General features: G+C 38.8%; 2 protein-coding genes and 1 pseudogene across 2 annotated transcripts; all 3 read right to left on the bottom strand.

Moving 5' to 3' along the window:
- Nucleotides 1–68,758: 68,758 nt before the first annotated feature.
- On the bottom strand, nucleotides 68,759–69,790 carry LOC139475397 (uncharacterized; annotated as a pseudogene).
- A 5,008-nt stretch (nucleotides 69,791–74,798) lies between these two features.
- On the bottom strand, nucleotides 74,799–178,542 carry LOC139474304 (uncharacterized). Its single transcript, XM_071257259.1, has 3 exons — nucleotides 177,989–178,542; nucleotides 114,104–116,153; nucleotides 74,799–75,602 (listed from the first exon to the last, which is right to left on the bottom strand). The coding sequence occupies exons 1-3, from the start codon at nucleotides 178,103–178,105 to the stop codon at nucleotides 75,019–75,021; spliced, it is 2,751 nt and encodes a 916-aa protein (XP_071113360.1). The 5' UTR covers nucleotides 178,106–178,542; the 3' UTR covers nucleotides 74,799–75,018.
- Nucleotides 178,543–252,797: 74,255 nt separating this feature from the next.
- LOC139475396 (uncharacterized) lies at nucleotides 252,798–253,298 on the bottom strand. The gene has a single exon (XM_071258616.1). It carries the CDS (start codon nucleotides 253,296–253,298, stop codon nucleotides 252,798–252,800), a length of 501 nt encoding a protein of 166 aa, XP_071114717.1.
- Between the last annotated feature and the right edge of the window lie 35,060 nt (nucleotides 253,299–288,358).

Genomic DNA, 288,358 nt, shown 5'->3' with positions numbered 1-288,358 from the left:
TTGAAAGTTCAGCACACAGACATTTCCCCACACACACATTGCCCTGCTCATGAATTTCCCTGTACGGACAGTTCTCCACACAGACATTCTTCTGCTCATAAATTTCCCTACATGGACAATTTCCCACACAGACGTTTCCCCAAAAGGACATTTACCCACATGGACATTTCCCTACATGGACAGTTCGCCACACAGACATTTACCCACATGGACATTTCCCCGCACAGACATTTCCTCCCCCAAAACACTATTTTCCCCCACGCACACATTTACCCCCACACACATTCACCCCCACACACATTTCCCTGCTCATAAATGTCCCTACACGGCCACTTCCAAAAACATATTTTTCCCAACTTCGACAGCTCCCCACACAGACATTTACCCACAAGGACATTTCCCTGTACGGACAGTTCCCCACACAGTTCCCCACACAGACATTTCCCCACACACTCATTTCCCTACATGGATGGTTTCCCACACAGACATTTACCCATGCAGACAAATCCCCAAACGGGCATTTCCAAACGCAGATAAATCCCCACACTGGCATTTACCCACACTGACATTTACCCACATGAACATTTCCCGACATGGACATTTAACCATAAGAACATTTCCTTACATGGACAGTTCCCCAGACACATTTCCCCACATGAACATTTCCCTGACGTGGACATTTCCTCACACAGACATTTCCCTACTTGGACAGTTCCACGCACAGAATTTCCCTACATGCATATTTCCCCAGACGGACATTACCGACATGGACATTTGCCCTCACGCACATTTCCACACACGGACATTTCCACACACAAATTTCCCTGTTCATAAATTTCCCTACATGGACAATTTCCCACACAGACGTTTCCCCAAAAGGACATTTCCCCTAACAGACATTTACCCACATGGACTTTTTCCGACATGGACACTTCCACACACATATATTTCCCAACTGGGACAGTTCGCAACACGGACATTTACCCACACTGACATTTCCCAATGCTGACATTTTCCCCGCTGGGACATTACCGACATGGACATTTGCCCTCACGCACATTTCCACATACGGACATTTCCACACATGGACATTTTCCCACAAGGACAGTTCTCCCTGCAGACATTTCCCAATGCAGACAAATCCCCACATGGACATTTCCACACATGGACATTTCCACATACGGACATTTCCCAATATGAACATTTCCCCACACATTTCCACACACAGACATTTCGCCACGCAGACATCTCCCCACACAGACATTATCCCACTCTGACAGTTCCCTACATTGACAGTTCAGCACAATTCACCTCACGGACATTTCCCCACTCGGACATTTCCCCACACAGACATTTCCCCACACAGACATTTCCCCACATAGACATTTCCACACACGGACATTTCCACACAAGGACATTTCCACACACGGACATTTCCCTACATGGACAGTTTCCCACGCAGACGTTTCCCCAAAAGCACATTTCCCCTAAAAGACATTGCCCCACACAGTCATTTTCCCACATGAACATTTCCCGACATGGACATTTCCCCACACAAACGGTTCCCCACATGAACATTTCCCCAAGCAGACATTTCCCCACACAGACAAATCCCCACACGGACATTTCCCAACACGGACATTTCCCCACGCAGATAGTTCCACACATGGACAGTTCCCCACACGGACATTTCCCCACTTCAACATTTCCTAACATGGACATTTCCCCACACAGACATTTCCAAAAGCGGACATTTCCCCACTCGGACATTTCCCCACACGGACATTTTCCCACACTGACATTATCCACATTGACATCTACCTACACAAACATTTCCCCACAGGGGCATTTCCCCACACGGACATTTCCGCATACGGACATTTCCCCACACGGACATTTCCCCAGAACGTACATTTCCCCACGCGGACAGTTTCACACGCAGACAGTTCCCCACACACACATTGCCCCACATTTTCCCACAAGGACAGTTCTCCACGCAGACATTTCCCAATGCAGTCAAATCCCCACATGGACATTTCCAGACATTGACATTTCCACACACGGACATTTCCACACATGGACATTTTCACACACAGACATTTACCCCCACGGACATTTCCCAACATGGACACTTCCCCACACGGACATTTCCCTATATGAACATTTCCCCACACATTTCCACACACAGACATTTCGCCACGCAGACATCTCCCCACACAGACATTATCCCACTCTGACAGTTCCCTACATTGACAGTTCAGCACAATTCACCTCACGGACATTTCCCCACTCGGACATTTCCCCACTCGGACATTTCCCCACACAGACATTTCCCCACATAGACATTTCCACACACGGAGATTTCCACACACGGACATTTCCCTACATGGACAGTTTCCCACGCAGACGTTTCCCCAAAAGGACATTTCCCCTAACAGACATTGCCCCACACAGTCATTTTCCCACATGAACATTTCCCAACATGGATATTTCCCCACACTAGAACATTTCCCCACACAAACGGTTCCCCACATGAACATTTCCCCAAGCAGACATTTCCCCACACAGACAAATCCCCACACGGACATTTCCCAACACGGACATTTCCCCATGCAGACATTTCTCCTTACGGACAGTTCCCCACACGGACAGTTCCCCAAACAGACATTTCCCCACATTGAACTTTCCCCACAAGGACAGTTCTCCACGCAGACATTTCCGCATGCAGACATTTCCCTATGCAGACATTTCCCCACACAGACATTTCGGCACGCAGACATTTCCCCACACAGACATTTCCCCACATAAACATTTCCCGACATGGACATTTCCCCACACAGACATTTCCTTAGATGGACATTTCCCCACACAGACATTTTCCCACACGGACATTTCCACACACGGACATTCCCCAAAACGGACATTTTCCCACACGAACATTTTCCCACACGGACATTTCCACACACGGAGAGTTCCACACATGGATAGTTCCCCACACGGACATTTCCCCACAAAGACATTTCCCCACACGGACATTTTCCCACACGGACATTTCCCCACTCAGACATTTCCCCACTCAGACATTTCCCCTACGCAGACAAATCCCAAATGCACATTTCCACAGATGGACATTTCCACACACGGACATTTCCAAACACAGACAGTTTCCCACATGGAACTTTCCCTACAAGGACAGTTCTCCAAGCAGATATTTCCCCACGCAGACAAATCCCAAAATTGACATTTCCCCACATGGACATTTCCACACACGGACATTTCCACTCACGGTCATTTACCTACACGGATATTTCCCCACATGGACGTTTCCTTACATGGACATTTCCCCACATGGATATTTCCCCACACGGACAATTCCTTACATGGACATTTCCACACACGGACATTTCCCTGCATGGACATTTCCCCGAACGGACATTATCCCTCACTGACATTTCCCCACAGGGACATTTCCCCACGTAGACATTTCCCAATGCAGAAATTTCCAATTGCAGACATTTCCCCAAGCAGACAAATCCCCACATGGACATTTACCCACACGGACATTTACCCACACGGACATTTCCCCACATGGACATTTCCCCACACAGACATTTTCCCACACGGACATTTTCCCACACGAACAGTTCCCCACAAGAACAGTTCTACTGCAGACATATTTGCACACTGACAAATCCCCACATGGACATTTCCCCACACAGACATTTACCCACACGGACATTTCCCAACATGAACATTTCCCCAAATGAACATTTCCCGACATAGACATTTCCCCACACGGACATTTCCCTACATGGACATTTCCCCTCATGGACATTTCCCCGCACGGATATTTCCCCACACAATTCCCAACACATACATTTCCCCACACAGACATTTCCCCATGCAGACATTTCCCCATGCAGACATTTCCCCACACAGACATCCCCACACGGACATTTCCCCACACTAATATTATCCCACACAGACAATTCCCTACATTGACAGTTCAGCACACAGACATTTCCCCACACACACATTTCCCTGCTCATGAATTTCCCTGTAAGGACAGTTCTCCACACAGACATTCTTCTGCTCATAAATTTCCCTACATGGACAGTTTCCCACACAGACGTTTCCGCAAAAGGACATTTCCCCTAACAGACATTTACCCACATGGACATTTCCCTACATGGACAGTTCGCCACACAGACATTTACCCACACTGACATTTCCCTGCACAGACATTTCCTCCCAAAAAACACTATTTTCCCCCACGCACACATTTACCCCCACACACATTCACCCCCACACACATTTCCCTGCTCATAAATGTCCCTACGCGGACACTTCCAAAAACATATTTTTCCCAACTTGGACAGTTCCCCACACAGACATTTACCCACAAGGACATTTCCCTGTACGGACAGTTCCCCACACAGTTCCCCACACAGACATTTCTCCACACACTCATTTCCCTACATGGATGGTTTCCCACACAGACATTTACCCATGCAGACAAATCCCCAAACGGGCATTTCCAAACGCAGATAAATCCCCACACTGACATTTACCCACACTGACATTTACCCACATGAACATTTGCCGACATGGACATTTAACCATAAGAACATTTCCTTACATGGACAGTTCCCCAGACACATTTCCCCAGACACATTTCCCCACATGAACATTTCCCTGACGTGGACATTTCCTCACACAGACATTTCCCTACTTGGACAGTTCCACGCACAGAATTTCCCTACATGCATATTTCCCCAGACGGACATTACCGACATGGACATTTGCCCTCACGCACATTTCCACACACGGACATTTCCACACACAAATTTCCCTGTTCATAAATTTCCCTACATGGACAATTTCCCACACAGACGTTTCCCCAAAAGGACATTTCCCTACTTGGACAGTTCCACGCACAGAATTTCCCTACATGCATATTTCCCCAGACGGAACTTCCCTCCATGGATATTTGCCCACACAGACATTTCCCTACATGGACATTTCCCCACTTGGACATTACTGACATGGACAATTTGCCCTCACGCACATTTCCACACACGGACATTTCCACACACAAATTTCCCTGCTCATAAATTTCCCTACATGGACAATTTCCCACACAGACATTTACCCACATGGACTTTTCCCGACATGGACACTTCCACACACATATATTTCCCAACTGGGACAGTTCGCAACACGGACATTTACCCACACTGACATTTCCCAATGCTGACATTTTCCCCGCTGGGACATTACCGACATGGACATTTGCCCTCACGCACATTTCCACATACGGACATTTCCACACATGGACATTTTCCCACAAGAACATATCCATACATGGACATTTATCCACAAGAACATATCCCTACACGAACGTTTCCCAACATGGACATTTCCCCACACTGACATCTACCCACACAAAAATTTCCCTACATGGACAATTTCACACACAGACGTTTCCCCTAAAAGACATTTACCCACATGGACTTTTCCCAACATGGACCCTTCCACACACATATATTTCCCAACTTGCAGAGTTCGCCACACGGACATTCTCTATTTCCCCACGCAGACATTTCACCACACGGACATTATCCCAAGCAGACGATTCCCTATATGGACAGTTCAGCACACACAGAGAATCTCACCCTCGTGTCTTTTGATATCAAATATATCAACACAGTTGATAAAAGTGGAAAAATTCCTCCGAGGCTTGCCGAGGATTTTTGCCACTTTTATCAACGAGTGTTGATATATTTGATATCAAAAGACACGAGGGTGAGATTTTATTTATCATCCAACATCATTCTTTCAACTTTTTCAATTTGTAGACAGTAATTAGCAGTGTCTTCAGTGTAAATAGTACTGCAAACAGCTTCAGTAGCAGAGCCATTAGTGATATCATTTGATTGTGACGTCATGGTAACTAGTGACGTCACAATAGTCTGCAAAGCATTGTGATGTCATTTCATTGCAGCGATATCTACAGTGTACATATCGCTTCATCTCATCCAAGCGATATCTCCTGTGGGAGCCAGTTTGGGATGATAAAGACATTTCCCCACAAGGACAGTTCCTCACATGGACATTCACCCACACGGACATTTTCCTACAAGGATAGTTCCACATACGCACATTTCCCTTCATGGCTAGTTCCCCACACATACAGTTCCCAACACATACTTTTTCCACACATACACATTTCCCCACACACATTTCCCCATATGAACATTTCCCGACACGGACATTTAACCACAAGAACATATCCCTACAAGGACAGTTCCTTGAACAGACATTTCCCTACATGGACAGTTCCCCACACGGACAGTTCCCCACGTGGACATTTACTCACACGGCCACTTCCCCATACGGACATTTCCCCACACATTTCTCGACACAGACATTTCCCCACACGGACATTTCCCTACATGGACAGTTCCACGCACAGACATTTCCCAACATGGACATTTCCCAGCACGGACATTATCCCACAAGGACAATTCCCCACAATCACACCGACGGACATTTCCCTACATGGCCTGTTCCACACACGGCCAGTTCCCCATACATACATTTCTCCACACACACATTTCCCTACATCAAGTCCACGCACAGACATTTCCCAACATGGACAGTTTCACGCACAGATATTTCCTCACACGGACATTTCCCCACACTTACATTATCCCACAAGGACAGTTCCCCACATGGACATTCACCCACACGGACATTTCCCTCCATGGCCAGTTCCACACACGGACATTTCCCTGCATGGCCAGTTCCCCACACATACTTTTTCCACACACATACATTTCCCCACACACATTTCCCCACATGAACACTTCCCTACATGGACATTTATCCACAAGAGCATATCCCTACATGGACATTTCCCTAAATGAACATTTCCCCACGCAGACATTTCCCAATGCAGACAAATCCACATGGACATTTCCACACACGGACATTTCTCGACAAAGACATTCCACCACACGGACAATTCCCCACACGGACGTTTCCATACACGGACATTCACCCACACAGACATTACCCCAAACAGACATTTCCCTACACGGACGTTTTTGTACACGGACAGTTCCCTACACGGACATTTCCCGACATGGACATTTCCCCACACGGACATTTCCCTACATGGACATTTCCCAACACGGACATTCCCTCACTCGGACATTTCCCCACACAGACATTTCCTCACACAGACAATTCCCCACACGGACATTTCCCAACATAGAGAATTCCCCCACACGGACATTTCCCTACATGGATATTTCCCCACGCAGACATTTTCCCAATGCAGACATATCCCTACGCAGACATTTCCCCACTCAGACATTTCCCAACATGGACATTTCCTCACACGGACATTTCCCCACAGACATTTCCCCAAAAGGACAGTTCCCCACATAGACATTCACCCACACGGACATTTTTCTCTATGGCCAGTTCCACACACGGACGTTTCTCCCTACATGGCCAGTTCCCGAACCCCTTCCTTTTTCAACACACATACATTTCCCCACACACATTTCCCCACATGAACATTTCCCGACATTGACATTTAACCACAAGAACATATCCCTACATGGACATTTATCCACAAGAACATATCCCTACACGAACGTTTCCCTTAATGAACATTTCCCCACGCCGACATTTCCCAATGCAGACAAATCCCCACATGGATATTTCCCTACACGGACATTTCCCTACATGGACATTTCCCAACACGGACATTCCACCATACGCACATTTCCCTAAATTGACATTTCCCATCAGGAACATTTCCCTAAAGATCGATCTTTCCAAAAAAATCCAAAATTGGAATGGCAACATTTCCAAACATATTTCCAGCACTGGAAATGTTTGGAATGACTTCGAATGGTTTGGAATGGTTTGCAATGGTTTGAGAACAAGTTAAAATATGTTTCATCAGTAATTTGAACAATAAAAAGACTATGAATTAGGGGTTTTAGGGGCTGCTTATATAGTAATTTTGAAATTTAAAGATTTGGAAAGAATGCCAAGAGTGGGTGGGGGACGAACTAAGTGAGCTGTGTGTCTTGGGTGGTTGTTAGAAAAGGTAGTCTTTGTTTTATTATTTTATTTGGGGTTTAAATGCGACTAATTAGTCCTGTTTTAATTAGGTATAAACCTAAGTGCGTGTTCTGTGGTTTCGGGTTGTTTGGAGTGGGGGCAGTTGCCTGTGGTGTGTCTTTTAAGTTTTTTAAGTTGGTTATTTAGGTTCGTGTGTCCTGTTTGGAGTTTTGTAATCAATCTGTCAATTGTTTTAGAGGGGTGTAGGATTTGAGGTTTGGCTAGTGGTTTTCTGAGCACTTTTTTGATATGGCTACTTGTTTATTTTTTGTTTGTTTACTTTTAATTTCTGATTTTGAGATGGGTAGGTTTAGGCTTATTTCTAGTATTTTAAGAGATAATTTAGCTGCTTTATCTCTGCTTTCCTACGTTGGCGGGGATCTACAAGAAGGTTATTTGCCTGCTTTTGTTAGGTCGTTGGAGATTTTAAGTATTTGGTTTATTAATTTAGGTCGTTTTTTGGTATTTTTGTTTTGGAAGGCTTGTAGTCCACTAAGGGAGTTAGTGAGAATTAGGATTTTATTGTTGTTTTTAGATTGTTGGTTATGCAGGGCTGAGGGCCATGCCCTTAAGTTCGGCCGTGAATATAGATTGGTTGTTAGGGAGTCGGTAAGATTGTGTGGTATGGACTCCGAAGCCTGCGTGGTTGAAGATCGGGTCTGAAGATCCGTCAGTGTATATGTGACACCCATTTGGCCAATTTAGGTGTATGTATGCTAGTGTGGTGGTTTTAGCTATGTTTGGGTCGGTTTGTTTATTTATTTGGTTAGCTAGTGTTGTATCTGTTTTGGGTATTTTGAATTTAGGGGTGAAGATATTTGATTTTTTACAGTTTTGTTTAAGATTTTGAGTTTGGTGTTCATTGAGGTAGTTTGTTATTCTTTGGGATATTGGGGTGAGTAAGGGGTGTTTGCGAGCTAGAGTTTGGTTTCTTGGGCTAATAGGTCTCAAGATTAAGTATTCGACTGGATGGCAGCTGCCATTTAATTACAAAAAATAGACAGTCGTCTAGACGGCTCACATGGAAGTGCACCAACATGTGCCTAAGATCATAAAATGGACAATCTAATTTATTGTTGTCTCACGCCAGAGCTGTGAATAATTCTGTTCATTGAACAATTGGAATTCAGGAAGTTATCAATAATTGTCAATAATACTTAACATAAGTTGTTTACAACATAATATTATGATGTCAGGACGTACTACAGTCAAAACCATATATTTTAAAATCAATTTAATGACAGACTATGATTTCCAAGTCCCGATTAGCAAATCAATGAGGTATCAGTTTCACCACATGTGCACAGACCGCCTATACTTATATATATATTTTTCATAACTATTCTCCAGTTAAAGTCCTATCCTCTTATCAACAAATCTGTGAGAGTGATCATCATTCACGAAACTCATACTCCTCAAAGAACACAGAACAAATGAAGAATCAGATGCATACATTCATCATGAAGTAGATTTACATACATTTGTGAAAAGCACTTAAACGGTGATAATGAATTTTACCATTGTCCATGTTATATTATAAATATTAACCATAATATGGATTTCCGAATATATAAACGACTCCAAACGTTGATATTTCAGACAAAAACAAAGTCAGCTGTCTTTTAACGTTCAGGGGAAAAGGGTTTGCTTTCACAATTGAACATTTGTTTTCACCAAAGGACAATCAAATCAAGCCCAAAACATGAAAAATACACATATATGGTTAGCGACCGCCTTTATACAGCGAGGGGGGAAATTCGTCTGCTCTAACTGCCTTAACAAAAACATTCCAGCCCTTAATTACCGAGGCAGCTGTGACGTAGTAGCACTACATTCGCCGCGTTTGCAGCATAATAAGATGTGTAATCTGTGGAGTGACTAAAGTAATATTAAGGCTGAAATCTTACTTGCATGGTTGTTTTAATAGAAAACTTACGGTTTAAAACTCAGTTGTTCTTATATAATGTTTATTGGTTTATAAATACAAGAGAAGAGTTTTTATACATATAAAACTGGTCGAAAATACAGCTGATCAATAGAAAAATAAAAATAGGAGTTGTGAATAGTGACAAATTTTAATTACATCACCGTGTCAATTATTATTGATTGATTCCGTCAAACAACTGTCAAACCATTTATTGTCACTACTTTCACACTTTGATTTGAATGATTTGGGTTATGATTAAATTGACAAAATAAGAAATCATCCCGTGTATATGTGTATTATATATTGTACCCCAATACGTAATAAAATTGTGTATAAATAAGGACACTAGGTTAATTACTGTAATTGATTATTTGATAAACATATTCACATTTAGTTGTGTGATATGTCACAGAGGTAAAGCTAATTCATAACAATAAATTGTCCCATTTATTTGGTTTCTATCTTTTATATGAAACAAATGCAATAGTACTCTCTTCTATTCTGGTTAAAAAAAACAAAAACATACAAAGCTAATATGCGGGTAATTTTGGTCAAAATTTCTAAAATTTAACATTACCTTGTCCGGCTGACACCAAGCCCTTGGACGATTGCAAGCTGGAACAAACCGCCATGCAAGTAGCCAATGCATTTTAAGTGCACATAAGGACCATATACAGGCTCCAGCAACTGTACCAGAATACAAACACTACACTTAGTTGAAGAGCCAAGGGTGACCACCGGACAACAGGATCGTCAGATCTGCTCGACAGACCATGCGACACCGTTGTGCGGACACCGTTCAACAACTATTGATGAGCAAACACTTTCCTCCAAACACGACGGCAATAGAAACCAGCATTGGTACCACCTGCAGTGGAGAAGATTATTTTTCTCCGACGAGTGCCGTTACCTGTATCTTAAACAACCGATGTGAGAGTCTGGCGACGCCGTTGATAATATTATTCAGATGCTTTTTTTTCAGACTCGAGGGTCGATATGGTAAAGGGAGAGGCAATGATGTCACAGCAGCTCGGTACATTGATCAAAGTCTTTGAGACTCGGCGTACAAGCATGACAACACACCACAACTGCGAGAACAACAAATAACATCGTGGTTGCGGCAACGTGCCAAAAGAGTATGGAGTAATGTTAAGCTATTTCTGACTATATTTACTCACCTCGACCTATCATTGATTGACTGACACATGTTGGTGCTATATTTGAATGGATCACGGTAAGATAGTGATAACCCAAGCATCAAGGTTTTTCTAGATAATTATGATCGTGGTTTGCATGGTCAAGTATAATATTTGTAATATAGTGCCTTCTTGGCAAGACCAAGACGATCAACAAAATCATGGCCACATGATTTCTGAAGATGATGTTTTGAGAGAAATCTCTGGTCTGAGTGATCCAAATTATGAAGAAACTTCTCAAGGATCAGATTCTGGCAGGTCTGAAATGTAACTTTTCTTCACTTATTTGTTACTTTATATATGTTATCATGCAAAACAGATCATCTCAATTTTCATATTCCACTATCCTCCCAATTTGGAAACCATTCCGAGTTAATCATTCTGTAGTGTCTTAAAAAGATCAAATGTACATAGGAGCACATTATTAAACATTTTGTATTTCCATTCAGAGCAATGAGGGTCGTATAAAAGTATATAAACAAGACTAGACAATATTGTCAAAACAGTGAGGGATGGCCATTCTTGGAGTGGGAAACACAGCAACGATCCCAATGCATATCCACAGGAAAGCATGGTCAAGAAACATATTCAAAGCATTCCCACCATCCACTACAATCGTAAATTGAATCCGAACAAAACGTACATGATTCTTGAATACACTATTTAGGGAAGTTACAAAAAATGTGTATTGTGTTAACAATAGCTGCCAGCCTGTGTCCAGTGATAAGTATCGACAGATTTTCGTTGAGGACTTGGCTTCAAAACTTCAAAAAGTGACACATGTAAAACCTGTGATGAAATGAATATCAACATGCCTTAAGCAAAACTTGAGCAAGATGACGCAAAGGTTGCAGCATTGAAGAAGGAAAAAGAGCTACATCACAGGAAAGCAGAAGCTGGTCAGGACAATATCAAACTTTTGACCTTCAACAAGCTTTGCCAACACCAAAACTGTCAACTGGACATGCCTTTTACAAATGCAAGGTATTTAGGCCAGTAATTAAAAGGTCCAGGTTCAACAAAATTGACGGAAAAGGTTTATTGCTGGATTCTGGTGCCTTGGCACCTATACATTGAAATAAAAAATAGTTTACCAAAATCGGACATGGGGAACCATCCGAAAATAGGTCAAATTCAAGATGGCCGCCAACAAAAGTAATAATAGTCATAAACGTGGAACCAATAACAAAAAACCCATTTATGATGAGTCTATCTATATTAGCTTGCCAGGATAAATGCAAAGGAATGTATAAATAACAATTTTGAAAGGAAAATTCACATAGAAATTTAAAATAATGCTTCAAAATGACGAAAAAGTACATAAATTTGTTAATATCAGTAATTCTTGCAGAACATGAACCGATTTATTATAATGTTGACGTTTTGCATATAAAGTCATGCAGTTTATTGTCTTCACATAAAAAATCAAGTTGGAAACAAATATAATTGAAAAAACCCAAAGTATTCCCTTCTTCAAAATGGCGGCCGAGCATACAATGTTTTAAAGATAGACCGCAAGAACATAAAGGTATGTATAAGCTGTTTTTCTTTTATAGCTAAAATGAAAACTTGTGTAATATATAGTTGATTGGCTCTAGAGAGGAATAACTGATGAAAATATGAACAAATATAAATATAAAATTTAAAACAGAGCCTTAAAATTAACATTAACATTTGTTTAAAGGAAAATCAAGGGAGATAATCCAAACTCCGGGAAGCAGTTATTTTTCTCAAATGGTATTAGCTTCTCAGAAACTTTATTAAAAGTTAATTCAGAAGATATAATCAAGACATTTAGCTCAAAAATCATTTGCTATAATCGGAAAAGCAACATTTGTATCTGGACACATGTCAACCATATTTCTATCAACTGTTACTATTCGCAGGTGACTATTCTCAACTGAAGGTGTCCTATGTAGATCACAGATGGCGACTTGTTTGCTATGTATGGAATCAGTTAACCTGGACAAACCCCGGGATTATGTGAAGTTGACAGCAAAATGCTGCTGTAAATTCGATGCACCAGACATCATATACAACTGTAGCCTGTTGGTACACAGACAGTGTCGAAGTATGCATAAAAATCCAAAGGCAATCAAAGTAGCTGAAACCTTTTGATCATATGTTTAAGCCTTAAATTTTAAAACTCGCTGTTTTCTATGTGGTACTTGTACAAACATCCATATAGAAGTGTACTTCAGCCGTGCGATGGCTCTTCCGTTACTCAACATATGTCTGCAACATACTGTGTCAACAGGCAAGATGATTGGACCAAGATGGTACAGTCAAGTATTTGTGCCCATATACAATCTACCAGCTGAAGAAGCTATCAATCACCATGCTTGTGATAAGAATTTTCGGAGAGGGACAAGTATACCTGCAGCTTATATTGAACATGGGGAGGCTCCACCAAAGAAACGGAGCATTTAAGATTGCCATTTATTACTTGGAAGAGAATGATGATGAAACGATTCCTTTGGACAATTTGCATCACATTATGAAGTCAATAAGTGCACTGAGTCATGATCAACTACACACTACATCTCAGCTGAAAAGGGAAGTCATGAATCACTATGGGAACAAGGTATTCATAACTTATCAGGCAACAACCTAACATTGCATCTCTTACGGCATATGAAAATGTTGCAAAGGTGGACAAATCCGACATGTACAGTTTGATTAAAGTTGGAGGAGGATACATTCATACACAGGTAGAGACCATGTCGAAACATGTTGATGTGTATCTCGACAATGAGCAGATGGCATTGATTGACACCAATCTTGATTACCTCCCACATGCATTACGCATCCTCCTTCAAGCTATCATCAAGAGCTGAGCTGCGTCATTGGGTCAGGCAATAATGCATTCGAAATGTCCCCATCATTTGGCACTCGTGAAGAGCAACCTCCCCGTGGTGAGTGCTGGGTAACGCTAATAGCTCTTCCCCCGTGTGGACTCGGGGTAGAATTTGTTCACAGCACCCCATTGCTGGTCGTAAAAGGCGACCAAATTGGGCAACCCGTTTGCCGTGGGTTGCGCCCCTGTGTCGGCGGAGGACGGGATTCTGGTGGTTGAGGGCATTGGAGCCAGGAACAAGTGTTCCTATTGCCCAACACACCACTTCGACCCTTACTTCGCCTAGACGGGTGGTAGAATTGGCCCGATTCTATCAATCGGCTGGTCACGTCATGCCCTAGCATGAAATACATGGCTATATTATTAAGAATACAATCGCATGCTAAACTTTGTTATCAAAATCATTGTTTTGTTCCTGTTTGCCTAGAGTCGTATGCCAGAAGGCGGTGGCTCATGGGCCAATCTGGAGATAGAGACCTCTGAATTCTGTGTTTCTTGGGGAAAGTGATATGGGCCGAACCAGCCTGACGCTTATTCTTTTTGATCTCATAGCTTTTCAAGTCTATATTTTCTGGAGTATAACACCTCTGTATCCCTGGTGTTGCAGGTTGGCTTCCACTGTGACATCGTCCTTGTTGACACTCGATGGCGGGTGGGGAGCAGGGGTGCCGAATCACTACATAACACCATGGCTCACCACAATCTATCTGGTTCTTTCAAAACAAATAAACGTCGTCATGTCGATTCTATAACGTCTGACGAAGAAGAAACATCAACTGAGATTGCAGATTCTTGGCTGAGATTCATTGTCATCGCATCTGCTGATGGCAATCCTTTAAAACTAAATCCTTTCGCTATCTCGAAAGGCATTCAGAGTGCCTGTGGAGAAGTTACCAATGTTACACGTCTTCGTTCTGGTTCCATCCTTGTGGAATGTGCACGGAGACAACAATCTGTCAATCTGCTGGGTCTACAGCAGTTTGTTAACACCCAGGTTGTTGTTTCGGTGCAGAGGACACTGAATTCAAGTAGAGGCATTGTCAGGGAAAGCGCACGCTGTCTTTCTGACATGGCAGAAGAAGAGATTGCTGCTGAATTGAAACATCAAGGGGTCACTGCTGTTAAGCGGTTCAGCAGAAAATCAGAAGATGGAAAATTTATCCCAACTAACACGTATCTTTTTACTTTTTGTCTTGCTAAAATACCAAATTCCATTAAAGCCGGTTACTTTAACATCGGAGTGGAGGTTTATGTTCCAAATCCTCTCCGGTGTTACGAGTGTCAACAGTTTGGACACGGGGCAAAAACTTGCACTCGCAAGGCCAGATGCTTCCGTTGCAGTGGAATTCACGAAGGTTCCGAGTGCACAGATGATGTCAAGTGTGCCAACTCCGACGGGGAGCATTGTGGCCTCATCCAAATCATGTCCAGTGTTCGTATCAGAATCACAGATCTTAAAACTGAAGCACACGCAAAATATTTCTTACTCTGCTGCCAAACAATTGGTACAACTTCCATCAAAATCACCCGCAAATATCACTTATTCAGCTGCAGTCTCTTCTCCGCCGCCAGTTCTCAAAGATACTACAGCCTCTACATCCTGCCAGACTTTGATCTCTTGGGTAAAAGAAGACTAGTTTACCATCGACGATGCACAGACATCTCAATCTATGAAATCTACTTCAGCTTCCCAGACAGACCATCTACCATCAGCACCTCAGATTCTGCAAACTCAGAAAACGGTAACTCCATCAGAACCCAGCCATGTGAAAATCACCAAAAACATTCAGGGCGAAGCCCATCTGACTAAAACAGAAAAAAAGAAGTTAAAAAAGATAAGGGCTCTCCAGCACTTGGAATTGCCTTCTCTTGCTGACACCACAGTAGAGGTTCATAATCCATTTGAGCCTCTAGCGATGGAGGTCAGTCCCTCACTCCCGGTTCGTGGGAGTGGACCTCCCTCTCACTCAAGAACTCCAGTTGAGCCTCCATGAATGGCTCCAATACTCTTATTCAGTGGAATTGCAGGGGACTAAAGAATAATTTTAATGATTTACAGTTATTGATACAGGATTTTAAACCATCAGCATTTTGTTTACAAGAAACGTATTTTAAAGATAACGATCAAATCAATTTGAGGCAATATGATGCATATAACTTCTTTTCTCCTCCAGGACCTAGGGCTACTGGAGGATCGTCAGTGTTGGTGAGGCAGGGTGTCATACATAGCCCTGTTCCACTTAATACTCCACTTCAAGCTGTTGCAGTCCGTTTAAGCCTCAACATTGTTTTCACATTGTGTTCGCTTTATGTACCTCCATCTTCTACTCTTCACCAAACTGATCTTCAGGCACTCTATGACCAGCTCCCCAAGCCCTGTATCATTATGGGCGATTTGAATGGGCATAATCCACTTTGGGGTAGTGCTGACACGAACAGTAAAGGTAAGATATTAGAAGATTTCATTTCGAACAACGATTTATGCATCTTTAATGATAACTCTAAAACTTATTTACATCCTGGAACAGGCACATATTCTTCTCTTGATTTATCACTTACCAACTCCGATCTGTTGAATGAATTCGAATGGTCAGTCCACGACGACCTTTGTGGAAGTGACCATTTCCCGACTATTCTTCAAACAATAATTCCAACTGACGTTCCTCCATCATCACGATGGAACTTCACAAAGGCTAACTGGCCTTTGTTCCAATTACTGTGTACGAGCAAATTACATCCTGGCCTTTTTGTTGATGTTCCTGATTCTATTACGGTGTTCACTGATGAACTGTACAAAATAGCTGATGATTGTATTCCAAAGTCCTCTGCAAATCCACACATCCGTAAACCATGGTTTAACAATGACTGCAGGCAAGCTAGGAAGGCACGGAAAAAGGCTGAGCGTTATTTCCGTCGCCATCCGATGGTCCATAATTTGAATCAATTTAAAATTTCAAATGCTAAAGCCAGGCGTACTTTTAAACATAATAAACGCCAATCTTGGCGTGATTATGTTTCAAAAATAAATTCACGGACGCCCATGTCTAAGGTATGGAATATGATACAGAAAATTAAAGGTAAGGGTTCCAAATCTAGCGTCCACCACCTTAAGAATGGGGATGACCTATTAACTAACAAATCGGATATTGCAAATAAACTTGGTGCAACGTTAGCAAAACATTCTTCCTCCTCAAACTATGTACCTAAATTCCAAATATACCAAAAACAGCAGGAAAAGAAAACTATTAATTTTAAATCAGATAATGGGGAAGATTATAATGAAGTATTTTCAATCCATGAGCTTCATACTGCTCTTGATCAGGCTCACGATACTGCTACAGGAGCTGATGGTATACACTATCAACTCCTGAAGCATTTACCAGAACCGTGTCTAGAAACCCTTCTGTTAATTTTTGATGATATCTGGACTTCAGGTGAGTTTCCTTCTTCCTGGCGTGATGCCATAGTTGTACCCATACCAAAACCTGGACGAGATCATACTGATCCATCAAATTATAGACCCATTTCACTGACCAGCTGTGTTTGCAAAACCATGGAACGTATGGTCAACAATAGATTAACATGGTACTTGGAATCTAATAATTTACTTACAAATATTCAGTGTGGTTTTAGAAAGAATCGAAGTACTGTTGACCATTTAGTTCGGTTAGAGTCATTTGTAAAAAATGCAATAATTAATAACCAGCATGCAGTGTCTATCTTTTTCGACTTGGAAAAGGCGTATGACACTACCTGGAAACACGGGATTTTAAAAGATTTACATGATTTTGGATTGAGAGGCCGTTTGCCTCAATTCATATCCAGATTTTTAACTGACAGACAATTTCAAGTCCGTGTGGGGGCTCAACCCTGTCTGATCATTATCATCAGGATCAGGGTGTCCCACAGGGCAGTATTTTGTCTGTTACACTATTTAGTATTAAGATAAATAGTCTCTCTAAGGTTTTAAATGACTCCATTGATGGATCTTTATTCGTGGATGATTTTAACATATCATGTCGTGGTAAAAACATGCATACTATCGAAAGACAATTACAATTATGTCTAAATAAGATAAATAAATGGTGTTTAGAAAATGGTTTTAAATTTTCAAAATCCAAAACAAATTGTATCCACTTTTGTAGGAAATACAAACCCCATAAAGACCCTGATTTAATTTTAGATAGCACTCCGATTAAAGTAGTAAAAGAGGCTAAGTTCTTGGGTCTTATGTTTGACCAACATTTAACGTTTTTACCTCACATAAAATATTTGAAAAATAAATGCCTGAAGGCCCTTGATCTCCTAAAAGTTGTTTCAAATTCCAAGTGGGGAGGGGATCAGAAAACCCTCCTTCAACTGTACAGAGCACTTATTCGCTCTAAACTTTATTATGGCTCCATCATCTATGGTAGAGCCTGCAAAAGTAATCTTAAACTTTTGGACTCTATCCACCATCAAGGTCTGAGACTCTGTCTTGGATCTTTCCGAACTTCTCCTATTGACAGTCTGTACGTTGAGGCTGATGAACCATCCCTCAAACAACGCCGAATTAAATTATCCTTACAATATGTCACTAAATTACGCTCTAATAACTCGAATCCTGCATATGACTGTGTTTTTAACCCACTTTATGAAAATCTCTATAATAAAAAATCATCGGTTCTCCCCCCACTTGGAATAAGACTTCAGTCTGATATTTCTGCCGCTAAAATTAATCTTGATGCTATAGCCCCCACGCAGCTTTTGTCTTCTCCACCTTGGCAGTTAGTAAAGCCAGAGGTGGATCTGTCATTAACTAAATTAAAGAAATCGGAAACAAATCCACTTATTTATCAACAAAAATATAATGAATTAAGAAACACATATAATACTTACAAATCTATATTTACTGATGGATCCAAGGATAGTGGCGCTGTTGCTAGCGCCACTGTCATTGGATCCAGGACTATCTCCTCCAGATTACCCGATACTAGTTCTATTTTCACAGCTGAGGCCAATGCCATTTTAACAGCTTTACAGTATATCAGTAAACAGTCAAAATATCAGAAGTTTATCCTATTTTCCGATTCTCTTTCTTGCTTGCAGGCTATCCATAACATCTCATGTCAACATCCACTTTTAATCAAAATTATTGAATTATTTAATGAACTTGCTACTGGCCAATACGACATCGTCTTTTGTTGGTTGCCCAGTCATGTGGGCATTAAAGGCAACTCAATGGCTGATGCTGTGACACCACTTCTTATCCCATACACTGATTTTAAACCTGTAATCAGATCTTATATTTGTGATCTGATGCAAAAGAAGTGGGACTCCCAAGTAGGTATCAATAAATTACATGAAATTAAACCAAATATTGGTTACACCTACTTGGGCTGTCAGTCCAGATTTGAAGAGGTCATTATGCGACGATGTCGTATTGGCCATAGCAGGTATACACACGAATATCTTTTAAAAGGTGAGGATCCTCCATTTTGTATCCCTTGTGATGAAAGAATCACCGTCAAGCATGTCCTGCTTGATTGTGTTGATTTTTCTATCACAAGGGATAAATATTTCAAATCGTCATCTATTAAGGATCTTTTTAGCAGTATCGATTCTCGTTTAATCATTGGTTTTTTAAAGAAATAGAGTTGTGTGCAAAATTTTGATTGTGTTTTGTGAAATATAAATGTTTTATGATTGGTAGATTAAATTAGCAACTGAGAATGTTAGTGGCTGTATCCTCGAGGGGGGTTAAAGTACTGTAAAATTATTGTCCTCCTGAGAGGGTACATAAGTTCCACTTCTTTCAAGGTAAATTTAGTACTACCGTGTTTTTAATCGTAGAATATGTGTCATTTTAAGACGTGAGGCTAACTCTGCCAATAATCGCCAACCACTGAAGGGATGATGTAAATCCCACTGGGGTCCATGCAGGTAGCAAAAGTACTGTAAGTCCCCATGGACCCTGGCGTGGTGATCTACCTTCAGTTGTTGGTGATCTATAGCCTGTTTTTATGTTGTGTTGTAAAATGTTAATCTCTTTTTACATGCTCTCTGACTAGTTTTATGTACATCTGTGATATTCTAGTTATTATACTGCCCTTCGTCGGCAGAATTGTATGCAGTTTAAAATATATTGTTCATGTCAACTTTTGTTTCGTCACGATATGGCTGAAATATTGCCGATGTGACGTTAAACTTAAACTCACTCACTCACTCCCCATCATTTCTGCCTCCTCGACAAGTTTGACAAAGTATCACACTATAACACATATATGGTCATCGTAATTTAGTGGATATGATAAGCCAACTCGGTTTCAGCTCCTCGTAAATTTAGAAAATTCTCGGTGACCACTCATGGTGTTCACCTAATCAGAGACATTGCAGATACATTCGTGCAATACCAGGCTGGTTATATAGATCATGCCAGCAAAAGGTTTGATGGGACTGGCTCAATCCATGCCATGGGCGAGATGGTGAGACGGAGGGTACCAAGAGTTAAGGTGGACTTGGATGATGTTAAAAAAATCAACAGTGTCAAACCATTCTCACAAAGAAATCCAAAGGCAGTGCTGGCGAACATTATCTATTCACCAATTGGTGACTTCTGTCTTGATGAAAAGAATAGCAAACTAGATCATTTGTGGAGTGCGCCACTTCTGTGTGTGTTGACCACTGTGTTCCGGTTGCATGCAGTTGCTCCATTCTGACATTCCATACCCCAGGAAGAGCTCTGAGATATTTTTATTGATTATCAACGTGACACCAAGTGACGAATCCTGTGTCGAATCAACGCTGGAGTATATTTCCAAATATGCCAGACTACATGGAATCACACCGGTTATTACAATCAACCAGCAACTTTGGTGAATTGCATACATGATCATCGAATCACGGGCAGCTGAGAGCCCCTTGCATCAAATAGCCCTGGTTTTAGGGGGGATTCCATACTTAGATGAGTTTTGTGGGTACAGTTGGGAATCTGATGGCTGGATCTGGGTTAAAGGAGATCATCACTCAAGTATATTCAGAGGGTAGTACAGATCAGATGTTGTCCGGCAAATCTGTGTCACAAGCTGTGCAGGCTCATTTCTTGAGGAACCACTTCTGCAATGCTCTTATCGATCGTGTTTGATGGTTATTGTGGTGTTTTTTTACCAAGGATGAGACCCATCAGAGAAGAACTGGAAGTGAGATTGGAGTGGATGTGGATTTCACACCAGACTTGATTCTGAAAATGAAGAAAAAGCCCTTTTGGCAAATGAAAGAAACAAACAGAAATTCATCACTCTGTTGGGGTAAAAAATCGAAAAAGGTGGGTTTTCAGATTAAACACACATCCAGAGATGCTGACAATGACATTTCAATGCCTGTGCATTGGCTCAAACACAGCCTGTGGTAGTGGTAGGGAATGACACCGACCTTCTCATCCTGTTGCAATATCACTTCAGACCCGATACCATGAAGCCATCTTTCTTCAGACGAGTACAAAGATCACTGACATCTTCATCCTACAGATGATCCTTGATCCTAATCTCAGCCATTCTTTGCTCTTTGTACATGCATTGTCAGGGACCGACACAACATTGAGGCCGTATGGCATAGAGATGGTCTCAGGAATATTCAAAGGTTTTCATGGTGACAGGTGGAAACCATGCAGAAATCGAGCAGGCTGGTAATCAGGCACTTGCAATCCTCTGCGGCTGTATGCCTGGCTTGGATTTGAATTCTGAACGTGTGACAAAATTCACTGAGAAGGTATGTATCAAGCTCAAATTACCTACCCCTTCGACACCTTCCACCGACATCAGATGCTGCCAGATTGCCCAGCCAACGAGTCTGACTCCAAGTGCAGACCTGGCTGGGCAACAATATGGATGCGACAGAATGGGGCTGGACGTTTCACAAGAGCAACAAGGGCACTATATTGAAACCAATCACAAGGCACCAAGCTGTCACTCCTAAATTTCTGTTGAAAATAATCAGATACAATTGCACTGGAAAGTGTGATGAAAACACATGCTCATGCAGAAAAAAATTGTCTACAATGTACCTCAGCATGTGGACAATGCAAAGGGATGACATTTTCAAATGGACCAAGTCATGACTTCTCTGACATTACTGAATAATCGTCTCTTCATGTCCAGAATATGAGTGTGAATATAAAGACTGTCTTGAACTTTAGACATTTAAATTGATAGTAAGTTTGACTTGTAAACTGTAGTATTGCAGGGTTATTCCCTCTTTTATTCCCCGTGTTAAGTATTTTGTAGTCCGATATGGAACAATTGCATTTTTTTCACATTTCGGGCAGCCGTAATTTATTTCTGTGTAAGATTTCACTTTAAAATTGTTAAATATATATTCCCCTGTCTTAATCTTATGAAGTTGATTATAAATAGAGTCATCATCCATGTTTAGATTTTGATTGATTCTTTTTTTTTTACTTTTTCGATTTTCGTTTGTATTGATGGCGGCCATCATGGATTTGACCTATTTTGGGTGTTTCCCCAAGTCAAATTTTGGTAAACTATTATTTTTTTTAAAGTAGACCTATCAAGGCAGTGAAATGTGTTAAAAAACCTTTTCCGTCAATTTTGTTGAACCTTCATGAAAAATAAACCTTTAATTACCGGACTATATATGGACATACAACTTGAACATCCAAGGCAGCAATACTGACAAGGGGTTCTGTTACGTCTGGGACGAATCTGTGGCCGTGGATCCGAAGGTATTCGGAGCAGTTTAAAGAAACACAATGAGGGCAACAATATCCACTTGATATTCTGGCCAGAACAAAAACTGGAACATTCAATTCGCCTATGAAGATTTGAAAAGGTAGAACATCACTTTCCTCTCAGATGGCCATAGCATGCTTCCAATCTGACAGGTATTTTGCTTGGACACTGGACTCAGTATGTTTTCACACCTGGACACTGGAGTGAGGACATAGCACAGAGAAGCTCACGGTATCTGAAATGACAAAGATGACTAAGTTATTCACTTTTAGGATGCCATTCAAGAATGCTGTCCGATTTTACGCATGAGGTCAGGTGAAAAATTGGCTTGATTGAAACTAGTTCTTCATTCAACACCGACATTTAGAATGTGGTCAGCGTCAACAAAAGTGGCAGGCGAAGGAACGACATAGCCAACGCACAGCTACCCTGCAAGTACAATGGTCCTAGGGCACTTGATAAGCTGAAAATAGATGCTGTTGTCACTTCTTGCCTACATCCGACCTCTGCATCATGGCTGTTACACCAGTCTCAAGATTCAGGGAAGGGCAGAGTCTGAAAGTGAACCAGACAGTGCATCTATTGAATAAGTTTCAACAAACCGGAGATGGTTTTGAATGACTTCCAATCATGTTATGCATTGTTAGCATTGTTTCCCGATACTATATTGATCGTTCAAGTTCCTTTTGGGGATGCTCTGTTAAGGTTACCTAACTTGTCAATCTCTTTGTGAAAAATTTCCAGGTCAGGATTTTGTGTTTATCCTGCACCTATTACTTTTATCTGTTTATTTTTAGGAACTTAGGACATTCATGCAAACTTAAAAGCCAATGTGAAACTGACATCATAAGTACATGTTGGCCCATGGACTTTTTTTACACTAAAGCCTTTGAGTCATCTAAAAAAAATAAAAAATAACTAGGAAGACAAACAAAACAAAAACGAATTCAATTTGTGTGGATGAAGAAAAAACACTGATTGATTAGTCTTAATGAGAATTAGAATTTGAAATTTTCAATTTTAATGGGCACAATAACTTTCGGAGAAACAAAACTGAAAACGTTGAAGGAAACAGTGAGTCCATACAATGCCCCTCTAATTTACCAAAAAAACGAATGATAATTTGCAGAAAGATAATTTCTTTAGGTTATCGTTTACCATTGTACGTTTAATGGCACAACATACTTCTTGTGTGGGAAGTTCTTCGGTGCGTGATAGACGTTTAAGATAAACGTGACAAGTTTCGTTGTATAGCTGCAGACGCTGTTCCTTTTTGCGGATACCTTCCTCGAATAAGGAAACTTGCCTAAAATTATGAACTTGGTAGATTGTAATTATGTTAGCCGACTGCTTTATTATTATACATTTTCAGATTGAAAATACCAAAAACATGAGCTGTTCAAGGATCGAAATTTGGACATGAATGCTCCAACAGTGGGGACCTTTCTTTTTATTTATCTCAAAACCTCATGTTGTCGTGCAGAGACAATTCGTTAAATGTTTTAAAGAAGTTTTAAATTATAAAACTAAACCGTGTGGTTTGTTTGTACAGAATCACCAGTAACAGTAACAGGGTCAAATGCTTGGGACTGGTGCACAAAGAGTTCAATTTGTTGTTTACACTTTGAAAGATATGACGATTATGCCCTTGCTCAAAGACAAACCTATATTCATGAAACTAATGTGAATGAAATTAGAGAAATGTATTCAGAAACAGTACAGGGAGGCTTTATAAAATTCTTCTTTTACATGAATTATGACAGGTACCACTTTGCAGGTGAACCTTTAGCCTGCTGAATTATTTTCACACTTCTTACCCCTGCCTGCTGGATTAATTTTAGCATAAGGCGCTCTAAAGAGGGTGGGTGATTTCAAACAGTCGGTGCCTCATTAAACAAGGGCCAATTGAAGAAATATTTTGCACATTTATTCCTGATAGAAAACTAAACAATTCTATATAAAAATATCCTGGTGATTTCAATCATACCAAGGTTAAGACCAAAGCGAACACAAAATTTGTTAATTTTCTTGAACTTACCTGAATTCCGTTATTGAAGGTGGTTTGCATTTCATGCTAGGAACCCTCTAATATCGTAACATTTGTGCAAACTGATTTCAATAATCATATCTCTGATATCATAATTTTAATTGAGTAAAAATTCGGGATTTATAATCGGCATATATATCAGCGCGATGGTAAGTTATGAACCATTTCAGTGAATTTATTATCTAAACGTTAGACAGAAAAATAACTTAATTTTTGAGGTCATCATGTCGGTTGCAGAAATACGGGTTAATCTGACGTGTCAATTTATAAAATTTGCAGGAAACAATTAATGACTGATAAATATTCACTAATCCTAATTTCAAGCGTTTTGGTTGAATATTAACAAAAATAAACACGTGTCATGATGCTAGCAGACCCCTAAAATCAAACATGGCGCGCTTCGCCCGACCTCCGCATAACTTATTGCTTTTCTAATATCAACAAAGTTTACATTGCCTTTATAAATATAATTTGGCGAAAGTTGACGATCTTTTCAATTGAAGAATGTTTTATTCGTCATATTCTGATCAATATGACGAGAGAAAAACGAAAATAAAGATCGTGAATTCTGACAGCACTATTTCAATAAGTGCAAAGGTCACTGGATGTGATGTCACAGACAGGGGTAGTCTGCTGATAATCTTTTGTAACGAAACAGTTACTCTAAATTTTGAAATAGTTCGCCTATCACATACAGGAAAAATATAGTCGATACACAATGTCAGTAATCACCACTAACATGAAATAAAAATGTGACTCTGACGATATAATTCGCATATTAGTTAATCCGTTTGACCTTGCATGCTCCCGTGACCCGGAAACGGTAGACGATAAATCAACATGCCACATGCAAGTTTCTCGGTATCTTTTATTTGAACTTCTGTTGATATTTAAGAATCACCTTTCAATGTTACGGTGAATATAAATGGGACATGATTCATATTTCTGCAATGTAAACGCTGATAAGTTTCACTACAACAAGTGTATCCCACGTAATACGTCTATGAATATCGTCGATCAGCAAGATAACCCTCTACTACAAGAGCGCGAAAATGGGCTTGACAAAACATGTTTCAAAATAACATCCCCGCGTTGCTGAATATGATAGGGTATAAATAAGCAATAAAATGCTACATACATATTTTCGGTGTTAGTTCCACATTACATTTGGGATAGTTTTCCTTTCAGGAATACATTCATAGATTCTAGCATGATTTTAGAACAGTTTCACGAAGGATTTCTAAATTTATTCCTAAAATATGAAGACCACCATGATTGCGTATTGATGATAGATTTGTAATTGTTTAATTATTTACAGCTGTTTACAGGTTTTAAAATTTTAAGTTATATATAGTAGTTATTTTTTTCCACAATGATTGTGTGTGTGGACAGTAAATATTGGTCTTTGCATCAGCACAGTGTAACTGATCAAACTTCAATTATTATCTTTAGTTTAAACATACTTTTTCAACAATTATTATCTTTCACTCTGAAAATTAACTATGTGAATAAGTAACTCTCTGATGTCATCATGTATTCCATGAATAATGAATAAATCAGATCCTTAACATATACATACTAAACTCATATGGACATTAATCATGTGCATTATGTGGTTTGTTTCCAAATAAAACAATTCTGAAATATGATTTAATAGGAATATGATACATTAATTACAGTAACAGTACTTGTAACAGTACATGACATTTTTGTTTGACATAAGCTGGTAAGTTAGCCACATGTTTCTTAGAAAATGCTATCTCAGTCTTCTGGTTGGAATGAAAAGAAACATGCCTGTGTACATGTTTACCCTTGCCAGGTGTATTTTTTCCAGTCAACCAATCCATTACTTTTGTTCACCTTATGTGGTCTATTTTATACATACAGGTACTGCTTCCAACCTGTTTTTCCTTTGTATGCAATCACAGTATCACAACTTCCTCAGCTGGTGTGTATAAAAGTTGCCCTGTCATCATGAAAAAAGAATTATAAAGGAAAGTCATATTTTCATTCAAAAACATAAGTTGAATACTCTTTGTCTATGTGCCAGAAATGTCAGTGTCATAAAAAAAAATTACAAAAGATTTTCATAAGGACTTTTCTTAGATAGACCTAAGTCAAACCATTTTACAAGTTAGGTAGAATTATAACTTTATAAGCCCTCATTTCTGAAGTGTCCATATTTTTTCACATTTTTATATATTTTTAGGACAAAACGAGATCCGTGTAGATCGGCCTGTTTTGTCATGTTAAACAAATTCTTGTCTTAAAATGAGAAAAAGAATCATTCAGACGAATTTTTTTTATCCCATTGATTCACGAAAACCAGTTGAAATGCACAGTGGTGACTTTTGTACCTAAAATTTCTAGTGATTTGGTACCCAAATGGGTATGTGATTTTGTAGATCTACCTAGAATTATTTCAAAGATATACATTAATTTTGGTGTCTTAAACTTAACATAATATAAGTTTACTATCAAAACAAGTCATTCTAACTTAGGTTTAACCAACTTAACTGGCCTCTCCTTCAGTGACAAGACGTCAATTTTCTCTCAAAACTAAACAATCAATTTCAAGGATCACAGTCATGATCATATTTGGAACTTGATGAAATATTTTATTATGTGTTCTGTTCATCTACATTGAAACATAAATATATCATACATCTATTGTCTTATTTTCTTAGGTACAAATTCACAAAGTATTTTGGGTACAATTTAATTTGTTTTGGGTACAAAATCACACATATATAAATAGGAGCCTAGAATCTATATATATTTACACTACCTCGTTGTGTACCAAAATGTTATCGGTTCAGAGGACTGGAGGTTCTCAGAAAGTTTTCAACAACATCTTTAATATTTAAATTGTTCTTTTTGTAATGTTAGACCAATAACAATATTATGTTATTATTATGGCATACGTTGGATCGCTCTCCGTTGCGCTCGTTTATGGAAAATATTTGAAAATTAAAATCATCGAGCGTGAAATCCATTATGGTTTCGGATTTAGACTTACACATTTTATGGCGACAATCATGAAGAAATATGAAACAAATAAGAGTGAAGACTGCTCTCCAGATCAATAAATAGTAAATAGTTGACGAAAAATAGTAAATTATGTATTTTCTTTTGAATTTGAATCTATTTCGGAATTTTTTTATGATAGCTTACTAACTTCTGCATATTTTGCTTCCATGTGTCACATTCGGTACGTGCTTCCGGTTTCAGAAATGATAGCTAAAATTGCAAGTATTTTTATTATTTCTCGTAAAATGCATTATTTTGCTATTTAATGGTTTACCTAGAATGTATATCAGTTCAGATTTTGCGTATCATCCAATATTTCTCATTTTTCGCAGTGTTTGTTGACTTTGTTCGACTCAACAAATCGCGAGTTAGGCCACGCCCAAACGTAGCACTGACGTTTGTCGGCTAGGCAATGTGTCGGAAAGTTTATCAAACGAAATCATTTGCATACTCTTTACAAAGATTTATACATGCGTGTCAATAATTCTAGAAAATTAAGTTAGATGTAACAAAATGATTGTAATAGTCTAACAGGATAACTATGCATGTGGAGTTGTTTGTTTACCGCCGTTGCCATGATCGTATAAGTTCCATCCAATCGATGATGTTACGATTCAGATTGTTTTTGTTTACAATTAATTACACTGAAAGTTGCTAATTTTTAGAAATAAAGGAACATGAGTGTTTTCCTTTCGTCAGCAAGCAAAAAATTATGATCGAATAGGAAAAATGATGAAATTATAAAGAAATTATCGGACTGCATACTGCTCAACGTGAAGTGCCGAAAGTCAACAATGGCCGTTCCTGGTAGATGTGTGCCAAGAAGTTTGGCCGAATATTTTTGAACTCGCGATATTTTCTTTTTCAGGTAAATAAATGACTGAACGTTTTGATATTTAGCAAGCTGAGCATTTATGCATGTCATACGTAATTAAAATGTTACGCAAAGCCTTCTTGGTAAATAGATATGGCGAGTTTTATTTTGGGGTGTTGTTATGCTATTCGCCTGTCGAATGGGTTCGACATCAGATGCACGGGGATGGACACCTCTGTCGAATGGGTTTGACGTTAGCGTGCAGAGCATGTTCGTACGAAGAAGCTATAGATGAGTCACTGTCATACACAGATTGGAATGTCAATTGATTATATTTCTGATTGCAAAGGAAATGTACTGAATCAGGAACACTTTACACAATGGAGAAACGAAGAGAGGAGATAATACTGGTATTGGTACCTCTTTTTTTTTAACTGATTCTGAATTTATCTGAAAATCAACCATACTGCAGGAACTGCTTTTCAGTCTGCTCCAATCAGACAATGATCAACTTGGAATTACATCCTATTTGTATTTCATTAAATCATAAATTATTTAAATATACTACACACAAAAATTATTGGAACGCCAAAATATTCTGTTAATGAACATTTAATGACGTGATCGTATCATTACAATTGTGCATTAGCAGATTATCAAGCTTCAAAACAAAAACATGTACAGGTAGCTGTCATTGAAAAAACACACACGAATAAGTCGAATAAGAAAGAGGGAGTAAAAAATGGAAATCACAATGTCAATAGCGAAAGTGTCCTCCACGTTGATTGATGCATTTGGTGCATCCTTCGCCTCATGGATCTTGCAAGGGTGCGAAAGGTATCCTTGCGGAATCGCCTGCCATTCCATTTGGAGCCACTAAACCTGAAGACCTGGTGCAACTCCATGATTTTCCCTGACATGTCGTCCCCCAACATCCCAAAGATGCTCAATTGGACCCAAACATGTGAATATGCTGGCCACTGCATCACAGTTACATTGTTCTATTGCAGGAAAATCACGTCACGATACCTCAACTCCATTCAAATTGCCTTGAACAAGATAGAGAGGTGTTCGGTGATGCAAACTGAAACCGCCCCATACCATAAAATGAGGACATACAGCTAGACGGTCTTTGCTTTGGGACATGTTTAAGGAAATGTGAAACATCACAGTGTCAGAAGCTTCTTTATAAAGAAATGTTACCACCAACTACTTTCACGTGCACTAGGTTGTTGTGTTTTGGCGTTTGAATCAGACTTCTCGCGGGAGTCCTTCTCCTTCGATTTTTTTCCTTTTTAGTATTTTATCAATTTGACAAATTCTTCAAAAAATGAAGCACTTTCAAAAATGCATTTAAAGTGCCCTCAGAGCACCAAAAAAGTTGCATTTACTGAATGACCAAGTCAGGTTAAGCTTCAAACATAGCTATGAAATTTAGGGGTGTTCCCATAATTATTCTGTGTAGAATATAATGGGAAAACTATCAAAATAACCCTCTATCGGCGTTCAAACTGCCAACAATGTCACATATCCTTATCAGGGCAGTTAGAGAGGATATATATATATATATATATGTATGTATGTACCTTTTATGTCATTATGACGTTAGCAGGAGGGTGCCCTGACAGCATGATACAAATGTATGCTGGACATTATAGAATTTCATTTAAAACATCCTATTTGTATTTGTATTTGATTAATTCATAAATTATGATAATCTAAACACATTATTGACTGATTCTGAATTCATCTGAAAATAAAGCATACTGTAGGAACTGCTTTCAGTCTGCTGCAATCAGACAATGATCCATGTTGAATGACACTTAAAACATCATATTTGTAATTCATCAATTCATCAATTATATTAATATAACATCGTATTTGTAATTCATCAATTCATAAATTATATTAATATAATTGGAAAAGTATCAGAACAATCCTCAATCGGCGATTAAACTGATAAACATCTCTTCAATCACATAAGATGAACTGCAAAAGTTATGGGATACAATTCGCATCTGACCTAACATTTTGCCAAATCAGCCATAAAAGATTTCACGTCGGTGTCTGTCACGAGATTCAACTGCGTCCATTGCCACATTTGCGAAAATACTTGGAACAGCTCCCTTGACCAAACGACTTTTAGTTCTGTTATCTGCATCAAAGGTTGAAGAATATCTAACGTCAATTATCTAACTACAATAGTCATTCAGATTTGTATAGTCAGCTGCTTCCCTCATTTAGTGTCTAAAATAAACCAACATACAGAATCACACTGATGTGACATCATTCATTAAGAGTCATCAATTTCTGAAGTGAACCTGTTCGTTGACTATTAATCATCCGGTGAGTCCCTTGTATGACTTGTCTGAGCTGTGGTGTACCTAAAACAATGTATAACATCTTTTAAAGCTTGTAATAAAATACAAAGTTTAAAAAGTAACGTTTTCTCGATCAGTGAGGTAAAGACAATTCATCAAGCAACTGATATTGAACCATGATAACCGATCTTAGAACATGTAAATAGGCCCATAGGAAACCGTAAATGTTACAGATAATACAAAATTGTATCTGATCTTCTAAAAACAATTCCTCTAGTACCACACGGCAATTGTTCTTAAATGTTTGCATTACATCAAAAAGGAAAGGTTAACAATGCAGGCAAAATTGCATGAAACAGGTTCTAATACATGAAAACAAAACTATTCAAAATTGTCAAAACTTTCAATCACACAAGTCATCTAAAATACTAAATAATGACTGAGCAAGTTAGTATAGTTTCACAAATCTTTTAGCAAATATTCTACCAATGTAGAAATGGGCTTTTCACACAGTGCCCATTTGGGGAATAGAACCTAGGGCTTTGGAGAACACTTTTCACCCATGATGCTTCCCTTTTAACCCAAATATAAAAGAATGATCATAGGATTTCATACAACAGATCTTTTAACCAAATATCAAGTCACTATATTGATACTGATAATGAATTACTGATTAGAAGCGCAAATGCATTTCAATGGAACAGCTGAATCAGGCTTAATTTGAATCGCTCCTTGCTTTAGTTATAATGGGAGCCACATTATCTCACTTATTATTGATATTCAATATCTACCATTATGCAAAAATAGACACTGATTAAGAAATTCAACTGAAAGGATCGCTTGAACCATCAACTACAATATGTTTATTATTACATTTAAGGGACCGGTCATGTTCTTGTACATTTTTTACACAACTCCGTTGGAAAGGAAAGCACTTTATTATCAATTTTTCATAAAACCTCTCTAGAGACTGTCATATTTTTGGGTAGCCCTCCCTGTTCTATCCTTTATTCGACTACAGGCAATATTCATAAGTAAAATTACAATCATTTTTTCATCATTTAACCTATCTTTTTTCAAAATTAATTTAATGAACATTAACAATAACAGGAACAACTCTCTGGCAAAGTGTAATCATAATTCAAGTATTTCTATTAGGTTTTAAGACTTTTCAAGTATAATTGTAAACATGTGTATATTTCCTATTCGAATGTTCATTTGATTCTTATAATGTTAAACAGTATTGGATCTATCGTCTGTTGAACCCATCTTTGACTTGCATGACATGACTGAATAATTCCCTAAAAGTTCTTTAAGCATTGTCAAACAGTGTGATCCATCTGCACAGTGGTTAAAGTCCTTGTCACACACATTAGTATGCTACAAGGGAGAATCCAATAAAGTACAGTTGAGAGACATCAGGTTGTATCCAGACAAACTGTCTGATAATCTCAAGGATGGCCTTTTTAGCATCTCAAGGAATGTGGCTAATCCTAAATATATATAATATAGAAGTGAAATCATCTCTTCTGCAGAACACATGATCAAAGCCTGACCCACCTTTGATGTTTTATCAATCTCGCTAAGCTAAGAACAGCTAAATAGCTAGATGAATTCAATGTCAATTCATAGTGGATTCGGACTTAACACGGCAATAAGTGTCAGGTGGTTATTATAACTTGCTTAAATTGAGTACCGACGGCTTAGTTAGTTTCCAACCACACTGACTGCTCTGCTACTTATCAAGTTAGTTTACATATTTCAGGGCCAGGTAAAAGTTTGTTCTACTTTTACCAAATTTTCTAAATAGCAAGATTAAGTGTACCTTTAATACGTGATCATTGTAATTATCACATATTTCTTACTTGAATATGTCACTTCAAGCTGCCAGACCTCAACTGCAATCTAAACATTTGGCCGATTTTAACATTTCTGCTGCATGATAATCAAGTTCGCTGGGTTATTTCTTTGCCACACTGCCTTATTCCATTACATGCCTTTGATAGATAATCATGCAAATTGAAATTGTTAATAGTTCAAATATCTAGGAACGATTAGTAACACGCAGACTGTTATTTACAATAATGACCAACCAAGACGCTTAAGATATTTTAATCATGATAACACTGTCATGTCCTTCTTTTGTTAATGCTTTATAACTCAATAATTCAATTGGAATGACTTAGACCATGGCGAGGATCTTTTTGCAATAAGTGACTTTGTAAAGTGGCTTTGTTGTCGAATAATTGTTTGACAGTTGTTAAATATGGGGTAAGTGTTATTTCTGAATGATTGGCATGAACAGTTGGAATCTTAAATTTTTCAATTGAATCAACATGTACAACATATTCAGCTTGGACATTTCTGCAATTTGAATGAAGAACGACAGAAGAGGAACAGAGAGTTGTAAATATTTTAAATTATTCTGTTTGGTTCATCATGTTCATGTAGCTATTCTGCAAATATTTCTTGAGTTTGCTTGTTCTTTATCACCGTGATGGCATGGATGGTCCAATTATCTAAGGCACCACAACTTGCTGTTCATAGTTGCATCCCTTGGTCCCTATGACAACTGATGGTCATAGGTTTTGAAACCAGGTTCGCCCCGATTATGTTTCTGTGCATAGTACATTTACTTGTTTGTCGTAGACCATCTAAGACCTGCATCATTTCGGGCTCTCTTCCCAACATCAAGCTAACATCATGTGATATAACTGGATTACTATTCAAAGTGGCGTTCAACCCAACTCACTCTTTTAAACACCACATCAAGCTATAAGTTCAGTTATATGACAAGGATTATAAAGAATTAAATGTCAGCCAGAAAATCCTGTAATTAATGTTATGAACTCGATCAAGACACAGCAGTAATGACTGTTATGGACAATATCCCACGTCATTTGGGTACGATTACGTGATCAATGAGCCCACTTACTACTACCTATTACTTTGGCTTTTTAAGAGATTGATTGACATGGAACAATATATATCTCAAATGTTTGGTATATAACAAGACTCATATATGATGGATTAAGTGAATTTGCTGCCGTCTATCTGTTTTATTCTAATCTTATAATCTTTAAACACAATTCTTGCAGAAACTGGTCCAGCTTGAGAGCCTGGAAGGATATCTCCAGATTTCAGAAGTAATTGAGGAGAGTCTTGTTATTTCAATGGAGGCTGACCGAGAAGTTGTATGCCAAGTGGCACTGGGAAACACTCACAAAGGCTGGCCTGGGTTATGTGAGAAGACCAACTAATGCAAAGCCGGAGTTCGACCCTTCAAGTGTGGTTCAGAAATTGTTGTCTTTGGCCATGTGGTAATCACTTGATGGGAATCATGAATGGGACTTATTGTCTATATATGTTGACCCAAACACAAAATAGAATATTAACAATTCTACCTAAGACAATGAAACAGGGATAGAGCCCATCTTGTCACCTTGTGTGTCCTGGTTCCTGTTCTTCCATTGCAAATACAGAAACAAAGGAGGTTTTAGGGGCAAGTAACTCTGAGCTTGGTCTGCTGGTGCTTTCAAGCAAACAGTTATCCTGCTCTGTTATGAGTATTGAAGAATAAGAGGAAATGGCATACTGCATCAGGAACCATCATGTGAACAAAGATCAATCGGTGATATAGGTATATAAATAAAAGAAATTGATTATTGATTTTTGTTTATATTTCATTAACCAGCTGTGCAAATGGGGATGTTCCAAGATTTTGTCCCAGTTTTAGCCACAGTTATCTTATGTGAAACCATCTATGCTTGGATATCTCAGGAATAACATGTGCTCTTGGAAAGTCTGATGAAACATTTATGTTCTGTTAAAGGTCAATGTAATAGCCAGAAAAAATTTGTTTTCACAAAACTCTTCCTTATAGTCCGGCAGAATGTTGACATGACCTTGCAATTTAGGTCCCACAGTTGTTTTTGTATGATTTCATTTGTTCATAAACTTCATAAACTCATGAATGCCACTTTGGCACCCTTGAGGGTTTTGACAAAAAAAGATTTTAAAAAATTGGCCCAATTTTCATATTCGGCATAATTTTTGTAGTCAGAAAGAAACACATAATGAACTTTTCAGAGTATATAGATGTTAAATACACTTGATATACAACATATATGTTTAAAAGTTTTGGTCAGACATGTGGTAGAAGTTCTTTTAAGTATTAAAACATATGGAATTATGATTTTCTAAACCTCTTTTATCCAGACGAAATGTAATCCATACCATTTTACTGTTGAATTGTGAAATATCAATGTATTACAGTAGATAAAAAACTAATTACTTTGATTTATATCTTGAAAATAGGATAAGTAAACTTTTTTTAGAGACCTTTCAGATGTTTACTAATAAATTGTATGGATAAAAGAGTGCTTTGACAATATCCATAAAAAGTATTTTAACTCATTGTTTCAATGAATATATAAATATAATGCATGAGTTGGAAATAACATAAACCCATGACTGAATTGTTTGATTTATGGATTGTATGTTATGTACAATATTATCAGATGAAGAACATGCATCATACAAATCCTTATCCAGGATAATCAGTCAGGTCCCATTCTTGAATCAATTTATGTCACAATATTCATGAGAGAGTCAAAGCCAAAGTCTGTTTGAGTCTATTGACACATCAGATCAGTCACATCAGTCACTTTCATCTAACACACTCTGTGCAGTTCTGGTGTGCTGGTTGTAACAATCATCACATCCTTCACATTCACAGAACATTGTACATGGAAGTCGAGCAACAGCACATCCACACTTTGCTGAGGCGCAGTTTTCACAGCTACATTTCAACAGTTTGAGAAGGAGCTGATGGCGTTCCTGGTGGCAGCAGCACTGGAAGCAAAGCCTGGTTGAGGGTGTCTTTCATCCAGCCATGCTTGAGAGGATCTAGAGTCGGAGGGTCTTCATCTAAAGCATGTTTCCAGATGCAGGTTTGCAAATGAGCCCTCAATGCATTCTGTTCAAATGCCTCCTGAGTAGGTGGCAATGACATGATCTTCATAGATGAGAGAGCATTTCTTCTTCCAACTTTTGATTTCCATACTTTGAAACGTAGCTCATGCATTGTAGATGCAGTGTGACCATAACATGATGACAGAAATAACATGGATTCTTCTGTTATTTCTTTAGAGGAAGCAGACAGGTCCCCAACATCATGAAGATTACAATTACCTTTCAACAATTTGACAGCAGTAGATTTTCCAACACCCCAGCACTGAGCCACTGTGTCCCAGCCTGTGAGAGCATGAGCTGCAAGAATTTTGGGAACAATAGCAGAGTGTTTCTCAACTGTGGCTTTGATGTCAATGCACTTCTTGTTGACAGATGATGTTGACTCCATGCATAGCTGACACGTTAATTGTTGGTAGAGGTAGAAATGCAGCAGCAGCACAAACACATCAGTGTCGTCACACACCACTGTGATAGATGCATTGGCAACTGACTCTGCAACAGATATCAGCTGCTGAATGATAATAAAATCAGCCTCTTCATGGTTTGTCTTGAGATCTTGTCGATGAATCAGTAAACCATTGTTGACCTCCACAGGTACTGAGGAACTTCCAGTTAATACTAGCTTGTGTGAGAAGACTTTCAACGATTCTCTCATCTCTTGCAGATAATCTACTACTAGATCTATCAGTTGAACTTTGTTTGAAGTAACTGTGTGTAGAATCTTCTGTGGTGGTAGGGGCATGGACAGAAATCTTGTGTTGTCGGTTGGCTTCTTTGTCCCGTGATGATCTTGTGACACCTTTGATGCTGTATTCAAAGTACCTGTCAAACACAAGGTACACATCAGCGTCTTTCTGTTTCCTCATTACATATGAAGCAACATTGTCAATGAAATCTTTTACTTTTCCATCTTTCGGCTAGTGAATCACCCATAGCATTGCAGAACCATTAATGATAATGCTTTTTTGGTGCGAGGGGAGGCTTTCTGACAATTCAGCCTGCAATTGATTCCTCAAAGTAGCTTTGTCTGTGGCTGTTCTCATGACACCTGCATCTGTAAACATAGTAGTAGGCACTGGTGCCAACTCAAACTTTAAGACCTCAGAAATGTTGATGTCTCTTCCTGAGGCCTGAAGTCCAATGATTCTGGAGTAGATCAGATTTGTGTCATAGAACGTGGCAGATCCAATCCTGAACATAATTCTTCAAGACAGCCATAGTCTTTATCTTCTTTGACAAGGGCCTATGAAATCCATCTGGCCATGACCTTTCAAATTTCTCCATTTCTTTCTGACCCACTGCCAATGCCTTATCAACATTCACAGTACTGTCTGCAAATCTGCCACTCACAACCTGCAAAAGTTTATCAGTAGGGAGTTGCGATACGTCTAGTGGATCACTTGACTCTTGCAGCTTCTGTCGAATGTTTTCCCGATCTTTTGCATCTGCTGCAATTCGGCCTTTCATTTCTTCTTTATGAACTTGATTTGTTGATTTGTCCTGGTTTCTCATGTCATAGATATCATTTTACAAAACACTGCAAATATGAAGACTCATGGCCCATGTCTTCAGAGTGTTTGGCTTTAAGGTGATGCCAATGATGCCATCTGGACACTTTCCATATTTCATGAAAGTAGTTTCAATCATCATGTCTGTCCATATTCCATTCCAAGTACCAGGTGTATGACGCGTGACGTGTTCCCCTTTGAGAAACTTCTCAAGTAGTTCTGGATTTAGATCTTCTGCTGTTCTAAGATAATAGAGGCCATAACGAGCATAGTTCTGATGTTCAGCAGCAAAGAAATATGGCATCATCAGTTTCACTGCAAGCAAATGGAGTGGCCAATCAGCCTCTTTTTCAGCTCGGACAAACTGTAGCATCAGCAAAACTGGTTTGATTAGCATATCAGACCACAGTCGCGATGTTCTGGCATGTCTTGCTCTGCCTTCAAAAATGTTCAATAAGTCTTCTGGCTTGGATACTTCTGTTATCACATTCCTTAACAGCTCCTCAACAAGAATTCTTAACGCTCGTAAGTTTTGAGGGTATCTTTTTCCTGACATCATGTTTGCTACACTTCCGAAAGTTTCATCAACAACCAACTTAAGGGTGTCTGTGGCAGTTTCACGGAAAACAAGAATACTGGCTATTCCATTTCCTCTTAGAATAATCAGTTCATCAGCAAAGCAGCTTGATATTTCTTCAATAAACTGTCTTTTTTAAAGCATGACCCCTCCACTCTTTAGGTACTGATTGTATACTTCTGTGGAATTTCTAATTTGTTTCCGATCAGCATTCATTGATCTGATCACATAATAGAGTGATTCATCTGAAATTGATTCGTTTCCATTCAGTTTTGAAGTAGCTAATTGTACAGATTTAGAGGCCATAAAATTTGTTCTACATTTGTCACGATATCTTGCATCTGCAGCATGAAGATCACTTATGGCACCATCTACTCTAAGTCGAACTTCATCTCCCCACTTATCCTGGCGTATATCGCATGTCCCAAGAATTATATTCTTGAATGATCTTTGGCCATCATCTGCAGTTCTGCAAAGAAGAGATCTCTTCCATCGTCCAGTCTTTTTCAATTTCACATCGGTTCCCACAGAATAAGCAATGTTTTAGAAAGTTAAAGTCAGTGCTTGAAACTGAACGACGCCTTCTCTTTTTGGATGGTTCTGGCAGGCATTTATCTGAACAAGATTTTGAAAGTCTTTTAAGGTGGGTCTTTGATGTGTAAGTAGAAACACAGTTTTTGTGGTAAAATAATTCATTAACATCAGAAGAAGATTTAATTTTTTCAATTAGTAAATGTAGGCCATCCTGTCTGGTCTTGCTAGCATCAATGATAGATATGATACATTTACTAGTTGAATTAGCTGTCAGATTCTGATTTGGGTTATTACAACAGCCAATCAGCTGGAATAAACATTCAACACAAGACTGAAATTGAAGAAAGAAAGGATTCATTATTTCTCTTAAAATATGCAAAAATATTAATGATATATTGAAAGGTAGTTGAATAGCAAAATATTAACTATAATGTTTCAAAAAGTTTAAAATTCAAATAAATATGAAATTGATTTATGAAATTGTAGCCACTGACAGACATACATCAATTATTTAACATATTTCCAGTGCACCTGTACCAATAATCAATATTGCATTTGATGAAAATTATGTAACATTTCATTTGAATCATTTAGGGCTCATATCACCAAATACGTCTTTTTTTGTCCTTTGTAGGTTGATATGAAACATAATAGTTCTCAGGAAAATAGTATCTACAAATCAAACCCTTTCAATATATTTTAGTAATCAATTTAGAGACAAAAATAAAATAAAATCTCTTCCTTACTTGCATAGTCAATAGAGACCCTATGGCAGTATGATAAGTGGTTTGGAAAGTAGTATATACAGTTTTCATCAAACTATCAATTCAAGTGAATGGAGACATTATTTCCATGAGATATTTTGCATATAGTTTGCAAACATGAATATATTGATGCATATATAAATAGTTGTTATATATTTCAACAACAAATAAAGTTTAATGCAGCTTTTGATAGCATTGGTATGCTTAGCCTAGCAGACGACACTTCACTAGTTTGCATTTTGATCTGAATTATTTTCCCCACTTATCTCTCATTCAATTACTCTGCATTACTGCAATGTCTATGTCATAAATCAGTTGGACAACAAAAATAACTTACCATTGTGCCATATTATTTGTGAAAATGAGGTAGAAAATGAGTAACTAATGTAAACAGTCTGTACAGGAAGTACTCCATTTTGTGCTACTTACCGAACAACTTATTTTGCCTCCATACGGTCCTCTGCTGGCGCTTGAGATTCCAAGGGTATATTTTAAAACACATTTTAATAAAAATCCTCAAGGGTGCCAAGTTGGCATCCAGTTGTTTCTTGATCTACATATCTTTAACTTATAAAATCAGCAATAAAACACTGTGGGACCTCAAATGCAAGGTTAGCATTGAAAATTGATTTTAGCTACTAGACTATTAGGGCAGGGGTCGAAGTTGGCAAAAGGTCATGCATGACCTACATATACTTAATTTTTCTCTAAAGTGCCATTTTCTGCAGAAGTCTAAATAACTCTTATATAATTAGTGGTATATCATTTTCATAATTTTGTCAAGCATTCAATTCCATTCCATATTTGGTTTATATGCTTTGATAGCCTCTTTGAAATGTATTTGAAATATTTGTCACTGATGGTGAAGGTCAAAAGTGATGACTCATGAAGGGTTGAAGTGTAAAATCAAGGCAAAAGTGAAGGTCATTCATAAAGTATTTTTTTCCATTATAACTAAAATTGCTTATTTCTGAAGTATTATGCATGCAGTATGATAAAATGTGTTACTTGAATACTCATGTATGAGCAGCTGTAACAAAAATTCACTTAATTTCAATGAGTAGCATAATGCTCCGGAAACGAACGCTACCATCACAGAGCCTGAAGTTCATCTGCCATGGAAAAGTAAAAAATAAAAATTCATAAACAGCAAACTTGAGTTATGCTCCGGAAACGAACCCTCTCTCATAGATGTTCATCGTGTTGCCATGGAAAAAAAAAAAAAATTCTCTAAAATTTCTTAATAGCAAAAGGCACCAGTTCATTATGTACTTGATAGACTTGGCACACATTTTGTTTCATTTTACTGTTATTCTAATTCTCAGTAGATCTTGTTTTTGATCAGATTTTGATACCCAGTTGTAGTGGTTTTATTGTCACAATTCAATGGAATTAGTGTTTTACCTACACACATGATTTGAAAATGAAGTAAAAAAACAAGATTTTTACCAATGTTTCCACTGAGAATTAGAATAACAGTAAAATGAAACAAAATGTGTACCAAATTCAGATAACCGAACATATTACCTGTAATCAAAGACATAATGTGGATAGTTAAATGACAATAAAAATGTTACAGCCAATTTTGTCAAATTATGCATTTTTCCTACAATTGATGTAATTTTGACCCCCCTGAAAATTCCGGCACACACTTGCAAGCTAAATACCCAATGAAAATTGAGTAGAGATACCTCCTTTATGCAATAGAAAAGGTTAAAGGTGTACAGGAAAATGTGGGAACGAAAATCTAAACTAAGCCTCTTTTCCACTGGTGGCGAACTAACTAAAGGTACGAGTTCAGCATGTACCTGACAAACCTGCAAAATTTCAAGAAAACATATTGAACAGGATCCGGCAACGAACCCTACCCTCATAGAACCTAAGTCAATTTTGTTGCCGTGGAAACATAAAAAAGAAAAATTTCTAAAATGTTTAAACAGCAAATGGCACCAGTTCATTATGTACTTGATAGACCTGCAAAGTATTATGAAAGTACATTGAATGGTTTATGAGTTATGCTCCGGAAACGAATCCTACACTCATAGAGCCTAAAGTTCATCTTGTTGACATGGAAAAGTATAAAAAATAAAAATTTCTAAAATTTCTTAACAGAAAAAGGCACCCGTTATGCTCCGGAAACTAACCCTACCCTCACAGAATGCATCTTTTTGCCATGGAAAAGTGAAAAAAAAAAAGTTTCTAAAATTTCTTAATAGCAAAAGGCACGAGTTCAGCATGTACTAGGTAAAACTGTAAAGTTTAAAAAAAAAATTTGAACGGTTTATGAGTTATGCACCAGAAACAAATCTTCCCCTCATAGAGCCTAAAATTCTTCTTGTTGCCATGGAAAAGTATAGAAAATAAAAATTTCTAACATTTCTAAGTACCAAAAGGCACGAGTTCAGCATGTACTTGACAAACCTGCAAAGTTTCATAAAAATATATTGAGCAGTGTATGTGTTATGCACCGGAAACGAATCCTACCCTCTTAGAGCCTAAAGTTCATCTTGTTGAAGTGGAAACATAAAAAAGAAAAGTTTCTAAAATTTCTAAACAGCAAATGGCACCAGTTCATTACGTACTTGATAGACCTGCAAAGTATTATGAAAGTACATTGGATGGTTTATGAGTTACGCTTTGGAAACGAATCCTACCCTCATAGAAGTCCATCTTGTTGCCATGGAAAAGTATAAAAAATAAAAATTTCTAAAATTTTTAAATAGCAAAAGGCACCAATTCAGCATGTACTTGATAGACCTGCAAAGTATTATGAAAGTACATTGGATGGTTTATGAATTATGATCCGGAAACTAACCCTACCCTCACAGAATGCATCTTTTTGCCATGGAAAAGTAAAAAAATAAAAGTTTCTAAAATTTCTTAAAAGCAAAAGGCACGAGTTCACCATGTACTAGGTAAACCTGTAAAGTTTTTGAAAAAAAATTGAACAGTTTATGAGTTATGCACCAGAAACGAATCCTACCCTCATAGAGCCTAAAATTCATCTTGTTGCCATTGAAAAGTATAAAAAATAAAAATTTCTAACATTTCTAAGTAGCAAAAGGCACGAGTTCAGCATGTACCTGACAAACCTGCAAAGTTTCATGAAAATATATTGAACGGTTTATGAGTTATGCACCGGAAACGAATCGTACCCTCATAGAGCCTAAAGTTCATCTTGTTGCCATGGAAAAGTAAAAAAATAAAAGTTTCTAAAAAATATCCGAATAGCAAAAGGCACGAGTTCAGCATGTACTTGACAAACCTGCAAAGTTTCATGAAAATATATTGAACGGTTTATGAGTTATGCACCGGAAACGAATCCTACCCTCATAGAGCCTAAAGTTCATCTTGTTGCCATGGAAAAGTAAAAAAATAAAAGTTTCTAAAAATTCTTAATAGCAAAAGGCACGAGTTCAGCATGTACTTGACAAACCTGCAAAGTTTCATGAAAATATATTGAACGGTTTATGAGTTATGCACCGGAAACGAATCCTACCCTCATAGAGCATAAAGTTCATCTTGTTGCAATGGAAAAGTAAAAAAATAATTTTTTTAAAATTTTCTAAATAGCAAAAGGCACGAGTTCAGCATGTACCTGAAAAACCTGCAAAGTTTCATGAAGAAATATTGAACGGTTTATGAGTTATGCACCGGAAACGAATCCTACCCTCATAGAGCATAAAGTTCATCTTGTTGCCATGGAAAAGTAAAAAAATAAAAATTTCTAACATTTCTAAATAGCAAAAGGCACGAGTTCAGCATGTACTTGACAAACCTGCAAAGTTTCATGAAAATATATTGAATGGTTTATGAGTTATAAACCGGAAACGAATCCTACCCTCATAGAGCATAAAGTTCATCTTGTTGCCATGGAAAAGCATAAAAAAATTTTTTTCTAACATTTCTAAGTAGCAAAACACACGAGTTCAGTATGTACTTGATAAACCTGCAAAGTTTCATGAAAATATATTGAACGGTTTATGAGTTATGCACCGGAAACGAATCCTCCCCTCATAGAGCCTAAAGTTCATCTTGTTGCCATGGAAAAGCATAAAAAATAAAAATTTCTAACATTTCGAAGTAGCAAAAGGCACGAGTTCAGCATGTACCTGACAAACCTGCAAAGTTTCATGAAAATATATTGAACAGTTTATGAGTTATGCTCCGAAACGAACCCTACCGTCATAGAACCTAAGTCAATCTTGTTGAAGTGGAAACATAAAAAAATTAAAGATTTCTAAAATTTCTAAAATTTATAAATAGCAAAAGGCACGAGTTCAGCTTGTACTTGACAAACCTGCAAATTTTCATGAAAATATATTGAACGGTTTATGAGTTATGCTCCGGAAACGAACCCTACCCTCATAGAAGTCCATCGTGTTGCCATGGAAAAGTAAAAAAATTAAAGATTTCTAAAATTTCTAAATAGCAAAAGGCACGAGTTCAGCATGTACCTGACAAACCTGTAAAGTTTCATGAAAATATATTGAACGGTTTATGAGTTATGCTCCGAAACGAACCCTACCGTCATAGAACCTAAGTCAATCTTGTTGAAGTGGAAACATAAAAAAATTAAAGATTTCTAAAATTTCTAAATAGCAAAAGGCACGAGTTCAGCTTGTACCTGACAAACCTGCAAAGTTTCATGAAAATATATTGAACGGTTTATGAGTTATGCTCCGGAAACGAACCCTACCCTCATAGAACCTAAGTCAATCTTGTTGAAGTGGAAACATAAAAAAGAAAAATTTCTAACATTTCTAAATAGCAAAAGGCACGAGTTCAGCTTGTACTTGATAGACCTGCAAAGTATTATGAAAGTACATTGGATGGTTTATGTGTTATGCTCCGGAAACTAACCCTACCCTCACAGAATGCATCTTGTTGCCGTGGAAACATACAAAAGAAAAATTTCTAACATTTCTAAATAGCAAAAGGCACCAGTTCATTATGTACTTGATAGAGCTGCAAAGTATTATGAAAGTACATTGGATGGTTTATGAGTTATGCTCCGGAAACGAATCCTACCCTCATAGAGCCTAAAGTTCATCTTGTTGACATGGAAAAGTATAAAAAATAAAAGTTTCTCAAATTTCTAAACAGCAAAAGGCACCAGTTTAGCTCCGGAATATAACCCTACCCTCACAGAATGCATCTTTTTGCCATGGAAAAGTAAAAAAATAAAAGTTTCTAAAATTTCTTAATAGCAAAAGGCACGAGTTCAGCATGTACCTGACAAACCTGCAAATTTTCATGAAAATATATTGAACGGTTTATGAGTTATGCTCCGGAAACGAACCCTACCCTCATAGAGGTCCATCGTGTTGCCATGGAAAAGTAAAAAAATTAAAGATTTCTAAAATTTCTAAATAGCAAATGGCACGAGTTCAGCTTGTACTTGACAAACTTGCAAATTTTCATGAAAAATTATTGAACGGTTTATGAGTTATGCTCCGGAAACGAACCCTTCCAACCTCATAGAAGTCCATCGTGTTGCCATGGAAAAGTAAAAAAAATAAAGATTTTTCTAAAATTTCTAAATAGCAAAAGGCACGAGTTCAGCTTGTACTTGACAAACTTGCAAATTTTCATGAAAAATTATTGAACGGTTTATGAGTTATGCTCCGGAAACGAACCCTACCCTCATAGAAGTGCATCGTGTTGCCATGTAAAAGTAAAAATAACAAAGATTTCTAAAATTTCTAAACAGCAAAAGGCACGAGTTCAGCATGTACTTGACAAACCTGCAAATTTTCATGAAAATATATTGAACGGTTTATGAGTTATGCTCCGGAAACGAACCCTACCCTCATAGAACCTAAGTCAATCTTGTTGAAGTGGAAACATAAAAAAATTAAAGATTTCTAAAATTTCTAAAATTTATAAATAGCAAAAGGCACGAGTTCAGCTTGTACTTGACAAACCTGCAAATTTTCATGAAAATATATTGAACGGTTTATGAGTTATGCTCCGGAAACGAACCCTACCCTCATAGAAGTCCATCGTGTTGCCATGGAAAAGTAAAAAAATTAAAGATTTCTAAAATTTCTAAATAGCAAAAGGCACGAGTTCAGCATGTACCTGACAAACCTGCAAAGTTTCATGAAAATATATTGAACAGTTTATGAGTTATGCTCCGAAACGAACCCTACCGTCATAGAACCTAAGTCAATCTTGTTGAAGTGGAAACATAAAAAAATTAAAGATTTCTAAAATTTCTAAAATTTATAAATAGCAAAAGGCACGAGTTCAGCTTGTACTTGACAAACCTGCAAATTTTCATGAAAATATATTGAACGGTTTATGAGTTATGCTCCGGAAACGAACCCTACCCTCATAGAAGTCCATCGTGTTGCCATGGAAAAGTAAAAAAATTAAAGATTTCTAAAATTTCTAAATAGCAAAAGGCACGAGTTCAGCATGTACCTGACAAACCTGTAAAGTTTCATGAAAATATATTGAACGGTTTATGAGTTATGCTCCGAAACGAACCCTACCGTCATAGAACCTAAGTCAATCTTGTTGAAGTGGAAACATAAAAAAATTAAAGATTTCTAAAATTTCTAAATAGCAAAAGGCACGAGTTCAGCTTGTACCTGACAAACCTGCAAAGTTTCATGAAAATATATTGAACGGTTTATGAGTTATGCTCCGGAAACGAACCCTACCCTCATAGAACCTAAGTCAATCTTGTTGAAGTGGAAACATAAAAAAGAAAAATTTCTAACATTTCTAAATAGCAAAAGGCACGAGTTCAGCTTGTACTTGATAGACCTGCAAAGTATTATGAAAGTACATTGGATGGTTTATGTGTTATGCTCCGGAAACTAACCCTACCCTCACAGAATGCATCTTGTTGCCGTGGAAACATACAAAAGAAAAATTTCTAACATTTCTAAATAGCAAAAGGCACCAGTTCATTATGTACTTGATAGAGCTGCAAAGTATTATGAAAGTACATTGGATGGTTTATGAGTTATGCTCCGGAAACGAATCCTACCCTCATAGAGCCTAAAGTTCATCTTGTTGACATGGAAAAGTATAAAAAATAAAAGTTTCTCAAATTTCTAAACAGCAAAAGGCACCAGTTTAGCTCCGGAATATAACCCTACCCTCACAGAATGCATCTTTTTGCCATGGAAAAGTAAAAAAATAAAAGTTTCTAAAATTTCTTAATAGCAAAAGGCACGAGTTCAGCATGTACCTGACAAACCTGCAAATTTTCATGAAAATATATTGAACGGTTTATGAGTTATGCTCCGGAAACGAACCCTACCCTCATAGAGGTCCATCGTGTTGCCATGGAAAAGTAAAAAAATTAAAGATTTCTAAAATTTCTAAATAGCAAATGGCACGAGTTCAGCTTGTACTTGACAAACTTGCAAATTTTCATGAAAAATTATTGAACGGTTTATGAGTTATGCTCCGGAAACGAACCCTTCCAACCTCATAGAAGTCCATCGTGTTGCCATGGAAAAGTAAAAAAAATAAAGATTTTTCTAAAATTTCTAAATAGCAAAAGGCACGAGTTCAGCTTGTACTTGACAAACTTGCAAATTTTCATGAAAAATTATTGAACGGTTTATGAGTTATGCTCCGGAAACGAACCCTACCCTCATAGAAGTGCATCGTGTTGCCATGTAAAAGTAAAAATAACAAAGATTTCTAAAATTTCTAAACAGCAAAAGGCACGAGTTCAGCATGTACTTGACAAACCTGCAAATTTTCATGAAAATATATTGAACGGTTTATGAGTTATGCTCCGGAAACGAACCCTACCCTCATAGAACCTAAGTCAATCTTGTTGAAGTGGAAACATAAAAAAATTAAAGATTTCTAAAATTTCTAAAATTTATAAATAGCAAAAGGCACGAGTTCAGCTTGTACTTGACAAACCTGCAAATTTTCATGAAAATATATTGAACGGTTTATGAGTTATGCTCCGGAAACGAACCCTACCCTCATAGAAGTCCATCGTGTTGCCATGGAAAAGTAAAAAAATTAAAGATTTCTAAAATTTCTAAATAGCAAAAGGCACGAGTTCAGCATGTACCTGACAAACCTGCAAAGTTTCATGAAAATATATTGAACAGTTTATGAGTTATGCTCCGAAACGAACCCTACCGTCATAGAACCTAAGTCAATCTTGTTGAAGTGGAAACATAAAAAAGAAAAAATTCTAACATTTCTAAATAGCAAAAGGCACCAGTTCATTATGTACTTGATAGACCTGCAAAGTATTATGAAAGTACATTGGATGGTTTATGTGTTATGCTCCGGAAACGAACCCTACCCTCACAGAATGCATCTTTTTGCCATGGAAAAGTAAAAAAATAAAAGTTTCTAAAAATTCTTAATAGCAAAAGGCACGAGTTCAGCATGTACCTGACAAACGTGCAAAGTTTCATGAAAATATATTGAACAGTTTATGAGTTATGCACCAGAAACGAATCCTCCCCTCATAGAGCATAAAGTTCATCTTGTTGCCATTGAAAAGTATAAAAAAGAAATATTTCTAACATTTCTAAGTAGCAAAAGGCACGAGTTTAATATGTACCGGACAAACCTGCAAAGTTTCATGAAAAAATATTGAACGGTTTATGAGTTATGCACCGGAAACGAATCCTAACCTCATGGAGCTTAAAGTTCATCTTGTTGCCATGGAAAAGTAAAAAAATAAAAGTTTCTAAAAAATATCCGAATGGCAAAAGGCACGGGTTCAGCATGTACCTGACAAACCTGCAAAGTTTCATGAAAATATGTTGAACGGTTTATGAGTTATGCACCGGAAACGAATCCTACCCTCATAGAGCCTAAAGTTCATCTTGTTGCCATGGAAAAGTAAAAAAATAAAAGTTTCTAAAAATTCTTAATAGCAAAATGCACGAGTTCAGCATGTACCTGACAAACCTGCAAAGTTTCATGAAAATATATTGAACGGTTTATGAGTTATGCACCGGAAACGAATCCTACCTTCATAGAGCCTAAAGTTCATCTTGTTGCCATGGAAAAGTAAAAAAATAAAAGTTTCTAAAAAATATCCGAATAGCAAAAGGCACCAGTTCATTATCTACTTGACAAACCTGCAAAGTTTCATGAAAATATATTGAATGGTTTATGAGTTATGCACCGGAAACGAATCCTACCCTCATAGAGCCTAAAGTTCATCTTGTTGCCATGGAAAAGTAAAAAAATAAAAGTTTCTAAACATTCTTAATAGCAAAAGGCACGAGTTCAGCATGTACTTGACAAACCTGCAAAGTTTCATGAAAATATATTGAACAGTTTATGAGTTAGGCACCGGAAACGAATCCTACCCTCATAGAGCATAAAGTTCATCTTGTTGCCATGGAAAAGTAAAAAAATAAAAATTTCTAACATTTCTAAGTAGCAAAAGGCACGAGTTCAGCATGTACTTGACAAACCTGCAAAGTTTCATGAAAATATATTGAATGGTTTATGAGTTATAAACCGGAAACGAATCCTCCCCTCATAGAGCCTAAAGTTCATCTTGTTGCCATGGAAAAGTAAAAAAATAAAAGTTTCTAAAAAATATCCGAATAGCAAAAGGCACGAGTTCAGCATGTACCTGACAAACCTGCAAAGTTTCATGAAAATATATTGAACGGTTTATGAGTTATGCTCCGAAACGAACCCTACCGTCATAGAACCTAAGTCAATCTTGTTGAAGTGGAAACATAAAAAAGTTAAAGATTTCTAAAATTTGTAAACAGAAAAAGGCACCCGTTATGCTCCAGAAACTAACCCTACACTCACAGAATGCATCTTTTTGCCATGGAAAAGTAAAAAAATAAAGGTTTCTAAAATTTCTTAACAGCAAAGAACCTATGTCCATCTTGTTGCCATGGAAAAGTATAAAAAATAAAAATGTCTAAGATTTTTAAATAGCAAAAGGCACCAGTTCAGCATGTACTTGATAGACCTGCAAAGTATTATGAAAGTACATTGAACGGTTTATGAGTTATGCTCCGGAAACTAACCCTACCCTCACAGAATGCATCTTTTTGCCATGGAAAAGTAACACAATTAAAGTTTCTAAAATTTCTTAAAAGCAAAAGCCACGAGTTCAGCATGTACTAGGTAGACCTGTAAAGTTTAAAAATAAAATTTGAACGGTTTATGAGTTATGCACCGGAAACGAATCCTCCCCTCATAGAGCCTAAAGTTCATCTTGTTGCCATGGAAAAGTAAAAAAATAAAAGTTTCTAAAAAATATCCGAATAGCAAAAGGCACGAGTTCAGCATGTACTTGATAAACCTGCAAAGTTTCATGAAAATATATTGAACGGTTTATGAGTTATGCACCGGAAACGAATCGTACCCTCATAGAGCCTAAAGTTCATCTTGTTGCCATGGAAAAGTAAAAAAATAAAAGTTTCTAAAAATTCTTAATAGCAAAATGCACGAGTTCAGCATGTACCTGACAAACCTGCAAAGTTTCATGAAAATATATTGAACGGTTTATGAGTTATGCACCGGAAACGAATCCTACCTTCATAGAGCCTAAAGTTCATCTTGTTGCCATGGAAAAGTAAAAAAATAAAAGTTTCTAAAAAATATCCGAATAGCAAAAGGCACCAGTTCATTATCTACTTGACAAACCTGCAAAGTTTCATGAAAATATATTGAATGGTTTATGAGTTATGCACCGGAAACGAATCCTACCCTCATAGAGCCTAAAGTTCATCTTGTTGCCATGGAAAAGTAAAAAAATAAAAGTTTCTAAACATTCTTAATAGCAAAAGGCACGAGTTCAGCATGTACTTGACAAACCTGCAAAGTTTCATGAAAATATATTGAACAGTTTATGAGTTAGGCACCGGAAACGAATCCTACCCTCATAGAGCATAAAGTTCATCTTGTTGCCATGGAAAAGTAAAAAAATAAAAATTTCTAACATTTCTAAGTAGCAAAAGGCACGAGTTCAGCATGTACTTGACAAACCTGCAAAGTTTCATGAAAATATATTGAATGGTTTATGAGTTATAAACCGGAAACGAATCCTCCCCTCATAGAGCCTAAAGTTCATCTTGTTGCCATGGAAAAGTAAAAAAATAAAAGTTTCTAAAAAATATCCGAATAGCAAAAGGCACGAGTTCAGCATGTACCTGACAAACCTGCAAAGTTTCATGAAAATATATTGAACGGTTTATGAGTTATGCTCCGAAACGAACCCTACCGTCATAGAACCTAAGTCAATCTTGTTGAAGTGGAAACATAAAAAAGTTAAAGATTTCTAAAATTTGTAAACAGAAAAAGGCACCCGTTATGCTCCAGAAACTAACCCTACACTCACAGAATGCATCTTTTTGCCATGGAAAAGTAAAAAAATAAAGGTTTCTAAAATTTCTTAACAGCAAAGAACCTATGTCCATCTTGTTGCCATGGAAAAGTATAAAAAATAAAAATGTCTAAGATTTTTAAATAGCAAAAGGCACCAGTTCAGCATGTACTTGATAGACCTGCAAAGTATTATGAAAGTACATTGAACGGTTTATGAGTTATGCTCCGGAAACTAACCCTACCCTCACAGAATGCATCTTTTTGCCATGGAAAAGTAACACAATTAAAGTTTCTAAAATTTCTTAAAAGCAAAAGCCACGAGTTCAGCATGTACTAGGTAGACCTGTAAAGTTTAAAAATAAAATTTGAACGGTTTATGAGTTATGCACCGGAAACGAATCCTCCCCTCATAGAGCCTAAAGTTCATCTTGTTGCCATGGAAAAGTAAAAAAATAAAAGTTTCTAAAAAATATCCGAATAGCAAAAGGCACGAGTTCAGCATGTACTTGATAAACCTGCAAAGTTTCATGAAAATATATTGAACGGTTTATGAGTTATGCACCGGAAACGAATCGTACCCTCATAGAGCCTAAAGTTCATCTTGTTGCCATGGAAAAGTAAAAAAAATATATTGAACGGTTTAAGAGTTATGCTCCGAAACGAACCCTACCGTCATAGAACCTAAGTCAATCTTGTTGAAGTGGAAACATAAAAAAATTAAAGATTTCTAAACTTTCTAAACAGCAAAAGGCATGAGTTCAGCATGTACTTGACAAACCTGCAAATTTTCATGAAAATATATTGAACGGTTTATGAGTTATGCTCCGGAAACGAACCCTACCCTCATAAAACCTAAGTCAATCTTGTTGCCGTGGAAACATAAAAAAGAAAAATTTCTAACATTTCTAAATAGCAAAAGGCACCAGTTCATTATGTACTTGATAGACCTGCAAAGTATTATGAAAGTACATTGGATGGTTTATATGTTATGCTCCGGAAACGAACCCTCCCTTCAAAGAACCTAAGTTCATCTTGTTGGCATGGAAACATAAAAAAATGAAATTTTCTAACATTTCTAAATAGCAAAAGGCACGAGTTCAGCATGTACCTGACAAACCTGCAAATTTACATGAAAATATATTGAACGGTTTATGAGTTATGCTCCGGAAACGAATCCTACCCTCATAGAAGTCCATCGTGTTGCCATGGAAAAGTAAAAAAATTAAAGATTTCTAACATTTCTAAACAGCAAAAGGCACGAGTTCAGCATGTACTTGACAAACCTGCAAAGTTTCATGAAAAATATTGAACGGTTTATGAGTTATGCACCGGAAACGAATCCTACACTCATAGAGCATAAAGTTCATCTTGTTGCCATGGAAAAGTAAAAAAATAAAAATTTCTAACATTTCTAAGTAGCAAAAGGCACCAGTTCATTATGTACTTGATAGACCTGCAAAGTATTATGAAAGTACATTGGATGGTTTATGTGTTATGCTCCGGAAACTAACCCTACCCTCACAGAATGCATCTTTTTGCCATGGAAAAGTAAAAAAATAAAAGTTTCTAAAATTTCTAAATAGCAAAAGGCACGAGTTCAGCATGTACCTGACAAACCTGTAAAGTTTCATGAAAAAATATTGAACGGTTTATGAGTTATGCTCCGGAAACTAACCCTACCCTCACAGAATGCATCTTTTTGCCATGGAAAAGTAAAAAAATAAAAGTTTCTAAAATTTCTAAATAGCAAAAGGCACGAGTTCAGCATGTACCTGACAAACCTGTAAAGTTTCATGAAAATATATTGAACGGTTTATGAGTTATGCTCCGAAACTAACCCTACCCTCATAGAACCTAAGTCAATCTTGTTGAAGTGGAAACATAAAAAAGAAAAGTTTCTGAAATTTCTAAACAGCAAATGGCACCAGTTCATTATGTACTTGATAGACCTGCAAAGTATTATGAAAGTACATTGGATGGTTTATGAGTTATGCTCCGGAAACGAACCCTACACTCACAGAATGCATCTTTTTGCCATGGAAAAGTAAAAAAATAAAAGTTTCTAAAATTTCTAAATAGCAAAAGGCACGAGTTCTGCATGTACCTGACAAACCTGTAAAGTTTCATGAAAAAATATTGAACGGTTTATGAGTTATGCTCCGGAAACTAACCAACCCTACCCTCACAGAATGCATCTTTTTGCCATGGAAAAGTAAAAAAATAAAAGTTTCTAAAAATTCTTAATAGCAAAAGGCACGAGTTCAGCATGCACCTGACAAACCTGCAAAGTTTCATGAAAAAATATTGAACGGTTTATGAGTTATGCACCGGAAACGAATCCTACCCTGATAGAGCCTAAAGTTCATCTTGTTGCCATGGAAAAGTAAAAAAATAAAAATTTCTAACATTTCTAAGTAGCAAAAGGCACGAGTTCATTATGTACTTGATAGACCTGCAAAGTATTATGAAAGTACATTGGATGGTTTATGTGTTATGCTCCGGAAACTAACCCTACCCTCATAGAATGCATCTTTTTGCCATGGAAAAGTAAAAAAATAAAAGTTTCTAAAATTTCTAAATAGCAAAAGGCACGAGTTCAGTATGTACCTGACAAACCTGTAAAGTTTCATGAAAATATATTGAACGGTTTATGAGTTATGCTCCGAAACTAACCCTACCCTCATAGAACCTAAGTCAATCTTGTTGAAGTGGAAACATAAAAAAGAAAAGTTTCTGAAATTTCTAAACAGCAAATGGCACCAGTTCATTATGTACTTGATAGACCTGCAAAGTATTATGAAAGTACATTGGATGGTTTATGAGTTATGCTCCGGAAACTAACCCTACACTCACAGAATGCATCTTTTAGCCATGGAAAAGTAAAAAAATAAAAGTTTCTAAAATTTCTTAATAGCAAAAGGCACGAGTTCAGCATGTACTTGATAAACCAGCAAAGTTTCATGAAAAAATATTTAACGGTTTATGGGTTATGCTCCTGTAACGAATCCTCCCCTCACAGAACATAAGTCCATCTTGTTGCCATGGAAAAGTAAAACAATAAAGATTTCTAAATTTTCTTAATAGCAAAAGGCACCAGTTCAGCAGGTACTGGACAAACCTGCAAATTTTCATGAAAAAATATTGAATGGTTTATGAGTTATGCTCCGGAAACGAACCCTCCCTTCAAAGAACCTAAGTCCATCTTTTTGACATGGAAACATAAAAAAATAAAAATGTCTAAATAGCAAAAGGCACCAGTTCATTATGTACTTGATAGACCTGCAAAGTATTATGAAAGTACATTGAACGGTTTATGAGTTATGCTCCGGAAACTAACCCTACACTCACAGAATGCATCTTTTTGCCATGGAAAAGTAAAAAAATGAAAGTTTCTAAAATTTCTTGATAGCAAAAGGCACGAGTTCAGCATGTACCTGACAAACCTGCAAAGTTTCATGAAAAAATATTGAACGGTTTATGAGTTATGCACCGGAAACGAACTCTACCCTCATAGAACCTAAGTCGTTCTTGTTGCCGTGGAAACATGAATAAGAAAAATTTCTTAAATTTCTAAATAGCAAAAGGCACCAGTTCAGCATGTACTTGACAAACCTGCAAAGTTTCATGAAAATATATTGAACAGTTTATGAGTTATGCTCCGGAAACGAACCCTACCCTCACTGAACCTAAGTCCATCTTGTTGCCATGGAAATGTAAAAAAAAATAAAAATATTCTTAAATTTCTAAATAGCAAAAGGCACGAGTTCAGCATGCACTTGACAAACCTGCAAAGTTTCATGAAAAAATATTGAACGGTTTATGAGTTATGCTCCGGAAACGAACCCTACCCTTATATAACCTAAGTCCATCTTGTTGCCATGGAAAAGTAAAAAATAAAAATTTCTAAAATTTCTAAATAGCAAAAGGCACCAGTTCAGCATGTACCTGACAAACCTGCAAATTTTCATGAAAATATATTGAAAGGTTTATGAGTTATCCTCCAGGAACGAACCCTCCCCTCATAGAACCTAGCAAAAGGCACCAGTTCAGCATGTACAATGTACATAATTTATGCTGACTTCGCAGCAATTATCAAACCTATAGAAAATAAATAATAGAAAACCCGCCCGTGATTTACAGAGGTCCCGATGCAGCGGAAAAGTTCCTAGATTACCTACAAAATGAAGATAGAATAATCGGAGAAAATTATCGCGTAAGAAACCCATGTGTATGACGAGGGATGATTGGAGGGCCTATAAGAAGTCAACGATTTGTCATGTTTGTAATAAACCCCTGAATGGGGATTCTGTAAGAGATCATTGCCACGTCACGGGTAATTATCAGGGAGCCGCGCATAACAAGTGTAACTTGAAACTAAAAATGAATTCTCAAACAATACTCATCCCCGTTGTGTTTCACAACCTTAGAGGATATGATTCTTATCTCATTATGCAAGCTATCTCAAAGGCCGATGGCGGCTTAACGTGCATTCCTAATAATATGGAAAAATATATCTCATTCTCGTTGACTAAAACTATACATTATACGGACAAGGATGGGAAAGCCTTAACAAAACAAAGTAAGGGGCTTAGATTCATAGACTCAGTTTCTGTTATCTTCCCTGGACAATTTAGCCCGGCATGGTACTATTCAAGTCCTGAACTATCGTGGGATGCATTGTTGAAGAAGACCGGTGTAGAGCTAAAACTACTCACCGATTACGATATGCAGTTGTTTGTTGAGAAAGGATTAAGAGGTGGTATATCGATGACAGCGAAACGGTATTCTAAGGCTAATAACAAATTTGTGGAAGGATATGATTCAAGTAAACCCGATACGCACATATCATATCTCGACGCTAACAATTTGTACGGATGGGCTATGAGCCAGCCTTTACCCACGGGTGGTTTTGGGTGGATCGTTGTGATATCAATCCCCACAGATTCCGATAAAGGGTACATACTGGAAGTCGACTTGGAATATGCAAAAGAGTTGCACAAAGACCATAACAGTTATCCGCTAGCTCCCAAAAGAGTAATGGTTAATAAATATTGGATGTCGGAATATGAACACTCCTTGATTGGCAATACTAGGTTAGCTAACGTAGAAAAACTCGTACCAAATTTGATGGATAAGACAAAATATATAGTTCACTACAGAAATCTCCAGTTATATCTATCGTTAGGCATGAAAATAAAGAGTTCTTAAGTTTGATCAAAACCCTTGGATGGAGCCCTATATAAGGCTGAACACAGATTTAAGAAATGTGGCTACCAGCGATTTCGCAAAGAACCTATATAAGCTCATGAATAACTCAGTATTTGGTAAAACTAAGGAGAATCTAAGGAAGTGTGTTGATGTTAAATTAGTCAGATCTAATGAGGAAGAAAGACTCAGGAAACTTACAGCCAGTCCGGCTTTTAACAGAAGCAAGATATTCGATACCGACTTAGCGGAGCTGCCTATACAGAAGAGTAATAAAAAATTCAACAGACCGGTGTACGTTGGTACGAGTATTCTTGACTTGTCAAAACACTTAATGTATGACTTTTATTACAACGAACTGAGGAAGCAATACGGTGATAGATGCGAGGTGTTATAGTTACAGATTCTTTGTTGATGGAAATACAAACCGAGGATGTGTATAAAGATATGGCAGAAAAAATACATATATACGAGCGATTACCCAAAAGACAATCCACTGCACAGCGTTGTAAATAAAAAGGTGTTAGGTAAGATGAAGGATGAATGTGCTGGGACCCCTATTGCGGAGTATGTTGGACTAAGACCTAAGATGTATTCTATAAAGAAGTCCGATAATGGAGAGAAAAGAAAAGCTAAGGGTGTTAAGAAGTATGTGGTAAAAAAGCATATCAATCACGAACAGTGTAAAGAAGCATTATTCAAAGGTAGAACATTCAAACACGAGGTGAACTCTTTAAGAAGTTACGATCATAGGATATATGGATTAAGAATGAACAAGACATCATTATCCACCTTAGATACAAAGAGATGGATTGATAATGATGGTGTAACTACCTATGCTTATGGTTATGGTGGTAATACCGTACCGTCGGGAACTATGAACAACTCTTCTCGTACAAATGCCCTACCCGGTCCATCTTGAAGATAATAAAGAATAGGCTCTCCTTCTTTCATAACCAATCGATTAATGTTATATGTCTTAAGGGACCAAATCGGATCTGTTGCGGGACGTTGGCCTTCCTCGAGTTCACCGGGCTGGTATAAATATCTTACGCTTACTCTATCCGGAAGTTTTTGTTCTTTGCCTCTCCTCAGTGCTGAAGATTAGGAAGTCACAGATTTCATTTTAATCGCATCGGATGGTTTCTTCCCGATTAATCTTGTTACTCCATTATTCAGCGCTGATACAACAGCTGATAATCGTGTAACCCATTTGGTTGATCTCAATCTTCCGATTTCATTTCAATCCCATACTGATATCCAAACAAACGTTCCGATAATGTCCGGTTAAATCTTTCAACGATAGCTTGACTACGATGGGCCTCTTTTTCACCATGCCTGATTTCGACACATCGTGCTTTGTTAACAGTTTAGTTACTGATCCCATAAACTCGCGACCTGGATCTACTTGAAATAACTTGGGCCATTTTAGTGGTCCGCGTGTATATATGCGGCTCAGTGCATAAGCTACTTCCGTTGAATCTTTCGAGGTTAATGGTTCAGCCTCCTTGTCGCGACCAGCCACATCCACTACGGTTAAAGCATGTTTATATGTTTTGCGTCTTACCTCATCATTCGGAAGAAGCAAGAGGTCAGCCTGATGAACTTCATTCATTGTAAAAATATCAAACTTCTTCCTCGGGATATAACGCGGTGCCGTAAGTATATTTGCCACATCGCTTGTTCCTATAGCTAATCCTTGGCCACATCTTTAGATACCTTAGCCGCAGTGGCTAATTTGTGTATTTAATACGATTCATGGCGATCGTTAGTGCGTATCATCATTTTTGTATAAACAATTCCCTCTGTAGTAGCAGTATAGGTATTTAAATCTGGCTTCAGTGGAAGTGGTCCAGAACCATCATTGTCTATATTACTCGGGGCAGAAAACGAGGAACATCGTCAGATAAACCAAGATATGTTTGGAAGGACACTGTTAATGAAAAGTTTAATAAATTCGATGTATTCAAAATCTCAGGAAATAAGGAACTTTTGAAGGAATATTTTGTAATTAAGAATAAATATAGAGAAATATGTAGACAAAAGAGGTTGGAGCATGATGAAGAGTGTATAAATGATTTGGTCAATAATAGCAAAAAAGGTAAATCCTTTTGGAGATGCGTCAACAATATTATTTCTTCACCTTCTGTGACAGGCAGCCCATGTATTAGCAATATGCAGTGGACTGAATATTTCCAGCATGTGTTTAATTTAACTGATAAACCTGTGAATGGGGACAATCTTGATGAGGCAGAATGAGACATATTGGCAAAACTAATAATCAAGGTTGAAATTAAAGTGTCAAATGTTCTTAAAGTGAAACACAACACTAGTCTCTGAGAAAATGGCATCACAAGTCAGTATCTCATGTGTCCGCCATGTGTATTGATGACTGCCGTGCAACATCGATTTATGGAATGGATGAGGCGGTTGATGAAGGCCATAGGCACTTGAGCCCACACTCTGAGGAACGCCTGACGCTGTTAAGATGCAGTTGTCGTCCTTGGTCGGACGTCATTCAGCCGTCTTTGAATCTCGTCCCTAAGGTGCTCAATGGGATTTAAATCGGGACTGAGGGCAGGCCACTTCATTGTTCTGATGCCATTTTGCTGGAGGAAGTCTCTTGTTGCTCTCACAGTGTTGGCACAGTGTGGGAAAAGGTATCATGCGGTTGCGGCGACGTGCCAAATGAGGTATGGCGTGTGTTCTCAAGACTTGATCAATGTACAGGAGCTGCTGTGACACCATTGCCTCTCCCTAGACCGATGTTCTGGAAGACCACAGGGCCGACCTTCTGTGCAAGACCAATTCCACCCAATACCATGATGTTCGGACCACCACACGAGTCTCTCAAACAACGTTTCCACAATTGCCAGACTCGCTCTCTCTCTGTGCCATCTACTGTTTAGATACAGAAACGGCTCTCATCTGAGAAAAGGACTCTTCTCCACTGCTGGAGGCGCCAATGCTGGTGCTGTGTTGCCCACTGAAGACGGTCCCGACGATGACGTGGTGTCAGAATGGGTCCTCGGTTGTGGCCTGTGGTGTCTGCTCGTCAATCGTCGATGCACGGTGTCCGCACTAATGTGTCGCTGGTGTGCCCCGTGGTCTGTCGGGCAGTTTCCACAGCAGTATCAAAGTGATCTTGAAGATGCTGTCGCACAATCTGACGATCCTGACGTCGGGTGGTGACCCTTGGTCTTCCACTACGTGGTTGGTCATGTGTAGTGTTGGTGGTCTAGTACCGTTGCTGGAGCCTGTATATGTTCTTTGCGAGGACTTGAAATGCATTGGCTACTTGCTGGGAGGTTTGTCCAGCTTGCAATCGTCCACGAGCTTGGTGTCGCTGATTTCTTGTCAATCTTGACATGTGGTAGCAATTCAATAACAAATGAGTGTTATCCGATCTGGGTGGATTGTGGACAAAAGTAACCCAGATATTTAAATGATATAAATAAATACTTTTCATGCAATGTTCCTTGGGGTGACTTTTTTCGCGGTTCATTATATTTTACATCAGAGTGTTTAGCACAAAAATATCTCTGTAAATGTCGGGGAAGATTTTATTGTTTGTTGATTTCTGAAAAGTGTTCGATTCGATTAACCGAAAGCTCCTGTGGTATTCAATAATGAAAAATGGAATACACAGTCGTTTATTGGTGGTTTTGATGGATCTGTACCCTAAGATTCAGTGTGCTGTCAGGACATCAAATATCTCTCTTTCAGATTATTTCGAATCACGGAGTGGCGTTCGACAGTGCTGCGTGTTGAGTCCGTTTCTATTCATGTTTATCCTTGAATTACAGTCTATGATAGAAAGTAGTGATTTGCGAGGGATTTTTATTGGAGAGGACTTTATAGACATATTACTTTTACCATATGCAGATGATGTGTGTATATTCGATGACAAAGTAATAGGTCTGCAAAGAAAAACTTATATTTTATCCAATCTTTGTAAAATGTAGGGAATTGAATTAACATGTCTAAAACCGAAATTTTGGTTTTCAGAAGAGTTGGTACTTTAAGGTATGATGAACGATGGTTTCTGAATGATAAGCGTATCAATGTTAGTACTTACTACAGTTATCTGGGTGTTCTGTTTTCAAACAGATTGTCTTGGACAAAATGCATTGATACCTCAGGATTAAAGCCAATAAGGCTTTGTTTGTCACTGAACAATTGCAGTTTCCTTTTGTAAATAAGCCAGTTATCATTTTATTTAAATTGTTTGATATTAAGATAGAGCCCAGTCTTCTTTATGGTGCGGAGATCTGGGGTTGCAAAGCTAGACAAATTGTCGGAACTTTTCATACTAATTTTTGTAAATTTGTTTTAGGAGTAATAAATATGTATCTAGCACAGCAATATTGGCTGAATGTGGAAGATGTGGTCTGCATGTGGATATCATATGAAGTGTGTGGCATACTAGTGTAAACTTATTTGAATGAATGAAAGATATCCCCGTCAGTGTTATTTGTTAATGAAGGAGCTGAAAGAATGTGGTAGAATTATTTGGGCAACTCATGTTAAATATTTACTAGAGATTTATGGATTTGGTTATGTGTGGCACGAACAGAATATTGGTGATGTTAATTGTTTCTTGCAGCTGTTTAGACAGCGTTTATTGAATTGTAACAGAGTATCCAGATGAAAATTTATGAATCTGGTATAATAAGGTATTATTAACACGTCAAGATATCATTGGATATGGAATATTATGTTACAGCTTTCAGAAATTGAGACCATAGACGTATGCTGTGCCTATAGAGATTTAGTGAATTGCATATACCAGTAATCTGGGCAGGAGAGAGGATATTGTTTATTCATCACGCTTTTGTTGGCTACGTAACAATGGTTGTATTGAGGATGAAGTCAATTTTGTGTTTGTCTGCCCGTTTTACGCATCATTAAGACAAAAGTATATTCCTGTAAGGATTTATAACAATCCATGTATTAATATACTCAACAACAAAAGTTCCTGTGACACCAATATTTTAGTGTATTTTTCAAACAAGTAAAGTTTGGTTTTCAATATTGTAGTACATGTATGGAATCAAGTCACAAAAACGCAGCTGCTACAGAAAAGCATGCATTCCATGCAAAAGTTGACTTTTAAGCAACCCCCATGCATCGTGCTGACAACAACCACTCAGAAAAACAACGAAATTACTCAATTATTCAACATTACGAAATGCCACGCCTGTTCGAAAATTTTGGTATGCTTGAAGCAGGATCGAGTCCGCGTGATGTTGCAAGACAATTTAACGTTAAGACCACAGAAACACAATTTGGTGTTTATGTGTAGGAGAAACCATGTCTCCGATGGATTACTAGAGATTGTAAACCCTCACATGAGGGACGTTCCCGAATGTGAGGGTTTATAATCTCTAGTAATCTCGAGGAGACTTGGTTTGTCCAACTTATAAACCCACTTATCGCATAGACAACGTTTTTAATGAAGTAACTGTAATAAAAACTCTAAAATGTATAACCTGTATCGGAGATGAAATATCGCGTGCAGTCGTGAAACCGGTGACCTCAGCACGTGGGTTTCGCAACGGTGCGAAATCTGCACGTGCGTCCCGCAATGGCACGAAATCTGCACGTGCGTCTCGTAGGCTGAGACTATTACACGTTTTGCTTTGACTGACGCTCATTCATTGTACAGCCTGTTGCTGGCGTACGGATCTTGAAAAGGACATTCTAAAAATCAGAGCTGCTTATCAACACCTCTGTGGCCTTGTGGTACAGTCACTGGGTTACAGATATGCGAGTTCGATCCTCGGGAATATAAAGAAAAAATTTGTCATTTGATTTTACATTTCATAACATGTTACAATCTGAACGGAAGAAATGATTATAAGCCCACCTGCGAGGAGTTACAATCGTTGTAATACCTCCTGCGAGGTGTTACCACAATTTCAAAAACTCCATATCGAGTTACACAAAGCCAGAAGGTTTATAAGGCAACGTTGGCAACAGACGAATGCAGTCAGATACCATCCTCGTAGTAGCAGGCAACGTGTAACCAATAATCGACAAGACAACAGCAACGGTGACTGCAAGGAGCATCCCTGGCCTTCAACGAATATCTTCACAAACCGTACGTCGTCGCCTCAGATGTGCAGGGATTGTCGCCAGACGTCCCATTTTGACAGGAAACCACCGTCAAGCACGACTAGTGGTGCAGCCAGCGTCTACGCTGGACGGCCATGCAGTGGGGACAGGTTCTATTCACTGACGAGTCTCGTTTTCACATAAGCCACAGCGAGGGACGGATTCGAGTGTACCGACATCGAGGTGGAACGTTACGTCAATCATTGTGGAAGATGATCGGTTCGGGGGCGGCAGCGTTATGGTATGGGGTAGGGTTACAGCAAGACAGAGGACCCGTTTGATAGTGGTAGAGGGAAATCTCAATGGACAGCGCTACCGCGACGAGATCATCGGCCCTGCTATTCTACCGTTTTTGCGTCTTCATGGCCCGGGCATTACCTTTCAACATGACAACACCCGGCCTCATATTGCTCGACTTGTTCTCTTCAACAAAACAGCGTGAAAGTCATCCCCTGGCCAGCTCGCTCCCCTGATCTCTCACCAATCGAGCACTTGCGGGATGAGATGGATCGGCGCCTTCGACGTCAACCACGTGTTCCACAGACACTCAAGGAACTTCGAAACATGCTCCATCAGATATAGACAGATATCCCACAGGACTTTGTGCGACGCCTGGTCCATTCCTTGAGACGAAGATGTGTTGCTTGCATCGCAACCAGAGGTGGACACACACACTATTGATTTGTAAATTGACATTTTGTCATGTTCGTGTTTTTTTTATGAAATCACACATTTTCTGAAGTCAGTATGGCAAATTAAACCATTTGAACACTTACAGGAGTCTTTTATCTGTTGCAAAACGAAATTGTTTCAGATTTGGTAAAAAACATAACTTTGCATTATATCTTATTCAATGTCACAGGAACTTTTGTTGTTCAGTATATAACTGAAAAGTACATGGGTCTATGGCCTCCCATACATGAATAAACATATAACCTTTACATCTGTGATGGACATTTCCTAAGAGATCACTTAAGCTCTGAAACAAGTGAAATGAAATCATTATTTACTGTAGTTAATGGAAATAATGCAACGACAATAGCTTGGCAAATCATCATTGTTTATTTTCACAAACCTTTCAGAATCAATAGAAAAAAATAACTTGTACTCCATTGTCATGCAGTCAGCAGATGCCAAATAAATCAATTGAAAGTAAATATGCAGGCAATGAATGTAAGAGACAAATCAAACAATTGACATAACTGTTAATAATGAAAAGAATACAACCTATTACATTGGTGCTAGAAATCATGTATTTCAGATGTCATGATACCTAAATCATGAGATTTTTCAACAGAGGTTCTCTTCACTTGCAACTATCCATAACCAGTTGAGATTCTTATAGTATCTCCCTTCCTAAACCTCTGTGCATGCAGAGACTGGACGTCTTCAATTCTTTCCAACATTAGCATCCCAAATACAAAATATCAGGGAGATGAGTGGGATTACTCCTGGTGTAGAAGGTAATATTTGAATTATTAACAACCATTGTTTCATCATTCTTATTTTTACAAAGCCTCTATTACATCAGTGACAGAATATATCCAAGGGATCAGTGGGTTCTGTCATCTGGTAATACCCTGGATAGTTAACAGTCAACTGAATTCAAATAGAAAATGAACCCCAACTCCATGATTCCTTGCAAAATGGGGTCTCTTTTCCCTAAATTCAGCATTTTGTGGTGGCTACTTGTTTTGACCCATGTTAGGTGCACATTATGCCAAATTCAACCCTAAAGGCCCGTTTTCGGAATAATGCCAAGGACATATGCAAATATGTGGTAAACTTCCATAGAATTACAGTTTTATCTGCATGCGTCCATTTCCAGAAAGTGGGCTACGTGACCTTCTGGACCATGACTTCCAGTTATGCCTTCACTTCCTGTGTCCTTCACATCATTCACGTAACTCATCAGCGTGATCATTTGATGTTAACCTATGACCTGTCCTATACTTTAGAGGACATCTAGTTGCCTAAACTTCATGCCAGTAACTGTCGGGATTGTAGTTCTGAGCTATTCTGTGACTGTTGCTTTGGTAATGTGTTTATCTGAAGCTGTATTACATGAAATGAAGAGACAGTTTCTCCACTGTGGTTGTGTTGCAGCTAAGTAGAATCGGAGAGCTTGAACATTAGCGAGATGCAAAACACTTGTAAAGGTCAGGAATTGTCTATCTCCAAGTCATCACCAAACAGTAGACTGGTGCTTATCCACAAAAGTTGTCTAGACATTTGAAACAAAGTGGCAGTATGAAAGACTCAACAGGACCCTTCAAGAGAGTGGACAGAACAATGGGGATTTCCTCCTGAAGGAAAGATCTCATGAGCCAATGGTTGAAGATAGAGTGATGTCTGATAGATAGCTTATTGTGTCTGATCATGGCAGATCCACCAAACCACACTCTTTGCTGGTGGATTTTGCCACTCAATCCACTCCACGACCTGGTCACAGATGCTTCCCAAGTTGGGTTGGGGTTTTCATATGGACAGTCAAACAATACAAGGACTGTGGCAACCTTATGAAGGAGACCTTGATGTAATTGCCAACCACATACACAGGCTCATGTTTGTTAGATATGACGGTTGTGGTTTTGTAGCCCTGGAAGGAATGGTCATATTCATCCGTTGCAGCCATGTCACCGTATCTCCTTTGTGACGTTGGGGCCTTGCTGTCTGGATTCTGCATACTGTGATATGGTGCATTGTCCCTGATAATAAGGCACTTGGCAGGCAAAGCAGCAACCAATTTATTTTTCACCCACTCCAGAAATACCTTGCCATTCATTTTGGTGTGGTAGTCCCTGTTGTCCATGGACTAGAATTGAAAGACGAGTTCACAGCCTGTGAGAAAACCCTGACTAGCACAGCCAGCATGGAGAATGATGAGTATTTCACCTTTTCACATTGGTAACTTTCTCAAATACTCCTTAGTCCTCACTGGATAGGCAGTGACATCTAGCTGTGTGAGAGGCATTTACTCATGTCTCATCTAGGAAAACAGGCTCACATCCTTCTTCACGTTTCTTGTTGATGGTTTGGAGATAATGATTTTGGAGATGAAGGATGTCAGAACGTTCACATAACACAGTCCAATTTCCACCACTAATGTTTTAGTATTTATACCCAAATGTATGCAAGAGTTGCCATAGCATATATTTTGTAACAGTTATATCATGTTTAGTTTCAAGGTATTTCTTCAAGAGTCTAAGTAACACAAAGTTATTTTCTGAACGCAGTTTAACAATTGCACGAACTGGTGAAGATCCAGGGTAGAATAGATCTCCAGCAACCAATGCTTGCCGTAAAAGGTGACTGTGCTTGTCATAAGAGGATCAGATGGTCAGGCTCACTGACATAATTTATGCATCTCATGGTATCCCAATTGTGTGGATCGATGTTCATGATGTCAGTCACTGGATTGACTGGTCTAGACTCAATTATTTACAGACCTCCGTCATATAGCTGGAATATTGCTGAGTGCAGCATTAAACAACAAACAAACAAACAAATAACAATTGCATGTCTGACTTGATGTTTCTGAAAACTGTTTAATTTCTCAACCCTACATGGTTTTGATATATTCCCCACCTGCTTGCTAGAGCCCCATTCACGGACAAGATTTTTCAGCTTGTTAGGAGACATAGCAAGAGCTTTAGAAGCTAATTTCAAGTATTTAGTAATGGCAAAAGATGGTTTTCCTCTTTCTGCTTCACATTAAAAAATCATACACCTTTCAAATCAACCGAAAAAGGTTTTCACGATCTTGTCATGGCTGTAGAGACAGATCTAGAGAAACAGGCGTCTTGCATTTTTGTACGAGATAGTTTCCAAGCAGCAAGATGAAGTATGAGTAGATTGTTGTGAAATATATCCAACTTGGGTTGATGTAGGAGATCTCATCGCACAGGAAGATGAATCTGTTCTTGTCCATGGCTATGAGGACTGAGGAGGGAGATAGTTGAGTTCCAGACAGAGTAGAAAATTGCCTTCATTTCTAGGTAGTCCATATAGTTAAGGCCAGGGTGATATGGTTTGGAACAACCGGATGGTTAGTTAATGAGTCAGAATCTATGGCTGCCCCAACCTCCAGGACAGGCTTCTGCTGTGTCAACGATGTTTTGGGACCGACGATTTGATATTCAGGTTCAGGGGTGGGGGACCTGGGATTTTATTGTCCCAAAAAATTACTGAATCAAATAATTATGCTTCAGACTGAAATTGTCTGCCACAAAAAAGACATTGTTGTCCACAGCAACTGTAAGAATTCCTTCTACTCTGGATCCAAGAGTGGGTTAGTAGAACTGTCCTCGTAACCGTGATATTTGGGTCACAGGTTACATGTGTTGATCTGAACCTGTAGGGTTCCAGCCCTGAGTCCCGATCTGAGAATGAGTTGTTGATAGTTGGCATATGCTCCATGTGCAGCATGGTGAGCACTGCAGCACAGTCTCCTGTCCTTAACCTGGCTGGGTCACCAGATGAACATACAGGAACCAAACTGACCATGATATCTGCAGTGGCGACTGTGGCCACAAGTCTCTTCCTGCTACTCTATGCCATGGTGTAATCCTCATACGTATGTGAGAGGTCCAATGGAAGATGTAAGAAATGGCTCATGCCCTGTCTTCCAATGATAAAACTGGCTCACATGTCCATCCTGTCCAACTCGGCCATGGGAATCCTAGACTACATGAGAAAATACACTCCACATTCTATCACAATGTTGGAGAGACTTTCACCCGTGGATGAGATTGTCAATAACTGTCCATGAAACTAATTCAATGGTGAAGTAACCTCTCATGGTCCAACAGAGACCATCCTGGCCGTATGTCATATCCTGTGTCCAGGCACTTTTCCAGCAAGGCCTGCATGCTCTCCTGCTGTTCTGCCACCAAAAGATTCAGGGGGACATGTGTCTGGGGAGGAGTGTCACCCTGAGATTGTCCTCCTGCGTCCTTGGAAGGTTCCTACTGACTGGACTGAGCATAATAATAATCGCCACTTTCTACCTTCCCTCCTTCAGGACCTTATAAAAAAAATCATCCCCTGGGAGAGAATCACACATAGGGTGTATGCTTTCTTTGTATATTGAACAGATCAGCACTTCCAAAACTAGAGGTAACGGGGCAGTCGGGTAGCCTAGTGGTTAAAGCATTCGCTCGTCACGCCAAAGACCCGGGTTCGATTCCCGACATGGGTACAATGGGTGAAGCCCATTTCCGGTGTCCCCCGCCGTGATATTGCTGGAATATTGCTAAAAGTGGCGTAAAACCATACTCACTCACTCACTCACTCCAAGAGGTAACATGTGGGTCACCTAAGGCCTTGAAATGCCCACACACCATACATTATAGTTGAGGAGACATGTATATTATAGTGGAGGAGACCCCCCATCTTGTGTCACACAGAATGTTTACCACATTACAAACTCAAACCCTAGGTAAACTAATCCTCTTCATCTTTCATGCAGATGAAGAGAACAATCATCTTGTAAACTATGTAAGCTGAAAAACCAAACTTTATTACAATGTGAAAACGACCATTCCCTTGCTATCTTTCAGGACAATGTTGTCTTCTAATAAACGATAAAATTGAAAACTTAAATAAATTAAAGTGCAAAAACTACCAACAACAAACAGGAAAGAAGTTTGTTTGTTTGTTTATTGTTTAACGTCGCACTCAGCAATATTCCAGCTATATGACGGCGGTCTGTAAATAATCGAGTCTGGACCAGACAATCCAGTGATTGACATCATGAACATTGATCCACACAATTGGGATCGATGACATGCAATCAACTAAGTCAGCGAGCCTGACCACCCTCTTTTACGCCAAGCATGGGTTGCTGACCCCACGAAAGAAGTGAAGACTTCTTGTCTGCACATGTGCAAGGTTGAGGGAGGGTAATACAATTATTATGGATAACTGACAAGAGGGCTTCTTTTGAAAATCTTTTTTTTTAAAAGAGTATATATATTTACTAAGGATTATCAATAAATAATACATGACAAAATATACCTCATTTTTGTCAAAGGTGTTCATCACAGCAAACACCTAAATGGTCCTTAGTTCACAACTGACTTTGGTAGGTTGTACTGAACCAAACTGTATAGTCAGGCGTCATATGTAATGGGTGCTGAATAATAAATGAATGTTTAAGAGTAAAATATCATTTATACTTATCCTGACTCATACTAATTTTGCTGGTCTCTATTTTTTTTCCAAAGGTTGTGGAAACTTCCAGAACTGTGTTCCTGGAGGAAAGAAAAACAGCTCACCCAAACACATCCCTGGCCTGCACATGCACACCTTAACCAGCTGACCAAGCCAGTGTACTTGTCACCCTCTCGTTAAACTAACCTAACAGCCAATAAACTGGGGAAGATGGGAGAGCTGGGTGGGTGCTTCAGTGTGAGAGTACACATATTTTACCTTATCCTGACTCGTAGTAATTGCTTGAATCCTACAGCAAGGTGCTGGGTTCCACCTGTGAGCATGGTGCATAACGAGATCTGATCAATTAAACTCTGGCAAACATGATAATCTTCTTTATATCCATGCAGGGTGCCTTGTGAAAAAGAGGAATAAATGTTATAGATTTAGTGGATTTAGCAAAGTTTGCTAAGGAAAATAATTTTACCCGCTAACTTTAAATGATTCTAGTGTAGAGTAGGTAATAAACTTCTAGTATCCACTGTCAGTTGTTGTGCAACTACAAATGGTCCAAATTGGTGAATTCCTGCAACATCATATCTGCTCTTATCCAGAAGGAGATGCATATGGTTGTTCAGGAGACTTCTGCTGAACTGTTTCTGGATAATGGAATGAACAGTCTTCTCAACCCTTGTCTTTTGGAGCTTGTCCTCTGCAGAAAAATAGATAATGCTTGAACTGGACATAGTGACAAATCTTCACCATCCTCTGATCCCAGGATGGATGAGAGCGAAGGGATGTGAAATTGTCTGTCTGGTTGATCGGTAGCTGATTCTTGGTGATGAAATCCCATCTCAGACCGAGATGGACTGATGCATGTTCACCCCTGTTGAATCTTGTATATGAGAAACTGATCGCATGTATATCTAACATTATGGCTGCCATGGCTAGTGTGAGCAGAAATAATGTCTTCTGGGTAAGATGTTCAAAATCAGCTTTTGTAGAGGTTCTTAGCCATCATTGGTGAGGTGGTTCAGTACCACATTCAGATCCCAGGCTGGGACTCTGAATTTCTTCTGTTGATCATCTAAGCCTGTATGATCTCAGTAAGGCAATCAATTCTGTGAGTTTGATTCTGTTTCCCACTGTTATAACGGAGCTGCTAGCTGCTAGGTAGGTGCCTAAAGTTAAACCCTTGAGGTTCCTAGTACACCTAAGGTGACATGGGAAATCTGCAACTTGTGGGGAAGTGGCTTTTAGCTGCTGCGAACCCCTTGTATCTCGCAAACTGGTCAAAATTCTTCCATTTATTGTCACTTTGACTTCTTGTAGACCTTGGAAGCACTAAGGACACTGCCTTGGCTGCTCTGGCTGAATATCTTCTTCTAGTGAGGTTGAATGTGATATGTTACATACCTGAAGTTCGTGGAGTTCCTGTCTTTGATGAACTTGCTTGATGTGAGGATGTAGTAGAAGATCTGGCCAGTTTCGGAGGATTAGGGTGGGTTTCCCTTCCAATGCAATGAGCTCTGGAAACCAGTTTCTTGCCGGCCAATAAGTCACAACCAAAGGCAGTAATAGGTGTGGATAATCATCTGTGATATCAGGGGCATCAGTGCTGGTGGCGGGAACGTGTAACTGTGTAGCCCCTCTGATGATATCGCCAGTGTGTCGATGACCCAGGCTTTCTGGGTCCGGTTCTGGTGGACAAATGCTGTTATCTGCCCGTTGAATCTGGTTAGGAACAGATCCCCTGATGGGGACCATCCTTCTCTTGTCACTAGCTGGAATGCTTCTGAATGTAACATCCATGCTGTTGCTGATGGCTTGGATGGTCTGGGTAAGGTGCCTGCTGGTATGTTTTACACTCCTGGGATGTGTCTTGCCTTTAACCTTAAGTTGGGCTTGTCTGTCAGATTGTAGAGTTGAAAGGCTAACCTCAGAAGGGCTGCAGATCTTGTTGTTCCTTCGACAGTCATGTAGAACGCAACAGTTGGGTTGTCTGTTCTTATCATCAAGAACTTGTTCTTCAGCTGTGGGGCCCAATGAGCTAAAGCATGGATGACTGCCTCTAACTCTAGATGATTGATGTGGAGAAGTTTTTCTTCATCTGGCCATATCCTTGGTGCTACTTCTGAAGTGAAGTGAGCCCTCCATCCTTGTAAGGATGCATCCAGAAACAAATGCTGTGTGTATTCCGGCTTGTTCAAAAAGGTTCATCTGCAGACATTCGACTTGATCGTCCACCATGATAGATATTTCTTCAGTCGTTGTGGTAGTTGAAGTCTGAAAGATCTAGAAATGGTCGTAGGAACCGCTGAATGGAAAGTAGTTGCAGTTTGCCTTTTACTGTCAATGCTTGAGAGGAGGTGAGTAGTCCTAGTAGTACTTGTCACTGATTGACAGATTGCCCACTGGTCTTCTGGTACTTGAATCAGATGCTGCATCGTAAGAAATCTGACAGGTATCTCATGGAGGCTGGATGTATGGGAATGTGAAGGTTAGTGTCTTGAAGATCGATGCTTGCTAAATGATCTTGCTGATGTATCAACTACTTAGCTGCGATAACTGGAGCATTCTGAATTTTTCTAATTTCTGCAGATCTTCATTGTTGAATTCCTTATTGTGGTTGGTTTGGTTTGGTTGGTTTGGTTTGGTTTGTTTGTTGTATAACGCTGCACTCAGCAATATTCCAGCTATATGATGGCGGACTGTAAATAATCGAGTCTGGACCAGACAATCCATGATTATGAACATAGATCCATGCAATTGGGATACGATGACAGGCATCAACCAAGTCAGTGAGCCTGACCACCAGATCCCGTTAGTCACCTTTTTCGACAAGCCTAGTGGCCTTTCACAGAAAGCATGGGTTGCTGAAGATCTATCCTTCCCCGGATCTTGTGGCAAGTGTGTTCCTCTGGAAGAATTGGTGGGTAACCCCTCTTGAATGATGAATGGGTTGTCCAGGATGTCCAAATTCCTCCAGTATCTCCCCACCGTCGACCTACTGTTGACATCTGTACACAGATGGCTGGAGGTGGAAGTTCTCAGTTGTTTGTCAGCTTTTCTTCATCAGTAGGCACGGGATCCTTTAAATTCTTGGCAACAGCTGGACTACGAAAGGCAGAAGACATCCCTCTGTGGGTAGATCGCTTGTCCTTGGCTTTCTAAAAACCCAAAATCTCCTTTTAAACTGTGCCCTCTGCATGGACTGCTTTGTACATCTGGACAGATTTCATCAACATCTGTTCTTTTGAGTCCTGCACCACAACCTTGTTGGTACTTTTGATGTGTCCATCAAAAATGGTTGAGGCTTCCCATGGCTGTCTAAGTTGTGCAATGTAAGTTGCTGTGCAGTGTTGAGGGATGTAGGACAGATGGGGTGAGGATCTCACTCTGAAACACGCACGGCATGCACACATATATTACATGATTTCATAATGAATACAGAGGTATATTCTAAAAATATTAAAGATTTTAAGCCAACTGAATTTTTAAAAAAAAATCTTTAGATATGATGAATAGAGGTTAGAAGGATTCAATCCAAGCAAAAATGTTAATTAAAAAGAGCTAATTTTGATAGGACGGCTCGGATTACAAAAGCTCAGGATTTTTTCCCTAACCACTCAGTTCATGCAACAATGATAGAGTGACAAGCACACCATCTTGGTCATGTGTTTCTGGTGTGCATGAGCCGGCCAGGGGTGCATGAGGTGAGCTGTTTTTTTTCTGTTCTCCAGGAACACAGTTCAGGAAGTTTCCACCACCTTTTGGAAAAATTAGTATGAGTCAGGATAAGGTAAAATTTTATTTTTGGCCTGGTCTTGCTCATCTTTAAAATACACATCATTATTCACCTTTCAATGATCGGCCAGATAATCAATGATGACTGACACATGTAACCGCCACAGGTTCATGAAAATCTTCGGAAATCTCTCCCGTCACGTATTTATCGTGTCGGCCATTTCACGTCTTGTACTTGATGTAAATGTATTACAACGCGCTGTCACTGTGACTGACTTACTGAGGTAGTTCTTAACAGACCTTGCTCATCTAATGAGGATATGATTTGAACACATGTGCTGCGTAAGATGTTTCTGAAGGGCAAGTTGTGCATCCATACGCCCTTGTCACCTCTCTTTTTGAGGAACTTTTTTACTACGCAATATAGCTGGTTGTTGTATGGCTGTCAGTGTAAACATGAAGTCACACGTACTAAATAAGCTCCGACGTTCATACAGTTTGGTCCTCACTCTATGAAGGTTCATACTCCAATGAAATCACACAAAGTGAAGGTCAATTCTTATATATATATTATTTTGGCCTTTTTGAAATTTTACAAAGTAGAAAAAAATAATTTGCAGACACAGAGGACCCTATATATAGTTAAAATACATATTCAAGAGTATTTGTACCAACTGCAATTTTTAAAAAATAAAACAATATATTCATACTAATTTTCAATCTCTATAATGTTGACTGTATTAACATTGCAGTGTCTACATCCAGTTTGCATTGACAATAATCATATGATTGTAACACAGATAAAGCTGATTCTTAACTTCATTAGGCCTTGCTTTTTATGTTTCCTTATTCTAAACTGATGTTTCAAATTCCAACATAAACAAATTATTAATGTTATTCTTTTTTCTCTTCACACCAACAGATATCTGCATTGCACAATGACTCTTATTATTGTATTTAATATCTTGGCATACTTGTGCATGTGTACTAGTATTTGATTACACATGCATGACTTTTTAGCAGTCATCTGTTTCTGAACTGAATATTATGCCAATAAAGATAAGTAACATAAAAAAAGGACTCTGGTATTCTTTCATGTTTGGAGAATCAATCAATTTCAATGTGAAAACATTTTTTATTTCTTACATAAGTTACTTCATAAGATCAAAATAGATCCAATTTAAATTGAGGAGATTAAATTATGAAGTCTAATTCATTTCAGTTAGTCTGTCTAAACTCCAGTCCTATTTTGCAGGCAATAATAAGGAATGAAAATTTAAGGAAAAATATACCTTGTCTGAGTGAATCAGTCAATATACATATGGGGCCTGATTATAGACACTGACTGTAACATATGTAAGTATAATCTGTTATATGCAAAAACAAATAACATAAATAAATCAATTTATCTACATGGAATGATTGTGGGGCTCAATTTGCATTTATTTAACCATCAGAAGATTTGATGATAAACTTTCTAAATTCATATTTGCTATATGATAATAATATCTACAAAATATACTTTATACTACAGGTGTCGAATGAAAATCAGGATACATAGCTACAGCAGGATAGTGTGTGGGTTTGTATGGGAAATAGTTTGTCAACATTAAAATAAATATAATGTTACTAAAACAAGAAGATAAAACTATGATTTACATCTATTTATGTAACATACACATTTTGTGGGGTAGTCAGTATGATTTGTTGTTTGTTGGGACACATCTCTGTAATTTACAACTATTTTAAGAGCATGAGTATCAGAATTCTGTAAGAAATGATGGATCAATGAATTAAACAACACCTATGATGACTCAGAGCACTTAATGGTGGGACACATGTTACAAGGGGCAGAATAATATGGGTAAATCTCTTATTTCAAATCATGGTGACTAATATGTATATTGCAACTGAGTAACTGAGTGCTTAATAGATGCATGGTAGATTTTCATTTGGCATATTTCTAAAATATAATACAAATTTAAATATTCAGATCCAACATTAATTTTGATATAAAAAGTAACATTTAAAATCAGTTGTTTTATTACTTTGAATGTTATTTCTTCTTAAAATATTTGTAAAGGCACGGATGTATACTTACTTTATAGATCATTGGTAAAGGTCTGGGCCTGTCAAAGATGTCTGTGTGCTGCAAATGTAGGCGTATCACTAATTTTATTAAATTGAAGTTCTAGGTGGTATTTGTTGAGATTTGAATGCTTCGAATTGTGGTGGGAAATAACACAAAGGCTGATAAATAAACTGAGTCTGCATTACTTCATCGATGCAATATGTTAACCTAGACTGACAGAATGCCTCGCTGTTTTCTGACGTAGAAAATACCATGGCAATAAACTGTTTTTCATGAAGTTTTTCCGTCTATCTGCCATAGTGACAATTTGTCTTGTAGTTGAAGACTCAACAAATGTTGATATTACAAACTAATAATCACTACAAAATATCTGCTAGTTAAAATAATTCAGTTATAAACGACTGTTTATGAACGAAGGTGCAACAGGGTAACTCTTCAGCTTGGCTCCGTGTCTACATGTCACTAGTTGTCGCAGCGCACATTGATCTGGGAACCAACCCGGAAGCGACAGGTTGGCTCGTCGCTTATATCATTTCAAAAGGAGAGTTATTGCCCTTTGGAACAAAAAGATCGGCCATAAAGGCAATTTTGTACGAGGTATCAATTTCCAAGTCTCAGAATTGTACAAGGTGCAACAGTAACTTGCAATAATTAAACAATCGCCCCAAAGACGGCATTGACCATTGATAGGCATGCTTCCAATACTTCATGTTCTTATATCTGTAAAAATACATGCAAATATTAAAATCATGCCTATAAAGATAACCATTCAAGACAAGGTATATACCAAATTCAGACAAACCCTTACTGTTTCATAGGGCTGCTAATATAGCTTATATTTTAAACTAGGAGTTGACAGTTGACATAAAGTAAAATGGAATGGCCCTTATTTACATCTGGATACAGCAACTTTGATGTTCAATTGAAGTTTAATATTCCATGTTATTTCTCTGTCACTAATGCACAGAGGTATTAAAGTTCTAAGTTGTAGCATGGGTGTGTTGATCTGCAATCTCCCTTGTTACAATTCCTTGCTCTGATGTATTTATATGATTTTTAGTATGTTTCAATAAACATTCCTTATTATTAAAAGACTCTTTGCACTTCAGACAAGAGTATGTTTTTTCTGCTCGATGTCTGTGAAGATGTGTGCGCATATTTGCTCTTTGACTAAATGATTTACCACAAACAGTGCAGACATAAGGCTGCTCACCAGTGTGGATCTTCTTGTGCTCTCCTAAGCTACCTTTGTCACTAAATCCCTTGCTGCACAAATCACACTGGTATGGTCTGACACCAAGATGTCTTCTGACATGAGTCTCCATATTACTCTTCTGAGCAAATGATCTGCCACAAATGATGCACTGATGTGGTTTTTCCCCAGAGTGCAGACGCATATGAACTTTCATGGTGATCTTCTGAACAAATGATTTCTTACAAACAGGACATTTATATGGCCTGACTAGGTTGTGAATCCTCATGTGCCTGCCAAGAGTTCTTTCATTGCTGTAGAATTCATGACACACTGGACACTGAATAGGCTTGTGCTTTTCTTCCCCTTTAACTGAAAAGAAAAGATGACATTACTGAAACATCGTATATGTACAATTCTCTGGAAAAATATATGTTGAATATATATTTTCAAATATACATATCACAAAACAGCATTAGGTGAAAACATTTTCATTCTTTGTTCTGCATATTTTACCAAAATATTTCCCATATTTGTTTTACATATTTTACACTAAAAAATGCTTAGTCAAGAGATACTCAGATACTTCTGGTTCATTGCCATTGGATACCTTCAGTGAAGTTAAGACACAAATAATGTTCAGTATGTTTCAATATCCCAAATCATCAAAAGGCACCAGTTCACCACCAGACTGATGAGTATAGCAAGTTCCAACAAGAAACACTCAACAATTCTGGGGTTCAGTTACGGACAGATGGACAGATGGACAGATGGCAGATATGCTGAAAGTTATATCACACCATATTTCAACCTGTTGAAGAAGTGTCACAACGAGATCTTCTTTAAAGAGGTATAATTTTTACTTAAGTTTGAAAGTTACCCTCCAGTATAAGGTGTATACTTACTACAACTGCAAGTTTAGCGGTGGTGTACTCTTCCCATACATTGGTCCTAACTCTTTTCCCACATGTTCATTTTTTTAAATACCCTTCTGATAATGGATTTAATTAGCTTAGTGTGTTCTACATTTGAAAGAAAGTAAAACAAGATGGATCTGTATTCTTGTAGTGACTGTAATGAAACATTTGACAAGTTTTCTTCCATAAGTCATTCACATGTGAAAATAAATAATAAGATAACTGAAACAATGTTCAACAACCTACAATCAGGTACCAAATCATTTTAAACAAAGATGACAAATGCCCCCCTTGCCTCAACAATTTGGAAGAACAATTAATCTGACTTACTTTAAGTCCAATTTGAGTCCAACTTCAAGAAAATGTCTATCTAATGTGTCTGTCTGTATACAGAGTAGTTTTTTAGCTATCAAAACAATAGCATGGAATTGAGATTCAGAACTTTGCATTTCTATGTCAGGTACACACCACTATGAACAGAGTCAAAATCAAACTTGTTGCCATGGAAACAGAAGAAATATATAGTCTATAGATCCACAAATAGCGAAAGGCTTCTGTTGACAAACTGGTGTACACAGTTTCAAGGAAGAGTGGCCATTAGTTTTAGAGATATGGTCCGGACAAACACACCATTATGAACAGTGTCAGAGACAAACATGTTGTCATGGAAATGAAAAGTTATAGATTCTAAACACCCCTAAGTAGCAAAAGACACCATTTGACAAGCTGGTCTTTGTGTGTGCATAGTGTCATGTAAGAAATCTTGCCGAGGCAAGGGAGTTAACTGGCTATGATAATCCAGTTTCCACACTTGCCGATCAAGGCCGGATTTTCTAGGTTCAATCGTAGCGCCACCAGTGGCTATTACGAGCTATAGCCCTCCTACTGACCAACCAGGTTCCACCTCTGATATCACTTGCATTTGTTTTAAACAAAATGGCTGCACCTAGTTAAGAAAGGCCGATCGATAATCAAGATTTATATTGTAATAATACAGGTCTTACTTCACAAAGTGCATCAAATAACGTAACCACCTTGATTACAAACATGAAAAGATTTGGAAAATATCTGTTGACGCAAAGTTGATGGTACACATGCTTTTCAAATCCTGCAGTCGACCGAAATCTGCACAGCAGTTTACAAACCAGATGTTGATTTTGTTATGCGATTTTGATTGGATTATGCATAGACTCGTTAGTCCAGCCAAAATATAACTCCAAATCAGCAGCCTCGTTTTGCAAGGGTGGGAACTGGACTTTTAAAATCAGTTAACTCCATTGCCTCTGGAATATGCATGAAAGAATACCTATTAGTTTTTGAGATATGGTCTGGACAAACATACTACTATGAATAGAGTCAAAGTCAAACTTGTTGCTATGAAAACAGGAACATGAGGAAAATGAGGAACCACTTCAGCCCCTGATTAATACATTTACCATTTTGTTTGCCACACTCAGCACTATCCAAACTATATGACAGCGGTCTGTAAATAATCTATTCTGGACCAGACAATCCAGTGATTGACATCATGAGCATCAATCTACACAATTGGGATAGGTTAACTTGCATCAACCAAGACTAACGATCCCGTTAGTCACCTCGTACGACACGCATAGTCGCCTTTTACAGCTAGCATGGGTTGCTTGAAGACTTACTCTATCCTATGAACACAAAATGCCATTTAGAAAGTGGTCAAATGTAACAAATGTTATATTTGGGATAACACTTTCTGAGTAAAGTACAGATTCTCATACTTTTTTGGATTGAGTCCAGTCCGGGATTCGAATCCACACTGCCAAAGTGTGGCACACAAAGTCAGTGATCTAACCCACTCAGCCACCGAGCCATCCACAAAAAAGAAAGTCAAAGTCAAAGAAAGCTTTTGGCCATGGGAGCTGTGCCAATTTACATATGTTAGATATTAGATCGCTAACTTTGTGGACTGGAGATAGGTGCTGCACTCTGGCAGTGAGGGTTTGAATCCAAAAAAGTACGAGAATCTATATTTTACTCAGAAAGTGTTATCCCAAATATAACATTTGTTACTCTATCCTAGATCTTCATGGATCAAGGTACCAAGTTTGGATGAAAAATGGTGAAAAGGTTGTTTAGTTGTGCTCAAGAAACAAAACCTACCTCTGTTTAAGCAAAGCCTAACTTGTTTTCATGGAAACAGGCAAAAATCAAATTTTAAAAATTCCTAAAGAGCAAAAGGCACCACTTCAGCCCTTGGTTAATAATGTACCACGGTTTGGATGAAAGTCTTTAACCGTTTTGAAGTTGTGCTCCGGAAACGACACCTACCCCACCAACTCCTTTGAGATTAAGTCCCAATTATTTCCATGGAAATCAAGAAAAAATTTTGTTTAAAGATAATGAACGTTTTTTTAAGCTGTGCTCCAGAAATTATTATGGACAGACAGATGAGGCATTGAGTATATCCCCCTAACATCATAGGCCGAGGGGTGGGGTGGGTGTGGGTGGGTTTATAAACAGCGAGTAAAACATAAATGTTTCTGAAACCGGTGATGAAATGATTCTGCTAGTTCAGTCAATACAATTCAGTCCCCATTCAAAATTCATAAACATTGCAATATATGGAACATATAAGTTAGGTCCCACTACTACTACATCTATGCCAACTGTTGATACATTTTAAAACAAGAGTCATCAGGAGATTACATTTTCCCCCGAAATGGAGTTTGGCTACTTATACCCTACTTTTGGTTCATTGCAATTGGATACTTTCAGTTCAGTGAAGAAAAAGATGGTAGCTGTTCAATATTTTTCAACATCCCAAATCATCAAAAGGCACCAGTTCACCACTAGACTTATCTGTATAGCACGCTTCATCCAAAATTAATTTTTAGTATGTCAAGCTTGTAGTCATGAAGACATTAACAAATATCAAAAATACAAATCACAAATCATCAAAGGAAAAAGTTCACCACATGAACCTCATCTGAAGATATACTCACACGCAAAAGAAACGCAAGTCAAGTATGCAGTATACATGTTATTTATTTTCAACAATAAGACAAGAAATACTAATAGGGCAAGATTGACAAAAAATTGACTGAAGACAGCTTAATGGATTAAAAGGCAGATGACATAATTGTTTTTTTCAAATGTTAAGGGCTTACACAGTTTCGGGTCAATACCCATAATGTCATTCAATACCTGGTGTGACCACCATTAGCATTGATCACTGCCACATATCTCCTGTACATTGAGTGGATCAGACGATTTGTGAAGGCCCTAGGGATCCTCCTGCACACATCCAGAGCAGCTGTGTGTAGTTCATCGGCAGTTGTAGGGACTGGGCGCATTTGAACCTCATCCCACAAGTGTTCGATGGGGTTCAGATCATGGCTGAGGGCTGGCCACGGTAGAACACGGATGTTGTGTTGTTGCAGAAAGGCCATGGTAGCTCTTGCAACATGTGGACGAGTGTTGTCCTGCTGGAAAATGTGTTGTTGATGTTGTGCAAAAAATGGAACAACGTGGGGTCTGATCACTTGGTCGATATACTGCTGAGCAGTGATGCCGTGTCCCCGACCTTGACCAACATTCAGAAAGCACGTGGGTCCAAGTCTCGCATTAAGTCCAATCCCTGCCCATATCATGACGCTATGGCCCCCCCAGATCCCTTTCCACATCGTTTCTGTCAGCGAAACGATCACCTCGATGCCGCCAAATTCTGACTCTTCCGTCTGCATGGGAGACACAAAAGCGACTTTCATCAGAGAAGATGACACGCCTCCACTCACGATTACACCAATTGCGATGACCCTGTGCCCACTGAAGTCGTGCTTGTCGATGCTGTGGTTGGAGAACAGGACGACAGCTGGTCGGCGACATCTGAGGTTGTTGGAACAGAGAAGTTGGATCACAGTGCCCCGGCTAATGTGTCGATTATGTGTTCCTATGGTCTGTCGAGCACTTTCACTTGCAGTTAGGAACGGATGTCGCTGGTGTTGACGGGTAATCTGCCGATCTTGTTGAGGTGTGGTGACCCTAGGACGACCGCTCCGAGGAAGGTCATCTGTGGTCTGTGTAGCAATGTATCGATGCAGGAGACGGTAAATTGTGGTTATGTTATCGTTGAAATGACAGGCAACATCTTTGACAAACTCTCCAGCTTCCAAACGTCCGATAGCCTGGTTTCTCTGAAATTGAGTTAGGCATGGCATTGTTGACCAAGAATCAGCCAGTTCTATACCCACTACAGTTCGTTACAGCTTGTGCATTTTCAATTTCGCGAGTAATGGGTGCATGATACCCACATATTCATTGAAATGGTGCGTTTTGGCGATTCGTTTTTTATGTTGTGTTTATACTCGGGGCTTCCAAAATGCAACCAAAAATACTGATAACACCATCAGGCTTCACACAATGCTTAAACCCGTATCAATTTATGGTTCCGTGTTTGTTACCTATTTGCTTAAAACCACTTGTGTTTCTTTTGCATGTGAGTATATATTGATAACTGGTGTACATATTGGATTATGCAAATTAGACATATATCCGAAACTGGGTTTGCTTGGGACTTTAAGTATTTTGTTTTCGGGACCTTATAGAAATGCATTGTGGTGAAATAAATTCTGTTGCAATTTGTTCCAAGTGAAACCTTATTTTGCCTGGACTAGTAAGCATGCTGAGTATAACAGTCTTAATTAGAGAAAATTGGTAGTAAGTGCTTAATTCCAAGTTTCTAATCGTCTCATCATCTCCAAGTTCTTCTCTTAGCTTTTTACTGGTATAAAAGTCAATACTTTAGAAAAAAAGTGGCAGTTGTGTCACAGGTACTGTACTGTACATAACCCATCACACCCATCCAAGCTTGATTCACTCACCATCTTAAATTGCATGGTCATCAATCACCCAGGCCCCTATGAATATATATGAACTTAGAAATGGAAATAGCGGACTTATGTCTAGAAATTACAATGGTTGAGAGTCGGACCAACTGTCAAGAATGGGTCAGCCCAACCCAACTGAAGGGAATCCCTCTGGTCACCAGAAAAACTGTTAAAAAGAACAGCGAACATGACTTAAAGACAAGCTGCACCTAATGTCCCAGATCTTTTTCAGGACAGATTCACATTCTCTGGAACAAAGAACAAAGAAATGATTGATTATAGTGCCCTCTGGGCACAAGGCATGCTTAAACGAAAACAACCTAAATCCAGCCCACACAAGGCTCGAACAGAAAAGACTAAGAATAGTCTTATCAGAGTTGAAGATACAACAGAAAATAAGATCACAAAACAAATAGGAAAAAGTTGTCTTTAGCGCAGACTTCTCCCAACATCTTAATAGGATCCTAACAGATATTACCCTGGAGATGAATTAGGACAAAAAATATCATTAGAATAAATAAGTGTGGAAGAGGCTACGTTGTTGACACAGCAAGACAAAAACACCCAAGATGAAGCCTCACTGAAGCCACCTGGGATAATAGTACTTGAACTCATCCAAAGTCACACTTGTGATGACATTCAGGCACCAGAAAGTCACTACAAAAAGTTTACACCCTACCTTGACTTTAAAAAATCCCAAAGTTGAAACTGCCTTAACATCAGAAGTCACTCAAAAAGAAAACCCAATGGACCTACGATCAGCAGCTACCACTAAAATTCAAACTACCTGGGACAGCTAATGCAGTTAGATCCGCTATCTATCGTAGATCTCCTTAAGCCAACAGATGAATAGAGAAGGCCAAACTAACCCTATTTCTGAGAGACGGACAGCTACTTGATGTACAGAACAACCAAAGATAAAAGGGGGAAATATATCAATATAAAAACAGAAATTTATAAAAACTCAATAGACATGTGTACTCTACTCACATACATGAGTCCCAAAGAGGGAAAGGTCAGTCAAAGGCAGAAGGCGACCTCTTGAACTCTTAAAGCAACAACAACAAAAATGGTATAAGATAGTGATATTCTATGTCCAAGAAAATCCGCGACATATTTTAGGGAGTGACAGTTTTAGGGATGATGAATTTAATATTAATATTCTTACAGATTGTCAAATTGTAAATAAAACTGTGATACAAATTATATCATTCTTATATTCAATGTGGGGAAAAGTTCATGTGGGGTATTGTTGGAGTTGGAAATTGTTGTGTGAGGAAATGACCTACACTTGTCAAAAAAGACACTTATCTCTTGGAGACCAAAGGAGACCAAAACAAATATCTGATAAAAAAACAACTTAAAATGACCAACACTTGCGTCTAAACTCCAGAAATGTTCCTCATCAGGAACTTTAGAAAGTGTGATCAAGTTGTACTTACACAAACAAAATGCCATATGCAAGTTGTGCGCATTATGTGATTGAAATTCTTTTGTACCCGGACACACTGTATTGTTTAACTCAATGCTATCCCTATATATTCTTTTTTCCTTTTTTTTTCTTGCTTTTAGATGGCTCATAAGTTGAACAAAACACACCTCCTTGGTTGTGGTTTAAAATGTAAAACAGTGAGCAAGGCTTTTCCCTTGCTCTCAGTTTTCTCAGGCTCTTCCCTTGCTCATGGTTTTAAATGTTCAAAACAAACTGAAGAATTGTGTTTATCCTAAACGTAACCCTTGGATAGTGAAAAGTTGTTTGTGTGTACATAATAAACCTAAAACTTTGTCTTTCAGCTTCAGCAGAATTCTGTCTAGAAGAACACATGTAGGTAAGTCATAGGCAAACATCTCCCTCCAGTTCATGGACTGCTTGCAGAGCTTGTTGAACTGGAACTGGACTGACAAACACTGGGAGCTTCTTGAGGAGACAAGTGGCAAATAAATCCAGCTGATGAGTGTCCCACAACAATTTCGTCCACATGAAACCCTCTGGATGGGGAGGCCAATTTTCCTATGACAAGCTTTTATCCTGTCGCTGATCAAATCTGCCAAGGCAATCAAATGTGTAATCTTACTCATCAAACTCATATTTGGTTCTCCCTTGTCTCTAAGGCTACTACTGTGTCCATAGCCACCAGAATACCAGAATAGGGTCCAAAGATGGGACTTGTTGGGATGACCCTGTAATTCTGTGATCATGCGCATGGTCTTTAGTAATTTGGAGGACATAAAATTATGGGGCTGATGTAATAACATCTAAAACTGATGCTGAGGTCTGTGTTCTTTAATTCCCTTGTTTAACAATGTCCATAGTGTCAAGTCTGCAACCACTAACATGGTCCCTTCCAGATAAATCATAGCCTTCTGCCTGGGATAAATTCAGTTCTACAGGTCTTAATCCGATGTACGTTGTTTCCAAAACAGAGAGACGGCGATCACCTCTTCCTCTCTCGTCCTTGCTTGTCCGCTTTGGTGTTGAGAGGGCGTGTATGTCTTTCTTCCACCTGTCTGCCTGAAAGGATTCCTTCCCCGATGGTATAAACTTCCTCTTGCCAAAATCCTGGAAGGCATGATCCCTGGCCGAATATCAAGACCTCTTGGTCTGAAATGCTGAACTGTTACCGTTAACCGCCATGTTGATGGTGGAATGCGGAAATCTTACTGTGGTGTCTTGGTGAACTTCATCAAGGACCTTGTGCAGCTTCTCATCACAGAAGAGTTGCGCCATGGCATGTTGAAAGAGCGCAAAACACCTGGAGTGTTTTGACACAGCTCTATTCTTGGGATGACAAAAAATTCTCCAGCATTTTCACTAAGCTGTCTGACAGGATATGGATGAAGGCTAGTGACTGGCAAGTCCCCTGAGATACCCTCATAACACTTTTGAACTGGTGCAATGGCATGATGTACTCCAGCCACAAACCAGTTGATATAAGTTGTAATCTACATGGCATGTCTTCTGACAGTGTCAAGCTCCCTTATTATGTCCATAGGTAAAGAAATCATTGTGATGGGAGAACTCACTAATTTTAAGTAATCTTCTTGAATATGTCATGTTCAAACTAAAGGGGGTAGCTTAGCCAGGTAGAACAAGAGACGACTAGTACAATATACACAGATTTATTTACATGAACATCATATATATAAGTAGCTAACAAATATATACAACAATGGTGAGCATACATAGACTTTCCAGGACGAGGAATTAAGGACAAAATCGACATCACTGTCCCCGAAATGCCTTATGCACAACATGTAAACAATAAACAACAACACAAACACAGCGATGAGTGGACCTTCCAGCTCAGGCATACATGAGGTGAGTGGAGCTCCAGCTCACCTCAGGACGTTTCCTACGAGCGGCACATCCTGCTCGAGGTCGTCCCTACACCAGCACTCGGAATACCAAGATTGACTAACACCGTAGTAACAGTGTAATGGTAGCACATATATAGTAATGAACAACAATGGAAAGACAATGACGTTGATCTGGACATGGGACTTCTGGGGGTGATGAACCGACACAGCTCAGGGGATGAACAATTAAGGCAATAAATGTCATACTATAAATAACAGTAATTAACGGGAAGTGATATAGTAGCCCAGGTTGGCTGTCAGTCAATATACAATGAAATGTTGGTGAGGATTAACAACGGGGATTAGCGCCTAAAACGTAATGACAATTTAGTTATGGAGACATGGCTACAGGGTAATTAGCCTTTGGAGTCAAATGTACTTCAGACAATGGTTGTCGTAAATCAGTTGCTATGACAAATACACGGGTAGGGGTAGAAGCACTGTTTCATTTGAGGTAGAGGTAATCTATCCTCACTCTTTAATTTCTTCAAGTTCTCACTGGCTTGATTTATCACTTGATTCACATTTTGGTGAACTTTAGTAGCTGAGATAGAGCACAGAGAAGACAGAGCACTTCTTAACAATACCACCCAGGAGGTTCCAACGATATTCTTAAGGTCAGGCCTCTATTCCTCCTCTTAGTTTGTACGGAGTCTGTGCAGTGACTGTGAGGAATGAGATGCTGCATTCATGGTCCCAATGAGCTTGGGTGGTAGATATTCAGAAATCAGAATGATTCGGCTGCTGACACAATATCTTGTGTCCAATGGTCTATCATGACCCCACTGCAGAGCCCGACTGGCATTCTTGAAGGTGAACTCTTCAGTGCTACTGTAGAAAGTGACACAGACCCCCAAATCAATCCGTCTCGCTTTTGACCTCTTGCCAAGGGGGATGATTCTGGCCCAGCTTACAATTTCATGGTGTGACAACGTTGTGGTAATGTAAGGGATATTCTTCCGTCCATATAACGTTATTCCCATTTGTTGTCACAACATCATGGGCTAACATTTTGTTACGTCATATCCATGTCGTCACAACGTTGTGATTTTGTATTTTTACGTAGTGGCAATGTTATTATATTACGTCCCTACGTTATTCTGTGAACTAACATGGACGTTGTCACAACGCCGTGAAATAACTTTGTGTAAGAGGGATGAAATATGTTGTGACAACATTATCTCATGACTGTCCCCCGCAAAAAATGTCATAAAAACATCCCAAAATCATTTCGCATCAATGTTTTAGAATATGCTTTAGTCACGTGAATGTGTATGATTCGAGATACACTTTACAATACTTTTTAAACCAGGGCGTCGAATAGCCCTGTTAACAGTTAGGTCATGTTTTGGTGACAATTTACGAAACGTAAAAACACCACTGAGCTGTTAAATAGATACATATGGCAATAACAAATAGTCAGACACCATTACCCTTTAGGCTTGTACTGCAGGAAACAAAGGGTTGACCATTTGATATTCTGGGGAGGTCATGACAAAAATAATTATGCTTCAGACTGGTGAAAAAAAAGAATTTGCCTGCCAAAAATTGATATAGATCTAGTTGCAAGGTGCTTAACTTCAGGCTCATAGTGATAAATAAACATAACTGTGACCGAACAATTATCAAATCTCCAAAGAAAATGTCCAGGTCCCCTTTAATATTAAATGGTCGATCCCGAATCAAATCTATACAGTATATCTTCAACTTACAGTCATGAGATGTCAACATTCAACAAAGAACTTCAAGACACATTTGTGTTGACATTTTTATATTTTTAGATAATTGAAAATTTATACACTTTTTGAAATTATTGATTGCCAGAATCTTCTTTCTTTGGTGTTCACTTCCATTTCCCTGAAATACAAACAACTTCATAAATCTCAAGCAGGTATTTGAAATATTCTGAACCGCAAAAGAAACGTCACCATGGATATATATATGAGAAACCTTATTTGTCCAAACACTGTATTCATACTTTGAGACATATGAAAAAGATAAAACTTGGCAAAACAGATCATCAAGGTTGAAATTAAAGTGTTAAATGTTCTTCCAGTGAAACACAACACTAGTCTCTGAAAAAATGGCATTTCAAGTCAGTATCTCATGTGTCCGCTATGTGCATTGATGACTGCCGTGCAACGTTGATACATGGAATGGATGAGGTGGTTGATGAAGGCCATAGGCACTTGAGCCCACACTCTGAGGAATGCCTGACCCAGTTCAGTTGCAGTTGTCTCCCTTGGTCAGACGTCATTCAGCCGTATTTGAATCTCGTCCCACAGGTGCACGATGGGATTTAAATCGGGACTGAGGGCAGGCCACTGCATGGTTCTGATGCCATTCTGCTGGATGAAGTCTCTTGTTGCTCTCGCAGTGTGGGCACGGGTGTTATCATGCTGAACCTCGTGGTTGCGGCCAAATGAGGTATGGCGTGTGGTCTCAAGACTTGATCAATGTACCGAGCTGCTGTGACACCATAGCCTCTCCCTGGACTGATATTCTGGAAGACCACAGGGCCGACCCTCTGTGCAAGACCTATTCCACTCCACACCATAATGCTCGGACCACCCTACAAGTCTCTTTCAACAACACAAGCATCCAAATAACGTTCCTCATGAGGTAAACAGACTCTCTCTCTCTTGTGATACAGTAACGGCTCTCGTCTGAGAAGAGGACTTTTCTCCACTTCTGGTGGCACCAATGCTGGTGCTGTGTTGCCCACTGAAGAGAGTCCTGGTGATAACATGGTGTCAGAATCGGACCTCGGTATGGGCTTTGACAGTGGAGGTGTCTGCTCATCAATCGTCGATGCACGGTGCCCGCACTTATGTGTCGGTGGTGTGCCCCCATGGTCCGTCGAGCAGTTTCTGCAGCAGTATCAAAGCGATCTTGAAGATACTGTCGCACAATCTGACGATCCTGATGTCGGGTAGTGACCCTTGATCTTCCACTACGTGATTGGTCATTTGTAGTGTTGGTGGTCTAGTGCAGTTGCTGGAGCCTGTATATGGTCCTTACGTTGACTTGAAATGCATTGGCTACTTGCCGGGCAGTTTGTCCAGCTTGCAATCGTCCAAGGGCTTGGTGTCACTGATTTCTTGTCAATCTTGGCATGTTGTAGCAATTCAATAACGAATGAATGTTATCCGAACTGGGTGGATTTTCATAGGGCAAGAAATGGGGGAACACATGTGCATCTCAATTTACAAGAAACTCACATGCATCGGGTTACCATGGCCATTGCCGTGATGCGTTTGGGCGATCGGTTTTATTGTCATCTGCTTTGTTTTTATATCATCAAATTTCATTTTTCCGGAGAAGTTAATGTTAAACTCTGACAAAAATTACCCAGATATTTAAATGACAACTTTACATGCAATGTTACTTCGGTGATGTTTCTTTTGTGGTTCAGTATATTATATGACAAGAAACATTCAATTGGCGATAAAGCTTTATCAATATTCCAACAGTAATGTATAATGCAAGTGTTCGATGGAAACATATTTTAACATTCATTCAAAGACATCAAGAATCATGTTGAAGACAGAATGAGGTACAAGCATAGATTTATACAAATACACTCTTAGCATTCATTTAAAGCAACAAAAGCACCAACATGTATATAGACAACAGAATGTAACAACTGTACTTACGTTAACATAATTCACATCTCAGGGTTTCTTTGGTGTATTCCTTAATGATCCAACATTCCATGACTTTATCTGGAATGGTCGTGTCCCTTTTTCCTCCTTGCTGCAGTGAAAACATATAACAAAGTCAAAACTAGAACTATATTCAATAAGTATCTATTCATAGTCTTTCAAATCTTATTAAAATCAGATTATAGTTCTTGCTATCGCTAACCAAAGATCTGAGGACATCCCATAACGGGTGAACAAATTTTCATCCAACCAATCAAAGTGTTAATTACCGGAAAGTGACAGACGGAATGTGTTCTCTAATCATGCAACCTCGAAACCGTTAACGTACGGTACGACTGATTCCGTCAAAATCATCGTCTATCTCTCGCTTCCATGGGATAAACATTTGAACAGAAGAGGCATTGCACAGTACGTGGGAAGCACTGCCATACAATCTCAACCATATATTAGACATTCTGGAATGTTTGCTTGTTCAGTTTTCAAAACTTTGATAGAGAACTGTGTCAACATATTTTTCAAGCGTAGTCTGAAATGGAAGTCGCCAGGAAGAAACGAGTGTCGTAAAGCTCAAGAAAGCTGCTTTCTAATTGGATGATGTCGACTTCTTGTCAGTAATTTCAGTGGTCGGTCAAAGTTCGCGAAAGGTCGTTCTGACGTGACCCATAATGGGATGTCCTCAGATCTTTGTTTAGCGGCAGCGAGAACTTAGATCTGATCTAAATGAGATTGTAGTCTATCAAAAAACATAACATTTATTGCATAATTGTCTAAAATTGTCTAATTATTGTGGACCTATTCTAAATCAGAATACAAACGGGAATAGATATATTAAACAGGCATTGTAACTAATTACGAATCACAGTTTCATCGCAGCGCTGTTTATAGCTACAGTACGATTTCATAGCGAGCACTGTAACTAACTCGTTCAGTTTTCGATCACCATTTTATTCTCACTCCTTGTCAAAAAGTTTAAAAGAACCAAGTATCATATGAAATTTATTTGTTACTACGTTTATTGAACATAATACAGTTCAATATCGTTAAATACAATTTTGTAGGATGGTAGCCAACATGGTGCACATTGGCTACACATATCTCACCTTAATAATCAACAACTCACTGACAATATATTGTAATATTTAACTTTTGACTATCGACTAGCTTATCACCACAACCGAGGACCATACTGCAAACACCCTGTTATAGCGCGAGACGAGCGACTCGCTTTACTTTTGCTCGTTTTCATTAGAAGGGAATTGGACATATTTATTGGAAAATGAAATATAAAAATACACATTGTCAGAGCTAATTAAGCATGTTCGAAAACAACAAATATGTTCCTGTCTCTTCCCGAAAATACAATTTAATAACATCATTGAGCACTTTAGACTAGGGCGATAACTAGCAGCCTACAGTTAGTCGATCTGAAAATACTTCCAATGTTTTGATTCCCTAATTTTGCTGAATAACAGAAATCTACTCAACCTTTCCCATGGACTGAAATGAGCCACATTGTTTCACAAAAATCAAAGTCAGTAGATTAGTACATGTACAGTAAACTTGGCCTACCTTTAGAATACAGTACCACAAACTTTTCAAACACGTGACAATACCCTATGACGTAATTTGTGGTATTTTGTTGCCAGTCATACCGGCGAAACAATGCCCTGTGACGTCAGGGGTCATCGAGTGTGCATAAGCTCCTCTCAGTGATCTATCATCTCTACACACAATGTTATTGAAGACGCCAAGCGGTACTGAGAGTTTTGAATATTTACTAAATATAGCCTGCGGCAGCGCATTTTATAGCAAGCGCTAGTTTACGAAAGCACCTTTATTTTTTATTGATTTTTTATTTCGTTTTTCTTGTAATTGAAGTGGCTAAAATGGTTATAAATGGGAACTAATATACATATATTATTTTTTTGGTTCATTAATTTTCATTATTATGCACAAGAATGAAGTTTATTGGGGATATTATATTGGCACTGAACACATCGAAATGTAGCCAGTGTTAGGGTAGGCTACCCCAAACTCTATCCTTAGCCCTTGGATCCCCTTTACGATCAATCACCCCTTTACAATCATTTGGGTTAGGTACCCGTTTAGTGGCTATTGGATTACCCAAACTCTATCCTTAGCCCTTGGATCCCCTTTACGATCAATCATCCCTTTACGGTCATTAGGGTTAGGTACCCATTTCGTGGCTATTATAGATTCTATAGTCGCTCCTAATATTCTTCACACAAAAACGTCGAGTAAAGAGAACGAAATGGTTTTGTGTCAAATATTTTGGCCACTGGAAACTGTCCTGGGACATTCACACAAGCCACTTTCACCGGCTACATTTTTTCAGTCTGATTCAAAAGTGAACTCACCGTTGTGTCGTCACTAGCCATGCTCATGCCTCCTCATTCCTTACTATTATCCACATCATCGTTACAGTGTTCCCTAGCACACTTTTCTGTCACAAAATCCACCCTACAAATTATTAAGTACCATGTCATTCATGCCTACTCACGAGTTTGACGTCTGACGCCTGGAGCTGTTTTCAGTTCGCGCCATATCGGCTCATTCCTCACCACTTGGTATCTTGTAGATTACGAAATGGGACGAGCGTGCCAAATGGCATCGGGATAATTCGTAAGTGTCCGTAGACTAAAGTCATGAGTCACCATGCCTACCCATAACCTTCGTAAGTGTCCGTCACCTATTCGACCCTTTTCGTTCAGTTCCGTAACCTCGTAGGCTTGACTAGGTAAATTTGCACTTTGTTTCACAGTGTGGACGTAGCTCAGTCGGTTAGCTGTCGGGCTAATAATCCGAAGGTCGCGAGTTCGCGTCCGACGGATTCTCACAAAAAACTTGTTGATGGTCTTTGACACATGTGACCTACGGCAGAGATCGTCATCACGAGAAGTTGTGGTACTAAGGTCTAAAGGTGCTACGTAAACTTATAATGTAAATAGTAATGATTTTAGAAATAACATGGAAGAAAAGGCAACAACTGTCAGTGGTCTGTAGACAATGCATACATTAGCCTATATATCAAACATATACTTCTTGCCCTTGATAATTACCCTTTGCATCCATAAAATAATAATATGGCAAAAATAGCCTTGAGCCTCCTTCACCTCTATATACACATCATGGTCTGTGTATCTAATATAATATCAACACTGACGCTCAGTGAAAATCACCAGCAAACTGCATTCTAAACCCTGCCCCTTCTGTATAATAAGATACATTTAAATCATTTCACTATCTGCATGTACAGAAACATAACAACTAGCTGAGACTGCTTTTGAAAAATTAACTTACCTCATCCGAATTCAGATCAACTATCCAGTTCCAGTTGACGCACAATGACTCAGTCGAAGTATGTCCAGAGTGAGCTTGAACTAAGATGGCCGGTGACAACATATCATCCGCGATAATGTGACGTCACTTCACGAGGCAACAAGGCTTTACTTTTCAGCAGTCGCTCTCACAAAAAATGCGCGCCAATTGTTTGCCTGTAATGTTGCAGTGCCGGGGGGGGGGGGGGGGGGGGAGCAGAGAGAGAGAGAGAAGAGGAGGGGAGGGGAGGGGAGAGAGAGACAGGGAGATGCCCCCCCCCCACCCATATTTTTATTTGAATCTAGTTTGAGACAACAAGTGATACTTGTACAAATATTTGCCCCTCCTGTCCAAAAAATTAACTACGGCCTTGTATTGCTTGTGACAACATTTAGTATACAGATTACTTCATGAATAGATCTATATGCAGTATTAGAAATTGGCACTAGTCCTGTAAGTCCTGGCGAAACTGCCCAGTGGTAAAGGTATCATATGGACTAGTTGAAATTTGCCCTTTTTAAGGGTTTTGCTATATGTTATCGTTATGAGGACTAGTGGATGAAAACTGTTAGTTTCTAACGCTGATATGTTTAAAAAAAATAAAACTAAGAGATGGTAGATCTGCTACACATTATTTACAAAAATATTTTGTGATGTCCAAAGTATTATGTTATCACAACGTTAATTTGCAACGTTGTTGTTACGCTGTGGAATAACTTTACGATGTAATGTAATACTAACGTCACAGAGACGCAATTACGTTCTGGAGATTTAAGTATTAAGAGATGAAAATTCAAATGCGGAAGGTAAATATAGGAAGGTAATGCATCACTGTAATGCATCACTGCTTTGATATTCTGACAAATTCAAGTTGATTTTGATGAAGCAGATGTATTTCTATATGATTATCAAGAAGCAAACTCTAGAACTTTTTTTATTATGAAAGAAAATAAGTGGAAATATACACTGTCCTAGAAAAGAAGCTGTGAAACCCTGGGTATCAATATTGATAGCTGTGTTGTAACATCTTGGTTACACATTTACAAAAATATAGAAGAATGTCTTGTCATGAGCCATAGCAAGTTATCACTACAGATACAGTGAGTGAGTATAGATCTACGCCAATTCAAGCAATATTCAAGCAATATCACAGCAGGGACACCAGGAATCGGCTTCACACATTGTATCCATGTGGGGAATCAAACCTGTGTCTTCCGTGTGACGAGCGAACGCTTTAACCAAAACAAGGCTATCCCACCTGACCCCCATGTTTACAGATTAACAATGGCTTAAGTAGTATAGGTAATGGGGGGTCTGGACCACTTCCACTGGAGCCAGATTTATATACTTATACCACCACTTCAGGAGGAATTTTTTATGTGTAAACGCTTATGCGATTTAACGATAGTCATAAGATTAAACTAAATTGTAATGAAAATATTCTGGATTATTTTTATTCAAACGTATACCATTTTTTGTTAACAAAGTGATACTCAACATTTTTACTTAGTTCTTCGTTCATTTTACTAGGAGACCAGACTATATACTCTTCTTGGTAATTGGAAAGAAACAATTGATGACAGTATTTAGTTGGTTTGAGATCACTGATATAATATATACCTTGTGGTAATTCTCTCCATTTGATAATTTTGTCCCTGAGCATAAATGTTTCGATAGCTTCTAAATGAATGTATGATTTTATGCAGTGTGATCTAATGATAGTAAGCAATCTATTTTTAATCTCCAACCAGTTCTTTGGTTTTGGCACGGAATAATTGACGGTCTTGTTGTCTCCCCTGTTCAATAATTTTTTTTCTTCTCATCTTCGCTAATACCACTGGTCTTACAAGAATTGGATCGAATCTCCTGCTTCATTGCGTTGTATTTGGTGAGTTCTGACAAAACTAAATGAAACTCATCCTCGGATATCTTACAATCGGCCATTGCTGTTGAAATATGGTCCTCAATGCTGTTCAACATTGCTTCGGCGAGTATCCGAATATTATCATGTTTTAATGCTTTCTTTTGCAACCTACGAGAAATGAATTTTATCATTATTCCTGTTCTGAGACTCCGGCAGCTATTTCCATGCCAAGTATGATAGGCGCGGCGATTATAGTTGATAATAAACCAACACCGGCTACACCGAGTCCCATCCCGCATGTTACAAGCGTGGTGTCAACTCTGTCAAGAGCATTCACGGTACTTTTTATACAATCCAAGTCTCAACTCCCTCTCCTTCTCTATTCAATGTTTTATGTCGCTTATTTGATGTAATCGAAATCCATCAACAGTATCCATCTTTTCATCGAGCGCCGGATATAAACCCATAGTGTATATTATTATATCATATAATAGTCTTTAATTGGTCTTGCTTCAATGTTTTGAGAGTATACATCAACCTTAGTAAATGTATATTATATGGCATGAATATCTTAGTAAGAGAAATGCTGTCACTTTTAATAATTTGGACCCCTTTACGGGCTGCAATGGGTGATACTCCCATATAAATAATACTGCAACGTTGACGTTGGTGTTTCTTTGGCCATTTAATTGATAGACCTGGTAATATTTCTAAGGCATCTTCTGGTGCATCTCCAAACAAGACTTCAATAATAAGCGTAGAAAGTTCAGGTATAGCATTCAAGTCATTGAATTCAGTAACCAAATTTAAACTAAATTTTTTTACTGCTGGACGACTCAATAACATATAACCTGGGTTTTCTGGCAGGGGAGAGACTAACACACTTTTTCATATTGATTGGATATAAGCCCCGAGTACGATCCCACTATTTATTATCTTAGTTAAATTATGTGCCTTACCCATCATCACATATGGTGGGGTAATGACGATATTCAGTAGCCACTTGATTTTTGCTTTGATCATAGTCCATTTATGATCATCGTTGCGAGTAAGATTATACGAAGTGCTTTTATTGAGTCTACTAACGTCGACATCGCTTAAATCTCCTAGATTACCTGTGAATGTAACTTCTTTCCGCTTGAATACATTATCTTGTAAGTGTAAAGCGTATAACTTACCATCGGTACCGGGTTTACCGAATCCTTCTGTGTCTCCGAGATTGGAAAGGCAATTGTATTACATTGTCTGAGTGTTCCAGGGCCTGATGAATCAACCATTATTTATAATATGGAGTGTTACACTCAAGTATCCTATATGTACAGGTTGATGTTTTACATCTAATACCGAAATTTTGAGGTCTGAAATAATACCACACTTTAATTTTTTATATTGTAATGATTCCGTTCTACCGCTATTATATTTTTCATCTTTGACTGGAATAGCTCTCAACAGAGTAGATGGACTTTCTAGTTGAATATTATCCGTCGTACTTATCTGATCAAGATGGATGCACAACTCTTTATAGGGAACTAAATTAGGTAATTTAACTCCATGGCGTGTTTCGTTGGGTGGATACTCTTTCGTATCCTATTACAAATCCAAGTGTTTCTGCTAAGCGCCAGAAAAGAATTACAAGCTTTTCTCCAGCTCTTAAAATCAGCATCCCATTCAACTCATTTTGTGTGAGACTAGCTCCTGAAGGCTTAAAAATATCATTATTGAGTGAGCATATGCTGTAATACCCATCAGGTATAATGTAAATGTCACCATTTATTTCACCTATTAATAACCTATTATTACCTCTCACAGCATTTATATTGGTCCAGAGCGGGTAATACGTTACATCGCATAGAGCGACTTCAAGTTGTCCATCAGAGTTATCGATAGTATGAAGCAGTTCAATAGACTGACCATTTGTTATTCCTGGGAGTGTAACATACATATTAAATATACAAAGATACTATATCATAACTTAAATATGAAATCAACTTACATTACTAATCAGTCGATTTTAGTAATAGTGCAGTGGCATAGCCCACATATCTGAAAGTATTGTGTGTTTTGAGATACAAGCACCAAATTTGGCACACAGTTACTTTAATATGTTGCAAACATTTTTGGATATGGAGCCACTTGAAATTCCACCCGCAATCTATAATTGTCAATATTTCTGGATCCATGTCAACTATAAACTTGGGGGTCAAGGAATCCAATGGTGTCAGTTACAAGTGCCTACAACTGCCGCCATATTGACTTTCAAAATGGGGACACAGTAAAAAGTAAGTGTTTAACCCAATATTTTGTTATTTTAGCCATCTAAGCCACAGACACACAGAGAACAGTGATGTCTCAAATTATTTTTTTCGTGCGTGTGTGTGTATGGGGGGGATACAGGCTATGCTCAAGCTACCTTGGATTTCAAAATAATATGTTGGTATAATATAGTCAATAATTGTTCTAACGTTAAATAGGGTCATTTCCTGGCTGCGCTGCCCCTGCTCTTGTTCTAAATGTAGATGCCCCAAATGAAGACTCTGTGTCTATATTTAGATCAGACTGCACGGAAGTCCTGTGCTGAACAGCTGTGACATCAGATCTGTATATAGATTTTATGCTTGAGTTTTTACTGCAAGAGTTACTTATAGGTGTTCAATCTGTGGAGAACCTCAAAACTTGAGTTTACTGCAGTCATGTCCAAAGAGTATAAACTAGTTGAGGTGACGAAGGCTGTGGTTCCCAAATCACCCACACCAGTTAACTGGGAACTGTGTGTACTGTGCCAAGAACAGAAACCAGAGGCGCTTCAGACAGGTGCGGGGAAGACCACATGGCTGCCATGAAGACTGCAGGAGACTGGTTACAGGGCAGTGGGTGGACACAGGCCCAGGCGCAGGCTGAGATAGCTATGGCAGACTCCTTTCTGCAAGCAGCACATGTTTCACGCACAAGATGCGCTCATCAGGTGACAGCTGCCACTTTGCATACTCTGCAACATGATGCGCATAACATGTACACTGAACGAGCAGCTGCCGAGGAACAAGAGGCACTGGCGTTTGACACCTGGTGTGATGAGAGAGCGGAGAACTGTCCACAGTTTCAGTACTGGTCAATCACTCTCCAGATAGAGCTATGCATCCTCATGTTTGTGTGATCATTTCAAGAATCAAACTTAACACTGTACCTCGACGCTTTGGCAGAGCTCTGCGTATAGTTATTTGCACTTGACCATACCCACTATGCCCGCTGGCTTCCAGTACATCTGAAGGACATGCTAGAGCTTCCGGAAAAACTCCCAAATGTTACCAACAAGTTCGAAGCAGGACATTTCACAGCAATAAGACCAATTCTCAGCAATTGCAATAGACCAGGCACAAAATAATGCGTGTATGAAGGGAGATGGTGGTGGCATTGGCCTCACAGAAGACCCCATAGCACTTCGCTGTTGGATGGTTTCCGGCCCAGAAGTTGCACGAGTCATCGCAAAGTTTGAATCTTCGCGGCAACAGCAGGACAAAGCCACGGAATTACATCACCATGAACAAACAAAGCACAGATCAAATTTGGCCAAGATGTCTGTTCGCCAAATGGGTTCCCAATCTCCTCCATGACGGACCTGAGTGCACAAAGTACCGACCTGCTGGTACTTGACACCAAAGAAATATTGACCGAAACAGCGAGTGAGACTGTGAAGAATGTCCTCAAAATTGGCAAACAGTTCCACTCCTTTGCAAAGGAGCGTTTGACTGAGAGATCAAATACCCTCAGTGATGTCATCAAGTGTAACAAGTTGCCACTGCAGCTCTACCAAAGCCAAAGCTTCTAGCAAGAAGAAGCTGCAGCTAGCTTCAGCAAAGAATGACTAGGAACTCTTTTCAAGACTATATATTGCATGCCAAACAAGGGAGGGTGATCTAGATGAGTTCTTCAAGCATGAGAACCGAGCCTACCCACCAGTACTTTCCCAAGAAGGACAGCTTCGATTCAGCAGCAAGTCAGACCTACTCAGAGCCCGTAGAAGAGCTTGCCAACAAGAAAACAGATGCACCACATGTCACCTGTGCCACATTCGATGGGGCTGCCATTGTCTAGATGCTGAAGCCAGGTGGCAGCAGAACATTCCTTGAATATACAACAGGCGTGTTCGTTCCATATGTTGCATCACAGCTAGAGCATCGATCTCGCCTTGACCTTGTGTGGGATCGCTACACAAAGCCTGGGCGCCCCAAATCGACTGCACGGGCCAACCGGGGCAAAGGCATCCGAAGGCGTGTCACTGCTGCTGCTGTGCTACCCGGAAACTGGCAGATATTTCTTCGTGTTGGTGAAAACAAGGAAGAGGTGTTCAGTTTCTTGTCTGGACAACTTGTGAGATCCTTTGACACACCAGAGAAGCAGTTGGTTTCCACAGACGGGGAACAGGTACTTACTGCCCCACCCCTTGAAGACATCACAAGTTTGGCCCCATGCAACAATGAGGAGGCCGACACCCGAATGATGGTGCATGCAGCAGATGCCATGAGGTGTGGACATCGGCAAATACTTATCCGGACATTGGACACAGACGTTGTCATTCTTGCCATTGCACTGGTCCAAGAACTCTGGTTCGTGTTCGGGACAGGCAAGAACTTCCGATGCATAGCATCGCATGAAGTTGCTGCAGGTCTGGGACCTGAGACGACAAAAGTACTTCCAGTGTTCCATGCTGTCACAGACTGTGACACGGTATTGACATTTGCAGGCCATGGCAAGATAACAGCATGGACTGCATGGGATGCGTTCCCGGAGGTTACAGCTGCATTCCTCCATCTGGCCTCCACACCAAGCGAGGTGCCTGCAGACGTCTTGTCAACTGTTGAAAGACTTGTCGTTTAACTCTATGACCGCACAAGCACATGCACTGATGTCAACCTCCCGAGGAAGAAGCTGTTCAAGAAAAGGAAGATCCCTTGAAGCAATACCTCCATCGCAGGCAGCTCTTAAACAAGACTTCAAAAGAGCCACATATCAAGCCAGGCATTGCTGGGGACAGGCTCTTGTCGCATGCTGCACTCTGCCATCTCCATGCAACTCGGGATGGGTCAAGACTGAAGATCAGTTTCAACCTCTTTGGACAACAGTACCAGAAGTTGCAAAGTCATGCTATGAACTGATATCATGTGGATGCAAGAAGGGACGCAGTGGGAAATGCAAATGCAAGAAGTCAACACTGATGCACCGGACTGTGCGCCTGTGAGGGCGAATGTAACACTTAATCAGTATCAGTTACTGTTGAACATGCGTGAATGTTATACATCCATGATCACTCAATAATCTTCCCTTTTGAGTAATGTTAGATAGTATTGTAAACATCATTTTCTTTTGTACTGCTAAGACTAGGAGATGTGGTAACGTGTTTCTGGACGTTTTTTCAGTGCTGCCATTTTGAAATTCAATATGGCGGCAGTTGTAGGCACTTGTAACTGACACCATTGGATTCCTTGACCCCCAAAATGTAGAATTAGCCACCAAGAAGAAGATTATAGTTGACATAGATCCAGAAATATTGACAATTATAGATTTTTGATGACCGCTATTTTGATTTTCAAAATGGCGTCTCACACATAGTGGCTCCATTTCCAAAAATGTTTGCAACATATTAAAGTAACTGTGTGCCAAATTTGGTGCTTGTATCACAAAACGCACAATTGGCTTGCTATGCCACTGCACTATAAGTGTCTCTGGTGCTAATTTTTTTGTTAAATTCCCTGATATCTTTGAAAAATACAGGGTCACGGCAACTAGTGATAAAATGGTGCACGATTGGTTTCACAATCCAATGCAATTTTGGCAGAACCAGTTAAACTTTGCCATATGGTGTGCCACAACAGGATGTGGTGTATCTCTTTATGCCCCAGGATTTGAACTAAATAAGTCTGTTTTATCATTTCACGTGCACTATCAGATTAGACGTATACTTAAAGAAATTAGTGCCCCATTACCGCAGGATCGAGCATGGTATGTATCAAATAATCCGTACAATGGGTGGGCATTCGAACGTATTTGTCAGGAATATAATGTTTCTACGAGTAAAGATTGGTGTCTGAGTGGAGTTAACCATGGTCTAGGTATTCCGTATGTTGGTGCACACTCTTTTAAAGAAGTCAGCGATGATTTACTGAAAAGGGGTCGGCTTCTTCCTAGCTTTGCTCTCTCGAGTAACGAGCGGAGAGATGATCGTATGAACTTTAAGGGTGGTGTTGCTCTCACCGTCCAAAAGGTTGAGCAACCACCTGGAAATGCTTGGAATGAGTTTCTTAATGATAAAACAGAAAATATATTTACTAACCAAGGAGTTGTAAGAGTTAATGAATCAATAAGAACTTATGTATGGGCAATTCTTGGTGCACAATCACAAACATGAACGGGAATAATCGGTTCTGGGACAGTGCTCGATGCACAAAAACAGTTTGTTGCAAAAGTGGAGGATGCTATTAATTCACCAGTTGACATACCATCTTCTATAAAATGTTATCAAGATGTATTACAGTACGCTCAATCCAAAGTACGACTAGATTTATGCGCCGGGACTATACATGTCTCCGAGGAATATGGAACTTAAGATCGGTGTAGTGTTCGGTTATAATAATAAAATTGTTATTGCTACCGATCAACAAAAACCAGGTATAAATTCAGATATTAACACCGAAATAATAACTACAACAAACACGAAACGGGAATGGTCAAGCCACAGATATCTACTAACGCACAACCATCTACTAACGCACAACCATCTACTGACGCACAACCACAAGTGCCACCACATATTGCAGCTAAAAATCATCAACATATCGATAAAAAAACAGCGCTTATAGTAGGTGGAGTCGCGGCTGGTTTACTCATGATTTGGTTAAATAGTTCTTAATGAACTGATTTGGTTAAATAGTCTTTAGCGGATACGTACAACAGCCCTGCAATTGCTACGATCAGTGCCGACAAGTTTTGACTAAGCGAAGTGGTGGTCTTAGCTAATAAATTCAAGAGCCAGGAAACTATACTCCCTATTGTACCGGGAAGTGCAGATGCGGCTTTCCCAGCGAGCTTTCCCAGCGAGCTTTCCCAGTGCTGAACCTAATGTTTTTAAATGTTTTTTTATCCACTCTTTTATGCCACCCCTATCACTAGGGGGGGTGTCACCTTCTGTACCACCTGTACCACCGGTTAACGCAAGTCAAAGTCGATATAATAAATCCCAATGCGATTAAAATACTGGCAATGGTTATCCCCTGTTCACGGAACAATGTTTTAATTTTATCGGCCAGTGTAGTGTCATCGTTGAGGACTTGATCGATAGTTTCTCGAATTCGACTGATTTGTGAACGAAGTGCCTTTTTATTTTATTACTTATTATTCGTCTTTCATCTTTCTGCAACGCGGCGTCTACTGAATTCATCACCTGCCTGATCAAGTTTTGTTTTCTCATAAGCTATATGCTTGTCGTGTTCGGATAGCTTGGCTATATTATTGTTGAGTTCTCCCCGCATTGTTTGCATTGCCTTGTCAAGACCTCGTAATTTCCTAATACTGAACTCCGAATATGGTGATACACTGACTGTGGAATTATTGTAGGAGGTATCCAAGATTTCTCCGGGCCTGTCCGAGGCCAGCTTTGAGCTTTCTTGCAAATTATCTTTATCTATGTTACCAAGTTCAGTATGCACAGTCCTTAGAACCTTAGTAGTCTTCGCAGAAAGTTTTTCTCGTGAGTAGTCTACAAAACCTAATTCATTACGAACAATGTTGATGCCATGTTTACTGGCTATCGTAGACAAGGCTAGGGGCTTACGAGTACGAGAAATCATAAGATCATTATCCGGACAGCCACTCAATCGCAATATTCCTTTAGTATCTAATTCAAACATTGAATAGTCACGACCAATTGGGCTAACATCTTTAAAGGTATTGTAATAATCAAATACGGTTGATTGTAAAAGTTCATCCTTAAGATTCATACCACCAAAGCTGGTTTCATCAGTACTCTCTTCGATTGTACTAGGTCATCTAGATTAAAATCGTCCATTTTTATATTACACATAAGGTTACATAATTTCAATATAACAATGTCTTCACAATACAGACGCAAGTTAAACCCACAATGTAAACTTCGGGATCCATTAGGGGTCAAAGCAATTTGCCAGTCTGTAACTTTAACTAATAACCCGAGTACCATCGATCAGAATCAAACGCTTCTGGTACGCTTTCCTTATCTTGGCGCACACGATGTGTTAGTTCCGGGAACTGTCCGACTAGCATTTACAATTAGTTTGACTTCTGCCAACGTTAACAGGGAGCCTGTTCAGAACATAGGTCGTGCTATCGTTAAGAAAATCGAGATTAAAATTAGCCGTAATGAGGTTTTGAGTATCGATGATAGCGATGTATACTATTGTTACATGGATCTCTGGAGAACGGATAAAGAGCAGGAACACATTGAGACTGCGTGTGGGTGCTGATAATGGTGATAGTACCGTCGTAAAAGATCTCGCTGTTGTCGGCGCATGAGGTAACCGATTCTATATTCCGCTCGACTTTGAATTACCAGATTGTCACATGCCCTTTTATCAAGCATCCCTAGGCGATAGGTTAGAATACGAACTCACTTTTAATGACTACGGTAGAGTAATCAGAGCTGCTGAAGATGCTAGCTATTCCATTGACAATATCTCACTCGAGTATGATATGATAACAGATCCTGAATTAGCCAGATCTCGTGCTTCGACACCGAAAGATCATTAGGAGCAAAAAAGATACGACGTGGAATATCAATCGATCGTTGAAGGGTATTTTAATGTTGTTCGAGGACCCCTTCGATGCATTTAAAAGAAATACCGAGAAGTTCTACAATTTTCTCCAAGATTACAAAAGTAGAATTGACTATCGAGGGCGTGCCTAATCAACTATAGAGTCATGAATGCTAGCATATCAACAATGGGATGAGATTAAAAAACTCCCTTCTATAAAACGAAGCCCAGAAGTTAACGCGGTCGCGAAAGATCTGTCTCTTGGGGATGTATCGACGGGTGAATACCTCACCACGAAGTATGCGCTATGGCTCGACATGCGAATCACGAACAATGACCAACTACACAGCAGTGGGCGGAGAATAGAAAATGTTAGCGAGGGTGTCACCATACAGATAACGAAGCTCCAGGAATCAGCTGGTAAATTAAACATATATTTGTACGTGATTATGGATGCGCAACTTAATATACAGAATGGACGATTTGTGCAAGCAATCTATTGATAATCTTTAACCTAAAGAACCGCACTGCGCTATCATCTGCGGGCAAACGGGTTGTGGAAAAACAGCTTTTATTCTAGATATTTTACAAAGTCATTATCGGGGTGTTTTCGATCATATTATTATTCTGTGCCCGACTATAAGCGTTAATAAAACATACCTATTGAGAGATTGGGTAATGAATGACGATTGGGTGTTCAAAGTTGATCCGGGCGATCATTTACAAGACTGTTTACGAGTATGTCACGAAAAATACAAAGGAGAATCAACCCTTTTCGTAATAGACGACTGCAGTGCGAGTAAGGAACTCACCAAAAAGAAAGATATGCTTTCATATTTAGCATTCTCTCGACGGCATACTCAGCATAGCGTTTGGGTACTTACTCAAAAATACAACTCTGTCCTGAAGTTTTTAGAGAGCAGACCAAATGGGTAGCCCTGTTTCATTGCAAAGACCGAGATTCATTTGAGGAATGTCTACGCGAAAATGATGTTATTTATACCAAGCCAGAACGAGATAAAGTCAGAAAACTGTTGGCAGCAACGAAGCACTGTAAACTTGTATTAAACACCGATCAACCAGCTGCTTATGCAATTGTTTAGCAAAATGTAGCAAAATTATGGCAAAAGTAGCAAAAAATATGATAAATTGAACATTAGCGGTTATTATTATGTAATAATGTGGCTTGAAATCCTCATTCTTTCGCAACAGTTTATTATTACAAGCTGTAGTGGACATGCCATATTATATTATGTTAGACTTAAATATCTCCTTAGGTATTACATTATGGAATGCGATGAACTCATCAAACAAATGCTCAAAGAACCAGAAGAACATACAGAAGAACATAGAGAAAGACTCGCAGCTTTGGTAGCCGGTGGAAAATGTTCCCAATATTTTGGGGAAAATTATACCATCGAAAAAATTGATAACATGACCGATGAAGAAATTTAAAAACTGTACGCGCTTTACGAGTCTAGACTGGGAGCTACCATGACTAAAACAATAGGTTCGGCTATGTTACAACTATACACAGTCGTAGCTATTACGTGTCTCCCTATCCCGGCAGAACATCGCCCGTATTTATCCGAATCTCTCCAGAAAGACCCATTCATTGAACATGCTATAAGCGCAGTGAGCTGTGAGTTTTATCATAGATACGGAATGTTCTTAGCTCCGGTGACCACCACTTTAAAAACGGCTAGTTATTGTCAATTTAAACATAAGTGCTCACTTAATAATAATGGAGACTCAAGTGACACCACAACAGATTGTGGAGACACAATCACAACAAGTTAACGAGGAAATACAATCACAACAGATTGTGAATGAGGAAATACAAGCGATTGCGAAATCACAAGCCAGAGTTACTAAGAACCCCAGAAAAATTGCCTTCGGTAGGAATGGCGGGCTAGCGAGGAAGGCCAAACAAATGCATAATTCAAATATTGAACATAGTCGTCCGATTAAAACTTGGGCACTGGGTGTTGTTGCTATAGCGGTGGTATGGTAGTTTTATAAGACCGGAGAAGAGAAAACATCACCCCCGATTACACAACAACAAGTTCAATTAGAGGTTAGCCCCCATATAGTGCTATAAGAAGCATGACTACTCCAGTTACAGACAGTAAAATGTTGGTAAACGCAACGTATCATTCAGCGGTGGTCAGCGGCTTGGCCATTGGCTATGCCCGTATAGCTAAAATGATTACTAAGGCCACACCACCCAAGCTAGATTTTAATGGTTATGATATCTGTATGGTAATTCTTGATATTGGATTGGCTATGGCTACAAAATATATGCTCATCAAACAAGGGCTTATCCCAGAAGACATAATGAAGTAATTAAACATTTGAATATTTTATATTATCGAACATGGCAACAATTGCGATGATGGTCGGTGGGGCTATTGTTAATGCTGTAGCTTTTTCGGGAAGTAATTATTTACTTTCTACTCTGAGGGAATCAAACGCTAAAGAAGTTGAAGAGGAGCGTAAACGACATAATAAAGCATTAGAACAACTCGAAGCAGCCCAGTCACAATGAACCAGACAGAGGATATTAAGATTAGATTTTATTAATGAAGAACTGCGTAAGCAGGGACATTCAATTCAAACGTTTAAGGATGTTGAATCTGCCATGCACGAATACTTCCTCGTTTATGGAAAAAAACTTGACCCAATACAGAGACCAACCATAAGTCAGTTTTAAAGCGTTTATAGTGTTTTGGTTATCAGTCATTGCTACTTTAAGCTACACAATAACTATGCATAAACCATGACCTAGTTAGGGTGAGTCTTATCAAACATGTCACCCTGACTGCTAATCTATAAATAGCGCTGACAGCTATGACTCACCAGTGGAGATGTTACCGTTTATGACTGCGGATAAGCCGACCACGTAGATAAGCCGAGGTGTTGACTTGACCATTGAAATACGAAAGAAAACGATGTGACCCGCAGATAAGCCGAACCAGAAAGTGAAAGGCAAAAAACACTGCGAAGTCGGACTGCAAGACATGTGCCGGTACTCGCAGATATTCAAAAATATAAGATGAAAAACGTTGTAATTATATTGAAAAAGTCATCATTATTTCTAATAAAGATTTAACAAACCAGTCATCCACTTTCATAATGTGGGAAGCTGTTTCTCTTGGATCATAATGATCGTTATATGTTGCCATCAACAAAGAAGCGCCATTTTGTGAATAGAATTATGAACCCGTGAGAAAATATATCAGCCAGAGCGAAGACTCCAAGTTTGAATTCAGCATCGTAAGCATGGCGTTTTCTTTTCAAACTCATGATGAGAATACCAACTTTTATACCCCCCTTTATACCTCTATTGTATGTTAATCCAATTGAATTAAATAAACTATGAACACATTGAATGACCATCACTTACTCACAGTTTATTAATCTCTCGAAAAGAAAGGAATTAAGCCCCTACTCCCAACACGATCGCTAAGCACCCACAACTTGAAAATGTTTGTGTAAACAACATGACAATGCCAATCGGCCCGTTATTATCAGTGCTCATTTCCTTGTGCACCGTGTTGCTTTTTAAACAACAGGAAGCAATCACAGTGGTCACCGTTTGTGACGTCACAGGAAACAGCTGATCACATGTTTTTGCAAATGGCGAATGGAATAACTCGCCGATACAGTTGTTTATTTGCCTCTTTGAATAAAGGTAGACACTTGTTCACTATCAATTTATGAACTTTGCAAAACATACGTAATAGCTATTGGCGATTTCATCTGGGGATTTTATATTATAGCTGTGAATACCATATATTGTTAGATATCTACATGTAAAGATTGTGGAGTTACTGAAGAACGATAAACTTTGAACATTCAATTGAAAACTTATCGGAAGTAGTAACATGCATGACATTTTTTTTAATAATGACAACAATTAATAACTTTATTGATAATTTATAACAATAATGGCTCTAGTCGTGGCAACTTCCAAACTTTCGGGAAGTTGTAATCTATCGGACCGTCATTCAGGCGATGTTTCTGACAGATTACGATCTGAAAAATACTATCATGAAAGTGTATCCCGTGGATAAGCCGACCCCTTTCTACAGAATCTTTTTTCTGGTCCTCAAAATTCGGCTTAAACGCGGTCATATACAGTAGGCTGGGCAGGACTCAGCTGATGACATGCATTTAGACAAATGATACTAGAAGTGTATATTTATCACAATGGCGAGAGGCACATCAAGATGTAAATTCATATGCTTGGGCCAATCACAAATTTGTGGAAAGAGCTGTATGTTGGATTTTTGTGGAATCCATTCCATTGCAATTAGAAAAGGGCACATTAATTTTTCGTGTTCTGTATGTGGGATTGGGGTCAAAGGTAGTTACTGTTTATGTAAGAGTCACGGTGCTGACAAGAAACTGTTTCAAATTATTTATGAGAGGAAAAAGGCTTACCGAAATGAGATAAATAGATTGGGTAGAATTCAAACCAATAAGACATTAGTTAACATGTATTTATATATCACAATGACTTATGTTGTCAGGGAGCTGAAAGCTTTGGCAAAGCAACGTGGTCTACGTGGATATTCTCGAATGAGAAAAGCTGAATTGATCAATTTACTCGGTTTGGAATACAACACACTCCAGACTGTTAGAGAACTCAAAGCTCAAGCGAAATACAGTGGGCTGAGAGGTTATTCTCAAATGAGAAAAGCTGAATTGATCGCTTTACTAGATAATAATCAATCCGATGATGTTGATGAGTTAAAATTTGTACCCACAGCCGGCTTTGGTAAATATCTAAGAGGTTGGAAGATGGATATTAATTCCAACATGGATGCTAATGATGTTAAGCCCATCGTATCGAGCAAAATTAACGAGGATTTAGATGATTTACATAGTATAAAATACCAGCTGACGATTAAAATGTCATTGAGTAAAAGTAACGCAGACGATAGCACTGAATATACCGAACCATATTTCCGGAGCAATCAAGAAGTTATAACCGAATCCGATACTATAAGCGCATCATAAGATACATCAATTCAGAGGATACAGGAAACTTTAGAACGCTGGACTAATAGAGGTTTTGGGGTGTGGATAAAATCGATAGTTTATATTTAGATATAGCAAATTATATGCCTTTCAAAGGTGGATCTTATATAGATTTACCCCCGTATTATAAAAAGAAAAAAGCCATAATTAATGTAAAAAATAAATCCAATGACTGTTTAAGAATGATGATAAGATCTGCATTGTTCCCCATAGACAAACATCCGGATAGACCTTCTAGCTATCCTCAAAACGATGGACTAAACCTTGATGGCATAGACGAACCTACACCAATCTCACAAACTGATACAGTGGAAAAGCAAAATAATTTAGCTATAAATGTTTTCGGTCATTCTTCTAAAGGAATTGTTGTACACAGGATAAGCAACATATTCCCAGAATCAATTCATTTCTGATCGAAAAAGATGGTAAATATCATTATACACGGATAAAGAGTTTAAGCAGACTATTTTACGATCAAACAAAACATGACAGAAAGAAATATTACTGCGAAAGATGCCAGCATGGGTACAGCAGACAAGATCTATAAGAAGCGCATAAAGAAGACTGCAGAGGTGTTGGACAGAATGCTATCAGGATTGATATGCCTAAAGAGGGGAAAAACATATTAAAATTTGAACATTATTGTAATCAAATGCCAGTACCGTACGTAATTTACGCTGACTTCGAAGTACTTATAAAACCTATAGAAAATACTGATTGCAATAATCAAGAAACTCAAGATAGTTTTACATACAAAACTCAAGAACATATTCCTTGTGGGTTTGGATATATAGTTGTAAGGTATGATGGGAAAACAAACCCGCCCGTGATTTATAGAGGTCCCGATGCAGTGGAAAAGTTCCAAGAATATCTACAAAATGAAGAGAGAATAATCAGGGAAAATTTATCGCGTAAGAAACCCATGTGTATGACGAGGGATGATTGGAGGGCCTATAAGAAGTCAACTAGTTGTCATGTTTGTAATATACCCCTGAATGGGGATTCCATAAGAGATCATTGCCACGTCACGGGTAATTATCGAGAAGCCGCGCATAACAAGTGTAACTTGAAACTAAAAATGAATTTTCAAACAATACCCATCCCCGTTGTATTTCATAACCTTAGAGGATATGATTTACATCTCATCATGCAAGCTATCTCAAAGACCGACGGCGGCTTAACATGCATTCCTAATAATATGGAAAAATACATATCATTCTCGTTGACTAAAACTATACATTATACGGACAAGGATGGGAAAGCCAGAATAAAGCAAAGTAATGGGCTTATATTCATAGACTCCGTACAGTTTCTGTTATCTTCCCTGGACAATTTAGCTAATGCGAACAATCCCAATGACTTTGCAATAACAAAACAATATACCGATCGGTTAACACGTCATTTGTTGTTGACAAAAGGTGTATATCCTTACGAATATATGGATGATTGGTCAAGATTCGATGAAACTAAATTACCACCCCTTGAATCATTCTAAAATAATTTAACAGAATCTGAAATAACCGATGCCGATTATGAACATGCTCTGACGGTGTGGGATAAATCAGGTTGTAAGAATTTAGGTGATTATCATGCTCTGTACTTCAAAAACCGATGTACTGTTACTCGCCGATATATTTGAGATATTTAGAAAGACATGTTTAAAACAATACGGCTTGGACCCGGCATGGTACTATTCCAGTCCCGGACTATCGTGGGATGCATTGTTGAAGAAGACCGAAGTATTGTTTATTGAGAAAGGATTAACAGGTGGTATATCAATGGCGGCGAAAAGGTATTCTAAGGCTAATAATAAATTAGTGGAAGGATACGATCCGAGTAAACCCGACACCAACAATTTGTACGGATGGGCTATGAGTCAAACTTAACCCATGGGTGGTTTTGAGTTGGTCGATGATATCGAAGTGAATGATATCCATAATATCAATGCGAGTAAAGAGTACATACTAGAAGTTGACTTGGGATATCCAAATTCGTTGCATAAAGATCATAACAGTTATCCGCTAGCTCCCGAAAGATTAATGGTGAATAAAGATTGGATGTCGGAATATCAACACTCCTTGATGGGTAATACAAGGTTAGCTAACGTAGAAAAACTCGTACCAAATTTGATGGATAAGACAAAATATATAGTTCACTACAGAAATCTCCAGTTATATCTATCGTTAGGTATGAAACTAAAGAAAATACACAGAGTTCTAAAGTTTGATCAAAGCCCTTGGATGCAGCCCTATATGAGGCTGAACACAGATTTTTGAAAGATAGCCACCAGCGATTTTGAAAAGAATCTATATAAGCTCATGAATAACTCAGTATTTGTTAAAACTATGGAGAATCTAAGAAAGTTGATGTTAAATTAGTCAGGTCTAATGAGGAAGAAAGACTAAGGAAACTTATAGCCAGTCCAGCTTTTAACAGAAGCAAGATATTCGATAACGACTTAGCCGCGTTGCATATGCAGAAGAGTAATATAAAATTCAACAGACCGGTGTACGTCGGTATGAGTATTCTTGACTTGTCAAAACACTTAATGTATGACTTTTATAACAACGAACTTAAAAAGCAATACGGCGATGGATGCGAGGTGTTATATACCGACACAGATTCTTTGTTGATGGAAATACAAACCGAGGATGTGTATAATGATATGGCAGAAAAAATAGATATGTACGACACGAGCGATTACCCTAGATAATCCACTGCACAGCGAAGTAAATAAAAAGGTGATTGGTAAGATGAAGGATGAATGTGCTTGGACTCCTATAGCGGAGTATGTCGGATTAAGACCTAAGATGTATACTATAAAGAAGTCTGATAATGTAGAGATAAGAAAAGCTAAGGGTGTTAAGAAGTATGTGGTAAAAAAGCATATCAAACACGAACAGTATAAAGAAGCTTTATTCAACGGTAGAACATTCAAACACGAGATGAACTCTTTAAGAAGTTACAATCATAGGATATATGGATTAAGAATGAGCAAGACATCATTATCCCCCTTAGATACAAAGAGGTGGTTGATAAGGATGGTGTAACTACCAATGCTTATGGTTATTTAGGGCGGTAATGCTGTATCGTTGGGAACTATGAGCAATTCTTCTCGTACAAATGCCCTGCCCGGTCCATCGTTAAGATAATAAAGAATAGGCTCTCCTTCTTTCATAACCAATCAACTAATGTTATATATCTTAAGGGACCAAATCGGATCGGTTGCACGACGTAGGCCTCCTTCGAGTTCACCGGGCTGGTATAAATATCTTACGCTTACTCTATCTGGAAGTTTTTGTTCTTTGCCTCTCCTCAGTGCTGAAGATTAGGAAGTCACAGATTTCATTTTAATCGCATCGGATGATTTCTTCTCGATTAATCTCGTTACTACATTATTCAGCGCTGATACAACAGCTGATAATCGTGTCACCCATTCGGTTGATCTCAATCGTTCCGATTTCATTTCAATCCCATACTGATATCCAAACAAACGTTCCGATAATGTCCGGTTAAATCTTTCAACAAAAGCTTGACTACGGTGGGCCTCTTTTTCACCACTCCTGATTTCGACATCATGCTTTGTTAACAGTTTAGTTACCGATCCCATAAACTCGCGACCGGGATCTACTTGGAATAGCTTAGGCCATTTTAGTGGTCCTCATTTATATATGCGACTCAGTGCATTTGTATCGACTAGCCACATCCACTTCGGTTAAAGCGCATTTATACCTTTTGCGTCTTACCTTATCAAGAGGTCAACCTGATGAACTTCATTCGTTGTAAAAATATCAAACTTCTTCCTCTGTATATAACGCTGTGCCGGTAAGTATATTTGCCACATCGCTTGTTTCTTTAACCAATCCTTGGCCACATCTTTAGATACCTTAGCCGCAGTGGCTAATTTTTTTATTGCTCCTATACCTTTCCAATATCCTTGTGGGCTATAGTAAATTTTATCCATTATTAATGAATATTGATGTTTCTTTTAATGCGACTCATGATGATCGTTAAATCACATCAGCATTTACACATAAAAAATTCCCCCTGTAGTGGTGGTATAGGTAGATAAATCTGGCTACAGGTTCTACTACACCAAATCAGAACCAGTTTGGACAGTGCAGTTTTCGTAGGGAGCCTTCAGTGCAGATCGAGAGATATCTGCAGGCTGTGATTGGAGGATATTATGTAAGATTTTTATGTCTTTCAAATGTACATCCATCCAGTTATTAAAACTGACCATGTTTTTCTATATTTAGTACTGTCTTTTTCAACATGATGACTTATGCTGAATGTGACCACAGCTATTTTCAAGTAGGTGACATTTGGTGTGAAACTGGGGGTGGTGTGTTTAGCTTCCTGTACTCGGAAAAGGAGCTGGCTAAGCTAGTCATTTTTTAATTTTTTATTGCTGCTCTAAGGCCTAACTGTGCACACACGTACAGGTAATAGCTGTTGAATGCTTACCGTATATCGCTGTGTATAAGGCGACCCCACATATAAGATGACCCCCTTGTACACGCCTTCAAAATCAACCCAAAATCCTATACTCCGCGTATAAGGCGACCTGGAATGAAGCACATCACAAGTGCGCACACAAACCTTATATATGCAATAAAAATATGTTTATCTTGCGTTGTTTTTTTCTACAATGATAGGTCGCATTTGTAACTCCAGCACACGTCGCCATTTTGTATTTACACGGTAAGACACCAAATTGGTGCCCGTAAAATAAAATTCATTTATGAAGTCATAACATATAAGAGACAATGGTGAGTAATTTAATCGCCAATTAACTATGTTGTAACTAACTAGGCTTATGTTTGCTTCACATTCAGCGTGTTTATTCCACAATCACATGTACACACCGTCTCCAACACTTGTTAATACAACTGTAAAAACAGCGGGAATTGATTATCACATATTAGGTCACATGTGCAATATGCAAATGCTTACCGGTACTTCCGGCTCTCTACTCACGGATGTTGATTGTTTTACCGTGTCAGGTGGTTTGACAATCTGCATCGAGGCGAGGGTCATTTCAACTTTATTTGCAGAAATTATTGAACTTTATTCAAGGAAAAGAGATACAAATCATGTTAATGTTTTGAAATAGTTATTGGAACAGTTATTTAGGACAAAATGCGAGTTTTTTTTGTCAAATGCTGGGCTGGCTATCGGACGCCGGTTGACATTGCCAGTGGAAAAAAATGTGAGATCTTCGACTCCGTGTATAAAACGACCCCCCTTCTTAAACCCCTCATTTTAGGTACGAAAAACTCGCCTTATACACAGCGATATACGGTAGTTATTTTAAAAAAAAATATAACGTTACTATAGAAGTCTATGGGAAAACATTTGGTTGTGTGTAACCTGTTGTGGAAGTGGTCCAGAACTCCCATTACCCATACTACTGCTTACAATTAAGCATGGTAGAGTTATGTCCTTTTTATTTGAGCATGTGTTTTGACATTATAGCGAAACATTGATTTTCACCAGATAAAACAAGTAACTTTTTGTATCAAATGTGTGACATTATACATAACCACATAATTATAATATTCATGTCATTATGTCATTCAGATATAGGGCAGTACTTTGTTCGCTCACAATTTACATAAAGCTGTCAAATAAAACTTTTGGTTGCACTGTGTCTTATTACAGTCCAACATCGTCTCGGTGGTGGTTATGGATGTTTCTATTGGTGCTGAGGACATCGGCGACAGTGTTGACTGTTGAAGGACCATCTGTCCTTTCATTCTCTTCACTCTCTATGTAGATCAAATGACTGCCTCCATGTGAATTCAGTGTGAACCTTATATTGACCTGTGTGTTTGCCATTTTGCAATGCCTAAACATGTTAGGTGTCAAAGTATGAATATATTGTGCCAATTGTGCCCAAAAATTGCATTTTAGCGTCCACATAATCATGACATGTTTTACTTTTGCTAGTTTTCATTAGAAGAGAGAAATATTTATCAAAAAACGATTTGCAAAATTGACTCAGTCAGAAAATATTAGAATAGATGCACAAAGTCATCTTGCCCAAATATAACAGGAGAAAGGACATGCGGTGTAATAAATGTGTAAACGCAATGGTGATTACTGGTACAGTTAGTTGACAGTCCTATTTCAGCTGTTTTGATAACAACATAAATCAACTCAATTATTTTCCATGAACAGAAATAAACACAATTGCCCATAGTTTCACAAAAATCAAAGTTATCATTACAGCCATCTTTAAACATGGAACATTTATAGAAAAAACATGAAAAAGAATAGCGAGAACTGGTCATTAAATAAATACACACTTCTAATGTATCTATTCAGCATATACTACTGACAAAAAATAAGGGAACTGATAAAAAGATAGTGAAGGTGTCATGACGATAAAAGCCTGTAGATTTCAAACTCTTCACAGGACAACTTGCTTTCATGCGAGCTGCATAGAACTGTTTTTTTCATGGTAGATGTAGAAATTCACCTTCCTGTTATTGTAAAGAATTCTCTATGGATAACAGGAGCAGATTTGAATCTATTGCACAGTGCAAATAATGTAATGAGATGATCTTGTCAAGGTGTCTTTTTTTAAGCACAACATTTACCCCACTCGATCGTACCTGTAGTTCACACTTTTGTCTGTTCATTGAGATTCCTGATTATGAGGAAATTGGCAATAATTGTCCAATGACCTTGACCTTAGTTGTTAGACAGTTGTCAAATAACCTTTCCTTTATAAATATTGTGCTGAATGACCTACACCTTCTCGAGCAACTGTTGCTATAAAAAAAGTTCCACAAAAGTTTTTCAAGCTATGATCTTTATGATGACCTTGACTCTTTACAGTGGTGATCTATGTCTCAAAACAACTCCTCAGGCCTATAAAAAACACCAAAATGCTGAGGTGGCAGTGAAATTCCAACATAATCCTAACAAAACAATCCCTATTCAATACATTTGACAGAAGTAAATAGTTCAGGAACAAATTTAATACCATTCTCACTAAGTATCAATAAACAAATAGGAGGTATTCATGCACACTGTACCTGTAGTCTTCAGCAGCGGCTCTGTGTCAGTCCGATCATCATCATCATCATTCACCATTGATTTGTCAATAGAATGGTTTGTCTGGATATGTTTGATGCATTCCCTTTTTGTAGTTTTTGTAGCCTTTTCTGTTTTGGTGTGCGACAGTTTCAAAGGTCTACTATTCTGAGACTTTTGTAACATTTCAGAAGCATTTATATTTGGTTCCGAGCATGAACTTATATGTTTATTTGAGGCACCAGTCACATTTTTCTGATCTGACACGGACCCTGTCTTGTTGTTTATCCTTGAAGTCTTCCTGTACTCGAGAGGGTCGGGCTGGAAAGAACTCTCAATCTCTACAGCAACACTGTTCGATTTTGAGTGGATAGTTTTTCCAGTTCTTTTCTTAGCTATTTTACTGAGAACTTCTCTTTCATTACTCTTGCACTTTAAACTTTCAAGGTATTCTATTACTTTTTCAGAAGGTTTTCGCTTTCTTTTGAGCCATTTTCTTTCCTTACTTTTATTGACTTCAGATTCTTCATCACTGACTTGACCTGGGACTGACTCAATTCTTGTCTCTTGTGAGGTACATTGCACTCTATCTAACTGTGGATTTAAAACTGAAAGCTGAGGCTTACTGACTGACTTTTTCAACTGTGCAATCACATCATCTAGTCTTAAGGTAGCATTTACCATACTAGGCTTTTTGTTCTTGATAGTCCTACCTTGCAAAGATGCTCTTAAAATAACATTTTGTTTGGCAACACTGGATGATTTTGAAGCCAAAACACTTCCCACAGAGAGAGTGGCAGAAGGCATTTTTTTCATACCTGATGGGAAGTTCTTGACTCTTTCCATGCTACAGTCACTAGTATTTGGAATATGTAACGCTGAATGTTTCAAATCACATTGTCTCCTTGAGTGGGTGCTTTCTTGAGACAACATATTCTGTGTTGTATCATTTTTTTGCATCCCTGAATTTGAAGATGGTTCAACTATTTGACCATGGTAGGGACTGACTTCTCTCCGATTAGACCTATGTAACCTGTTATTACTTTCAACAGAAACTGTATTGGGATGGTCACTTGTAACATGGGATTTTTTCATCCGACTGCATGTTCTGCCACTGTCCTTTTCTTTATTTATTTCAGATACATTTATGGAATCATCTTCTAATTCCACAGCATTGGTTTCAGTCACTTTTCCTGTTTGGTTTGAAGCCTCACAAATACTTATTTTCAACATGTTATCTAATTGTACACTTGGATATTCTTGCCAATTTGTTTGATTTACATATGATAAATCTGTATCAAAATTGTTAGTTTTTACATAATTGGATATGGTTTCACCACCAACAGAGGCAAGTTTTCTTTCTCTATGAGGATGTTTCATAGGAACCATTGAAACTATTGAAAGATTTTCTCTCAGCAAACTCCTTCCATGATTCCTCTTGTTGAATGAACATATCTTTTCAACCACTAGTTCATCATCATAATCATCATTGTTGTCAAAACTTGAATCTTCTGAAAGCGAGGGTTGGGATGAATCAGTGTTCCTTTGATTGCTAACATCATGTTCTTTTGATGCAAAATGTGGGACAGTATCATTTGGCAAGTCAATATCCTGTACGCAATCTTTTTTGTCAGATGTCTTAACCATTAGCAAACTGCAGGCATTACAAGGAAAACATGTACCACAATCCAGCTTTCCATCTGACTTTTCCCCATACACTGGACAGTCAACAGACTGACAACGTGGAAAAGGATGTGTATAATGTGCAATGGCACTAGGGTGGGTGTCAGATTGAAGGAATTTGATGGATATTCCTGGACAAAATGTTGCCTGTTTGTGAAAATGTCTCAAAATATTTAAGAAATGGACAGTATCAAACAATCCATTTTTAACTAGATTATAGCTTTTAACAGGCCTAAACAGAATAAATATTTTGCAAGTTCCAAGATGAGATAAGGATATTGATAGCGGATCAATATTTTCTCCAAGAATGCCAAATAAATGGTCATAGGTTATCACAACACACTCTTCCATCCCTGTCTGTTTAACCACCTGAAATAACAGAAAGAAACTGAAATAATTACATAGTTATTACTGAATAATGTATTGCATTCTATAAAAGATTCTGATTGGAAAAGACAGGATATGTATTTCACCTAATATATTGAAAACAGTTTTTGTATGTCAACAACTCACATCATTAGTTCAATGCAACATGGTATCCAATTCATGGCGACTATTTCCAATGTTAAATTTCCCTGTATCTAAATATCTAAACTGACATCCAAAAGAAATTATATCAAATACTGTAAATCTTGAAATTAATGCGAGCGTGAATTAAATGTGAAAAATGCGAGTGGTCTTTGTTCACATTAATTAACTTTGCATTTATGTCTCCAAATGACTATCAACAATAAGACGGCCTCACTGCACACTCTGGATAGCGGAAATACCAACTTGAATATAAACACAAACACAGTTTATTGAGCAGCAGTTGTAACAAGTATATAACAATGTCATTCAAAGAATAGGAATTACACAATGGCCATCCGGTGAGTTATCACTGCTTGGGGCAAGAGTTCTACCAACTCGCATCAAGCTTGTTGACACCTTCTCAGCATACCAATCAGTGAACTGTTGTTGGTTCAATTATTTTATTGCCTTTGAACTTCCTTAATGCCAGTCAGCAGAGTAAACATATAAACCATGGGCGGATACAGCTTTTTTGAAAAGGGGGGGTGCACAATTAAGATCTATTTATTGTCTTTGATGGTAATTTATACACCCCCCCCCCCCCCCCCCCATCCCCCTGTATCCGCCCATTTAAACTGTGTTATGTTTTTTAAGAAAACATTGTTTATTGTTTTTACGGAAGTGCTCTACTCTGTTCTAGTGAGCTATTTGACGTTTGATTGGATTAAGGTAAGGATGTATGTATCATTCCACTGGGGAGGGGATGGGGATTGCCAAACAACTTTTTCCCCTTTTCGAAAACACATTAAATGGCCTGGCCGGGACTGTGTGCGAAATACGCTGCAGTCGAAAAGCGCACATAAAATCTCCAATGTAAGTAAGTAAGTAAGTAAGTGAGGGAGGGGATGGGGGGAGAGCTATTTCCCCAGTGAGCTTTAAGAGAGATGTGAGTGCGGAGCCTCATACTGTACCTAGTGAGATTGAAAGTGCTTTGTATTGAATTGAGTCTAATTTCTTGGAGTCTGTTTGTGTGAGTGCATCGCATGCGGGTGCGGCATATTCAAACTTGGGTCGGATGAGTGTTTTGTAGACAGTAAGTAGCGTGTGCTGGTCTGCTCCCCAGCTTGTTCCCCGTATGCTGCGCATTAAGTTGAGATCATGGTTGCATTTTGGGATGAGGTGTTTGATATGGGGTGTGTATGTTAGGTGTTGGTCAAGTATTAGGCCTAGAAATTTTGTTTGTGTGCTGTAGTTGATTTGGGAGTTATTTAGAGTAAGGGTGGGGAGTAGTTTTGCATGTTAGGTGTTTTGAAGAGTATGGCTACTGTTTTTTCAGTATCGATTTTAAAACCTCATGCCTTTGCCCATGTTTCAATATCATTGAGTGCTTGTATGATGTGTTCCTGTGCTGTACCTAGTGTTTTGTGTGAAGTCCAAAGTGATGCGTCATCTGCAAATTTAGCTGTTTTGATTGTTGAGCGGATGTCTGTGAATATGTCATCGATCATAAGATTGAAAAGTGTTGGAGAAAGGACACTGCCTTGAGGTGTACCGTTTTGGAAGGGATGTGGGTCAGAAAGTGTGTTGTTTTACAGTTATGGTGCGATTTTTGAGAAAGTTGTGTATGAAGTTTAGCATGCGTCCTTTAATATTTTTGTTTGACAATTTAGTGATTAGACCGTCATTCTAGATCATGTCAAAGGCTTTTGAGAAGTCGATAAATATAGCTAGAAGATAGTGTTTGTATTGAAGCCTGGGCTACTCTGATTTCGTGTTCAATTGGAATGATGTGATCTAGGGTGGTTCTGTTTGGCGTGAACCTGCTCTGGTCTGCATGTAAGAGATTGTTTGTGTCTATGTGGTGTTGAAGTCTTTTTTATTATTGTTTCCATGATTTTGCACATATTTTATGTGAGTGATATGGGTCTGTATGCTTCTGGGTTCTGTGGGGTTTTTAAATTTTTTTTTATTGGGATTACAAATGATTGTTTCTATGTTGTAGGTATTTGTGTGGTATCCCAGACTGCATTGAGGAGTTTCAGTGGAAGAAGTTTTCCGTGCATGCTGAGGTTTTTGAGTAATATAGAAGTTATGTCATCTGCTCCTGGAGCAGACGACGTGGTTTTGCTTTGGAGAGCGTGTGTAGGCTCGTGTATTGTTAAGGGTGCGTTGTAGGGTATATGGGCTTGGGGTGGTTGTGTGATGTAATCAGGTGTAGTGAGTAGTTTCTGTTGGAGCGAAGGGGAGTGGTTTGTGTTAGTACTTATATGTTGGTAGTGTTGAGCTAATGTTTGTGCTTTTAATTTGTTATCAGTAAGGTTGTCTATTTTGTGGATGTGTGGTGTTTTTTTGGTACTGTCTATTGCCTTTAGTTTGCTCCACATGGCCTTTGAATTGTTTTTTGTTGCGTTTAAGGTACTGCAGAATTTTTCCCAGTGTTCTTTTCTCGTGTTTTTTATTAACATGTGTACTGTTTCGTAGTTGTTTTGCGTGTTGGAGTTCATGTGGATGGGTTTTTGTGCGTCTAAATGCTCGTTTTCTTTGTCTTCTGGCCTCTTTGAATTCTGGGGTCCACCAGGGAACGTTATTTCGTTTGGGGTTGGGGTTAGTTTTGGGGATACACTTGGTGGCTATAGTGATATTTTCTTTTGTTAATTTTTATGAAAAGATTTCAGGGTCTGAATCTATAATTTGTGGATGGTCAAGTTGTATTTCTCCCAGTCTGCTTTTTTGTAGTTAAATTTTGGATCTCGTGAAGTTTGTTCTGATATATAACTTGAACCAGTTGTGATATTTATTGAGATTGGGAAGTGATCACTACCCCATGGATCGTCAAATACTTCCCATGTAGTTTTACTTGCCACATTTGGGGTAGTTATTGTCAGATCTATTGCAGTGAGGAAGTTTTCGTTTTCCTATCCGCTGTATCTGGTAGGGTATTTGTCATTTAAGATTATGAGATCATTTTGTTCTGCCCACGCGTATAGTAGATTACAAAATTTGTCAGTGTGGTTTCTAGTAGTCCAGCTGTGGTGGTGCACGTTTAAATCTCCTAACAATATAGTATTTTTTGTGATGTGCTTTGCTAGGATTTCAAGATCTGTGTTGTCGAAAGGGTTTGTGGTTTGATGGTATATGTTTATCAATGTTATATTAGTGTTTTCTGTTGAGATTGTGTACGCTTGTGTTTCTAAGTGAGGAGTGTCAATTGGAACTTGTTGGTAACCAAGAGTGTTGTGTATCAGTAGTGTTAGGCCACCATGTGGAGCGCTTGGATTTTTTGATGTGCGGTATTTGTTTATTGTGGAGTAACTTGGTACAGTGAATTGTTTGTTCTTGGGTATTTTAGACTCCTGAATGGCTATTATTTGTGGGTTGAGCTTATTTAGTTTTATTAGTGGGATTTCATGGGATTTGGATATCATGCCATTTGCATTCCACTGGACTATGGAGAGAGTTAGTACAGTGATGAATTCTATGCGATTTTGTTGGATGTTTTGTAGTTGGATGATTGCTGTGTGAACTGGTGATGCTGTGTGTATTGAACGGAGGTTTGAGTTTGATCTGTTTTTTTTTTGGGGGGGGGGCTACGTTGGTAGTGACTGGTGGTGGTGGCCCTGGGCGTGGTTGTTCATGGCTGGCTGTGGTAGCTGGAGTTGTGGTTTTGCCTTTGTTTTGTGTTTGCCTACGACCCCGTGACGACGCTAGGCTAGCAGAGCGACCTGAGCTTGGTGCTCTTGGCTTGGGCATCCTGGGTTGGCGGCAGGGTGGTGGGAGGTCGTCGTTGTCGTCATGTGAGGATGCGTAGGATAAAGGTGGGGGGGTCAAATTCCCTGTCGTACCAGTTGTAGATTTTGGAGTTTGGGTTTCTTGCAGGGGCAGGGAGGTCAGATGCTGTGAGGTGTTTATTTATTGATAGGGTTTGGTTTTGGCAGACTGGGCAGGTGTTTGAAAAGGCGGTATGATCATACTGGTCACAGTTTATACAGTAGGGTTGTTGATTGCACTCAGTGCTGTTATGGAACTCGGAGCTGCATTTGAAACATCTGTCCAGGTTTTTACAATTTGATTGTGCGTGTCCAAAAAGGTGGCAGATGGTACATTGGACTGGGTATTTTCTCGTTTTGTGCACTTTGCAATGGATTGATCCAAAAGTAATTTTGTCAGGAAGTTTGGTTCCTTTGAAAGTCAGGATGAAAGTGGAGGTGTTTGTTCAGGGACCTTGTGGGTTTTTTCTGGTGATCCTTAGTAGATTAGTTATTTGAGGCTGGTTTGGAGTTTATTTGATTCAATTACGTAAGCTTGTAGGTCGTGGTCAGACTCTGCAGAGTCGGTGTAAATGACCCCTTTTGTTTCAGATAGCCAATGAGGAGTCTGCCACGACAGATTGATGCCATCTATTGATGTTAGTAGTATAGGTAATGAGGATTCTGCCGCAACCCCACTGGAGCCAGATTTATATACCCATACCGCTACTACAGATGGAATTGTTTAAGCAAAAATGATGATGTGATTCAATGATCGTCACGATATTAAGTTAAATTGGTTCTAGCTCACCACCACCTGGAGCCAATCGATGATACCACTGAGACTCCGGCGTCTATTTCCATGCCAAGTACGATAGGCGCGGCGATTCTAGTTGATAATAAACCAACACCGGCTACACTAAGTCCAATGCCGGCTGTTACAAGATCAGTGTCAACTCCGTCGAGAGCATTCACGGCTGTGATACTTTTTATACAATCCAAGTCTCCCTCTCCTTCTCTATTTGATGTTTTATGTCGCTTATTTGATGTAATCGAAATCAATCAACAGTATGCATCTTTTCAGATGCTTCATCGAGCGCCGGATGTAAACCCATATAATATATAATAGTCTTTAATTGGTCTTGCTTCAATGTTTTGAGAGTATACATCAACCTTATTAAATGTATAAAAATATGCTATCACCTTTAATAATTTGGACCCCCTCAAGGGTTGCAACGGGTGATACTCCCATATAAATAATACTGCAATGTCGACGCTCGTGTTGCTTGAGCCATTTAATTGATAAGACCTAGTAATATCTCGAAGGCATCTTCTGATGCATCCCCAAACAAGACTTCAATAATAATTGTAGAATGATCGGGTATATCCTTCAAGTTATCTTTAATAACATTGAATTCAGTAACCAAATTTAAACTAACATTTTTTGTTGCTGGACGACTCAATAACATATGACCTGGGTTTTCTGGCAGGGGAGAGACTAACACACTTTTTCATTTTGATTGGATATAAGCCCCGAGTACGATCCCACTATTTATTATCTTAGTTAAATTATGTGCCTTACCCATCATCACATATGGTGGGATAATGACGATATTCAGTAGCCACTCGATTTTTGTTTGATCATAGTCCATTTATTATCATCGTTGCTAGTAAGATTGTATGAAGTGTTTCTATTGAGTCTACTAAAGTCGACATCGCTTAAATCTCCTAGATTAACTGGGAATGCAACTTCTTTCCGCTTGTTGACATTATCTTGTAAGTGTAAAGCGTATAACTTGCCATCGGTACCAGGTTTACCAAATTCTTCTGTGTCTCCGAGATCGGAAAGTGCAATTGTATTACATTGTCTAAGGATATGCGTTCCAGGGCCTGATGAATCAACCATTATTTGTAATATGGAGTGTTACACTCAAGTATCCTATATGTACAGGTTGATGTTTTACATCTAATACCGAAATTTTGAGGTCTGAAATAATACCCTGTTTAAATTTTTTATATTATAATGATGAGAAAGATTCCGTTCTACCGCTATTGTATTTTTCTTCTTTGACTGGAATAGCTCTCAGCATTCGACTCATTTTGTGTGAGAATATCTCCATTAGGATTAAAACTTTCATCATTGAGTGAGCATACGCTGTAATACCCATCAGGTATAATAATGTTTTTGCCTTTTATATTGTCATTATCTATTAGTATTACCTGATTATTATATCTCGCAGCACCTATATTGATCCACTGCGGGTAATATGTTACAGCGCAGATAGCGACTTCAAGTTGACCATCCGAGTTAATGATAGTATGAAGCAGTTGAATAGACTGACCATTTGTTATTCCTGGGAGTGTAACATACATATCAAATATACAATGATACTATATCATAACTTAAATATGAAATCAATTTACATAACTAAGTGCCTCTGGTGCTAATTTGAAAAATACAGGGTCACGGTAACTAGTGATAAAATGGTGCACGATTGGTTCCACAATCCAATGCAATTTTAGCAGAACCAGTTAAACTTTGCCATATGGTGTGCCACAACAGGAAGTGGTGTATCTCTTTATGCACCAGGATTTGAACTAAATAAGTCTGTTTTATCATTTCACGTGTACTATCAGAGTAGACGTATTCTTAAAGAAATTAGTGCTCCATTACCGCAGGATCGAGCATGGAATTCCACAAATAATCCATACGATGGCTTTCAAACGTATTTGTTATGAATTTAATGTTTCTACGAGTAAAGATTGGCGTATTAAAGGACTTAACCATGGTCTAGGTGTTCCGTACAGTGGACAAAGAACTGTTAAAGAAGAAAGTGATGATTTAGTTAAAAAAACTCATCAACCATTCAATCCATTTAACTTGTTACAGAAAAAACATCTTTTTGTAAGAATACATATCTTTATCATGGCTGGGAACTTTCGAGTAACGATTGGAGAGGAGATCTTATGAGCTTTAAGGGTTGTTTAGCTTATATTGTTACAAAATTTGTACAACTGAACGATACCACAAACGCTTGGAATGAGTTTCTTAATGATAAAACAGAAAATAATTTTACTAGCCCAGGAGTTGTAAGAGTTAATGAATCAATAAGAACTTATGTATGGGCAATTCTAGGTGCACAATCGCAAACAAGAACGGGAATAATTGGTTCTGGGACGGCGCTTGATGCACAAAAACAGTTTGTCGCAAACGTAGAGGATGCTATTAATTCATCAGTTGATATACCATCTTCTAAAAAGTATTATCAAGATGTATTACAGTACGCTCAATCCAAAGTAGACTACGTTTATGCGCCGGGACTATACATGTCTCTGAGTATTATGGAACTTAAGATCGGTCAAGTGGTCGGTTATAATAATAAAATTGTTATTGCTTCCGATCAACAAAAAACAGGTATTAATACCGAATTAATAACACAAACAAACACAGGCGAAATGGGAATAGTAAAACCACAGACACTACAGCCATCTACTGACCCACAACAACAAGTGCCACCACATATTGCAGCTAAAAATCAACATATCGATGAAAAAACAGCGGTTGGTTTACTCATGATTTGGATAAATAGTTCTAAATGAACTGATTTGGATAAATAGTCTTTAGCGGATAAGTACAACAGCCCTGCAATTGCTACGATCAGTGCCCACAAGTTTTGACTAAGCCAAGTGGTGGTCTTTGCTTATAAATTCAAGAGCCAGGAAACAATACTCCCTCTTATACCGGGAAGTGCAGATGTGACTTTCCCAGCAAGCTTTCCTAGTGCTTCTCCTAATGCTTTTAAATGCTTTTTTATCCACTCTTTTACACCATCTTTATCACTTGCAGGTGTAGGTGGTCAGCTGCCACCGGTTAACGCGAGAGTCAAAGTCGATATAATAAATCCCAATGCGGTTAAAATACTGGCAATGGTTATCCCCTCTTCTCTGAACAATGTTTTAATTTTATCGGCCAGTGTGGTATCATCGTTGAGGACTTGACTGAGAGTTTCTCGAATTCGACTGATTTGTGAATGAAGTGCTGTTCTATTACTCGAAGCCACTTCGAGGCGGGCTGATCTTTCGTCTTCTAAGTTATGCAATCTTTCCGCAGCGCGGCATCCACTGAATTCATCGCCCGCCTGTTCAAGTTTTGTTTTCTCATAAGCTATATGCTTGTCGATTTCAGATAGCTTGGCTGTATTATTGATGAGTTCTCCCCACATTGTTTGCATTGCCTTGTCAAGACCTTGTTTTTCCCAAATACTGTACTCCGAGGATGGTACCTGTAACGTGGAATTATCGTAGTAGGTATCAAAGATTTCTCTGTGTATCACACAGTCCGAAGAACCTTAGTAGTCTTCGAAGTTTTCCTCGTGAGTAATCTACAAAACCTAATTCATTACGAACAGTGTTGATGCCATGTTTACTAGCTATCGTAGACATGGCTAGGTGCTTACAAGTACGAGAATTCATAAGAACAATGTCTGGTGAGCCACGCAGTCGCAATATTCCTTTACTATCTATCGTAAACTTTGAATAGCAACTTTGAATAGTCAAGACCAATTGGGCTTTCTTTTAAGGCATCGTAATAATCATTAACGGTTGATTGCAAAAGTTCATCGTTAAGATTCATAAAGCTGGTTTCATCAGTACCCTCTTCGATTGTCCTCGGATTATCAAAGTTATCTAGATTAAAATCATCCATTTTTATATCAAACATAAGGTTACATAACTTCAATATAACAATGTCTTCGCAAAAAGGACGCAAGTTTAACCCACAATGTAGACTTCGAGATCCATAAGGGGTCAAAGCAATTCGTCAGTCTGTAACTATAACTAATAACCTGAGTACCATTGATCAGAATCAAACACTTCTGGTTCGCTTTCCTAATCTCGGAGCTCACGATGTGTTATTTCCAGGAACTGCCCGACTATCATTTACAATTATTTAAAATTCTGCTGATGTTTACAGAGAGCTTGTTCAGAACCTAGGTCGTGCGATTGTTAAGAAAATCGCGATTAAAATAAGCGGTAATGAAGTTTTGAGTATTGACGACCGCGATGTATACCTCTGTTACATGGATCTCTGGAGAACGTCTAAAGAACGGGAAAACTTACAGTACCAACACAAGGGAAAATTCCAATATATACAAAATATACAATTTTGTATATTTGGTATTTCCAAAATATACAATTTTGTATAGTTGGTATTTCCAAAACTTTACAATTTTGTATATATGGATAGATTTTACCACTGCTTCATTGAATTTTTTGAGCCCGTAAGACGTATTCTTGCGGTTTGAAAATATTTCTAATGTTACCGAACAGTATTATTGCACGTGACAATAATACGTTAATACTATTTTCATTATGGCAACTATATTTGGAGTGTTATGAAATAATTTGTATTTCTTTATGTTGACAGCATTTTACATAAGAAATAGAACATTTGTGCAGATTTTAGTAACAGATAATACCGCTGTCTTAATTAGATCGCGGTTTGAAAAAGCACTGTTTGTATAGCAAATGACTGACGCTGTCTTAAATAAATCGGGGTAAGAAAAGCACTGTTTGTATAACGAAAGGCTGCCGCTGTTTTAACTAGGTCGGGGTTAGAAAAGCACTGTTTGTATAACGAAAGGCTGCCGCTGTTTTAACTAGGTCGGGGTAAGAAAAGCACTGTTTGTATAACGAAAGGCTACCGCTATTTTAACTAGGTCGGGGTTAGAAAAGCACTGTTTGTATAACGAAAGGCTGCCGCTGTTTTAACTAGGTCGGGGTTAGAAAAGCACTGTTTGTATAACGAAAGGCTGATGCTTTCTTAACTAGGTCGGGGTTAGAAAAGCACTGTTTGTATGGGGAAAGGCTGCCGCTGTCTTAACTAAATCGGGGTTAGAAAAAACACTGTTTGTATAGCGAATGACTGACGCTGTCTTAAATAAATCGGGGTTAGAAAAGCACTGTTTGTATACCGAAAGGCTGCCGCTGTTTTAACTAGGTCGGGGTTAGAAAAGCACTGTTTGTATAGCAAATGACTGACGCTGTCTTAAATAAATCGGGGTTAGAAAAGCACTGTTTGTATAACGAGAGGCTGTCGCTGTCTAAACTAGAATAACCAATTAACGGAATAGCAAGAGAGTAGCCTTTTAGTGATTGTCACAATCATTGCAAAATAATAGATAAAAACTCCATGAATTTAAAATTGTACAAGGAAATATATATATAGGAAACACATTGTTTGAATAAATTCCTATTATACTACGTTCACGACATTAGTTCTGGAGTTTTCAAAGTAAAATTTAATATATATGTTTCTGTGATTTCATGTAATGGTGATTCTAAATATAAAATATTGGTTGATATTGTTTGACAAACAGTTGTACACACCGTCCATTTGCATACTTCTACTTAAGGATGTTTGTTAAGTCAATTGACATGCGTTCATTGTAAACAAGGTGTGAAAGGATTACTAAGTTTGTCATCCAGTATAATGCACTTCCACGATTAGCAGAGTTTGTAACTAGTTACATCCGGACTCCAGTTAATAAAGGCAGCTACATCAGTCGAGAGTGTGAGCAACTGGAGAAAAGGGCGAGCAACTCAATGTGATTTATGAATTAGTGGAATTTTAATAAATAAACGAACGCCTGTCGCATAATTGCATTCGAACATTGAACACGCACAATCGCAGATTTCTATGGTACATTTGAGGGTGAACGTGAACGAAGCCATGCAGGATGCTTAACAGCGATTTGTCTTCAGAACACACAGTGAGCTCAGGTGAGTTTATTAATGATGATATTTTCATTCATTCATAGATATGGCGATCATGAGCGCTGACACTATATGTGTTCGCAACAGAACATTTGGAAGACTAGACACATATTGATTCACTATATGACAACATCAAATCCAGTATTTGTTTAATGCAACAGGTTTAAAGCATTCAAAATTGTGCATTATTATAAAATACAATGTGTGTCGCTTCGTCTTCCATGTCAAATACATTAATGATTTGTTTTAAATATAATTTAATATTACTATGACTTTTACATTATAACTAAAATTATGGAGTCTTGCATGTCGAGCCAACAAATTATTGTACATATTATTCACACTGGAATTTCTGTTAACTGTGTTTGCGGTGGGGTCCAGACAATTCCCAAAATGGACAATTCCAAATACTACTGCGTAAAATATTAATGCTGATTTGGAGAAAATTACCAAATGGATGAAGGCAAGTAAAATTGAATCCAGAGAAAACAGAAACTTTTCTATTTCACATTAAATCAAAGTCTTCCCAAGTGCAAAACCTAATCTTAAAATGAAAGGAATTAATATTCAAGACTTTCGTAATAATATTTCAGTCAGATTCTGATATTGACGATAGAGTTAAAAAGGAAATCCCTATGATTAATTGCCTTAGTAGTCTTAGATACCTTTCTGTTGTCCACCACCGTGAACCATACTCACTCACTAACTCAGTTAAATAACTCCTTTCACATAAATCGTTATGAACAAGCATATAATGCCCATATTTGGGTTAATTGTACCAAGAACAAGAATTAATCCTAGAATGTTTACAATAAGATTCATTTCGGACACTGAACTAATGCCGATGAGACGTTAAATTTTAACTCACTCACTGAATACGGACTATACTGACTATTTGTGGGGCGATAAGGGGTACAGGCCACGAGAAAATTTATAGAGCAACTAACACAGTCATTACACCTTTTTACAAGATGGAAAACATCTTTGCTGTTGGTAATTACATTTATAGAAATTGAACCAATATACAGGCTATATGTTGTAGAACAGAATGCTATGCCAAGTTATTCCTACCTGATACCATTAATAATTGGAATAGTCATCTGATATAGAGGATTATTAAACTTGGACAGTGTTACTTATATACAGTTAAGCCATGATACCAGATTTTGTCACATAATCCTTTATCGCCTCGGACTCGGTTGTAGTGATGTAAACTTCCATCGGCTTAATAGACAATATATATTAAGAAACGATTCGCCTTTCTATTCTAAAGGCTAAGTGAGTTTATATTCAGTGGTTTATGAGAAACAATTTGTCAATTTAGCTATTTTGAAATCAGTCCATGTATATCCTACGTTCGGGTGAATTTGCACTAATGTCATAACTTAAGAATTTATTCATATTGTAAGACACATAGTATTAAACAGTTAAATAGCTTTTCTTAGTAATTGAACACCTTTCCATCGACCGCACCAAACTGTTGACCAATCGTTTTTGTTCTGTTTTAATGTATATATGTATTATTTAATACAATTTGTATAAAGGAAGCTTGGTGGGGACTTTTGGGATATAAGAAATGAATACAGACTGCCATATTGTCTGAATGTCTTAACAATCACCGGGTGTGACAATGCAGACAGGATATTATTCACGTTTCTGATAATTACTCCATGAGCATACTGGGTATTGGTGCTTGGGGATATTAAATGTAACAGTTTGGTATCAGAGGAGATTGATAGTAAACTTTTAGTACCAGTTAGATATGATATCTATATGACTTTTTTCTGTTTGACAAAGGATTTAGGGTGGGAAATCCTTTCACACTGGTGGACGAAAGTCACTCAACCAGTTCATGTATTCTACGTCAAATAAGATCAGAACACGTGTATAATTACAACACCCTCAGGATACCAATAACAACGAAATGTACTAATTAACAAACATGACCAACATTATTATTCCATGATAATGTAGGTGGTCATGCATGTAATTATAGCTATATAAACATATGTTTAATTATTCCGTTTGTGTGAAGTCGGTCATAAATACAAGAAACAGTTCTGAAATTCTTTAATCATGTACTTTTAAGTATATTTTCCCAATATTATATTATCCCCAAAAGGGCAATTATATTCATGTTATATTTTTTCAGTCAATTTTTTAATACGAATTACGTAACATTTATGCTACTTTGATTTTATAAGACCAATGTTGTTGTTACAGACCCAGGGACCGACTAGGTTCATTACATATCATAAAAGTGCCAGGACATAATGTGGTGGCAATACATTCTCTAATTAACACCTGTCACAAAGGGACTGGCCATTTGGGTTTGTCTTCAGGGAATGTGTTATGTAATTTGTGTATTCACGAAATAACATTCAACAAACTATGTACTTAGTCGGGTGATTCCACTATTTTTTCCCCAAAAGATCAAAGATTAAAAACAGTTATCAAGATTTAATTTCCATATCTTCAGAAATACTTAACTTTAAAACTGCCATCTTGATGTATTATTCTGTATTGAATGACATTAGATATGTGCTCCTATACCGCCGCTGGTGTCTTAATTTGCGAGAATTAAACATTTGGTTTGCATCCGACAATGCGCGTGCCAAATTATACAGCGTCAAGCTTTCAGAGCGCCAAGTAAGTTTTCCAAAGTAGAAATTAAGCAAAATGAATATTTATCAAGTTTCCTTTTGCTAGAACATATGCATGCTAATGTGGTTTTTCAAAAAAATCTTTGTTCTCTCTGTTGTTGACAATATTAAAACAACATGTACTATAAAATATAATACGGAAATATATTACATATTATTTACGCATCCGGCTGCTCACAATACAATGCTAGTAAACAATATTTGTGTCCCAGAGACTGAATACCAATTAGACCAAGCCAGCTCTACAGACACTGACTCTCTCAAAGACAGCAAGGTACATTATACAGTTAATTGAAAACTGTAATCTCAAACATATCTAATGCTACTTCCACACTTTATCATATACTTAGCAGTTGAATATTCTGTGAAATTGATATTAATCCTCTATACAGTGACGATTCTTGCAGGCTATATAATGCAGGCACGACCCGTTATGTATCATTCGGTCTCCTCCCATTTGTAAGACAGCCCAGTTGTGAGACACCTTAAAACAACAGTGTCATACCTGGTTGCACATGTTAATCAGGTAATTAACCCCTATTATGAAAATGGACTTGTCTTATTTTAGACAAAAGAAATGACTCAAGATGCTTGATACCCTCTTTTACTTTATTTCATTCAACATTTTAATTCATCCATCCCTTAAATCCATTGTTTTAACATATTCGCCATTTAGAGTTCAGTTAAAGTTAATATCACAGTTCACATCACAGTTCACATCTAGGTTGTCACACTGAATTTGCCAACAGCATCCAAGAACTGGAGTGGTGTCTTGACACCACTGGGATAGCTGATGGAGATGCACCTAGGTCTAACTGAGATAGCTTGGTCTTCTCAGATTTCTCTCGAACTAAGGGAGCTGTGTGTGTTGGGTGGTTGTTAGATAAGGTAGTTTTGGTTTTAATATTTTAGGGAGAAGCCCCATTTGTCAGCCCATTTTATGAAATGTTCACTTACTTACTTACTTACTTACTTTGGAGATTTAACGTGCGCTTTCCGACTGACGCGTATTTCGCACACGGGCCCGGCCAGGCCATTTAATGTGTTTCCGAAAGGGGCGAGGGTGGTCTGTGCAAACCAAGAGGGGGCTTTAGGGGTTGCTTATATAGAATTTGGGAATTTTGAGATTTGGAATAGATGCCGATGGGGTTGGGGAGGAGAACTAAGGGAGCTGGGTATGGTGGATGATTGTTTGTTTTTGTGATTTTGATTTGGTAGGTTATTATGGTTTTAGATGCGTTTTATTAGTTCCGTTTTTATTAAGAATACGCCTAAGGCCTTGAAGTTTTCTAGTTTATTTTGTGGGTTTAGTATTGCTTCTAGAGTGAGAGCCTTGTTTAGATTGAGGGTGGTTTGTAATGCGGTTCGATGTGTTAGGTAGTGTGTGCAGTGGATGAGTGCGTGTTCTGGGGTTTCTGGTTGTTTGCAGTGTGGGCAGTTACTTGTAGTGTGTTTTTTAAATTTTTTTAGGTGGTTATTTAGGTTGGTGTGTCCTGTTTGGAGTTTAGTGATTACTCTGTCGATTTTTTTTGATGGATGGAGAATTTTTGGTTTGGTTAGTGGTTTGCTGAGCACTCTTTTGATTTGGCTATTTGAGTTTAGATATAGGTTATGCCATTGTTTTGTGATTTTTTGTTTGTTTACACTTTTAATTTCTGATTTTGAGATGGGTAAGTTTAAGCTTATTTCTGGGATTTTGAGGGATAGTTTAGCTGCTTTATCAGCGTTTTCATTACCGTATATTCCTACGTGGGCGGGTATCCACAAGAAGGTTATTTGTTTGCCTGCTTTTTGTTTGAAATGTTCACAGACTAGGGGGAATTTATATGTGTAATAAGTAAGTTTTAACAAAACATGCATCTCAACTTTTTGAGTAAGTTCTTACTAGCTCCTAACTAATTTATTTCCTGAGAATATTCAAACAGAAATACTGGCCTACTCTTATTAATAAATACGCTAATCATGGGCTGTGACCATTGTTAAGTGGGTAGACTGGCTGTGTTTGTTTAATTAATCCCACCTACTCCACTGTCTTACAATGGGTGTCTCACTAATGGGATGTCTTACTAATGGGATGTAACCGTATCATTCAATCTTTAGCTTTCTTTGTTATAAAGGCATAATGATCGATAATCTCTTCTGTTGCAGTGTGAAATGTTAATTTATTGTGAGTAAGGCTAATCCCTTTCTCCAGACATATAATTGATCACTCACCAACAACTGACAAGGGATTACTCCTCGTTAAGGCAATACTAAGTGATACAGTATACTGCAGGTTAACTAGATTAATTAACTAATTAAGGGTTAAATGAGATTGTTTACTTAGAGTGTGATGTAATCCGTTTGATGTCGAATTACAAAGAGTGAATCTTAAAAAAGGCTAAGCATACCCAACACTACCGGTAGCACCTGGCATTCACAAATAGTGTTGTTCTAATACATCAAGCTATAATACTGACACGTTGCTTAAGGGTTATCGGAATAAATTTGATTTCCACATATTTTCCTCCTTTGCTCATAACCACATACATGGATATACATGCATATGCATTATAAATTTGAAATGCAATTGTAAATAAAGTTGTTGTTTTTCTTCAGAAGAGTGGTAACCGAGTCCTCGGGATACGCCATCGCAACCTTCCCGTCCAGAAGAAACAGAGGTACGAGGATGCATTAAAGATAGCTCAGTTTATGCCCTCCGAGGAAAGTAACTATGACGAAGACGGCATAAAGACTTTTTACAGTACGACCAAAGGAACTGCAGATGGCGAAGAGGCTCGCAGATGAGACATACATGAAGAAGCTGGACAGTACAGCAGCTTTCCCTAAGGCAAGACGTGTCCGTTGACCACCATCCAAAAACCCATTCCCTGACATGAAGAAGGATATGTCATGGGTCAATACCGAGTATGGAGTCCCGTGGTGTGGTGTGGTGTGGTGTGGTGTGGTGTAACGTAATATATGTGGGTGGGTTTGTGACTGAATTTGCGGATGTGTGTGTTCGTGGTACTTCTATGGGAGTGTGATGTGTATTTTGTCCCGAAAGCCAAAATGGTTGGTTGTTTAAATAGTGACACTTTAATAAACTATTTTTCTTCTTCTCCTTTTTGTTCATTGTCAAGATGCCGTGTATTACTTCTCAGACTGCTGACAGGTGTTATCATTTTTTATCTTCAAATACCACAATGTGCCCACTGGTACCGTCATTATGTTGATTGCCTGATTAGAAGAACTATCAGTTGTGATATATTATATGATTGCTTTGTATAACATCGGCATGCTGTTCACTTTCATTGGGACTGGATGCTTTGCACGATAGCCAGAGAACACTACTGCCTAGAAGTTCATTCCCCTTACACGCATGGGCAAGACGTTACGCAACCAGTGTGCATCGGGTTAGTCACGCGTGTGCAACGCGTGACGCACTCATTAGAGGGAGAAGAAACTTTTGACCGAAGGAGGACCCGTGTTAAGCTGAACCTGGAGGTGGTAACCAGGAGAGAAAAGTTTGTTATCCTGACAAAAAATGATAATACACATGTATTTCCTAATGTCTCCTTTCTTTATGTGATTTTGTGGGAATAACATGAATACTGTTGTGATTAAATAGATCTGTTTTGTTTTATACAACCATTGCTTCTAAATCCGATGGTGTAAAGAGAATACATGGTCCTGGAACATGTTATTGCAATTAAAATGCTTTTATTGTGATTTGACATTAACTGTCTGTAGTATGACCTTCAGTGATAATATGTATGAGGTTTGGCGGCGCATTGTTTTTTTTAGGACCCTAATTACTTTATGATGACTTGGACTCATTTGTAAAATGACTGAAATATTTAGATATTTAATAAATTGCCTGAGTGAATCATATTTTACACATTGACTGTAACATATACACGCTTACAAAAGAAAATACTTGTGAAAACAACATCTTCCGCGCATCGAAAAACTTCCCAACCAAACGGAAAGGAACAAGAATGATTCTGTTCAAAGCTGCAGCGAATGAATGAAAACAAAATGCAAATATCATTATCACAACCTACCAAAGTTATAATGTATCCGGGAATATCAACACAAAGGAACAATATCCATTGCGTCTGCAGCTGTACAAAAATACTTATTCGATGTCAAATGTCTATGTGAGAATCAAATACTTTAATAATAATTATTTGGAAACAATATTTGGAATATATATGAAACATATTAAAATATATCGTTTTTAAACGTTATTTATATGTATCGAATATTATAACCCGTGTTTGTTTCTTAACGGATCACTTATTTTGTTTCAATTGTTTCACATAGGTGCCAAGTTAGCTGAGAAAGCCCATGTGACAACTATTTTTATAATGTCCACGGTTCTTAAAAACATTCATTGAGTTAGATAACAATGAACAACCAGTCAGTGTATTATCGGTTACCCTTTGAACAAAGTATGTTGTTTTTACATCTGTACTTCACGCCATGATATGAGTGTATTCCCTAGGTTTAGTAAACCTACCTTCACATGTAAACACTTACTTTTGACATATCCACTGTGCAAGATAACAGTAATTAATCAATCAACGTATTTCCTGTTGATCCTTTGATGTCTGGGAATGATCAGTTGATTTACAAAAAAAGTAAAGCAACTGATCATACATCTCATGCTGAGATGCCACGTGCATATCACATAACTCACATTCCACCTCACTTCAAACCTGGATTTAGATTGAATAATTACCCCAGGTACAAGAAAGACCAATTCGAACCTGTATCGGGTAATCTGAGTGGTGCTACAACTAAGTATACATGTTATAAATTCATTAACTGAGCAGCAAGTGAATTACGACAAATACACAAGTGTAGGGTTATACCAGAAAATGTGGATGACAACAAGGGAGTAGTAATTGTATCATCCACGCAATCCGAAATCCGCAAATGCTTTCACTCAGGGATATTTTTTTGTTATTAAACTGAAACCATCAGGGGTATTTCCAAATAACGACATCCGATGAGCTTTCAACGTTATTTGTCTGTTTATTTAGGCTGAAGAAATTAATTACCATGCGCCCTTTGTTGAAATCTTCATAGATCACGGGTAACCAATCAGTTTTCAAAAATGCGTAAGTTTATTTAGCTGTCCTTGCAGACTGGTAGCCCAGTCTCTTGTCACGCTCAGTTGCGTTAACGAGCAAATTGTCTCACGGCAGCTAGTAAGCCCAAGCGGAAATCCAAAGGTCGTATTACCTGAAGAATCAACCTTCAATTGCCAAATATCTACTGCTCTCAAAATCAATATTTCTCCCAATACTAAAAGTCAGAACTTTCTAACCAAGGATTACCAGTTGAAATTGGTCGATGGCTGAACATTCCCAGGGAAGACAGCCAGTGTCCACTCTGTGATTCTATCGCTGTGGGAGATGAATTGCATTATTTATTCCGATGTGAAGCTTTTCACCAACGGCGATATGAACTCTTAAATAAGCAATATCTAAAGTTTCCAAACATTTAAGAAAATTATGACCACTAACAGTGTTTGAAATCTAAAAGGCCTATCTAAATTCCTTAACAATAATTCTGCAACAATTTGTACAATACAATTGGTAAATAGTATTAGTATCCACGTATCCTATTTTTATTATTTTTGTTAAATTGTACATAATAAAAATTGTAGATAATTGTATGTCATGTTATTCTAAGAATAAATGAGTTTGAGTTTGAGTCCGACACCCGAGAAGAAGCCAGAGATTAGTGCCCCTTTTTGAATAGTTTACAATCATGTGTTTTAGTTTTAGGGTTAGCTGTGTTTGGCTTAAACATATACCTCTCCAGGTAACAACTTAACAACAGCTCGATATATATATAAGAGAGTGATGAACATAAACATACAAAATGCACAAATGAAATACACGAAGCCAATACACTGAAGCAAGTGGTGTCTGTGAAATAAGGTAATGCAGTTTAAATTTACTACATGCATAAAATTAAGCTACTCAAACCTTTTGCTTTTGACAATGATGTCGTGAACTGATTTAAGAAGAGTAATGTTTGTAGAACCGCTTAACTACTGCCATGTAATATCATTTTTAGACCATACCCATGTGTGTAGAAATACACAGTGTTTCTGATATTATCAATTTTTTTGACAGCTATAGAAAAAGCGAATAGCATCTTCAAGGTGATATCCACAAGTGCAGTCTGGTATGTCTGATACATGTCGTCTAAACTTATCAGCGCGTTTAAGTCACTGCAGCCGAGCCTAAGGCGACAGTGGACAATTTGGCATGATCTATGAAAATATTTGAAGTCAAAATTATTAATAATTGCATCAGAACGATTAATTAAGGATTTGATTTCTTTTAATGAGCGAGCATTAGTTACTTCATCGGATAGAGGGTTCCGCAGGTTGATCATATCCAGAAGAAATGATAATAAGCATAGGTCTGTGTTCTACATTTGATTGTTTGTATGTTGAATCTATTTCTAAGGTTAAATTTGCTGTTATCAGAGAATTGAATATACGCTTTTCAAATATTTTGGCTAAGCAACTTGTGAGTGCTACAGGTCTATAATTTGAGCATTCATGTTCATCGCTGACACTGACACCGCATCAGCCCGGCAGTGGACTTGACACAGTTATTTGCGCACCGATTATATAACTCCTACAGACAGGGTGGGGTGGTTGTTCAAAGCGAAAGGGATGACCCCGTCTGTTATCTAATAAATGCTGTGCGGCGCCTTTGATCTTGCCTCCAACCATACACCTTATAGTAGTTAACGATGATCAGGATGGCCTGGAAATAAACTCAATGCTGTCTGCCCTGTGTATCCACAAATAACTAGCATGCTTCATATCCACAAATATATATAGAAAATAGATATTTGCCCACAGCAAATATTCATTTGCTTAATTGCATCAGAACATGTACAATGCTTTCTTACGCTTGGTGAGGCAGACTGAAACTGAACATTAGGATAACGTCAGCAGGGATAAAAGATGTCATACCAAAGAACTTTATTTACTAGTGGAAAAATCAGACATTCCGATCAACCACTTCAAGGCCCGGCCGGATCTCAAGGTTGACCAGATCAACACCCCAAAGGAACATCTCTACGCCAAACAAGGAGTCCCTTTCGTCATGGTGCACAAGAAGGGGGGACAGGACATCGAGTACGACATCACAAACTACACAGACTTGTACCACTTCTTCCAGAGTAGTGGGGTACCGACCTCAAACCACTTTGTCGCCAATACCGCCGCCCTCCTTGCCAAGAGTCTCTACCAGAATCCCGACCACCAGGATGAGAAGCTGACCAAGAGACTACTACAAGGATACTGCCGCTAGACTTCTAGCCACACCTCGTCAGCCGACGCCGTGCCTTCCCACGCTTGCCCCACCCCACCCCCCACCCCCAGGCCCAAACTTTTCCATATTATTGAATATTCTTTTATCACCCACTCCCACCCAGTGAAACCCCAACCCACTTAACTTTATTAGAATAGGCTATAAACTTAAAAAATTGGGGGGGGGGGGGGGTGTTGCACTTCTTTATTTAATCATTACGCTTTTTTACCCTAATAGTATAAGTGCTTCCCCGTGTGCGAGATAGGCTTAAGTCGGAGAGCGCACGTTAAATCTCCGAGGTACCTATCTACCAGATCTTTATTTGCTGTTCTGGTCATACATAAATATATGTAAGTTACGTACATGGGGAGGCTAGATTATTTACAGCTTACAGCAATATAGTACAAATATTATGTTCAATAAAAGAAAACGTTGATAGATCTATAACACACTTTTTGTACTATTAAACAAACTGTGGACTTTTAAGACATTTTCGCTTATTGTAATAACATCCAGCTAACAAATCATGTCTATCTCTGAAATACACAAGCATAGTTGCTGTCAAACCTAAAAGACATATTCAGGGAGGTCAGTTTTGACTTGCCAAGCACCTTAAGGTGAGTTTATTTTTAAACTGTCAAAAGCGATTGTCCCTTCAATACTAGTATATGTCTGGAAGCTGTCTCTCGGACTGTTATGAGTTATGATGTATTTTATGATATAACTGGGGAATGTTCAAATTAGTTACTGTCATTTAATCCAACGTTCTAACTGTCAACTGTCTCAACAGGATCATAGGTTTGGTTATATATCTCCTCCCTGTCTCTATGTCTTAAGTTGTTAATCGGTAACTGCGGTCCAAATGTATCAACTTATTCATCTATTGTTGCAAACTTGACTGATTTAAACATATCTTATTGATCATGAACTACTCAGTCAGTCAAGCACCTGTATCAGAAATGTAAAACCAGCCATGTTTCATGTAGTCCTAATATCACTGAAAAATGCCGATGTAACGTGACATATAAATTTACTCACAGACAATATATTTTTCGTGAGAGTGAAGCACAATTTTATTAAAGTTTTATTAACAATTTCATAAACTATAATATTATTAATATTAAAATTCATCATCACTTGCCAAGTTTATGAAAATGTCCCCATTTGGGAGATGTCACATATAAACAAGGATTCGAACTAAGTTTGATCGTCTTTGACACTGAGGTTTATCCCCGCTTTGCCAGCAAACTGCAGAAGAGTAACAGTAAGTGAGTGAGCATCGTTTCTATGTTTATACAAGAAAAGATGTCATGCCAAAAACGCTCACAGTAGTTAGTGAGTAAACTCACGACCTGTCATGACCTGATTGAGTAACTTCCTCCAATCAATGTGAAAGGATTACCCACAGAGAAAGAAAGGATTAAAGTCACCCATAAATCTTATCCTAACGTAGTACTCCAACTTCTAAATGCCTCTCAAAGAAGCATTAAAATCCTAAAGATATCCTATCTACGTGGTATAGGTACTCAAAAGCTCTGTTTACATGGTCACACACGGTGATTGTGAAGATCTCAAATTCTATCAACAGTCAGACAGCATGGCTATTCATATTCATTCACAACATCCTCTTATAATTAGTATAAAAGTGTCCCACACAAAACCTTCTTTTATTTATTCTTTCAAAATACAACACAGAAAGTGGGGTGTGGGGAAATGGGACATATTCCTACGTGAAATAATGAGACATTAGTAGTGGTGACGGCTATATCATAATTGTACTGTCTAAAGCATAAATTTGGCGTACGAAAAATGTTATATTTGCAATCAAATGGAATGACGCGTGTGGGCAAATGAATATGTTTGCAATCCACAAACAATCATTTTATTAATGGCGAACATTTACCAACCCGCGACAATCGTGTCAACACGGGGGTTCCCCTAGCAATAAACTCGCATCTAAATTCACTACTGTTCAGCAATGGCTAGACTGGACCCTAGTGGAATGGTTCATGCTATACAAGTCTAGCAACTGAACACTAATTAAGATGGGCTGACCTTGTATTTACGGTCTGGTGAACACAGCTCAATGGCCGCTCATTAACTCAAATTTCACATCTCACTGTTTTGTTTTATCTCACTATTCATTTGATAAATTTGTCAACTTCAACTGGAACCCGGTGCCGTGTTACACGCGTGTGCAACGGGTTGCACACGCGATGCACACCCGTGTCCAACGGGTGCTCGCCCCGTGTGCAACCCGTTGAGCACCCGTGTCACATGCGTGTTACACGCGTTCTCAACGCGTGTTAGGGGAATGAACTTTTAGGCAGTAGTGTATCTCACTGTTAATTATTTTTTTATCACTTGCATTTACATAAGTAAAGAACATATCAATTTAATCTGAATACGTCAATGTGTCAATTTCTTGTTCTAAAAAGTACAGGTATAAGTATTAATATTCGACTTCTTATCATTTGTATTTTTAGAATTTTTTTTAATTTTCTTGCGCCTGTTGTACATTACATTTATGGTCGTAGTTTGTTGACTTTGCTAACGATATTAGGCTGAGCCCCAAGAAATGTTTTGAAAAGGCATGTTTGATGCTGAAAACTCTGACCGAAAACAGGACAATCCGCCACGGTTGTCCGGCAACACGATATTTTCGGAGTATTTTTTAAAAAAAAATCTTTGATAATATTTTGAAGAGGATTTTTCCAAGGACTGCCGTTTTAAAAACGCGTGAGAGCGTGTTACAAATCACATCGCGGCCTCTCCGTACAAACGAATCCAAGCTCAGCACAAATCGATTTCAACACTTTCAATACAGAAGTCACCGCCAATCACCCCCGACAGCTTATCCTCTCTGTGCATTTGACCATAAAGTCTACTCACATACCAAGCACCGCGCCAGGAAAAGTACCAGACGCCTCAATCGCTTTCCCATCAATATCATTGCAAGGACAGTATGTACTCCCGCTAACAGTGTGGAGTACTAATTAAACATTCCAGTAATGTTACCCGCCACTGTATCAGTTTTTTGTAACTTGCTAATACTATTTTGCACATACAAAACAATTATAGAACAATACATAGCAATTATCCTCCTTTACCAACATATACAAAGAAACACAGTGCTCAACTTAAAACACTTCAATTTGCACATATATAATAATTATACACAAATACATAATAATTATCTCCCTTTACCAATATATACAAAGAAAACAAATTTGGATACACCAATTATACAAATTTGTATATTTTTGTATATGTCATATATACAAACTTGTATATTTTTGTATATATCATCATTCCAATCTTGTATATGCTTTGGAAATATCATCATTCCAAAGGATATACAAGCTTGTATAGATGGATTTTTTTTGCAGTGCAAGGTATTTGTAATCAGAACACATTTAGACTGCATGTGGGTGCTTCTAGTGGTGATAGTACCGTCGTAGAAGATAAGGCTGTTGCTGATGCATTAGTGAAACCGATTCTATATTCCGCTCAACTTTGAATTACTAGACAGTCACATGCCCTTCTATCAAGCATCCCTAGGCGATAGGTTAGAATACGAACTCACTTTTAATGACTACAGCAGAGTAATCAAAGTCACTGCGGATGAAACGGCTAGCTATTCTATTGACAATATCTCACTGGAGTATGATATGATAAAAGATCCTAAATTAGCCAGACAAATTCGTAACCAGTATACCGGAAGTTAAGCCATTTTGTACGATCGCATTCTTTGACACCGAGAGATCAACAGGAACAAAAAAGATACGATGTGGACTATCAATCTAAACGTCCCCGCTAGATCGTTGAAGGGTATTTTAACGTTGTTGTTGGACCCCTCTGAAGCTTTTGCAAGAGATACCGAGAAGTTCTATAATCCCAAGATTACAAAAGTAGAATTGACCATCGAGGGTGTGCCTAATTAACTATATAGTCAAGGCATGCGAGCATATCAACTGTGGGATGAGATTAAAAAACTCCCTTCTATAAAACGAAGCCCAGAAGTTAACGCGGTCGTGAAAGATCTGTCTCTCAGAGATGTTCGATGGCTGAATTTCTTACCACAAAGTATGCGCTATGGCTCGACATGCGAACCACAGACGATGACCATCTACTTGGCATTACTATTTAGTGCCAGTTTGAAAACTAACGAGGTGATCTTTGTAATGTGCAATTTCACTACAAGGTAATTACTGCTTTGCACAGATTCAATAAATATATCACTGAAGGTTCTTTGAATTCAGGAGTCTAGTTTAGCAGTGCGACTCAGTACCGAATAATGATAATGAGTAATGTCATAAAAAGTACAAATTAAACATCTCAGCAAATATTTCGCATAAAGAAATTTGAAACCAGGAGTCTAGCTTTAACGCGTGACTCAAACGGTACTTGTGGGTACTATTGCCCTTTTAAGTACAATGGGTGCTCTTCCCGTGTCTTTGACGGAGCTTGCCCAGATATTGTGGGTGTGCTGCCCAAGAAAAAAAATCCTTAATTCCGACATCAAAACTCTGAAATGCTGAATACTGCTGTGCTGTTAATTACTTAATACTGACATACAATAAACATGTGTGGGGGTGGCTCATCCAAGAATATCCCTTATCTGAATTCAAAGTCCTAGACAATACATTCAATTTTGTACCAAACTGTGCACATTAATAACTTGTAACAAATTACAAATTTTGTCGTTTATATTTTTCAAATTACGAGTCAAGCTTTAAGGTGTGACTCGATAACCCTTACAGCTTAGGTTTGTCTGGGCCCTAACTGCAACTATATGTCTGGCATGGCCTGGAGACATTTCAAAGATTCCCTACACAATAACTTCAAAGATCTAGCTTGACTAAAGATGTAATTTGGAGTATATTGCACATATACAAAACTGAATATTGTAAAGACACAGTTTGGCATTAATATACTGGCTTTGATTAAACATACCTGCTTGCACTATTCAACAGTCACACAATATATATCCTTGATTGAGTCCATGTAAGTAAACACAAATTAGTAAGTCCCAATGAGATATCTTGTACAGTGTCCATCTTGTAGGTGCCTGTAAGGCGGTTTCTGTATTGTGCAGGGTCTGCATGAAGATGGCTGTGGTCGGATCTCTGTGGGATACGCGTGTATACTTCTTTTCTTAGGTCATGTGCAGGAACGACATCTTGAAGGGGAAGACTTAGCAGTGTTGCTAAGATATTCGAGCAGGGAAGGTTTGGGATCGGAGAACTTGTTCTTGATCAGAGAGGTTCTTGTTCTTTCTTCAATCTTGTTACAGGCCGTTTCTTCGTTCTTGGTGATTGGCCTTCAGGAAGGTAGTATATCCTTTTAATAAGAGACTGTCACTTCCTACAGTTTTGTGAACCATATGCCATGCTGCAAAGAGGTACAGGAAAGGACAGACTAAGAAGTCTGTCATACCCGATAGCTCCACCAAATTATCATGGACTGTTATGGGTGAACAAATCCGTCCAAATGGCGTGCTGGATTTCTTAGGGGAATTAGTCAGCAAAGAGCCGGTGACACCGGAGACTAATCACAATTTTATTTACAAGAACAATTAACAATGAACAATTTACAATTACTTAGAAAATAGCTGAGGGTGCCACAAAGAGTCGGTACAACCCTCTGGGCTGTGGGAGAGAGGTCTGCTTGGTAAGAGAGTCAAACCCTTCTCTGCCCTAACAAGAGGTTTCTGTATGTATTTAACAAAAATTAGAACAATAAAATGGAATATGATTGGTTGATACACGATTGGTTGTGCCCTATGCTAAATGAATGGCTAGACAGAGGGGAATACTTAATCCTGTTAATCCTGTTGGACTGGCACTAATCTTGTTGACATATTTACTGGATGCTTTGAAAGAGATTATGGTGTCACTATAGACGAGCTTGTGTTGGGGCTAATCCTTAATGCGCTATAGATGAGCTTGTATGGGGGCTAATCCTTAATGAGTCTAAATTGAAGTAATTGCTGAATGTTGTTCTGATATAGGTGATGACAGATTTACTTAAATACAATACAATATAAGGCTCTCAAACTCATTACCCGCACCCAACATGGCACCTCCTACACCTCACTTCAGGCCTTAACAGGAGAAATGCCACTAAGTCTACGCAGGGAACAGCTAAGCTTAAATTTCTGGGCCGCGTCCCAATCAAACCCTCTCATCCAAAACTTAACAAACCAAAACATCAGCCCTAAAAACCAAGCTCTAGCTCGTAAACACCCCTTACTTACCCCAATATCCCAAAGAATAACAAACCACCTAAATGAACACCAAATTAAAAATCTTAAACAAAACTGCAAACAATCAAATATCTTCACCCCTAAACTTAAAATACCCAAAATAGACACAACACTAGCTAGCCAAATAAATAAACAAACCGACCCAAACATAGCTAAAACTACCACACTAGCATACATACACAAAAATTGGCCAAATTGGTGTCATATTTACACGGACGGATCCTCAGATCCGACCTCCAAACAAACGGGTTTCGGAGTCCATACCACACAACCAACTAAAACCACACAATCCTTCCGACTCCCAAACAACCAATCAATATTCACGGCCGAACTAATGGGCATGGCCTCAGCCCTCCATAATCAAGAATCCAAAAACCACAAAAAAATCCTAATACTTACCGACTCCCTAAGTGGACTACAAGCCCTCCAAAACAAAAATACCAAAAACCGACCTAAATTAATAAATCAAATACTTAAAAGCTCCAACGACCTAACTAAGGCAGGCAAACAAATAACCTTCTTGTGGATACCCGCCCACGTAGGAATATACGGTAATGAAAACGCCGATAAAGCAGCTAAACTATCCCTCAAAATCCCAGAAATAAGCTTAAACTTACCCATCTCAAAATCTGAAATTAAAAGTGTAAACAAGCAAAAAATCACAAAAAATGGGATAACCTATATCTAAACTCAAATAGCCAAATCAAAAAAGTGCTCAGCAAACCACTAACCAAACCAAAAATTCTCGATCCATCAAAAGAAATCGACAGAGTAATCACTAAACTCCAAACAGGACACACCAACCTAAATAACCACCTAAAAAAAATAAAAAAACACACTACAGGTAACTGCCCACACTGCAAACAACTAGAAACCCCAGAACAAGCACTCATCCACTGCACACACTACCTAACACATCGAACCGCATTACAAACCACCCTCAATCTAAACAAGGCTCTCACTCTAGAAGCAATACTAAACCCACAAAATAAATAAGAAAACTTCAAGGCCTTAGGCGTATTCTTAATCAAAACGGAACTAATAAAACGCATCTAAAAACATAATAACCTACCAAATCAAAATCACATAAACAAACAAACATCCACCATACCCCAGCTCCCTTAGTTCTCCTCCCCAACCCCATCGGCATCTATTCCAAATCTCAAAATTCCCAAATTATATATAAGCAACCCCTAAAGCCCCCTCTTGGGTTGCACAGACCACCTTCGCCCCTTTCGGAAACACATTAAATGGCCTGGCCGGGCCCGTGTGCGAAATACGCATCAGTCGGAAAGCGCACGTTAAATCTCCAAAGTAAGTAAGTAAGTAAGTAAGACTTAAATAAAATAGTTCAAGGTAATCTATAAGACTATGTAGACATATCTTTTGTCTGGGAGATGGGATCTTGACACCTTAGGCTAGCATTTATCTAAAAGCTTCAAATCTATTAAACTATGTAGACGTAACACTTGTCTTATTGAATAGTATGTCTAGGAGATGAGCTCCCATTACCTTAGGCTAGCATCTATCTAAAAAGCTATAACTGAAACTACTGATATTTTATATATGCATTTTACCTGATGATAAGTATTACTTGCTAAACTATAATTATATGAAATGATGTATAAATATTACACCATGGTAACTCATAAAAGCACTTGATATGGATCTAATTATTATAGGATAACTTAGTTTAAATGTTATACCATGATATTTGTAATAAACCCCTGAATGGGGATTTCATAAGAGATCATTGCCACGTCACGGGTAATTATCGGGGAGCGGCGCATAATGAGTGTAACTTGAAACTAAAAATGAATTCTCAAACAATACCCATTCCCGTTGTGTTTCACAACCTTAGAGGATATGATTCTCATCTCATCATGCAAGCTATCTCAAAGACCGACGGCGGCTTAGGCGACACTTTTTTTATTTCTTGGTTTACGGATTTCAAACTCATTTAAAAAAAGAGGCAGGCCAATTTAAAAAAAAGAAAAAATCCTCTCACATATTTTTTACTTGAGTTTTGTCCTAAAAATTTAGGTAGGTATGAAAAAAACCCATCCTGGCGTAACAAAAGTAAAATAACTCAATTTTTCAAGAAGATTTTATTATATCCCTGGCACTCAGCTTGTGCACAAATGGCAATATAACAATATTCATGTCATGGGTGGAAATGCATGAAAGACGCTGCTATTTTGGCAGCATGGGCAATGTTTAACTCTTTCAACAGCAGCCAACCAGAAGATTACTGCTGTGACACCAAGTTCCCAGAGACTCTTGTGTGATAGATGAAGCCAACATTTATCAAGCAAATTATCTGCTTGTAAGACATCTTTGCTACTACATGTTTGGCCATACACTATTTGAAAGGTCTAATTAATCCTATTGTTTATTAATATGAAAGTTATGTGTATTATATTATTTCAAAAAATCCACTTACCTATTTCTTTATTTTCATTTGTTTACGTTGTTGGAACATTATTTTAAAAAGAATTACAAATAACATCTGTCATCACCCATTTCCCAATGATAGTGGCTGTCCGCTCACTAACATGAGGAAATACCTCCGTTTTCAAAGCTTCGTATGAATAACACATACGTCGAAGGCTGCCATGTCAGTATACATTAAAAAAACTTATATTTTTTCACCGACATAATCTGCTACAAGGTTCGTGATTAGCCAAATTTAAGCACGTGACCTAAGGCAGCCAATCTGAAAGTTTTAAGCATGAAATCGTGATATATATTAAAAATAAAATGCATAGAGCTACGTTACGAGCTGTGACAAAGATTTCTTATGCATATATTTTGGCATTAAGACATCATGTCCGAGCCAAGAAATCAAGGCAAGGAAAGCCAAGATGTCATTTGACTTACGATTACATGCGATCGCGCGAAAAGTTGGAAATAATAACTTAGATGTCAGTTTGGCAACTTTTATAGATATATTTTTGTTGATTTTATTTCTTTGTAAATAAAGACGTTTCAAGCAAATATTTGAACATATGTTCAAAGATTTGTTTGAAACGTCTTTATTTTGCTGTTTGACATGTTCGATGAGGGCCCGTTGTCGAAGTGTGTCCGAGAATTTTATTTTCAGTAACATTCCGGGAAATAGTGTCTAGTGAATACATTTTTAATCTATAGATAAAAAATGATAAAATCAAATGAAATACGTATTTCAGACACTGTGAAATGTGATAGATTTAATGAATGAATGATATGACAAGTAGGTTAATATGATTATAAACTATTTTGACGTGACTTGGTCGGTCTGCTGTGTGGTGTGACTTGTGGCTTTGACCGGCCAATAGTGTTGAAAGAGTTAAACTGGACACCACTGCACTTTGCGTTGACAAGCTTTGATGGTATTAGAGAAGGATCCCAGCAAGAAATATCAGAGTGACTTCCCTTTGCTTTACGCTTGACGAGGAAATGAAATCTTTTTTTGTTTGAACTTTTTGATGAAAAGATCGGCGGTTATAAAAAAAGGGTAATTTTCATTTTTATTTTTTTTAAACATTTGGACTTTGAAAGAGCGGCGCATCTGTAAACCAAGAAATAAAAAGTGTCGCCTTAACGTGTATTCCTAATAATATGGAAAAATACATATCATTCTTGTTGACTAAAACTATACATTTTACGGACAAGGATGGGAAAGCTAGAATTAAGCAAAGTAATGGACTCCATTCATAGACTCCATACAGTTTCTCTTATCTTCCCTGGACAATTTAGCTAATGCGAACAATCCCCATGACTTTGCAATAACAAATCAATATACCGATCGGTGAACACGTCATTAGGTTGTTGAGAAAAGGTGTATATCCTTACGAATATATGGATGATTGGTCAAGATTCGATCAAACTATATTACCACCCCTTGAATCATTCTATAGTAACTTAACAGAATCTGAAATAACCGATGCCGATTATGAACACACTCTGACGGTGTGGGATAAATTAGGTTGTAAGAATTTAGGTGATTATCATGATCTGTACTTAAAAACCGATGTACTGTTACTCGCCGATATATTCGAGATATTTAGAAAGACATGTTTAAAACAATACGGCTTGAACCCGGCATGGTACTATTCCAGTCCCGGACTATCGTGGGATGCATTGTTGAAGAAGACTGGTGTAGAACTAAAATTACTCACCGATTACGATATGCACTTGTTTACTGAGAAAGGATTAACAGGTGGTATATCAATGGCGGCGAAAAGGTATTCTAAGGCTAATAATAAATTAGTGGAAGGATTAGTGATCCGAGTAAACCCGATACGCACATATGATATCACGACGCCAACAATTTGTACGGATGGGCTATGAGTCAACCTTTACCCATGGGTGGTTTTGAGTGGGTCGATGTGAATGATATCGATGTGAATGATATCCCCACAGATTCCGATAAAGGGTACATACTGGAAGTTGACTTGGAATATCCAACAGAGTTACATAAAGACCATAACAGTTATCCTCTAGCTCCGGAAAGATTAATAGTTAATAAAGATTGGATGTCGGAATAACAACACTCGTTGATGGGTAATACTAGGTTAGCTAACGTAGAAAAACTCGTACCAAATTTGATGGATAAGACAAAATATATAGTTCACTACAGAAATCTCCAGTTATATCTATCGTTAGGTATGAAACTAAAGAAAATACACAGAGTTCTAAAGTTCGATCAAAGCCCTCGGATGGAGCCCTATATAAGGCAGAATACAGATTTAAGAAAGATGGCTACCAGCGATTTCGAAAAGAATCTATATAAGCTCATGAATAACTCAGTATTTGGTAAAACTATGGAGAATCTAAGGAAGCGTGTTGATGTTAAATTAGTCAGATCTAATGAGGAAGAAAGACTAATGAAATTTATAGCCAGTCCGGCTTTTAACAGAAGCAAGATATTCGATAACGACTTAGCTGCACTACATATGCAGAAAAGTAATATAAAATTCAACAGACCTGTGTACGTTGGTATGAGTATTCTTGACTTGTCAAAACACTTAATGTATGACTTTTATTACAACGAACTTAAGAAGCAATACGGTGATAGGTGTGAGGTGTTATATACTGACACAGATTCTTTGTTGATGGAAATACAAACCGAGGATGTGTATAAAGATATGGTAGAAAAAATAGATATGTACGACAGGTGCGATTACCCAAAAGATAATCCACTGCACAGCGTAGTAAACAACAAGAGTTTGCCACTAACGTGGCTATATCCCCCGCCCCTGTTGCAGAATTTATGACATAATTAAATCTAAACAAACCCTAACCTTTTTTAACCGAGGTGGAACTTGTCATGGAAATTGTAATAAAAAGAAGTCCATCTTGCTGCCATGGAAACGTACAAAAAATAAAAATTTCTAAAATTTCTAAATAGCAAGAGGCACCAGTTCAGCATTTACCTGACAAACCTGCAAAGTTTGATGAAAAAATATTGAACGGTTTATGAGTTATGCTTCGGAAACGAACCCTACCCTCACAGAACCTAAGTCCATCTTGTTGCCATGGAAACGTAAAAAATAAAAAGATCTAAAATTTCTAAACAGCAAAAGGCACCAGTTCAGCATGTACCTGACAGACCTGCAAAGTTTGATGAAAAAATATTGAACGGTTTATGAGTTATGCTCTGGAAACGAACCCTACCCTCACAGAACCTAAGTCCATCTTGTTGCCATGGAAACGTAAAAAATAAAAAGGTCTAAAATTTCTAAACAGCAAAAGGCACCAGTTCATTATGTACCTGACAGACCTGCAAAGTTTGATGAAAAGATATTGAACGGTTTATGAGTTATGCTCCAGAAACGAACCCTACCCTTACAGAACCTAAGTCCATCTTGTTGCCATGGAAACGTAAAAAATAAAAAGGTTTAAAATTTCTAAATAGCAAAAGGCACCAGTTCAGCGTGTACCTGACAGACCTGCAAAGTTTTATGAAAAATATTGAACGGTTTATGAGTAATGCTCCGGAAACGAACCCTTCCCTCACAGAATCTAAGTCCACCTTGTTGCCATGGAAACGTAAAAAATAAAAATTTATAAAATTTATAAATAGCAAAAGGCACCAGTTCAGCATGTACCTGACAGACCTGCAAAGTTTGATGAAAAAATATTGAACGGTTTATGAGTTATGCTCCGGAAACGAAACGTGATGGAAGGAGCCCGTTTCTATATCCCCCACCAACTTTGTTGGGTGGGGAATATAAAGGTATTAGGTAAGATGAAGGATGAATGTGCTGAGACCCCTATTGCGGAGTGTGTCTGATTAAGACCCAGCGTTAGAAATTGGCACTAGTCCTATAGTCCTTACCAAACTGCCTAATAGTAAAGGTATCCTAAGGACTATTAGAAATTAGCCCATTTTCAGGGTTTTGCATGTTATCATTATAAGGACTAGTGGACAAAAACTGTTATTTCTAACCCTGATTTAGACCTAAGATGTATTCTATAAAGAAGTCGGATAATGTAGAGATAAGAAAAGCTAAAGGTGCTAAGAAGTATGTGGTAAAAAAGCATATCAAACACGAACAGTATAAAGTCCTTAGTCCTTACCAAACTGCCTAATAGTAAAGGTATCCTAAGGACTCTTAGAAATTAGCCCATTTTCAGGGTTTTGCATGTTATCATTATAAGGACTAGTGGACAAAAACTGTTATTTCTAACCCTGATTTAGACCTAAGATGTATTCTATAAAGAAGTCGGATAATGTAGAGATAAGAAAAGCTAAAGGTGCTAAGAAGTATGTGGTAAAAAAGCATATCAAACACGAACAGTATAAAGGAGCATTATTCAATGGTAGAACATTCAAACACGAGATGAACTCTTTAAGAAGTGTCAATCACAGGATATATGATTTAAGAATGAACAAGACATCAATTATGCCCCTTAGAGATGGATTGATAAGGATGGTGTAACTACCTATGCTTATGGTTACTTAGGGCGGTAATACTGTATCGTTGGGAACTATGAGCAATTCTTCTCGTACAAATGCCCTGCCCGGTCCATCTTTAAGATAATAAAGAATAGGCTCTCCTTCTTTCATAACCAACCGACTAATGGTATATATCTTAAGGGACCAAATCGGATCTGTTGCGCGACGTTGGCCTCCTTCGAGTTCACTGGGCTGGTATAAATATGTTACTCTTACTCTATCCGGAAAATTTTGTTCTTTGCCTCTCCTCAGTGCTGAAGATTAGGAAGTCACAGATTTCATTTCAATCGCATCGGATGGTTTCTTCCCGATTAATCTCGTTACTTCATTATTCAGCGCTGATACAACAGCTGATAATTGTGTCACCCATTCGGTTGATCTTAATCGTTCCGATTTCATTTCAATGCCATACTGATAGCCAAACAAACGTTCCGCTAATGTCCTGTTAAATCTTTTAACGATAGCCTGACTACGGTGGGCCTCTTTTTCACAAAGCCTGATTTCGACATCGTATTTTGTTAACAGTTTAGTTACTGATCCCATAAACTTGCGACCAGGATCTACTTGAAATAGCTTGGGCCATTTTAGCGGTCCGCGTTTATATATGCGACTCAGTGCTTTAGCTACTTCTGTTGAATCTTTCGAGGTTAATGGTTCAGCCTCCTTGTAGCAACTAGCCACATCCACTACGGTTAAAGCGTATTTATACCTTTTGCGTCTAACCTGATCATGGGGAAGAAACAAGATGTCAGCCTGATGAACTTCATTCGTTGTAAAAATATCAAACTTCTTCCTCAGTATATAACGCGGTGCCAGTAAGTGTATTTGCCTCATCGCTTGTTTCCTTGGCCACATCTTTAGATACCTTAGCCGCAGTGGCTAATTTTTTTATTGCTCCTATACCTTTCAAATATCCTCGTGGGCTATAGTAAATTTTATTCATTATTAATTAATATTGATGATTCTTTTAATACGAATCATGACGATCGTTGAATCACATCATCATTTTTGCATAAAAAAATCATCTGTAGCAGCGGTATAGGTATATAAATCTGGCGCCAGTGGGGTTGCGACAGAACCCCCGTTACCTATACTACTATGTTTGTTTCATTGCCACATTGAGGTCATATTGTAGGTTAAAGTTTATTTTGAAGGCTCTGCTGCAGCTGTTCATAAATTTGAATTTTAGATGGGCTTGCTTTAGTATAAGCCCAAATCTGTTTTTGGTGTACAGTGAAGTGAGTGGGGTGGGACCTGTATTGAATGCTAGAAGTACTAGATGTTGATTGTTGTTTGAGTTAGGTTGTGTAGAACTCTTTCGTTTTTGTATCTTCGATTGCGTTTCAAGATCTTCAAGGGATTGTAGAGGGTGTTTTCCCCCAATGGCTGTGGCTAAGTTATTAAGTAGATTAGACTGGGAGCTGCGGGGAGTAGTCATTGAGATGCTGGGCGAAATTGGAGGGGATTTTCCGGAAGTGGGAGGGATGAGGTTAGTGGGATTACTTGGGAAGGGAGGGTACTGGGAACTAGTGGAGATTTTAGCAGGGGTTGAAGTGAGTGAAGGGGAAGGAGAAGTGGTGAAGGTAGATGATAGTAGCTTACAGTCTCTTCTTGAGGGACATATGTCTTTTTGTTTGTCTAGAGTTTAAGTTGATATTGATGCTTGGGGTTTGGACAGCGGGCGGTCATTTCGTTTTTTCTGCCGATCGAGTGATAGGGTCCAGTTTGCCTCCATGTTTGAAGGTCAAGAGGTCGGCCTGCTTCAGCTTGAGTTCAGCTGAGGCCGCCTGGTTGCGAGTGACGGGTCCGAGGGGAGGAGGATTCTTTAAGCAATGCTGATTTCTGTTTGTTGCTGATCTCGATGTAAAATGGGAACATGATCTATGGAGTATCCAATGTCGGGAGCGATTGAGCGCGAGCAGCCTGTAACCATGAGTGCTTTGAGAGAAACCCTTAAACGCAAACAAATTACGCTAAACTACTGGGCTACAGCATGCACAAACCCATTGTTAAGCAGCCTCATAACAACAACAGAAAATCTACCACTAATTTATAAAGTCAAACTAATAAAAAAAAGACGGAAGACTCACATTGACCATTCGGCTAAACCATCTTCTCAAAACATACAAACTTAAAAACATAAAACTCAACCCTGTCATTCATGACTACTCATATCACCTGCCACCTCCTCATACAGACACTGGTCTAACAAACATCGCAAAAATAACATTAAACACAACAACACTGGCCCGATTGGACATACAGACAGGTCACACAATCCGACGGACCACACAACAGCCTTTGCAATACACACAACCAAACCAAACATAACCAACACATCAGCACGCATCCCAAACCACCTATCCATACATACTGCCGAAAAAACAGCAATCTATATGGCCTTCAAAATGGCAGAGACAATAACACAAAACAAACTTCTAATCCTTACAGATTCACTTAGCTCAATACAATCAATTAAAAACAGAAATTGCACTAACAGGCCACATCTAATACACCGAATATTACACTTAACGAAAACATTAACAGAACAAAATAAACAAATCAATATTGTACGGGTACCTTCACATATGGGGATCACGGGAAACGAAAATGCAGATCAACCGGCCAAACAAGCAGCAAAAAACAAGTACATTAATTACTCACTCACATACAGCAAACAGTACATCCATCCAGTTATTAAAACTGACCATGTTTTTCTATATTTAGTACTGTCTTTTTCAACATGATGACTTATGCTGAATGTGACCACAGCTATTTTCAAGTAGGTGACATTTGGTGCGAAGCTGGGGGTGGTGTGTTTAGCTTCCGGTACTCGGAAAAGGAGCTGGGTAAGCTAGTCATTTTTATTTTCTTTATTGCTGCTCTAGGGCAAAACTGTGCACACACATACAGGTAATAGCTGTTGAATGCTTGGTTATTTTAAAAAAAATCATAACGTTACTAGAGAAGTCAATGGGAAAACATTTGGTTGTGTGTAACCTATGAGGAAAGCACGAAATGCACATGGTAAAAAAAAAATCATCTGACACCATCTGTTAGGGTTGCAGTAAAAGAAATCACACAGAAAAATGCTTCATTTGGCAGCAGCTGACCGAAGGGAGAGGCATTGGTGTGGCCCAGCTTGAAGCCACTCATGACCACATTGCAAGAACCTTTGTGTAACCGAAAGATTTTGATCGTTTCGGATTGCGATCTGAGTTTTAAAACTTCACAAGGAAGGGAGGTAACTCTGAAGTTGGAACGGCGGTTCGATTGGTCCGGTGTGCTTCACCGCGGTGAAGTAAGCACATTGTAGGCATTTTGGGGTCAGAAATTTTGTGAGTATGATTTATTGTCAAGTGAGCAACACATTCATCCATCTAACAATTGCATAATATAAACCTGACATTGCCAAATTCAACAATAAATGTGCAGTTATATCTAAACATGTCTAGACCACATGGGTTAGCCTGAAATGGTGTAACATGTTTTTGGTTAGTTTTACTGGTGAGAAGCACTTCAGTTCACTATGGGTAAAGTTATCATTAATACATTCAAGGTAAAGTTTTAGTATCTTGCATATTTAATGATATTTAAATATCTAGACTAGATGGAAAATTTTTAGCCTAAATTTTTTTAGCCGCATCATCACAAAGTCCAAACAACGTTTCGTTTTTATTTCCATTTAAAAAAATAAATAAATAAAAATCCTTAAATATTCCGCGTCTCAAACACACGACCCCAACAGTGAATTGCTACAATACTTAAAAACAATGCGATCCAAAATAATGTGCAGTTACTTCCCTTTTCATGCGCACTGCTTTACTGCACATCTCGTGTGTTATGGTCAGGTTCATTGCGGCAATAGGTCAATGAAATCATAAAATCTGCGATAAAACATCACAAATTCAATGGTATTTGTGTACTGTATGCGTGACAATGTTTCATACGCAGAGGTTATTATTTTTACAATTACATGTGTATTTGTCTTGTAAAATAAGCGGGAAATTGATGCTAATTTATATACCCCATCAAAAAAGCGAATCGGAATGAAGCACTTCACCATTGCCATCTTCCTGAGGCAAGTGAGTTAACTGACTATAAAAGTTCAGTTTACACCCTTGCCGAACTAGGCTGGTATTATGGAGTTGGCTGGACTAACGAGTCTATGCATAGTCCAATCAAAATTGCGCACCGAAATTGAAATCCGGTTCGTAAAGTGTCATGCAGATTTCAGTTGACTGCAGCATTTGCTAACTTGTTGTCAACAAATATTTTCTAAATCTTTTCATGTTTTTAATCAAGGTGCTTACGTGATTTGATGCACTTCGCGATGTAAGACTCGTTTTATCACAATATAGATCTTGATTATCGATCAGATCGTCTTGACTGGGCGCCACCGTTTTGTTTGAAGCAAATGCAAGTGATACGAGAGGTTGAATCTGATTGGTCAGTAGGAGAGGCATAGAAAGGACATAACTCGTAATAGCCACTGGTGGCGCTACGATCGAGCCCAGGAATTCCAGCCTAGTTCGGCAAGGGTGGAAACTTGACTTTTAAAGTCAGTTAACTCCTTGCCTCGTGAAAATGCACCATTGCATACAAAATCCCTACATTTGTAATAAAAACGTGTTTGTTTTCTACAGAAAAAAATTATATCATATCCATTCAGGGGTTTCAGGGAAACAAACTATCAACTATAATCGCCGCGCTTATCGTACTTGGTATGGAAGTAGCAGCCAGAGTCTCAGGACTGGCAGGAAAAGCGATAAAATTTATTTCTCTTAAGTTGCAAAAGAAAGCATTAAAAACATGATAATATTCGGAAACTCGCCGAAGCAAAGTTAAACAGCATTGAGCATCATATGTCAACAGCACTTGCTGATTGTAAGATATCCGAGGAGGAGTTTCATTTAGTGTTGTCAGAACTAACCAAATACAACGCAATGAAGCAGGAGATTCGATCCAATTCTTGTAAGACCAGTGGTATTACTGAAGACGAGAAAAAAAAAAGTTCATAGAACAGGGGAGACAACAAGCGCGTCAATTATTCTGTGCCAAAACCAAAGAACTGGTTGGAGATTGTTTGATCACATGTAAACGAATGCTTACATAAGTATATAACAATGGAGAATTACAAGCCAATCAAATGGTAAGAATTACCACGGGGGAATATTTTCATTACAATTTAGTTTAGTCTCATGATTGTTGTGCGCATCATCATTTATGCATAACAAATTCCCTCTGTAGTAGCAGTATAGGTATATAAATCTGGCTCCAGTGGAAGTGGTCCAGAATCCCCATCATATATACTACTGAAGCAGCTCTCAAAATCACAAGTCAGCTTGGGTGCTCCAGTCCATTTATTGATGATAGAAGTTATCTTGCTGCCTGTCTTACTTAAATACAACGCATACCTAAATGATGCATTGAAGAGCCTGATAGCTTTTCTGATCAACGTTTAACCCTTCTACTTTTCTGACTTTTCTGGCTCAGAATTCCAATCTACACAGAGAACCTCTTTGTTCAGCCGTGAGTTTCCGAATCCCAATATAAAGTTGGTGCAATATATCTTATAAATTTTATTAAAAAACTCATTCAATAATTATAATAATTTCGGTGAAATTGTATGCGAAGTGATCGGTATATCGCACAACTCACCGTTATTTACAGCAACCACGATCAAATTACCGCTATTGACGCCTTGAAACGAACTCATTTAAAGTCATATTTGAGGCATTGACTATTAAATGTCAACATAACATTTTCGTAATCGAAATACATGTAGCGCGGGAAGTCCCTTCGGTGACTGGTCAATTTGTTCAATATGTAAATAATTAGATCTAGCAATGTAAAATCTCCGCAAAAACGCTGAAAATTGCGTTTTTTAAAACAGTGGTCCTCGGAAATAGTCATCTTAAAATAATAAAATATAATCAAAGATTTTAAAAAAATACTCCGAAAATATTGTGTTTCTGGACAACCGTCGTTCCGGATTGTCCTGTTTTCGATCAGAGCTTTCAGCATCATTTATGCCTTTAAAATTTATTATTATTCATGATACAATACTATCATCGTTGGATCATAGGTTTTTGGACATCATACGTTTTCAATCACGAATGAGAGATGTCACACAGAAATCGTAAATACTCAGATGATGGCTTAATTCTAACGCCAGTTGAACCGTTACTTATCACCCAATACCTACACACCAGGAACATGCTTGTACAACTTTGGACGTTACAGAGGCCAGAGGCAATGGAGATAACTCTGGTGACTTGCCATTATAATAACCACTAACAATAATGTTGGCGTGACCACCTTTTCTCCTTCTCTACTGGAAGATAATGAGGTTAAACCAATAGATGGACAATCATTGACATTTATAATAGTAAAAATTGCGATATAACTGCCTGTTTCATAAAGTCCAGGATTATTTAATTTATTAAATACTTATTCATTGAGCGCTGTAAGTCCTTTTTGTTCATAAAGTCACAAGAAAAGTCAATGTTTTGAAATTAACTGGAAAAGAAGAGTACAGTCAAGTCTCGTTAATCCGACACTCGTTAATCTGACACTCGGCTTTATCAGACACAGATGATGGGAACCGATTGATTCAGTGCTATTTAGTCCCGTTAATCCAACATTCTCGCACTCCGACTCCGACACACCTAATTTGCAACGAATTACCGAAATCACTCATTAATCAGTCTCGTTAATCCGACACAGTGGTCAGCGTAATCCGTGGTCATCTGACCGCGAGTAAACAACCCCGTGTTTTGACACGCACTGGCTGCAGAGATTAACTTAACAATTAACAGGAAAAGCTATTCAAACCTGTATGTACAAAGCTATACAAATGTAGTTTACAAATTGAAGCCAGATAAATGTGCATGAAGCCAGTTTAAAATACGAACAGGTATATAAAACACTCACCATGGTCGACTGGTATGTAAACAAGAAAGCATGGATGACTTCATTAATATTCAAAGCCTGGCTACGGATCTTGGATCTGCAAATGCGATTGGAGCAACGCCACGTGGTATTGCTGTTGGACAACACCCCATCGAATGCTACTGTCGACATAACTAATGTGAAATGTCACCTTTTTGCCACCAAACACCACATCGCACATTCAGCCACTAGATGCCGGGATCATAAAGAATTTCAAGCTTTATTATAAGAAAAAGCAAATGATATTACAGCTCGACAATGTTGATGCTGAAGGACCACAAGCCCTAGACGTCAAGCGAGCAGGGGACTTTGAGAAATGTGCCTTCAAAATGTTAGAAACAGAAAACACTGACAGACTATTTTAAGTAGATGAAGCAAGTTGTTAAGACAGTAGCACTTGCATTTACACGAGGAAACATGTGTCGTTGATCATGTAATAAATTCAGTGAGTAATGTCTCTATTGTTATGTATAAATGGGAAAATTATTATTAATTTAAATTAAGGAATGAATGAATAAACAACATAACAATATTAATATTTTGTTTTTAATGATTTTATTACAAGGTACACACGATTATTATCTATCGTGAAGACGTCCGATTTTCGATCACAAATCACTTAATTTCGTTAATCGGACATACTTGTTAATCCGACACAATCATGTGCAACCAACGATGTTGGATTAACGAGACTTGACTGTACTGATGAACCATCATTGGACAGACTTACCTCAGTTTCATGGGGATTATTCTTCCCCTTTTTGCGTACTTGCAAACACAAGTATTTATCTTTTAATCATCTGACATTGTAAGCAAACACAACACAGTATAAGAACCATCATAGGACAGATTAACCTCAGGTTCTAGGAGATTATTTTGCCCCAATGAAAAAAACAACATTTAAAAAATCTCACACAAAATCTTGAAAATGTGAGGGTCTACTTCTTTCCTGTTTTGGACGGCTAGGTGTAAGTGTTTGGCTACTGTCCTGTATGCATTCTGGAGGCTGGACTATCTCTGAGGGAGGGTCTGGATATTGTGGAGGTTCGCTTCGATTTTGATTGAATAGGGGTTGAGCCATGACACGTTCTGGCAGAGCCTCTAAAGGTTGATGTGGACTCTTGTCTGTGTGCTCAATGTCTACCATAACTGACTTGTTGGACTCATAATTGTCCTTTTGGCTGACCCAATCACGGTTCTGGAAGGGTTGGAGAGACATGATAGCAATCTGAAGACTGGACATGATATGCAGCTAGGGTTGTTGATGAGATCGGTCCCCTTGAAGGATCTGTTCGTAGAATTTCAAGTTCCAATTCTTGAATAGCTTTCTCAGCCACTGGATTTTTGTTAATGTTTTTAACACAGCCTATCTCAAGTGACAATCTGTGCTTCAGCAACAAGGGTTCGTTTTGCAAGGAGAAATCCTGGGTCAGGATCAACATGAACGACGCATCTATGGCCATCAAGTGGACACATGCCTACACACAAGCGAATAAGAACATCACACAGGGTACATGCCTTCTCATCTTCAATGAGACATGATACTGTATAGGATTATACACACTCTCTGAGTACAAAAATCATTTGTCACTCTCGGCGCATCACATAAGCTGCATAGGCAATTCCTATCACTTCAGGTGGTACGGATGTTGATTGTTCGACTCTTACTGTTGGTGTCTGTCTAAGAGACGCACACTGATGACAAGCTGTTGAAATGCGTTCAATTGTTTTGTCAAAATCGAGGGCATAAAAGTATCTACGCAGAACCTTCTTCAGTTGATATGCTGAGGGATGGTTTAACTTGAGGTGTAAAGCAGTTACAATACCGTCAATAACCCTACGGGGGATAATGACACACTCTCTTGGCGGTTGCAAGGGATCAGCATACTTTACGACCAATAATTCGTCTTTAGCCATAGTGGCAACAACTAGATAACGTTTGATATCTTTGATATTGGTCAGTTTCTTGGAGGGGCGTGTGCCTTGAACTAGGTGAGCATGAGTATGCCTCAAATCATTACATTCCCTCTGTAATGATCGCCATGTACTGCGAGTCATAAATGGCAAACATGTTTTCCCGGACATTATATCCTCAACTGTGGTGCTTCTTACGACAGAGTCTTCCATGGTTTCAATGAAGGAGCATATTTGACAAGATTGGTCAGAACACTTCTGCTGGCAAAATCTGAAGGAATGGTAGATGTTCCAGCTAGGTGATCTATTGTGGCTTGATACTGACTTACAACAGAGAGGAAAGTTGATACCCTTGGACTTGCTGAGAACTCTCCCTTGCACAATTTCCGAAAGGCAAGTATACAAGGTTTACTATCTGTGAGGACATGTGTTTTGTGGCATGATTGTATCAAGTATGGGCTGAAGTGCCTGATGGCAGCAGCAATCGACAATGCTTCAACCTCACATGGGATCCAAGATATCTGAAGTGGTTTCAACTTCAGTTTCAGTTTTAAGTTGTTTTTATCCATAGCCTGTAGAGCCAACTGCCAGTTTTCAAACAACTCAGAGGGGTATGATCCACCACAATATAAATCGTCAGCAAGCTTCGCTACTATACCCTTTGTACTATACCCAAATGAGTTCCTCCAAAGCAGTCTCGCTACCGGGCATTCCCATCGCTGATTGTACATAAACCCTCACTCCACCGAATGGCATTGCCGCCCCACAATACCTCATAGAATCCTTTCGACAGAGGAATTTGGTAGAAGTTACTGGACAGGTCAGTGGTGATGAGGTACTTCCATTGGCTGATTTGTCGAAGGGTAGAATCAACATCAGGGAGCAATGATGGTTGGGGTTTGCTGTAGCGTCCTACATCCCCAAATGAAGTTACAAGACGGTATCCTCCAGACGGCTTTTTGACTAAACAGGATTCGACATTTATGCCTACATCTTCTGGGCATTTGAATACACCTTTATGTTCAAGATCATCGAACAGGTGTTGTAACTCTACAAGGTGACCTTTTGAATATTGCCGCAATCGTCCTTTCCGTTGAGGCGGGGGTATGTTGACTGTAGCTTGGAATGGACCTGAAGCACCATTGTATCCTTCACCAATGGGACTGAACACACTGTCATATTGTCGTAGTAAAGCATGGAACTTTTAGCTTGTGTCCTTGGGGAGTATATTGTGAGGATCGACCTCCACATTCTCAGAGAAGAAGGAAGATGAAGTGTTTTGTGATTGAACATTTTCTGTGTGTTGTTGAGTAATGTCAGAAGAGTCTGTAGTGACCACAGCACGAACAGAACAAAAATGTTCACGTTTTCTTAAGGTCTGAGGATTGTTTGACATACACTGAACAGCATTGAAAACGCACCAGCAATAAATCTTGAAATATTACAAAAACAACTTGAGCAATGATCAATTTTAATTAGAACAGACATAGACAGATTATTAAGAAAGACGACAAAGGAAACAGGAATACCACACAGTAATTACATTTACGTCATCGGTGTGAGGAAAACACATAGAGTTAAAATGAAAAGTCAATATCTGGTAATATTTGGTAATGGTAAGTCTGCGAATAGTGTTCTGTGGGATAGCATTCCACACTTGACGTAGTGTATCTTCAAGTTCTCTCAGGTTTCGTACTTGTGGACGACGTGAGAGGCGTTGACCCAGGTAATCCCATAGATGTTCAATTGGCGATAGATGGGTGACAGGGCTGGCCATGGAAGCAGAGGCACATTATTGTGCCCAGGTAATCCCATAGATGTTCAATTGGCGATAGATGGGTGACAGGGCTGGCCATGGAAGCAGAGGCACATTATTGTTCGCTAGGTACTGTGTTGAAACATGTGCCGTGTGCGCTCTTGCATTATCTTGGTGCTGATGAAAGAATGGGATGGCGTGATTTGCCAATATGTTATTCCTGTAGTAAAGGGCATTAACTCTTCCACGACAAACATGGGGCTCTGTTCAATGGTTATGACTGATGCCGCCCCACACCATGACACTCCCTCCCCCCCATCGATCTGTCTGTACAACGCAGTCACTGTGGTAACGTTCTCCAAAGACGATGCCTTTCGGTCAAACGCAGACATTCATTTTGATGTCGACCAGTAAGTATGGGTCCAACATATGGACGTCGAGCATGTAGCCCAGCTGATGGCATTGAAACCGTTGTGCAACGACTCGATTTGACGTACCAACTTGAAGCATGCCCAAGGCATGTTCACGATCCTCTGCTGTTAATCTTGGCATTTCTTGTGTCAGTACCCTTTATGTCTGCAGCAACAAGTGATGTGGCTTTTAAAAGTCTGTCTTTTATAGCCCTATTCTGCATGCTTCCCGTGAAACAAAACACGTTTTCCATGGTGCGCACGCAATTTGTTGCGTTTTGGCGTTGTCGCTCACCAAAAATTTAGGAATGTGTTTTGATGAGCTGTTCTTCTTCATGCTTCGTCCAGAACGTTGTATATTACTCATTCAATTATATATTTTCATATGACATAAGCCCAAATAAAAATACATCCATTTTCATGGTAGTGCTTTTTCAATGCTGTTCAGTATATTATGGAGTCTAACATGACCAGATAAACATGGCAATACACTTGGGGGAGGCCATGATGTTGATAGTGATGAACAAGATGGACGAGTGTCTTCACGTGGTTCGATAGCGACAAAGTCATCGGTTCTGAACTCCTCAGGTACAAGTACTTCCAAGTAGTCACCAGGTCATACGGTGGTTGTGCTCTATGGAGCCCTCACTACAACAGCTCTCCTCACTGTGTGCATATCCCAGTCGTCATTTGATTTGTAACACAGGTGAGTATTATCTGCAAAAATAATACGTTTCAGTGCCGGGCGTATGGTAATGTCATTACGGACAAATATAGTATACCAGCAAGTATCTCAACATCAAGGCTTTCTACTACAAGATATTCAAAATACAGCTCTCTGTTTGTCTTTGTGCACAGTGAACTTTGTTTCACCAACAATGTTTAGTTTCGACAGTCCATCCGCCTGTCTGGCAGATTGAGTGCTTTTGTTGATAGAAACCCCTAGTACCTTGGCTGTATTGGCTGAAAATATGTTGCCTGTTGCCCCTGAATCGAGAGTGAGGTGAGTGAGTGAGGTGAACACACCGGTGGTGGAAGAAGGCATCCATGTATGGAGATTCCTCAACTACAAAGCATGACGCATACTTATTATACATTAAATGAAAAAGAGCAAAAGAGAAAACCTTCAGAATCTTATAAAAGATAAAAAACAATCATAGTGGTTAATGTAGCAAGTTTGCTGAAGCTAGGATACATAATATTGTAAACATGGATCGTACAAAAACTCTAATGTTTCCATGGAAACGGCAAAAATTAAAAAAATTCAGAATCTTGAAACAAGCAAAAGGCACAAGAACTCATTGTGGTTAATGTGTTTAGAAAGTTTGGTGAAGCTAGGGTTCATAGTTAAAAAGATATAGGCCATACAAAACACCCACCCTAAAAGTTTAAGTTTCTAAATGTTTCCATGGAAACGGCAAAAATTAAAAAGTTCAGAATCTTCAAACTAGCAAAAGGCAAGTTTGGTGAAGCTAGGGTGCATGGTTAAAAAGTTATGGGCCGTTCAAAAGCTCGGACGGAAGGACGGACGGACAGACGGAACGCTATATACCCCCAATTTACTTCGTAAACGGGGGTATGATAATGTCTTATGTTTGCAATGTTTTTTCAACAAAAGGTAAGTAAGTACAAGGTATCTTTTTTTTAATATGCTTCAACATGGGGAAAGGTCAGACACTGCACGCTTGTGACAGTTGTCCTTGTGTCTGTGGGATGGGGGGTGAAGTTGATGGCAGTATTGCTCCCAGACACGGCGGGTAGCCAGATGTGTGGAAGCTATGCCCGATTTTTAAAAAGTACTGATTTAACTTCGAAAATTGACTGCATCCGGCATCTTTGTTTAAGTGACTTATTGACTTTTGCTTCTGACTTATTACATTTCTTGGGTCCAAGTCATTGACCTGTATACAGCTTTTTGTGTCAAAATCATTGCATATTTGGTAATTTCTTTGAGGTGAAGGTCCTTGACTGAGAGTGCACACGATCATTGAATCTTGCTGTTTACAGTTTCAGTTATGATGTAGATTTTGCTTATCTTTTATACATTTTTTCACACAATTAATTTCACTTTGGATATTTGTCAATGTTCAAAATGATATCATACGTAAATATAGGCCACAACATGTATGAACGAACCTTAGATAATCTCCTGTTTGTTTGATCATTGTTTACCTAAGAATTGAGAGGTTTATAGTGTCGAATACGAGATTTCTTTCCTTTGGACAAGTGTTACAAGATGAAGTGTAAATGTAACTGCAGCATGTACGTATTTCTTGGGATGTGTAATAGTCAATATCATAAGTTCATATAACCAATGTCCATGAATGGCCGTTTCATTTTATTTTATAACTAAAACTGAATTTATTACTTTACAAAATGGATATTATTTTTCAGTAAAATATATGCACACATTTCTGAAACAATTGTCTTTTGTCTTGGAATTGTTTTTTATGTCTTTTGATCGAACAGTAATATCTAACGGTTTCGCCAGGTGCGCGATAGTCACAAACAATTTACGAATTATTCCTCTCGTTTTGCATTATATAGTTAATGGGTGCATTCTTTTTTCAATATTGTGTATCACATTATTAAACTGTTTATTTTTTTTCTCAAGGAATTGTAAAAAGTATAAAAATAAAACCAATGCCAGGTACCTATCATGATATAACATTTATACTAAGTTTTCCTAAATATAATTAGATCCACATCAAGTGCTTTTATGAGTTATCATGGTGTAATATTTATATATCATTTCATATAATTATAGTTTAGCAAGTAATACTTATCGTCAGGTAAAATGCATATATAAAATATCAGTAGTTTCAGTTATAGCTTTTTAGATAGATGCTAACCTAAGGTAATGGGGGCGCATCTCCTAGACATACTATTCAATAAGACAAGAGTTATGTCTACATAGTTTAATAGATTTGAAGCTTTTAGATAAATACTAGCCTAAGGTATCAAGATCCCCATCTCCCAGACAAAAGATATGTCTACATAGTCTTATAGATTACCTTGAACTATTTTATTTAAGTAAATCTGTCATCACCTATATTAGAATAACATTCAGCAATTACTTCAATTTAGACTCATTAAGGATTAGCCCCCATACAAGCTCGTCTATAGCGCATTAAGGATTATCCCCCTTACAAGCTCGTATATAGTGTATAAAGGATTAGCCCCAACACAAGCTCATCTATAGTAACAACATAATCTCTTTCAAAGCATCCAGTAAATATGTCAACAAGATTAGTGACAGTCCCAACAGGATGAACAGGATTAAGTATTACCCTCTGTCTAGCCATTCATTTAGCATAGGGCACAACCAATCGTGTATCAACCAATCATATTCTATTTTATTGTTCTAATTTTTGTTAAATACATACAGAAACCATATGTTAGGGCAGAGAAGGGTTTGACTCTCATACCAAGCAGACCTCTCTCCCACAGCCCAGAGGGTTGTACCGACTCTCTGTGGCACCCCCAGCTATATTCTAAGAATTTGTAAATTATTCATTGTTAATTGTTCTTGTAAATAAAATTGTGATTAGTCTCCTGTGACTCCGGCTCTTTGCTGACTAATTCCCCAAGAAAACCAGCATGCCATTTGGACGGTTTTGTTCACTCAGAACAGTTCCATGATAATTTGGCGGAGAATCATCATTTTCGGAACCATGGAGCCCAGGAACTAACTACAACCAGCTACAAGAACCCATTGGAGGACATGTTCAACCGTGATCATCTAATGGAAAAACAAGCAAGCTGCATCCACCTCTGACCTCAACACTGGATTAAAGACAACCAACTCCTCCAAAGACACCAACAAAGAAAGAAAAAGTACATCATTACATTGTTGATTACTTGTCTTTCTTTAATTTAGTACGGTACATACTAATAGGTGTCATGGCAAACATGGAGTCTGTTATGGAAAGTAACTTTGAAAGTGAAATTCCAACAGTGTCTTTAGTTACGCCCCTTGCCAAAAGTGTAATTCAGGCAAAATTTGGTACAAAAACAACAAATCGTTTAGTAGATACAGGGGCATCTAGGTGAGAACTTCCTTGATGACAATGATGCAGTCTTAGATTATAGCTGTCATACCTTGATACTTAACAACAGCACCTCAGATAGGCAATATTTTCATAGCCAATTCAGTTCAAGAGATTTGTGGATTAGCAAAAACAATACATCCCCCATCAGAGTGAAATTCATTTCAAGGTTAGACTATCAGAGGCCAAAGAGGATTCCCCCATCCTCATTGAACCCATTGCTTCCCTCACTGCTCATTCTGAAGTAGCAGGTGGTAGAAGTCTTTCCAAAGTGAAAGGCAAAACTGCTACATTTAGGCTTATGAATCCCTCCCAAGAAGAAAAGGTTCTTGACAAGGGTACAGTTGTAGGCAAATTTAGTTACATTGACAAAGACTCTGTTTTTTAAATGGACTCTGACCAACCACCAATAAATACCGTTAACACTGACAATGAGAAGAGAGACAATAACACCAGGGACTATGTTTAAATTGCACAAGAATTAGGATTTGATTTGACCAATACGCAACTGACTCCAGACCAACGACACAAACTACTTAGATTTTTGGGACAAAATAGAGACATGTTTTCAACGAGTCTTGCAGATTTAAGAAAGACTGACATGCACAAACATATCATTGACACTGGCAACCACCCACCAGTTAAGTGTAGACCATATCGCCAATCTCCTCATCTCCAAAAAGTCACTGAAGAGCTTATAGATGATTTTCTGAAGTATGAATTGATCGAGGAGTCAACTACTATGTATTCAGCTCCTATTATCCTAGTCAAGTAACGCGATGGCTCATATAGATTTGTTTGTGACTACAGAAAGTTGAATTATGTCACTTTACCAATGTCATGGCCTCTTCCTGTTTTTGATGATGTTGTTGATCACATCGCCAATATCTTCTCAACTTTAGACCTTGCTAATGGCTTCTTCCAAGTGCCATTACATGAAGATTCAAAGCATAAAACTGCTTTTGTCACCCATCAAGGCCTTTATCAGTTCAAACGTTTGCCCCAAGGTTTGACAAATTCTCCACTTTGTTTTCAACAGCTCATGAGCAAAGTGCTAAGAAAATTGCTTTTTAAGGTTGCACTGATTTACATTGATGATCTGATAATTTAAAGCAAAAACTTTGAAGAGCATCTCCAACATTTGGAGCAAGTATTTTACTATCTCAAACAGGCAAAATTAACACTAAAGCCATCCAAATGCAACTTTGCAACAGACAAAGTTTCTTTTCTGGGTCATGTTTTATCATGAGGAGGTGTTCAAGTTGATAATGAAAAGATTGAAGCAATTAGAACCTTTCCAGTGCCCAAATCACAAAAGCAGATTCACTCCTTCTTAGGCCTCACAAACTTCTACAGGAAGTATGTGAAAGATTACGCTCACATAGCACTTCCACTGAATGCCTTGCTAAAGAAGCATTCAGAGGCAGAAGTAGGAAAGAAACCAAAGTTCCAATGGTCACTTGAGTGTGATCAGGCATTCAACACACTCAAACATGCTATGAGTAATACACTTGTTCAGGCAAAATTAACACTAAAGCCATCCAAATGCAACTTTGCAACAGACAAAGTTTCTTTTCTGGGTCATGTTTTATCATGAGGAGGTGTTCAAGTTGATAATGAAAAGATTGAAGCAATTAGAACCTTTCCAGTGCCCAAATCACAAAAGCAGATTCACTCCTTCTTAGGCCTCACAAACTTCTACAGGAAGTATGTGAAAGATTACGCTCACATAGCACTTCCACTGAATGCCTTGCTAAAGAAGCATTCAGAGGCAGAAGTAGGAAAGAAACCAAAGTTCCAATGGTCACTTGAGTGTGATCAGGCATTCAACACACTCAAACATGCTATGAGTAATACACTTGTTCTGGCTTATCCAAATTTTGACAAAGAATTTCTTCTTGCAACTGATGCCAGTGATATGAGCATAGGTTTTGTTTTGAGTCAAAAAGATGAGAAAAATAAAGAACATCCAATAGCTTTTGGTGGTAGAGCTCTTCATGGCAGTGAAAAGAACTGGAGAATTAAGGAAAAGGAAGGCTTAGCTCTAGTTGAAGCCATTAGATCCTTTCGTCCATACCTTGAAAATTCCAAATTCACAGTCTACACTGATCATATAGCATTGAAATGGCTGAAATCCATCAAGGATGCCACAGGTAGGTTAGGGCAATGGTCTTTGGAACTTTCTGCCTACACTTTTGACAATTGTTCACCGCAGCGGCAAAGCCAATGGGAATGCCGATGCTCTCTCACGTAGGGAACATGAGGAAAATATTAACCGTAATGATCAGACAGAAGAGGATGCTGAGAAAACAGTCTTCTCAGTAACTTCAACTCAGCAAAGCAAATCAACTAGAAGTACCACAGTCTTGCCAAACACACATTCATCCACACAGGTCACACAGACAACTCAGACTGAGGATATTTGCACACCTATTGTCAATCACTTAGTATCAGACACACAGACAACACATTGGTCAGTCACCTTTGAATATGAAGAGGATTATCAGTCAGTACCAGTTAATGTTGTTGCAGCATTACATGCTACAAATGCTGATGTTACTCAAGACACATTGGTTGAAGTAAGTATAAAAGAACATCAAAATTTACGTCACCTACAAAGGATTTGTCCAGATTTCTTCCAAATCTTTGACTACAAAGAGGATGATGTCCTTCCACAAAATGAAAAGGATCGTCAAAAGATTCTTATCAAAGCCAATACATTTGAAATTGATGAAGGCATCCTATACAGATTCGTGCCACGAAGACAGAAAGACCATGCAGACAAGTTCATTAAACAGCTGGCAGTCCCAAGAACCCTCAGGAATCAAGTCCTGCAATCCTACCATGAGTCAGAGTTTGGCGGTTGCCAACATTGGAAAGAAAGGATGCACAACACCATGAGACCTAAGTACTACTGGCCCAAAATGTACAGCGATATTGCTACATATGTCCAGACGTGTGAGGTATGCCAACAGACCAAGAGGCACTACCATGGCAAGAAGGCACCACTCCGTCCACTACCTGTAGAAGAGGTCTTCACCCGATGGCACGTTGACATTCTTGGTCCCCTGCCAATAACACCAGACAAGTACAAGTACATTTTGGTCATCACAGATGCATCATCTAGATGGTGTGAAGCCTTTCCACTTCGGACCCAAGAAGCCAAAGAAGTAGCAGATGTTCTCGTCAGAGAATTTTTTTGTCGCTATGGCGCTCCAAGGACCTTGATTTCAGACAGAGGTCAGAACTTCATGTCCAAACTTATCAAAGCAATTTGTGAACTTTTGGCAATTAAATTTACCCATACCAGCCCATATCATCCTGAAACTAACAGCTGTGTAGAAAGGCTCAATTCTTATATCAATCAATCACTAAGAGCCAATTGTAACAAGTCTCAAAATGATTGGTCCCGTTTTATTCCTGACATCATGATGGCCTATCGGATGGCCCCAAATTCATCAACACAAAATCCCCATAAGTTATGCTTTTAGGCCGAGAAATGAGAGCTCCACAAGATGTAGCATTAATTCCAAAAGAAAATTTAGGCCACAATAACAAAAATTATCTTTCAAATTTGCTTGAGGAGCTGGAAATCACTAGAACAATTGCAGCTGAAAACACTGCTCGGGCTAAGGAGGTGTATTCAGAACAATATAATCGAAAGGCTAAAGAACCAGAATTCGCCCCAGGTAAAAACGTTTGGCTTTATTCTCAAAAAGTTGAAAAAGGCCTTTCCAACAAATTAACCAAAAAGTGGTATGGTAGCTATTATATCATCCATACAGGTCCAAATTATACCTACAAACTACGCCGAAGTTCTGACGACAAAATACACAAACCACTGGTCCATGCCAACCGTCTGAAGCAATATTTTGATCCTGCTGATCGTCCACAGTATCCTCCAGAACCACACCTCAATGACACCAGTAACATAGATTCAGGCGTCATGGATGACAGTGAGGAACCAGTCAATGATTCACAGCTTGACAGCAACAATTCCCCATCAACAAGTTCAACTTACCAAGCTGCTGATCGATCACCTCCACAACAGAAAGGTAACAAGGTCAATTCCAAAACTAAGGCAGGCACTTCCAGCAACAAGAATTCAAAGCAAAAGACCCCAACAAAGAAGAAAAACCCTGCTCCCAATACAACAGCAAAACCTGCAGGTTCCAGCACGGCAACTATAAAGGAAAATCATGCCACACCAGGTCCTAGTGCTCCAACCAAGGTAAATGAAAAGGTAAACAAAGGGAAAAGAGGAGTGAATAGTAAGCATCACTAGACAAAATCCAGAAAACAACTTGACAACAGCGAGGTACAACCTCCAAGTCCAACATCAGGTAATCAAACCAAGGATATCCCTCAAGTTTTCAATCCGGAAGACATCCACTCAATTGTAAGTTCCAAGAGAGCAAACGGCAAAATCTACTACAGAGTGAAATGGAAGGATCCAGAAAGAGGAAACACATGGGAGTATAGCAGCAGCATTCCAGACTCCATTTGGAGAGAATTTCACCTCAAAAGAAGTATGTCAGGAAAACGACAAAAACGTCCACTGAAGAATCATAAGTTTTTCGACCAAAAGGAATCAGCACAAGACAATAAATCAGTCAATGTTCTGTCAGGGAATACAATGTCAGGAAATGTCGAGCAAGACAACACCAAACCATGCATAGAATTATATGTCAAACCATATCCGTTTTTTCCAAAACACCTACGAAAAGTAGATCATTCAATAAAGAGAGTTATGGGCATTGAAATTATTCAAGGAGACTGCTATGTTAAGGTCTTTGGACCAATAACAAAGATGATCATAATTACCTCACATGCTATGTTGAAAGTGTTCCACTCCACCTCATACAGCGCTACCTTGATGATAGCTGGAAGGATCTCCGTAAGTGGTCCTGTGGAGAAGATAATCCTCCATATGATCCAGATGAACTACCAATTTATAAATCCAAAAGGGTTATTTTTCCAGATAAAGACTTTGGAAACATCAACACCCTTTTCTACCGTATTTCACATCCGTATTACACAGACTGTAGTCCCAGTCAACCATACCATGATCAACTCCTCATATATACCTGTAGATGCCAAATGAAAATATTCTTGACCAAAATACAAAATCTCCTAAATAAACGGTGCAAATCACTAAACAGCTATTAGCTGTATCTTGTTATGTTTACTTGTGTCCAGTCTTTTCACTATGGGTCACCAGTTTCACCAGTTGGGAACAAATGGCATCAGCCTGATCATCTGAGTTATTTGTATCACAACAAATTTTGAGCATTGACCTGATCAACCAATCTCAAAAGCGAAGTGAAACGAGCCAACCAAAGTGAACCTTAACGAGTCGAAATGAGTCAAACCAAAATGAACCATAACAAATCAAAATGACTCAAAGCAAAGCAAACCATACTGCAAATCGAACCGAAACCATACCGAAGCGATGCAAACCATACTGCGAATCGAACCTAAACTGTACTGAAGCGAAGCAAACCATACTGCAAATCGAACCGAAACCGTACTGAAGCGAAGCAAACCATACTGCGAATTGAACCGAAACCGTACTGAAGCGAAGCAAACCATACTGCAAATCGAACCGAAACCGTACTGAAGCGAAGCAAACCATACTGCAAATCAAACCGAAACCGTACCAAAACAAAGCAAACCATACTGCGAATCAAAGCGAAACCGTACCGAAGCGAAGCAAACCGTACCGAAGCAAAATAAACCGAACTGAACCAAACGAAACCAAACCCTATCGCATTGAACTGAATGAAAATCAAAGCGAAACGAATCAATGCACTTGTTATATGCACATACACAAATATGTATATATAATGTCTCTAATGATTGTAGGGCGGTTGGATAGCCTAGTGGTTAAAGTGTTTGTCCCGACATGGGTACAATGTATGAAGCCCATTTCTAGTGTCCCCCGCCGTGATATTGCCTGAAAATTGCTAAAAGCAGCGTAAAACCAAACTCACTCACTCTAATGATTGTATCCAAAAATAGAAGGATATTTTTAATCCATGATATGCTTTGTCAATTGGCGCCAATACATTCTTCCTGGTCATGACACCATTTAGTAATGCATGTGTACCTAATAATGTACTGATTTTTTTTTTACATCATAATTATCATATTTGTTTTATTTTCTAGTTATTACAGACAAACTGAGGAAGTATGGATAATTTTTATATATGACATTATTTGAACATGCTAACTCTCTTTTCTTTGTTTTTTCCATGTAAAACCTCTATAATGGATAATGGACACAGCAAACTATCCTAAAACCTCAAACCAGGATGTGGAACTCAAGGCCTCCTACATCACCCATAAAACCACCAGTACAGACTGCCAAGACGAGCCAGCTCCAGATTCCCTGATGACAGCAGAAAGAACTTTTACATTATGTTTCCTTATACCAAAGAGACTCTAATAATTGTTATTTACTATACTACTAGTTTAACTTAATACATTGTCCATCTTAGCCATAATTATTTTATTTTTTACACGTTTGGGGTCCAAACTTTTTCAGACGGAGGGGAAGTTATCATGATATAACATTTATACTAAGTTTTCCTATAATAATTAGATCCACATCAAGTGCTTTTATGAGTTATCATGGTGTAATATTTATACATCATTTCATATAATTATAGTTTAGCAAGTAATACTTATCATCAGGTAAAATGCATATATAAAATATCAGTAGTTTCAGTTATAGCTTTTTAGATAGATGCTAGTCTAAGGTAATGGGGGCGCATCTCCTAGACATACTATTCAATAAGACAAGAGTTATGTCTACATAGTTTAATAGATTTGAAGCTTTTAGATAAATACTAGCCTAAGGTATCAAGATCCCCATCTCCCAGACAAAAGATATGTCTACATAGTCTTATAGATTACCTTGAACTATTTTGTTTAAGTAAATCTGTCATCACCTATATTAGAATAACATTCAGCAATTACTTCAATTTAGACTCATTAAGGATTAGCCCCCATACAAGCTCATCTATAGTGCATTAAGGATTAGCCCCAACACAAGTTCGTCTATAGTGACACCATAATCTCTTTCAAAGCATCCAGTAAATATGTGAACACGATTAGTGCCAGTCCAACAGGATTAACAGGGATAAGTATTTCCCTCTGTCTAGCCATTCATTTAGCATAGGGCACAACCAATCGTGTATCAACCAATCATATTCCATTTTATTGTTCTAATTTTTGTTAAATACATACAGAAACCACATGTTAGGTACCCCGTGTCTCCATAAAAGGCAAACCTATCAAATTCGAAAAATCTACAATATTTCTTGGGGTGATCCTTGATCAACACCTCACTTGGCGCAAACATATAGAATATGTGGAAAACAGATGTCAAAAAGACCTGAACGTATAACGGGCAATTTCAGGCACATCTTGGGGCACATCGAGGGACACTCAGCTGGACCTCTACAAATCTCTTATCAGATCAAAAATTGACTATGGTTGTAAGGCTTTTCATTCAGCATCAAATACTGTCTTGAGGCACCTAGACAGAATACAATACAAAGCCCTAATGCTGGCCACAGGCACCTCACTAGAAGCACTACAAGTAGAAACGGGAGAACTCCCATTGAAACTAAGAAGAGAGCAGGCAATATTATCGTTCTGGGGACGAACATCAAACCTTTTGGTTAAAAAGATATGGCAAGACAAAAACACTCGAGATGAAGCCCTAGCTCGAAAAAATCCCTCACTAAAGCCATCTGGGATATTAGTACGTAACTCATTCGTAGTCACAATTGTGATGACATTCAGTCTCCAGAAAGTCACTACAAAGGGTTACACCCTTCCTGGACTTTAAATACTCCCAAAGTTGACACTGCTTTAACATCAGAAGTCACTAAAAAAGAAAACCCAACCCTACTACGATCAGTAACTATCACTAAAATTCAAACTACCTGGGACAGCTGGGCCCATATATACACTGATGGATCCAAGAATCCTATAAACAACAGTGCTGGTTACAGGATCCATATCCACAGCTCCAAACCCCAAGCACATTCAGTTCGCTTGCCTGATGGTCAGTCAGTATTCACGGCTGAATTGGAGGCAATTCATCATGCACTCAAACTCATTCCGGAACTCCCGGAAGCAAAGGCAGTCATCCTATCAGACTCGCTAAGTGCACTTCAGGCCATCAGTGGCAGAAACTCAAACTCAAGGCCAAACACAGTCAACAATATTCTATACGAATATACAAAGCTATCGGACCAAGGGCAACAGGTGGAGCTGTATTGGATCCCCTCTCACATAGATATTCATGGAAATGAAAAAGCAGACTCACTGGCGAAGCTAGCTCTAGACAAAGCGGATATACAGCCTATTCCTATTTTAGTAAACTAGAGATAAAAGCAAAATCAAAGCCTCAATAGCAGAAAGATGGCAAGCCCAATGGGACGCAAGTAAGATCGGCAGATGGCTATACAAAATTCAACCCAAGGTCCAACAAAAGCCAAACTCAAATGAAAGGAAAATTGAAACTGCTATCTCACGCCTCAGACTAGGTCACAAAAAGCACTATGACAAGGTTTGTTCATCTTGCAATCAGGCTGAAACCATTGATCACGTGTTACTAGAATGTCAAGACCATGCCCCAGCCCGGGCTAGGTTAAAACAAGAATTGCAGTTAGATCCGCTATCTGTCATAGATCTCCTAAAGCCAAGAGATGCAATAGCGAAGGCCAAACTAACTCTATTTCTGAGAGATGGACAGCTACTCGAACGTATATAAATAGAGCAGCCAAGGATAGAAATGAAATCATATCAATGTAAGAAAATAAAAATCATATCAATACAAAAACAGAAATTATGTGAACACCAAACTCACAATAGATAGGTGTACCCTACTCACACACAGGAGTCCCAAAGAGGGACAGGTCAGCCGAAATTGCCTAGGCAGAAGGCGACCTCCTAAACACTTAATGCAACAACAACATGTTAGGGCAGAAGGGGGTTTGACTCTCATACCAAGCAGACCTCTCTCCCACAGCCCAGACGGTTGTACAGACTCTCTGTGGCACCCCCAGCTATATTCTAAGATTTTGTAAATTGCTCATTGTTAATTGTTCTTGTAAAAAAAATTGTGATTAGTCTCCTGTGACTCCGGCTCTTTGCTGACTAATTCCCCAAGAAAACCAGCACGCCATTTGGACGGTTTTGTTCATCCCATAACAGTCCATGATATACCCGTTGGTTCAACCTTATACGATTATCCTGATAATTCTGTACCAACAGAGCTTTCTTCGCATCTTTTATTGTGTAATTCTGAGACGAGATGAAAAGACATACTAACATAATAATGAACAAATATATGTCCAATATTGGATATAATTTTGGTTGTTTTGAAATATTCTTTTGGGTATTTCATTACGTAAGTTGAGGCCAAACAGGTGCGTGTCTTGACCAATTAAGACACATGATAAACTATCAAATTGTTTACACATTCAAGACATTAATTACTTGGTGAAAACAGTCATTTCATGTTGTGTCGAAAACGCGTGAAATTCCGTTTTACACATCGAGAATGTCCATACCATGAACAAAAATTAGGGGAGATATATATTAATCAAAATACCAGAGTCGTCTTTCTCCGACGTTATCAAAGATATAAAACCAGGCATGACTTCAAAAAGAATGCTTATTTTTTTGGTATTTCAGTACATATGATGATACGACTAGTGCTCCATTAATAATGGTGCAACATTAGTCAAATTGCACTTACACAATCAAGAGTATGTTGGAATCTAAGGACTAAGTTATGGGTTAGATTGTGCGATTCTTTTCTCTATTACCTCTTTTTTCATGAAGTACTATTTCATAATTTCTTATGTGTGATTTTTTTTTAATAACTAAACGTATACATTTTCAATATCGATATTTGTGTTGGAATAGTTTGGTTCGTCGAGAACAAAACACCATGAAAATATATTGTCCTTACCCACAGCTAATTCTCACCAAGTGATCGAGTTACAATAAACTAGTGCGAAGCATAGCGGAGTTATGTCCACTTTTCTTTGTACGTGTGTAACCTCTCTGTCGTCTTTTGACATCATAGAGAACAACAAAAAAAGTGAACGTGGCTCACTAATACCCCCGACCCGCCTAGTGTGTCAGTAGTTTCAAATTAAATAGCGAGGATAGGGTTATGGTTTGAAAAATTCATAAAAAAATGGAAAATTAATAAAAACATTTTTTTTCTTTTGACTGCACCCCTTCATATGACACAGATTATATGTACTAAGTTTGAGATGAATCAACTGAATAGTTTAAGAGAAATTGCGCTGACAAAGTTTTCGGCCGGCCGGACAGAACCATGGTATAACTATATACCCCCAACATTTTGACGGGGGTATAAAAATCAGTTTTCGTCATTTACGGCAAGATGTTTTTGGCATTGAATGTATGTTGTTATACAAACGCATATAACACCATTGGATATGTAGTTATGTCGTTCACATATTAGGCAGTATTTTGTTCACTCACAGTTTCTGTACAGCTTCTAAATAAAAAAAATCGTCTCACAGTACTTTTATAGGTGTACGATAAAAAGCGGACAAATTCACTGTTTTTCAAAACAGAATAAATTCTCGGAGAACACTTAGAAGTGTCTTTTTAAAAACTGTTTAATAATTGCAGTTAAATTTACACCATCAAATAGGAAATTTAATATTCTCCACCTCTCCGTAATTTTATAGCTAAGGTAGATCCAGTGCCGCGTGAGCACAATTCTCGCACAACCTTCACTTTTCCAATCTTAAGAAAATGTGCGTCAGAAATAAAAACTCGGGATCCAAAGGGTTTACATGGCATTTGCTGCTGAGAAAAGGTGTATATATTACAAATATATGGATGATTGGTTTAGATTTGACGAAACTAAATTACTACCCGTTAAATCATTCTATACTAACTTAACAGAATCTAAAATAACCAATGCTGATTATAAACACGCTCTTAATGTGTGAGATTAATTGGTTGGTCAGAATTTAGGCAATTATCACAATCTGTACTTAAAAACCGATGTACTGTTACTCACCGATAGATTTGAGATATTCAGAAAAACCTGTTTAAAACAATATGGCTTGGATCCAGCATGGTACTATTCCAGACCTGGACTCTCGTGGGATGCAATTAAATTACTCACTGATTATGATATGCACTTGTTTGTTGAGAAAGGATTAACAGGTGGTATGTTGATGACGGCGAAAAGGTATTCTAAAGCCAATAATAAATTAGTGGAAGGATATGATTCGAGTAAACCTAATACGCACATATTATATCTCGACGCCAACAATTTGTACGCATGGGCGATGAGTCAACCTTTACCCACGGGCGGTTTTGAGTTGGTAAACAATATCGATGTGAATGATATTCCCAAAGATTCAGATAAAGGCATCTTCCCGAGGCAAGAGAGTTAACTGACTATAAAAGTCCAGTTTCCACCCTTGCCGAACTAGGCTGGTATTATAGAGTTACATTTTGGCTGGACTAACAAGTCTATGCAAAATCCAATCAAAATTGTGCACCGAAATCGAAATCTGGTTCTTTAACTGTCATGCATATTTCGGTCGATTGCAGGATTTGCAAAGCAAGTGCACCGCCAACTTAGCGTCAGCAGATATTTTCCAAATCTTTTCATGTTTTAAATCAAGGTGCTCACGTGATTTGATGCATTTTTCGATGTAAGACCCGTTTTATCACAATATAGATTTTGATTATCGATCAGATCGTCCTGACAAGGTGCCACCATTTTGTGGGAAGCAAACGCAAGTGATACGAGAGGTGGAATCTGATTGGTCTATCGGAGAGGCTTAGAAGGGACAAAAATGGTAATAGCCACTGGTGGCGCTACGATTGAGCCCAGTAATTCCAGCCTAGTTCGGCAAAGGTGGAAACTGTACTTTTAAAGACAGTTAACTCTCTTGCCTCGGGAAGATGGATAAAGGCTACATACTAGAAGTTGACTTAGAATATCCAACCGAGTTACACAAAGACTATAACACTTATCTGCTAGCTCGCGAAAGATTAATGGTTAATAGAGATTGGATGTCAGAATATCAGCACTCCTTGGTGGGTAATATTAGGTTAGCTAATGTAGAAAAACTCGTACCAAATTTGATGGATAAGACAAAATATATAGTCCACTGTAGAAATCTCCAGTTATATCTAGTTTCAGATACTATTCATCTGATCATTGCATCAAAAATTCTTTGAAGTTATGATAATTGTGTATTTCTTAACCTAATCACTGGTAGATTGATGGAAAATGTGTACACAGCTGATTTCTATTTCTGGCTTAGTTTATGAGAAAATACACACCATAATCTTTATTTCTGCATATATAACGATGCAGGAAAAAATGGAAAATACAATTTAAAAGGTAAATCATCATGTTCAGTGATGATCTGAATTTTACATTTTATTGATGAAGTTTGTTATCACCTATTAGTTTATCTGAATTCTCTGAAGGGAAACTATGCAGTTATTTAACTGTACATAGTATGATGTTGTATACCTTTGTTAAGATATACGGCTTCTCATTCTCGATTCGGTTTTGTGTCGATTCGATTAGGTGTCGCTTCCTGCATCACAACAAGAACACATGTAGAACCAGTCAAAATTATAGTCCATAATAAGCAAATTTTCAATCCACGAAAGAAAATGCCCATACCTATTTCAAGACTTTCAAACTTCAGAGTGTTATGTCCCTTTAGTGATATGCCAGATACCTAGAGGGTGGGGATTGTCACCCTCTAATACATATTACACACAGTAAGCATAGACACGTTTCGTCACTGGGGCCTTCACAGGTAAAACTGAAAAATCAACTCACCCTGTATGACACATCGTCGAATTCACCATTTTTCAAAATGAATAAACATACAGAAATAATCTTGCTCTTGGTCTGATCAGTTTGTGTGGTCTTCTCTATACACCCATGAGGGTTCATGCTGAATGTTACATTAGTTTACCAAGCGGTCTTCTCTTGAAGTTGTGCCCGGACAAAGAATGATTTCAGCACACCTCTACTTTTAGTTCTCAACACTATATTCACAGACTACTCCGTGTCCTCCTGTAACATGCGAAGTGAGAGTAGTTTAAAAAAATTGTAATTAAAAATTCGATCGTAACGTGTACCGTAGTCTGTGTTCAAAACTACACAAGTTTCTTACTGTCTCGTTGGTTAACTATCAGCAATGATATAGGCTGGCTCCAAACACAATTTCTTCTTCCACTTTTTGGTTCACTTCGAAATCTTCGTGTATTGCCCCCTTGAGTAGAAAATTGTTACACGAGATTGTGATCTGGAAACATTAGTTCAGATATATTATTGATTTGATAAATTATAACATCAATATCGTGATTCAGCGTCCAGGGTGCAGGTTGTTAACATTATTTTTAATGGACTCGGACAAACAGAGTCTGACTGAAACGGCTGCTTTCCAAAACGGCTCTATATTTGATTGACGAAATCATCCCCCCTCCCACACACACACACACACACACACAATATTAAGCAGACGATGACGACTGCATCATGGATTACACGGACGTATACACAACATAACTATCAAATGATCAAATGGTTTTGCTTTCCTCAAAAATATTTGAAGATAACTTTTTCAAGTCTTATTTCTGGAAAGATATGGATCATGATAAAAAACAACCAAAAGAGGTATTCGGCAATGTGCCAATCGGCGTGTTGAGGTTTGAATGTTTTTCACGGACTTGAGTAACAGCAACAATTATAGTCTCGGTCCGTGAATAAAACCTTGTTTTCACTCAAGTTCATTTTGCTTTCGTGAGATTTGGCAGTATAAGTGTATTTTAATCTGGGACTGTTTTCGTATTGAACGATTTGGCTCGAGGCCGGATTTAGCTATAAACCTTGTAATCAAAACTGACACGTCTGAGCGCGTCAAAAAATAGTAAGCTCGCCAACAGCGCGTATCCTGTACGTTGATGAGCGGAGTTTTGGAAATTGTTCGCACCCAAATCCATTCGTGACCAACTCGTGTAATCCGGGACAAGCCGAATATCGGCTCATTCTTCACTTGACACCCGGCTACCTCCAGTGTTGTAGTTTAGAAGTGAGCCCAAGGAAAAGACTGCAAGGACGATCCATATAGGTTACACAAATGTTTTCCAAGATACTTCCACAGTAACGTTATGTTTACTTACCAAATATATAGGCATATAAGGGCTATTATACATATGTGTCTGCATGGAAGGATACAGAGAGAGAGAGAGAGAGGGGGGGAAGAGGAAAGGGTTGCCCCCCCCCCCCCATTTTTATTTCGAAAAAAATCTCTATTTCTGTATAAATTACCACCAAAAACAATAAATAGATCTTAATTGTGCACCACCCCTTTTAAAAAAAAGCTGTATCCCCCCATGGTCTGTACAGTCGGGTCTTAATTTAAAGGGGCACCAATCTCTGGCTTTTTCTCGGCTGTCTGACACAGGCCGCTAGGGCTCACTAGCTGCCGTGAGTTGATTTGCTCGTTAACCCAACTGAGCGTGACAAGAGACTTGGGCTACCGTCTTCAAAGACAGATAAATAAACTTGGAGGCAGTATTTGTTTTGATGCATTTTTTAGAACTGATTGGTTACCCCTGATATATGAAGATTTCGATAAAGGGCGCATGTTAATTGATGCCTTCAGCCTACAGAAACAGACAAAAAGAAGCTCATCAGATGTCGTTATTTGGAAATACCCATGATGGTTATAGTTTGATAATAATACTACCCCCTTCTTGTCATCCATGTTTTCTGGTATAACCCTACAGTTGTGTTGCTATAAGTTTCCTGAGTCTTTCTTCCTCATTAGATCTGACTAATGCGTCCTTAGATTCTCCATAGTTTTACCAAATACTGAGTTATTCATGAGCTTATATAGGTTCTTTCGGAATCGCTGGTAGCCATCTTTCTTAAATCTGTGTTCAGCCATATATAGGGCTCCATCCAAGGGCTTTTATCTAACTTTAGAACTCAGTGTATTTTCTTTATTTTCATGCTTCACTATAGGTATAACTGGAGATTTCTGTAGTGAACTATTATCTTTTGTCTTATCCATCAAATTTGTTTCGAGTTTTTCTATGTTAGCTAACCTAGTATTGCCCATCAAGGAGTGTTGATATTCCGACAACAATCTTTATTAACCATTAATCTTTGGTATCAATACGTTGGGCTTAACATCATTAACTCTTTCATCACTGGCTGCCCCAGAGTTATGTCCCTTGAAACCCTGCAGTCCCTGACACTGACAAGGCCTGTACACTGGCCTCCCTGGCAGTATTATTGGAAAATCACACTATCATTTTTGATGAACTTTTTCTACCAGAAACTTGCTTTTAATATACATTTATCATATACCATTGTAAAGAGGATTAAGTATACTTTAATATTCTTTGTTGTTATTGTCTCTAACCTTTGTCATTATCTAATTACAGGTGTTTACAAGTGAAATAAAACATGAAAACACTGAAAAAATGAAAACAGACAATGAATTTTGGCTCAAATTGTATTAAAAATCACAAAAATAAATCACAGATACAAGGTAAACATAACACAGTGGTCTTGTCATCTGGGACGGCCCAGGTAATCGCAGGTGTTACAGGTAAATTCTCTTCATGCACATCTGTAAACAAATAAACAAGTTTACAACTCTTGGTACTGACTTTGTTTTCTATACTGATGTCACATATTACTTATGATACACCTACAGCCTCTTAGGTAAACTCGTTAACACAGGTAAACTTGTTAACGCAGGTAAACTCGTTAACACAGGTAAAAACAAATATTTGATTTATTTTGTTCTTTTTCAGGATTTGAAACCAAAATTAAGTATTTAAGTTTTTAAAAAGTAATTTATCACATTACCTGAACATTGAACCACAGCTACTATAAGAATGACATCACAGGGAAGATATCACAGATTGATCTGAAGAGGGAAAGATTGTAAAAGGACAGAAAGATAGTAAATTGAAGTTCTGCAAATATAAAAGTTGGGATAACATATTTACAATACACTGCTATTTACAATTGCATAATAAATTAAATCAGTACTTCATTAAATCAATTAATAAATAAATAATTTATACAGTTACTAAAATTTAAATTAAGATGTAAAAAACAAGAGAACAAACATGAATACAGAAATAAATTTTATTCAAATTGAGCGAAATATAAGGACATACGACAAACCGGCAAGCTACAATTCGGATTGCGATCAGAAAAATAAATTAAAAAAAAAAGAAACAAATACGTCATGCCACTCACCTTTGTTGTTGTTGTGATCGCTCGTTCATGTGTAGGCTGCATTCTCATTCGTCGCACTGATAATCTGTTAAAACACAAAATCATTGTAAAACAGTTGGAAAAAATCAATAGCATGACTCTTCACTCACCGTGTCAATATATATATTCTTGAGTCCGGTCGCCTCTTCAAAATCCCTCATGTCTCCACTGTTGTGGTCCCTCTGCCACTCCCATTCTTGAAAGTTGGCGGGGGGGACACCTCGTTGAAACCGTCAAAATCTTCACCAAAATAATCGCGAAATTCCCTCTCCCCTTCGCTTAAATTATTCAATTCAAACACATTATTATTCCCGATAGAGTCGTTGTTAATCATCTGATCGCTATCCGAATCGTAGTTGGCCGCCATTACGCTTGATTTCTGATTCAAGCGAGAAAAATACCTGTCGCGAAAACAGGTGACATTCAAGATTTTCGCGCCAAAAAGACGGGGAAATTCCATGGAATGACGTGTCAATCACGTGTAGATCTCGTTTCCATATTTAGAACGAGATTACACACGAGAAAGGAAGTAGAAAGAGCGATTTTGTAAACACGCTCGCGCCGCCCGATTTATCGGGCAGCCGTGTGTGGGGCTTGGACAGTTGTCGCCCGATTTTTCGGGCAGCTGGGTACTGGGACACGGTTTATGCTGCCCGATAAATCGAGCAGTCAGGGCGAAAGGGTTAACATCCATGTTGGAATTAATATCCATCTTCCAACCTCTTAGATATTTACCAACCCTGGCTGTGGGTACAAATCTTAACTCAACCTGTTGATTTTTATCAACAACAGGGGGTTTATTATTATCAAGTAAAGCAATCAATTCAACTTTTCTCATTTGAGAATAACCTCTCAGCCCACTTTTTTTTCGTTTGAGCTTTGAGTTCTCTGACAGTTTTTGGTTTGTTGTATTCCAAACCGAGTAAATCAATCAATTCAGCTTTTTTCATTCGAAAATAACCACGTAGACCACGTTGTTTTGCCTAAGCTTTCAGCTCTCTGACATAAGTCATTGTGATATATAACTACATGTGAACTAATATCTAATTGGTTTGAATTCTACCCAATCTTTTTATCTCATTCATCGCGGTAATCCTTTTTCGTCTCGTTTTTTGTCAGGACCGTGACTCTTACATGTACAGTAAGTACCTTTGACCCGAACCCCACATACAGAACACGTATAATTAAGATGCCCTTTTCTAATTGCAAAGGCATGTATACCACAATATATACCGACGCAACGTCTGTTGCATTGAATTGGTTTTCCCATGTGTGTAAATTTACATCTGGATGTGCCCCTCGCCATTGTGATAAATAATACACTTCTAGTATCATTTGTCTAAATGTGTGGCAGCACGACACATCTGAGCAGTCAGGGTTATTATTAATAGCTGATATGACTCAGCCCGACATAGTGCATAATAGATCATAGCGCCACAGCAAAAAAAGTGTAGGTTTCCGTCTTCCGGAAACCTTCCGGAAACCTTCCGGATACCTTCCCATTTTGGATCCGGCCCGGATACCTTCCGGAAACCTACCGGAAACCTTCCAAAAAAAATGTCAAAATTTGGAGGGTGCATTTTGTTCACTTAAGTGTGAAACACATAAAAAAATTAACTTGAAAATACCACGCAATTTGAAGGTTGTTGAAGGCATCTGGAAGGTTTCCGGAAGGTTTCCGGAAGGTATCCGGATGCAAATTTTCTTCATGACTTGCTTCTGGTAAATAATGTTAGCCTGTGCATTACAGATACCTGTTGTAATATTCTGTGTTATTTTAATGGTAAATATCCTCCTAAAACATTTTTGGAGAAGAAAATTGTTCAATTTCATATTTTGTCCTTTTTGGATGTTAATGGTATTTAATGAACAAACATCAGTTCTTGTATAATGATATCCTTAAATTTCATGTCCAGACTTCCAGTTTGTACTGAGAAAAAGAAAAAGTCATTGACAATGTGCTCACTTGGGCCTTTGGTCCTAGTGAGATGATAATAAGACTATTTGTAACGGTACATGTACTTGTTATATCCAAAATACTAACTTCATTGACATTTGACCCACCCTAGTTTTATGGTACTACAGTAAGCTCTTCCTCAGTTACTGTGAATTATTTTATTAAAAGGGATTGACAGTTAATTTGACACTGGAGTTGTAACCACTGCACATATATGTGTATTCAAATAATATAACAACGATGTGCTTAATACTTCACAAATATCTCCAGAAATAGGCATTTTAGTTATAATTGCAGAAATACTTTATGAATGACCCCTTCACTGTTGCCTTGATCTTACACTTCAACCCCTCATGAGTTATCACTTTTGAGTGTGAATTTGACCTTCAATATCAGTGATAAATATTTCAAAACCATTTCAAAGAGCTATCCAGCACATAAACCAAATATGCAGTCCTTTGGTAGAATTCAACATATCATTGACCAAAATATGGAAGTAATGTAACCAGTATATGTATAAGAGTTACTAAGACTTCTGTAGAAAAGGCAATTTAAGGGAAAATGTAGTATATATAGATCACACACGACCTTTTTCCAACTTCGACCCCTGCCCAAAGGAAGAGTTAGACCACAAACAAACTTTTTGTCTGGTTGTGACTTTAACCTTTGACATAACAGATCAATGTGTCATCAGACGTTTTCAGAGCAAAGGAAACATGTGTTATTTATCTTGAGATGCCCAAGCAATGCATGGTTTCATAAGATAAGTGTGGCTATTAAACTGAGGCAAAATCATGAAACATCCCCAATTACACAGCTGGTAAATGAAACATAAGCAACAATCAAATTATCAATTTCTTTTATTCATATGCCTATAGTATATCGCACATTGAACAGTGTTCACATGATGGTTCCTGATGCAGTATGCAATTTCATCCTATTCTTCAATACTCATAACAGAGTGTGATAACTGTTCGCTTGACAGTACCTACGTATTATTTTCACCAGTTCAGATAACTTACTTTCCCTCAATCCTTCTTTTCTTTCTATATTGCCATGGATGAACAGGAACCAGGATGAGGGGATAACAGTTAGACTCTATCTCTGCTGCATTGTGTTAGTAGAATTGTGAACTTTCCATTTGGTGTTTGGGTCCACATTTAAAGACAATAAGTCCCATTTATCATTCCTTGCAAGTGTTTACAAGAATTTCCTGAATGTCCTGGAAGAATTACACTCCAGCTTGGCGTTGGTTGGTCTTCTCACATTAGCCAGACCAGCCTTTGTGTGTCCCAGTACCATTTGGCATACAATTTCTCGGTCGGCCTCCATTGAAATAACAGGACCCTCATCATCGCTGTCTGCAAATCACCTCTGATATCTGAAGGGGTGCAGCCTCTGTTTAGGACTCCCTTGTCTGGTCCTTCCAGACTGTCAACCTGGAGTACTCATCCAGGGATCTCAAGCAGGACTTCAGTTTCTGCAGCATTATGTAAAAGGATTTTAGCAATCAAAAAGAATTGTTGCCACATGTACTTACAGATAGAAGGCAGCAAAATCACTTAAGTTGTCATATGTGAGTCTTGTTATATGCTAAACATTTAAGATAATCACATCTCAAATCTCAACCAGACAAACCAGTGACTAATGTTATGAACTCGGTCCAGACAAACCGATGATAACTATTATGGACAATATCCCACATCACTGTGGTATGATTACATGTGATCAATGAGCCTACTCAATCACAACCTTATCTATTAATTAGGCTTGGAATGCTGGGAATCTTTTTAAGAGATGTCATTTAGTGATTGTTTCAACTCATCAACATGGAAAAATATATATTCACAATCCTTGTCATACAGCCAAACTATTGCTGGATGCAGTGTTACATAAATGATTTGGCTTTAACACTGCTTTGAACAGTATTCCAGATATATCACCGCATGTTAGTTTGATGTGGGAAGAAAGTCCTAAGTGATGCAGGTCTTTGATGAATCCCACGAGTATGTGTATAATGCTGACAAACCTAGCAACATAATCGGGGAGAACCAGGATTTGAAGCCATGACTATAGGTTTCTGCTAAGCCCAAGAGATGCAACTTTGCACAGAAAATTGTAGTGCCTTAGATAATAGGACATCCGTGCCTACAGCGATAAGGAACAAACTGAAGACATATTTGCAAAATAACCATATGAACCAAACAGAATAATTTCAAAATATTTACCACTCACTGTTGCTCTTCTATGGTCTTTCTTTGCATTGATGCTGCACGGATGACTGTCTCTTTTATTCATCCGGACATTCTACAAACATAAGTAGCATTCACATCACAGAAATGTCCAAACTGTACATGTTGTACATTTGATTCAAATGAAAAGACCCCGGTTGTGATTCCGACTTAGAACTACCCTAATCATAATAATTCATGTCAAACATTCAGAGATGACATTTATCCCCATATTTAACAAATGTTAAAACAATATTTTGACAACAAAGTCAGGGTCATTCAACACATACATTACATAGGAAATAACTTGTTCGACAATGCAGAGAGATCCTCACCGAGGTGAATATCATTCCATGAATTATTGCCACATTTTCTTGAAATGCAGATTAATGCAATGCAGTATTTACTTTTATTTCTAGGCTATTTGTTTGGCTTTTCCATGGCACTGTTTTGACAGAGATCTAACCTTGATATGACACTTTGTTCAGAAATGATATAAATAAGAGAATACTTTATTATTCCAGAGAAAATTTGGGTTACATAGTAAAAGCACAGAGAAACAAGTATAAGATTCATGATTTAAGTTAAATACACTCGACCCGTGAAGATTCCGGGGTAGACTAGGTCTTCAGCAACCCATGCTTGCCGTAAAAGGCCATTATGCTTGTCGTAAAAGGCGACAAACGGGATCGGGTGGTCAGACTCTCTGACTTGGTTGATGCATGTCATTCATCTAAATTCCGTGGCTCGATGCTCATGATATAAATCACTGGGTTGTCTGGTCCAGACTCGATTATTTACAGACCGCCGTCATATAGCTGAGTGCGGCGTTAAACAACAAACCAACCTAAATACACTCATACATACACACACAAACACAACATCCAAACACCAGGGTTAGAAATTGGCACTAGTCATTTTGACATTTTAAAGGTTTTGCTATATGCTATCATTTTAGGACTAGTTGACTGAAAGTGTTAGTTTCTACCGCTGCAAACACTAATCAACTAATGAATTGAGTGGTCAGACTAGGTTGTCATCATACTCTGAGGGCATGGATCTTTGCTGAAAATAACAACCACTAGATTGCCTGGTCCATGTTCAATTATTTACAGGCTGCCATCACAGAGCTGGACTATTGTGAGTGTGATGTTTCACATTACATTGAAATATACCATGATGAATACATGTAGTTTGTATTTATCACAAACAAAAATACTCACTCAATACTTGGTATCCTCCCTAAGGATGTCTGTGAACCTCCCCACAAACCCTGAACATGCTGAAACAGAAAACAACTAACTTGTCTTTATCCTTTCAATGTTTCAGTGTGAATTTGTTAAAGATTGATAAGCTGTCATTATTCATTGTAATCCATATCTCACTTTCAGGTGGTTCAGGTGGCAACACATGATTGGAATTGAATGCAACGTTTTGTTTGACATGCACTTTGCCAGAGTTATACCCTTGGTAACTAACCCTCGTCATCAAATCCCAGCGTTATGTTGAGAATAAGGACACGACCCTTAAAAGTCCTGCACCTGTAGCTCTTATATGCAATCCCAAATAGAAATACCATGTCACAACAAACACTTGATCATAATAATAACAAAGGGTTTCCGAAAACAACAAAACTAAAAGGGCCCTTGACGTTTACAGTAGTAACATGGAGATCAGGAAAATATCTAAATCAATCCATTCCATAAGATCTCTGTATAGAAATCATGGAACATTATGTCTCGAAGCCCTGCTACGTACCTGGCATCTGCAAGCTGCTCTTCCTTCCTTCGGCTGTCAATCGAGTTTTCGAAATACTTGACGTCCTCGTTGTGGATGGCTCAGGTGGATTTCGACCGGGATTTCCGAGTTAGAGGTGATTGAGAACAATGTATCGATACACGAGGTAAGCATATCGCAATCAAGCATCACGGTGTACATCGATTACACGAGGTTTGAGCGTTTGTTTACATTTGTGTTCCAAAATGGCGCCCTCGGCCATACAGGGAATTATGGGTAGACTTGCTTGTCCCGGAATAACACGAGTTGGTCACGAATGACGAGCGGTCATTTTTGCAGCAGTTACGGAAAGAGACGAGGTTGGCCGATTACAGTTCATACAGGCCATATTGGGAGCCGCGGGGATTTCGACAGTGTGTATTAGGAAGTATACCTGTGTGGTGTATGGAATATGCGTTTGCCTACCATGCCAGGCAGTGTGACAAGGGATATCCCAGCGGATGTAATATTCCTACAGCAGAAATGTTTCACAACCTCGATTGCAGGGAGCTGAAGATGTGACATATTCAGACAGAGACCATAATACATAGACTGTTATATGGTCTCTGATTCAGGTAAGGAATATGTTAATAATATTGATCACGTATTAAAGTTATTTATCTTCTGTAAGCCGCTTATTCTGTTTTATATATGTTAGTAAATGTGTGATTTAATTTTTGTAGGATAAGCAATCTACCTAACTTATGTTAATCCTTGCTAATGTATATGATGTAGAAATATGTTTGCTTATTTATATTCCTTTATCTAGATACTCTATAGTGACTCATTTTTTTAGTTCATGCCATATCGACTAAACTTACTTTTGCAGGTGTGAATAATCAAGAACAAATTAAATGACAGGAGTTTTGCAACAGTGAACATTGTGAAGTGGAAGATAAGACATTTGAAAGGTATGGATATTTTCACTTGAACTTGTTGAAGAATACCGTGATGACAACTTTATCATGTTGGGAATTTTGGCGGTGGGGTAGCCTAGTGGTTGAAGTGCTGAAGACCAAGGTTCGATTCTTGTCATGGGTACAATGTGTGAAGTCTATGTCAGGTGTCCCTAGCTGTGTTATTGCTAAAAACAGCATAAAACCATACCCACTCATTTGGGGATTCCGGGTTGGAATTGGTCCCCATCAACCTATGCTAGTTGTAAGAGAGGGTTATACTATACAGGGAAATAGTACCTCGCCTACTATTGCCTGGTGAAAACAGCACCTTGTTATTTTTTTTACCTTGGGTCTGAATATGCCCGAATACATGAAATTAAACTTGCATGGTCACTTGTAAACACAAATAACTGATAAATGTTCAAAAAGGTTTACATTAACTTGCCGACTCTGATTTGGAGATGCAACTAAACTTATTGTGAAAATATAATATGCTTTGATTTCTTTGAAGTAAAATAAATGCAATTAAACTTGCAAACACAAATAATTGTTAAATGTTAGTCACCTAAAAATAGTTTACATTAGAAATTAGCCTCTGCTCAAATTTACTCATGATTCTGATTGGGAGGTGCAGCTAAACTTATCATTGAAAGATCACATGCTTTGAAGTTTTAAGTAGCTTTACTCAGATTAGCTCAATGTCAAGCTGAACCTGAGTCTGGCGAAAATGTCAAGAAACTGGACAACAGGTATACTATATATGTCATGTTTATTTTAGTAAGTAGGAAATAAATAGTAATTTTATAGAAATTTCATTTAAATATATTTCGGCCAGGAATCAACATGTCTCTCCAGATAACAGACAACAATTAGAAGCCTTTTTTGCCAAATCAAGGTGCTGTTTTCGTTGGAGAAATCAGTGACATTTTGCTGAGGTGCCGTTTTAGCCTCACCCATAAGAGATAACCTAATAGATCAGGTGATCAGACTCAGTGACCTGGTTCATGGCATCTGACAGTGACCATCTAACAGTGTGGATTGATGTTCACAATATTAATCACTGGATTGTCTAGAATTTTGGGCCTACCCTTAGAATACAGTACCTAACTTTTCAAACAGGTCACAGTATCCTGTGATGTAATTAGTAGTATTCTGTTGCCTGGCACACTGGCAAAACAATGCATTGTGATGTCAGGGGTCATTGGATGTGCATATATATGCTCTTTTCAGTGGTCTATCGTCTCCACACACTATGTTGTTGCATGAGTTTAAATTATTTGTTTACTAAATATTGTTTTAAACATTTATATGTGAACTGGATGGGTAAACAAGCAAAAACTTATTTGAATACCGCTCCAGAATTAGAATACAATATGATATGACAAAAGTACAGTCAAGGAATACAATTATATACATGTTCTTATTATAGAAACTACGTTGTCGGCGCTGTCAGGTCGCATTTTTAGTAGTAATAGTGTATTGCAATATACGGCAAAGAATAGTATTATAAATTTAAGATGCTATGTACAATCACAAAACCTATTGGATAGCTGAATGTAGTCTTCTACTGATTTAAGAATTTCTAAGTTTATTTTTGACGTCCTTTCAGGATTACCTAATAGAATTGAATTTAGATCATATCCCTTAACATAATAGTACATATTCTGTCTTAAATCATTGTAATTTGGACATATGAGAAAGAAGTGAAGTGCATCTTCAGTGTGATAGCCACAGCTACATGCAGGATTATCTTATAAATATTGCCTGCGGATGCACATTTTATAACAAGTGCTTGTTTATTTTCTATATACGTTTATTTCATTTTTTACTTATTACAGTGGTTAAAATGATTATAAATATAAATTGAAACTAATAATGTGCAATAAGCGGGTTATAGCTGAAACGACACCTTAGCAAAACAGCACTGACTGGCGAAATACTCGCCGAAAGCGAAAACGGCGATTATTACTTGACGAAAATGACACCTTATTTTTTTTTTTTACCTTGGTAAAATAAATGAAATTAAACTAGGATTGATAACTTGCAAAGACCAATAATTGTGAAATGTTAAAACAAGTTTACAATAGAAATTAGCCTTACTTACTTACTTACTTTGGAGATTTAACGTGCGCTTTCCGACTGACGCGTATTTCGCACACGGGCCCGGCCAGGCCATTTAATGTGTTTCCGAAAGGGGCGAGGGTGGTCTGTGCAACCCAAGAGGGGGCTTTAGGGGTTGCTTATATAGAATTTGGGAATTTTGAGATTTGGAATAGATGCCGATGGGGTTGGGGAGGAGAACTAAGGGAGCTGGGTATGGTGGATGATTGTTTGTTTTTGTGATTTTGATTTGGTAGGTTATTATGTTTTTAGATGCGTTTTATTAGTTCCGTTTTTATTAAGAATACGCCTAAGGCCTTGAAGTTTTCTAGTTTATTTTGTGGGTTTAGTATTGCTTCTAGAGTGAGAGCCTTGTTTAGATTGAGGGTGGTTTGTAATGCGGTTCGATGTGTTAGGTAGTGTGTGCAGTGGATGAGTGCGTGTTCTGGGGTTTCTGGTTGTTTGCAGTGTGGGCAGTTACCTGTAGTGTGTTTTTTAAATTTTTTTAGGTGGTTATTTAGGTTGGTGTGTCCTGTTTGGAGTTTAGTGATTACTCTGTCGATTTTTTTTGATGGATGGAGAATTTTTGGTTTGGTTAGTGGTTTGCTGAGCACTCTTTTGATTTGGCTATTTGAGTTTAGATATAGGTTATGCCATTGTTTTGTGATTTTTTGTTTGTTTACACTTTTAATTTCTGATTTTGAGATGGGTAAGTTTAAGCTTATTTCTGGGATTTTGAGGGATAGTTTAGCTGCTTTATCGGCGTTTTCATTACCGTATATTCCTACGTGGGCGGGTATCCACAAGAAGGTTATTTGTTTGCCTGCTTTTGTTAGGTCGTTGGAGCTTTTAAGTATTTGATTTATTAATTTAGGTCGGTTTTTGGTATTTTTGTTTTGGAGGGCTTGTAGTCCACTTAGGGAGTCAGTAAGTATTAGGATTTTTTGGTTGTTTTTGGATTCTTGATTGTGGAGGGCTGAGGCCATGCCCATTAGTTCGGCCGTGAATATTGATTGGTTATTTGGGAGTCGGAAGGATTGTGTGGTTTTAGTTGGTTGTGTGGTATGGACTCCGAAACCCGTGTGTTTGGAGGTCGGATCTGAGGATCCGTCCGTGTAAATGTGACACCAATTTGGCCAATTTTTGTGTATGTATGCTAGTGTGGTAGTTTTAGCTATGTTTGGGTCGGTTTGTTTATTTATTTGGCTAGCTAGTGTTGTGTCTGTTTTGGGTATTTTAAGTTTAGGGGTGAAGATATTTGATTGTTTGCAGTTTTGTTTAAGATTTTTAATTTGGTGTTCATTTAGGTAGTTTGTTATTCTTTGGGATATTGGGGTAAGTAAGGGGTGTTTACGAGCTAGAGCTTGGTTTTTAGGGCTGATGTTTTGGTTTATTAAGTTTTGGATGAGAGGGTTTGATTGGGACGCGGCCCAGAAATTTAAGCTTAGCTGTTCCCTGCGTAGACTTAGTGGCATTTCTCCTGTTAAGGCCTGAAGTGAGGTGTAGGAGGTGCCATGTTGGGTGCGTGTAATGAGTTTGAGAGCCTGATATTGTATTGAGTCAAGTTTTTTAGATAGAGAGTTGTTTAGGGTGTTGTATATGGCGCAGCCGTAGTCTAGTTTTGATCTAATTAGGGATATGTAGAGAGAGAGGAGAGTATCTTTGGAGGCTCCCCAGTTAGAGCCAGTTAGGCATCTTAGGGTGTTTAGGTCTTTACTGCATTTAGTTGTTAGGTTTTGGATGTGAGCATCCCAGGTGAGATGTTCATCGAAAATAAGTCCTAAGAATTTGGTTTGTTTTTGAAATTTGATTGTTTGATTGTTTAGCTGGAGGATTGGGGAGGCGGGTTTCATGTTTTTATGTTTGAATACTATTCCTGTTGTTTTTTCTGAGTTAAGGGAGAAGCCCCATTTGTCAGCCCATTGTTGTATTTTATTAAGAGATTTTTGGAGTAGATTTTTGGCCATTTTCATGCTTTTAGTGTGGATCCAGATGGCTCCATCATCCGCGAATTTTGATGTGTTTACTTTAGGGGATAGACCCTCGAATAGATCGTTTATCATTATATTGAAGAGGGTGGGGCTGAGGATACTGCCCTGTGGAGTGCCATTTTCTAGGGGACATTGGTCCGATAGAGTTTGGTCTATACACACGGTTATTTTACGATTGTTTAGGAAGTCCTGGATGTAGTTTATTATCTGACCTTTGAGTCCTATTTTTTAAAGTTTTTGTATTAGCCCATCGTGCCATACCATGTCGAAAGCTTTAGAGAGAAATTAGCCTCTACTCCAACTTATCCTATACCCGACTCAATTTATTGTGATAACATGCTTTGAAGTAAAATATATGGAATTAAACACACATCGTCTCATACAAACACAAATGCATGTAGTTGTTAAACGTTGAAACAAGTTTACCTTCGAAATTAGTCCCCTTCTCCAATTTACTCACCGACTCTGATTGGCAGACACAGCTCACTTGTTGTGAATGTATTTTTCACTTTAAAGTTTAAAGTACTCAATGTCAAGCTGAAACTGTATTTAAGAATCCTAACATGGTGCAATATTCGAGGGTCTATCCCCTAAAGTAAACACATCAAAATTCGCGGATGATGGAGCCATCTGGATCCGCACAAAAAGCATGAAAATGGCCAAAAATCTACTCCAAAAATCTCTTAATAAAATACAACAATGGGCTGACAAATGGGGCTTCTCCCTTAACTCAGAAAAAACAACAGGAATAGTATTCAAACATAAAAACATGAAACCCGCCTCCCCAATCCTCCAGCTAAACAATCAAACAATCAAATTTCAAAAACAAACCAAATTCTTAGGACTTATTTTCGATGAACATCTCACCTGGGATGCTCACATCCAAAACCTAACAACTAAATGCAGTAAAGACCTAAACACCCTAAGATGCCTAACTGGCTCTAACTGGGGAGCCTCCAAAGATACTCTCCTCTCTCTCTACATATCCCTAATTAGATCAAAACTAGACTACGGCTGCGCCATATACAACACCCTAAACAACTCTCTATCTAAAAAACTTGACTCAATACAATATCAGGCTCTCAAACTCATTACACGCACCCAACATGGCACCTCCTACACCTCACTTCAGGCCTTAACAGGAGAAATGCCACTAAGTCTACGCAGGGAACAGCTAAGCTTAAATTTCTGGGCCGCGTCCCAATCAAACCCTCTCATCCAAAACTTAATAAACCAAAACATCAGCCCTAAAAACCAAGCTCTAGCTCGTAAACACCCCTTACTTACCCCAATATCCCAAAGAATAACAAACTACCTAAATGAACACCAAATTAAAAATCTTAAACAAAACTGCAAACAATCAAATATCTTCACCCCTAAACTTAAAATACCCAAAATAAACACAACACTAGCTAGCCAAATAAATAAACAAACCGACCCAAACATAGCTAAAACTACCACACTAGCATATATACACAAAAATTGGCCAAATTGGTGTCACATTTACACGGACGGATCCTCAGATCCGACCTCCAAACACACGGGTTTCGGAGTCCATACCACACAACCAACTAAAACCACACAATCCTTCCGACTCCCAAATAACCAATCAATATTCACGGCCGAACTAATGGGCATGGCCTCAGCCCTCCACAATCAAGAATCCAAAAACAACCAAAAAATCCTAATACTTACTGACTCCCTAAGTGGACTACAAGCCCTCCAAAACAAAAATACCAAAAACCGACCTAAATTAATAAATCAAATACTTAAAAGCTCCAACGACCTAACAAAAGCAGGCAAACAAATAACCTTCTTGTGGATACCCGCCCACGTAGGAATATACGGTAATGAAAACGCCGATAAAGCAGCTAAACTATCCCTCAAAATCCCAGAAATAAGCTTAAACTTACCCATCTCAAAATCAGAAATTAAAAGTGTAAACAAACAAAAAATCACAAAACAATGGCATAACCTATATCTAAACTCAAATAGCCAAATCAAAAGAGTGCTCAGCAAACCACTAACCAAACCAAAAATTCTCCATCCATCAAAAAAAATCGACAGAGTAATCACTAAACTCCAAACAGGACACACCAACCTAAATAACCACCTAAAAAAATTTAAAAAACACACTACAAGTAACTGCCCACACTGCAAACAACCAGAAACCCCAGAACACGCACTCATCCACTGCACACACTACCTAACACATCGAACCGCATTACAAACCACCCTCAATCTAAACAAGGCTCTCACTCTAGAAGCAATACTAAACCCACAAAATAAACTAGAAAACTTCAAGGCCTTAGGCGTATTCTTAATAAAAACGGAACTAATAAAACGCATCTAAAACCATAATAACCTACCAAATCAAAATCACATAAACAAACAATCATCCACCATACTCAGCTCCCTTAGTTCTCCTCCCCAACCCCATCGGCATCTATTCCAAATCTCAAAATTCCCAAATTCTATATAAGCAACCCCTAAAGCCCCCTCTTGGGTTGCACAGACCACCCTCGCCCCTTTCGGAAACACATTAAATGGCCTGGTCGGGCCCGTGTGCGAAATACGCATCAGTCGGAAAGCGCACGTTAAATCTCCAAAGTAAGTAAGTAAGTAAGTAAGTGCAATTTTTCACAATGGCCTTTCGATGTGTCATTTGAACATGTTGAAAGGTTTTACAAGGGATATTTGTAACCCAATACTTTCCGTAACGGGCGACAATGCTCGTCTAAAGAGTTGACTAACGCCATCAGGTGGCGATCAGGCTCGGTGACTTGGTTGATGCATGTCATTGATCCCAATTGTGTGGGTCGATGCTCATGATGTCAATCACTGGATTGTCTGGTCCAGACTCGATTATTTACATATAGCCGGAATATTGCTTGAGTGCAACATAAAACAGCAAACCAAATCATAAGTGTGGGATGAATGATTTGAAATTAGCAAGTTTAATGTGACCTTCAATCACTGCAACCTGATCTGAGTCTTGAAAAGATATGACTTTGATTCAGTGAAAATTTGCATCATGATAGTTTCAACTGTAGATACAGTTAATCTGTTTTTTGTACAGTTTCTGTTTATTCAATATATATTTTGTTCAAATAAGCTTTGCCTCTTCACCAACCCTATTCCTCTTTTGGAATAAATAGTGTCTAATAATTCAAACACCATCACCATCATCCTAGTGAACACAACAAAGAAATGCACATCAAAAACGTCATTATTATTATTTCTGATCTCTGATAAATTAGAAAAAACTGTTATCCAGCAAGATACATTTCCTTTGTCCCAAGAAGCATGTTACATAGTAAACTGACTCGATAAGTTGAATAGCAGTTGTAAAGGCACAACTGACTAAGCCGTCACTACTCAATTAAGTAATTAACAGACAATTGCAAGTACTAATACCCACCCGACACTAATTGCCCTGTTAATCCCTAGTCCACAATGAGTTGACATTGAGTTCATTTTGCTAATTAGCTGTTTTTAGAGTAGCAAGGTAATAAACATCAAAGGTGGGGCAGGCTTTGATCATGTGTTCTGTAGAAGAGATGATGTCACTTGTTTTATGTTTATTTATGATTAGCTACATCCCTTGATGCTACCAAGGCAGCCCTTGAGATTATCAGACAGTTTGGCTAGACACAAACTGATGTCTCCCTTGTAGCACACTATGTGTCAGACACAGACTTTGACCACTCTGTGCAGATGCATATCAATGCATAAAGAACATTGGGTAGATGATTCAACAATGCCACACAAGTCAAAGTTGGGTTTCACTGTATTTAGAAACAGACGATGGATCCAAAACTTTATAACAGTAATTACGATTAATTTAAACTTTGCCAGGCCAATATTTTGGCAGATTTGCATGTTATTGTTTAGTTCATTTAGTTAATTTTCAAAAAAGATAGGATGAATGATAAAATATGATAATGAGTCATGAATATTTGAATTCAGATCAGAACAAACAGGGAGGGTCACCCCAAAATGTGAGAGTCTCTAGGGGAGACTTTTGACAAAATGGACAATAAAATATAAAGTGCTTTGCATTTTCTTTCAGTGAGGGTTGTGTCAAAAATGAATGAGAACATACCGGTTATACGTGACCGGCCCCTTTAATGTAATATACATAGTTTTTAGTTGATGGTTCAGGTTGTACTTTTCAGTTGAATTTCTTATCACTGTCTATGATGGACTACCAATTAACGGTAGATATTTAATATCCATAATAACTTAGATAAATGCTTCTACAGTCTCATCCTAATTTGTCAAAATTTGGATTTCAATATAGCTTCCATTAATGAATTAATGAATTTGGTGAGAATATCTATTGTCTGAATTCCTAATATACTTTCTTTTGTATTTGGTGTGCAAGGGTAGCCTAGTGGATGAAACAGTCTCTGAAACCCGGGTTCAATTCACCACATGGGTACAATGTGTGAAGCCCATAGCTGGAATATTGCTAACAAGCTGCATGAAACTATACCAACTCACTCGCTGATTATGTTGTATTTTGAGATCACTTACATGACATGTGTTTTGATAATTATGAATAGTTGCATTTATGTATTTATGTATAAGAACCTATGTAACTTAGTTTTGCATAGTCTTGTTTACCCTTCCTTACATTTTGATGTAATGCAAACACTCAAGCAAAATTCAGGTGAACCTTGTGGTATTGTTTTCGAAGACCGCATACATTTTTGTATTTTCTAAACACTTTTCTGTTTGCAATGGCTTATTTACATGTTCAAAGATTGGTTAAATATCAGTTGCAAGATAAATTGTCAATACCTCACTGTTTGAGAAAACAACTTTAAACATTTGTAAATATGTGTGTGTTTCATAACTTTTGACTAACAAGTTTTTAAAGATGTTATGAAATGTTTCAGGTACCTGGAATTCACAATCTGACACCAGCTACATTTAAGAAGATCTTGCTCACACAATTCAGACAAGGGACTCGCCGGAAGATGAACAGTACTCCTGATAACAACCAACAGATTCACCTCAGAAAGTGATGATTCTGAATGAATAATGCCACTAATGTGACTGTAGGTGGTTTTATTATGACACTAATGAAGTCTGAATGAATTTATGCCAAAGCACTGTGACTATGTCCAGGTTGTGTACACCGATGCTGACCATACAAATCTGAATGACTTTTGTGGTTTACTGCAGAAACATAATTGACTTTAGATATTCTTCTTCAATAAAATTCTTCTGAGATTTGACTAATTTGTTTATTTAGAAAATGGCATTGAAGCGTCTGTTCTGTAAGGCCTTGCAAACACCACTGGTTACTTTATGCTAGTTCCTCTTCTTGCTTGATAAAATTTCAATTTGTGATATGTACCAATGAAATGCCATATAATCAATAAATAAGATTTTTTTCCAAAAACATGATTTGTTTTTCTTCATTAGCCTAAAGATATATAATACTGATCAGCCATAACATAGGTGCTGAACAAATATGAAATGTACTAATGCCCTGAATGTTTTCCTACTATAAATACTTAACAAAAGTTGTAGTTCCACCATAGTAGACAAATGACATTGATATTTTTTCTGTACTTTATTTAGGTGTTTTCTATGGATGCCATTAGTCTTATGCACCAATTTGGGACAATTGTATTCTGTTTTATATTCCCATGAAACTACACTGTCCCGATATAACAAGTACTGATACCGTTCCAAACTAATCTGTTAATCTCACCAGGGCCAAATGCCAAAGCACATAGCCAATGACTTTCCATTTTTTTCTGAGTGAGAATGCTGTTTTGCCACTTTTAGCAATATTGCAACAATATCATGGTGGCGGACACCAGCAATAAGCTTCACACACTGGACCCATGTCGCAAAACAACTTGTGAACAATGCATGCCCACATATCTCAGTTTGAGGAGGATATTTACCATTAAAATAACACAGAATATTACAACAGGTACCTGTAACTTTTTCTTTTTCTCAGTACAAACTGGAAGTCTGGACATGAAATTTAAGGATATCATTATACAAGAACTGATGTTTGTTCATTAAATACCATTAACATCCAAAAAGGACAAAATATGAAATTGAACAATTTTCTTCTCCAAAAATGTTTTAGGAGGATATTTACAATTAAAATAACACAGAATATTACAACAGGTATCTGTAATGCACAGGCTAACATTATTTACCAGAAGCAAGTCATGAAGAAAATTTGCATTCGGATACCTTCCGGAAACCTTCCGGAAACCTTCCAGATGCCTTCAACAACCTTCAAATTGCGTGGTATTTTCAAGTTAATTTTTTTATGTGTTTCACACTTAAGTGAACAAAATGCACCCCCCAAATTTTGACATTTTTTTTGGAAGGTTTCCGGTAGGTTTCCGGAAGGTATCCGGGCCGGATCCAAAATGGGAAGGTATCCGGAAGGTTTCCGGAAGACGGAAACCTACACTTTTTTTGCTGTGAGCTTATGCATAATAATGTAGCTAAATATGGACACACTAGTCAACCAAAAAACTATAAACGCTATCTCGCGGTCTTTCTGAGCCTCTGACGGTGTATAAAACTGAGAGAGTGTTGGCCTTGGTATGGGTCAAATGTCTTTCCGTAAACAAGGAAGTATTTGTGCATGGCAGATTCAACATCCTTAAACGTTTAAATTGAATGTCTTTGTTTACGTAGATCATCATTGATAAAATCTAATCTCTCCATTCTACGTCTGGCCCATTGTGACTGGGCTGTTTCGAGTTGTTCTAATGTTTTATTATGTCGTTTACACTCTTCAATTTCTTTATCGTTAATTCCCTCAGAGTAGAAAATAAATAATTACTCCCCAAAAAAGCTAGAGCATTAACAATAGCTCCACCGACCATCATCGCAATTGATGCCATACTATATGTTTATAAAATATTCAAATGTTTAATTACTTTATCATGATATAACATTTATACTAAGTTTTCCTATAATAATTAGATCCACATCAAGTGCTTTTATAAATTATCATAGTGTTCTATTTATACAACATTTCACATAATTATAGTTCAGCAAGTTATACATATCATCAAGTTAAATGCATATACAAAATATCAGTAATTTCAGTCATACCTTTGTAGATAGATGCTAGCGGATACACATCTCCTAGACATACTATTCAATAAGACAAAAGTTATGTCTACATAGTTTAATAGATTTAAAGCTTTCAGATAAATTCTAGCTTAAGGTATCAAGATCCCATCTCCCAGACATAATATCCAATAAGACAAAAGATATGTCTCCATAGTCTTATAGATTACCTTGAACTATTTTATTTAAGTAAATCTGTCATCACCTATATTAGAATAATATTCAGCAATTACTTCAATTTAGGCTCATTAATGATTAGGATTAGCCCTGTCTAGCCATTTGTTAACCGTAAGGCACACCCCATCGTGTATCAACCAATCATATTCCTTTTTATTGTTCTAAGTTTTGTTAAATACATACAGTAGCAAAATGGGCATAGCTAATGGCCAAGCCGCTGACCACCGCTGAATGATACATTGCGTTTACCATCATTTTACCGTCTATAACAGGAATAGTCATTGCTTTATAACATTACATGAGAGCTTAACTCTAATTGAACCTCATCTAATTTTTGAACTTGTGGTGTTTTCTCTTCTCCGGGCTTATAAAAGGTATTGTACATGATCGTGCAAAATGCCTTTCGACATGTCTGAGGAGGAGATTGCAACAGAACTGAAAAATCAGGGTGTGACTTCTGTGAAGAGATTCACAAGGAAAGATGGTGACTCCTTCGTAAAAACAAATACATATCTTTTCACGTTTGCTCTTGCAAAGCTTCCATCGTCTATCAAAGCAGGGTATTTCAACATCGGGGTGGATGTATATATACCAAATCCACTCCGGTGTTTCAAATGCCAACAATTTGGACATGGTGCTAAATCTTGTCGCAACTCACCTGTCTCATGACAGCACAGACTGCACAGATGCCATCAAATGTGCAAATTGCAACGGTGCTCACATGTCCTCATTTAAATCGTGCCCCTGTTATGTGAGACAAACAAAAATTCTAAAAATCAAATACAATAATGACATTTCCTTCACAGATGCTAAAAAGCTTTTAGACCAAAAGCCTCCTACTTCCTCTTCTAGGCTGAATTACTCTGCTGCAGTCTCCTCGTCTCCACTCAAAGTTGATGCTTCATGCCAAACGGCTATTAACTGGGTCTCAGACGAACAGACCATTTTATTTCCAGTTAATGCTGACAAGACCACTGTTTCATTGTCAATAGCTTCACAAACTACAGAACCTCGGCCACGATCTGCACCTGAACCTGAACCTGAACCTGAACCTGAAACTATCACTGAAATGCTGCATAATGTAAGCATGACAAGAAAAGGAAAAAAACAACAAAAGAAAAAAGAATCAAAGGCCCTGAAACACAGCGAGGTGCATTTACCATTGACAGTCCCTCTGAAGGTTCATAACCCCTTTGAACCTCTAGATATGGAAGTCACCGCATCTCCACCATTTCAACGGAGAGGGTCTTCCTCCCGCTCAAGATCTCCAGTAGAACCCCCATGAGTTGCTCTGCTACCCTCATACAATGGAATTGTAGAGGACTTCGGAATAATTTTAATGATCTTCAGCTACTAATTCAAGATTTGAAACCATCAACTATTTGTTTACAGGAAACTTTCCTCAAAACCTCTGATAAGTTTGATTTACGACAGTACGACTCCTACCATTGCTTTTCCCCTCCAGGGGATAAGGCAACTGGAGGATCGTCTGTTATAGTGAGGCAGGGCGTCATTCACAGTCCTGTTCCTCTCAAAACCCCTCTTCAGGCTGTTGCGGTACGTGTAACATTAAATATTGTTTTTACATTATGTTCATTATATGTACCACCGTCGTACTCTCTTCGACAGTCTGATCTTCAGGCACTGTATGACCAACTCCCTAAGCCATGTGTTATCATGGGAGATTTGAATGGCCATAACCCTCTTTGGGGTAGTAGTGACACTAATGATAAAGGAAAAGTACTTGAGGATTTTTTCATAAATAACGATTTGTGCATTTTTAATGATGATACTCACATATATCTACATCCTGCAACTGGCACTTACTCTTGTCTAGACTTGTCAGTTGTAGATTCTAATTTACTTCAGGAATTTGAATGGTCAGTCCACGATGACCTCTGTGGAAGTGACCATTTTCCTACCATTTTAAAATCTGTGACACCATCTGATGTTCCTCCATCATCAAGATAGAATTTTACTAAGGCAAACTGGGCTTTATACGAAGTCCTTTGCACTAATCAACTAAAACCTGATGGTTTTCTTGATGTTACCGATCCTATTAAACTTTTTTCCGATTAACTTAATAAAATAGCTGATGAATGTATTCTGAAGTCCTCCTCAAATCCTCACATATGTAAACCATGGTTCAGCAATGATTGCAAGCTAGCTAGGAAGGCAAGGAAAAAAGCTGGACACTATTTCCATCGCCATCCTATGGTACACAATTTAAATAAATTTAAAATATTAAACGCCAAAGCAAGGCGTACATTTAAACAAAACAAGCGTCAATCTTGGCACCATTATGTCTCCAAGATAAATTCACGTACGCCAATATCTAAGGTATGGAACATGATCCAGGAGATTAAAGAAAACGGTTCTAAATTTAGTATCCATCACCTTAAAAATGGGAATGAATTACTAACCGATACTTCTGATATTGCTAATAAAATTGGTGAAACTCTGGCTCAACACTCTTCATCCTCAAACTATGTCCCTAAATTCCAAAAATTTTAAAAGCAGCAAGAAAAGAAACCTGTAAATTTTAGTTCCGATAATGGAGAAGATTACAATGAAACCTTTTCCATTCATGAGCTCAATACTGCCCTTGGGCAAGCTCATGATACTGCTACAGGGTCTGATAATATACATTATTAACTCTTAAAACATTTACCGCAATCATGTTTAAAAACCCTCTTGATGATATTTGATAAAATCTGGACGTCGGGAGAATTTCCTTCTTCATGGCGTGATGCTATAATTGTTCCCATACCAAAACCTGGACGTGATCATACTGATCCTTCAAATTATCGACCAATTTCATTAACAAGCTGCGTTTGCAAAACCATGGAACGCATGGTCAATAACAGATTAACATGGTACTTGGAATCAAATGACTTAATCACAAATATCCAATGTGGTTTCTGTAAAAATCGCAGTACCACTGACCATTTAGTTTGACTGGAATCATTCGTTACAAATGCCATTGTAAATAAGCAACATGCAGTGTCTATCTTTTTCGATCTAGAAAAAGCATATGACACTACATGGAAGCACGGTATTTTAAAAGACTTACATGACTTTGGATTGCGAGGCCGTTTGCCTCAATTTATATCCAAGTTTTTATCTGACAGACACTTTCAAGTCCGCGTGGGTACTACCCTGTCTGATCATTATAATCAGGATCAGGGTGTCCCACAAGGCATTATTTTGTCTGTCACATTGTTCAGTATTAAAATAAATAGCCTCTCTAAGGTTTTAAATGACTCCATTGATGGATCTTTATTCGTTGATGATTTTAACATATCATGTCGTGGTAAAAACATGCATACTATCGAAAGACAATTACAATTCTGTCTAAATAAGATAAATAAATGGTGTTTAGAAAATGGTTTTAAATTTTCAAAATCCAAAACAAATTGTATCCACTTTTGTAGGAAATACAAACCCCATAAAGACCCTGATTTAATTTTAGATAGCACTCCGATTAAAGTTGTAAAAGAGGCTAAGTTCTTGGGTCTTATTTTTGACCACTATTTAACGTTTTTACCTCACATAAAATATTTGAAAAATAAATGCCTGAAGGCCCTTGATCTCCTAAAAGTTGTTTCAAATTCCAAGTGGGGAGGGGATCATCATCTATGGTGGAGCCTGCAAAAGTAATCTTAAACTTTTGGACTCTATCCACCATCAAGGTCTGAGACTCTGTCTTGGATCTTTCCGAACTTCTCCTATTGACAGTTTGTACGTTGAGGCTGATGAACCATCCCTCAAACAACGCCGATTTAAATTATCCTTACAATATGTCACTAAATTACGCTCTAATAACTCGAATCCAGCATTTGACTGTGTTTTTCACCAGCTTTATGAAAATCTCTATAATAAAAAATCATCGGTTCTCCCCCCACTTGGAATAAGACTTCAATCTGATTTTTCTGCCGCTAAAATTAAACTTGAAGCTATAGCCCCCACGCAGCTTTTGTCTTCTCCACCTTGGCAGTTGACATTAACTAAATTAAAGAAATCGGAAACAAATCAACTTATTTATCAACAAAAATATAATGAATTAAGAAACACATACACTACTGCCTAGAAGTTCATTCCCCTTACACGCATGGGCAACGCGTTACGCAACCAGTGTGCATCGGGTTGGTCACGCGTGTGATACCCGTGTGCAACGCGTTGCACACGGGTGTGCACCCCGTCCGCCACTCGTGTGCAACGCGTGACACACTCATTAGAGGGGGAACAAACTTTTGACCAAAGGAGGACCCGTCTTAAGCTGAACCTGGGGGTGGTAACAAGGAGAGAAAATTTTGTTATCCTGACGAAAAATGATAATACATATGTATTTGCTAATGTCTCATTTTTTTATGTGATTTTGTGGGAATAACATGAATACTGTTGTGTTTAAATAGATCTGTCTTTTTATATACGACCATTGCTTCTAAATCCGATGGTGTTAAGAGAATACATGGTCCTGGAACATGTTATTGCAATTGGAATGATTTTATTGTGATTTGACATAAACCGTCTGTAGTACGACTTTCAGTGATAATATGTATGAGGTTTGGCGGCGCATTGTTTTTATTGGACCCTAATTACTTTATGATGACTTGGACTCTTTATCTCAGCTCCATAGCCGTGAGGCTGGAAAAGAGCAGCATGTAATTAATGAGGGTGGGTTATATCATTGAGGATACACTTGAGGGAGAGAATACTAATTACCGTACTACAGGAAGAGACCTGTAGACGTAAGCGCATGGGTTGTGTTTTAGCTGGCCGTTCGATAATGGCCGCCAGGAGAAGTGAGCTTTGACTGCGTCATCTAAAATAAATAATAAGATACAGCAGTGTTATTTTCACGGGTCTGTTGAATAAGCTCCCAGCGCTGCGGTCAATGTATCTTCTACTTGATCCTTGATACATCATTTTGGCATTCACAATATATAGTATTTCAACGTACAAAAGAGCACTGTTCTAAAGCAATACCGCGGGAGTAGTTGTTACCTGTGCATTACTGTATTTTCCCAGTGAGTACCCGGATGATATAGCAGAAATCTAGACTTGTTCGCGACCTGTGCTCGCATTTTTATTGAAAGTAGAAGGACGTATGGTCACATTGATCAACAAAAATGAAATACAGTTTTGGAAATGTAGGTATATTTGTGGGGAGCATCGGTAATGGTGATGCAGTTTTGGTAAGTCACTTACATGGTAATTGTGCGATCTTTGTGTACACTATTTTGACTTGCAACACAAAGTAAATATTTCATCTGAACATTGCTTATTTTACCGTGTGTATATGTTTACATTCAAAATGTAAACAGATTTCACTAAGGAAATTTATTAAACGCCTAGATATTCAGTTTATTTTACAAATTAACTGAAAAATATGTCCATCTTTATTAATATGATAACGAATTCCAAATATTTGTTTATGTTTAATATCATCACGAAGTACAGTTCTGTATTGTTTGGCTTCTTTTCTTAGCATAATTAATATATTGTGATATGTATAAGCTCTTTTTGCTCGTCTTTATCATTTTTAGTCAGTCGGTTAAATAAATGAATGGACTATTCAGTCAATTTGTAATATGACTGAAATATTTAGATATTTAATAAATTGCCTGAGTGAATCATATTTTACACATTGACTGTAACATATACACGCTTACAAAAGAAAATACTTGCGAAAACAACGTCTGTCGCGCATCGAAAAACTTCCCAACCAAACGGAAAGGAACAAGAATGATTCTGTTCAAAGCTACAGCGAATGAATGAAAACAAAATGCAAATATCATTATTACAACCTAACAAAGTTATAATGTATCCGGGAATATCAACATAAAGGAACAATATCCATTGCGTCTGCAGCTGTACAAAAATACTTATTCGATGTCAAATGTCTATGTGAGAATCAAATACTTTAATAATAATTATTTGGAAACAATATTTAGAATATATATGAAATATATTAAAATATTTAAATATATCGTTTTTAAACGTTATTTAAATGTATCGAATATTATAACCCGTGTTTGTTTCTTAACTGATCACCTAGTTTGTTTCAATTGTTTCACATAGGTGCCAAGTTGAACCATGAACAACCAGTCAGTGTATTATCGGTTACCCTTCGAACAAAGTATGTTGTTTTTACATCTGTACTTCACGCCATGATATGAGTGTATTGCCTGGGTTTAGTAAACCTACCTTCACATGTAAACACTTACTTTTGACATATCTACTCTGCAAGATAACAGTAATTAATCAATCAACGTATTTCCTGTTGATCCTTTGATGTCTGGGAATGATCAGTTGATTTACAAAAAAAGTAAAGCAACTGACCATACATCTCTTGCTGGGCTGCCGCGTGCATATCACATAACTCACATTCCACCTCACTTCAAACCTGGATTTAGATTGAATAATTACCCCAGGTACAAGAAAGACCAAATTTAAACTTTTATAATCTGAGTGGTGCTACAACTAAGTATACATGTTATAAATTCATTAACTGAGCAGCAAGTGAATTACGACAAATACACAAGTGTAGGGTTATACCAGAAAATGTGGATGACAACAAGGGAGTAGTAATTGTATCATCCAGGCAATCCGAAATCCGCAAATGCTTTCACTCAGGGATACTTTTTTATTATTAAACTGTAACCATCAGTGGTATTTCAAAATAACGACATCCGATGAGCTTTCGCCGTTATTTGTCTGTTTGTTTAGGCTGAAGAAATCAATTACCATACGCCCTTTGTTGAAATCTTCATAGATCACGGGTAACCAATCAGTTTTCAAAAATGCGTAAGCTTATTTAGCTGTCCTTACAGACTGGTAGCCCAGTCTCTTGTCACGCTCAGTTGCCTTAACGAGCAAATTGACTCACGGCAGCTAGAAAGCCCAAGCGGAAATCCAAAGGTCGTATTACCCGAAGAATCAACCTTCATTTGCGAAATATCTACTGCTCTCAAAATTAAAGTCATAACTTTCTAACCAAGGATTACCAGTTGAAACAGGTCGGTGGCTGAATATTCCCAGGGAAGACAGCCAGTGTCCACTCTGTGAATCTATCGCTGTGGGAGATGAATTGCATTATTTATTCCGATGTGAAGCTTTTCACCAACGGCGATATGAACTCTTAAATAAGCAATATCTTAAGTTTCCAAACATTTAAGAAAATTATGACCACTAACAGTGTAAGATATCTAAAAGGCCTATCTAAATTCCTTAACAGTGTGTACAATTGGTAAATTTTATTAGTATCCACGTATCCTATTTTTATTATTTTTGTTAAATTGTACATAATAAAAATTGTAGATAATTGTATGTCATGTTATTCTAAGAATAATTTGTTTGAGTTTGAGTCCGACACCCGAGAAGAAGCCAGAGATTAGTGTCCCTTTTTGAATAGTTTACAATCATGTGTTTTAGGGTTAGCCGTGTTGCCTTAAACGTATTTTTATTTCAAAAGAAATCTGGATCGGTAAACAAGCAAAACTTGCTTATGTAATACCTCTCCAGGTAACAACTTAACAACAGCTAGATATATATAAGAGAGTGATGAACATAAACATACAAAATGCACAAATGAAATACACGAAGCCAATACACTGAAGCAAGTGGTGTCTGTGAAATAAGGAAATGCAGTTTTCCTTTACTACATGCATAAAATTAAGCTACTCAAACCTTTTGCTTTTGACAATGATGTCGTGAACTGATTTAAGAAGAGTCATGTTTGTAGAACTGATTAACTACTGCCACGTAATATCATTTTTAGACCATACCCATGTGTGTAGAAATACACAGTGTTTCTGATATTATCGAATTTTTTGACAGTTATAGAAAAAGTGAATTGCATCTTCAAGGTGATATCCACGAGTGCAGTCTGGTATGTCTGATACATGTCGTCTAAACTTATCAGCGTTTAAGTCACTTCATCCGAGCCTAAGGCGACAGTGGACAATTTGGCATGATCTATGAAAATATTTGAAGTCAAAATTTGTATTAGTAATTGCATCAGAACGATTAATTAATGATTTGATTTCTTTTAATGAGCGAGCATTAGTTACTTCATCGGATAGAGGGTTCCGCAGGTTGATCATATCCAGAAGAAATTATTATTAAGCATAGGTCTGTGTTCTACATTTGATTGTTGGTATGTTGAATCTATTTCTAAGGTTATATTTGCTGTTATCAGAGAAATGAATATACACTTTTCAAATATTTTGGCTGAGCAACTTGTGAGTGCTACAGGTCTATAATTTGAGCATTCATGTTCATCGCTGACACTGACACCGCATCAGCCCGGCAGTGGACTTGACACAGTTATTTGCGCACCGATTATATAACTCCTACAGACAGGGTGGGGTGGTTGTTTAAAGCGAAACGGACGACCCCGTCTGTTATCTAACAAATGCTGTGCGGCGCCTTTGATCTTGCCTCAAAACATACACCTTATAGTAGTAAACGACGATCAGGATGGCCTGGAAATAAACACAGTTCTGTCTGCCCAGTGTATCCACAATTAACTAGAATGCTTCATATCCACAAATATATATATATAGAAAATAGATATTTGCCAACAGCAAATATTCATTTGCTTAATTGCATCAGTGTGGTTTATCAGAACATGTACAATGCTTTCTTACGCTTGGTGAGGCAGACTGAAATTGAACATTAGGATAACGTCAGCAGGGATAAAAGAGTTCATACCAAAGAACTTTAATTACTAGTGGAAAAGTCAGACATTCCGATCAACCACTACAAGGCCCGGCCGGATCTCAAGGTTGACCAGATCAACACCCCAAAGGAACATCTCTACGTCAAACAAGGAGTCCCTTTCGTCATGGTGCACAAGAAGGGGGGACAGGACATCGAGTACGACATCACAAACTACACAGACTTGTACCACTTCTTCCAGAGTAGTGGCGTACCGACCTCAAACCACTTCGTCGCCAATACCGCCGCCCTCCTTGCCAAGAGTCTCTACCAGAATCCCAACCCCCAGGATGAGAAGCTGACCAAGAGACTACTAGAAGGATACCGCCGCTAGACTTCTAGCCACACATGCTCGCCAGCAGACGCCGTGCCTTCCCACTTTTTGTACTATTAAGCAAACTGTGGACTTTTAAGACATTTTCGCTTATTGTAATAACATCTAGCTAACAAATCATGTCTATCTCTGAAATCCACAAGCATAGTTGCTGTCAAACCTAAAAAACATATTCAGGGAGGTCAGTTTTGACTTGCCAAGCACCTTAATGTGAGTTTATTTTTAAACTGTCAAAAGCGATTGTCCCTTCAATACTAGTATATGGCTGGAAGCTGTTTCTCGGACTGTTATGAGTTATGATGTATTTTATGATATTACTGGGGAATGTTCAAATTAGTTACTGTCATTTAATCCAACGTTCTAACTGTCAACTGTCTCAACAGGACAATAGGTTTGGTTATATATCTCCTCCCTGTCTCTATGTCTTAAGTTGTTAATCGGTAACTGCGGTCCAAATGTATCAACTTATTCATCTATTGTTGCAAACTTGACTGATTTAAACATATCTAATTGATCATGAACTACCCAGTCAGTCAAGCACCTGTATCAGAAATGTAAAACTAGCCATGTTTCATGTAGTCCCAATATCACTGAAAAATGCCGATGAAACGTGACATATAAATTTACCCACAGACAATATATTTTTCGTGAGAGTGAAGCACAATTTTATTAAAGTTTTATTAACAATTTCATAAACTATAATAATATTAATATTAAAATTCATCATCACTTGCCAAGTTTATGAACATGTCCCCATTTGGGAGATGTCACATATAAACAAGGATTCGAACTAAGTTTGATCGTCTTTGACACTGAGGTTTATCCCCACTTTGCCAGCAAACTGCAGAAGATTAACAGTAAGTGAGTGAGCATCGTTTCTATGTTTATACAAGAAAAGATGTTATGCCAAAAACGCTCACAGTAGTTAGTGAGTAAACTCACGACCTATCATGACCTGGTTGAGTGACTTCCTCCAATTAACGTGAAAGGATTACCCACAGAGAAAGAAAGGATTAAAGTCACCCATAAATCTAACGTAGTACTCCAACTTCTAAATGCCTCTCAAAGAAGCATTAAAATCCTAAATATATCCTATCTACGTGGTATAGGTACTCACTCACAACCTCTAATAATAAACTGTTACGTTTGGTATCCCCAGCAATATTCACTATGGTCATTGGGCAAATGTAAAAATCACAAACCCTAACGAGATTCTGTCTACATGGTCACATCTGGTGATTGTGAAGATCTCATATTCTATCAACAGTCAGACAGCATGGCTGTTCATATTCATTTACAACATCCTCTTATAATTAGTATAAAAGTGTCCCACACAAACCTTCTTTTATTTATTCTTTCAAAATACAAAACATAAAGTGGGGTGTGGGGAAATGGGACATATTCCTACGTGAAATAATGAGACATTAGTAGTGGTGACGGCTATAACATAATTGTACTGTCTAAAGCATAAATTTGGCGAACGAAAAATGTTATATTTGCAATCAAATGGAATGACTCGTGTGGGCAAATGAATATGTTCGCAATCAACAAACAATCATTTTATTAATGGCGAACATTTACCAACCCGCGACAATCGTGTCAACACGGTGGTTCCCCTAGCAATAAACTCGCATCTAAATTCACTACTGTTCTACTGTCGGCTAGCCACAATGACGGGACCCTAGTGGAATGGTTCATGCTATAAAAGTCTAACAACCGAACACTAATTAAGACGGGCCGACCTTGTATTTACGGTCTGGTGAACACAGCTCAATGGCCGCTCATTAACTCAAATTTCACATCTCACTGTTTTGTTTTATCTCACTATTCATTTGATAATTTTGTCAACTTCAACTGGAACCCGGTCCCGTGTTACACGCGTGGCACACGCGTGTGCAACGGGTTGCACACGCGCTGCACACCCGTTGCACACCCCTGTCACATGCGTGTTACACGCGTTCTCAACGCGTGTTAGGGGAATGAACTTTTAGGCAGTAGTGTATAATACTTACAAATCTATATTTACTGATGGATCCAAGCATAGTGGCGCTGTTGCCAGCGCCACAGTCATTGGATCCACGACTATTTCCTCCAGATTATCGATAATAGTTCTATTTTCACAGCTGAGGACAATGCCATTTTAACAGCTTTACAATATATCAGTAAAAATATCAGAAGTTTATCCTATTTTCCGATTCTCTTTCTTGCCTGCAGGCTATCCATAACCTATCATGTTAACATCCACTTTTAATCAAAATTATTGAATTATTTAATGAACTTGCTACTGGCCAATACGACATCGTCTTTTGTTAGTTGCCCAGTCATTTGGGCATCAAAGGCAACTAAATGGCTGCTGCTGCTGCAAAAGCAGCACTCAACAAATCTGTGACACCACTTCTTATCCCATACACTGATTATAAACCTGTAATCAGATCTTATATTTGTGATCTGATGCAAAAGAAGTGGGACTCCCAAGTCGGTATCAATAAATTACATAAAATTAAACCAAATATTGGTTATACTTACTTGGGCTGTCAGTCCAGATTTGAAGAGGTCATTATGCGACGTTGTCGTATTGGCCATAGCAGGTATACACACGAATATCTTTTAAAAGGTGAGGATCCTCCATTTTGTATCCCTTGTGATGAAAGAATCACCGTCAAGCATGTCCTGCTTGATTGTGTTGATTTTTCCATCACAAGGGATAAATATTTCAAAGTTTCATCCTTAAAGGATCTTTTTAATATCAGTGTTCATTTAATTATTAACTTTTTAAAAGAAATTGAATTGTTGCTTAAATTTTGATTGATATGTTTTGTATATAGTATAGTTTTTATAATTGGTAAAATAAATTTGTTAACTGAGATTGTTAGTGGCTGTATCCTCGAAGGGGGTTGAAGTAGTGTAAAATTATTGTCCCCCTGAGAGGGTATGTAAGACCACGTCTTTCAAAGTATATTTATTTTGGCCACATTTTTAATAGTAGTATATATGTTCGTTTACCTTTGGCTAAATTTGTGATAATCGCCAACAGCTGAAGGGATGATGTGAATCCGGCTGGGGTCCATGCAGGTAGCAAAAGTACTGTAAGTCCTCATGGACCCTAGCATGGTGGTCTACCTTCAGTTGCTGGCGATCTATAGCCCGTGTTTATACTGTCATGTTTTGTATAGTGCTATTGATTTTATGATTAAATACTAGTTTTACATTTATTTCTGTGATAAGTCTAGTTATTTTACTGTCCCTCGTTGGCAGGTTTTTACATAAGCTTCAATACATGTATTATATTTAACCATTGATAGTCACGATATGGCTGAAATATTGCCGATGTGACTTAAAACGTAACTCACTCACTCACTCACTGATCGTAGCAATTGCCAGGCTGTTGTACTTATCCGTTAAAGACTATTTATCCAAACCAGGCGCGACTCCACCTACTATAAGCGCCGTTTTTTCCATCAATGTGTTGTTGATTTTTAGCTTTAATAGGTGGCGGAACTTGTGACTGTGAGTCAGTAGATTGTTGTGGTGACTGTGGTTTTACTATTCCCGTTTCGCCTGTTTGTTTGCGTTATTAATTCGGTGTTAATATCTGAATTAATACCTGTTTTTGTTGATCGGTAGCAATAACAATTTTATTATTATAGCCGATCACTTGACCGATCTTAAGTTCCATACACTACATTTCAAAAGTCACTTCCCTTGTATCGCGAAACTATTTCGCTATACGTTCGTGATAATGCCGCGAAAGTTGTGCGCTAATGGCGCGAAGTTTCGCGTAAGTGGCGCAAAAGTGCAGTGATAGGGCCGCAAAGGTCGGTAATAGTGGCGCCATATTGGTACACTGCATGTACACTTCAGAAATGTCGTGCGTTACTTCCCCATGTATATCGGATGTATGTTCAATCTAACCTGGAGCTATATTAAGCCTGTTGCTTTTGTTATGTTTCGCAAAGATGCATCACCTATTCTATGTTAATCAATAAGAAATTCATTGACAAATGTTTATATTCCCTGATGTGTGTAACTCATTTGTATAAGTTATCAATAGTCTTCGAAATGGGGAGAAGTGTATGAGAACGCAATTCCCAGTGGTGCCTCAATACACTTTTTTTTCTAGATTCACCCCGATTTTGGTCCTCAGTTCATCTGATTCATACACTAAGGACTTGCGTTCGTCCGTAAATGCCTGAAATGCTGAGTGTTAACAGCGGCCAGTACAGTCTCTGTTTAGCATTTAGCATTCAGGATTAAATATATGAAAATAACACGTCCCATTTTAATTCTGGAAACCCAATAGTCCAGAAACTCTAGGGTCTTTGCCCAGTTTCGGTCAAAGGTATTTACAAAATTAAACATGCTGTTTTCATGGGAACATACCAAGGAAGAAAAAATGAAAGAAATATTGTTCAAAAACTCAATATTTACACTAGACTGGCCCATGGGCGAGAATATGTTCCTTTACTTAAAACTCATGTTTTTGTTTCGCAAATACATTAAATGTATTTATTCAAGTATCGTGACACAAAATTTAACTCATATTAACTTAATTTAACGATTTTATAGCGATATTGAAATATTTTGCCCATGGGCGAGAAAAAGGTTTGGCCCATAGGCAGGCCCATGGGCGAGAATGTGTTCCTTTACTCAAAACTCATGTTTTTGTTTCGCAAATACATAAATGTATTTCTTTCAAGTATCATGACACAAAATTTAACTCATTTTAACTTTATTCAACGATTTTATAGCGATATTGAAATATTTCGCCCATGGGCGAGAAAAATGTTTGGCCCATGGGCGAGAATATTTTTCTTTGCTCAACAGTTTTAGTTTCGCAAATACATAAAAGTGTTATAAGCATGACACATGATTCAACTCATTTTACCTAAATTCAACTAATTTATGGCGTTATTCATATATTTCGCCCATGTTTTCGTCAGCCCCTTTAAAGAATTAACTAATTGTGTACGAAGTATATTGTATCATGTGAAATATACTTTCTATTATATCATTACATTACTATTTAAAAAGGGCCTTTGGTTGGATGTTTCCTTTACAGAAGTTTTACAAATTTCACCTTTTTTACATATTGCAACGATCTTTACAAACCCGGCCTTACCTCTCAAAACGTTTTGACAGTTCATCATACGAATTCATGCGCATGTACACTAATTCATTGGCGTTATTTTCATACACATTAAAGTTTAGTTAGTTTCTTTTTCATTTCCCATTTTATGTCTCGTTGATACATCACACTGGGAAATTAAGTGACACTAGGTATGCAATATGCAGGTACACATGCGCGTATTTTAATGGAAACAAAAACCGATTCGTCTTTCATTGCATAAGGTCTGGCTGAATATCTCACATTCTAACGAAATCTCGAAATAATTATTTTATTATATGCGGTGTCGAACTGACCAATGGGAATTATGTTTACAGGCGATTGCGGATAACTTGAGTGAATATTATGACACTAAAGCAACTTTTAAATGCATTGTCACTTTTGGTATGAAAATGGTAACAGTTTAGAAAATGCAAAAGCCTTGTTATGTTAATTATCATATTCTCATTAGTTCGTTGTATCTAATTACAGTGTCGGCCTTATTTACAGGTGATTCTACAATACCCGCTCTCGGTCAATTACGATCTACCACACCACGCGTGAATAAACAGTTATGCAGGTGTTGCTGTGGGCAAATACCTAGCCTGTAAATGTATATTTTTTGTGGATACATGTATTACATATGTTCGTTGATATGTGGATATATTAAGCACAAAGACAAAAAATGGTTTATGAAAGATGAATGAATAAGTGCCTTGATATATTCAACGAGGTGTGTATCATCGTTTAATGGGTCATTTACTGAAAGTATGTTTGGAGGAGATATCAAAGTAGCCGCCCAATATACACAGTGTATTGTGATTACATTGGAATTCCTGATGATGCTTTCGATAATGTAAGGACTGCCTTGTGGAGTAAACTGTTCAGACAAGGTATAGATGGCAAATGTTTCAGAATTTTGAAATCCATGTATAGTGGTATACACTCGTGTGTAAAGGTACATAGCATTGAATCAGATTTTTTCCCTTGCCTTGTAGGAGCTAGACAAGGAGAAAACTTATCACCTGTTCTATTTTATTTGTTTCTAAATGACTTTTTTAATGTCCAAAGACTGTCCAGGTCTGTTAATTAACTCAGAAATACACATTCCATGCTAGATTTATCTATTAAATTGTTTGCTCTTTTATATGCCGATGGGGCGGTCAGGTAGCCTAGTAGTTAAAGCGTTCGCTCGTCACGCCGATTCCCGACATGGGTACAATGTGTGAAGCCCATTTCTGGTGTCCCCCGCCGTGATATTGCTGGAATATTGCTAAAAGCGGCGTAAAACCATACTCACTCACTCACTTATATGCCGATGACACTGTCCTTCTCGCTTCCTCAAAAACGAATCTCCAAAAAGCTATCAAGCATTTTGAATCATATTGCAAAATTTGGAAATTAACTATCAATATTGATAAAACTAAAATTCTAATATTTGGTGGTAATAAAAATGATATGAGTAAAGATATTTATCTCCATGGTGTTCCTTTAAAATATGTCACTGAATACAAATATCTTGGTGTTATATTTGATTAAAAGTGTTCTTTTAAAGCATCCATTGCTAATCTATGTCAACAGGCTACAAAATCCATGTATTTCGTACTACGTAAAAGCCGAAACCTTAATTTATCAATCCAATGCCAATTATATCTTTTTGACACAATGGTAAAACCAATCTTATTATATTTGTCAGAACAGAACAGAACTTTATTACGCTTAGGCCTAGATCCTCGGCATATGAGGTACAAAATGACAGGAAAATACACATTATAATAGCGGACATGTGGTTAGCCTGGAAGATTTTACAAATTGCATTACATATTTACAGAATTTACTAAGGTTTTTTCATACAGATATCTCTTGAAAAGTGAAAAGTCTTTGAAATTTAATCATATTAGGTCTTTTAGAATATGTAGGTGGGATATACAAAATTCTTTCTTTAGTAAAATATGGACATTTAAAAATATAGTGAAATTCATCTCCAATATCATCAATAAAACACAGTTTACATTTTCTTTCACAAATAGGTATCCCATTCCATCTTCCTTTTTCAGTTGGTAAGTGGTGGCATGAAGTACGAAATAAAAGTAGAGGGATAGCTTTATTTAGGGGTAGGGACGTCAGTTAATGTTCTAATTCAAATTGTGGTTTCAAGAGAGAATAGACTACACTTTTTTTTAATTTTCCACCTCAGAGCTCCAGGTTTGTTTAGCATGATCAGTTAAAATAGAGTGAGCTGTTGCTTTGAGCCAGGAAGATGAAACAGGAGACTGTGACAACCATACATAAATTAAACCAATATTGTTTAGAACATTTTGAAAAAATGAAATCCAGTCATAGTTGTAAACACCTGTATTATGGATGTTATATAGGGGACACCTCGGTTTGCCTGCACCTATTGTTCTGGGTTAAAAATTACCCAACCATTACTGACAAGTGTACAATAGAGGGATTATGAGGATTAAAAATATGTTTTTAAAGGATTAAAGGGCAACATGACTTTCGTTATTTTATTTCTCATGTACATACAGCATACTTTATAAATCATACATGTGTTCATACATACAAAATATATAAACTTAAAGTCAGAAATTAAATTAATTATTTACACTTCACATACATTTTAACTCACAAACCAATAATTCTTGCCACAGAATCAGCATATTCTGTTTGTGACTTGAGCCCTGCCAACAACTCCTGCTTTTCCCTCTCAATACCGCTATCCACATTGCGGTACTGGATTTGCAGGAGCAGTGACTCTACAAAACACTGTTCTTTTTTTTATAATGTCAATGAATTTGAATATATTTTGATGGCTAGGCCCCTGTTTGCCTAGCTTACCATGCCAGCCTTTCAAATTGTTTGTGGTTGTGGAACCCACTGTCTCGAAGTGGTTCCACATGCTGCGACCATCACTCTCCACCCACTGTTCAGTAACATAATCTGCAAACCTCAGCACCCGTGGATCGACAAAGTTTGCTTCTTCTACACATCCACACATCTTCGATATTACACATTCTCACCAGTGGCAGGGCTGAGACTCTCCTTACCAAGAGTTTCACATTGTCATCGGTCTTATACAAGGTCTGAAGTCCATTCTTCTGGGCATTTCTCCAGGTTGCATGTCTATAAAAAACAGACAACCTTTGGGCTGTCTCTGACGGCATTCTGCGCAGCTTCTTCAAAGTCGGTGAAAATCTTTGATCGGGCTAGGGGAATGTTGTTGTTTGCAGCAATCTTCTTAACATGTTGAAAGAATTTCATGTAGGTTGACTGGCGTTTATCAGGAAGCAACCCATAGATGAGTGGGACCATTTTGACAGCAACAAAAGCATGGATGGTGTAAAGCTGGTAAAAAATCTCGGGGCAAAATCTGATTCAATGCTATGTACCTTTACACACGATTTTATACCACTATACATGTACATGGATTTTAAAATTCTGAAACATTTGCCATCTATACCTTGGCTGAACAGTTAACTCCACAAGGCAGTCCTTGTTATCGAAAGCCTTTTTAAAATCAATAAAACAACAAAATATTTTTTTCTTTCTTGATCTAAATAAATTAATTGTATGAATGGTTTCTGAATGATTATTATCCGATGTAGTGTTGTAAGAATGAAATAACATAAGTGTCATTATGTATACAAACTCTACCATGTGAAACGCTTATTCCCCCATCAAAATGAAATGTGTATTTACGATTATTGTTTAATTAATATATTATGTATAACACATTGAACCTCACAATAAATACTGGAACATCTCTTTGACTGATCATTGACTCACAGAATTCTCCCTTCTAATTTAAGGATAAGAATACGTCTAGTTATCCCATAAGTAACGGGATAACAATATTGAAAAAACGTATAAATTTCCAGAAAATGTATTTAAACAAAGGGAGGAAGAGTTTGTCTCACATAAAATTACCACAGAACTCAAAAGCAATTTTAAAGATATATTTGTCACACAGTGAATATGTACGTACAACATTGAGATGATGGAAATTATTGCAATGATACAATTATATTGTGATTAAAGGTAACTTACATACGGTAACTTCGGTAAGCAACCATTGTTTTACTCAAATAACAAAGTTTTCCAACATGCTTAAACCAACTCCAATGACGAGGTTATTTACATACAAATGAGCCTAACTTTGTTCAAATAACTTTTGTCAACTGCACCGACCCCATTTTACTGCAGGTAGTCTTACTTTGCTAGTCCAGAGTTATGTAGTTATATGTAGTCCTTGCTTGACAACGGTATAAGGATCTATACCGAAACGTAGCTTTTCACACTATTAAAGAAGTTGTTATCCATAAAAAATGTGTCTACCTTGTCATCCGTCAACTTCTAAGTAATGCCTATCAAACAATTTATGTAGTTACAGTGACATGAAACTACATGTCGTACTTTACACTTATAAAGTGATGTTTACGTACTATTTGACAGGAAGTACTACATTGGCGCCGAAGTGAGGCTCATATGTCTGACTTTATGAGGTATCGACTGAGACATATTCATCATATTATACACAATTATGTAATTTCCAATCTCAAATAAGTGAGTCAGTGAGTTAAGATTTACAGTCACATCGGCAGTATTTCAGCCATATCGTGACTACAACAATTTAAACATACATACGAAATATGTGTAAACTTTCTAAAATACCTGTTAGCAAAGGACGGTAAAATAACAGAGTATCACAGACATATTTAAAACTAGTATGGAACGATAAAACGATATTACAATACATGATAAAAAACGAGCTAGAGATCGCCAGCATCCACAGTTAGGCCACCATCCTAGGGACCGTGGGGACTTACAATACTTCTGCTTCCTTAACGGCTCCCCAGCAGGATTTACACCATGCCTTCAGCCGCTGGCGATTATAGTCAGTTGTAGCTATCAATTAAAACTGACAAATATTCTACGATTAAAAATGGGGTAGACCCAAATGTACTTTGAATGATGTGGAACTTACATACTCTTTCAGGGGGACAATGATTTTACAGTACTTTAACCCGCTTCAAGAATACAGCCACTAACAATCTTAGTTAATTTGAGAGGGATGTGTATGTATGTAAGCATGAGTACGAGGGATACATGAACGCATGAACAATTCAGCCGAACGCCAACGGATTAGCCTCCCACGGCCAGGAATTAAAAGCTAAATTCAAACGAGACAAAGGTCCACACATAGTCTGTATACAGGAAACTAAATTCTCTACTAGATGTAAATTCACCCTACCAAACTATAACTCAATAAGAACTGACCGAGCCAAAACAAACCCAGGTAGAGCCGGAGGCGGCCTTATTATATACGTCAGGGAAGACTTAAACTACAAAGAACTAAAAATAAACAAACCGAACCTAGAAGCAAACGGTATCCAAATAACAAATAGCAACCAAAAAAATATAGCTGCAAAGGAGCAATGCCGTCCTCCAAGCTATACTGTGCACAAACGTCCATGTTCGAAGCCTCAAAGGTTTCCTTGTACCAAATCCGTCAAATGTAGGCACCACTTGTAGGGTATCGGCGCTACGAAATTGTCGTGTGCCGGAGTGTCCAAGTCTGTTCTTACCCCATTTCCGACCTCGGACGTGTTCGAATCCATTTAAGGTTTGCTTGTACCAATTCCGTTAAGAAATAGTCATCGGAAATCGCCACAATGAAATTGGCGTGCTCCAGGGGTGTCCCAAATATTAATCAAATATTACCACCAAAGGTGTTACTTTTAGCATGCAACCAAGAACAAACAATAAGATGCATATGGCACACTAACTTCATGAAAACTTTCAATAGTTTCTGTGGAGAACCTTACAAGATATGATCTTCAAAGTAAAGTTTCGGTTGAAAAAATTATCCAATAGGTCCGTCGCTATAAAAGATATCCAAAATCGGCTTACAGAGTTTGATGTGCTATGTAAGGAGACCATTCTCAGAAAGTTTGAAAACATTTCATGCAAGGGATTCAGAAGAGTATGCATTTAAAAACAGGTACCCAAAAGACACTGTGAAAACCTTGAATCCAATATGGCTGCCAAACCACGTGACCAATGACCAAAGTCAAAGAACATAAAATGTCAAGCATCCAAAGCAGCAAACACATCTAAAGTTTGAAAGTAATTGGACAAGCGGTTGCGAAGCAATAGGGCTAAATATAGCTTTAAAATTTGTTTATTTTTCAGTTATCTGCCCTTGGTCTTTGGGCCTACGGCCTTGTAATTTGTGTGGTATCTGGTACATAAGTATTTGGATACACACACAAAATTTGAACGAAATCGAGCCTGTGGATATTTTTCTAGCTCTGGTACAAAAATCGGCGGAATAATAATAATATTAAATCAAACGCTACAAGGGGACTCTAGAGCCTTTCGGCTTGGTGACTCTTTAACAGGCTGTAACTTCTTTGTCAGTTGGGCTCCAGTCAAACGGATAAGCGTTCTGCGTTCGTCCGGGCCCCGGGTTTATGTCGTATTGCTGAGATAAAGTGCTAAACCTGTTTCCGACCTCGTCCATGTTCGAATCCTGATATGGTTTGCCTGTACCAACGCCGTCAAATGTAATGAACCGCTTGTCAGACATCCTCACATGTGTCCCAGTGTGTTCTTAACCAATGTATGACTTCGACCATGTTCGAATCCTCAAATGGTTTGCCTGTACCAACGCCATCAAATGTAATGAACTGCTTGTGAGACATCACCCCATATGTCCCAGTGTGTTCTTAATCCATGTTTGACTTCGACCATGTTCGAATCCCCATATGGTTTGCTTGTACCAACGCCATCAAATGTAATAAACCGCTTGTGAGACATCACCACAAGTGTCCCAGTGTGTTCTTAACCCATGTTTGACTTCGACCATGTTCGAATCCCCAAATGGTTTGGTTGTACCAACGCCTTCAAATGTATGAACCGCTTGTGAGCCATCACCACATGTGTCCCAGTGTGTTCTTAACCCATGTGTTTCTTTGACCATGTTCGAATCCGCATATAGTTTGCTTGTACCAACTCCGTCAAAAGATAGTCACCGTTTGCAGGACATTACCGCTACCAAATTGGCGTGTGCCACAGTTTCTCAGAGTGTACTAAACCAATTTCCGACCTTGACCATATTCTAATCAGCAAATGGTTTGCTTTAAACAACGCCGTCAAAAATAAGGTACCCTAGCAATTGGCAATTGAGAAATGAACAATCAAGCCAGCGAGTCTGACCACCCGATGCGATTAGTCGCCTCCTGTGACAAGCATAGTTGCCTGTTGAGACAAGCATCGGTTGAAAAATGCCAATTCTAATCCTGGTCGTCAAGGGTAGTACACATAATACTGAACAAGACTGTGGAGAACGCTTGCAAAGCCAGTGAATGGGGGTGTATGGTAGATTTATGAGGCACTTCCTTCAGTATTTGTACTCAAGTCTGATTTTTTAACTTAAATCAAATAATACCACACCAAGCAGTGGTGCTTTCAGTATGCAAACCAGGACAAAATGAGCTACCTATAGTCTCAAAGCTTCATGCAAACTTTCAATAGTTTCTGTTAAGAACCTTACAAGCTATGATCTTAAGTGTAACATTTCGGTTAAAAAAAATGATCAAAATCAAAATCCAATATTGCCGCAACTAAAAAAGATATCGGAAAACGGCTATGCTAATTTGTTGTGTTCTGTATGGAGACAATTCTCAGAAAGTTTGAATGCATTTCATGCAGTGGATTCAGAGGAGATATGCTTTGAAGACAGGTACCCAAAAAACCCTGTGAAAACCTTGAATCCAATATGGCTGCCAAACCACTTGACTAAGGACTAGTGACGATGAACATAAAATGTCAAGCACCTCAAGCAGAAGACACATGCAAAGTTTCAAAGTAATCAGACTTGCGGTTGCGGAGCAATAGAGCATAATATACCTTCAAAAAATATTTGTTTTTCAGTTATCTGCCCTTTCACGATGGGCCTACGGCATTGGGATTTTTGTGGTATCTAGAACACCATGGTCTATATACACATACAAAGTTTGAACGCAATCGTGCTACTGGTTACTTTGCTAGCTCTGGTACAAAAATCGGCGGATTAATAATAATAATAAATATAGCTGCAAAGCAGCAATGGCGGGCTCCAAGTTACACTGTGCACAAACGTCCATGTTCGAATCCTTAAAGGGTTTCCTTGTACCAAATCCGTCACATGTAGGCACAACTTGCAGGGTATTGCCGCTACGAAATTGGCGTGTACTAAGTCTGTTTTAAACCCATTTCCGACATCAAACATGTTCGAATCCTCAAAGGGTTTGTTTGTACCAACTCTGTCAAAAGATAGTCACCGTTTGCAGGATATTGGCGTGTTCAAGGGGTGTCCCAAATTTTAATCAAATATTACCACCAAGTGTTGTTACTTTTTCCATGCACCCAAGAACAGAAAATAAGATGCATATGATACACTAACTTCATGTAAACTTGCAATAGTTTCTGTCAACAAGCTAACAAGATTTGATCGTTAAAGTAAAATGTCGGTAATTTTTTTTATCAAAATCAAAATCCAATACAACCGCAACTAAAATAGATATCCAAAAACGGCTATTAGAGTTTGCTGTGTTGTGTGTGGAGACAATTCTCAGAAAATTTGGAAGCATTTCATGCAGTGGACTCGGAGTTGTTTGCGTTTGAACACAGGTACCCAAAATACACTGTGAAAACCTTGAATCTAATATGGCTGCCAAACCAAGTGACCAATGACCAAAGTAAAAGAACAAAAAATGTCAAGCAGCTCAAGCAGCAGATACATGCAAGTTTTCAAAGTAATCGGATAAGCGGTTGCGGAGCAAAAGGGCGAAATACATCTTTAAAAAAGTCTTGATTTTTAGTTATCTGCCCTTGGCCTTCGGGCCTACGGCCTTGGGTGTTTGGCGGGCACTAGTACCCAACGGTCTTCATACACATACAAAATTTGAACAAAATCGAGCCAGTGGTTATTTTGCTAGCTCTGATACAAAAATCGGCGGAATAATAATAATATTAAATCAAACGATAACACTGGGGCTCTTTAGCCTTTCGGCTTGGTGACTCTTTAACAGGCTGTAACTTCTTTGTCAATTGGGCTCCAGTCAAACGGATTAGCGTTCTGCGTTTGTCCGGGCCCCGGGTTCCTGTAGCATTGCTGAGATAAAGTGCTAAACTTGTTTCCGACCTCGTTCATATTCGAATCCTCAAAGGGTTTACCTGTACCAACGCCATCAAATGTAAGGAACCTCTTGTGAGACATCACCACTACTAAACTGACATGTGCCTGGGTGTCCCAGGATGTTTTAACCAATTTCCAACTTCGACCATGTTCAAATCCTCAAATGGTTTGCTTGTACCAACGCCATCAAATGTAAGGAACCGCTTGTGAGACATCACCACACGTGTCCCAGTGTGTTCTTAACCTATGTTTGACTTCGACCATGTTCGAATCCGCATATGGTTTGCTTGTACCAACGCCATCAAATGTAATGAACCGTTTGTGAGACATCACCACAAGTGTCCAAGTGTGTTCTTAACCCATGTTTGACTTCGACCATGTTCGAATCCCCAAATGGTTTTGTTGTACCAATGCCGATAAATGTAATAAACCGCTTGTGAAACATGACATGTGTTCCAGTGTATTCTTAACCCAAGTTTGACTTCGACCATGTTCGAAACCGCACATGGTTTGGTTGTACCAACTCCGTCAAATGATAGTCACTGTTTGCAGGACATTGCCGCTACCAAATTGGCGTGTGCCACAGTTGCCCATATTCTAATCCGCAAATGGTTTGCTTTTAACAACGCCGTCAAAAATAAGGTACCGTAGTAATTGGCAATTGAGAAATGAAGAACCAAGTCAGCAAGTCTGACCACCCGATCCGATTAGTCGCCTCCTGTGACAAGCATACATGTAGTTGCCTCTTACGACAAGCATCGGTTGAAAAAGGCCAATTCTAACTCAGGTCGTCAAGGGTAGTACACATAATATTGAACAAGACAGTGGAGAACGCTTTAGTATCGGCAAAGCCAGTGAATGGGGGCTTATAGTAGATTTATGAGGCGCTTCCTTCAGTATTTGTACTCAAGTCAATTTGTACTCAATATTTTTTACTTAAATCAAGTAATACCACCAAGCGGTGGTGCTTTCAGTATGCAACCCAGAAAAAAAATGAGGTACATATAGTATCAAAACTTCATGCAAACTTTCAATAGTTTCTGTGGAGAACCTTACAAGATATGATCTTTAAAGTAAAATTTCGGTGAATTTTTTTATCAAAATCAAAATCCAATATGGCCGCAACTGAAAAAGATATCGAAAAATGGCTATGCTAAATTGTTGTGTTCTGTATGGAGACAATTCTCAGAAAGTTTGAATGCATTTCATGCAGTGGATTCAGAGGAGATAGTATTTGAAGACAGGTGCCAAAAAAACCCTGTGAAAACCTTGAATCCAATATGGCTGCCAAAACACGTGATCAATGACCAAAGTCAAAGAACAAAAAATATCAAAGAAGTGAAGCAGCAGATACATGCAAGGTTTGAAAGTAAACGGACAAACGGTTGTGGAGCAGCAGGGCAAAATACATCGTCAAAAAATACTTGTTTTTCAGTTATCTGCCCTTGGCCTTTGGGCCTACGGCCTTGGATTTTTGGCGGGCACTAGTACCCAACGGTCCACATACACATACAAAATTTGAACACAATCAGGATAGTGGTTATTTTGGTAGGCCTGGTACAGAAATCGGCGGAATAATAAATAATAATAATAATAAATAATAATAATAAATCGAACGATTACAATAGGGCTCTACAGCCTTTCGGCTTGGAGCCCTAATTAGAAAAATGGGTAGGAAAACAGGTCAAACACCCTCCTCCAAATAGGCAATAAATCTACAATCTTCCTAGGAGACCCTACCTGGGGTATAGAAGATAAAATATATAAACACGGAAAACTCATCTCAGAATGGATAGAACAAAATGACCTAATACTACTAAATAACAACCAACCTACTAGATACGACAAAATACACCACAAAATGTCGGCTATCAACATAACCATATGCACCCCAGATTTAGCCCGAAGTATTCAATTGGAAGTACTCGGAGTACCACTAGGTAGTGACCACTTCCCAATAAATATAACTACATGTATAGGAGACGTAAACATCCCAACACCAACCCAAAACAAGGAACCTAATATTCACTACAAAAAAGCCGACTGGGACAAATTTCAGGAAATTTGCAACCAGGCTAACCTAGCTGACCTAGAAAGTAACGACCCCGAAATCAACTGTAAAAACCTAACTGACTATAAAATAAACGCAGCTAAAAACTCAATTCCTTTCAAAACAACCAACATAGGCAAACCCTCGGTTCCTTGGTGGAACGAGGAGATAGAACAAACTAGACGTAAACGCAAATCCGCATTCAATAATGCCAAACGTGACTTCAAACACCTAAAAATAGCACACGAACTAAATCACAAAGTACAAAGCTTAGTTAAAACAGCTAAAACTAGAGACTGGAAATGTTTTGACGAGGAAATTAACCATCATAGAGACGCGAGAACAGTTTGGCGCAAAATCCACGCCATTAGGGGCATTAAACGTCATAAAAAAACTCCCAACATAAACAATTCAACAAACCCAACTTAAAAAGCTAATAACCTTGCAAATCACTTCTCGGACGTCAGTAGCAACAGCAACTTCAACCAAAAATTCCAGGAACAACTAAAATCAGAGACCAAATTTACCAAAGAGCCAAAAGATAATAACCCTAAAATTGATCTCCATTTCACAATGGAAGAACTACTCCACGTCCTACAAAATAGGAAAAAGGGCACAGCCCCAGGCTTAGACCTTACTTCATACCAGATAATTAAACAACTACCACCCAAACTACTCCAAACTCTTCTAAAACTCTATAACCTCATATATCTAAACGGACAGGTCCCATCACCTTGAAAACAAGCCCTGGTCATACCAATCCCAAAACCCAATAAACCAGCTGACCAGGCAAATTCGTACAGACCAATCTCCCTAACTTCTAACTTATGCAAAGTAATGGAATCAATGGCAAAAAACAGGCTACAACACTACTCAGAACAAAACAACATAATAAATCCAGACCAAAGCGGTTTCACTCCTGGACGCTCAACCTTAGATAACCTCGCCCGACTAGAGCAGGACTTTAAAACAGGCCAACTTAACAAACAATATACTACAGGCATCTTTCTAGACTTCTCCAAAGCATTCGACATGGTTTGACATAACGGGCTAATACAAAAACTACAAAAATAGGTCTTAAAGGTCAAATAATTAACTACATCCAAAGTTTCCTAACAAACCGCAAAATCACCGTGGGCATAGACCAAAGGCTATCGGACCAATGTCCCCTAGAAAAAGGCACTCCCCAGGGCAGCATCCTAAGCCCGACACTCTTCAATATCATGATTCACGATCTATTCGAGGGACTATCCCCTAAAGTAAATACATCAAAATTCGCGGATGATGGAGCCCTCTGGATCTGCACTAAAAGCATAAAAATGGCCCAAAACTTACTACAAAAATTTCTAAATAAAATACAAAAATGGGCTGACAAATGGGGCTTCTCCCTAAACTCAGAAAAAAACACAGGAATAAGATTTAAACACAAAAATATGCAACCCGCCTCCCAAAACCTCCAACTAAACAACAAACCAATCAAATTTAAAAAACCAAACCAAATTCTTAGGATTAATCTTCGATGAACATCTCACCTGGGATGTTCACATTAAAAACCTAGTAACCAGATGCAGCAAAGACCTAAACACGTTAAGATGCCTAACCGGCTCCAACTGGGGGGCCTAAAAACACCCTCCTCTCACTCTATATATCACTAATTAGATCCAAACTAGACTATGGCAGTACCATTTACGACACCCTAAACAACTCTCTCATTAAAAATCTAGACTCAATCCAGTATCAGGCCCTAAAGCTAATCACACGAACTCAACATGGCACCTCCTCCACCTCACTCCAGGCCTTAACAGGAGAAATGCCACTTAAACTACGTAGGGAACAACTTACCCTAAACTTCTGGGCCGCGTCCCAATCAAACCCTCTAATCGAAAGCTTAATAAAAAACAGTATTAGCCCTAGAAAACAAGCCCTCGCCCGGAAAAAATACACTACTTACACCAATTTCCCAAAGAATAACCAATTACCTAAATGAACACAAAATGAATAATCTTAAACAAAACAATAAATCATCCAATATCTTCACTCCAAAACTTAAAATACCCAAAATAGACACAACACTAGCCGATACACTAAATAAACAGACCGATACTAACATCGCTAAAACCACCACACTAGCATACATACGCGAAAATTGGCCAAATTGGTGTCACATATACACAGACGGATCCCCAGATCCTATCTCCAAACACACAGGTTTCGGAGTCCACATCGCACAACCAACCAAAAACACCCAATCTTACCGACTCCCAAACAACCAATCCATATTCATGGCCGAACTCATGGGCATGGCCTCAGCACTACACAATCAGCAATCTAAAAAACAAACTCCCTCAGTGGACCACAAGCCCTCAAAAATAAAAACGCTAAAACCTGCCCCAAACTAATAAATGAAATACTCAAAAGCTCAAACAACTTAACCAAGGCAGGTAAACAAATGGAGTTCATTTGGATTCCCGCCCACGTAGGAATCTTTGGAAATGAAAACGCAGATAAAGCAGCAAAATTATCCCTTAAACTCCCAGAAATAAGCTTAAACCTACCCAGCTCAAAATCAGAAATAAAAAGTCACTGAACAAAAAATCAACAAAAAATGGCAAAATATATACCCAAACTCAAATAGTCAAATCAGGAAAGTACTAAAAAAAACCTAACTAAACCAAAAATACTACACCAATCCAAAAAAATCGACAGAATAATTACTAAACTACAAACAGGCCACACCAAACTAAATAATCACCGTAAAATAGCTAATCTACATACAACAGGAAACTGCCCACATTGCAAACAACAAGAAACACCAGAACACGTACTCACTAACTGCACACACTACCAAACACACCGAACAACACTACAGACCACCCTAAATCTTAAAACCGCACTTACACTAGAATCAATCCTAAATCCACAAAATAAATTAGAAAAATTCAAAGCCTTAGGCATATACCTAATTAAAACAGGACAGGATGGATGGTGAGAGGGGTGTGTATGTATGTAAGCATGAGTACGAGGGATACATGAAGATGGATATAGTTATTGTGGGATGCATGGTGAGAGGGGTGTGTATGTATGTAAGCATGAGTATGAGTGATACATGAGGGCAGATATAGTTATAGTGGGATGTATGGTGAGAGGGGTGTGTATGTATGTAAGATTGAGTACGAGGGATACATGAAGATGGATATAGTTATAGTGGGATGTATGGTGAGAGGGGTGTGTATGTATGTAAGCATGAGTACGAGGGATACATGAAGATGGATATAGTTATAGTGGGATGTATGGTGAGAGGGATGTGTATGTATGTAAGCATGAGTACGAGGGATACATGAAGGCGGATATAGTTATAGTGTGATGGATGTAAGGGTATGCTGAAAAAAATACTACGAAGAAATAAACCATCACACAGACGCAAGAACACTATGGAGCAAAATACACGCAATCCGAGGCATTAAAGGAACCAAAAAAACAACAAACATAAATAACTCGACAAACCCTAAACAAAAAGCAAATAACCTCGCAGAACACTTCTCAGCCATTAGTAGTAATAGTAACTTCCCTGAGGAATTCCAAAAACAATTAAAAAAACAAAATAAATTCTTTAAATTACCCAAAGATGATAACCTAGAAATTAACCAACACTATACACTAGAGGAACTACTCCATGTACAAAATAATAGAAAAAAGGAACAGCCCCAGGACTTGATCTTACCTCATACCAAATAATTAAACAGTTACCCCAAAATCTTCTGGAATCACTACGTTCCGAGGCACCCCATGTTTTACTTCTTAGGTGTCAGGCGACCTCCGGCATTCAGCTGCATGATCAGGATTTCTGTAGCTTTTTGTTCCGTCTATAAATGCTTGTCTGGTCGGACGCCAGTTGCAGCTTTGCAACACCTTTCCAGCCTTCCAAGCCTCCCAAGCCAGCACAGCTTCGCCTGATAGCCAGCCCAAGGAGTGAGTGAGTATGGTTTTATGCTGCTTTTAGCAATATTGCAGTAATATCACGGCGGGGGACACCAGAAATGGGCTTCACACATTGTACCCATGTGGGGAATCGAACCCGGGTCTTCGGCGTGACGAGCGAACGCTTTAACCACTAGGCTACCCGACCGCCCCTCCAGCCCAAGGAGAACCTCACGGTAATTATACTTCCATCCTACTCACTACTCCACACAAACACCCAAGCCACGTTCAAAACCTTAATCCACAAAACAAACATCCTCTCTCTCTCTCCATAAACCTAAACACCCCACTTAAAACAACAAAACACTTAAATCTACTTAAACTTAAAACAGCCACTAACAATCTTAGTTTGCAAATTTGATCTACCAATTTTTAAAACGACAAAACATATTAATCAAACAATTCAATTTCTTTTAAAAATCCAATAAATAAATGAGAACTTGTACCATTAAAAAGATCCTTGATAGTTGATGTTTTGAAATATTTATCCCTTGTAATGGCAAAATCAACAGTCAAGCAGGACATGCTTGACCATGATTCTCTCATCACAAGGGATACAAAATGGAGGATCCTTCCAATAAGAGGAACAGCCCAATCCTCAGCCCACATGGGACTATGCAAAGGCTGATTGGCCTAAATTCAGGAAGGAATGTATATCATTCAAGTCCTCAGAAATTGCCTCGGAAAATCTTGATCTTTTTGCCAAAATCTCACCTCAGCAATTATTGCCGCAGCTGAAAAATCAATTAAAAAAAAAGACCACAAAACTAGCAAAACTCCGGTACCATGGTGGAACAGGGAAATAGCAAAAGCTAGGAGAGTGAGAAAGAAAGTCCTAAATAGGTCAAAAAGGGATAAATCAGCCTTCACCCAAGTCCAAGCAGCCAGGACAAAAGTAAGACATTCTAAAAAAGAGTCATGGCAGACCTTCTGCAAATCCCTTAATGAGAAAACAAATGCTAAAACAGTCTGGAGCAAAATACACGCAATCAGGGGTAAGCGTAAACCCACAAAAATTCCCAAGTCAAAGAAAAGGCCAACATTCTAGCTGAGCACTTCTCATCTGTCAGCAGCAACACAAATTGCAGCAAAGAATTCAAACAGGAAAAAATGCTTATGCTTAGATCTCAAAACAGCCGCAAAGCAAGCTTCTGGTATACAATATACCATTTACTGTGACAGAGTTTGATGATGCAATCCAACATAGAAAAGGCACAGCACCTGGTCTTGACACAACCAGCTACGATATATTGAACAACCTACCTGATCAAACCAAAGGCTTACTCACTGAGTTGTTGTATGACACGATATGGTCCAAAGGAGAAGTCCCAAAAGCATGGAAACATGCTGCAGTTATTCCGCTGCTAAAGCAAGGGAAAGACGAAGCCCTACCAAACTCTTATCGACCGATCTCACTCACCTCAAACATGTGCAAAGCCATTGAAGCCATGGTTACAAAAAGGCTCATGCATCACCTTGAAACTGGCAAAGTGGCTTCAGTGGATTCTAAGACTGGAAAATGAAATAAAAAAAGCTCAATTAAACAGACAATACCTAGCCACAGTATTTCTGGACTTCAGGAAAGCCTTCGACATGGTATGGCATGACGGACTCCTCTCAAAACTAGCACAAAATGGAGTAGAAGGGAACACAGACAGCTTCCTGCAAAACAGGTCGCTATCAGTTAAATTATCCCGCAACATGCCAAGGAGAGGCACGGGCCACCGAGCCGTGGATGCCCGTGCCTATAATAAAAACAGAAGATGAGATTGTGTTAAATGGCCGAGGGTGTGCAGGTACTAGTGGGCTACTAAGCTGCTAATTGTGTATACCAAAATGCTACCGTTGCCGTGGCCAACGGCGATTCGCAGCTAGCGCTGCTGGCCTGAGACTGCTACCGCTGTCCGGCCCCCACAGTAGCATATTTAAACGCTACCATTGCTTGGCAACTACCACGCTGCCAAAAGCAGCTACCACTGCTGGCCTAAGTCAGACTACCGCTGCCCAGCCCCAGGTAGCCGGCCAAAGCAGATCCCACTGCCTGGCCCCATTAGCAAAACCATTGTGCGACTACCGCCGCAGACCCAACTGTCAGCTACCGCTTGACAAAACGACTTCCGCCGCGGGGCCCATATACATGGCAATTGTTTGCCCCAACGTATGTTATTTTACGATTCCCCGGCTGAAAAGTTCCCACTGAGAAGAAGGTAACCCCGGAAAGGTTCCTGCTGAAAAGCAGGTAGCCTTAAGCACGAGTATTAATTTGGAAGCAAGTAAAATGGACAGAAAAACGATGCTTTTTTCCCCCCGCCTTGTACAACTGTTAATGGCCAATGAGATGGCGCTGGTCCCCCGACGCACGTGATGCCTGGCATGTCTTGCTCTAGTATTTGTCGTGCGTAGTGCAGGGAGATTTGCTGATAAGCCAGTTTTAGGATATGTAACATGTTAAAGGAATTCAGACACGCGCCAAGAAGTCAAACCAAACCATGTTACCAAATTTATTGTGATAACATATCCCTCCGCTATGCACAGTTACCTCTATCGGATAATGGGTTGTTTCATTTGGTTATAACAGTAACTATTTTTTTATGTGAAGTTTACAAGATATACGGCTTTCCCATTTGACGAGAGGTCGGTCACATGACGTTTTTCACGTGACTGTATTCTTGAAATGACATAAACACTGACCACTTCCACATTCCTGGGGAAAACCCTGGGAATTCCCTGGTACATGTACAAATTCATACAGAAGCGTTGTTTCTCGTCTTTCAGACCCTTCAATTTTGTATGTAGCGTCTTAGCTTATTCTGGGATAAGTCAGAGAGTTTGGTTGCATAGCCAGTTTAAGGATACCCTCGCTACAACCCATCCTAGAGAAATAAAAACGAAAAAACAACAACATCCAAACTATCTTAGTGACAATCTACAGCAATCTATGAGTTTACCTTAGTATCTATTTGACACATCTTTACAATCACCTTTCAATGATTACGACTCTCTGTCATTGTGATTGACTTGCTGAGGCAATTCTTTAACAGATCTTCTCAATATGAGGATATTGTTTGGAATACATTTCTTATAAACAGACTAAAAGGGATGTTCCTCGCTTTGGGGGGAACTATTTTATTCCGGGATGGCCTATTAAAGCTAGTAGTAAGTGAAGGCACCATGTGTGTATATGATCTGTTATTATATGTGTTTAAATTACGGTTTTGGGCGTTAATAAAATACACTGACGCAAGTATATTCTAATCAAATCAATTGGATAATTGAAGCAGCCTGGTTCCCCGGGTATGCTGCGCTGGCGCTACACTGACCCAGGCAATGACTGCACAATGGCCGCCTCCACTAGACGAACAAACATGGCGGACATGCATTTTCATGAATGCTCTTGCAATGTATATGTCACGAGAATAACGTCCGTTGCCCAGTATCCTTAACAATTATGTTTAATGAAAGGGTCTGTCATTGGTTCCGATATTTGGCCTCTGGATTTTATTCGCATGACAATCCATATATTTGACATTTGTTTTCTTATTACACAATGAAATTAATCATAAATATATCTAATAATTTTGGAATCATATTGGATTAATTTCAGTCTAGTGTTTCTGAACTAGATCTATGTGTGTTATTGTTAAAATGTTGGGTCTGAATGGGATAATAATAAAGAATATGATCATAATTAATTTGGTACAGTGGCATACACATCCATGAGTATTCTATATGATGCAATATAGCCACTGGGGAATCCGTGTACAGAACAACATAAAGAACTGTGCATACCATTATTATTGAAAAATAGTTATGATTATAATTACCATGTTAGATGAAATATCTGTGTACGAAATTATCTATAAATAAACGACTCAGTTAAAGAAGTTAAGTTACATTATTGTTCAAGCAAAGTACAAAAACCCAGCATGATCATAAAGGACCACTCGCTAATTAGGTTCTTGTTTACTTAAGAGCAGAGTTGGCCATGTTAGATGATATAACCAAAATTCAGACGCTCCGGCGGGGGACTTACTGGTCTTGTTATTGTGTGGTATGAGCTGTGACGTAGACCCAAGAGAATAATGTAAAAAATGAGACCAACTCAAGTCTATAATGATTGGGAAAGTCTAGATTTCAACAGCTCTAGTCTGAAATTAAGAATTGTTCTGTGCTCCGTTTTAATTGCATTATTTTCATTTTGTAGACATGGATAGACCAATCAGGAAAGAAATTGATGGAATATTAATATCACATGTTACCACTGATCCAGTCAAATTCATCACAAAATTTATATATTAGTATTTGCTATTACGACATTTGATTGATTATGGCATGATCATGTACATGTTCACTGTAGTAATGTACATACTAGTCTACTTGATTATAATTTTTATTATAGTGTAGCGCGGCATCAACGATTACTATCATCCTCACTTGTCATTGATGTATTGACATCGAACAATGGACGACAATTCGAAATTCTTATTTGAGCTATAAATAGCTTCAATAGGGACAGTGCCGGTGTCAGTACAATTTGCGTAGTTAAAAATACGTATCTACAAAATATAATCTGAAGCGGCCAAGAACAATAATTTTTATTAACGCTTACTTTCATGGATAGATTTGAGGCAATCTAGGCTTGACAAATAGTTCTAGATTTGAGTTGGATTCCTTTTAAATTTATTCTCTATGGACTGGGAGACGTACAAGAGCGACAGTATCGCATGGAGAACTGGAGAACTGGGTCAGTGTAATCGGATATTTTGTGGAGTTTCGGGTTTGGGCTGTCTGCTGAATAGAACAAGGGCTCACGAACATGGGCACAATGTAGAGATTAAACCATTAGCACCTCTGTTTATATAAGATATGTTATTGTGATTTGAAATCTCTTTTGAACAATTGTGAGTTATTGTATACTCTGTATTCTTTCGTTATGGTAGAATATATATTTTCTATGTTGCTTGTTGAATTATCCACAAATAATGAGAACTACAATGTTAACCTCTCTCTGGAGATATACAATAATACTACTGAAGGGCATATCTGACTAATCGACTAATATTTCTTTCTTAAATACTGTCCGTTACAGGAATTATCATCATTATATTATACTTTTTATAGTTTAAAAGTCAAATAATGGCAAATTGTGTATCTTTCTACATTTTGAATTCATTATAATTTCTGCAATAAAACCATAACATCAGATAGTGATATAAACGAATATGATCTATACTGTGATAAATGAAATATTAATTTCGTATTATGAATTAAATAAACTGAAATATGATAGTAAAAACAAATTATTTTAATCTGTTCGTGTGAGAAGGTAACGAGAGATTAAGGCAACTTACTAACGTAACCATTTGTGAAAAAAAATCAAATATTCAAAGTTTAGGGGTTTGAACATGTACATTGAATGACAGACAAGAAAGCAACGCAATAATTAAATTATGAATCAAATTATGTTATAAATATAACAGAATATATAGAAAGTATAAGTTTAATTTCTCATTGTTGGAAGGTGTTTAATAAAAGTTTTTGTATGAGTGTTTGTTGTTAAACGCCGCACTCAGCAATATACCAGCTATATGACGGTGGTTCGTAAATAATCCAGTTTGGACCAGACAATCCAGTTATCATCATCAAGAGCACCGATCTACGCAATTCGGATACTATGACATGCATCAACCAAGTCAGCGAGCCTGACCACCCGATAATGTGAGAATCTGATGGGTGTACACATGTTTTCCCTTCCGCCCAGGCCTCACTGCAATGCTATAGCCCCAAATGAAACAAGCCTAGATGTTCAACAGGTTCAGGCTGAATATTCCATCACACTGGGGCTCCTTTTAAATTTAGATATAGTTTCTCGTTTTAATCAAAATACTATATTTACAGAGACTAAGTGTTAGTCTAGCCGTGAGGTACAACTATCCAAAAGATCCCATGCATGTCTATATATCTTCAGACATACTCTCCATGTTCCTATCGATATGTGTCAAAATACAAATGAATTAAATATTACAGCACTGGTGAATCCCAATACCGATTGCCATTTCGCTCTCACTTTCGGATGCGATTGTTCGGGCACTGCCTTTATCTACCTTCCCCAGCTACATCTATTGGAAACAACACACTAGACACATACCTCTCAAAAATAAGGTCAAATATACGACGTTTTCAAGTTGCGAGTGCATGTTCGAATCTCCATAAATGACGTCATGATAGAACAATGTTTTATCGTGAAATAAATATGGCTTCATTCTTTGTTCTTTGCGATTTATCGCGTAGCTATCTTATATCATCAAATATCAATTTCTCATTGCTTTATCATGACGTATCCGTGTCATAGCCAATCATGTAGCAATGGCATACACAAATATCGTTGACTTCGACGTAGAATAGTGTCATGAAATATGATTATCGTTTGGTGTGCAATATTTCTGGTTGATGAATCTAACATATTCATACTTTTAAGAATAGCGACTATACATTATTATATCATTTATCATGTCTCTGTAACATTTGCAAAATAATACAAATTTAAAAATACAACTGAACCTAAATGTATGTATGTTGTAATATCCTTAAGTTGCTGCGTTTGGCATTAAACAACAAACAAAACATATCTTTAAGAATTATGTTAACAATCCCTGTGCTAAAAATATCTTCCACAATCTCCATACCTCTTTCTCTATGTTTAATATGAAAACATGATATCTTTTTTTAATAATCTGAAGGAATAATAATGATAATAGCATAATAATATCATTATTTATGTTACTTATCCTCAACTGAAGTAGTCCTCCACACTATACATTCAGTGATAAAGCCCATGAACATATTAACGATGTAACATACATTAATGGAAATTACATGAACAGTTGAAGTTGGGTGGGTGGGTGTGCTGGGGTGGTGAAGAAGAAGTAGAAGATTTGTACAGCATAAAAATGGCTACGTAGTTCGAATAGATATGTAGAATGCCCGGACAGTATGACCTTTGAGACACTACATTTTCAGTCATTAAAATCCGTAACACATTTTTTGGAGTAAAAGAAAACACTACAAGTGAGTGAAACAAAAGACATCAGAACAGGCACACCATGTCCCCCAACCCCAAGTCTGCATGTATCAACACTCATACCTGCCACATCCTCACCCACTTAACTTACTTACACAATCATCTCACAACATGTTCGCCAACCCTCGTATCACAACGCACGCACGCACGCACGCACGCACGCACGCACGCACGCACACGCACACACACACACACACACACACACACACACACACACATCGCATTCTTTTTTCCCCACCATTATGTCTACGTCAGCCTATCATGGATCCATGCGCATGCTTACATACATAATCCATCCTCCCACCATCCATCGAACAATAACTATATCCACCCTCATGTATCGGTATTCGTGCTTACATACATTCACCCTCCTACCATTCCCCTATATCCATCGCACTATAACTATGACTATAACCGCCTTCGTGCATCCGCACTTATGTTTACGTTGCATTGCATGCATCGAATCACACGTTTAAAATATCGTAAATATTTTACAATATCTACATATTAAATATCAGCAAACAGAGATTATCATAACGCAATAGATTTCATTCGTCAAAACATCACAGAAAGAAGGGCAGCCTGGAATTTTCCAATGGCACCAGAATGCACTAAGAAGTTCAACTGGTCAGGAGGTGAGGGTTGCGGAAGATTACGACAAACTTACAGATCCCCATTTCGAAATCTAAAGTGTGTATAAGGATCACAGCTTGCTATGACGTGTACTGCATTTCTGCAGATTTAGCAATGTCATCAGCTATAAAATATATGTTTAAATGCTCAAGTAGACAAAGACTCAAATGTTTATAGGCATGACCATATTATATTCTAAGCAAATATCTCCACATTTAAAAACAAAGCTAGATTGAGTCTTTGAAGGGCATTAAGAAGTGATACACATAAGGAAGAAAATATGAATGTCAACGTCTTTATTATATACATATATATGTTCCTGTAAGAACAACAAAAGTAAAAAGATAGCAAAGAAGGAAACGTAACAAGGGAAGCCAACAGATAATTAGCGATGATTACCCCTGCCTCCCGTTTGCCCATTGTCCATTGCCCATTACCAATCATTCATAAGTTAAGTTTTGGCTTTAATTTGTCCATCAACGTCTATTATCTCAACCCTAAAAATTACGAGAATATGTAGTTTACTGAGAATGGGTTAGATCGCTGACTTGTGTGCTGGCGATTGGGTGCCTCACTCACAGTGTGGGCTCAAATCCCGGACGGGAGTCAACCCAAACAAGTACGAGAATCTGTACTTTACTAAAAAAGTGTTATCCAATTTATGACATCTGTCGTCAAGAAAGCACAATAAATATATTCGTCTTTTGATGGGTAATAATATCACAGACATTTACGGATATTGATGACGACTTGGAGGAGCTTCGTAACGCACGTCTTCTCAATTCAGGAATTGGTAAATCGTAATGCATATTCGGCGGGATGGTAGTTCGAGTTGGATAAGCATGTTAACTATGATCTTCTTAAGGTAAAGAATGCCGCGCATGAATGTATTAATGAGATTCCCAGGTACATGGGGCATTGTCGTCACCAGGAATACGCACAGTGGAGACTTAAATGGGGATAGGGTGTACACAATGTGCTACCTGGTAGATTGTGTGTCATCAAACAAGACAACGTTGGTCTTTGACTAAAACACACATTCATTTACTTGTATCGGAAATTGAATGTTGACGTGACTTTATTGGGTAATCAAATAAAAAGAGACAGCGACCTATAATAGCCAAATTTCATACGAGTTCACTTGTCCACCATCTTGGATGCAAGGCGAAAACATTTCAGCGTGTTTGAATGCCCCCTGCATTGTTGGACGAACATTCTGCGGTAGCGCGGAGTTGACCAGAGGCTATCAGCAGTCAGTATTTCCTGTCCAGGTTATTTAGGTGTGTTGGGGGGATGGGGTGGGGGTGGTGGTGCGGGGGTGCGTTGGGGTGCGTTGGGGTGAGAGTGGGGTATAGATGATTGATTCTCAAAATGAGGATCCACAATGTTCGACCTGGTAGAAGTGTGTAATCCAATCTCATTAAAATCAGATCTTAGTTCTCGCTACCGCTAAACAAAGATCTGAGGACATCCCATTAGGGGTCACGTCAGACCGACCTTGCGCGAACTTTGACCGACCAATGGAATGACCAATCAGAAGGCAGCTTTCTCGTGCTTTACGGCACTAATTTCAAATTGGCGACTACGCTTCGAAACATATTTTGACAAATTCTCGATTACAAATTTGAAACCTGAACAAAATGACATTCTGGAATGGCTAATAGATGGTCTAGATTGTATGGATTCAGTCGTTAAACCCGTAACTATCGTTCGGAATATCCCGTGTTAATGTTTTTGAGGTTGTAGGATTAGAAATCCCATTCCGATTGTCACTTTCATGATCTGGTAAGTGACGCTCTGATTGGTCGGATGAAAGTTTGTTCTGACGTGACCCCTAATGGGATGTCCTCAGATCTTTGTTTAGCGGTAGCGAGAACTAAGGTCTGATTTTAATGAGATTGTGTGTAATCAAACCTCACAGCATTGGTTTTTGACTGACTGTGGCGTCAGAACAAACTCATCATTTACCTGAACTGAATGTTCATCTTGATTGTTATGGATAGTCACGGAGCCGTGATCCAGTGTACAGGGTGTCATTACATACAAAATAAAGTAATAATAGGATTACCAGAAAAACGGGGTGTAACACCTAAGCCAATAAGCTTCGCTCAGGAACACCATGGTAAGTCAATACAACATTGAACACTGCCTCATAATTATGTATGACAGGCTTGTCGGGTATTGCAACATGTATATGTGAAAACAAAGTTATAAAAATGAAGAGCAAAACTGACGAAAGTTACCAATAAACGTGTATAAGAGTTATATCGTCACTGCAAAAATAATGAGTGTTTGTCTTTAGTATTAACATTCAAATACGTTATATCTGTATTAGCGATATTGTCTACGTTCCACCGGTGAGTAAGCCTTACCCTTACTATCTCGTAGTATAAATATTGAAAGAAATTTGTATTTCTGAAGACATCACGATACAGTTTGGATCTGTTTGGGTGGCAGCCTTGATAACCATAGAATAGGTTCATCTCGGAATCTCCCATATCACTGGGGCTCCTCTTCAATTTAAATTGAGTTACTTGTTTCTTTCAAAACTATACAGTTTTAGAGACTAAGCATTGGTCTGAATAGGCATCACCAGTTTGGAATTGTACGATTCCGAACTTTCACGAGACTGTGTTTATGAATCATTGTCAAATAGTGGTGACATGAAATCTCGGAAACAATACGCGAAATCGCGCATGCACAGAACGGAAAATTTGGACAAGGCATTAAGTAATCCGCATGCGCAGAACGATTGATTTCAATACTTCCGATAAGCGCTTCGAGTGCAGCGTCAAACGAGGGCCTGTAATCTAATACGCGAGAACTGACCAATGAAATCTGAGAAGTAGAAATACCGGTAGACGCTGTTGCTTGATTGACAATGTCAATCAAGAAAGGGAGGAGCTTGATGATATCGTTCTCTCCCAGTAAATTCCGATGTCAAATAACGACGTTATTTGGACGGAAAAACGATGGTTTGAAAACGTCCAAATAACGTCGTTTTTCCGTCCAATGACCATATACGGAAAAAACGACGTTTTCGTGTTTGCAGTGTTAATGTGTTACTAGCAGTGTAGCCCACAAGAACCCCGCACACCTCGACATAGTTTATTGTTGAGACAGGTATTCGCATGTATACAGCTATTTAGAAGTCATGTTTATTTACATATATCAGAATCGTTTAAAAGGTATGTACATATATACAAGCGCCTTGAAAACCTATTTTACATATGTACAGGTAGTTACATATATACAATCTGCTCTGCTGGTACCTGTAATAGAAAAAACGCTGAAGAAAAGAAGTGATTAGCATTCCAGGTGAAGAGGACACATCCGGCTGAAAAGGAAAGAAAAGGAGTGGCAAGCTTGGTGGTTGGGTGGGTGGGAAAGCGATTAGATACAGCGAAACACGTGTGTACTTGAAGAGGGACGGTGCGCGAATGATGGACTAACAAAGGCGGGATGATGCTTGCGCGGGATTATTGCCCAGGCACGGCGCAGAGTGGTGACCCGGGGGTGATTCAGTTACCAGGGGTGACTGGGTTACGGACGTAATTAGCCTATGGTTTGGATACGCGCAATAAAGTCATTTTGTAGTTAGTACTAAATGAGTGTGGTAGATGGATTCAAAGCTGCAAGGGGGTTGCCCGAGAAGCTTAAATTCTGGATGGCGCAACCTGTTTTTGAGGGTCCAGTTTGGACCAGCTCGCTAACCCTAAAGAAACCGAAGAAAGCTGTGCAGTAGACTGCCTTGAACAGTCTGGCTTCAAATGCCGATGAGCATACGTGTGGCAGATTGTTGGTTACTACCTGCAGCAGATCTGCAGTGATCGGTTTTCTGGTGTCTGGTCGGCCCGCTGATTTGTGTAAGCCTGTTAAAATCTTGCCAAACAGGAAATGGTTTGTTCAGTCGGTGAGCCCGTGGAATTTGTGCTGTGAAGACAGCGCTGCAATGTAAGTCTTGAATGTGTTAGGGATGCAGGATTAGGCGACGGAGTAGGCTCATCACTCTGGGGGCCTTGGTAGACTGTTTGTTCATTATTGCTACGCCGGCTTGGTTGTCACAGTTAAAGAGGACCTTTTTGTTTGCAAGTTGCTTGCCCAAAAGTTGGATGGCCAGTGTGATGGGGAACAGCTCAAGGAGCCAGCTCAAGGAGCGTCAAGTCCCGTGTAGTTCCATCCGTCACCCACTGGGTTGGCCATGCACCGTTAAACCATTTGCCCTGCATGTAGGCCCCAAAGCCGGCACCACCCGCTGCGTCTGAAAACAGCTGGAGGAAATCGCTGTCTACCCATAGTTGGTCCTGAAACACTGAAATGGCGTTATAACTCATAAAAAATGTTAACCACATTTGTAGGTCTTCCTTGACCCAGCTGGTAATCCTAATGTGGTGAAATGGTTGCTTACCTTTGCTAAGCAGATCGATTAGCCTTCAGCTGGATGCCCTTGCCTATGGCAATGCACACAAAGTTAAGCTTGCCTATGAGGGACTGAAGGGCCCTTTTTGTGACCTTGATGTTACCTGTTGACAGGATGTCTTTGATTTCCCTTGTCGCCTCCTTGATCTTGGACTCTGGGATTCTGATCTGCATTGCATTGGTGTCGATTTCCAGCCCTAAGAATGTCAGTTTGGTCGTGGGGCCCACCGTCTTGTCGTGCGCAATAGGGACCCCAAGCTGTTCTAGTGTATTCACGCATCCGTTGAGGTTGTCTGAGCAGTGGCTGGTGCCTGCTGTGCCCCCTGTTAGGAAGTCATCCAGGTAATGCATGATCTGACACGTTGGAAGATGTGATTGCATGCACCATTGCAAGAGGGTACTAAACGTTTCAAATATGGCGCAAGATGTGGAGCAGCCAAATGGTAAGCATTTATCGCAATAGAACTCACCTTCGAATCTGATTTCAGCTCGAAATCGGATGGGTGGACTGGTATAATTCTAAAGGCCGACTGAATGTCGAAATTTGCTAGTAGTGCTCCCTTTCCTAGTTGTTGACCCATATGATTAGCTTCATCAAATCTGGCATACACAACGGAACAGGCCTCTGTGTCTATGAAGTCGTTTATAGATTTACCCCTGGGATATGATAGATGGTGAATTAGACGGAATTCCTCCGCATGCTTACCCAGATGCTGACCATAGCCTGGCTGCTTCTTGGGCACCAGGCCTATTGGGGATACTTGGAGGTTGTCCAGGGGGGGTGTCCTTGAAGGGGCCCGCCATGCTGCCAAGGTCGTCTTCCTTTTGTTTCACGTAGCCTGCCGTGTCTTGGTGCGTGGCTGATCGCAAGTTTCATGGCAGGCGACCTGTGCGGCTTCCCTGGAACTCGAGCTTAAAACCAAAGGTAAAACCTACCCATAAATAATTTGCATCTCTGTAATTGACCTTAGCATATTGGCGTAACCAGGGTGCCATTTCATTGAGATCCACGGGGGAAGGGGCCATTGAATTTACCTGTCTTGACGGCTGGCTTTCTGTTAGGGAAAGGCTGATTGGGCTTGTATTGGGTCGGTTGGACCCCATTCCCACGAAAGCAGGTCCTAGAGCTGTGGGAATTTTTGCCACACTTACCGCATTTGTGACCATAGCCTGCTACAGCCAAATTTATTGAAATCCTAGCATACCTGACTGGCGGAGTCCCCCTGTATGCGTGTCATTGCGCCCCGTCCGCCTGATTCTGGTTGTCGTACTGGCTGTGTGACCATGTACTTCAGCCACAACTCCCCGTCGATGTTGTCCCAGCGTCGTGAGGGGTCCCTTGTCATTCTGTGTCGGAATTGTTGGTCGTAGGTTGACTAGACATCCCCCCGAATCGAAGTGCCGCCGTTCTTATGGTATCCATGTAGGACAGCAACCCTTGGGTTGTGCGGACCTCGGAGTGCCTACTAACATAGATATACATGAAAATGTGGAAAGCTGAAGTCCAGCTTGCCAGGGACAGGCGCTTTGGTTGCTGCTTTATTGGTTTAAAAATTATCTTCCCTGAGGAGTCGTACGCCATGGTAATCGTACCAACCTCGTGACTTCCCTCAGTGTTTGGTAAGATTGTGCCGAGGTCGACAAACTCGCCACGCTAGATTTTTTCCCTCACCTGTTGTTTGACGTGTGCGTCTATTCCATCCGCACGGAAGGATAGGGAATCCCCGTGTCCTGCGTTCTGATTTGGCTGGCCAAGCCGCGTCACTGTCGGTCTCGTTGTGAGCAACGGGGACTCTCCCTATGTTGGGCGAAATGGCGGGAGAACTAAAACCAAGCCTTACCTGTTGGTTTGCGCTAACCGGCCGGGCGCTGAATGTTCCAGCAACTGGAGTATTTTTTCCAGTTGCTCGTTTACCTGGGTAGCCGAGTTGGCAGCCTGCGCGGCATTTACGAGCTGCGCCGATTGCACGTTAATTGTGTTGCCACCTTCGATATTTCCGTAATTGGAAGACTCACCATCAGCTGTTGCCTCCTGCATAATGTGTACTCCCGGGGTTTGTCTTCTGGTTGTCCTGGCCTGCTTGGCTCCCCTCACAAGCTTGTGGTTGACAGCTGATCTTCTCTTGGGAGGCATCACGAAAGGTCGAGGTGGTGAGTTGGTATTCCACGAGTGTAAAAATGTCCCGAGGATGAAGTTCGGGAGTAGAACAAAATACATGCGATACGGCGAGTGCTGAAATAGGTGGTATTCAAAGCGTAATCGGCGAAACGGTCGCGATTGTGTAAATGCGATACGGCGAGTGTTGAAATAGATGTTATTCCAAGCGTAATCGGCGAAACGGTCGCGACTGGGTACAAAGGAAACGTACAAAGCGAAAGCGATTAGATACAACGAAACACGTGTGTAGTTGAAGAGGGACGGTGCGCGAATGATGGACTAACAAAGGCGGGATGATGCTTGCGCGGGATTATTGCCCAGGCACGGTGCAGAGTGGTGACCCGGGGGTGATTGAGTTACAAGGGGTGACTGGGTTACGGACGTAATTAGCCAATGGTTTGGATACGCGCGATAAAGTCATTTAGTAGTTAGTACTAAATGTAAATAGGGAACCATCGATCTGATCCTATGGCACTGGACAATGGCACGCCAAAAGGCAGCATTATAAGCCCAACCCTGTTTCATATCATGATCAATGATCTTTTTGACCATGTCAACTCTCCTACCCAAACTTCTAAATTCGCTGATGACGGAGCAATATGGGTAAAGCACAGAGATATTTCACAAATCAGAAAAAAACTCCAGTCAGCCCTGGACGGAGTAGATCAATAGTGCAATAAATGGGGATTCACCCTTTCAAGTGTAAAAAAACTTTTGAAGTTCTATTCAAACGCGGGGAAAGATGCTATGATACCCCGTGTCTCCAGGGGTAAAGATGCTATGATACCCCGTGTCTCCATAAAAGGCAAACCTATCAAGATCGAAAAATCTGCAATATTTCTTGGGGTGATCCTTGATCAACACCTCACTTGGCGCAAACATATAGAATATGTGGAAAACAGATGTCAAAAAGACCTGAACGTATTACGGGCAATTTCAGGCACATCTTGGCACACATCGAGGGACAGACTCACTGGTGAAGCTAGCTCTAGACAAAGCGGATATACAGCCTATTCCCTTTAGTAAACTAGAGATAAAAATCAAAATCAAAGCCTCCATAGCAGAAAGATGGCAAGCCCAATGGGACGCAAGTAAGATCGGCAGATGGCTATACAAAATTCAACCCAAGGTCCAACAAAAGCCAAACTCAAACTCAAATGAAAGGAAAATTGAAATTGCTATCTCAGACTTGGTCACTAAAAGCACTATGTTCATCTTGCAATCAGGCTGAAACCATCGCTCACGTGTTACTAGAATGTCAAGACCATGCCCCAGCCCGGTCTAGGTTAAAACAAGAATTGTAGTTCGATCCGATATCTGTAATAGATCTCCTAAAGCCAGGAGATGCAATAACGAAGGCCAAACTAACTCCATTTCTGAGAGATGGACAGCTACTCGAACGTATATAAACAGAGCAGCTAAGGATAGAAATGAAATCATATCAATACAAAAACAGAAATTATATGAACAGGGATGGGTCAGCCGAAATTGCTTAGGTTTCAGATTCAGTTTATTTCTCAAAGAAACCACCACCGGTGGACATGAGCATTTACAGCTATATATATATACATATGAAAATACAAAAAGATATCAACATGACAAGTGACAGGGTCAACGGTTCTTTCTTAATAACTTACATAGACATACAATATATCTGGACAAATTTCTTACATCTTTTAGCCTTTTGGGTGAAACAGTTTTACAGAGTTTAAAAATATTTGGCCACAAGTAGTATTTTTGGGAATATACCGAATTCTTTGTTGGAGTAGAGCTTCGCATCTGAAAAGATAGTGAAACTCATCTCCAACCGAGAGTGAATCACAAAGTTGACAAAGTCTATCTTCTCTTGGTATATTCTGCCATCGGCCAGTCTCAACGGGCAAATCGTGATTTGAGGTACGAAATTTTAATATCGGCATATAGTTGCCTTCAGGGAGTAACAGATAGTTTTCAAATTTTGGGTTTTGCTTATAATGTTTATAATATATACCCTTTGGACTCGACTCCATACTTTCCCTCCACTTTTGCATAAACTGATCCCTAAGTATCTGTTCGACCGTTGAAACTGGCCAATTTGTAGAGCATATATATGGTTTATGAAATATTTCACTTAGTCCGACGTCATTTAGTATCTTTTGAACACACACAATCCATGGAAAATTAGTTTTGTTATTCTCAGACTTAGAAATAATGTAGCGGTACAGAAAGTGTGATATTTTATTTATGCCATTTTGGCAGGCCAATTTGTACCCTTCTCACACACAGGAGTCCCAAAGAGGGACAGGTCAGCCGAAATTGCTTAGGCAGAAGGCGACCTCTTAAACACTTAATGCAACAACAACAACAACAACTTTCAATAATCAGTTGTGTCACAGGTCCTGACTGTACACAACCCTCCGCGCATACCATGCTCGGTTCGCTCAGCAGCTTAAACTGCACGGTTGTCAATCACCCAGGCCCCTGTGACTGACAAATATGAACATGGAAATTGAGATGGCGGACTTATGTCCAGAAATTACAATTGTTGAGAGTCCGCCCAACTCTCAAGAGAACCAGCCAAGTTCCCGAAAGGGTCAGTCCAAACCAAATGAAGGGAATCCCTTCACTCTGGTCACAAGAAAAACTGCCAAAAAACACAGCCAACTTGACTTGTAGTCAAGCTGCGCTAAATGTCCCTGACCGTTTTCAGGACAGATTCACGTTCTCAGGAACTAAAAACAAAGAAAATATCGATTATAGTGCCCTATGGGCTAAAGGCATGCTTAAACGCAAACAGCCTCAATCTAGCCCACCTAAGGCTAAAATAGTACAGAAAAGACAAAGAATGGTCTCATCAGAATCAAAGACACAACAAAATAGAAGACCACAAACCAAATGGGAAAAAGTAGTCTTTAGCGCAGACTTCTCCCAAGATCTTAGTGTGGAAGAGGGTATGTTGTTGTCGGTGACAACCTCACAGAGTCAATTGACATGCCCAAAAGCATAAACGGGATCAAACTAAAATGGGATACCCCAAAGTGGCTTAGCAATATCAGATGCGCGATACATCTAGACAAAAAAGTTAATGACGACGAGCTTTATCAAATTGTCTGTCAAGCCCAAAAGAAAGTCACTCAACCTAGAATCCTGTCGGCATTCAGGATCAAATCAATGGGCACAAACAACACACGAGTAGTAATACTCACATTACTTGGCGGTAATCTAGGTGGTAAGGACATAGAAACTATGTCATACAGGAAAAGGCCGACCCAATGCACAACCTGTATGCTCTATGGACTTACAAAAACATCATGTAACCAGCCACCCAAGTGCAATAACTGCTCCCTTACTTACTTACTTACTTACTTACTTATATTGGAGATTTTACGTGCGCTTTTCGACTGCAGCGTATTTCGCACACGGGCCGGCCAGGCCATTTAATGTGTTTCCTAAAAGGGGATAAAGTTGTTTGGCAATCCAGTAGGGATGTTTTAGTGGTTGTTTATATAGAATTTTGGAAATTTTGATATTTGGAAAAAATGCCAAGAGGGTTTGGGGGGAGAACTAAGGGAGCTGAGTATGGCAGTTTGTTAGTTTGATTATGTGGTTTGGTTTTGGTAGTTTATTGGGGTTTTAAATGCGATTTATTAGTCCTGTTTTGATTAAGTATACGACTAAGGCTTGGGATTTTTCTATTTTATTTTGTGGGTTTAGGATTGCTTCTAGAGTGAGAGCCTTATTTAGATTTCGGGTGGTTTGTAGTGTAGTTCGGTGTGTTTGGTAGTGGGTGCAGTGTATGAGTGCGTGTTCTGGAGTTTCTTGTTGCAATGTGGGCAGGTTCCTGTTGGTTCCTGTTGCGTGTTTTTGATAATTATTTTGAGGTGGTTATTTAGGTGGGTATGTCCTGTTTGGAGTTTAGTGATTACTCTGTCGATTTTTTGGACGGATGTAGAATTTTTGGTTTGGTTAGGGTTTTTTTTAGAACCTTTTTGATTTGGCTATTTGAGTTTAGATATAAGTTACGCCATTTTTGTGATTTTTTCTTTGTTGACACTAATTTCTGATTTGGAGATGGGTAGGTTTAAGCTTATTTCTGGGATTTTTAGGGGTAGTTTAGCTGCTTTATCGGCGTTTTCATTGCCGTATATTCCTACGTGGGCGGGGATCCAAATGAATACTATTTGTTTGCCTGCCTTAGTTAAATCTTTTGAGCTTTTTAGTATTTGATTTATTAGTTCAGGGCGGTTTTTGGTGTTTTTATTTTGGAGAGCTTGCAGTCCACTTAGCGAGTCGGTAAGTATTAGGATTTTGTTGTTGTTTTTTAGATTGTTGATTATGAAGGGCAGAGGCCATGCCCATTAGTTCGGCCGTGAATATTGATTGATTGTTTGGGAGTCGGTAGGATTGTGTGGCTTTAGTTGGTTGTGTGATGTGGACTCCGAAACCTGTGTGTTTGGAGATCGGATCTGAGGATCCGTCTGTGTAAATGTGACACCAATTTGGCTAATTTTCATGTATGTATGCTAGTGTGATGGTTTTTGCTATGTTTGGGTCTGTTTGTTTATTTATAGGGCTAGGTAGTGTTATGTCTATTTTGTGTATTTTAAGTTTAGGGGTGAAGATATTTGACAAGATAGACACAATTTTTATGGATAACAACTTCTTTAATACTGCAAAAGGCGACGTTTCGGTATAGATCCTTATACCGTTGTCAAGCAAGACTGAATGAGGGTTACTTACTTACTTATGTTGGAGATTTAACGTGCGCTTTCCGACTGCAAGCGTATGTCGCACACGGGCCCGGCCAGGCCATTTAATGTGTTTCCAAAAAGGGGAAAAGTGAGTTTGTGCAACCCAGGAGGGGGCTTTAGGGGTTACTTATATAGTAATTTTGAAATTTTGAGATTTGGAAAGAATGCCAAGAGTGGGTGGGGGACGAACTAAGGGAGCTGTGTGTGTTGGGTGGTTATCAAATAAGGTAGGTTTGGTTTTAATATTTTATTTGGGGTTTAAATGCGACTAATTAGCCCTGTTTTTATTAGGTATATGCCTAAGGCTTTGAATTTTTCTAATTTATTTTGTGGATTTAGGATTGATTCTAGTGTAAGTCCGGTTTTAAGATTTAGGGTGGTCTGTAGTGTTGTTCGGTGTGTTTGGTAGTGTGTGCAGTGAATGAGTACGTGTTCTGGTGTTTCTTGTTGTTTGCAATGTGGGCAGTTTCCTGTTGTGTGTAGTTTAGCTATTTTACGGTGATTATTTAGTTTGGTGTGGCCTGTTTGTAGTTTGGTAATTATTCTGTCGATTTTTTTGGATGGGTGTAGTATTTTGGGTTTATTTAGGTTTTTTTTGAGTACTTTCCTGATTTGGCTATTTGAGTTTTGGTATATATTTTGCCATTTTTTGTTAATTTTTTGTTTAGTGACACTTTTGATTTCTGATTTTGAGCTGGGTAAGTTTAAGCTTATTTCTGGGAGTTTAAGGGATAATTTTGCTGCTTTATCTGCCTTTTCATTTCCAAAGATTCCTACATGGGCGGGGATCCAAATGAACTCTATTTGTTTACCTACCTTAGTTAAGTTGTTTGAGCTATTGAGTATTTGATTTATTAGTTTGGGGCGGTTTTTAGTGTTTTTATTTTTGAGGGCTTGTAGTCCACTGAGGGAGTCGGTTAGGATGAGGATTTTTTGGTGTTTTTTAGATTGCTGATTGTGTAGTGCTGAGGCCATGCCCATTAGTTCGGCCGTGAATATGGATTGGTTGTTTGGGAGTCGGTAAGTTTGTGTGTCTTTGGTTGGTTGTGCGATGTGGACTCCGAAACCTGTGTGTTTTGAGATCGGATCTGAGGATCCGTCTGTGTATATGTGACACCAATTTGGCCAATTTTCATGTATGTATGCTAGTGTGGTGGTTTTAGCGATGTTAGGATCGGTCTGTTTATTTAGTGTATCGGCTAGTGTTGTGTCTATTTTGGGTATTTTAAGTTTTGGAGTGAAGATATTGGATGATTTATTGTTTTGTTTAAGATTATTTATTTTGTGTTCGTTTAGGTAGTTTGTTATTCTTTGGGAAATTGGAGTAAGTAGTGGATGTTTCCGGGCTAGGGCTTGGTTTCTAGGGCTAATATTTTGTTTTATTAAGTTTTCGATTAGTGGGTTTGATTGGGACGCGGCCCAGAAGTTTAGGGTAAGTTGTTCCCTACGTAGTTTAAGTGGCATTTCTCCTGTTAAGGCCTGGAGTGAGGTGGAAGAGGTGCCATGTTGAGTTCGTGTGATTAGTTTTAGGGCCTGATACTGGATTGAGTCTAGTTTTTTAATGAGAGAGTTATTTAAGGTGTCGTAAATGGCACTGCCATAGTCTAGTTTGGACCTAATTAGTGATATATAGAGTGAGAGGAGGGTGTTTTTAGAGGCCCCCCAGTTGGAGCCGGTTAGGCATCTTAACGTGTTTAGGTCTTTGCTGCATCTGGTTACAAGGTTTTTAATGTGAGCATCCCAGGTAAGATGTTCATCGAAGATTAATCCTAAGAATTTGGTTTGTTTTTGGAATTTGATTGGTTTGCTGTTTAGTTGGAGGTTTAGGGTGGCGGGTTGCATATTTTTGTGTTTAAATACTATTCCTGTGGTTTTTTCTGAGTTTAGGGAGAAGCCCCAATTGTCAGCCCATTTTTGTATTTTATTTAGAGATTTTTGTAGTAAGTTTTGGGCCATTTTAATGCTTTTAGTGCGGATCCAGAGGGCTCCATCATCCGCGAATTTTGATGTGTTTACTTTGGGGGATAGTCCCTCGAATAGATCGTTAATCATAATATTGAAGAGTGTTGGGCTTAGGATGCTGCCCTGGGGAGTGCCATTTTCTAGGGGACATTGGTCCGATAGCGTTTGGTCTATGCCCACGGTGATTTTGCGGTTTGTTAGGAAACTTTGGATGTAGTTAATTATTTGACCTTTAAGTCCTATTTTTTGTAGTTTTTGTATTAGCCCGTTATGCCAAACCATGTCGAATGCTTTGGAGAAGTCTAGAAAGATACCTGTAGTATATTGTTTGTTAAGTTGGCCTGTTTTAATGTCCTGCTCTAGTCGGGCGAGGTTATCTAAGGTTGAGCGTCCAGGAGTGAAACCGCTTTGGTCTGGATTTATTATGTTGTTTTGTTCTAAGTAGTGTTGTAACCTGTTTTTGGCCATTGATTCCATTACTTTGCATAAGTTAGAAGTTAGGGAGATTGGTCTGTATGAATTAGCCTGGTCAGCTGGTTTATTGGGTTTGGGGATTGGTATGACCAGGGCTTGTTTCCAAGGTGATGGGACCTGTCCGTTTAGATATATGAGGTTATAGAGTTTCAGAAGAGTTTGCAGTAGTTTGGGTGGTAGTTGTTTAATTATCTGGTATGAAGTAAGGTCTAAGCCTGGGGCTGTGCCCTTTTTCCTATTTTGTAGGACGTGGAGTAGTTCTTCCATTGTGAAATGGAGATTAATTTCTAGGTTATTATCTTTTGGCTCTTTGGTAAATTTGGTTTCTGCTTTTAGTTGTTCCTGGAATTTTTGGTTGAAGTTGCTATTGCTACTGACGGCCGAGAAGTGATTTGCTAGGTTATTAGCTTTTTCAGTGGGGTTTGTTGAATTGTTTACGTTGGGAGTTTTTTTTATGACGTTTAATGCCCCTAATGGCGTGGATTTTGCGCCAAACTGTTCTGGCGTCTGTATGATGGTTAATTTCTTCGCAAAATTTTTTCCAGTCTCTTGTTTTAGCTGTTTTAACTAAGCTTTGTACTTTGTGATTTAGTTCATGTGCTATCTTTAGGTGTTTGAAGTCACGTTTGGCTTTATTGAATGCGGATTTGCGTTTACGCCTAGTTTGTTCTATCTCCTCGTTGTTTTGAAAGGAATGGAGTTTTTAAGCTGCGTTTATTATATAGTCAGTGAGGTTTTTACAGTAGATTTCGGGGTCGTTACTTTCTAGGTCAGCTAGGTTAGCCTGGTTGCAAATGTCCTGAAATTTGTCCCAGTCGGCTTTGTTGTAGTGAAATTTAGGTTCCTGGTTTGGGGCTGGCGATGGGATGTTTACGTCTCCTATAGTTATATTTATTGGGAAGTGGTCACTACCTAGTGGTACCCCGTGTACTTCCCATTGAATACTTTGGGCTAAATCTGGGGTGCATATGGTTAAGTCGATAGCCGACATTTTGTGGTGTATTTTGTCGTATCTAGTAGGTTGGTTGTTATTTAGTAGTATTAGGTCATTTTGTTCTATCCATTCTGAGATGAGTTTTCCGTGTTTATCTATTTTATCTTCTATACCCCAGGTAGGGTGGTGGGCATTAAAGTCTCCTAGGAAGATTGTAGATTTATTGCCTATTTGGAGGAGGGTGTTTAAATCCTCAGGTTTGACCTGTTTTTCTACCCAGTGGTATATATTTATGATATTAATTTTTTGGTTGTTATTTGTTATTTGGATACCATTTGCTTCTAGGTTCGGTGTGTTTATTTTTAGTTCTTTGTAGCTTAAATCTTCCCTGACGTATATGATTAGGCCGCCTCCGGCTCTACCTGGGTTTGTTTTGGCTCGGTCAGTTCTTATTGAGTTATAGTTTGGTAGGGTGAATTTAGATCTGGTAGAGAATTTAGTTTCCTGTAGGTTCTACTACACCAAATCAGTACCAGTTTGGAGAGTGCGGTTTTCGTAGGGAGCCTTCAGTGCAGATCGAGAGATATCTGCAGGCTGTGATTGGAGGATATTCTGTAAGATTTTTATGTCTTTCAAATGTACATCCATCCAGTTATTAAAACTGACCATGTTTTTCCATATTTATTACTGTCTTTTTCAACATGATGACTTATGCTGAATGTGACCACAGCTATTTTCAAGTAGGTGACATTTGGTGCGAAACTGGGGGTGGTGTGTTTAGCTTCCGGTACTCGGAAAAGGAGCTGGCTAAGCTAGTCATTTTTATTTTTTTTATTGCTGCTCTAAGGCCAAACTGTGCACACACGTACAGGTAATAGCTGTTGAATGCTTAGTTATTTAAAAAAAAATCATAACGTTACTATAGAAGTCTATGGGAAAACATTTGGTTGTGTGTAACCTGTAGGGTGAGTGCACATTTCAGTAATTCATACTTTACATGCTTTTCTGATTATATTTCACCATTGATACACCATGGAGGCAAATTTAAAAATAATGACAGTGAAGTAAGGGACATTTTGGGTTGAATGGAGCATTTGGATAGGCTGGAAATGAATGTTGCTTCGCATTGTGGTCGATCTCAGCATGAACCCCCCAGGGTACCTCTGTCCAACAAACCCTCCTCCTGCCTTCTGAATTTGTTGAAACTGATGAATTTGACAACAAATTAGGATAAAGTCACCACTGCCACAACAATTTCTGCCTTGTGTCAATCGCTTGCCAGTCAAGTTACGCGATGCCGTTATCTTGAATATGGTTTCAGGTTAGGCTGGTTTCAGGAGGGGTTTCAGTGATGCGACGGCGGAGAATTTGCAGAGTGTCATCTATGGGTACGTTGGTGAAAAGGTCTACTACATCGTAACTGATGATTTGATCTGGATTGGTGATGTTCTTGAGTTTGGAGCAGAAGTCCGTGGAGTCAGAGATGAAGGAGTCGGCTGTTTTTCCTAAGGGGGCAAGGATCCTGGTTAGGTGTTGGGCCGTTTTGTAGAAGACAGTATCTCGGGAGCACACAAGTAGACGGGCTTTAGGAGGGTTTTTGTGGATTTTGATGGTGGCTCTGGCATAGGGTGGCTGGGGGTGGTTGATGGAGAGTTGGTGGTGAAGAGCTTGGGTAATTTCAAAGTTGTCTTTAAGTTGTTTGAGGGGGGTTTTATGTTGGCGGAGGAGTTTGGCGGTTGGGTCCTTCTTGATCTTGGAGTAGGTGGTGGGATCTTGGAGGATGTTGTTCACTAGCTCATGGAAGTGGTCAGTGTCCATGATGACTGTGGCCTTGCCCTTGTCAGCAGGGGCAATCTTGATGGTGTTGTCATCCCGGAGTTGTTTTATGGCTTTTGTCTCAGCTCTGGTGGGGTTTGTGGTTTGGCTTTGGCAAGGATGTCACAGATCTGGTGACGTAGGTAGTCAACCTTACCTCCTGGTGCCAGTTGCTGAAGCCCTTTCTCGATGTTGGAGATGAAGTCATCGTGGTGCCGTAGTGGTCTGGTGGGGATGTATTTCAGGCCTTTGGACAGGACGTTGGTCTGATCTGTAGTAAGTGACTTTTTGCTGAGGTTGATGACTGTCTGACTGTTAGACTGTTATGAAAGATTTAACGTGCGCTTTCCGACTACAGCGTATATAGTCGGAAAGCGCACGTTAAATCTTTTATAAATCTTTGATGACTGTCTTACAGTGGTGCTGTTTTATTTTAAGTTGACAAGGGGTGTTAGTTTGGGGCTTCTCGGGGCTTTTGGCTTCATGCCCCTATTGGCTTCTAGCTATGTGTTTTCTGCCCATCGTGTTGTGATAGCATAATCCCTTTGTTGTCACACCTACCTATGTTATCCCACTCATGCATGCCCTTGTTGTTACTGTTAATCCTCTATTGTTATCATCCACTTGCTATATATATTCTGCACTATGTCCCTCATTCACAGTTGCAGTTTGTACTCCAAGCGAGCAACACCTCTCCAAGCCTCCAGAGCCTCCTCAAGCCCACGCACAGCACCGCTGATAGCAAGCCCAGGGAGAACTTCAAAGGTAATTATATAACCACTCACCCATCCATTCACAACAACCTACACCTCCTAATCAACGCTCACACCCAAGCCCAAACCTAAAACTACACTCACAAAGCCCACCTAAACAAACTCAAACACTTCAAATTGAAACACAAGCCCTCCAATTAATCTCTTAAAGCTTTAAACAACTCACAAACCCAAAACAACCAAAACACCGCAAACACTACTCACCCCTTCCAAAACACTCCATCCACAACCCCTCACCTCAAACACCAAAACTCACACACACATCCTATACACCCAATCCCAGCATGACAGACCAAAGACAAATCGAGATATGCGAAATATCTGGCATTACATCCCCTACACCTGCGGAGGCGCACAACACCTCCGACAGGGCAACACCCTCACTCATTCCCGCAGGCTACGGCGATAAAGACCCTCAAGCCTCCTACATGGAAACTCAACCCAGCACCCCACCTCCCCAAGCATGCAACTCAAAAAAACGCAAACTAGACGCATCGGCATCACCTACCTCACACACCCTCTCACCCGCAGCCCTCATCACCACATGGGCCCTCTACTTTTTTTCGGCCACCCCCTCAGTACAACTAGCTCCAACACTGACCATAAATAAAATAGGCATGTGGCTAAGGCAACAAAAAATCAATTACCTAAACATCAAACGTAGTTTCAAAGGATATCAGATAATCTTCCCAAATCAAGAATCCTACATAGCAGCAACTAAAATTAAACAAATATTCCAATTCACCGTAAATAGCTCTAAACCTAACTGGCAAATATACACTAGGGGAGTTATTCGAGTGCACCCAAGGGAAACCGACGAGGACCTCGACATATACGCCAAAGAAGCTAACACTATCCAAACCCAACCACAAATAACTAGCCTCCGCAGGATTAAATCAAACAGAAACGGGAAAACCACCCCCACACCTATTGTAATAATAAACTTAAAAAAAACAGCTAAACACCCTGAAGCCCCCAAACATATCACTTTCGGCGCTAACCATAACTTAGAGGTCAAACCATACATCAAGCAAGTAAAGCAATGTTCTAATTGCCTACAATATAATCACACCGCTAACCAATGTACTTTCAAAAAAACTAAATGCAAAAACTGTGCTCAAACGGACTGCCCAGGCATATGCACACCCTGGTGCATCCACTGCAAATCCATAAAACACTCATCACTCTCGAACCAATGCCCCCACAGACTATCACTCACCCAACAGGCCAAGAGACATATAGACATAAACACGGCCAAAATCCAAACCAAAAAACCCACACCGCAAGCATACAAACCACTACTACCAACACCACCCTCAAACAACAACACTCACGCACGCAAAACAGTATACCCAGTCTCCGTATGGGACCAAAATCAGCGAGACGCATACATCGCAAATGAAACAAACACCCCACACACCCCACACATCCCACAAACTCACACTCTCACCCTCCCCGCCTCTCACCCTACAATTACCACATCTACACCCGCAAGCAAAACCCAACGCACAACGACCACCACACAACCAGCACCAACACAAGCCATCACAGCCACAAGGGCAACAACACTCCCAAACCTACAGGCAACCCCCGAACACCCAGTCAACAGGGAAACTACAGAAACCACTCAGACTCTCGCACCCAAACCCAGCATGCAACCCACCACCGAACAGATTGACCAAACTAAAGACAACTTAACCGAAGAGGACGAGTACACATTTCTCAGAGGAAATAAACGAGCTTACCTTGTCAGCCCCAAAAACCAAAAGCTATAGAAAAAAACTCACCCAAAACGTAGCAAGCAAAAATCTAAACAACTTAGTCCTCCTACTAGCTTACGTGTTAAAGCAGTCTAATCCAGAAGCCAGCTCCAAAGCCTTCTTTGATGTAGCACATAAACTAAAACTCGTCACCACCTCTTTCGACCGTTTCAGCAGCAACCTTAATAACCTACTAAAGTAAATACCTAAACCAAGCCTAAACCAAACAAAAATCCACCCAGTTTCCCAATGGAAGGCCTAAACATTTTTCAATGGAATGCCAATGGCCTCGCCGGCCATGGTTCTGAACTCAAAGCTAAATTCAAAATAGATAAAGGTCCCCATGTAGCTTGTATTCAAGAAACCAAATTCTCACATAAAACTAAATTCAACCTACCAAATTATAACGCAGTGAGAACCGACAGGTCCAAAACCATGCCAGGCAGAACAGGAGGAGGTCTAATCATCTACGTTAGAGAGGACATTAACTACGAGGAAGTTAAAGTAAACACTCCTAATCTAGAAGCTAATGGAATCCAAGTCACCATCAATAACCAAAAAATAAAAATCATTAACATCTATCACTCAACACTAAAACCAATTAAAGATACAGACCTAGATGTCCTTTACCAATTAGGAAATAAATCAACCATCTTCCTAGGAGACTTCAATGCCCATCATCCTACCTGGGGCATTGCAGATAAACTAGACAACCATGGACAACTAATATCAGAGTGGATCGAAAAAAATGACCTAATACTATTAAACAATAACCAACCAACTAGATACGACAAAACCCACCACACCATGTCGGCTATCGACTTAACAATATGTACGCCAGACTTAGCACAAAGTCTGATGTGGGACGTCCACCCAGTACCTCTAGGCGGCGACCACTTTCCCATAAATATAACCCTAGGAAATATAAAAATACCAAATCAAACCCCTAAACAGGAACCTAAATTTCAGTACAAAAACGCCAACTGGGACCAATTCCAAGAATTATGCAACGAAGCTAATCTAAACGATTTAGAAACAACAGACCCCGAAACATTCTGTCAAAACCTAACTAACTTCATAATCAACGCAGCCAAATCCGCAATCCCCTTCAAATCATCCAACCCAGGAAAACCCACTGTCCCTTGGTGGAATGAGGAAATAGAGCTAACTAGACTAAAACGCAAATCAGCTTTCAACAGAGCTAAACGAGACCCCTCTCATCTCAAAACAGCTCATGAACTTAACCACCAAGTGCAAAACCTAGTTAAAACTGCTAAAACCAAAAACTGGAAAAAATTCTGTGAGGAGCTAAATCACCACACCGACGCTAGGAAGGTGTGGCGCAAAATTCACGCCATCCGAGGCATCAAACGGCACAAAAAAAGCCCCAATATAAACAACTCAACTAACCCCACCCAAAAGGCCAACAACCTAGCCAAACACTTCTCTAAAGTTAGCAGCAACAGTAACTTCAGTAAGAAATTCCAAGATAAACTAAATAAAGAAACCAAATTCTCCAAAGAAAACAGACAAGACAACCTAGAAATAAATCAACCTTACACCATAGAAGAACTAAATCACGTACTAAACAATAGAAAAAAAGGAACAGCCCCTGGCCTAGACCTCACCTCTTACCAAATAATCAAACACTTACCTACCAAACTACTCCAAACTTTACTTAAACTATACAACCTAGTCTACCTAAACGGACAGGTCCCATCCTCATGGAAGGAAGCTCTAGTAATCCCAATACCTAAACCAAATAAACCAGCAGATCAGGCAAACTCCTATAGGCCCATCTCCTTAACCCCAAATCTCTGCAAAATAATGGAACTTATGACTAAAAATAGGCTACAGCACTACCTAGACCAAAACCACATCATAAATCCTGACCAAAGCGGCTTCACTCCTGGCCGATCAACTCTCGATAACCTTGCCCGACTAGAACAGGATATAAAAACAGGACAGCTAAACAAGCAATACACCATAGGCATATTCCTCGACTTCTCTAAAGCTTTCGATATGGTATGGCACCACGGGCTAATACAAAAACTAAAAAAAATAGGACTAAAAGGTCAAATAATAAACTTCATCCAAGATTTCCTAAACAATCGCAAAATTACCGTGGGTATAGACCATACACTATCGGACCAGTGTCCCCTAGAAAATGGCACTCCCCAGGGCAGCATCCTCAGCCCAACCCTCTTCAATATAATGATAAATGATCTATTCGAGGGCTTATCCCCTAAACTAAACACTTCAAAATTCGCGGATGACGGAGCCCTATGGATCCGCACTAAAAGCATTAAAATGGCAGAAAACTTAATCCAAAAATCTCTAAATAAAATACAACAATGGGCAGACAAATGGGGCTTCTCCCTTAACTCAGATAAAACAACAGGAGTAGTATTCAAACATAAAAACATGAAACCTGCCTACCCAATCCTCCAGCTAAACAACCAAACAATCAAATTCCAAAAACAAACAAAATTCTTAGGACTTATTTTCGATCAACACCTCACCTGGGAGGCTCACGTCCAAAACCTAAAAACTAGATGCAGCAAAGACCTTAACACATTAAGATGTCTCACCGGCTCTAACTGGGGAGCCTCCAAAGATACCCTCCTCTCACTATATACAACACTAATTAGATCAAAACTAGACTACGGCTGTGCCATATACAATACCCTAAACAACTCTCTTTCTAAAAAACTTGACTCAATACAATATCAGGCTCTCAAACTAATTACACGCACTCAACATGGCACCTCCTACACCTCACTTCAGGCCCTTACAGGAGAAATGCCACTAAATCTACGCAGGGAACATCTAAGCCTTAACTTCTGGGCCGCGTCCCAAACAAACCCTCTCATCCAAAACCTAATTAACCAAAACATTAGCCCAAGAAACCAAGCTCTAGCTCGCAAACACCCCTTACTCACCCCAATATCCCACAGAATAACTAACTACCTCAATGAACACCAAACTCAAAATCTTAAACAAAACTGCAAAAAATCAAATATCTTCACCCCTAAACTCAAAATACCCCAAATAGACACAACGCTAGCTAACCAAATAAATAAACAAACCGACCCAAACATAGCTAAAACCACCACACTTGCATACATACACGAAAATTGGCCAAATTGGTGTCACATATACACTGACGGATCTTCAGACCCGATCTCCAACCACACAGGCTTCGGAGTCCATACCACACAACCAGTTATATCCACACAATCTTACCGACTCCCTAACAACCAATCTATATTCACGGCCGAACTTATGGGCATGGCCTCCGCCCTGCATAACCAACAATCTAAAAACAACAAAAAAATCCTAATTCTCACTGACTCCCTTAGTGGACTACAAGCCCTCCAAAACAAAAATACCAAAAAACGACCTAAATTAATAAACCAAATACTTAAAAGCTCCAACGACCTAACAAAAGCAGGCAAACAAATAACCTTCTTGTGGATCCCCGCCCACGTAGGAATTTACGGCAATGAAAGCGCCGATAAAGCAGCTAAATTATCTCTCAAAATACCAGAAATAAGCCTAAACCTACCCATCTCAAAATCAGAAATTAAAAGTGTAAACAAACAAAAAATAACCAAAAAATGGCATAATCAATATCAAAACTCAAATAGCCAAATCAAAAAAGTGCTCAGAAAACCACTAGCCAAACCTAAAATCCTACACCCCTCTAAAGAAATTGACAGATTAATTACAAAACTCCAAACAGGACACACCAACCTAAATAACCACCTAAAACAACTTAAAAGACACACCACAGGCAACTGCCCCCACTGCAAACAACCCGAAACCACAGAACACGCACTCATTCACTGCACCCACTATCAAACACACAGAACCACACTAGAAACCGCCCTCAATCTAAATAAAGTTCCTACTCTAGATGAAATACTAAACCCTCAAAATAAACTAGAAAATTTCAAGGCCCTAGGCGTATTCCTAATCAAAACAGACCTAATTAAGCGCATCTAAAAATTAATTAATCTACCAATTCAAAATCCAATAAACATACAAACACCCACCTCACCCGGCTCCCTTAGTTCCCTCCTCCACCCACCTCGGCATTTATTCCAAATTTAAAAATTTCAAAAAATCAATATAAGCAACCCCTAAAAGCGCCCTCTTGGGTTGCACACACCACTTTCACCCTTCTCGGAATACACTAAATGGTCCGACCAGGCCCGTGTGCGAAATACGCTGTAGTCGGAAAGCGCACGTTAAATCTTTTATATCAGTCAGTCAGTCCCTCATTCAGTCTTGCTTGACAACGGTATAAGGATCTATACCGAAACGTCGCCTTTTACAGTATTAAAGAAGTTGTTATCCATAAAAATTGTGTCTATCTTGTCAACCTAGTTCACATCGCTATATGGCTGAAATATTGCCGATGCGATGTAAAATTTAACTCACTCACTCACTCACTGTGTCTATCTTGTCATCCGTCAACTTCTAAGTAATGCCTATCAAACAATTTGAAGATATTTGATTGTTTATTTGGTGTTCATTTAAGTAATTGGTTATTCTTTGGGATATTGGAGTGAGTAGAGGGTGTTTTCGAGCAAGGGCTTGGTTTTTGGGGCTGGTATTTTTGTTTATTAGGTTTTGTTCCCTAAGTAGATTTAGTGGCATTTCTCCCGTTAAGGCCTGGAGTTAAGTGTAGGAGGTGCCATGTTGAGTGCGTGTTATTAGTTTTAGAGCCTGATATTGGATTGAGTCTAGTTTTTTAATGAGAGAGTTGTTTAGGGTGTCGTAAATGGTACTGCCATAGTCTAGTTTGGATCTAATCAGTGTCGTATATGGCACATCCGTAGTCTATTTTAGATGTAATTAGTGATATATAGAGTGAGAGGAGGGTGTCTTTGGAGGCCCCCCAGTTTGAGCCAGTTAGGCATCTTAGCGTATTTAGATCTTTGCTACATTTAGTTATTAACTGCTCCCGAGTTTCTTGCAAAGAAAACTGCAACACATGGTATACAAACTGCAGGATAGAGGGCCATTCATCCTTGGCGCCGAAATGTCCTAAACGCTTGCTCATCAGCAAACGTATAAATAAAATACCTACTCAGCAATCTTAATCCAAATCTATTCAACCCACCGAGGTCGAAAAAAACCAACCGACTACTGATGACTCTACTGAGCAAACAATGAAATCTGTGAGCACTGAGCAAACAATCGAACCAGTTAGCACTGATCCGCCTGCTCACAGGCACAAAGCCACTGCAAAACGCAAGGGGAAAAAGACCCAAGCTCCCAAATCAAACCCCATGCCTTCTAATTCTCAAACTGAGGAACACAGCAAACGAATCAGTCAGGCAAAGAAAACACCAGCTCATGGTAAACAAAAGGCTCAGAACACAAACAAAGTTGTAGAGTTCATTGCAACGGCATTGATCCAAATTAAAAGCAGAAAAATGAGTGCCAAAGCCACCTGCATCCTCAAACTGGCTTCCAAAATAATGAAATACAAAGGAACAAAGAAACAGTTCCTAAATAGGGTAAGCCCTAAAACTCAATCAGCGCTCATCTATAAACAATCATGGACTTGCTTTTACTACAGTGGAACGCAAATGGCCTTAAAAGCCACACCAATGAACTGACTGCACCAAACTCTATCGGACCAATGTCCCCTAGAAAATGGCACTCCACAGGGCAGTATCCTCAGAGCCCCACCCTCTTCAATATAATGATAAACGATCTATTCGAGGGCCTATCCCCTAAACACATTAAAATTCGCGGATGATGAAGCCATCTGGATCCGCACTAAAAGCATGAAGATGGTCCAAAATTTACTCCAAAAATCTCTTAATAAAATACAACAATGGGCTGACAAATGGGGCTTCTCCCTTAACTCAGAAAAAACAACAGGAATAGTATTCAAACATAAAAACATGAAACCCGACTCACCAATCCTCCAGCTAAACAATCAAACAATCAAATTTCAAAAACAAACCAAATTCTTAGGACTTATTTTCGATGAACATCTCACCTGGGATGCTCACATCCAAAACCTAACAACTAAATGCAGTAAAGACCTAAACACCCTAAGATGCCTAACTGGCTCTAACTGGGGAGCCTCCAAAGACACCCTCCTCTCTCTCTACATATCACTAATTAGATCAAAACTAGACTACGGCTGCGCCATATACAACACCCTCTCATATATATCAGACTCTCAAACTAATTACACGCACCCAAACATGGCACCTCCTACACCTCACTTCAGGCCTTAACAGGAGAAATGCCACTAAGTCTACGCAGGGAACAGCTAAGCTTAAATTTCTGGGCCGCGTCCCAATCAAACCCTCTCATCCAAAACTTAATAAACCAAAACATCAGCCCCCCAAAACAAGCTCTAGCTCGTAAACACCCCTTACTTACCCCAATATCCCAAAGAATAACAAACTACCTAAATGAACACCAAATTAAAAATCTTAAACAAAACTGCAAACAATCAAATATCTTCACCCCTAAACTTAAAATACCCAAAATAGACACAACACTAGCTAGCCAAATAAATAAACAAACCGACCCAAACATAGCTAAAACTACCACACTAGCATACATACACGAAAATTGGCCAAATTGGTGTCACATTTACACGGACGGATCCTCAGATCCGACCTCCAAACACACAGGTTTCAGAGTCCATACCACCCAACCAACTAAAACCACACAATCCTTCCGACTCCCAAACAACCAATCAATATTCACGGCCGAACTAATGGGCATGGCCCTCAGCCCTCCATAATCAAGAATCCAAAAACCACAAAAAAATCCTAATACTTACCGACTCCCTAAGTGGACTGCAAATTTCTCCAAAACAAAAATACCAAAAACCAACCTAAATTAATAAATGAAGTACTTAAAAGCTCCAACGACCTAACTAAGGCAGGCAAACAAATAACCTTCTTGTGGATACCCGCCCACGTAGGAATATACGGCAATGAAAACGCCGATAAAGCAGCTAAACTATCCCTCAAAATCCCAGAAATAAGCTTAAACTTACCCATCTCAAAATCAGAAATTAAAAGTGTAAACAAGCAAAAAATCACAAACAATGGCATAACCTATATCTAAACTCTCCATTAAAGGCAAACCTTCAAAAATATCGAATCAAACGTAGGAAACCTTGAAACCCAAGTAACCTCCCTAAAACTGGCAAATGGCAATGAATTACGCATAGCTAACATATATCACAGGGCTACCCGTGAAACGAACATGGAAGGGCTAACAAGACTAGCTCAAATAGTAGGCAAAAATGGGATAATCCTTGCTAACTTTAATGCCCACAGCCCTCTTTGAAAAGACAGGAATGACTCATGCAAATACGGCAAAATGGTAGAGAAATGGGTTGAGGACGACAATCTCATAACTCTGAACAACGGCAGTCACACACGTTATGACCAAGTCCACAACACGTGGAGTTCAATTGATCTCACAATTGCCACCAACAACCTCGCCTCACATTGCCAATGGCAAGTCCATGACGACACTTGGGGAAGCGATCACCTTCCTATACTCACCTACATAGGTAGCCCACCACAATTAGAGGAACAGCCCAATCCTCAGCCCACATGGGACTATGCAAAGCCTGATTGGCCTAATGTATATCATTCAAGTCCTCAGAAATTGCCCCGTACAATCCTGATCTTTTTTTGCCAAAATCTCACCTCAGCAATTATTGCCGCAGCTGAAAAATCAATTCCAAAAACGACCACAACACAAAACTAGCAAAACTCCGGTACCATGGTGGAACAGGGAAATAGCAATAGCTAGGAGAGTGAGAAAGAAAGCCCTAAATAGGTCAAAAAGGGATAAATCAGCCTTCGCCCAAGTCCGAGCAGCCAGGACAAAAGTAAGACAACTCATGGACGATTCTAAAAAAGAGTCATGGCAGACCTTCTGCAAATCCCTCAAACAAATTCTAAAACAGTCTGGAGCATAATACACGCAATCAGGGGTAAGCGTAAACCCACAAAAATTCCCAAGTTAGCCAACGCCCATACAGACAAAGAAAAGGCCAACATTCTAGCTGAGCACTTCTCATCTGTCAGCAGCAACACAAATTGCAGCAAAGAATTCAAACAGGAAAAAATGCTTATGCTTAGATCTCAAAACAGCCGCAAAGCAAGCATCTGGTATTCAATATACCATTTACTGTGACAGAGTTTGATGATGCGATCCATCATAGAAAAGGCACAGCACCTGTTCTTGACACAACCAGCTACGAGATATTGGAAACCTACCTGATCAAGCCAAAGGCTTACTCACTGAGTTGTATAACACGACATTGTCCAAAGGAGAAGTCCCAAAAGCATGGAAACATGCTACAGTTATCCCGCTGCTAAAGCAAGGGAAAGACGAAGCCCTACCAAACTCTTATCGACCGATCTCCCTCACCTCAAACATATGCAAAGCCATGGAAGCCATGGTTACGAAAAGGCTCATACATCACCTTGAAACTGGAAACCACATAAAACCTGACCAAAGTGGCTTCAGGAAGGGACACTCGTGTCTAGATCATATTCTAAGACTTGAAAATGAAATAAAAAAAGCTCAATTAAACAGACAATACCTAGCCGCAGTATTTCTGGACTTCAGCAAAGCCTTCGACATGGTATGGCATGACGGACTCCTCTCGAAACTAGCACAAAATGGAGTAGAAGGGAACATGGCAAACTTCATAGACAGCTTCCTGCAAAACAGGTAGCTATCAGTTAAAATAGGGAACAATCGATCTGATCCTATGGCACTGGACAATGGCACGCCACAAGGCAGCATTATAAGCCCAACCCTGTTTCATATCATGATCAATGATCTTTTTGACCATGTCAACTCTCCTACCCAAACTTCTAAATTCGCTGATGATGTAAAGCACAGAGATATTTCACAAATCAGAAAAAAAATCCAGTCAGCCCTGGACGGAGTAGATCAATGGTGCAATAACTGGGGATTCACCCTTTCAAGTGAAAAAACGGTTGGAGTTCTATTCAAACGCCGGGGGAAAGATGCTATGATACCCTGTGTCTCCATAAAAGGCAAACCTATGAAATTCGAAAAATCTGCAATGTTTCTTGGGGTGATCCTTGATCAACACCTCACTTGGCGCAAACATATAGAATATGTGGAAAACAGATGTCAAAAAGACCTGTACGTATTACAGGCAATTTCAGGCACATCTTGGGGCACATTGAAGGACACTGGGCTGGACCTCTACAAATCTCTTATCAGATCAAAAATTGACTATGGTTGTGAGGCCTTTCATTCAGCATCAAATACTGTCTTGAGGCGCCTAGACAGAATACAATACAAAGCCCTAATGCTGGCCACAGGCGCAGCAACAGGCACCTCACTAGAAGTACTACAGGAAGAAACGGGAGAACTCCCATTGAAACTAAGAAGAGAGCAGGCAATATTATCGTTCTGGGGACGAACATCAAACCCTTTGGTTAAAAAGATATGGCAAGACAACAACACTCGAGATGAAGCCTTAGCTCGAAAAATTCCCTCACTAAAGCCATCTGGGATATTAGTACGTGAACTCATTCGAAGTCACAAGCCTCCAGAAAGTCACTACAAAGGATTACACCCACCCTGGACTTTAAAAAACCCCAAAGTTGACACTGCTTTAACATCAGAAGTCACTAAATAAGAAAACCCAACCCTACTACGATCAGCAGCTATCACTAAAATTCAAACAACCTGGGACAGCTGGGCCCTTATATACACTGATGGATCCAAGAATCCTATCAACAACAGTGCTGGTTACGGGATCCATATCCACAGCTCCAAACCCCAAGCACATTCGGTTCGCTTGCCTGATGGTCAGTCAGTATTCATGGCTGAATTGGAGGCAATTCATCATACACTCAAACTCATACCAGAACTTCCGGAAGCAAAGGCAGTCATCCTATCAGACTCGCAAAGCGCACTTCAGGCCATCAGTGGCAGAAACTCAAACTCAAGGCCAAACACAGTCAACAATATTCTATACGAATATACAAAACTATCGGACCAAGGGCAAGAGGTGGAGCTGTGTTGGATCCCCTCTGTCATAGATATTCATGGAAATGAAAAAGCAGACTCACTGGCGAAGCTAGCTGTAGACAAAGCGGATATACAGCCTATTCCCTTTAGTAAACTAGAGATAAAAATCAAAATCAAAGCCTCCATAGCAGAAAGATGGCAAGCCCAATGGGACGCAAGTAAGATCGGCAGATGGCTATACAAAATTCAACCCAAGGTCCAGCAAAAGCCAAACTCATACTCAAATGAAAGGAAAATTGAAATTGCTATCTCACGCCTCAGACTTGGTCACAAAAAACACTATGACAAGGTTTGTTCATCTTGCAATCAGGCTGAAACCATTGCTCACGTGTTACTAGAATGTCAAGACCATGCCCCAGCCCGGGCTAGGTTAAAACAAGAATTGCAGTTAGATCCGCTATCTGTCATAGATCTCCTAAAGCCAAGAGATGCAATAGCGAAGGCCAAACTAACTCTATTTCTGAGAGGTGGACAGCTACTCGAACGTATATAAAAAGAGCAACCAAAGAAAAAAAAATGAAATCATATCAATATAAGAAAATAGAAATCATATCAATACAAAAACAGAAATTCTGTGAATACCTAACTCATGAATACATGTACCCTTCTCACACACAGGAGTCCCAAAGAGGGACAGGTCAGCCGAAATTGCTTAGGCAGAAGGCGACCTCTTAAACACTTAATGCAACAACAACAACTTTCAATAAATATTCGTGTGTATATCTGCTATGGCCAATACGACATCGTTGCATAATGACCTCATCAAATCTGGACTGACAACCCAAGTAGGTGTAACCGATATTTGGTTTAATTTCATGTAATTTATTAATACCTACTTGGGTGTCCCACTTCTTTTGCATTAGATCTTCGATGTATGATCTAATCAAGGGTTTAATATCACTGTTGGGGATTAAAAGTAGTGTCACAGATTTGTATAATGCTGCTTTTGCAGCAGCAGCAGCCATTGTGTTACCAAGGATTCCAACATGGCTGGGGAACCAACAGAAAGTGATGTCATATTGGCCAGTAGCTAGATCATTATATAATTCGACAATTTCGAGTAAAAGTGGATGTGTACTGGACATATTTTGAATAGCCTGAAGACACGGAAGAGAGTCTGAAAATACTATGAACTGCTTATGCTTAGATTGAGTGTTAATATATCCAAGAGCTGTTAAATGGCTTGTGATTCTGCCGTGTAAATTGAACTATCATGTGGCAACCTGAACGATAGTGTTCTGGATCCAATGATAGTAGGGCTAGGAACTGCGTCACCATCCTTTGATCCATCTGTAAATATAGATTTGTATGTGTCATATTTATTTCTCAGTTCAAGGTATTCTTGCTGATAAATTAGTGGATAAGTTTGTGATTTCTTTACTGATTAAGTGATTTCTTTAGTTTTGTTAATGTCTGGTCTACGTCAGGCATTATCAATTGCCAAGGAGTTGAAGACAGAAGGGGCGGTAAGGAAAAATATTTTCAATGTTTTTATTCGCCTCAGAAATTGCAGTTTTCAACCTTATTCCAAGATGGGGAATAAAAGAAGATTTCTTTTGGCAAAGATCCTCATATAGGGAATTGACTGATTTGAAGATAATTTGGTGATATACTGATAATTTCAGACGTCGGAGTTTGGGTGATGGTTCGTTGGCCTCTACATATAAACTGTTAATGGGAGAAGTTCTGAAGGATCCAAGGCAAAGCCGTAGTCGTTGGTGATGTATAGAATCAAGTATTTTTAGATTGCATTTGCATGCTCCCCCATAAACGACAGAGCCGTAATCCAGTTTTGAACGATTGAGAGAACTATATAGTTGGAGGAGGGTCTTCTGATCACCTTCCCACTTTGAATTTTAACAAGGCAAGTGCCTTCAGGCATTTAGTTTTAAGGTATTTGATATGGGGTTTAAATGTCAAATGGCTATCAAAAAAAAGTCCAAGGAATTTGGCTTCCTTTACAATTTTTATAGGTGTGCCATCCAAATATAACACAGGGTCTTGATGATTGCGACAAAAATGTATACAATTAGTCTTGGCTTTAGAAAATTTAAAGCCATTTTCTAGTGACCATTTTTGAATTTTATTTAGACATAACTGTAATTGCCTTTCAATTGAATGCATATTTTTACCACGACAAGATATCTTAAAATCATCAACGAAAAGTGATCCATCTACAGAATCATTTAAAACCTTAGACAGACCAGGCTATTTATCTTAATACTAAATAGTGTAACAGACAAGTTACTGCCCTGTGGCATGATGAAGGAAATGTACCAGAGGTCCAAATGTCATCAAAGGTTCCTAAACAAGGGTCTTGTAAATGTTTCAGGAGTTGATAATGTATATTATCAGTTCCTGAAGCAGTATCGTGAGCTTGCCCAAGTACAGTATGAAGCTCATGAAGAGAAAATACTTCCTCATAATCTTCCCCATTATCTGATTTAAAATTAATAGCTTTCTCTTCCTGCTGTTTTGGGTATTTATGGAATTGAGGAACATAAAAACTGGCGTCCAAAAAAACTTTACCAGAGTTTGAAATCACTCTTGCTCAAAAACAACAAAACATACATGCATGAAGTAAAGAGTATTGAGAAGATCAATATATCAACATAATCAACACTGAAAATGACAATCATACAGCGACCGAGAATGACGTCAGAGCCCCCCAAAGTTGGGTGTGGTACAAAACTCGAGCTTTCAGAATCATGGACAATAGGCAGAGTACATAAACAATCGCTCACGTTCAATAACAAGTCATTAGTAGCGTGTGTGACCACCAAATGCCTCAATACACGCAAAAACTCTTCGACGCACAGAAAAAGTCAGTCGTCTGATGAGTTCACGTGGGATTTGAAGCCATTCTTCTTGGAGGGCTAGATAAGTTCTTGCCGGTTGGCTGGAGAGTGTGGTTGTTGTTGAACACGACGATCCATCAAGTCCCAGAGGTGTTCTATGGGGGACACCATGACACTCCCTCCACTATATGGTACGACCTCCTGCACGCAACACGCCGCCGTTCGTTCACCCCTTCGACGGTAAACACGTCGTCTTCCATCAGCCCTAAACATACAGAATCGATTTTCGTCAGTGAAGACAACCCTCTGCCAGCCACGTCGTTGCCAACGTCATACAGTCCGGGCCCATCACAATCGCAGACGACGATGTTGCGCTGTCAATAGCTGTCCTCTGTATGGTCTAAAAGCCCTGATTCCATGAGCCCTGAATCTCCTGGCCAGGGGTCTGTCGACTAACACTGTGACCTAAGGCATTTGTCGCCGATGACGTCACTGTCAGGAAGCGATTTCGGAGGTGCAAGGTACGCAAGTACCGGTCATCATGGGGCGTGGTCACCCTGGGTCTGCCTGTTCTTGGCCTGTCAACAGTCCTCCCTGTCTGTCTGTAACATTGCATCAAGTTGGTAACGGCAACACGGGAGCAACCGAAGGTTCGTGCAATATGGGCGTGGGTGGCTCCCATCTGTACCATACCCAAGGCTCGTTCACGTTGTTCGACTGTGAGTCGTGGCATTTCTTTTGTGTTCTTTTATCACTGTGGATGTCTGACTGGCGTTGCAATCTTTTTATACCCTTACCTGCACGTGCATTTGCAGTTGTCCGTGGTGCACGTGTTTTTCACTTTTTCGCGTGTTATTTCGCAAACATGTAACAGATGATTAACATTTTCTGCATATACTATTGTTGTATTTAGGTTATGTGATTTAGATAGACTTCATCGAAAAAAGAAAAAGAAGTACTTTTCAGTTGGTAAAGTTTCTTTTGGACGTCAGTTTAGTTAGATGAGGAAGAATGTTTAGCTAAAGTTTCACCAAGTTTATTAGCAATACTGATTTATCAGTCAACAATTCATTCCCATTTTGAAGATGGTGGATACCAGATTTTGATTCCTTACTTTTGATTTTTTTAATCATGTTCCATACCTTGGATATCGGGGTACGTGATGCATGAATTTAGTTTCAAAACGTAAGCTTGCCAAGACATGCGTTTATTTTGTCGTGCCTTTGCATTTATGATTTTGAATTTATTTGAATTATGAACCATAGGATGACGACGGAAATAATTCTCAGCCTTCTTCCGTGCCTTCCTAGCCTGTTTGCAAGTATCATTAAACCATGGTTTACGGATGTGTGGATTTGCAGAGGAATTTGGAATACATTCATCAGCTATGTTATGGAGTGCATCAGAGAAACATTTTATAGGGTCAGGAACATCAAGAAACAATTTTGGTTTAAGTTGGTTTGCACAAAGAGCTTCATACAAAGGCCAGTTAGCCTGATGGAAATTCCATCGTGATGATGGAGGAGCATCAGATGGGGTCACAGTCTCTAATATGGTTGGGACATTGACAAATCAATGGACGAGTATGTCCCAGGACCAGGATGCAGATATGTTTTGGAATTATCATTAAAAATACATAAATCATTATTTGACATAAAATCTTCCAGCAGCTTTCCTTTAATGTTTGTGTGCGCGCTGCCCCATAAGGGATTATGCTCATTTAAATCACCCATGATGACGCAGGGCTTTGTTAGTTGGCCACCGAGGGCTTGGAGATCAGTAAGCTGAATAGAAGATGACGGAGGAACATAAAGAGAGGACAAAGTGAAGACAATGTGCAAAGTCACACGAACCGCAATAGCTTGAAGAGGGATATTAAGAGGAACTGGACTGTGGAGAACATCCTGCTTTACAAATACTGAAGAACATCCAGTGGCTTTTGCTCGTGGGGGTGAAAAGAAATTATAGTAAGTATAACCTCTAAAGTCAATGTGATCGGTAGTTTTCAAGAACCTCAACAGACGTTGTAATAGAAGGCATCTCCATGTGCTGGGTTCTACGAAGTTTCTTTTTTATCGCTTTTTGTTAAGTGAGCTACGCCCACTGGTTGACTGTCGGATACTGTTTCTGGTTCCGTCTGAAAGGAAGCTGTGGCAATCAGTGGATCACTATTGGAGTTTGGAATCAAAGCGTCAAGGATAACATGGTCATCCTTGATCCACGACATGTCGGTTTGACATGACACAGAGACAGCAGATGGTTTAGGAACTGGAGTTGGGGAAGAAATTGCTGCCGAGTATGTTTTTACGGGAGTCTGTTTTGTCTGGGTAGGTGATATTTTTTGTATGTTTTATTTTCAAATTTTGGACTCAAATTCAAAAGTTGGACATGACTTGGAGGAAGGCATATGTTCACCGCCACAGTTGGAGTATTTCATGTCACTCGTGCATTCTGATGTGTCATGAGCTCCACTGCAACGGCAGCACACGACCACCGTACCACGACAGAATTTGGCTCCATGACCAAACTATTGACATTTGAAACATCGAAGTGGATGAGGTACATAAACCTCCACTCCAATGATGAAGTAACCAGCTTTTATTGAATTTGGGATTCTGGGTAGGGAGAAGCTGAAAAGGTAAGTTTGAGTATTAACAATGTTTCCTTCTTGTGTTTTCCTTGTGAAGCGTTTAACATTGGTGACTCCTTGGTTTTTCAGTTCAGCAGCAATCTCTTCCTCGCTCAGGCACTCGTGAAGAGAAACCTCCTCGTGGTGAGTGCTGGGTAACGCTAATAGCTCTTCCCCCGTGTGGACTCGGGATAGAATTTGTCCACAGGACCCCATTGCTTGTCGTATGAGGCGACCAAATTGGGCAGCCTGTTTGCCGTGGCTTGCACCCCTGTGTCGGTGGAGCAAGGGAGTCTGGTGGTTGAGGGCACTGGAACCAGGAACCGGTGTTCTATTTGCCCAACACACCACTTCGACCCTAACTTCACCTAGTCGGGTGGTAGAATGGGCCCGATTCTATCAATCGGCTGGTCACGCCAAGCCCTGTGCATAAAATTGTGTATGCACGCACGTGATTTTTTATAAGTGTATTATTTAGACTTGTCCGTGTATAACATGTTTAAATCATCAAATTATCTATGTCACAATTTGCCTAGAGTCTTATGCCAGAAGGCGGTGGCTCATGGGCCAATCCGGTGATGTTGACCTCCGAATAATATATGTCTCCAACTTCTGTCATGGGCGGAACCAGTCTGGCTTAGAGTTGGTAGATAAATGTAGCTATTCGCGTCATATTTGCTGGAGTATAGAACCCCTGTATCCCTGGTGTTTGCATCTTGGATATCCGTTGCAATGTGACACCGTCCTTGTTGACGCTCCATGGTGGGTGGGGAGCGGGAGTTCTGAACTACTTTCTGTCATCATGTCTCTCCCACAACTTGGTTCCAATAGAAATGAAAAAAAGAGAAGACTAGAAATTGACAATTCAACGGACAGTGTATCTCAAAACATAGATTCGTGATCTAGATTTCTTGTGATTGAGGCCAAAGATCAACTGCCCCTTAAACTCAACCCTTTCGCGATTTCAAAAGCTGTTTCTGGGATTTGTGGCGAGGTTAAGAATGTCACGCCTCTCCGTGGTGGTTCCCTCTTGGTGGAATGTTTGCGGAGACAGCAATCTCTTAATCTTTTGTCAATCAGTACATTTGCTTATGTTGAGGTTGCTGTGTGCGCACACAGGACATTAAACTCTTGCAGAGGTATTATTCGCGACAGAGCTCGTTGCCTGGCTGACATGTCAGAAGATGAAATCACTGCTGAGTTGGAGGATCAGGCTGTCACGGCTGTTAAACGCTTTACCGTCAGGAAAGAGAGTGGCATTCAAAATACAAATATATATGACCTTTGCACGCTCATCTATTCCCTAATCTATTAAAGCAGGTTATAACAACATCGGAGTGGAGGTGTATGTCCCCAATCCACTCCGATTTTTCACTTGTCAACACTTTGGTCATGGTCCAAAATCATGTCGTAACTCAGTGGTTTGTTATCGCTGTGGTGGCAATCATGATGGCACCAGTTGTACCAATGACACCAAATGTGCTAACTGTGGCAATGACCATGTCGCCTCATCCAAGTCCTGCCCTGTGTGGCAGACAGAATCTAAAATAATCAAAATTAAATCTGAACAAAACATTTCCTACAATGATGCAAAACAACTTGTAAAAAAACAGTCAACAACTCCCTCAACTTTGAATTATTCTGCAGCTGTTTCCCGTCCTGTCGCTACTTCCTCTATTCATTGTCAGACTGATTTGTCTTGGATTACGTCTGATCAACCTGTTCCAACCACATCAGTTACTCCACCAAAGTCACTTGAACATCAGCCTAGTTACTTAATCACTTACTCTACAGCAGAAACTCAGACCAGTAATCAGAATGGGGGTCAATCTGACCCAGCTGTTACAGCACCAGCCGTTGACATTGTACACACATCCAAAAAAGGAAAGAAAAAACTGAACAGACAAGCTGCCAGGGTACCCTCTCCACCAGAGGTACCAGTTCACAACTGCTTTGAACTTCTGGACATGGAGGTAACTCCGTCTTTGGAGACCAGAAGGAGTTCCTCTCCCTCACGTCCGCGTGGGAGATCACCAATTGAGTCACCATGACTCACTCATCAAATTTAATTCAATGGAACTGTAGGGGACTTAGGAATAATTATAATGATTTACAACTCTTAATCCAGGATTTTAAACCATCTGCAATATGTTTACAAGAAACATATTATAAAGACACTGACAAATTAGATATTAGAGGTTATACCTCCTACAATTTCTTTTCACCTCCAGGTGCTAAAGCCACTGGAGGTTCTTCAATTTTAATGAAACACGACGTCATCCATAGCCCCGTTCATCTTACTACTCCCCTTCAAGCTGTTGCAGTCCGTGTAACTTTGCACATAGTTTTTACTTTGTGCTCGTTATATATTCCACCATCTACTTCTCTCCGACAGTCTGAACTTCAAGCTCTCTATGATCAACTCCCCAAGCCCTGTGTTATAATGGGTGCCTACTCTGCTCTGGATTTATCAGTTACAGATTCTGATTTATTAAACGAATTTGAATGGTCCGTCCATGAAGACCTCTGTGGCAGTGATCATTTCCCAACTATTTTAAAACCTGTCTTACCTCCAGATGTTCCTCCTTCCACAAGATGGAACTTCACTAAGGCCAACTGGCCTTTGTTTGAAATGCTTGAATCCAATAAAATAAAACCTGCTTTGTTTCTTGACGCTTCTGATCCTGTACAATTATTTTCGGATGAATTAAACAAAATAGCAGATGAATGTATTCCTAAGTCCTCTACAAATCCACACATCCGTAAACCATGGTTCAATAATGACTGCAAACAGGCGAGGAAGGCACGGAAAAAAGCTGAGCACTATTTCCGTCGCCATCCCATGGTCCATAATTTGAATAAATATAAAATCTTAAATGCTAAAGCCAGGCGTACGTTCAAACAAAATATACGCCAATCTTGGCAACATTATGTTTCCAAAATAAACTCACGAACGCCCATTTCCAAGGATTGGAACATGATGCAGAGAATTAAAGGTAAGGGTTCAAAATCTGGCATCCACCATCTTCAGAATGGGGATGAACTGTTAACAAATAACTGGATATTGCAAATAAACTAGGTGAAACGTTAGCAAAACATTCTTCTTCCTCAAACTATGTCCCTCAATTTCAAAACATTCAAAAACAGCAGGAAAAAAAACATTTTAAATCAGATAATGGGGAAGATTATAATGAAATATTTTCGATCCATGAACTTCATACTGCTCTTGAACAAGCTCACGATACTGCTACAGGAGCTGATAATATCCACTAACAACTCCTGCAGCATTTACCAGAACCGTGTTTAGAAACCCTCTTGTTAATTTTTGATGATATATGGACATCAGGTAAGTTTCCTTCTTCCTGGCGTGATGCCATAGTTGTACCCATACCGAAACCTGGACGGGATCACAGTGATCCCTCAAATTATAGACCCATTTCATTGACCAGTTGCGTTTGCAAAACCATGAAACGCATGGTCAACAATAGATTATCATGGTACTTGGAATCAAATAATTTAATTACAAATAATCAGTGTGTTTTTCGAAAGAATCGAAGTACTGTTGACCATTTAGTTCGATTGGAGTCATTTGTAAAAAATGCAATAATTAATAACCACCATGCAGTGTCTATATTTTTCGATTTAGAAAAAGCGTATGACACAACGTGGAAACACAGGATTTTAAAGGATTTACATGATTTTGGATTGCGAGGCCGTTTGCCTCAATTTGTATCCAAGTTTTTAACTGACAGACAATTTCAAGTCCGCGTGGGTTCTACCCTGTCTGATCATTATCATCAGGATCAGGGTGTCCCGCAAGGCAGTATTTTGTCTGTCACCTTATTCAGTATAAAAATAGTCTTTCAAAGGTATTAAGTGATTCAGTAGATGGATCGCTTTTCGTGGATGATTTTAATGTTTCTTGTCGTGGAAAAAATATGCATACAATGCATACAATAGGCAGTTACAAATCTGTTTAAATAAAATTCATAAATGGTCCCTTGAAAACGGATTCAAATTTTCCAAATCAAAAACTAAATGTATCCATTTCTGCAGAAAATATAAGCCGCATAAGGACCCATCACTATTTTTAAATGGCACCCCTATCAAAGTTGTAAAGGAGGCCAAGTTCTTGGGCCTTATTTTCGATAGCCATTTAACTTTCCTTCCACATATTAATTTCCTCAAAGCAAAATGCCTGAAGGCACTCGATTTATTGAAAGTAGTTTCCAATTCAAAGTGGGGAGGGGATCATACAACCCTCTTACACTTGTACAGGTCACTGAACCGTTCAAAACTCGATTATGGCTCCATCGTCTATGGTGGAGCCTGCAAAAGTAATTTAAAAAAACTGGATACTATCCATCATCAGGGCCTGAGGCTTTGCCTTGGAGCCTTTAGAACTTTTCCTATTCACAGTCTGTATGTAGAAGCTGATGAACCTTCTCTTAAACAACGCCGTCTGAAACTATCTTTACAATACATCACTAAATTATATTCTAATCAGTCCAACCCAACTTTTAATTGCGTATTTAATCCTCTTTACGAAGATATTTACAATAATAAAACGTCTATTGTTCCACCCCTTGGAATAAGGACTAAATCTGTTGTTTCTGCTGCTAAAATTAACTTTCAGGAAATAGCTCCCTTACAACTGTTTTCATCGCCTCCTTGGCAAATGATAAGGCCTAATGTAGACCTCACATTAACTGGACTGATACTGAAATCTGATACAAATCCACTAATTTATAAACAAGAATACAATCAATTACGAAACGCTTATGACACTTATAAATCTATATTTACTGATGGATCCAGATCCAGAAAGGTGTCTTCACGATTACCCGATAATAGTTCCATATTCACAGCAGAAGCGCACGCAATTGTAACAGCACTAAAATATATCAAGAAGAAATCCAAATAAAAGACTTCGTTATTTTTTCAGATTCACTTTCGTGCCTTCAGGCTATTAAAAATATGTCATGTAAACATCCATTTTTAATTGAAATTCTTGCGACTGGCCAATATGACATCGTATTTGGTTGGTTACCAAGCCATGTTGGGATTGTTGGTTCACTGGCTGTTGCTGCCGCAAAAGCAGCACTCAACAAATCTGTGACACCACTTCTTTTACCATACAGTGATTATAAACCTGTCATTGGATCTTACATCAGAGATCTAATGCAGAAGAAGTGGGACACCCAAGTGGGTATAAATAAATTACATGCAATAAAAGCAAATATCCGTTATACCTACTTGGGTTGTCAGTCCAGATTTGAAGAGGTCATTTTAAGACGATTTCGTATTGGCCATTCACGTTACACTCATGAATATATTTTAAAAGGTGAGGATCCTCCATTCTGCATCCCTTGTGATGAAAGAATCACGGTCAAGCAAGTCCTGCTTGACTGCATTGATTTTTCCATCACAAGGGATAAGTATTTCAAAATAACTTCCTTAAAGGATCTTTTTAATCAAATCAGTGCTCATTTAATCATCGGTTTTTTAAAAGAAATAGAATTAATAGATGAATTTTGATTATAATATGTGTAGTATAAAGTAAATGAATTTTAATTTGGTGGAATGAAATCATAACTGAGATTGTTAGTGGCTGTATCTTCAAAGAGGGTTGAAGTATCGTAAAACAATTGTCCCCCTGGGAAGGTACGTAAGTCCGGTATCACTCAACGTATCTTTTCATTTCTCTGTGATTTTAATCGTCGTATTTTTGTTGATTTTACCTCTTTGGCTAATCCGTCTGATAATCGCCAGTGGCCCGAGGGATGGTGTAAATCCTGCTGGGGTACCATGTAGGTAGCAGAAGTACCGTAAATCCCATGGTCCCTAGTATGGTGGCCTAACTTTGGTTGCTGGCGATCTACAGCCCGTTTTTATATTGTATCGTCTGAATTGTATCTGATTATTTTATTGTTCTAAAACTAGTTTTAAAACTATAGTCTGTGATATATTGCTGGTTGTTGTACTGTCCTTCGATGACATTTTTAATATATAATCTAAATGCATAACTTGTTCAAGTCACAATATGGCTGAAATACTGCCGATGTGACTTTAAATCTTAACTCACTCACTCACTCTTCCTCGCTCAAATCGGAAAGACAGGGATCTAGGTCTCTGACAATGCCTCTGCTTGAGTTTATTGTCTTGTGCACGGAAACAACAACCTGAGTATTAACAAACTGCTGTAAACCCAGCAGATTGACAGATTGCTCCCTCCTTGCACATTCTACTAGAATTTAACCAGTCCGAAGGCGCGTTACATTCTTCACTTCTCCGCAGGCACTTGGAGATAGCGAACGGATTTAATTTCAGTGGAAGTCCATCGGAAGAGGATATAACTATAAACCGAGGCCAAGCATCCTTAACTTCAGACAAAACTTCATCATCTGACGAAGTTGACTCTGTATGTCGACGTTTGTTTGTCTTGCTAGAACCAGAAGTGAGTGAGTGATACATGGTGGGATAATATGGTTCAGCACTTCTGCTCCCCACCCGCCACCGAGTGTCATCAAAGATATTGTCGCAGTGGCAACCAGCCTGCAACACCAGGGTTACAGAGGTGTTATACTCTAGTAAATATCGACTTGAATAGCTATGAGATCCAAAAGAAGAGGTGTCAGGCTGGTTCGGCCCATAACATTATTCCCAAGAAACACAGAATTCAGAGGTCTATTACCAGATTGGCCCATGAGCCACCGCCTTCTGGCATCAGACTCTCGGCAATTTAGTATATCAATAAGTAGTTTATTCAAAGTCCAAAATATTACATTTTTGAAATATCAAAGATGTGCAAAAATAATTCTATGCACAAGGGCTTGTCATGACCAGCCGATTGATAGAACCGGGCCCGTTCTACCACCCGTCTAGGTGGGGTAAGGGTCAAAGTGGTGTATTGGGCTAAAGGAACACCTGTTTCTGGTTCCAGTGCCCTCAACCACCAGAATCCCGTCCTCCACCGACACAGGGGCGCAACCCACGGCAAACAGGTTGCCCAATTCGGTCGCCTTTTACGACCAGCAATGGGGTGCTGTGGACAAATTCTACCCCGGTTCCACACGGGGGAAGAGCTATTAGCGGCACCCAGCACTCATCACGAAGTGGTTGCTCTTCACGAGTGCCCAATCTCAAATGACATACTGCATATATTGACAAATTATTCAAGATGACATAATAGGTACAGTCAATATAATCAATAAAAGTATAACACTCACGCCACTGAAGCAAGGGATATCACACAAACCCAAAGTAAATAATTAATGAAATATTACATATTTCTAACTGATTTTAACTTCAAAGTTTTAAAAACTAAGATTGAGTTCCAGTGACAATTGCCGCCCCCCCCCCCCCCCCCCCCCAATCTCCCATGTTACCAGTGTTCACTGCGAGGAAGTAGATCACCATGAACACCTTTGAATAAAAATTTGATTGAGGAGTTACATAAGAAGAATTATCAGAAGGACCAAAAATTGTTGATATGAAAACACATAAAAAATGGAACAATATCATATAAGAAAATCAATAAATTAATAATTTCCATCTAGCCTTAACAGATATGGTTAAGAATTCATAAATTCAAACTATCACAAAGCACAGATACTTATGATGATCTACATGTGTGGAAACAATTTTTGAAAATATATTAGCTATACAAAACCAGTCAAAATTTCTAAATTCCATCATGTTTCCATGAAAACAGCAAAAGACAAAACTTTCAGAATCTTATGAAAGATGAAAAAACAATCATAGCGGTTAATGTAGCAAGTTTGCTGAAGCTAGGATACATAATATTGTAAACATGGATCGTACAAAAACTCTACCCAAAATTTATGTTTCACCATGATTCCATGGAAACGTCAAAAATTAAAAATTTCAGAATCTTCAAACTAGCAAAAGGCACAAGTACTCATTGCTATTAATGTGTGTAGCAAGTTCGGTGAAGCTAGGTTGCATGGTTAAAAAGATATGGGCCGTACAAAACACCCAGCCTAAAAGTTTAAGTTTCTAATGTTTCCATGGAAACGTCAAAAATTAAAAAATTCACAATCTTCAAACTAGCAAAAGGCACAAGTACTCATTGTGGTAAATGTGTGTAGAAAGTTTGGTGAAGCTAGGGTGCATAGTTAAAAAGATATAGGCCGTACAAAACACCCAGCCTAACAGTTTAAGTTTCTTATGTTTCCATGGAAACGTCAAAAATTAAAAAAATCACAATCTTCAAACTAGCAAAAGGCACAAGTACTCATTGTGGTTAATGTGTGTAGAAAGTTTGGTGAAGCTAGGGTGCATGGTTAAAAAGTTATGGGCCGTACAAAAGCTCGGACGGAAGGACGGACGGAAGGAAGGACGGACAGACGGAACGCTATATACCCCCGATTTAGTTCGTAAAAGGGGGTATAATAATTGAGGGACTAGAAGATGAAAAGATTCTCATGTCAGATAAACTAGAAAAACTCGAAGCCCAGTCTCGGAGGAAGAATTTGTTAATTGTTGGTGTTAAGGATGAGGACAGAAACGACAACTGGACTTGTTCAGAAGATAAGGTCAGACACTTTATGAAATCTGAGCTAAATATGAATGAGAATGATGTAAAGAACATTCAGATAGAGAGAGCGCACAGGCTACCAACCAAAAGGCAACCTCGTCCAATAATTGTAAAGCTCTCTTCCTTCAAAGACAGAGAAATGATAAGCCAGACAGCGAGATACACTTTACATAACAACAAAACCTATAGAGTATCCCCTGACTACATCCAAACCGTGAGAGACACGAGGAGACAGCTAGGGGAGTATGTGAAGCAGTATTGAGATCACGGTGACGACTGTTACATCTCCTACAACAAACTGATCGTCAATGGCGATGTATATGCATATGATTGGAATAACAAATCTTATGTCAAAATAGGAAAGCGTAGACGTCCCGACGTCAACATGCTCACTGGAGACCACAGAATTGGTAGCAGACGACATGACTCTTCTACTCCGGATGTAGCGAGTGACAATGAGCGGGAGACTTAGCAGGGGGGCCGAGGCCGAGCAAATAGTTTCACTAAATCAAAGTTAAGTACAAATAGCAATACCTATTATGAACATCCAGTAAATGTATTGAGATCATTGAAATTGTTTACATGGAATGTAAATGGGTTATACTCGAAACTAAAATCAGATAAAAATGCATTAACATTTTGTTCAAATTATGATATGATATGTTTCTTAGAGACTTGGGCAAAAAATTACTTCCGACTTTGAAACTTTATTTTCAGAACACCAATGTTTCCAGTGTACTAGAAACCGTCGCTTTTATCGGGGTAGATACAGCGGAGGTGTTGCCGTATACATCGCTAAGTCGATTGTCAACACATTCACCAGACTACATGCTGACTGGACAGACTCTATCTTTTACTTGTGTAGTGTCTACTCCTCACCAGTTTTATTTGGTTTTGGGTACGTCACCAACTCTGAAGCATCTGCTTCTCCGAGTGAACACCTCAAGGGTATGGACTTGTTGGATAGTAGATTACATATCTTACTAACAGAGTGAGTGAGTGAGTTAACATTTAACGTCACATCGGCAATATTGCTGCCATATCGTGACGAGAAGTTGGTCAGAAATAATGCATATATTTAAACTGTATAAAAACCTGTCATCGAAGGACAGTACGATAACTAGCATATCACAGATTAGATTTAAAACTAGTCGAGGCACATTTAAAAGAAGAAAGATTGAGTTGACATCACGATATAAAAATGAGCTTGAGATCGTCAGTAACTAAAGGGAGATCACCATACCAGGGACCGTGGGGACTTACAGTGCCTTTGCTTCCTGCATGGACCCCGGCAGGATTTATATCATCCCTTCAGTCACTGGTGATTGTATACCAGTTAAGCCTGAAGTTAAAATGACGAAAATACTACTCTTTAAAATTCTGGCATGCATACAAATATTTCGAATCATGTGGGACTTACATACCCTCTTAGGGGGACAATAATTTTACGCTACTTCAACCCCCTCAAGGGTACAGCCATTAACAATCTCAGTTATAAATAAGCACTACCAATTTATAAAAGAATATCCTAAATACATCAAAATTTATGAAACAGTTCTATTTCTTTTAAAAAGCATAATATTAAACGATAATTAACGTCATTAAAAAGGTCCTTGACCGTTTTAACACTGAAATATTTATCCCATGTGATGGAAAAATCAATACAGTCAAGCAGGACATGCTTGGCCGTGATTCTTTCATCACAAGGGATACAAAACGGAGGATCCTCACCCTTCAATAAATATTCCTGCGTATATCTTGAATGACCAATACGACATCGTCGCATAATGACCTCTTCAAATCTGGACTGACAGCCCAAGTAGGTGTTACCGATATTTGGTTTAATTTCATGTAATTTATTGATACCTACTTGGGCGTCCCACTTCTGCTGCATTAAATCTCGGATGTAAGATCTGATTACAGGTTTATAATCAGTATATGGGATGAGAAGTGTTGTCACAGATTTGTTGAGTGCTTCTTTTGCAGCCGCATCAGCCATTGTGTTACCAAAGATACCAACATGGCTGGGTAACCAACAAAAGACGATGTCATATTGGCCAGTAGCAAGATCATTAAATAATTCTATAATTTCGTGTAAAAGTGGATGTTCATATGAAATATTCTTAATGGCTTGAAGACAAGAAAGGGAATCAGAAAATATGAGGAAGTTATTATGTTTGGACTGAGTATTTATATATTTGAGAGCTGTTAATATTGCCTGCGATTCTGCTGTAAAAATGGAACTGTCATTTGGTAATCTGGATGATATGGTTCTGGATCCAATGACGGTGGCGCAAGCAACTGCGTCACCATCCTTGGATCCATCTGTAAATATAGACTTATAAGTATTGTATGCACTTCTTAATTGATTATATTTTTGCTGATACATGAGTTGATTGGTGTCTGATTTCTTTAGTGCTGTTAATGAAAGATCTACCTGTGGCTTTACTAGTGGCCACGGAGGAGACGAGAGTATTTGAGTCGGAGATATGATTGTGAGATCAATATTTGCAGCAGAAATGTCAGGTTGTATTCTTATTCCAAGGGGTGGAACAAGCGACGGTTTCTTATGATAGAGGTCTACATGGTGAGGATGAAAAACGCAGTCATATGCAGGATTTGATTGATTTGAATATAGTTTTGTGATGTATTGTAAAGATAATTTTAGGCGGCGGTCTTTAAGGGATGGCTCATCAGCTTCAACATACAGACTAGATACAGGAGATGTTCGGAAGGCACCCAGGCAAAGCCTGAGTCCTTGATGGTGGATAGCATCAAGCAGTTTTAAGTTACTTTTGCAAGCTCCACCATAATTGATGGAGCCTTAATCCAGTTTGGAGCGTATGAGAGCTCTGTACAGTTGGAGGAGAGTTTTCTGATCCCCTCCCCACTTTGCGTTAGAGACAACTTTCAACAGGTCAAGTGCCTTCAGGCATTTATTCTTTAAATATCTGATATGTGGCAAAAAGGTTAAATGATGGTCAAAAATAATGCCTAAGAACTTGGCCTCCTTTACAACAATAGGAGTGCCATCTAAAACTAGATCTGGGTCCTTGTGAGGCTTGTACTGTCTACAAAAATGTATACAATTAGTTTTAGATTTTGAAAATCTAAAACCATTTTCTAATGACCACTTTTGGATTTTGTTTAGGCATAATTGTAGTTGCCTTTCAATAGCATTCATATTTTTACCACGACAGGAAATATTAAAATCATCCACGAATAAAGATCCATCAATGGAATCGTTAAAAACCTTAGACAGGCTATTTATTTTTATACTAAACAGTGTGACAGACAAAATACTGCCTTGTGGGACGCCCTGATCCTGAGTATAATGATCAGACAGGGTAGATCCCACGCGGACCTGAAATTGTCTGTCAGTTAAAAACTTGGATATAAATTGAGGCAAACGGCCTCGCAATCCAAAGTCATGTAAATCTTTTAAAATGCCATGCTTCCATGTAGTGTCATATGCTTTTTCCAGATCGAAAAAGATAGACACTGCATGCTGTTTGTTAACAATGGCATTCTTAACGAATGACCCCAGTCGAACTAAATGGTCAATGGTACTACGAATTTTACTGAATCCACATTGAATATTTGTAATTAAATTATTGGATTCCAAGTACCATGTTAATCTATTATTGACCATGCGTTCAATGGTTTTACAAACGCAACTAGTTAATGAAATTGGTCTATAATTTGATGGATCGTTATGATCCCGTCCAGGTTTCGGTATAGGAACAACAATGGCATCACGCCACGAAGAAGGAAATTTTCCAGAGGTCCATATATCATCAAATATGAAAAGTAAGGTTTCCAAACATGATTCTGGTAAATGTTTCAGGAGTTGATAATGTATGTTATCAGTCCCTGAAGCAGTATCATGAGCTTGCCCAAGGGCAATATGGAGCTCATGAATGGAAAATACTTCATTATAATCTTCCCCGTTATCTGAATTAAAATTAATAGGTTTCTGTTCCTGCTGCTTTTTATATTTTTGAAAGTTAGGTACATAGTTAGACGAGGAAGAATGCTCAGCTAGAGTTTCACCCAGTTTGTTTGCAATATCCGATTTATCAGTTAACAACTGATCGTCATTTTTAAGATGATGTATGCTTGATTTATTACCCTTACCTTTAATTTTCTGAATCATGTTCCACACCTTGGACACCAGCGTACGTGAATTAATTTTGGACACATAATTTATTTTTTTAAGATTGGCGTTTGTTTTGTTTAAAAGTACGCCTGGTTTTAGCATTGACAATTTTGAATTTATTTAGATTATGGACCATAGGATGGCGGCGGAAGTACTTTTCAGCCTTTTTCCTTGCCTTCCTAGCTTGTTTGCAGTCGTTGGTAAACCATGCTTTACGAAAGTGAGGATTTGCGGAGGACTTCGGGATACAATCTTCAGCTATTTTATTCAGTTCGTCAGAGAAAAGTTGTATAGGGTCAGGAACATTGAGAAACATTTCAGGTTTTAGTGTGTAAGTACCAAGTATTTCATATGAAGCCCAGTTGGCCTTAGTAAAATTCCATCTTGATGACGGAGATCAGATGGTGTCACAGATTTTAAGACAGTAGGAAAATGGTCACTTCCACAAAGGTCATCGTGGACTGACCATTCAAATTGACTTAGTAAATCAGAATCGACAACTGACAAGTCCAGACAAGAATACGTTCCAGTTGCAGGATGGAGATATGTATTTTCAATGATGGTTCTGAAACGTAAGTCGTTATTAATGAAAAAATCCTCCAATAATTTACCTTTTGAATTGCTGTCATTACTACCCCAAAGTGGGTTATGGCCATTTAAATCTCCCATGATGACACAGGGCTTAGAGAGTTGGTCATACAGTGCCTGGAGATCAGACTGTCGGAGAGAGTATGATGGTGGTACATACAAAGAACATAAAGTAAAAACAATATTCAGTGTTACACGTACTGCAACAGCCTGAAGAGGGGTATTGAGAGGAACAGGACTGTGAATCACGCCCTGCCTCACCATAACAGAAGATCCTCCAGTTGCTTTAACCCCTGGAGGGGAAAAGCAATGGTAAGAATTGTACTGTCTTAAATCAAAATTATCTGTGGTCTTGACGAGGGTTTCTGTTTTGACAGCTATTATCAGCCTTGAGAAGAGAAGAGGAGATTGCAGCAGAATAGGTAAGTGAAGAAGTGGAAGTGGTTGATTCACTTGTAACCAACTTCTTCGCGTCTGTAAATGAGATATCATTGGTGTACTTTAGTTTTAAAATTTTGGTCTGTGTCACAAACAAGGGACATGATTTGGAAGTAGACATGTGAACACCGCCGCAGTTTGCACATTTGGTAGTGTCTGTGCACTCAGTGCTATCATGGGTCCTACTGCAGCGGGAGCAAACTTGAGTATGACGACAGGATTTGGCTCCATGTCCAAATTGCTGACATTTAAAACAACGGAGTGGATTCGGTATATATACATCCACTCCGATGTTGAAATAACCGGCTTTAATAGAGGAAGGAAGCTTAGTGAGATTAAACGTGAAAAGGTAAGTTGTTGATTTTATGATGTTGTCACCATCTTTCCTTGTGAACCGTTTAACTGAAGATACACCTTGAGGGTTCATTTCTGCAACAATCTCTTCTTCAGACATGTCCGAGAGGCATTTTGCACGGTCACGTACAATGCCTCTACATGAGTTGAGTGTTTTGAGCTCAGAGACAACAATCTCTGTATTTGCAAAATGTTGAGCTTTGAGTAGATTCAGAGATTGCTGCCTCCTTACACATTCCACAAGCAGGGAACCGGACCGGAGACGAGTTACATTTTTGACAGTACCACAAATACCTTCAATAGACTTTGAAATGACAAAGGGGTTGAGTTTCAGGGGCTGACCATCAACTCCTTCCACAACAAGAAATCGTGGCCAAGAATCGATATTGGGTACAGTATCTTCATAAGAAGATAGTGCAATATCTGTGTCTATATGCCTCCTTTTAGTTTTAGATCTAGAACCAGAGTGAAGGGGAGTAGCCATGATGAAAGAAAGATTTTCGACAACCCTGCTCCCCACCCGCCATGGAGTGTCAGCAAGGACAGTGATGTAGTGGAAACCAACTACAAACACCAGGGCTACAGGGGTGCTATACTCCAGCAAAAAGGACACAGGTAGCTATTATTGTCAAACAGGGTTAAAAGTCAGACTAGTTCCGCCCAAGACAGTTATCTGATGACAAATAGAACCCGGAGGTCAATAATGCCAGATTGGCCCATGAGCCACCGCCTTCAGGCGTAAGACTCTAGGCAATTTATTCAATCCAAACTTGAGAATACACACGAGTAATGTACGGCCAAGACCAAAATATACATTAAAATACAACACAGTTGTGCATATACAATATTACGCACAGGGCCTGGCATGACCAGCTGATTGATAAGACCGGGCCCATCTTACCACCCGTCTAGGCGAAGTAAGGGTCGAAGTAGTGTGTTGGGCAAAGGAACACAGTTCCAGGAACCAGTGCCCTCAACTACCAGACTCCCGTCCTCCGCCGACACAAGGACGCAACCCACGGCAAACAGGCTGCCCACTTTGGTCGCCTCTTACGACCAGCAATGGGGTGCTATGGGATTATTCTGCCCTGGTTCCACACGGGGGAAGAGCTATTAGCGCTACCCAGCACTCACCACGAGGAGGTTGCTCTTCACGAGTGCCTCTTACTAACAGAACACCCAGGAACCTCATATGTACTGCTGGGGGATATGAACGCTAGAATAGGTTAAGAACAATGTTACATTGATGAATTTGAATGTGATAATTATTATTTTGATATACAGAGAATATCCAAAGATGAAGTTATAAATGATAAGGGAGACAACTGTTGTCTCTATGTCGAAACTTCAATATGCATGTCTTAAATGGAAGGGTAGATAATGATAAAAATGGAGATTATACTTATATTTGTACTCAAGGATATAGTCATAGATTATTTTGTATAGTTTCTACCTCTTTGTTTGGAAAAGTAATTAACTTTGATATTTAACCGCAACTGAATCACATCATCTTCCGATGACAGTAAATTTATCGTGCGATACTGCTAGGTCACGTAACCCAGTTCAGCCACGGGATGCACGCTCATGTGCTCACCGCGTGGAGAGGTTTACGTGGAGACCAGCAGGTCGTGGTGAGTTCAATCAGTATTTCCTAAATATTGTTGATGAGTATTCACAAAAATTCCATAACGTTATTGATGTGGATATTGATGTTGCAGTAGAACAAATCAACTCCTTGTTTGGTGACTGTTTTAATGCTGTCATGAATATATACCCACGAAACATGAGTGTAAACAGTAGGAACAGAACATACAAAGAAAAACCCAAGTGAATGCCAACAACTTAAGAAATACATATATAAGCTACTAAATAAATTTAGGAAGACAAAGAACACCGTACATTGTCAAAAATACCTTGATGTTAAGAAAGAATTCCAAAGAGTTTGTAATGACAAAAAGATAAGATATGAAAAAAATGATACTTGAGGATATTATTGACGCCGCTAAAGATAAAAATTGCACTATATTCTGGAAAACTATTAAGGGCTACTCTCAAAATACTCCGGATGAGAGACAGGATATGAATACTTTAAACAAATCTTAACCCAGAAATGAGATCCAATACTGAGTTTAACGATCATGTAATTGACTTTCTCTGAGACCACAATATTGAGGAGTGTAAATATTGTAGTGAAAGTGATAATGAATTGGCATCCATTATTACAGAGCAGGAAATTTTACGGGCGATAAAGAGTCTAAAAAAGACAAGACACCAGGGGAAGATGGTATTCCTGCCGAAGCCTTTAAAGAAGTATGCACTATTATTCTACCGTTTTTGAATAAGTTATTTAATAAAATCCTTGAAACTGGATCATTTCCATCATCTTGGAATGTAGGGTTAAGAGTACCTCTTTATAAGAGCTAAAACTGACCCAGGAAACTATAGAGGAATAGCAATACTTGACGTTATCAGTAAAGTGTTTTTAACTATCATAAATGATAGAATTAAATTCTGGATAGATACACAAGATCTTATTTCTGGAGCGCAGGCGGGCTTTAGGGAAGGTTTTACCACCAGTGATCAAGCCTTTATCTTACATTCAGTAATTCATAAGTATATGAGAAAGAAGAGGGATATTTTACTGCATATTTGTGGACTTGTATAAAGCATTTGACTCTGTTGACAGGAATAAATTGATGTGTTTGTTATTACAAAGAGGTATCCATAGAAAAGTGTATAATTTGCTAAATGGCATATATCAGAATGTAAAAGCATCTGTAAGGTACAATAAGCAAACCATGACTGATGTATTTAATACAGCATGTGGGGTGCGACAGGGATGCATATTGTCACCGGTACTTTTTATAATGTACATTATACCAGTGGCATATTTATTGATGAATCTCTTAAAGCGTTGTCTA

Source organism: Haliotis cracherodii, unplaced genomic scaffold, assembly GCF_022045235.1.
Source record: "Haliotis cracherodii isolate W230 unplaced genomic scaffold, xgHalCrac1.p SCAF_3, whole genome shotgun sequence".
In the NCBI taxonomy this organism is placed as follows: Eukaryota; Metazoa; Mollusca; class Gastropoda; order Lepetellida; family Haliotidae; genus Haliotis; species Haliotis cracherodii.
Note: the sequence above shows the minus strand (reverse complement) of the source record. Positions and strands in the feature narration are given on the sequence as shown.

Coding starts and splice junctions, on each gene's coding strand:
- LOC139474304 (XM_071257259.1), bottom strand. CDS start 178,105: ATGAACCCTCATGGGTGTATAGAGAAGACCACACAAACTGATCAGACC. Junction 116,154..177,988: donor TCGACGATGTGTCATACAGG/GTGAGTTGATTT, acceptor CTGTTATTTCAG/GTGGTTAAACAGACAGGGAT. Junction 75,603..114,103: donor GCCGCTGCTGAAGACTACAG/GTACAGTGTGCA, acceptor TTTTCTTTTCAG/TTAAAGGGGAAGAAAAGCAC.
- LOC139475396 (XM_071258616.1), bottom strand. CDS start 253,298: ATGGACACTGACCACTTCCATGAGCTAGTGAACAACATCCTCCAAGAT.